Here is a 288358-nt window from a genome sequence, read left to right on the forward strand (position 1 = left end):
TGCTTTCAGAGGAGCGCTGACAGCACAGAGATTCCTGCATAGATAGTGTGCAAGCAGAACCCCGATATTCAAATGCACCCAATATTTTAGATCACCCCAAAATTTACCGCAAAGTTCCCTCTCCTGCACCCTTTATCTTGTGATGAGTCACCGCTCTCCTCAACATTAGGGCCAATAAAATTAGCAGAGTAATAAGTAACTAGGACCACTCAATAACTTAGTTCTAGATCAGTGGAAAGTTCAAGGGTTTTTAATAAAAAAAATCTCAAACTAAGCATTATAGAGAAATGCAAAATATATATGGCATGAAGGCTCAGATACAGAGTACATAGTCAGAAATCAGTATTATTCTAAGTCCCAATAGGCAACAAAAATCATAAATGGAACGGGCTACATCCCTGGCTAAAGGATGTTCAGGAAAATCTCTGTCTCACCCCCAAAACCAGGGGTTTTAGACACATTCAGCATAGTATGACAAGTATATTGAGCAAATCAGAATTAAGATTGTCAAGAACAAACATATAACACTAACCCGTTTCCAAGGAAAGGAAAACTCCAACACCTTCTGCAGCAACAGGGCAGTCCAGAAATGTATAACACAATATGAAACATTTTTCAAACAGAGACCCATACACTACAATATTCCAGCAAGTCCACATCGGAACTTCCAGTGGAAGGATCTTGTAAAGTTGATACTTTCAGTACACAAAGAAAGGTCTATTCACAATACATGCACTTGAAGTAAAGTAACCAGTTACATCACAGTGTCCTGTGCTCTGCGAAGACTGTGAGGAGGGCAGATGCACTGGGACATTGATTGGGAGGGGTTATGAGCAGGAGCAAGATGAACAGAACACCAGACAGCATTCATTTTCATAAAATGGTGCCTCTGCAAAAATGTGGCTCAATTAACCTACATTAATAAACACACTTCTAAATGTATAATCAATATTGTTTTAAGTGCAACATTAATAATCCAGCCGTTAGGACTAGAATAACCATAAAAATAATTAGCACTGAAAAATAATTTGTCAGTCAAAATAGCACATTTAGAAAAAAAGCTACCACAATGGCAGGGATCTCTCAGTGTGATGGGCGATCTCCTGCCAGAAGAGTGAAAGCCATAGCCACACAGACTTGGTAGGCCATCTGCTAAACTCTCAATCAGCCCCATGTCATCTCGTTTTTGGTTTTGAAGTGTTGAACTTCAAATGATTGGGTCTCAAGCGCCGAATTAGTATAGTGTTATGTTAGAAGTACTTTTTTTTGTTTGGCTCTGATGTGTGAGCTTAAAATATTTACGAGTGAAGTGCTACATTTTCAATATTTTAGTGTAACGTGCTTAGTTATTATTTGTGTCTAAAGTGCTGATTATCTATGAGTATGCTTCATTAATGTACCTGGAGTCATCTGGTCATTCAGAAGTCTGGTCCACTTTAGGTATCTTGCAGATTGCACACCTGAAGTGAGACACCCACCAGCACTGAGATCCTTCCAGCAGTGTCTGCCTTGATGGATTCCAGACTTTTCTGCTTTGTTCTGTTTTCCTGCACTTTGTCCCTTCTCTTTGCATAGCTCATATTGTTGAAAGCTCTGGTTCTTCTTTCCTCCTGTGGCGTGAAATATCTTGGCTCCATGCATTTCTATAAAGCCTTTTATTTCTAGATGTACTTTTTACATCTTAAAAGCAGCAGGCTTTACCAGTGACAGCTAATCATAAAAGGCCTCTCTTTTATTGCAAAATTATGCTCTGCTCTTTTTCAAAATTAAAAATATGATACGTTTCATGTTTATATATAAATACAGCGAGTGACAAACATGCTGCTTTCCGTCTGCCAGCCTGATGCATATTAGAATGTGTTGGCAAACTGGGGTTGTCAAACGCTTAGATGGAGTCGTACTTCTTGCTTTTACTTTACTCACAGACTCTCTGTGATCTCCAGTTTTATCTTTCGGGGACAGTAATTAATACATGTAATATTCCCTTTTATCACTGGCACGCCTTCAGAGACCAACCCATTATAACATAGGTTTTGCAAGAACCTATGTTATGTTACTCATAGGTTTCCAGGGCTATCTCTTCACTGCCAATCTTATTTTGTAACCTCCGGTTCTACTCAGCCACTGAAAAAAAAGAGATTGGTGCACAGTGTTTATGTAATGTAAGAAATAGGTTATCTGTCTCTGATGAATATATAGATGAATTATTGAACCCAGTGGACTGGTGGTGGTTGCCCCGGGCGCAAAATTCTTAATGGTGCAAAAAAGTTTTAAAAGAAAGTATTGCATCCACAACCTGTGGACCGCTAGCACTTACTGAGCTAACAGTCCAAGAATTAGGGGGCACAATACTTTCTTTTAAACTTTTGTCCTAGGCGCTGGCAACCCATGCTTTGCTGCTGATTGAACCTTACCTAATGGGTCTTATGCTCTTAACCATTCATCGTCTCCCATGGCTGCCTCTCTGAACTGTTTCCGATCTGTACTAATACTCTGGAGATGTTGGCTCCAGGATTGAACACACACGTGTGGCACCCTGGACACAACAGCCCAAATGTGGATACCAGAACTGCACATAATATGCAACCATGCCTTCTTGGACTAGGCCAATGCTCGGTGGTCAAAGTTGCGAAATACTTCCTTTCTTCAAACTTTGTCAAATTTTATAAGAAACAAGCTTCATACCCCTGTCAGGGAACACGGATAGTCAGACAGCGTTGCTCTCATCTCTATAGTTCACTGATTGTGCATTGCATGGCTTGTTTGTGCACAATTATTACATTGCTTTTACCTGTAGTCAGAGGTATTATGGCTGCCTACCTCTGTGGTGTGGATCACACTGTATGCCATGAAAATGCCAATAAATAACTATTGAAAAACAAGCATTTAAAATGCAATAGGTCTCGCAGCATTAAAGTTTGAGTTATTGGCATTGTGTATGACAATGCCAATAGTTATAACTTTTGCAAATGTGACACCTATAGCATTTGTAATGCAATATGTGTTGTATTTATGTGACTTAGATGTATTGATATTACAAATAACAATGGCTTTTAATTTTTTTTAAATAATTAATACTTGAATAAAAGTTATTGTAATTGAGTCGGTGGAAGGGTGAAGTGGGTGGGGCAGCAAGTTGTAGTGGAGAGAAAGGAGGGTGAAGTTGGGAGAGAGGAAGGTGAGACAGAGAAAAAAGGGTGAGGTGTGGAGAGTAAAAAAGACAAGAACAGAAGTGAAATATTAACATCTTTTTGTTACATTTGTAATAAAGCTTAAAACATTGAGAGAACATATTTGAACCAGTTGTTGTTGAGGGGGTGTGAGGGTGAGGGGGTGTGAGGGGGTGTGAGGGTGAGGGGTGTGAGGGTGAGTGAGGGTGAGAGAGTTGTGAGGGTGAGGGTGTGTGAGTGTGAGTGATGGTGTGTGAGGGAGGGTGAGGGGGTGTGAGGGAGTGTGAGGGTGTGGGTGGGTGAGAGGGTGGGTGAGGGTGTGAGGGTGAGGGGATGTGAGGGTGAGAGGGTTGTGAGGGTGTGTGAGGGTGAGAGGGTGAGTGAGGGTGAGGGGGTGTGAGGGTGAGTACGGGTGAGTGAGGGAGGGTGAGGGTGTGTGAGGGTGAGAGGGTTGTGAGGGTGAGTGAGGGAGGGTGAGGGGGTGAGGGTGGGTGAGAGGGTATGTAAGGGTGAGGGGGTGTGAGGGTGAGAAGGTTGTGAGGGTGAGGGTGTGTGAGGGGGTGTGAGGGTGAGGGTGGGTGAGGGTGAGAGGGTTGTGAGGGTAAGGGTGAGGGGTGTGAGGGTGAGGGTGTGAGGGTAAGTGAAGGTTTGTGAGGGTGTGTGAGGGTGAGGGGGTGTGATGGTGAGGGGGTGTGAGGGTGAGTGAGGGTGAGTGAGGGTGTGTGAGGAGGGTGAGGGTGTGTGAGGGTGAGTGAGGTTGTGAGGGAGGGTGAGGGGGTGTGAGGGTGTGTGAGGGTGAGGGTGTGTGAGGGTGAGGGGGTGTGAGGGTGGGTGAGAGGGTGTGTGAGGGGGTGTGAGGGTGAGAGGGTTGTATGGGTGAGGGTGTATGAGGGGGTGTGAGGGTGGGTGAGAGGGTGTGTGAGGGTGAGGGTGTGAGGGTGAGGGGTGTGAGGTTGAGGGAGGGTGAGGGACAGGCATTGGACATTGAGGGACACAAGCACGGAGCACTGAGAGGAGCAGGCACGGGGCAGTGAAGGACACTGGTTTGGGGCAGTGTGGGTAAAACATGAAAACAGGTCGAGACCTAAAAAACTGAATACCCAACCTCTACTAATGGCACCAGCAATACTGATGTGATAAAAAAAGAGCTGTGGGTGAAACACACTAAGATAAATAACGCAGCGGTCTTTTGAAATGAACGGCCACGTGACATTCAGGATAATAACAAGCACCTACCTCTCAGTGCCCTCACTGCGTTGCGAAACTTCTGGATGCCGGCCAGGAAGAGAGCAGTGATCGGCACGCGGCAGGGACGATGGCGCCGTGAGCGTGCGCGCGACTGAATCCGCACGTGGCTAGCCAGTTGCTCGATGCCGTGCTCAAAATGCTGAGGTTTCTTGTCATGACATCAATTTCTTCCCCACCCACATTTAGTGGTTAACCAAAGATGGCGGCAGGTATGCCTTGAAGTCGCACAGAGACACTGCGACTGTGAGAGACATTTTCCTATCTGTGTACAGTTTCATTTGAACAGATAACATGCGACATTCACATCTTCACTGTTTCTAGGACTTTTTAGGCCACCTTCACTGTGATAGGATTTTGCACTGTAAATTTTTCTAGTCTGCCTTTTGGCTTTTGTTTTTTGTCACTGGCTCTTGGAAGACATTGTGGAGCCAAAAAAGGACATCAAACCAGGGGCCCAAGAATCATTTTGGAAAGGATAGTGTGGTCAGATCCGAGTCTAACGGGGTTAGTGGTGCTGAATGAGGTAGACAAGTGTAAGTTAAAGTCACATATGCACCAACGCATTAAAAATACAGTACCAAACGTAACTCACATACAGGTCTTTCATAGGCAATAGACTGGCCCATAGCTAACTCACTCTTTGATTTTCTCGAGGCTGACTGTCTAAGTCGCAGTACATTGATTTGCCTTAATTTACAGCGCTTAGAAATTTGCTATGAAGCGCTATACATTGTGGCCACCGGAAGCGCCACCTCACGCAGTTTGCAGCCCTTGTCCCTTATCATGGATGTAGGTGGCATTCATAAAGAACTGATACACAGGCATAAATAATGTTTTCGCTACTAGGCCCTTAGCGCCCACGTCTAAATAATTTAAGATTAGCGCAGGATATACGTTGTCACTAGAAATTAGTCGAACTGTGGGGAAAACACTAAACTTCGGAGGCGTCTAAGAATGGGAGTGGTGTTTGGCAGTTGATAATTCATATCTGGAAAAGATAAGTTTAACGATGGGCAGGGCAGGGAGTGGCGAAATATGGCGGGCAGTGGGGGATGCGAGGCGAAGGAGAAGGGAACAAGGAGTAGGAGGAAGGACTCCCTCGCATTGGTCACTAGTCCGTGGCTCTCCTCTGGTTAGTTGGTACTCCTGTTAGGTGCGGCGTCGGTTTACCAATCACTCCCGCTTTATTAAGGCAAGGTTATATAGCGCTAACTTTACCCGAAGGTGTCAGAGTGCTTTATTAAGAACTAGTTGAAGAACGAACAGAATACAGGAGGCAGCGAACGGTACATTACGAGAGGGGAGGGGCATGTGCACAAGTTGCAAAGGAGCAAAAAGTACAAGTAGAGGTATAGTAATACAATAAAAGACAGACACTCAGACACAATAGCAATGAACGCGCGAGACCAAGGGCCTGCCTATTCTGAAGAAGCACCTACCTCTCAGTGCCCTCACTGCGTTGCGAAACTCCTCGATGCCGGCCAGGAAGAGAGCAGTGATCGGCACGGGGCGGGGACGCTGGCGCCGTGAGCGTGCGCGCGTCTGAATCCGCGCGTGGCCAGCTTTTGTCGCACCTCTCCCATTGAGAATGCTTTTTGTCGGCTTTGGAGACTGAAACGATTGCAATAGTTCTCTGCCGAGAACGCGCTTTGCGCGTCTCTAGGCCGAGACCTAAAAAGGAAACAAGTTTCATGAACTTGCATTCGTTTCCAGTTGAGGTGTTTCTTCCCGGGTGCAAAAATGTACCTAATGGATAAGTCAATCCCATGGGCAAAATGATGTGCAAATAAATAGTTTCCATTTTTCCCCACAAAGGGCCCTTCCAAAATCTTTTTCCTGCTAATATTGCTAAGAAATCATGTGTGTTCTGATGGTCTTGGGGGAGGACACATGTCAGAGGCATCAGAGGATCTGGTTGGCATTGGCGGCTGTGAAGTGTAATATAGCCCGCACTTAGGGTACAAACAATCTCCCCCAGATTTGAAGTTTTTGAAATAGTGGTTTACCAAAGTAGAGAATGTACCTAAAAATGGGAAAAGGTGTGGGAAGACTGGTGTGCCTTCAGAGGATCGTGATCGGAGGTGAGGGCGAGTAAAGAAGTCAGGAATGTCATCCTTTTCTCTATGTTGTGCTGAGCTTGCAGACTTTCCTACAAAATGTATTCCGGCCATAAAAAGCGCCATGCTGATTATATATTCTTGTTTACTATTCTGCAGAGCAAGGTTGTATACATGTCCTTAATAATTTTTACAATGAGCTTTGATTTCTAATAAAAAGAGAGTTTTAAAAACATTTTTTAAAAGAATTCATTTGTATTTAAAACAATTATCCCATTAACTTTAGTTTGCAGTGACTCTCAGAAAAAAAAGTGGACCTTACTTGTTGTAGAGAGTGGACCACATCAGAACTGCTCTCGCTCTCGACCTCCTAGCCCAGTGAAATTTCGGGACCCCATTCAACCTTGAAGACAAGATCTGACCTAGGCCTGTTCTGGACCACCTGGAGGCCGTGATGCTCTAATAATCCACCCCGTGCCTTGCATTGCTTGGCAGAGTTTGGTGTGTTTGTTTGTGAGTGTCCCGGCTTACCTGGCCTTGGCACTGTCGAGCAGCCTATGGCTCCTCGAGGTGGAGACGGGCTGCCTCATACAGCCTGTGTAACGTTACATATCAAGGGTGGCAACTTACTCCATCCGGAAATGCGATGCTTCATGGGTTTAGATCAACTGGAAGATGGCATCTATGTCATTCTAGTAGAATGGTGCACCAAAACAGAAACGTACCAGGTGGGAAGACATTAAAAATTAAAGTGAAACCCTTGCTCTCAATTGCAATAAACTATTGGGATAGTAATGCTGATGTGTGCTTGCTATCTATTTAATGCATTGCAGAACAACATCCAGATCAGCAAGGCATTGCTAAGACTTGATACTTTTTGCTCTGTAAATTTCTGTTGTCACCTAAAGAAAGAGAGGTCAGTGTGTGTGTGGACTTTTGATCCCTCTAGACCCAGCACGCCATGCTTGCGTATCCCAGTCCACCATATCTCTCTACCATCTTTCCATGTGACATTTCAAAATGTTGATGAAAATAGTAAACTGTTAGAACCTCTTAATTTGATGAGATGTTATAGTATCAACACTCAACAGCTATTAAATTGGATTTTACTTGTTCCAGTTATTAAGTCATTGCATTCTGACTGCCTAAAGGGAACCACCAGCATTTGTTCACTTCATAGACAGCGTGGGTTATGAGCTTGAAAGACTAACCAATATTGTGTTAAAAATGAACAAGGCAGGGGCCGTGGCTTGGAGCATGCGAAAGATGGCAGCACCTAGGTGAAACTCCTCGGAGCGGCGCGGACAGACCATATCGGACTGGTGTCTTAACAGGACAGCTGAGACGTCCTGGGCTGCGGATGCCGTCCTGATCCTGAAGATGTCGCTTACGACAGTTTTTGTGCTCTAAGATGCAGTATCTTTGCTAACATAAGCAGACATATGATTAGAAATAATATGATCAGCATTGATACAATTCCATAAAACAGAAAAGGAGAAATCATATTACAATAATGGTGAAAACAGGTCTTATAGTGCCTAGTAATACACACTCCCTAGCTAGGAACTATGTTTTATAAAATATAGAAAGTCTCTTAGGCTTGTGTGGGGGACCCCATACCTCTAAGTTCAGCAGGAGAAAATCACCTCAGGATCTGCAAAAGCTCTTTCTCTCCGGAAACGGAATTCTTCCAAGTGTCTGAAATCATGCCTACAGTGTAATATTAAAGGCGCCAGAATCTCCGTTGGCTTGCAGCTGCAAGTATGTTATGTCTAAAACATGAGCCGATCAGCCAGAACAAAAGCTACCTTGTTATGATAACCTTGGAGGCTTTAGCACTCACTGTGCAGACTAGGATCGCGATGTAAGTCTAGGGATGCCGAAAACACGCCTTTTTCATGTGAAGAAATTCACGCAGCCTAACTTACAACAACAGTTATGTGCAGTGTCGTGTGCAAAAGCAGCATAAGCTAAAATGGCGTTTAAACTTCTAATAAGCCTATGCTAACACAGCAATGTGCGCAAACTAGGCTCAGCCCTCACCACACTAGCCGCAGGGAAAGTCACCACTAAAGTTTGAAAAAGGATCCACCTTCCCCACCTATATCCTCTTCCCCTGTCTCCCTAGATTTGTTGCTGGAGGAGATCTGCGCTCTTCAAACTTTCATGGAAGAGACAAAAACTAAACTGCAGTTCCTCACAGAAAATTGGTCCCAAATGAATGATATCATTACAGCGGTAAAGCAGAATGTATCTTCGCTTAGTTTCACAGATGCTAAAGTCACTGTACTCCAAAAACAGGAATCCTCACTTCAATGACAGGTCGAGGACCTTGAAAATCGAAATAGGAGAAACAACATACGTATCTATGGATTGCCAGAAGGAATGGAGGGCTCGGATCTTCTTCTTTTCTTCAAGACGTTTCTCCCTTGGATACTTCATCTACCGGAAGATACAGTGCTTAATATTTCATGTGCCCACAGGATAGGTCATCAACTGACTGGTGTATCAAACTCATGAAGGCCGAGAGGAGTAATCTTGTACTTCCTCGAATACACAGGCTTGATAAAAGTTCTCACAACTGTCAAGGCAATTCAACGTGTCCCATGGTCTGGCACAACCCTATTCTTCTAACAAGATTTCACCAAAGCTACAGCGAACAGACACAAGGAGTTCCTCAGCATGAAACCCGAGTTACGACATCTGGGGGCACATTATGGACTTTTTCATCCATGTTTCGTTAAGGTCACCTATAAGAATAAAACTATGACCTACGAGGATCCAGCTAAGCTGCAAAGATTCATCAACTCCTGTAAAATGTAATCTATGGACTTCTTCGGACCCTCGACGTCTACAACCACTAGATATCTTTTTTATTTTTTTTTATTTTTAAAGAAATTTTAATTCAGCAATCAGTTGTATATTGAACAGAATACAAAGAAGAGAGCAAAAACTGGAAATCATATACGTCAAAATACCCAGCTAAAGCATACAGTACCATAAATAATACCAAATAATAATCATATATGAAAAAAGCAATAAAACAGTACAAAATCAGATCCATTTTGATATGAAAGCCCATACATTTTGCCCGAATATTTTCTTTTTTTGCCCTTTAAATCTATAAACCGCCATTTGTAATTGGCATATAGATAGCAATTTCAGTTGCCAGTGATTAAACACTGGTGGCTCAGGATCTAACCAACAAGAAGTAATACAGAAACGATAAATTGACATACAAATAAATAAAAATCCTTCTTCAGCTGCTGACCTTTTTCCAATTTGATTCATTTGAAGACCAAAAATAATCATTTCAGCAGTCAATTGTACATCAATCTCCAAACTAGTATTTAAAAATAATTCAACATCCGTAACAAATTGGGAAAGTTTTGGGCAATTAAAAAACAGATGTATAGAGTCAGCAGCTACATAACCACATCGATTACATTTATCACCGTTTCGGGCTTTCCATTTTGCCAACTTGGCTGGTGAATAATATAAATCAAAAATAGCCATAAAGTGTTGGCTTTGTAACGAGCCATTGAATAACATTCTAATTGATAACTCAATTGCTCTGGATATATATACATTATCTAATTCAAGTTTCCTCTTCCATTTGCTCTCGACCAAACACAAATCATCTTCAAATAGATTTATCACCATTTGATATACTATGCCAATTTTTTTTTACCCTTCTACTAGTTTCCAGGATGTCAATTTTCTTTATTGATGAGTGATCAGAGAGGCCCTTAGATTCCAAGAAGCTTCGGATTTGAAGACATTTAAAAAAATCCTTTCTGGATAAATTATATTTCTGTTGTAAAAAAGAGAATGAAGCAATCTGACTTCCTTGATAGAGGTCTCTTAATAACCGGATCCCAACTGAATGCCATCTGCTTATTACTTGGTCCTTGAAAATCCCAGGTAACATACGATTATTAAAAAAACGGAGAATAATGATTTAGATCACTACATCGAAGAATTTTCTTTTTGATCTGCCTCCAAATTTCCGAGGCAGTTATCATAATTTTGAACTTCGTCTTTATATCGTAACTAGGCTCCAATATTCTTACCAGGCATTGACGAGCTTCCTCTCCTAATAACATTTCATAAATTGATGGACTGATCGATTCTTCCTGACTAATGTCTGGAAAAATTAGTATACCCATATGTCTAAGTAAGATGACCCAGTAATATAACTGAAAGTTGGGAATCCCCCAGCCACCCTTCGTTCTTGGGAGAGTATGCCATTTCAGAGCCCTTCTGGACCGATGGTATCCCCAGAGGAACCTGGAGGACATTCTATCAATTTTGGAAAAATAAAAAGATGAGAATAAAAGAGGTATAGTACGAAATAGGTACAACAATTTGGGGAAAATCATCATTTTTAGTAAATTAGTGCGACCATATAATGAGAAGTGTAGATTGTTTAACCTTTCCAGAGTTCTATTTGCAGATTTTAACACCGGCTCTATATTAAGACGCACTATATCATCTACTTTGGGAGATATTATAATCCCAAGATAAAGTGCCTCTGAAGCAAAAACGATGTTATTGGACCGGCCCTTTTCTGAATGGATCAACTGCATTTTTGAGATGTTCAACTTATATCCTGAAAGACCTCCAAATTCATTCGCTAAATCAATTATTTTAAGTAACGCCCTCCTAATATTCAAGGTGGTGATGACGACGTTATCGGCGTACGCAAATATTTTAAATTCATTTTGTAGGATAGTAACCGGAGCAATATCAACCTCCTTTTCTAATTTATTAAGGTAAGGTTCAATATACAAAGCGAACAACAAGGGGGAGCAAGGACAGCCTTGCCTTGTCCCCCATGTTATCATAAAGTTTTCAGATAATGTATCTGTTATCCGAATTGCGGCCTTCGGTGATAATATGATGCTTTTATTGCCTCAATATATTCTTCAGGGAGCCCCTTCCAGACCATTACAGACCACAAGAACCCCCAGACGACCCTGTTGAATGCTTTTTCAGCAACCAACAGGGCCACCGCAACCTGGGATTCCGTGGCCTGCGCCCAGTCCAGAAGCGTTATGGTTTTCCTTACATGGTCTGTGGTATCTCTATTCGAGATGAATCCATGTTGTCTCACTGAAACAAGAGTCGGCATAAAATCATTCAATGTATTGGCAAGGATTTTAGAGAAAATCTTACTGTCAGCAGTAATAAGAGAAATCGATCTATATGACCCTAGCTCATCATCAGCCTTCCCTGTCTTTTTAAAAATAACTATAGTAGATAGTGACCATGAATCAGGGGGATTACCTAAAAAGGCTTGCTGGAATACCTTCAGCATTTCAGGCTTGAGAAGACTCTGAAATACACAATAAAATTCTAAAGGCATACTGTCTGATCCCATTGCCTTCCCAGCGGCCAAGCACAAAATTGCTGCCTCAATTTCCTCCCATGTAATAGACGTAGACAATATACTTCTTTGCTCTTCTAACAATCCGACATTATCTATACTTTCGAGATATTGTGAGGTCTTTGTTCCTATATCCACAGCATCACTCGACTCATGATATAGTGACTGATAAGACTCATTAAATGCTTTTAGTATATCCCCTTTAGAAGTCCTAATGACCCTAATTTATATCTCGAATTTTTAAAATTTTATTAGATGCTGCCTTTTGCCTTAATCTTTGAGCTAACACTCTACCCGTTTGTTCACTCAATTCGTAGCTTTCTGTCTTATATTGTCTAAACTTGCACGCGACCTGATCCGCTATATGGGAGTACACTACGCTGCGTTTGATAGACAGGTCTACTTGTGCTTCTTCAACATGCCAATTATATTTAATATTTTCTGCTAATTTTATCTCTGACTTCATAACAGTATCGCAATCCCTTTTAAACTTATTTTGTTTGTTTTTTTGCTGAAAATTCGAGTATTTAAGAGTTTCCCCTCTGACTATAGATTTAAATGTGTCCCAAACATTTGGAACAGAAGCAGTATTATTATTGATCTGGAAAAAACTCTAGGATAATTTTAGTCATATACTGCAGATAATCATCCTCAAATAGTAAGTTCCTTTGAAACGACCATTTCGTTTTAGTGCCTTCTATAATAGAAGATAATCGTATATCTAGTAACAATGGATTATGATCTGACAACAATTTGGGGAGAATGTCAATCTCTATTTTATCGATAAAATATTGAGAGACAAAAAAGTAATCAAGGCGAACAAACTTCCGAAGGGGGGCAGAAAAAAAACTATATCCAGGATCCGTAGAGCGTAAAGTATTCCATACATCCAAAAGCCCATTATCCACCACTAAATTACGGAGAGCTTTATAAATTCGGGGTTTATGCCCCAAATATTCCTTGCTTTGCCTAATATCAAACCCAGCTTCAATGTGGATATTAAAATCCCCGCAGAGGATAATAGGCTGACTCCACAGAGCAAGCTCTAGATTCAAGAAGTCCAGCAGCTCAGAGTCATCTAAATTGGGGCCATATATTGTACAAATCGTAAATTTGTTTTGATGAATCTGAAGTTCTGCCAATCCCCATCTACCCCATTTATCTGTGGAGGTTTTAATACATGCCCCTAAACCTCGCCGCATAAAAATAGCAGCTCCCCTCTTAATCCCTGTTTGTTTGGAACATATTAACAAATCTAACCCCAAGTTTTTTAACCAATCCCTTTTTTCCCAGGCTACATGTGTTTCCTGTAGACAAAGGATGTCTATTTGCAAGAGTTGTATAATTTTAACAAGAATCCTTTTTTTTAGCATCATTAAGGCCGTTAACATTCAGCGTACAAACCTTCAATTTCCTACCCATCTTGTAAATCAAAAATAAACAAAAACAGCATTTCGATTTTCATTTTCATACCATATCTAGTAGAAGATTTCACAAACCCGGACGATTTAGGGCCAACCCCCACAAGCCAATGCTCAATGACAACTGTTGCTGATTTACACCCTCCCCACCACCACCGCCCCCACCATAACCCCCCTCCACCATCCCCCCACCCCCACTCCTTCCCCTCCAGCCTCCCCAACCCACCATATGAGGCACAAGGACTATCAGTCCCTGGGAACACAGAGTGCCCCCCCTCCTTTCCAAGGTCAGAAAAAAAGGATATCAATAACAACCACCCATCTTAACCACACCATCACTAGCAGACTGATAATACTACGGTGTATTACATATGAAGCAGTATAATACAAGAAAAATACAAGAAAACAACATCTTTCATATTACATCTTTTTTTTTTCAGAGTGAGGTTAGGTATTCTTTTGCCACTATTTCAGTCATTTCGTTTGACCCTTCACGATAACTTTTAATTTGGCAGGATTTTGCAGATATACTACTGCACCCTTTTCCTGAAATCCAGCGATTAACTGCCTTAAATGCCACCGTTTGGATACCGTTGCCTGACAAAAAAATTACAGCCTTTGGCAATTCTCTTCTTATCTGGTCTTGCCAGACCAAAAACAGCTTCCCTGGACAAGAAATTGTTGAATCTAACCAATATTGCTCTTGGATGATCACCTTCTTTTTGCCTAGCTTTAATAATTGAAAATGGGAAGCGACGCGCTCGCTCAATTACTACAGCCCAGACCCATAATGTAAGTTCTGGGAATGCCTCGGAAAACAGTTCACACACAAATTTTCGTATATCTGACCCCCCTAGATTTTCCAGGATCCCCAAAACCCGAAGATTGTTCCTCTGAGATTGATTTTCTAGCTCGACAAGCTTAAGACTAATGTCATCCCGTTGCGCTTTAACAGACGAGAGTTCCAATTTTTGTGAAGCTACTTCGTCCTCCAGGGTAGATATTCTTGTCTCAGCCTCAGAAACCCTTGTAGAAATGTCGGTACATATTTTCGTGACAAGACTAACAGCGTTCTGGTCTTTACGACAAGTAGCTTGAGTACAAGCAATCTCAGTCTTTATCATCAGTAATTTCTTGAGAGCCAGTTAAGTCTTGACCGGAAAATGTATTTGCCTCCATCACAGATATCGCTCCTAATGTAATAGACATTCCACCCGAGCTTTTGTTGCTCCAGAAACTACAGTTCCCATAATGCCTTTTACTGCATTTTGCTCATCTTCGAATACCGTCTCAAGTTCAGCTTCAAGCTCAGGATCATGCATTTGCACTACTTCAAGCATTTCAGGCAAATTTATCAGAGCCTCTCGAGGAGATTTCTCCTGGACTATAGTAGTCACAGTGCTATTACCATTGCCATTAGTAACTGAATCCGGGTCTGCCTCTGAAATAATAGTCTCAACGTGCTGAGTCCATGCATTTTTAATTGTCTGCTTCTCGAACAGAGCAGGTACAGTTTGAGACAACATATTGTTTTTGTTAATGCACTCACCGCCTCTCTTATGACTCAACAGCTGCTGCAATGGGGCTGACTCACCAGCTGGTTGAATGTCCTGCATGGAACGCGCAGCATCAGCGTCCATATCCACCTCAGCCATCGCCAAAGTCTTCATTTTCACGCTTCTAGTAATGGGCGGCTTCAAAGGGTTTGGAGGCTTTGGAGGCATATTACACCAGCTGTCCGAAGTTACCCCTGTAAAGATCTGTGTTCGAGGGAAAAACAGCGCCAAGTTTGTGCCTACAACGGTCCACGCAGTATGCCTGAGAGTAGCAGCAACAAACACACCATCAGGAGACGAAGACGCCAGCACCGGGAAAGACGCGCTCGCTCAGCTCAGCTCGACCCAGCGAAATTCTTTTAGTGGCTTGATGCTTTCAGCAAAAGCAAAACGTAAGGGTCATTCACAATCATGAGCAACAACACAAGGTAAGCGGCAACTCATTTCCTTCCTTTCTGATCCGGAGTGGTGGAGCCGGCAACTCGCACCCCGACTCAGCGGCCGCCATCTTGCCTCCTTCTTTACCACTAGATATCAACGAACTTTCAAGATGGTTTCCTTCTCTCTATCTGTTATTTTGCTGAAATTCCATTTTATGATGAATTAGTTTAAAGTTTATTAGGATGTTGTATTCCAGCTTGTTGTTGTGATGTTCTCTCTAGCAAATGTATTTTTCTCCTTTTCATACGTTTGTTGATGTCTATATCCCCGTTGCTGTTTCGTCACACCTGATGAGGTCTTTCTTCGCCCTCCGTTCCGTTGAGTTTAGAAGTGCCATCTATTCCATGCGGTTTCATCCTCCATCCTTGTTTGGTGTTTCTAGGTTTGTTTCATCTTTCGTACCCTTGTATTTTTCCCTTACTTGTTTTTTTTCCTTCTTTCCTTCATCTTTACCCTATCTTTCTCTCATTTGTGTATGAAATTTCTTTTTTTCCATTTACCTCAACCGTCACATTTGCATTTATATCTCTATTTATCTTTTTTTTTTTTCTTGTACTGTTTGATTCATTCTGCTTATAGTTGGATTGTTCTTTGGTATGTTTTTTGTTGCTTAATGATCTGCCTTGATTGGTGTCTTCTATTTATTTTTGTATTCGTCTCATGTCTTTGAAACTTGTCTCTTGGAATGTCAGAGGTTTGAATTCGCCTACAAAAAAGGCAAAGAGTTTTAACACACCTGGCTAAATTGGAAGTAGACATAGCCTGTATACAAGAATCGCATTTAATGGCAGAGGAATCTTAAAAATTAAAGAGAGGATGGGTAAGGGAGGTCATTTATTCACCAGGGGATGGTAAACGCAATAGGGTTTTAACTCTTTGTTGAAAATCTCTTTCTATTAAATTACTCTTTCAGTGTTCTAGTGAGGCTGGACGATGGTTATTCACCAAATTGTTGATTGGGAATGCTCCGGTCCCTTTACTTAATATATATGCTCCCACCCCTGGGGACGCCTCTTTTTGGACATCCTTGGCTCATCAAATCACACAGTGTATTGACGTTAACTTTATCGTTAATGGTGATTGTAATCAAGATTTAGACCCTTTTTTAGACCGCAATTCAATGGTTTCCTTTGTTGCCCATAAACTTTTCCTCCAAACTATTAAACAGTACAAGCTTATTGATGCTTGGAGACTCTGCAATCCCACCACAGGAGAGTACACTTACTATTCTCCGGGCCATCTTACACAATCACAAATAGATTTTTTTTTTATATATCACATAAGGTTTTCCACTCATCAATAGCATCGGATATTGGCTCTATTCTAATATCCGATCATGCTCCTACCACCATCCAGCTTGATATTCTACAAAAACCCACCACACCACGAAGATGGTGTTTTAATAATGCTATCCTCTTAGATCCAACATTTGCACCCTCTTTTGTCTCCTTCTCAAATGAATATTTTTTCTTTAATCAAACTTATACCCTAACTTTGCCTGTTGTATGGGATACTTTCAAAGCAGTAGCTAGAGATTTTGTTATTGGTTATGTTTTCAAGAAATGTAAAAAGTTGCGTGAGCTAACTAAAACCCTCTTTGCCAAGATAAAGAGACTGGAGCATTCTTACTACTCTTCTAGGTCAAAGGATTGTTTATCAGAACTTATAAATGTCAAGTTTCAATTTATTAAGGAATCGACAAATAATGCCTCAACATATTTATTAAAGTAAGTGCGAAATTCTATGGTGGTCAGAATAAAGCCAGGAAAGTACTAGCTAACTACTTGAAAGTTAAACATAACAAACTTAATATAGAGTCCATTATGGACGAGCAACAAACATTGATATTTAAAGATACTGAAATTCTAAATGAATTCCTCCAATTTTATAAGAGACTATACACATCAGAAATTCCTCCTTCAGAACATTCTTGGAGTCCGATCTCTCACAAAAGGAACTCCTTATCGCATTACAGACGCTTAAAAAAGATAAAGCCCCATGCCCGGATGGCTTCACCACCAAGTTTTTTTCACACTTCGCACATTTGCTGCTCTCCAAACTGCATAATCTCCTAGAATTTTTCCTACACTCAGGTGAATCCTCTGGTTCCTTTTCAGACGTCCTAATTTGCCTTATTCCTAAGGAAGGAAAGGATTTAAGGTATTGTAAAAACCACCGACCCATTTCTTTAGTTAACATTAACTACAACATTTTTTCAAAGGCTTTGGCTATACGTTTGGAATACTATTTACCTGATTTGTTAGAGATGGAACAATCTGCAATTGTTAAAGGTTGTCTCATTACAGATAATACCTGTTTATTTGTTGACATTTTGTCTAAATCCTCCCAGTTCTCCCAATCCCTGGCAGCAGTAGCCTTAGATGCAGAAAAAGCATCTGATAGAGTGGAGTGGCCCTACCCTTTTCATACACTTAAGTGGTTCGGATTTGGACCTAAAAGTATATCTTTAATATCAATTCTATATTCTAATCCAAGAGCAGCAGTATGTGAAAATGGTACCACATCTTCCTATTTTAGTTTAGGCAGAGGTGTTCGTCAGGGTTGCCCTTTGTCCCCATTTCTCTTTAATTTAGCCTTAGAGCCTTTTTTGTCCAGAATCTGTCAAAATAAGGATATACATGGATTTGACTTTAAAAACACTCAAATTAAATTGGCAGCATACGCCGATGATGTATTATTATTTATTTCACAACCCCAGTCCTCTATTCCCGCCTTCCTACAAGAAGTTGATTCCTTTGCTTCTGTCTCCTGTTACAAATTGAGTAAGGACAAATGCAAAATATTACTTTTAACAAAATATACTTTTAAAGATGACTCCGCTATCCCAAATTTCACTTGGAGCCCTCAACATATCAAGTATTTAAATTTACATTTTACTCTTCTATCCCAGATACAATTTCACGCTGTATGGAGAATTGTATACAAAGAATTTCCTCATTGACTACCAAATGGCACCCTTTATACCTATCGTAGTGGGGTTGTTTAGATACCATAAAGATGATGTTGACATCTATAATTCTTTATACAATCTCCAACATCCCAGTATCCATTGCCTTAAAATATTTTAAGAAAATAAATTCTGTACTATCCTCTTTTCTATGGAGTAATAGAAAAAAAGTATGTCATTATCAAAATTGATTCGTTCAAAATCAGAAGGTGGTGTTAATTTCCCTGATTTCCCTACATAGCAAAAGTCTTTTTTACTCCGTCAAGCATCGAGATGGCTCTCTGAGTCTTTAGTGGATTGTCCTCTTTGCGCTGAACTTGAACGTTCTTTACTCTCCCCCTTCTCATTTCAAGAATATTTATCCTTTTCCCGTAAGCCACAATCCCTATCTACCCCCGTAATTAAACAAACATGCATAATTTTGGAACCCAAATCTTTGCTAGTTCCTGTGGACCTGAACTCTTTCTCCAGATCCACAATATGGCACAATAACATGGTATTGATACGTGGTAAGCCTTTGTATTTGAAATCCTGGAGGCAGAAAGGCTTAATTTGGATACATCAACTGTATGTACATGATGAGATTATGTCTTTCTCACAAGCTAGCAGACATTTCGGCCTACTTAAGTCTTTTCAGTCCAAGTACCCCCTTCTGAAACAAGCTATTCTAACTGCACATGCCCGATATACGCTTCCCAATCCTCTCAACGATCCCGCATCCTCTCCTGTTAACAAGTTACACACTCTTCTCTGCACCAACCCCAAAGCTTCTGTTATTAATATACTTATTTATACACTTCATGCAATATACGAGAAAAAAGTAAAGTGGAACTTTCTTGGGAACAAGATTTGGAGGTTTGCTGGTCAACGGCTTTATGGAACAAAATATGGACTAAAATCAGGAAATCTTCCAGAACAGCGAACACCACACAAACACTTTTCTTTATATACAATAGACTCATGTTATGCCGGGTCATTTTAAATGCAAGACACACTGAGCTCTTGGGTACCTGTTGAGATGTTCCTCCCCACATGCAGATTTACGCCATTTACTTTTTACATGTCCGCCTGTTAATAGTTTTTGGAAGAATGTATGGTCTCAAATTAACTTAATCTTTGGTTCTAGATGCCCTTTCTCTATCTCTCATGTGTTTTTGGGAATTTTATCTCCTGTCTGGGCAGATTCCATTTCTAACACAAAGATAATAGACTTATTGTTAGCAGTTAACTTTCAACAAATAACCAAAAACTGGAAAGATTTCACCAAAATATCTTATCAAGCATGGTGGTACGCCGTCTGTTATAATCATAGATTAGATACAACTTTTGTATACCCTATTCACATGGCAACGAAACACTTGAATTTATGGTTACCTATCACACTGTTCATTGATGCTAGTGCTAAAAGCTCCTTTTCCTTGACCTCTGTCCAACAAGAAGTTTCTCAACCTCCATGACTTTCCTCAAGTTGATATTATATTAATTTGATCATTTTAAACTCTCTATTGTGTTCTCTGTATGAATTGTAACTTTCTATTGTTTACACTGATCAATTTGCATATCCTTGACTTTAAGCTATGCTAACCTGACCTGTACATCCAACTGTCTTGTTACTCAGTTTTATTTTGATTCATGTGACTATTTATTGTTCTATTGCATTTTGTATTGATACTTTAAATTTCCTCAATAAACTTTTGTCTTTTAACTTAAAAAAAATTAACTAGGAATAGTAAAGTTGGATAATCACCCGGAGGCCACAGCGGCCTTGGGACTATATGCGTCCATTTGTTCCTGAATCCTCTCTAGAAAAACGACCACAGTAAAATGCAACAACTTGCAGAGCCAATAGGTCTTGCATTTGCTGCCAGTCAAGTGGCTTTGTCAATGTTTATTCTGTTTTATCATGGTTTGTGCTAAACATTATTGTTGAAAAATGTACTTGTCCCTCATCAATCTAAAAAAAAAAAAATCACTAAAAGCAAAGATATACATTTTCTTGGGTCTCCGAAAGCACATATTGCCATAGTGGTCCCTGTCACTGAAGGGAACTGCTTTTTGAGTCATAGTGCTTCTTGTGAAAAGGAAGAATGCTGTCCTAGTGAAATTAGCCAATGGCTGAAGTGGGCTGACCATTTGCCCCATGTGAATGTCACAATAACTTATTAATGGATGAAGAGGACTGCGTGAAAGTATGTTGTGTGTATATCATTAAAGTAAAACCAAAAGGTATTGTCTAATGTTAGCTCTAAAAATGTCATTAAAATATTACCCCACCGCCCTGCTAGGCAACAACTGCTTCTGCTTGATATCACCAAAGCATAAATAAACCCCTACGAATTAAACAAAAATACTGTTACTCTGCCAGACGTTCATTAGAGCATCATCATGCCATCCAATGCATAAGAGACCACAAAAATGGAAAAAAGTTTGGCCCCCGCCCTTCCATGCCCCACATCCCTGCATAACATCACCAAGTGAATAAATCCCACACCCCTAAAGCATAGGGCATACATATTGATTGGAGGCTGTTGAAGTGCCAATGCTTTCCCAAGCTTTTTGAGCAACTATCAGCAGAAAATACAAAAAAATAAAAAATAAACTGTGCTCCCGAAACTGCCAAATATAATGCATGTCACCCCTCTTGTTTGATATCTACATCAAACCATTGGTTGGGGTGGGAGAACTAGCCCTAGCATTAGATATCTAGGGATCTCATTTGTAAATGAGGTAGATGAAATTCCCCAGCAGAGTTTGCAAAGGGTAGCTAGAGAGATCGTTTGCCTTCTTGCCAGGTGGAAGAACCTGCCACTAACAATTTATGGCTGCGTGTATTTAATAAAGATGGCGGTATTTCCCAAGCTGATGTATCTTTTCAATTGTATCCCTCTGGGGTTCTCAAAATCCAGCATTGATAAAATTCGGGGGAAGTTAGTTAATTTTTATCTGGGCTGATAAGGGGGCCAGGCTGGCCTGGAAAAAGCTAAGACGCAGGCTTGATAAGAGAGTCCTGGCTCCTCCCGATTTTAATCTGTATTGTGCAGCATTCCAGTAAAAAAATGTGCGAATGCTGTTAGGGAAACACGATAAGTATACTTGCGGGAGGCTCTTGGGTGGAATGGTGAGACAAGTGAGTGAGGTGGGTTTACTGTAGCCCCAAGATTTTTTTAGAAAGTTTGTCTAAACATTTGAGGTCTGCGTTGACTTTATGATACAAGATCAGGAGTATGTTCAGATTAAGGTATTACTCTGACTTCGCCCCACTATAGGACTCTCCTGGAACCACGTTATGTTTGAAAGATGGCCTAAGTCTCCCATTAAGGAGGGCTGGCATTACTATCTGGGCCGATCTGATGACATCTGAGGGGCTGCATCCATGGGAAGCTTTTAAAGTGAAAGTTGGAGATATCCTGTCCAAGTTCAAATTTGTACAATTATCCTCCTGGTTTGTGGCCTCAAAGCAGGAGATAGGGGGTGACTGGGATTTGGAATTTCCTCTTCAGGGTGTAAGAGCTAAGAGTAAGGAGGTCGCAGTTTGGTATTGGAAACGCTTGACCATGGACGAGAAGAACTCAATGTCTCCTTACTTAGTCTGGGAGGGAGCCTTTCAAGAGATAGATCTTCTACCGGCTTGAAACATCTCTTTGAGGCTCTTGTACTCAGTTGTCGGACCAGCGTATATAAAGAGGAACCATTTCTTTACTATCAATTGGCTCTACTGGACACCAGCTAAAATCGCTAAGTTTGCCCCTTCCTCCCCCCACGTGTAAGTGATGTGGCTTTGTGGAAGCCATTAATGTCCATGTTTTCCTCCAGTGTCCCGGGTTAAAGCATTATTGGGGAGGAATTGAACTTTTTTTGCGATTCGTCTTCAGTGTGCTGATTGTTATGAACCCCGTGCTAGCCCTCCGGATGTATGACGGTACAACGCATGCTTTTACCACGCGTACTGTTACCACACAGGTTTTACAACGCAAGTCGACTCGCGTTGGGTGGCGCTGGATAGTGGAATAGTTTAATTTACTATTCCAACTCCAGTCCCCGTGGATAGTAGGGACGGTGTTGGATGGTAAATTAAACTATTCCCTATCCTACAGCGCCCTCCAGCGCAAGTCGTTGTAACGACTTTCGTTGTAAAACCTGCGTGGTAACGGTACCGCGTTGTAAAAGTTTCGTTGTAAAGGATGTTCCCCAGCCCTCCTGGGAGTTGATGAGATAACACACACACTCTGGCGTTGTCAGCAGAGAGAGCTATTATTCTCCTTGATTCTCATTGCAAGAAGGGAGACCTGTAAGATGTGGATCGATCCGTTACCCCCGAAGGTGGATGACTGGGTTAGTGTGGCTGTTTCGGTTTGGCACTCAGATCTGGTGTCTAAAATGGGCCATTCCTCTGATCTATGGACCGATTTTTCTGAGTGGTGCAGGAACCAAGGGATAGGTCAAGAACTCCAATGATTACACCAAGGTGGCGTAAGAGATGATGGTCCGGTTCTTTTTTGGGACAATGGGAGAATGCAGTAGACCGCAGGGCGTAGAGATTGAGCAGTTTAAGACTTGCAGACTCCCCTGGTGATATGAGGATAAAAAACAGAGACCACAAAAATGGAAAAAGGTGGCTCTCCCTTCCATGCCCCTCGTCCCTGCACAACATAAACAAATAAATAAATCCCCATCCCTAAACCATAGGGCATAAATATTGACAGGAGGCTGTCGAAGTGCCAACGCTTTCCCAAGCGTTTTAAGCAAGCATCAGCAGAAAAGACAAAAAATAAAAAATAAACTGCCAAAGAATAATGCATGTGCCCCCCATCCTCACAAATATCCAAATAAATATAATCAATTTATTTGAGCAAGTGAAGAGAGTTAGACACTACAAAGCCTAGTTTGGTTTCCACAGTTGCTTTGGTGCCTCAGATCTTGAGGGTTTCTGGTACAGTTGTGGAAAATGACAGCAGGGAGACTTGTTTTAGTGTGTGCTTAATCACATCGGACTCCGATCACAGCTCCAATCCGAGACACCATGCCTTCCATCCTCTGTACTTGGTAACATTTAAAACCCGCACTGCAAAGCATTACCCAGGATATTCTTACAGGAGGCAGATACAAAAGACAGATACTTTTAAACCATCCGTGACATTATAAAAAAACAAGTGTACACAATATTGGTGAATGGTGTAAACGTGCCACTTTCACTCACTACACGCTGACTAATGCACATAATTGGGACCTTTCATACCCCCAAACTATTGTGAAGTTGAACCAGAAATCATTAGGGACTGGGAAGAGACCTTAAATCATAGCTCACAAAGTCTAATTCAAAGTCTAATGAAACATGCTAAGATTAATCAAGGAAATGTTATTTCAAAATCACTTATTCAAATTCACTAAACCAAGACACACAAAAAAATCAATGAACAAGAGGATGCTTTGTATCAAACATGAACAAATGTTTAGAAAGATATCAGTCTGAAATATGATTGAGGTAGCATCAAAAATGTAAATGCAATAAACGGAATTACTGTAAATTTGACATAAAAATTACTTCATGAAACAAACCAACTTTTATAAGTGCACTACATTGCATCTTGTCCAATTATCTCCATAAATCTCAAGCACTGGCAAAGACGAGACCTTAAGATGGTTAATGAAGCATGTACACCAGTCATATATGTCACCTGCATGGCTTCTCCTCTTCTTGGAGCCTGCTTAAATTTTAAAGTGTTTATGTGGGCTTTGACACATTATACCACAGCTGCCCACAAAATGAGAGAATGTACCACCAGTAAGCCAGTGCCAGGTTTATGCTAGAGTGACAATACAGGCGTATGACAGAATACTGCCAACAAACATATCACAATACAAAATATCAGCCAAAAAAATATTGAGGACAAAAGTATCAACTTCACATACTTTGTACATAAAATAAAAAATATAGACTACAAACATTTCGAACCACCATTATAAAAAGTTAATTATCTTGAATTGTAAACATTAAACATTATATTATCTTTAACAAAATATTACAGGTAAAAATATACATATAATATACTACATAAAAACAATATTGTTATAACTTATACAACTACATAAAAAATTAAATATTTTTTAATACAAATATAAAATACATATAAATCAAATAACATACTAATACATTTTAAAAACATTTACAAACTCTATGGATTAAAATCATTAACAAAACAATGCAATTATTACAAGTAACCCAATAATTAATTGCCAAATATTATTCCAAAAAAACATAATTTAAATTAAAATAACTTGGAATTGAATGACAAAAAATTTATTAAGCAAATTACAAAAAAGTCACAACAAAATTTTCAACTTGGAAAAGTGAGATTCATGACTCACACTCCAGCCTGAACAACAGTAGGACACTTGGACATTGGAGGGGTCAGATTTTCTATTTCAACTCCAACATAAGCAACATTAGAGAAAGGGTGGGACTTTGAAAGGGTGAGATCTACTATTCCCACTCCAATTTAAGCAACATTAGAGAAGGTTTTTGACTTTGTGGGGTCGAATTTACTATTTCAACTACAATGTGAGCAACATGGACTTTGGAGTGGTCAAATTTACTATTCCCTTTCACTCCAACCTGAGTAACGGTAAGGGAAGTATTGGACTTTTCAGTGAGGTCAGATGTACTATTCCCACTCCAACGTAAGCAACAGTAGCAAACTTGTTGGATATTGGGAGACTCAGATTTACCAGTCCAAGCCCAACATAAGTAACAGTAGGGAACTTGTTGCACATTGGAGGGGTCAGATTTATAAGTCCCGTTCCTGTGAGCAGTAGTACAGAAAACACTGGATTTCAGAGGGACTAGGTTTACTCTAGGCCAATCACACTGAATGACTCCTGCAAACATGCTCTAGTGTGAATAACTCTATGGACATTGTGGAAAGCTGAGGTCATTGCGAATGGCACTTTCTTGGCATGCTCTGAAAAGGCATAGAAAGAGAGGATTACTATAGAACAACCGGAAACAATGAAAGAAATAGTAAAATCCATTAACAACTGCTTGAGATGACTCTTTAAACACGGGCCCATAGAAAGCTTGCACACTGACATTTTTCAGAGCAGGGACAGGCTTTCAGATCGTAAAATTGTTTTTCTGTTTGTTACCACTGCAGACAAATGTAAACCGTTATGTCCCCTTGATGTTTTGTGTTTCTTTTCTTTTTTTTCACTTCTCTGCTTCAAATTGTTTCCTAAAAACACTCCTCGAGCAGGATGGCTTCTCGGGTCGGGTTCGAAGAGAGAGGGTTGTTGGGAGTTACAGGAAATTAAAAAATTCTTGCAATACCAGCCCACTACTCAAAGTCAGCCTGCGGTATCCCAGAATCCCCTCTGCTCTGAAGTCGTGCCAGCGCTGGTTGCGCACCGCCGTTCCAGGGCCCGATAATGGCTCCTATCGCTGTCGATTAAAGCCACATTGGCTTCTGTGTTTTGTACATTTGGAAACTCATTACCAGAGTCTTCTCTCTTCTAGGAGGGCCTGCGGCCTGGCCGCTTTTGAGCCAGAAGTAAAGCATTCCTAGGCACATAGAATGGGAATAGTGCAGCTTTCATGCAGGGGAGGAGGGGTGCGCAGATCTGGAGGAAGAGGATACGCAGGGGGTCTCCAGTATAAGGTTTTCGACTTGCGCGCATCCAATTTTTCATTTTAATCTGTTCTCTGCGGTCTCGGAGCCATCCCTCACTTGTCTGGCAAAGCCTCCAGTGTTGAAGAGGAGATTGTTTCTAATAATAATACTATCTGGCACTCATAGAGAGCACATCAGAAAAAGAATGTTCTTTTGACGCTTAAACAATGGTGACTGTGACACTGCCTGGCTCAAGGGTACTCATCGACCTCAGAATGATGGAAGGGGGAGTAGGCCCTGCCAAGGTTAAAACATTTGTCCCCAGGAAAATGGACATCATTGGAGTGGGCGTTCAAGTTTACACGAATAGCATATTCCTTATTATGGAGATGGCCCTTGTTGTTTTCTTCAGACAATAAGTTGTTAGAAAAAGAACTGGGCCCATGGGCCCTTGTTGCTCAAGATTTTTTTATGAGGGCCTAGGAAATAGAACTGGGGAGCGCTTAGAGGCCTTATTCAAGTTCAACACGACGTACTCAAATATATTAATGTAAATACAATGAAAAAAAACTGTGTGTAGGTGTTTGTGTATTTCGCTGCATGTGACTGTGTGTGTGGCGGGGACTGGTGGAAATTACAGTTGACCTATTGCAAATGGTTTTAATAGAAGTTTCTAGAAGCATATAGGGGTTGGGGTAATTAGCAAGTGGAAAAGGCAAGGAATGTGCTGATTGTTCAGACAATGCTACTGTAATCCAATAACCACAATTAAACGCCAATAACCAACACAACTGGAATTTCCTATTCAGCAGCCCATGGTAGGTGCAAAGCCCATATTACAGCAATTTTATATAGACCAAAATACTTTGTATATGTCCAAGTGGGAGATCTATCAAAGTGTGTAAAATTATGTATGTTTGGCTGTGCACGTGTGTGGTGTGAATGTTTGAGTTTGCCTGCATGGGTTGATGTGTGTTTTAGTATGTGTTTCTATGAGCATGTGTGTTAGAGTCTGAGTGTGTGTATGTCTGGGTGAGTTTCTGTTTTTCTTACTTTGCTTACTAGTATGGATACGTGCCACGGTGTGTGTCTGTGGGATTAGTGTATGTTTTAGATTGTGTGCAGTTACTACTAGTAAATACGCATATATATAGATTTGAGATGTGTCTAGCACAAGATAGAGAGGCATTTTTTCCTGATTGTGTGTACGTGTGTGCTTGTCTCATTGTGTTTCTGTGCCAGTTTGTACGCATGTATAGTTGAGTACATTTCTGTGACTGTTTTTATCCGTGCATAAATGTCTGTGAGTGTTCGCCTGATTGCACTTTTTGTGTGCTAATACATGTATAATTAAATAATATGACAGGTGTTCAACTAAATAGCAATTAAATGGCTATGTGTAGATGGGCATGTTTATGCATCTGCCAAAGGGCTCATGCCCTTGTATTTCTGTGTCTCTATGCCTTTGTTTAAGTGTGTACATGTGCGTATCTGTGCGAAAGTGTGTCAGTGTGATAACATCAATGCAGGTTTGTGTATGTTAGAGGGTGTCCTTATATCTATTTACACGCTTATCTGTTCAAGGGTCTCCATGGACGTCAATTCACCAAAATGCCAGGGGTAGTGGAAGTGACTTCACATGCCCCTTGACTTTCACTTTCACTCACACATACACAGGCTTACACATAAACACACATTCACATGTACACACACTCACACATACACACACTCAAAACATCAAACAAGCACACAACATACGTACATTGAAAATCATTTTTTTTACTTACCTCAGCTGCCAGGGAAAGTCATATTCCAGTTATTTGTACTCCATGTTTTAAATTAAACGAATAGTGAATAGTGTAATATTATTTATTATTAGTATATTAGAAATGGACAAAAAGCAAGTAGAGTTAATCCCCCACCGACGTCCAAAAGGATAAGCTGCTTTCTTTCCTGGCACCGATTTTGCCACTGCTGATGCTCGGGATTGCATGGCAGTGCCAGGGGTCACATGGGGCATTTCAGGGGTCGCAGCAGCGACCTCTAGTGACCCCAAAATCATGTCAATGAGTGTCTGTCTGACTGTGTCTCGTAACGTGAAGCTTAGTCACTATCTTTGCAGTTGTAGGGTTATCTCTATTCCTGTGTGTTATGATGTGTAATGGAGACTCTCTGTAGTCTATGAGACGCCCATGAGTTGGGTGGGTCAGGGACGGTGTGAGCCTCTAATCACAAGTCAATCTATCCTAGAGAAAAGGTTCAAAACAGCATTTCAAAATACAGTTAAATAAAGAAAGGACTGACTCAAAAAGTGAGTTCTAGAAAACCATGAAGGTTTATTACAAGGTTAAAAAAAATACAACACACAAATACTGTAGTACAGACGTTTCAAATCCCATTTAAATACATACAATCATTGCCATGGAGGATCTCAGTAATAGCAACAATGCAGAATGATAGGCAAAATCAATAATAGAATAAGACTCAAATGTGCAGCAAATTCCATATGAAATCGGGTAGCATCCCCAGTAGAAACCAAAAAGGTGTTGTTCACCCGCAAATTCAAGGTTTTAAACATCCATTTTCTCCATAAGAAAGCTGTAGAACTGCAAATTCATCATTGTGTGTGATTTTCAATTAATCAATTTACAGTATTACAAATCGTCATAGATCCCTACCACGTTACCACTAATGCACTACATGACGATTCAGCTCCTCTAACATTATGTCATCTGGAGGTGTCACAACAAGCTAGTTATGTAAACAACAGTGAATCATTGTGAATCAATGCAATCCCACATGCAAGTTGACAGTCCTTGAAAATATGTAGCAAAGCTAGAGGCTCTTCTTTGAGAACAGACTGATTCAGACATAAATCTACATCTTGTTGAACTACTTACAGAAAAATACAAATATAGAAAAAACCAAAACATAACGATGTGACATCCATTTTAAACAAGATGGCACTGAGGCCCAACTGAGGCCTCATAATCATAAGCCTGGAAAAAACACTTTAAGAGGTCATAGAAAATGTGCTTCAACAACAATAGCTCCATGTCAGTATGCACATATGGATTAAAGTGTAGAATAATTGCTCTGCACCCTACTAATAATGGACATTTTGATTTAAATTCACAAAAGCTCCATCAATACTGTACATAAATCTGTCTGTTGAAACAAACGTGATTGTGTAAATATGTGAGGGTACACTGTGTGATGTGAGTGGGGGAGTGCTTGTGTGTATCCGTCTTATAATGGTAATATCTATGCAAGTCATTATATTTATGAGTGTGTTCATTTACACCTGTATACATTATCTGACAAGCAAGGCTCATGAGCAAGGCTTATGAGGCAGTGGAAAGGGAAAGGAATACAGATTAATAGGAGCACTAAATGAGAAAAACACAATATTTTGTGAAATATACATTTTTTAGGGCTTTCAAAACGGATGAAAGAGAGTGTGTGATTTTGTCAGTGTATGTGTGCCAAAAACCCAGGTGAAATCTGACAGATACATCACCGAACCAGACTGAATGTACCTGTACCCAACTATTGATCTGAAAATACATGTATTAGGGAGGATGTAACACCCCAAACAACCCCCCAAAGGTAAACCATGCCTGTAATAATATAGTATTGTAACCCACTGCTGCGGGCTATAATGTTTGTTTAAGGCCTCAAACCCAAGTTATAAACCCAAGTTGCTGTTGAGGACCTAAAACAAGTATGAGGGTGGTTTACAACCAGTGTAGCCCAAGGAAGGCATTTAATGCTGATAGAACATTCAATCCACTGATAGCAGAATGTTCTCAATTAAAAAGGGAGAACCAGACACATAACATTGAAATATTGGAGCAGAAGCCCTCATTTGTCTGAGTCACTTCATTGTCTTGAGTGGAGATCAAAACATTTCAATGTTCTAATACATCCATGCTTGTATCTCAGTGTGTATCTCTGCAATAGTGGGCGTGTTTGTGCTCTCTGCATGTGGATATACACAGGGCTTTAATTGGGAGGGCTGTGGGGGGGCTGAGCCCCCCCAGTTATTTTTTGGGGGCCTCTAAAGGGGGCTCTAGGGGGCTCTATTTTCGGGCCTCAAAGGTCAAAGGTAGGGTGAGCAGATGTCCCGGTTTTTTTGGTGTTACTAGTGTGGGTAACATGTCTTGATAGTAAAATACTGCCAATTTCTTTTTTCACTATTAAAAGTCTATCTTGCCCATAGGATAACATGGGGAATGCTGTGTGACATGTTTACCTGCATATCTTCCCATAACGGCAAGATAGGCACATGGAATCTGGTATCCCTGAACTCAGAATCTAATAACACATCTTTAGTGAAGATGTTTTTTTAATTTTAAGTGTGGAAACAGCACTTTTTGAAAGTGGCTATTTTCCTGTTCAACCTTTCTGTGTGCCTCTGCAATGAGGATTTCCCCCAGCAATGCGGAGGTTCGTCAGGCGGAGCTATGTTGGGTCTGGAGAGGCGCGAGGCGTCCCCTAGCAACTGGGGTTTCCCTCGCGATCATCATCGAGGAAAGGAGCTGCCTGAACCTGAGGCGCGTCCCAGCGGCGAAAGCGGCTTCACCGGAGATCAGTGAGGACCGCAGAGCCCCCTTCACATCCTAAGGTAACCGGTAACCAGAGTTTGCACAGGGGGGGGGGGATTATGATCACACACGCTACCGGCGGGCCTGCCTTCTCTTTACAGGTCGCCTTGTTGCTACTTACATGTCAGTGGCGTAACGAACTTGAGGGGGCCCCCCTGCAAAGTACCTGGAGGGGGCCCCCTCTGACCACACTCAGGAGCTTGGGGAGCCCCGCATCATGGGGGCTGCGGGGGGCCTTTGTTACACCACTGGGGGGAGATCCATATTCAAGACTTCTTCTGGACTTTAGCCCAATAGCTGCCCTCGCTTTCCAGTTTATAATTCAATTCACATCTGGTTGGCAGCCCTGGCAGTTGCTCATTGTCGCCCTCTCTATTTCTTGGGTCACCGTTAGCACCTGTCCTGCCATGCACCTTTGTAGTGCTGCTTCTTGCCTACTTTGTTTGGTGGAACTTGCAAGTGTGTTTGCAGCAGTGCGCCAAGTCCTTCAGTCAGATTCCTGGCACGTCCCTGAGTCACTGTTGTATCACTCACTGCTGAAACCAGTACGACTTGTTTCATAAGGAATCTATTCCTTGTTATATGCCCAGTATTATCTGTACAGCACATGCCCTCAGTCCTACAGCCAGTCAGCTTTCCTCCCATTGTAACACCAAGACAGGGGATGCTGTCTCTTGAAACAGTGCTGTGCAAAGGAGGTGGGCTCCAGTTCGCCATTGCTCTTCTGCTCCCATTCCCTGGTTCTCTAAAGACAGAGGGATTCTCTTTTTCACCTGATTTCTGGGCCTGTTGGCACTTTCCATCTGTGCACCTGTTGGCACTTTCCATCCTGTGCATTAGTGTAGAAATTGAGGGATGGCACGGGTTTTCAGTGGATTCATGAGTCCGAAACTTGACAGCAATTCGTGTTAGAATTTTTCCCATCACGTTGTTGGTTGTTGCGGCTGACTACCTAAATGAAGAGGCTAGGCCCAGTTGTGGGAACGATGTTCAATTGTCATAGCAACCAAGCTATACCTCTCTGATGAGACCTAAGTACGTTCTGCTGACCCCATCTCTAGTTACACATTAGTTGCCCCAACTAATGCATTGTAGTGTAATAAGAAGATGTTTTACAGTTGTGATATATGGGAAAACGCTACTTTGGGTGATTTTGTGACTCCACAAGTGCAGCTGGGGCTTTTTTGAAAAACATCTCAGTCACATTAGTTTTGAAATAACGTTCCACGCGCTAGGAGCAGGAGTCCTCCAAGCCAAAGGGCTCACTCAATTTCATTATTCACCAGGTTTAAGGGAACATTATCCAAGTGAGCATTTTTAAGAGAACATTATCCAAGTGAGCCTTTTTAAGAGAACATTACCCAAGTGAACATTTTTAAGAGCACATTACCCAAGTGAACATTTTTCAAGAGAACATTTTCTAAAACAAGAGTGATGTGTATGTGCTGTTTATGATGTTTTGATCTGCCTAACCTATATAAAGTAATTTATATTTGTATGAATACTTGGTGTAGTGTCCATTTGTGGTGTTGCGCTATGTTACTGTGAGTGTTGGTACAAATACTTTACACATTGCCTTGGAGGTAAGCCTGTCTGCTCGTGCCAAGCTACCAAGGGGGTGAGCAGGTGTTATCTACAGTGTGTACCCCCTTACCCTGACTAGAAGTAAGGGTCCCTATTTGGACAAAGGTACTTCCCTCTGCCAACTAGAGACCCCCAGATCTAACAGTGACACTCTACACAGATGGGGAATATACAATCACACTGACTGGTACCAGGTATAAGGCTGATGTGCAACTTCGCTTCGACACGTGATTTGACAAATCCATTACACTTGGGTTTCTCAGTGAGGGAAAAGTGATGGGTGGAATGCTTGAATTATACCATATTTTATGTTGTTGAAAATGACATCAAACATCTTAAAGGAAACCATTATTCATCATCAAGTGCCTTTGGTAACTATGCAGTCTCAGTGAAATTGCTTAATTCCTACTGGGATACCAAATAACACTTACTTGAAATTAGACAGTTTCCCTTAAGTGTGTAATAAGAGAATAATAAAAAAAAATGTGTTTGGTATTTTATGGGTTATACTTAATAAATATACTTTTTTGCCTATTTTATTTTCCTTTGCTGGATGCGACTTCATGATTTTCTTAAGCACACAATGCTAGTTATCTTGATTTAGACCATGCCCCTACTCGGATAGGCCACACCCCTTTGAGAAATTTGCCATGCCCCTTTTAGAGCACCCCCAGTTTTTTTTCCCACTTAAAGCCCTGGATATACATGAGTGCATTTGTGTGTGCATATATATGGGAATAAACTGTACGATGTGTGAGTCTATGAGAGACTGAGAGTGACAGAGGCATATGTGGTTATGCCTTTCTGTATGTTTTCAGAAGTGTATTTGCCTCTTTATTAGTCTACTAGCAGCCCGTCCCGACGTTGTCCGGGGAATCAAAGTGTTAAATTCTGTTTGAGATGAAAGTTAGTGGATTGTGGCGAGAGAACAGTGCTATTGATGAAAGCGACGTGAATTACCATAGCACTGTGTGTGGCCAAGTAAAATTAGCGGTACCGAAATCGTTATGTTTTTTTTATGTTAGCCCCCTTTCAGAAGGTTTGATGTACTCCAAAGGATGAAAGTCAGTTGTATTTCGTGCAGCAATTGTAGAGAGTGGCAGTGCGAGAAGGCCTTTCTCCGTAATTCCGAAATACTGGCCGCACTCAGTAATGATTGTGTTGTTGGCGAAATGGTGTGAATGAGAATGCGAGTGCGTTTGTTGCGTCAGAAGGGTCTTTCTTGTTTCCCTCGTCTAGCCTCCTATTTGGAAGGTTGTTATTTGACAAATACGTTAAGGGTTTGCATAGTAGCATATAAAACAACAAACTTGAGACAGGGTCCAAGGGGAATCTATATTTATAGACCAGCTTATATCTTGTCCCCCAACTGAACAATCTTTTAACACAAAAAAGATATCAAGGGTCTATTATGAATATCACCGTCTGCGGTACCTATTTTCTATATCCGCAAGAGCGTGTACCAACTGGTTATCTTGAAAACTTGTCTAGGAGAAGAATGGGGATAGATTTAAACATAAAGTGAAAAAACCCATCAGCCCACACATTGGCGGTACTTCATCATCTGGGTTGAAAAGAAGAAGAAAACTAGACACCTCCTCAGGAGATTCCTTGAGGATATCTAGTGTAAGGTCATTCGATCGGGCCATCAACCAAAAGATGAAGAGTGTTGTAAAGCTAGAGGGCAAGTGGGCAAGTTGCAGTGCAAAGGAAATTGTGAACAATGGTGTAAGCACAAATTTATATAGTCGTGGTTTAAAAATACCTGTGTTGATGTCTAAGGAAAACTTTAATTGATGCGACCATCAAAACGGCATGTTTAAAAAAACAGTGTGAGAATAGTGTGAAAAAATTACTATTCACCATAGATGTAAACTGGTCAACATGTTTCAGCCCCTCCGGGCTTTCATCAGGACCTATGATATACACTACTGCAACACTTACCACGTATCGTGATAAACAGTGAAGATTATGAAGACCTACCAAGTGTGAAGTAGTCTTATATCTTGACTCCAAACCTCTCCTGAAAGACAAGGAAAAAGAGCATAGAACATGCACAAAACAAGACAGATGTCCAAAGAACACCATAATCACAGAGTTTTTGTGAAAAACGTCTCAATCATTTTTACTCTTTTTCTTTTATTCTTCACTCACCCAGCAATGTAGGGAGGAAAAGCCTCACCTCGCCTGGCGCTCGCTCAGGGCAAATGAGGCCACGCACTAAGAAAATGGAAACATAGAAAAGTTCATGTAACATCGGTTATGGTGATACCAATATTTATGTTGTAATGGTTCAAAACTGACATTGGAGATATTCGAAATTTGGAAAGACATAGACTCAGGCAAACATGCAGGGACTCTTGCTTGATGACTGGCAGACTCGGTTATTATTAAGAAATGCTTGTATATTTTGGTTATGACTAAGAATTACTTGTATATTTCATATTAAAAGTGAAAAGGCATTGTTCAACCATACAATCAATAGATTATTGCAAGAATTTGTAATTTAAAAAGCACATCTCGTTTTTTGGAAAATGCTCGATAATGTGCAAAGCGGTGATGTTGCTCGCCCATATTTAGTAGTTGTGTCTCATTCTTAAGTGAGGCTTTAATAATTTACAGAGCGATGATGTCGCCTTCCTATAGTTATTAACTCTATCCCCATTCTTCTCCTAGACAAGTTTTCAAGATAACCAGTTGGTACACACTCTTGCGGATAAAGAAAATAGGTACCGCAGACGGTGATATTCATAATAGACCCTTGATATCTTTTTTGTGTTTGCATAGCAGCAGCCCGTCCCGACACAACCGCCACCTTCAGGTCCTCCAAGCAGCTGCACACGGGCCGCGTGCACAGACCTCCGGCAGCATTTTGTTCTTTACCTGTCCAGTTGAGTTGTGCACGTTACGCCACTTTGAGGCCCCACATCGCGCCCAAATGAGCAGCGCCGCCGCGCCACTGACTCGCCTGTGCACCCGCCTCATCACCCGCACCTGACGCCATCGCCCACACGCCATGTTGCCTCTCGTTGTATGCAGACGCCCTGATGCCATCACCCACATGCCATCTTGCCTCTCGCAAGTGTTGTACACGCCAATGACGCCGAACGCCGCGTTCATATCACTGTATGCATACGCCCATGCACCAACGGACTACTTTTCCCCTAACGTTCTTCCCCCCCTAATGTATATGGTGTGGTGCTGTATAGCCTATGTCCATCTGCTAAAACTACCCTTTCCAGTGGTGTATTGGGTGTTGTGATTGGTGCTGTAGTTCTTCAGTTTACCCGCCTCAAAGGTTTCCAGTTCTCTCTTTATAATAGTAGTATAGATGATGAACTGGACTAGGTATACATGCATGTGTGTGTGTGTGTGTGTTCTTATGTCCGTGTTTGAATGTCTATATGTGGGAAGATGTCTGACATGATCAACGTTGTGGTGCATGATGCAAGCATACATGTGTATTTCCTTGTGTTTTTTCCTTAATGTTTCATCAAGTGTATAGGGACGGTAAAGTTTACACTTCTCTTGCAAAGTCCTAAAACGTTGGCCTGTTCAAGGTCCCACAATTTCCACCAGAGGCCCCATAATCTTCTCGTTTTCTGGACTGCACTATGTGGATATGGATCCTGCACAATATTCACTGAGGCTTAGAGACATTGTGATGTTTAGCATCTGCATTCAAATTCCATATACAAGACTTACTCAAGCACTTATCTTTCAATCTTTTAATCTGCCTAAAAATCCACCCATCCAGAAATTCATTCAAATTTTTACGTTAGCTTGTTCCCATAGAACTTGCTACTGCAAGTTTGGCAATTTGTAGAGCCTTGATTAGCAGAGTTTACTATTATCCAATTCTAAGGTAAGCATCTCATTGGCCTGTGAAGGCTATACGGCTAAGCCATCTCTGTCAGGATTTAGTCCTGTGAACTTCGGCTTACACAAGAATGTCTACAGAGTGTGCCATACCACATACTCAACATCTTCAGCTATTTATTTATGAATCGGCCAGTCAGCTTGGCCACCTTCTCATCACTGTTCTCACTCATCTGTCCATCCATTTGTCTCCATATACAAAATGTCTATCCTTATGCTATATTCGGATTGCCTTTTGTAAAGCATTCAAAAGCCAAACAGGTCCCTGGTGATAACAAAAATAGACTCCAGGCATGAAAAGCAGCTTAGTATTGGGAAAGAGTAATAATTTGGAATGCAATAATATTGGGATTGAGATGTTGAGCTAGCAGCCAGATGTTACTCGCAGTGGGGAAAAGTACAGACAAATCCATGCATCCTACGCACTCTTTCCAATTAAGAGGGATACTCAACAAGCTCAAGGGTTCCCTGTAGACATTTGTTTTTAGGATCGTAAAGCACCAGCCTTTGTTCCAGTAATTCTATTCTATTTATTTCTAGAAATGTTTAAAGTGTGGCAATCACCCATAAGAGTATCTTGGCGCTGAGAGAAAGAGTGTTGAAATCACATATGTTAAAGAACATGCAGCCAGGTTTTAGGGCCACACGAAAGGCCATATTGTCATAGACCTACTAAATATTCAGTGGACGAGAATTCCACTGTTTTTGTGGCGGGTGTGAAAAGGTTGACCCCCATACTCTGGCAGTGAATTCAAGGAACCTTAAGCTGCTGGTGGTAGGATGACTGAGAGCTCAAAGAAGCGAGTAAGATATCAGTTTAGCTCGCAGTTAAAGTTGGCCTTAAATTATAAAAGGCTTAAGGACCAAGAGTCTTCAAAAGAATTTGTTTTTAAAAACGTGAGCCAATGAAAAGGGACCATATGAGGTGAGATGGGACAATCTTGAGAAAAGTCAAAGATTAAGGGGCATATGTATGAAGCCCATTTCCCGTTTGCAAACGGGCCGATTCTCAGAATCGGCCCGTTTGCGAACGGAAGAAAGCCTTTTGGGATGTATCATCCCAAAAGGCCTTTGCAAAATAGGGAAATAGCAAAATTTATGATTCCTTATTTTGCAAATGCATTTAAGGAATCGCAAATTGCGATTCCTTAAATGCAATATAGAAAGCACCCAAGTTGTGCGATTTCTCCTTAAGAAACCGCAAATTACCACCAACTTCAAGTTAGTGGTAATTTGCGATTTCTTTGAAAAATTCACTTTTTGGCATTTTTCAAAGTGCCATGTGGTGTGCATACATGCCCTTGGGCATGTATGTGTGCCACATGTGCACACATGCTCATTTCAGGGGTGCAACAGGGTGGCCTTAGGACACTCTTGCACCCTTGAAATTGCATTCGCAATTTGTGAGTACCTAATGGGTGGTCACAAATTTAATTGCGATTCTCAATTTGCAAATCTCAATTAAGAAATTTCAAGGATTCGCAAAATATTTGCGTATTGTTTACTACATCCCGTTTTGCGATTCTCAAATAGCGATTCCCTAACAATACCTATTTGAGAATCGCAATAATGGTATTTGATACATATGCCCCAAGATGTGCAGCCACGTTTTGAATTTGTTGAAGTGGTATAGGGGCTTAGCACAGATGCCCGTATAGTGTTGGAGTTGACTACTATGCAGCTAGATGAGACAGGTAAGAAAGAAACAATTTTTAAAAGGAGATGGAGTTGGTAGAGGCAGGGTGAGGAAATGTCCCTGATCTGAGAGGATAGAAAAATATGTTTGTCAATCTAGAATCCTAAGTTGCTTATGTTTGTGACTGGACTGGGTGAACAGCACATTTCTACTGACAATCAGTCAGATGACCAAGTGGAAAATGTTTTCCAAGAAATACGATCTTGGTCATGTCAATGCTGATTTTAAGAAATGTATTGATTATTCAGGTTACAACTGCAATTTTGTAAGTTGATACATTGTTCTCAGAGGAGTCATTCAGGCTAAACAGTATGAGCATATCCAAGTTGTAAGTCATGAAAGACGAACCATAGTTGTGGATAAGATGAGCCAGAATATAGATACAGATATTAAAAAGTGTGTGGCTCGAAGAACAGCCCTGAGGTACTCCATGGTCTGACATCCTAGATTCAATCAATCAATCAATCAATCAATCATATGATTTGTAAAGCGCTACTTACCCGTGAGGGTTTTCAAGGCGCTGAGGGGAGGGGGTGAGCTGCTACTGTTCGAATAGCCAGGTCTTGAGGAGTCTCCTGAAAGTCAGTAGGTCCTGTGTCTGCCGTAGGTGGAGGGGGAGGGTGTTCCATGTCTTGGCGGCGAGGTGGGAGAAGGATCTACCGCCGGTGGTTTAGAATGAAAAGGAAATATTAATTGTCTGGGTACAATCATAAGGATAACAAAGAAGATATCATGAAAGGGCTTTGGAGGACTTATGAAAAAAATAGTATTGCGGATCATGAGGGGACCTTAAAATTGCTCTGTTAGTACACAAGTTGCTGTGGAGAGTGATTATGTTTTCAGGAAACCATGATCATATGTGCAGAAGCATTTTTCACTACCTAGAGTGTACAAAGGAATTAGTTTGGTAAATCCAGGAAGAAGGAATAGGCACTATCAAACAGAGATCCAGGAATTAATCCCACTGCCACAAACTAAAATACATCTGTGCAACTTGATCTAAAAAAACAAGATGACTCAATTGAGATGCCCTATTCCCTGTGAGAGAGTCTTAAGCTTAGGGCCGAATTCACCAAGCTTGGTGTAGATGTGGCTTACTATTGTAGTATTCGTGGCCTACCCATGAACATCAGAAGTAGGTCAGGTGTACTCCTGGTATACTCGTGACCCACTAGCTGGAATTCCTGAGTAAGCCATGAGTAAGCCACAGAAAAATCTTTGTGATTCAGGTTGACAAGGTTTTACATTGTCTGTCAGCCTGGGACCAGCACACATATCAGACTGCCCGATGCAGACCAATATGGAACTTCTCACACTAACATGATCTCAGTCTTCTCTGTGTTTAACTTCAGCCTCTTGCCCATCATCCACAACCGTATAATATAAGAAATTTGCTACCTTATTCACCCCTTATTCAATCTAAACTCTGCCGCAGTGTGTGCCACTTGCCTCTTAAGCTCTTCTTTACTTTGTTCTGATTGGATGATTTGTGTCCTTCTACTTCTTGCAATCAGTAAACAATTTTTCCCAGCACATTATGGGAGTATATGTTTTTTCTTGCTCCCACCTTCTTGTGTTGGTTTTCAACTCAAATATTTGCTCCTTGTGCACTCTGTTTTGTCTTACACCCCTGTCCTCAGTATGTGCATTGTTTCTCTGACCCCTTTCTGTTCACCTTTTCTTGGTTAAAAAAATTAATATTTTCCGTTCTTCCCCATTCCTTGATCCCTGTCCCCTTTCCACCACCCTGGTTGTACTTCTTCTTCCACCCATTCCTCCACTGGTCTCTTGGCCCTCCCATCATTATCTTCAATATTTTTTATTAAAACAATGATCTTTTAGATTTTTGGGGAGAGACTGGCAGCTCCTTTCTCAAAATGTTATTTAAGCACAATTAAATGTTTTTTTTATTTACTTCTCCAAAATTAGTAACTGCTTTCTTGGAGCAGCAAATAAAAAAAATGACAGCCACAACGTTCAATATGCATGTGCATGCATGTGGATGTAAGCACGCATTCACATCATCATTCTGGGTCGCCGTAGTTTCATGAAGCAGACTCACTTGCCTGATGATGCATGTGCATGTACACATCACTGCAATTTTTCAGTGCTGAGGCAGCAGAATCAGCAGAAAGCATATTTTTTCTCTTTTTTGCCAATGCCAAAAGGCTTTGGTAAATCCTACAGGCCTTCCTTAGAAGCCAAAAGAGGAGACATATTGGCTTTGCCCATGCTTGTTTCAGTTGGTGGCGAGTAAATGAAAATCCAGATAAAAATAGTTTTTTTTGAGTAATCTGATTTTGTTTACCACAGACTGAAATAAAATAACTTTCACGCAGTATCCTGTCATACATGCCAACAGACCTGATTCAAGAGGGGAACTTCCGATTTTTTTTATCCCAAAATGGCTTTATTTTAGATGTGCCCCACCCAAAATCTCCTCCACGTCAATGTAAGTCAATGGGGAAAATCAATTCCACTGATTTGTTTTCCAATATCTCCCTCTTACTAGGTTCAATGTGTTGGCATGCATGTTCTGTAGCATTTTGAGGCTAAAAGAGGCTGCTGTAAGGTTAGCTGTCTACGTTTGTTTATCGGGTAGTTCATGGCACGCCAGTTCTGAGGTCCTGACAATCAGATTGTTGGAATAATAGCAATCTGAGTGATAAACCTTTCAAACAATTAGGATATGTCCATGTTGTGGGACCTTGGTGAATGGCTTAGAGTTTTCCATCTGCTTGAAATACTGCATGCACATATTGTAATCCTGTGAGTACTACTGTAAATCTGTGACTTGTGTAGATTTCTAGGCGTTGGCCTGGGATTGTTTGTGATTTGGATCAGAGTAATTGTGTATAACCAAATTTCTCGCTTTCCTTGGAATTTGTGAAACAGGCCATTTGTGATCATTTCAGAATACTGTTATCAACATTTGCTTGGTGTACTCATGTCTACCTGTTAAATCAATAGACAAGTTAAGTGTGAAGCATTGGATTTTACTTCATCACTTCCTATATATTCATTCACCAATCTATACCTCTGTTTGCTCGTTAACCCCCTCATCCATCCATACACCAGCTTCTGTAATCATTAACCCAGCTCTGCACAACAGCATTTGTACACATATATTTGTACGTAGGGGAAGGAAGTGTAACAAGATAGATATCTTGTGTAATACCTGGAAGCCTGTAATTTTATGGCAAGGCACGGAGGCCAATATTATGCACTACTCCTTTATTGCCCTCATACACAGCAGCAACAAAGAATATATAATTAGAATAAAATGTCCTTAACATTCTAAAATTATTTAGACATGTATAATAACATAGAACATGGAGCTATATTCCTTCTCGTGTTGCTGCTCATGCACAAATAAGTACTACTTCAAGTTACTTCTGGGATGTCTGAGGAGTAGTATTTTCAATGGCTCAATATGGGAAGGCGTATAGTCTTGATATGTCTTTGGGGTAGTCAGGTGGAGCACGTGGCATGGTTTTTTATAATTTACAAGGGGTGCAATGTCAAGTAAAGTTTACATTCTATTAGGAAGGGAGCAGATTGGTCAAGTGAATCAACGTTTCAGAGTTTTTACTTTAAACCTGAGGAAAATGCTATTCAGAGAGTTATGGATGAGCTTTAAACATGCATTATATTCTATACACTGCACCGTCAACGAGAGTGCGGACAAACAGTGTGACGTCGGAGCCCTTCCCCATCACTCGTGGAACCAGGCAAGGCTGCCCACTTTCACCCTTGTAATTCGCTATAGCTATGGAGCCATTGGCGGACAGGATTCGCCAGCACCATACTGCCAGGGGCATCGGGTTCAGCACTCGCAGTCTACTGATCTCGCTATATGCGGATGACGTTACGCTATATGTCTCTAACCCGGCTGAAAACCTGGATCCACTCCTAAGGGAATTCATCAAATTTGGTGGGCTTTCGGGACTCGCCATTAACTGAGCGAAATTGGTCATATTTCCTTTGACTGACTCGACCCCGAGGGTGATTTCAGAGTTCCCACTTCGATGGGCACCTAAGAGGTAAAATACTTGGGCGTGTGGATATGTAGGAACATGCAGGACATCTGGAACATGAATTTTGGGAGAGCTGTTCACTGGCTTGAGGAAAAGGTAGAGATTTGGTCCTGACTGCCCCTGTCGGTGGCAGGGAGGATAGCATTGACTAAGATGGTGGTGCTTCCTAAATTTCTGTATCTCTTTGCAAACATTCCGATTCCCTTAACACAACAATTTTTTTAATCCCTCCGTACCCTCTTACTGTCCCTGATATGGGCTGGTGGCCAGGCCAGGGTGTCGTGGGCGCTTCTGACACTGCCACTGCGGCAGGGAGGTTTAGGTGCCCCTGACATGCAGCTCTATGCCCTCTGTGCCCAGGCCCAATACTTGCATTTCTGGGTCCATCGTACACCATACCAACCGCATGTTGCTGTGGAAATAGACTCTGTGACTCCCCTGGCGCAAGACATGGCTATATACAAGAATGTAACCCGCCCCAGATTAGATGTAGATACTGCAGACATGCTGCGTTGGGTTTGGAGGGAGATGCAGCGCAGAGCCCGCCTCCCACTATTGTATGCCCCTGCGGCCCTTTTGAGAGGGAATCCAATGCTAGCGTGCCTGGAAGAGGGAGGTGGTCTGTTAGAACTAGATGGGGTCCAATTACGTACATTTGCAGATTTATATCCGGAGGGAAGATTTTGCCCCCCGTTGGTGGAAACGCCTGACAAAGTGCTAACATTTCGGGAAAAGTTTGAATACCACAAACTGAAGAGGGCTTGTGCTACACTGTCCTCGGTTTTCCCTGAGGCCCCTCCTTCATTGAACGCACTACAAGACATACTAGCTAGGGCGTCCCCGCGTAAGCTGGTCACGCGTTTATACACAGCAATGCAGGACCAAGCCCCTATTATGAAGCCCAAATCATTACAACTCTGGAATGTAGACTTAGACCCTCCACTCTCAGACAAGCAGTGGGAATTCTGTTGCAGACAGCTCCTTGACCTCTCACCAAATTACAAGTTGCGATTAGTGCATTTCAAGTATTTGCATAGGTACTATAGGACACCGACCGCTCTGCACCGAATGTCGATACGTGACGACGCTCGATGCTGGAGATGTGGTTTTGAGCCGGCTGACTTTGTTCACATGGCATGGTACTGCCCTCAGTTACAGAAGTTCTGGACGGAGACCTTTGAGCCATAAATCAAATCCTGGGTAGAACGGATGTCCCCACCCCGCACCGTGGCTTGCTGGAATTGGTAATGGATACTCCACCCTCTGCTCGGAAACTGCACGCATTACTACTATTATATGCTAAAAGACAAATTGCAGTGTGCTGGGGGGAGAAAAGCGGCTCCTAATTTCAAGGCGTGGCTGTCAGACGTGGCCTATGGACAAACACAGCTGGCCACGTTTTGGGAACTAATGCCGGCTACCTCCAGACCCAGGGACATCTGGGAGCCCTTTCTGACATGGGCCAGATTGCGAGATGCCACACCTGAAAACACAGACTCCCAGGTTGCTAATGTGTGCTGAATACTTGAATTTGACCCGCTGCCGTAACCACTTTTATCTTCCAACTAGAGTACTTGGCCGTGTGCCGTTGTATGCCTAACTACAATAGTCATGTATCACATCTGTATTTTATTCATGTCCTCCTTAAGGCTGTATTGCATTGTACATGAAACTTCTGGTTGTAGCTCAGACCAATCCATGTTCTTGTGTTGTGCGGCTGTTTCTGACCACGCTCGTTTTGCAGAAATGTATAACTATGGGCCAGATGTAGGTAATTTGATTTTACAGATTCTTAAATACCGAATTTTACCGATTCGGTATTCAAAAATCGGTAAATGATATGTAGGTAAAAAAATCGGTATTTTTTACCGATTCGTTAAAATTCGGTATCGGACATTCGGAAAATACCGATTCGGTAAGTACCGAATCGGTATTTACCGATCGGTATTTCCAATGCATTCCTATGGGCTTTTTGGCCCATAGGAATGCATTGGAAATACCGATCGGTAAATACCGATCGGTAAATACCGATCGGTAAATACCGAATCGGTATTTTAAAAAACGGGCAGAAAACAAAAGTGAAACTTAACACAACAGCCAATCAGGTGCAACCACCCTCCCCCTTCCTACCAGGAAGTGGCTACCCAGGCAGCTGCAACTCATTAGAAGGTTCTGGAGAGGCAGACAGAGCTGAGCTGAGAGACAGAGCAGCAGGGAGAGATTTGTTTGGAGTGCAATACAGAACAAGCATTTACAATGCAACGGTTTCGCCTTTGGAAAAGTTAGAGCGATTGGCAATGTAAAGGACAATGCCATTTATTTATCTGTTTTCAAAACCAACACAAATACAAATGTTGTCATTTACAATGCCAATAGCTCAAACTTTTCCAAAGGCGAAACCGTTGCATTGTAAATGCTTGTTGGTGTATGTATTGGCATAACGGGGACTTGGGTCATAGCCCTGTTAGCCCCCCATGCCCCCTCCCAACCACCACCCCGGGTATGATTGAGTCTGCAAACACCAAATATGACAGCAGCAGCATACTGCATATCAGTATATTGCCGCCATCTGTGCTCCAATGCGTGCTTCACTGCTCGAGATGCATAGGTGCAGACAACGAGGGCCTACCCAAGCTGTAAATGCACGTGTGCGCAAAAAGCAGAAGTGCCTGTGTGTACCTCACTTTAAAGGAGCACACCCTCACAGTTTGTTGTGTATCTTAGTTAAAATGTTTTGCGTCCTGGAGTGGAAGCTGTGCCGCCAGGCTTTCGCCTGTCCCTTCATTATACTGCATTAAACCTTTTTGGATCAATACGGCGTAATCGCATCATTACACAGTTGCAGCAATAATTAAGTGCCGCATGCAAAACACGACGGACAGACGGGGATGAAGGTCAGCGGAAGCAAAGTAACCACAGGGTTGGAGTATCAAGGAGCCCACGTGCATGTTTTATTTCACGGGGTCAATTCACTTTAAAGGGGAATGCCCCTATATCGGCCACTCCACCGTCTCGATGTCAAAGTCCCATTAATATATCTATCTTACAGAGGAAATTGTGCTCTACCATCACAGGATGTTGAATGTCACAGGGACTCGAACTTGGTTCTACAGTTCCAAAGCCGCTTCTTCTCCGACAATATTCCCAACATTCTTGCATATTCCCAACATTCTTGCATTGCATTAAACGCATCTGCTGTCTGTCTCTTGATCAATAGACACCACCTTTCCGGCTCAGCCTAAATACAGACAAGCATACTCATGCCAACGTCAGGCTATCCAGTTTGTCGTGGGGTATGGCAGCCCTTACTGCATCACACCCCCACGGTGAGTGACTGCAGCAGCAACGCTCCTCCAATCACTCATTCGCCTTCGCCTGTTATCCTAATACAGTACTCCTCTGCCTGTGGACGAAGCACTATACAAGTGCATACATTTCGTCCATCTACATATCGCATCCAAAGACAAGATGCATTAAATACTGGATTAAACAAAACACCGAGCAGATCAAATAACTTTTTCAGTGCTCCCTTACGATTGCCGCCGTGAACAAAGATAAATAAATCGACCCGTCTAAACAGACAAGCAAACAAAATGGCCTGAGGCATCCAGCATGAAGTTAAGCGACGAGATCAGGCTAGTGACGATACACCTATAGCATTAGTGGAGTAGCACACATTTTTTGGTCAGCTACAATTTGGCGCTGGTTATTTTTGGATGCCTGGTTCATCTAGTACACTACACTGGCGGAGGAAGAATCGACCGCTATGAATGGACTCAAAACCATGATGTTTGAAATACTGCTAAGCATTGGCTCATTTAAACAAGGTTTCCTGCTCCACATCCCACAACGGCATTATCCCACCTACTTCTAAAATGGGATTCCGAAACTGGTTGGGGCCGGAGTGTTGAGCACCCGGGCCGCCCAGAGCCTGCCCTTCAGTTGCCTCTTCGGACGACGTGGCCCAGCCCCCTCTCACCTGAGGCGCCACATGGAGCATTGGTCTCTGCCACCGACAGGCCTCAGCTCATGACTCCCCACGCACCGGTTCCCTTCCGAAAAACTGCTCCGAAAAATGTCACCGGAGGCCGTTTCCTCGCCGACGTCACTTCCGTCGAAGAAGGAACTCCACCACACAACCAACGAGGTTTGACGAGTGAGCTCTGAGGAAAACCAGTGAAGCCAGAGCGTCTCCTTAACCATAGAGTCTAGTCGCGGCTCTGACCCCCCCCCCCTTCATTGTTTGCAGGAAATGTATTCGAAAGGGTATAGTGTCTGGTCGTGTAAACACAGTGGCCATCTTGGATGCTCCCTGATTTGGTTCCGCCTATTAAAGAACTTGACGTATTAGAAACGTGGAATCCATGCACGTCTCCTCCTTGCTTTTTCATAACAGCAGCCCCCATGAATGATAACAAAACACTAGAGCATATGTAAAGAATGTAACCTTTCACAGCCATTTGAAGAAGAACATTTGCAGTTATATTACTAAACCGATGTAAGGATTACCCATGTCATGTTTCACTCAATTTTGCATAATGCCCACTAAGAATGTACCTTTAATGTTAATACAACTACATTTCAAAAGGCTACCGAGACAAAGAAAGAGCATAGGTAGAACTGTGTAAATCCATGGACGGCGGGAGGGGGCGGGAGTGGACACGGACGGCGGGAGAAGGCGGGAGGGGGCGGGAGTGGACACGGACGGCGGGAGGGGGCGGGAGGGGGCGGGAGGGGGCGGGAGTGGACACGGACGGCGGGAGGGGGCGGGAGAGGACACGGACGGCGGGAGGGGGCGGGAGAGGACACGGACGGCGGGAGGGGGCGGGAGAGGCACACGGAGGGGGCGGGAATGGACAGACTACGTAACTCCACCCTGGGAAAAAATCTCGGGAACGCCCCCGAATCTGGTCCGGCCTTGACGGACAGATGTCTGTTCCAATGGCTAGCCTCCATTTATGGAGCTAGCCAATGGGACAGGGGGGCGTTTTCCATTTTCCTTACTGGAATCAAGAGATTTCTCTGGAGGCGGAGCTAAGAGCTCCGCCCTCCAGCGAAACCTAAAAATGGCAAGCAGCACAGAGAGCCAGAAGGCTGACAGAAAATGCAAATTAAAGTTTAGCAGCATGGAGCTGCAGGTACTGGTTGAGGAAGTGGTGAGGGTCCACAAACAACTGTTTGGCAGGCTGTCACTCACTGTAGCAGAGTCAGCCAAAAGAAACCTGTGGCTTGCCATAGGGGAGAGGGTGAATGCTGTGGGTGTGACCAGCAGGAGCCAAGAGGACCTTAAGAAAAGGTTTTACGACCTCAAGAGCCTCGCCAAAAAAAAATGGCAGAGATCCACAAGCAGGCTGGTGTGACCGGTGGAGGCAGGAACCCTGCGCCCCCCTGACTGAGCTTGAGGAACTGGTTGCCTCCACCATCGAGCCTGACAGTGTCGTGGGATTAGGAGATGTGGACAGCTCCGCCAGAACTACTAAGAAAGGTAAGAGGCCTGCGCAGCATTACACCCCAAAGCAAACTGCTTCCCTTTAGCCTATGTGTACAGCCCAACCCCAGTCCAGTACTGCTAGCACTATACATGAGCAATGCATTATGGGTAATGTAGTCAGCAAAAGTAGGACCACATGTAAGAGCACAGAAAACAGCAATGCATTGAAAGGCAATCACAGTAATGAAAGTGAAATGTGCAATGCATTTATTGTAGTGACTGTAAGACAATAGCACTCAGTGTACATAGGCTTCTTTATACCTAGGGCCAACATCAGCCAGTGGGCTATCCGCCTCAGAAGGAACTGCGCCAGCGAGGGAGGAGAGTGGTGAGGCAGGGCCAAGCACCGCAGCAGCCTCGCAGGAGGGAGAAGACGCCACTGCCCTCTCCATTGAGGATGACACTGTTCGTTCCCTTGTGTTTCCCCAATCCCCACACCTTTCCCAAAGCCCCCCATTGGTGTTCTCACCTGAGAACTCCCCATCACGGTCCCTGACAACACCTGCTACCTCACCAGCCAGGAGGAGATATGTGGCCCCACTGAGAGTCATGCCGGGAGGTGAGGGTGAGGCACCAGCAGCCACAGAAGTCACTCCTACTGAACAGGTGTCCACACAGCAGTCCAGCAGCACACGCAGGCGCCAACGCACTCCCAGCAGTGCAGCTCCACCTGGAGAGGGCACTGTATTCCGTGGCCTTGAGGGGAGCATGGTGCGCATCCAGCGCATGCAGGGGAAGTCCATTCAGGAGGTATTATTATTATTATTATTATTATTATTATTATATTTATTTTTATAGAGCGCAACATCTACCCTAAGGTTTCCCGGCGCTAGGAAAGAAACTGAAACAAAGTAACAAGGGGAAAGAAAATATTGAGCAGATGAGATCTAATTATTGGTTAAACAACCATGTTTTCAGGTTCTTACGGAATTGCAAGTAGCCTTCATTTGTGCGGAGTTGAATTGGGAGGGAGTTCCATAATGAGGGGGCCAGATAGGAAAAAGAGCGACCTCCTTGTCTAACTCGATTGATCCTAGGTACCTGGAACTTATGTTGAGTCGAGGAACGTAGGATTCTAGGGGGGACGTAATGCTTAACCAAGGAGCTCAGATAGGCAGGGGCCTTACCATTCTTGATTCTATGCATGAAACCTAGAGCTTTAAATTTTGCTCGTTGTTCAATCCGGAGCCAATGGAGACTCCGGAGACCAGATGACGTAGAGGATCTTTTTGGTAACATGCATATCAGTCTCACAGCTTCATTTTGCACAGTTTGGAGTTTCTTAGTAACATCCTTGCATGCTCCCAGATATAAGATTTTGCCGTAGTCCAGCCTCGATGTAATTAGAGCCTGGACTACGGTTTTTAGTGTATTCTGGGGGAGCATCCACCTGATTTTCTTAAGCCACTTGAGTATGGTAAAACACGTGGCTGCCACTCTAACCGTTTGTTGTTTTATGGACAGGTTTTCATCAAAAATTATGCCCAGGTTGTGAGCGGTGTTAGAGGGGGTGGGTGTGGGCCCCATCTGAGATGGCCAATGTTGTGGGCCCCACAAGGAGGTTTGTTTTCCAAACAGAAGTAGTTCCGTCTTTCCTCCATTGAGTTTTAGCTTATTCTCAAACATCCAATTGGCAATGTTGGTAAGGCCCAAATGGAGGGAGGTCGGGTTAGAGTGTGCATTTGCCGAGAGTGAATAAACAATCCGGGTGTCGTCAGCGTATGAGTAAATTGTCAACCCAGATTGTTCGGCTAAGAAGGCAAGGGGACTGATGTATAAATTAAATAACAAAGGGCTAAGTATCAAACCCTGAGAAACCCCATAAGGTTGATTTTGGGGTTTGGAAGAGGATGTGGCGGAGAAGACTTGAAAAGTTCTATTGGAGAGAAAACTTTTAAGCCATGCCAGTGCCGGTCCTGTGATGCCACAGGTTTGCAAGGTGTTAAGGAGGATGGTGTGGGAGACCGTGTCAAATGCGGCACTTAGGTCGAGTAATATAAGTGCCACGGTCTCCCCATCATCAACTTGCCGGCGTATGGTTTCAGAAACCCCAAGTAGGGTGGATTCCGTTGAAAATCCTGTCCTAAAACCCGATTGGGATGTGTGAAGGAGGTGATTGGATTCTGTGAAGTGAGTGAGTTGGGAGACAATATGTTTCTCCAGGATTTTGAAGAATAGGGGTAGCAACGAAATTGGATGGAAATTAGAGGGGTCGTTTGGATCTGCGGTTGATTTCTTTAGAAGAGGTGAGACCATGGAATGTTTCCATGCTTTGGGAACTTCAGCCTCTCTTAAAGAGGTATTCAGAAGCTCTAAAAGGAGCGTAAGGGAGGGAGTGTCGATGGAAGGGAGGATTTGGGGGGGAAAGGGGTCGAGGGGAGAGCCAGATTTGATAGTTGTTATAGTTTCGTATAATGAAAGCAGGTTGAGGGGGACCCAGTTGGTTAGAAGCTGGGGGTGGGTACCTAAGGCGGGGTGTGTAATAACTTTTCCAGATTTGGACAAGCTTACCGGGGAGTTCGAAACTGATGGAAAATTAGTTGGATCTTTGAACTCCTCATAGATTTTGTCAATTTTATTCCTACAAAATTCAGCTATAACGTTGCACTGTGCAGAGTCCAGGGAGGTAGCAAAGACCAACACTGACATGACCTCCGCCATCAACAAAGTATTGGAAAAGATGGATGCCCAGGAGCAAACAAGGCGCAGGGATGCGCGTGTGCACAACAGGGCAATGCACCGGCCGGCCACGGCAACATCCCAGCTATGCCGTAGGAGCGCCAACACGGAAGAAAGCCTCACGCAGAACACCGTGGAGGTAACCAGGGGCATGGCCAGGATTACCAGTGCCCTGGAAGCCATGATAATCTCTCATACTGCTGGGGATCCTACCCTGGACGTGCCAGACAACAGCAGCAGCCGCAGCAGCCTGGCTATCGCAGTTGTCGAGCCACGCCGGAGCACCAGGCGCTCAGCTGAGCCTGCAGGCCATGCCGAAGAGAGTGAACCACACCCCAGTGGGTCTGCGAAGCGCGCCCGTAAATGACATTTACAGTGTGTGTGAGTCAACCTGGGACATTAGCAGTCCCCACATTCTAATAATTAATATTGGTTGAACATCAGTGCATTAACGTTGTTGCAACATAAAAATTACTTTTGTTCACATTCACAAGCTGTCTGTGTCTCTTTACTCACTCAGAAATAGTTGTCAGTTATCTCCTCACGTCTGTATTTGCCATCACTTGGTGTTGACACTCCAGCAGGTTGTCTGTCAGGCACAGCATTGTCGTCGTCATGATCCTCGTAGTCAGACAACTCCACCTCAGTACCCTTCCTCACAGCCAAGTTGTGCAACATGGCACAGGCAGCTATTATCTTGCAGCAGGTGATGGGGGTATACTGCCTTGCACCTCCACTCTTGTGAAGGCATCTAAATCTGCTCTTCCAGATGCCAAAGGTCCGTTCTACCACATTGCGTGTACTTTTGTGGGCCCGGTTATACCTCCTTTGGCTGGGTGTGGAGGGGTTGAGGTAGGGAGTGAGGATAAATGAACGTAGGGCATATGCACTGTCTCCTAAAAGGGAAATGGGAATACATTACTCACATGCATACTTGTGATTCTCACTGCATCAGGTATTGAAGGGGTCGCACACTCTGTCTTACCTAGGAGGTATCCTTCGCCAAATTCCCCTGCTGACAGCCGTGCATAGATGCCGCTGTTCTGAAAAATATAGGAGTCGTGGGTACTTCCAGGGAATTTTGCGACAAGGTCTGTGATGACGTACTTTGCATTGCAAATCACCTGGACGTTGATGGTGTGGCTTGACTTCCTATTGCGGTAAATGTATTCTGTGGCAGCAGGGGGACAAATGGGGATGTGCGTGCCATCAATGCATCCGATGATATGGGCAAATCTTGCCATCTGGTAGAACTCCGATTTGGTTTGAACCAGTTCAGCATGGGTGGATCGAAAAGAAATGTAATGCTCCATCCTATGCAACATGGCGTCAAGGAATATGTGAAAAAACCTTGAGAGGCTGCTCTGGGTCACCCCTCCCGCCGCAGCAACCACGCTCTGGTAGCTCCCTGACGCCAGCAGGTGGAGGCTGCACAGCACCTGCACATGGGGTGGTATTGCATGTGCCCTTGGGGTGGGGTGCTGCAACAGGGGTTTTAGGTCCCTGATGAGCTCCAAGATGGTGTCTGGAGCCAACCTGTACTTCTGCAGTATCTCTTCCTCTGTGAGCATGAACAGGGTCACCCTCTGCCTGTAGACCTGCTCCTGTCTCAGCCATTCCCTCTCTCCTTCCTCCTGTAGCCGTAGCCGTCTTGCAATGACATAAAATGCCGCCATTGTGCAAACTGCAAAAAACACAGTTGATGGACAGAATGTAGAACAATGTCATACATTCACCCCAGTACAAGGATCTGGGCCTAAATCCATCGTTTTTTTGCACTCCACACCACCCTGGGTTAGACACTGGCTATATGCAAATCAGCTCTGACCCTGTGCCTCATGGGAATAGTCCAGTCCGAACTACCAAGCCATGTCTTTCCCAGACCAGAATCAAGCATCCAAGGACCGGTTTCTGGCTATCAGCCTTCATCAGCCTGGATAGCATGACTCCAGTGGTGTGGAGAGCCTGGGACTCACGTCTGAGCATCCCCAGCCCACTCGGGGTGAAATTGCAAAAAACACAGTTGATGGACAGAATGTAGAACAATGTCATACATTCACCCCAGTACACGGATCTGGGCCTAAATCCATCGTTTTTTTGCACTCCACACCACCCTGGGTTAGACACTGGCTATATGCAAATCAGCTCTGACCCTGTGCCTCATGGGAATAGTCCAGTCCGAACTACCAAGCCATGTCTTTCCCAGACCGGAATCAAGCATCCAAGGACCGGTTTCTGGCTATCAGCCTTCATCAGCCTGGATAGCATGACTCCAGTGGTGTGGAGAGCCTGGGACTCACGTCTGAGCATCCCCAGCCCACTCGGGGTGAAATTGCAAAAAACACAGTTGATGGACAGAATGTAGAACAATGTCATACATTCACCCCAGTACAAGGATCTGGGCCTAAATCCATCGTTTTTTTGCACTCCACACCACCCTGGGTTAGACACTGGCTATATGCAAATCAGCTCTGACCCTGTGCCTCATGGGAACAGTCCAGTCCGAACTACCAAGCCATGTATTTCCCAGACCGGAATCAAGCATCCAAGGACCGGTTTCTGGCTATCAGCCTTCATCAGCCTGGATAGCATGACTCCAGTGGTGTGGAGAGCCTGGGACTCACGTCTGAGCATCCCCAGCCCACTCGGGGTGAAATTGCAAAAAACACAGTTGATGGACAGAATGTAGAACAATGTCATGTCACAGGGTGGTGTGGAGTGCAAAAAAACGATGGATTTAGGCCCAGATCCTTGTACTGGGGTGAATGTATGACATTGTTCTACATTCTGTCCATCAACTGTGTTTTTTGCCATTGTGCAAACAGCATTGCATTTTGGGTCCATTTTTATAGGCTGCACCTGGTTACCACCTGATTTGAATCCATGGTAAATACTGACTCTTAAATACCGAATTTGAAGCAAATTCGGAATTTCAGAGCCTCCCTACATCTCAATCTTCAATTTTGCCTATTCTTAATTACCGATTCGGTATTTTACCGAGTCGGTATTTTACAGAATCGGTAAATTTCCCGATTCGGTAAATGTTCCGAGTCTGTATTTTACCGAATCGGTAAATTCACCGATTCGGTAAATATTCCGAGTCGGTATTTTACCGAATCGGTAAATGTTCCGAATCGGTAAATATTCCGAGTCGGTATTTTACCGGATCGGTAAATGTTCCGAATCGGTAACTTTTCCGATTCGGTAAATATTCCGAGTCGGTATTTTACCGAATCGGTAAATTCACCAATTTGGACAAATTTCTGTCATCTACATGCCGATCGCTCTATACCGGTCGGTAACGGCCGAAAATACCGATTTTCGGCCGTTACCGACCGACCTACATCTGGCCCTATGTAAGGTCGTAATATGCTTTATATTGTTGTATACACTGTCTCGACTATAAAATCTTAATAAAAACAATTTAAAAAACATGCATTATATTGGCCCAGTGCCTTGCCATAAAATATTATCCCTCCCTGTGAGTACCCTACCCTTTTCATGTGTTTGATTTTTTTAATTGTGTTTTTAGGATAGAACTGAGGATAAAACTGCGGAAAAGAGTTTTGCCAACGAAAGAGACTTGCAATTTTAAGGATTTTTTTTTCTAATCTTGAATTCTTTGTTGCAGCTGTGTACGATGGCAATAAAGGAGCAGTGCATAATATTAGCCTCTGTGTCTTTAAGAAAATCATGATTTTCTTCCTATTAAAACTGTGGAAAATCTGCATTCTTTTATAGAACATGAACCTATTTTCCTTGTCAATGTCTTCTTGCGACATAATGTGTCAGCTCTAGTGAACAACGAGCATTGGCAACAAATGGGTTGACTTTTGCACGGTGGAAGGTTTTAACCGCGTCTCTTTTACACATTGCAAATATGCAGCAAGGGCAGGAGTTGTGCAAGTTTCACTAACTGAAACAACAGGTACAGGACAAGAAACAGCAGCAGCACTATAAGCCCCTCCACAAACACAGAACAGATGAAACACGGTTATCAGAAGTGCATGATTTCTTCCACGTATAAAATGGGTACAACATGTGCAATACCTTTCCAGTCTTCCCTCCCACACGCGGAACCATTGCTACACAAACAGCAGCAGTTTATGCTTCCTCCTAATAGACACAGCATGTGCAGGAGCATTGCAAGCTTCACTCATTCTGTGTTTATTTATGTGCGGGGGTGTTAACATTTGATGTGAATTTAAATAGCCTAACATCTTCGCCATGTTGCATCCCCGTGGCTCACGGTATCCCTTTCTTCTCAACTTCTCTCCTACAGAATTTTGCAATGAGTCTTGGATTTCTGATAAAGACACTCTCAGGGGGTAGGTCACTCAGGGGGCACACAAGACACAAGCAATGGGTGGGGAAGAGGAGACTACCAGGTAGCAAGCACGTCAAAACGGATGGCAGGCAGGGACACTTGCAGGAGATGTGTTAGATAAAGACAGGCCTCGAGCACCATAGAAGGGGAAGTGGACAATATGGGACTCAGACAAAGTGTAGTGGAGAGGATACAGACAGAAAGCTGCATCAGATGGAAGTAGGGTAGAGCAGGACACATTCAGGAGGCAGGCAGTGTGTGATAGAGGACAGGAAACAGGGTAGTATATATGGGGCACCATAGCCCCTTTTCAAGGAATGTGACTACAGAATCAAGGCAAAGGCATAAACTGGGGTGTCAATATTCTCTCTGGAAATATGCTTCTATTTTTGCTTGTGTCACATCACATGGAGAGGCACACACAAGTCTCACTTCAGTAGCATGGTGCGTCAGGGCATCCTCATTAGGTGTGTTGTGGTGGATGTGCTGTATGGGGCAGTGGGTGAAAAGGGCAGGCCTTCACTTGTAGGCTTTTATAAACAATATGACGTTATTCTGTAGGGGAAGTGGGAGGCAGAGGATCAGGCCGCCTATGATCCCTTTCAGCTTAGCTGAGCTTATTTCAAGCAAGGACAAGGGCCCGCGACACAGTCCCACTGTACAACTTCATGCATTTCTATGTACTGCACAATGAAGAGATTGTCCCCACTGATCTGCTACCCCATACTGTTGTTGCCTTTCATGAGCCTTATTGTCAAATGGCTAGGTCAATACACAGCACATACCACATTCCCATTGTGTCAACCAACTACTACAGCCAACCACTAATGTAAAATGTGTCTTATAACAGCAAGACATATTCAATAAAATCACATATTCTGATTTCTAAAAATGTAGATCGTCTTCTTTCTTTCTACATCAAAGAGGACAGTAATCTATTTACCTTACTCTCTGTTTCCAACTGCACCAAACTAATATGTTTCAGCTGACCTGTGTCATGATCCAGCCACGTTCTTTAGGGTTCTGGTGCCATTTACAGAAAATACAGTCTTGGGTATTGTGGTTACTCATCCTGTCTTCTGCAGTTTTGCTTGGGAGAAGGAGTAAGGAGTTCTCTTTCATGTGGGTAAACTTTAATTTCATATTATTCCTCTATGTTTGTATCTCAGAGATGCAGGGAGTCTTCTAGGGGGAAGTTGAACAAAATCTAGAGTTTTAAATATCGCGAAAAAATATGATATGATACAGAAATAACGTTGAAAAGAATATTGTTGTGTTTTTGGTTGTGGAAAGTTAAATGTTTATTAACACAAATTACAAAAATGAAGATAATTTGATACAGTATTGAAAAGTGATGAAAAATGTAAATACATAGAAAATAGCGAGTGCTAAATAGCAATTGTACACAACATTAATTAAGAATGAGGCTACAGTCAAATCTACAAAGGAATGCAGCAGGTCACCAAGAATGCTCACTAGACAATCTAAAAAAAGCTTCAGTATCACAGGTTGGTGGATCTGGGGACAATCAGGTACCACTTACAGACCTCCTTTTACTTGGGGTGTTGCACAAAGTGTTTATTCCTGTAGGATTTCTTTTAGATTTCTTCCTACAGAAATGGTCCCCATGACCCTAGGTCAGGACAGTGGTTCAATATTTCAAATATAGTTCCCACTTCTGGAACGGACACATAAGATGCTTCAGTTGACTGAAAATCCTCCCGCCTGCCAACATCTTCCAAAAACAGGCTCTTCTCTGTTTCTAGACACTTCAGAATATATGGTCCATGGTCAATCTGTGTGCATGAAACCATGTTCCTCCATATACCTGGTACCACTGTACCTACTTCTGCCTGATTTTCCAGTCAACTGGGTTCCTTGCCAGAGGGCAGCAGTTTCTCTGGATGCATATCTTCTCAGGCTCCCAAAACCTCCTGGCATCGTCTTGGGGGTGGGAATCACATTCTCCGCGCAAAAGGTAAAAAAGCAGGATGGCCTCCCACTGAACCTGGTCTGGAAACTGGCATCGTCACATCTGCCACAAGCCTCTGAAGGAAGGACTCACACCAAAGTATTATTGAACCAGGCTGATCACACATCCATTTCCTGTCTCCACTCTTCATTAACCCATTGAGTTTTGTCAACTGAAATACATTTCTTTACTATTCAGAGTGTGCCTTTAAAGGTACCTTACCAGGCCCATTAACCGTCCCTATGTAAGAATCAAAATTATAGAAGCAATACAGAATGTTACAATGGCGATTATTTCAGCAGTGAAATATTTTTGCAACAAGAAGATATGCTGTGTGCACAAAGTACGCTCTGCTATATGTTAACTTTTTTTCTGGGTCATGTGAAGAGGTGTTGGCTATGGGATGAATGACTTTCTACTTTCACACTCCACATCATCCTCTGGGGCAGCCTCTTTTAGTAAGGCCATCAAACCAAACTGGAATACAGCCCTTGTTATGAAACATTATGACTTCAATATCACATTAAAGAGTCATCTAAGTAGAAATTAGAATGAGCAATTTAAACTAGCCTAAATCAGGAAGTGGGCTTGCAAAAGGTAACATGGACTGAGGCAAGCAAATGTATATGTAGTTTTATATTTTAATAGTCTTATATTGTGGTGACAATAGTATTATGCAGTTTAAACCATTTTTGCTGAAAAGAAGAGACCCTTCTCTCACCTCCGGGCCTACCCTGTCTTTGTTTGGCTCAGTCTTTTCTAATGGATTAAATATGAGGCGTGCTGCTGATGGGAAAAAAAGCAATATCGATTTTTCAGGTCGGTAATATTGTTTTCAAGAATATTGTTGTTAATATCATTTACAATAATATAGTTGCAAAAATGATAGCTTTTTAATAATCTTTCTGTGTTAGTTCATATATTAGTTGGATGCGTTATGACTGCTTCTATAATTGCTAATAATGTTTTTAAATATAGTTTGTAATTTTAAATCATTTATAATTTTAAATTGAATTGCTAATAGTAATTTATATGGTCGCAGCGGGTTGCTAGATTTGTAGGGATGTAGGGTGGGAAGTTAATAAAGTATAATGACTTAATATTAAATGATTAATTTATCATTGATTATTTAATTGATTAATATTGAGGTTAATTGTGTAATAATTATATCCGTTAAGGTATATATTATATGTGGGCAGCTGGGTTTGTAGGGGTACCGCACAGGAAGGTAATTAATTATTAATCAATTAACTAATCATTTATTATGAATTATTTAATTGATTATTAAATATGTAAATTGTGTAATAATGATATTTTATAAGTTTTATTATTTGGTGCAGGATGTTGGGTTTGTTGGGAGATATGGTGGGTAGTTCATTAAGTAATAATTAAATAAAAATGCATTATTAATTATTTAATTGATTATTAATGAGGTAAATAATTATCTTTTTTTAAGTTATACATTAGGTGCGGGTTGCTTGGTTTTGTAGGGGTATAGTGTGGTAAGTTAATTAGGTAATAAATAAATGACAATATTTAAAATTACTAATTATTAAGCGGCCTATTATGATCTCCTCGGAAAGCCTCCGACCTGAAGTCGGTTTCAATTCCGACCACCTTCTTACAATCTAGGCGGTCAAAATTGAAACCAGCCGGCCATTACGGCTTGATTCCGATGGGCTCAAGGAGCCAGTCGGCCAGTCAGAAACCTGCCCGTAATCCCAATGAACAGCGATTCTTCTGTTGGGATTTAAAAACTCGGTTTCACACAGGCTTTCCATGCCGGCCTTTCTGACATGGAAAGCCTGTCGAAAAGCGAGTTTGGGGGGCCCTAGCAGGGCACCCTTCTCTTTGCCTCTATGATGCCCCCCCCATCATGTGGCAGGCACCCTACCACCCAGTGCAGGTATGTACACAACCTCCTATTTCCCTATAGGAGCTTGTGCTACAGCCGGTTTACAGGCGTAGCACAAGCTCTGAAGGTCGGTCGATCCCGATTCCGCAATGATGTCAGGTGGAGGCATCTGCAACCAACATCATAATCAGCCCTTTGGTTGTTTAAAAATCATGATAACCGTTCAATTGTTTTTTATTTTAATATATGCACTTATTTGGATTAATTAATAATGTTTATATTAAGAGTTTTATATTTGTTATAAATTACTAGGGTTATGTTTCATATTTGTTATGTGTTTGAATTGAAGAACTTTCCCTACTATAGCACAGACTGCTATGGAAATAATAAATGTTACCCCTCTGAAGTCCAACGCTTTTCCTACTGTTGCACAGACTGGAGTGGGAATAGTAAATATCACCCCTCCGAATTCAACACTTTCCCTACTATTGCACAGACAGGAGTGGGAATAGTAAATGTTGCCCATTCAGAGTCCAACACTTCCCCTACTGCTGCACAGACAGGAGTGGGAATAGAAAATGTTACCCCTGCGGAGCTCAACCATTTCCCTACTGTTGCACAGACTGGAGTGGGAATAGTAAATGTAACCCCTCCAAAGTCCAACATTTTCCCTACTATTGCACAGACTGGAGTGGGAATAGTACATTTTCTTTCACCGAAGTCTAACGGTTTTCCTACTGTTGCACAGACTGGAGTGGGAAAGTAAATGTTCCCCTCTGGAATCAGTGGTATAGCAAGGGGGGTGGCCTCCCCCCACCGCCCCCGCTGGTACCTTCGGCCGCTGCGGGGTGGCAGAGATGTGCTGGAATCGCCAGCCCCCTCCCGCTCTTACCTGCGCCCGTCATGGGAATCCACCAGCAAACCCCCGCCGCATTTACATAGGCAGCTAAAGGTGTAGCTAAGCCACTGTCTGGAATACAACACACTACTGTTTCACGGACTGGAGTGGGAATAGTACATTTTACCCCTCTGAAGTACAACTCATTCCCCACTGTTGCTTAGACTGAAGCGGGAATAGTAAATTTAAACCCTCCAGAGTCAAACGTTTTTTGCCTACTGTTGCACAGACTGGAGATGGAATAGTAAATTTAATCTCTCTGAAGTCCAACACTTTCACTACTGTTGCACAGACTGGAGTGTTAACAGTAAATTGAACCCCTTTGAAGTCTACTGTTGCACGGGCTGCTGTGTAAATAGCTAATGTAATCCCTCCAAAATTCAACGCTTTCCCTACTGTTACCCAGACTGGAGTGGGGGTAGTATAACTATTATTCCCCAACTTCAATAATTTTTTCTAATATTGTTTAAATATATCTAGTATTATTAGGTATTTGTTTAATTTTATACTATTTGTTTATACATATAATTTTTAAAAACACATTTTTTGTAAATTCTTTTTTGTTGTTTTTTAAATGTAATTCATTTGTTAATGGATTTCATGTTTTCCATTTAATTTGTTAACATTTGTAATGTTTTACATATATATGTGTCTGTGTATATATATATATATATATATATATATATATATATATATATATATATATATATATATATATATACATATACAAGTCAAGTAAAAAAATACTTTATTTCGGCTATTCAGCCATAAAAGCAAGATAAAATATACACTTTTTATAGTAGTACACTAAAAAAACACAACGTAATATGATCCAAAATATTTTTTTAATAATAGGTGTATATTATATATATATACATATATTACCTGCTGGCTATCGCCAGTAGGAAGCTATAGTTAGGACCTTGTTTCTATTCAAAACGCATTTTTTCTTTTCCCAATAACTTTGGCGCCGGTTGACGAATCTTCGCGAATTTTTCAAAACTATTAGGACACTCAGGTCAGCTCCTATCTTGAAAGTTTCGGGGTGATTTGGCAAGCTGGGGCCGAGAAAAAGGGGGGTCCTAAAACGTGTTTTCTCCATGTTAATGTTTTAAGATGCACGTGCGAGTTACAGTATGTTGGCAGCACCAAGTTGCAGGTATACAATCGAATCTTACAGCATCTTCGTGCCATTGTTAACTCTGACCCTAATTATCCAGTGGCACGTCATTTCAAGCTGGTACATAACAACAATCTTAATGACCTGCAATATTTTGTCATTGATGCAGTCCCCCTGAATAAAAGGGGTGGAGATAGAGAGAAGAGACTTAGACAATTAGAAAGTCAATACATTTTGAGGTTAAACAGTAAGATCCCTAATGGCCTGAACATGGGAGAAGATCTTAACAATTTTTTGTAAATATTTTACTCCATCGTATGCATAACTTTTTTATAATGGATTTTATACCTTTTTATATGGTTTTAATCTATTTATCTATGTTATGGATGGTTTATGAAGATTTACATTGTTTACTCTGATAGTCATCTTATTGATAATATTGATGTCAGTTTTTTACATATCCAGCTGTACTATTATGAAATCTATAGGTATGCCCTATTTCTTGCTGCTATACAGGAGTTCTATATGATGTGATTGCCTTTTTCCCTCCCTTATTTATTCATTCATATATATGCACTGCCGACTTTTTGCACTCAATTGGCACTTTGCACTTTATCACCAATTTTTATTCTGCTCCAGTTTTTTACCTGGATATACAATGTTTGTTCCCAACCTTTTTGGGATTATGCACCCTGCACTTTTCTACGTTGCACTTTAAAACTATTTGTGGTTTTTATAGCAATTTTACTGGTTTTATAACATGCCCCACTGACATTGGTTCTTATTGTTCAGTTACAATACATAAATTAATATTATGGTTATCCATTGGGCACTCGCCCTTTATGCTTTTAACAGATTTTATTCTTTTTTTTGAGACTGTTATAATTGTATAGTGTATCTATTATTGTTGCATTCATGCAATCAATTGCACTGTACTTTGCATTTGGATTAATTGTTCTATTTACTGAATGATACTACCTTTATGTCTATTAATTTGTGGGAGGAGTCTTGTTTGTTCACCAGTACTTAACCACTCATGTCTCTGGGTCTTGTCATGTGATCAAGTCCGGGTTTCCCGGACGAAACGCGTCATGCCGCCATCCCCATTGATGGAATAAAGCACAACATTTCTTTCTAAATCCTTGGTTTGTGGTCTGTACCTGGCTGTGTCCGTTTGCTCTCGCTGTTCGGCGCTTCAGGATTGTGGATTCCTATATATATATATATATATATATATATATATATATATATATATATACATATATATATATATATATATACATATATATATATATATATATACATATATATATATATATATATATATATACATATACAAGTCAAGTAAAAAAATACTTTATTTCGGCTATTCAGCCATAAAAGCAAGATAAAATATACACTTTTTATAGTAGTACACTAAAAAAACACAACGTAATATGATCCAAAATATTTTTTTAATAATAGGTGTATATTATATATATATATACATATATTACCTGCTGGCTATCGCCAGTAGGAAGCTATAGTTAGGACCTTGTTTCTATTCAAAACGCATTTTTTCTTTTCCCAATAACTTTGGCGCCGGTTGACGAATCTTCGCGAATTTTTCAAAACTATTAGGACACTCAGGTCAGCTCCTATCTTGAAAGTTTCGGGGTGATTTGGCAAGCTGGGGCCGAGAAAAAGGGGGGTCCTAAAACGTGTTTTCTCCATGTTAATTCCCATAAGAAACTTTAGACACTGCTACAGCCCGAACTGCTGAACGGAATTACACCAGATTTGGCAAAAAGGTAGCCCTTGTTTCAGAAAGAACTTTCTTTGTTAAATAGTGTAAATCCGTTCAGCAGTTCCTGAGAAATTCAAAAAATAAAAGTAAAAAAATGAATTTCCCATACAAAACGTAAGACACAGTTATAGCCGAAACTACTGAATGAAATTAAATAAAATGTGGCAAAAAGGTAGTGTTTGCTTCAGAAAGCATCCATTTTTTAAAAAGGTGTAAATCCGTTCAGTAGTTGCTGAGAAAATCAAAAATAAAAGTTTTGATATTTAGAGGCACGGATGATCCGCGCACCCTCCCGACCACGAGCTTTATGCTAATAGGCTGTCAACACTCCAAACCAGGAAGTGCTGGCAGCCATCTTGTGCCTCGGGAGAACCAAGACACAAGAAAACAGCAAAACAGACGCGCAAAACAAGAAAAGGGGGCAGGGTAGAAACACCCTGACCCCCTAGGCCTGCTCAGGGGGTTCCACAAGGACCCCCAGGGCCCAAAACAGCATTAAAAAAAAACAAAATCATCCGAATTCGCACTAGGTGCGCGAATCCGGCCGAAAACATTTTTGAAAAATGAAGCGTGGGCTCCAGCGCTTCGTTGTATTAAAGCCCCCGAGTGGGCCAGGTCCTGGGGGCCGTTAAAAAATGTGTGTAGGAGGCCTCAATCCCCCCACACTGACCGCCACCCACGGAGCTTTTCAGAAATATTTGCGGGGGCACATGGCCCCCCGAAGCCCCGCGGACCCCCCCCCCCCGGGCTTGTTGTGGGGGGACCTTGGAGGCCCCCAAACCCCTGGGACCGCCACCCCAGGGCTTTTATTAATTAATTAGTGGGGCACATGGCCCCCCCACTGCCCTGGGGACCGCCACCCCCAGGGGCTTTTTTTTAAATCAACATGCCTGTGTGGGCGGGCTCGCCATCTACACACCCCGGGGACTGCCACCTCACCCGGGCACTAATATTTAAATACGGGGGTTCGTTACGGGCCCCGGGGACCACCACCCCTGGGGCTTTTTCAATGTTGGGAGGGGGGCTGTGCGGCCCTCCTCCTGGATCCAGTGATGGCCCTGGGGACCGCCACCCCCCAGGGCAGGCTACTGCAGTGTCCTGGGGTGCCCACCCCCGGGACACTGCTGTTTTCAATGACAGGGCTGGAGCCTCGCGGCTCCCGCCCTGTCATTGCAAACTGCTTTGTTTCATTGAAGCAAGAGCAGGGAAACCTGGAGACCACAAGGAGCACAAAGGGCCCGCAAGTACCGTCGCCTTCCAAAGTGTGGAGTGGGTTGCGTCACACCATTGAGAAATGGCACCTTTGCATTCAGGCCTGGGACCCTTACTGTGACTGGGCTGCTCCTAGCCAGGGACCTCTTCTGGCAGGGTGGTCTTCCGTTGCCCGGATTGGGGCCCTACCAGTGTGTGGGGCATCAGCGACTGCAGGCGCATCTACCTTCACATGTGCTGCTGCTGCACCCCTGGGTAACCTACTTTTGCCCTGAGAGGGACCTTTTGGACTACTGGAGGGGCCCCATTTTCGCACAAACCAAGGGACATCTGCAATAAGAGATGATGCACCCATTCAGCCGGGTCCCTAGGTCACTGATCAACACGTGTCTTGACCCTGTGTCCAGCAGCATGCAGGTGGACTCCTGCAGATTGATGGACTGATGCTGTACTTCGTTTTGCACCGGGACTTCACACAGCAGAGTGATTTCTCTCACCAGTCTGCAAGTCTGACTTGCGCATCAGAACCCTGGTATTTTGTCGTTGCACCTTGCATAATTGTGCTGACCAAACTCAGCACAGATTGGAAGCTCCATCGTGCTTAGAGTGGGAACCCTGAACCCTAGTACCAGCACAGACCAACGTCCTGGGGGTAGAACCAGGCATATGCCTTAGGAGATGGCATAATACTCCTACGGTGCCTCTTGATTGTTGATCAATGCCTGATCTGACGCTGCACTCAGCTGTCCACCTATGGGCTCCTCCCAGTGCAGCAATGAAGGACCTATCAAATGGGACCATGATTGGGGGATGAGGAAGGAAAGAGAGCCCCATAAACACTATGCTGCAGCAGGGTGCTACTTGCCACCCCACAGTGGACTCCTCTAAAAATACAGAGGACCTGACGAGTGACAGCAACCTTGACTCAACCCCAGTAGACTCTTGAGTCACTAAAGACTTCCTCCTCGCAGTCCTCCAAGATCTTAGACGAAATATTCATCCTCAAATCTGATCTCTGAAGCGATATTCATGAGATGAGTAAGTAAGTAAGTAAAGGCTTATAAAGCGCACGAATGCTGAGGTATGTTGGTGCTGGGGAGAGCATGACAGTGGAGAAATGAGGAGGGGCTTGATCACTGTTGAGCAGGGAAAAGCCTGGTTTTAACCTGACTCCTAAACTGGGATCTGGACAATAAAAGCCAAATATTGAGTGGAAGTTCATTCCAGAGCTTAGGTGCCAAGAAAGAGAGACATCTGCCTCCCCATCTGGTCTTCCTAACTCTGGGGACATGAACCAGGGCTTTATTGGCCGATCTTAGCATCTTACAGGGGGGCATGCCACTGTAATAGTGTGTGCTAATTGTTGCACCCACCCCCCCTTTAAAGAGCTTTATAAACCAGGCACAGGGCCTTAAACTAAGTTCTCTGCTTAACCGGGAGCCAGTGCAGGTTTCTGATTGCGCCCCCTATATATGACTATATTTTGGGTGTTTAGCAGAGTACATGCAGCCAAATTCTGTAGGGATTGAAGTTTCAACAGCTCGTGTTTGTCAACGCCAAGGTACAAGGCGTTACAGTAGTCTAAGAGGGAGAGAATAAGAGCCACCACCACCATTTTCCTCAGTTCTGCAGGTAGAAAAGGTAGTATTTTGCGAAGCCTTTTCAAAAGAAAGTAACAGGCTGATGTCAGCTGATTGATTTTCCCTGAGAAGTTTAGCTGAACATCACATAAAAAGCCAAGGGTTTTCACTTTGGTAGCAGGGACAGGACGGCCCCAGCTTAGGTGCCAAGAAAGAGAGATATCTGCCTCCCCATCTGGTCTTCCTAACTCTGGGGATGTGAACCAGGACTTTATTGGCCGATCTGAGCATCCTACAGGGGGGCATGCCACTGAAATAGTTTGTGCTAATCGTTGCACCTCCCCTTCACCCTTTAAAGGGCTTTATAAACCAGTCACAGGGACTTAAACTAAGTTCTCTGCTTAACTGGCAGCCAGTGTATGTTTCTGATTGCGCCCCCTAGATATGACTATATTTTGGGTGTTTAGCAGAGTATGTGCAGCCGAATTCTGTAGGGATTGAAGTTTCAACAGCCGGTGTTTGTCAACACCAAGGTACAAGGCGTTACAGTAGTCTAAGAGGAAGAGAATAAGAGCCACCACCACCATTTTCCTCAGTTCCGCAGGTAGAAAAGGTAGTATTTTGCAAAGCGTTTTCAAAAGAAAGTAACAGGCTGATGTCAGCTGATTGATTTGCCCTGAGAAGTTTAGCTGAACATCACATAAAAAGCCACGGGTTTTCCCTTTGGTAGCAGGGACAGGAAAGGCGCCAGCCACTGCTGGCTACCATGCTTGGGTCCAAATAGAAGGACCATTTCCAAATTCCATGACCTCGGTCTTGTCCGTGTTTAATTTTAAGTAGTTCTTATGCATCCATTTCATAATGTGGCCAAGACAGCCATGGAATCTGTCTGCCACCGATTCTGCTATTGATGAAATGGAGATAAAAATCTGGGTATCATCAGCATACGATACTAGCGAGAAGCCATTGTCCCTAATTAGTTTGGCCAATGGGGTCATACAAATGTTGAACAGCGTTGGAGAGAGTGATGATACTTGTGTCACTCCCCCAGGGGGTTACATTTGCCTGATTCTTGTGTGTCCCAGCACACCCTCTATTCTCTAGCCAAGAGGAATGAGGTGAGAAAGATGAGTGAGGTGTCTCCAACTCCTACTGACTCCAGCCGTCGCGTAATTACAGTGTGATTAACCGTATCGAACGTGGCTGATAGGTCAAGTAGAACCAGGATGGCTCTGCCACCCTTGTCAATTTGCCATCGTATTTCCTCCGTGGCCATGATTAATGCAGACTCCGTCGAGTGGCCCAACGGAAGCCATGTTGTGTGGGGTCTAGAAGGTTGTTGGAATTTAGGTAGTCCGTGAGCTCTGAGTTAATGGCCTTCTTCAAGACTTTGCCTGCTAGAGGCAAGCAAGAGATCGGGTAGTAATTTATTACCTCAAGAAGGTCAAGAGATGGCTTTTTTAAGATGGGTCGGATGCAAGCTTTCTTCCAGGCGGTCGGGAAGATACCAATGTTAATAACATGGTACAGGAGGGGGGCAAGTAGGACACTGACTTTGTTTGAGACACCATGAATGATGTCCAGCGGGCATGGGTCAGTTGGAGATCCAGACTTGATAACCAGTAAAAGGTTACATACGCTGTTGGTTGTCAAGGAGGAGAAGCTGGTCAGGCGACCGGTGTTAGATGTCATGTCTTCCATAAGTGAGGCCTGAGGGGAGGGGGGTCCGAGCTCTGGTTCTCTAATTCCTGATATATTACTTGATGGTCGTAAAGAGTTCTCTGGCAGAATTTTTGGCCTCCTATATTTTGCTAGTGTAAAAGTTCTTTTTAGAGCTGATGATAGCTTCTTTGTAATCATTTAGTGCTTGGTTATAGTTCTTTTTGCCCGTCGTGCTGTAGTCCACCCAACATATGCATTCTAGGTGTCTTCATATGGATTTAAATGTTTTCAGCTCAAGGTTGTACCATGGGGCGGTGGAATTTTTCCTACGTTGTTTGATGATTCTCTCTGGAGCCAATTGATTAATGGCTGACCTGATCCAATTCTCATAGTTTTCGGCCGCCATGTTAGAATCTGCAGCTAAGGTGAGCATACTGTTTTCCAGCAGGTTTGTTAGCACCTCAGGCCTAATGTTCCGCTATCCCCTTACTTTGGTCGGAGGCAGAGGTGGTAACGGCGGGTCTTTATTTTGCCTGTTAGGTAAGTTAAAGAAAATTGCCATATGTTTGGTTCAAGTAAGTGGCAGAATTCTATTAATACTCATAGTGGGGTTATTTGTGAAAATCCCATCCAGTGTATGAAGTGCCCTATTTGTTGGTAGTAAGACTATCTGAGTAAGGCCAAAGGCTTCCAGAGTGTCTATCTACACAAATGTATAAGCATCATCCCTACATTCGAGGTGAAAATTGAAGCCCCCTAATATGGTAAATGTGGAGGAGTCTAGGCACAATTCCAGCAAGGACTGTAAGGCTTGAGAGAATGGGGAATTGGCTCCAGTTTGTCTGTAGAGGAGCAGACCAGAAAAGGCTAGCACATTCCTGATTTTGATGTTGAACATTACGGCTTCTGCTCCTGGTAGCAGAACAGACTTAAAAGCAATTTTAAATTCTGACCTATAGATAATAGCAGTGCCGCCACCCATTTGCCCACATCTGGGCTGACTGGCAAGCGAGTAGCCCACTGGTAGTGCTATCACCCAATCCGGTTCAGACGACTCAGTAGTCCAAGTTTCTGTATGAAACACTATGTCATGATTCGAGGTTTGCAGCAGACATTCTAGCTGATAATTGTGTTTGATGGCTGATCTAGTATTGAGTAATACCACGCTAAGTGAGCCACCTGTAAATTGTGGGGAATTAGTACCAACTAAGGAGTCAGAAGAAGGGGAGGTACACTAGGAGTTAATGTTCCTGGTTCTCTGGCTTGCATGCATTTGCGAGCCCATCTCTTTGAGGAGGCTGAAGACCGGGGAAGTAGCAGGGCGGTTACTAGCTAAGAGTGCATAGCTGCAGTGGGGGCATAGCAGGGCGTTATTATTCATTTCCCTGAGTAGAAATAGTAGAGGTACGCAGGGAGGTCTCCGACGTGGGCGAGAAGGTGGAGGAAGTAGAGAAAGGCCTGCACGAACAGGCTGATGATCATGAAAAACAGTGAATAGCACTCCTTGAGAAACACCGCCAGCTCTTCCAAGATAAATGCAAAGATCTGGAGAACAGGTCCCACTGGAACAACATTCGTATACGTGGAGTTCCCCTTGAGGTGGGGACTGCAGACCTCAACTGTTCAAGGTTTGTTCCCCCAGGCGTCAGGTGTGGGGTAGCCTCTAGATGTACTGACATGGGTCCATTTGATGACAAGGAAACATTTATGGCAAATTTAGGAGAAGGGGGAAATATCTCCTTTAGCAATGCCTTGCTGTTGCTGTTCCAAGATCTGCCACCAATTACTTTGGCCAAACACAGGTCCTTCAAACTAGTCACTGACTTTTTGAGGTCCAAAGGTATCAACCACAGATGGGGTTATCTATTTTGACTTCTTTTCCAGTGGGAGGGTAGGGTCAGGTCCCTCATCTTCTTTGAGGTAGCCCAGGAACTCTTGGGCATTCTCTCTCCAGAGGACTCGACGGAACCCCAGGCCACACCAGAGAAGTGTCAACGGATGAGGGTGAAGTGCAGTGATCGGGGGCCCCTGGGCTCAGCACCACAACGGCAAGGAGACGGAGGCTGAGTAAACTGCTGAACCTCAGTGAGGGCTAACCTCCTCCATTTCTTCTAAACCTTTATTTTTTGATGTTGATGTTTATTGTTATGTCAGAAATGTGGGGTACATCATGGGGATGGCACCACCTAGCAGCAGGGACACACGCAGGGTGGCCTTTCAGTTCTCGCCTAGCACAATTGGAGGTCCACATAACTGACACGTACCTGACACATTTGACTACAAATGCCACTGACATTGAAAGTCCATATGTATAATGTTAGAGGCCTAAACAGCCCAACAAAATGGTTCAATATCCTGGAGGAACTGAGTAGATCTGGGTGGACTACTGCCTGCTCCAAGAGACACATTTACTCCAGGAGACCAACAATGGCTCCGCTCTAGGGACTGCCCACTCCAGACCATGCCGCGATCCCGACGAGGACCCCAGAGTTGGCAATCCTTTTGCCGGAGGCCACGAAATTCTTGAATGATGACCATGGATATGGCTTCTGGTAGGGAGAGGGGGGACTGGGATGGTGCTCTGAGAGTGATCAGTCACATTTACTGTCCAAACACGGGCCAAGAGGCCTTTTGATCCCCATTGCTCATAATTTCCCCAGGCTACTAGATATCTCTTTTTAATAAGGGGAGACTTCAATAGCATCATGTACACAGCACTAAACAAGCCCCAACAGTGAGTGAGAGGGACACCAGCTCTTTCCGCTGTGGTCAAAGCAACCCTTAACAAGCTGGATCTGACTGACACCTGGGGCTGTCGTCACCCAGTAGCGACCGATTATTCCCACTTCTTGGTGGCACAGAACACCTCAGGCAGAATTGAATAAGCCTCCTGGAACACAGATTGCTTGCCCAGTGGAGGAAGTATCTCAAGAGCCAATGAGCATCTCGAATAACGGCATGGTCCAGCCTACCGTATGCTGGCCTGACCCTAACGCAGAGTGCAAAAGGGGCTCCTGGAGGGGGCGCGTCCAACCTGCTAAGATGATGGCTGCTTCCTAGAGCGGCATCACTGCCCAGAACTCTTCCCCAGTATATCTGTACATTAATCCTTCACAATCGACCCCAAACCGAGAGCCTGAGAGTGGTGAGTGACCGGGGAAGTGTGCGGACTGAATCATGCCCTCCGATGAGGACGTAGGGGTTGAGATCAGACCCGCAGCCTGCTAACGAACAGCAAGCCTCTGCCTCGATGATGAGAAACAAATCCATGGCAAGTGCCCAAAGGGTGGGCAGAGCTCAGGTGAGCGCACTGGACAGCCGACGTGACGGCTGAAGGATACCACGATGATCCGGAGAGTGGACCACTGAGTAAGCTCAGACCTGCGGGAGAAGCATGGCCTGGCAACAGCAGTGGAGAGCGTGACGTGGCAGTGGGCCCGGTCGCTACTCACATCTCAGGCGCAGGTAGAGCTCCAACCAGTGGCAAAGATCCCAGAGGGCTGGGGAGAGACAAGTGGAGGCATATCCGTGCTCGAAGACGGCAGTGCCCGGCCCTGTGTGAAAAAGCACCAAGCCCAGCTAATTAACTTCAGCCGGTGAAGCTTATCGGCAAGAGGGAGGAGGGCCCCGTGTGAATAGACCCCATCCCGAAATCACTGGGACTACCGAAGGGAATCGAATGACGAAGGGTCCAACACAACAGAGAGTGGGAGTCAGGGGTCTAGACCATGAACTAGTGATCCAAAACAGCGAAGAGCTTCAGGGAAACTTGACAGGCCGCGCAGGGACGTCTCCTTCCAGCGGCAGGTGGCAGTGAGTAACTGAGGCCCCAAAGCCCACCCTCCACACCCCACAGAAAGACCGGTCACCCGAGGGATGATGACGGGGCCTGCGGCCTGAAGGGATTGCACCAAACCAAACTGGACAAATTCACCCTACCAAAAGACCAGGAGGGGATGGACCCTACTGGTGACCAACTGACGGTGATGCTTCAGCAGCAGGGATCGAGCGAAACCCTATCGCTACAAGACATTATGGCCGCAATACAGGATGTGTGAACGGGCCTGGAGGGGCGAATAGATAATGTGGGAGCAGTGTTCACGGAAGATGTAATACCTACAGGGACGCGAGGAGGAGGATGCGGGTAGAAGGGAGACACCACGGCGAGGAGCAGGGCAGACAGAAGACAAGGTAAGTGGTGTATTAAAAAAAATGTATACTGCTTTATGTGGTCTTGGGGTGGAGCGGAGCTCCGCGTAGTTCCACTGAGGTTTTTTTACTCTATGAAACTACGCGGAGCACCACTACGCATACTCCACCCAGGGTTATTCAAGATGGATTACTTGTGTAAGGTGAGACTGGTGAGACTGATTAGACAGAGTGGGTTGGGGAGTGACCCCCCCATCGAAGCTTGACCCACACTTGCCTTTCACGGCCAACAGAAGAGGCAAGGTAAAATGATTCTCAAACGCGAAACCAAACATTGATTAACGCACCACACAAAGACAGACATTGGACACAGTTGAGTTAAAGGGTTGGGGGGTGATTGCCAATTTGAACGCGCTCTGATGTGGTTACAGACTGCGACGACGGAGAGGTACACGTCCTCCTGACCTTATTCAAATGGGGGGGTCGACAGGCGCTCTGCTGAGTTGGGTGAGACGGGCTGGATGAGACCTCCTGGCAGGGTTGCGATTGGGGGATAGTTTTAAGGGATCGGGGGGTAGGGAGGGGAAGTTAGACACCCCGTTGGGTAGGTTCATATTATTTTGGATGTGACGAATTGTGATTTCAAAATCACTGAATAATCACCATGCACTAGCACAAACACCTGTAATTCACTTTGTGAGATGCAATTTAGCTAGTCCTCAAGAGACGAATGTCTCTGTGGCCCAAACACCAGATATTTCCCTCCATTATCCAACATGCCCACAAGGTGACACTGGAACTAAAGCTGCTGACGTGGAAAGTCAACGGCTTGGGGGACAAAATAAAAAGATGTAAAGTGCTGCAATTTATCAAACAACACTCACCTGATATAATCCTACTGCAGGAAACTCACCTGCTAGGCAACAAAAGTAAGGCGATAGACAAGTGGGGATATAAGATGGAGAGTCATGCAGGATTCACCGCTAGGTCCAGGGGCACAGGGATACTCCTTAAGAAACGACTCCCACTGTTAATTGAAAGGACATGGACAGATAAATTGTGAATGTATACAGCCCTCTCTGGGAAATGGGAAGGAGAAACATTTAACATACTCTCGGTATACGCTCCACCGTCCCTTGCAAGCTCGACTCTACCGGCCCTGTGGAAACTACTAGTACAATTCCTGATAGGCCACCTTATCATTGGCGGGGATTTTAATATGACGTTAGATGATACATTTGACAGACATCTGGGGAGAAAGTCCCACGCAGGATAGACACAATTAGCTGACTTTCTCTAAGCTCTCGGCCTCAGCAATGTTTGGAGAGCCCGGAACCGGATGCAGAGAGAATATACATTTCACTCTAGTGTACAAAATAGACGCCTTAGGATAGACCTCCTAATCATGCCCTCTGTCCAATTTCAGAGCTTCAGTGAAGCCAGACATCTCCAAGGGGGAATATCAGATGACTCCCCAGTATGGGCAAAGTATTCAGTTAGTAAGCAAAGACCCTGTTACACAATCACCTTAAATACCATGTACCTGAAAATACCCCAAATCAGGGAAGAGCTTAGGAAAGTGAGTGAGAACTATTTCAAAGAGAATGAGTCCTCTGTGACATCAAAAATGATACTCTGGGAGGCATTTAAAACAGTTATTAGAGGGCAACCACTAACTTACATGGTAGGACACAAGCAAGATAGACGAAAGGAGGTGGAGGAGGTGGAAAAGAATATATTGGAGTTAGAACAGCTAGTAGTAAGAACAGACTGTGACGACACAAAACACTTACTGAGTCTAAAACACCAAGAATATAGAGACCTGACTGCAAACGCGGCACGGGCATCCCAGGAAGAGACGAGATATCGCGTATATGAGCACAGGGATAAAGCAGGGAGACTCATCGCCTGGCTCGACAAACAAGTAAGAGACAACAGATGGGTCGCCTTAATTCAATCTGAAGACAGGGAGATCCTTACAGACCCCCAAGACATCGCAGAGGAATTCGCTAACCATTATACCACGGTTTATACATCCAACTCCCCTATTACAATCCAGGAGGCCCTTGACTGCTTAAAGATAAACCCCTCCCCCAACTTACACAAGAAGGCGTACAAGCTTTAGATGAAGAGCTAACAACTGAAGAGCTGCAACAGGCCCTTAGGGAGGTTAAATCAGGGAAAGCACTAGGTCCAAATGGGATACCAATTGAACTATACAAATCTACAGCCAAACACACAGTACCCCATCTACTAATAATGTTTGAGGAGAGTCAAGTAGCAGGCAAACTACCCTTGGAACAGAGAATAGCTTAAATAGTGGTAATCTATAAAGAAGAGAAACCTAGGGACCAGTGTGGGTCCTACCAACCCATCTCCTTACTAAATGCTGAGACAAAGATCCTCGCTAAACTTTTAGCATGCCACCTAATCAGCATCATACCAAAAGTGATACACCCGGGCCAATCGGGCTTTATGCCGGGCCGAAACACAGCCCTTAATCTCCGTCCGCTCCAGGGGGTGATGGGTCGAGCAAATACGATACAAGAAGACACAGTCATGCTTTGCCTCAACACCCGCATGGCCTTCGATATGATCTTGCTAGCGGTGCAGGAACATATGGGGTGGGACCGCGGTTCCGGGCATGGGTCCAGCTCTTATACACGGCACCACTGGCGCATGTGAGGGTGAATGGGAGAGTGTAGTGACATTTCCAACTTCACCATGGTACCAGACAGGGCTGCCCCCTTGGGACCCCTAGTATTCGCCCTGGCTCTCGAGCCACTGGTGGCCTGGATCCGGGGGGACCCGCTGATTCGTGGACTGCGCTGGTCAGTCGACTGGGAAGATAGAATATCGCTGTATGCCGAAGACATCCTTTTATACGTAGCTTCACCCAGTTCTTTCATTCCAGAATTCTAAATATCTTTGCTACCTACCGTCGGTTCTCCGGATACAGGATCAATTGTCAAAATCAGTGGTCCTCATCCTACATGGGCAGGCACCGAGAATGCCAAAAGAATGCGCAGCACAAGTGGCGCCGGATGGGTTCTGGTACCTGGGGGTCTTTGTCACAGTCAATCAATCAAAAGTCTTTATTTCGATTTATGAATCATAAAAGACAACAATAATTGTACAAAATTCCAGCATAATTTAAAATAATACAATATGGTTATACATATATAGTAGTTAATTACAAACTCCAGTATAGATAAAACCATCCCGTGCTTTGCAGCAAAACCATCCGTCCCACAAAGCTAAAAATATAATTTAGAATCAATTAAATATAAGGTATTATACTTTCAAACTTTCATAATACACTTTAGACTAATGTTAAAATCATATTAAGTAAAAAATGAACTGTATGATATATTTATATACAGTAGGTGGCTAAAAATAGTCATCTTGGGCATATTTTACTAATACGAATTCTCCAAGACCAATGTAAAAACGTAGCCACTGCAGTAACCACAGACTGGGTAGTGTCGGTTTTAAGAATTCTCAGGGCCTCACAGCCTGTTTGCAATCTAAGCTGCAGACAGATAGGTTTCAACCAGATCCGTCTCGGAACTTTATACTCTGGGCAAATGAATAGAATATGCCCAATGGTCTCATTTTGGGTAGGGCAGAAATGAAAGGTGGGAGCCAATCCTTCTCTCCAGGTAGAAGCGAAGGAATTTGTTGGGAGGCTTTCCACCCTAAACTGATGATATCTCTTTCTAGCCTCCGGGACAGTAATATAATCACAATAACCCTCATGCACTGGTGAGTGTTTCAGTTCCAAAAGATCCGCTGTCAATGACGGGCCAATGGTGGAACCAAATCTCTTCAGTGTGACCAGGCTCCAATAAAGTTCTCTCAGGGTTTTACGTGGGGGAAAGACGTTTGCTGTAGGATCCTGCCATAAGCTGACCAGGCCCATGGCTGAGTAGATAATCTTCACCTCCCTCATCCATTCTATCTTATGAGCCTTATCCGCATCTCTAACATCCAGGAAGGCCCTCGCATACTGGGAAAGTTCTTGGGTAACCCACAACCTCCTCCAGTACGCCACTGGTCTGTAGTGCGCCTTATCCTCCAAACGCTGAGTGCCTAGGTCATAGAAAAGGGGAATCAGCGGGGTCAATACTGGAAGACCCGTTACCCCTCGAAGAAACTTATTTTGGGACCTAGTCAGGTGATCAAAATAACTGAAACCCCACAATTCAGCCCCATATAACACTGCTGTGGCTATTTTGGCATCATACATTTTCAGTACGGGTGTTATTGGCCTTGTGTGGGAAAGGCAAAATTCCTTGATTAGGGCTCCTGTTAGCTGGGCATGCTTGGTAACCAACTGAGCAACATGTGGTTTCCAATCTATTTTGGATGATAGGGTAATACCCAGGTACGAAAAGACCTGAGTCTGATCTAGTCTGACCCCATTCATTTTCACATTAACTCTAACATGTTTGGACTTGTGAAGTACCATAAACTTGGTCTTACGTACATTTACTACAAGTCCGTGATCCTTGCAGAAGACCTCAAACACATCAATGGCTCATTGAAGGCCCTTCTGCGTTTTGGAAATCAGAAGAGTGTTGTCTGCAAACATCAACAGGGGGATCAGCTTTCCATCCAACTTCGGGGCGTCAGTAGGTTGGCGATTGAAATAGCTGATCACCCTGTTGATGTATAGTGAAAAGAAGGTTGGGGCTAGTATGCACCCTTGGCGTACTCCCCTCTGTATTGGAAATTTATCTGTAACATTACCCTGTTGGTTCCATCTAATTTGAGCGAAATTGTTCTCATATAATTTTTTTAAAAAGAACAAAATGCTAGGTGGCATGCCCTGCTCTGCAAAAGCTACCCACATTTTTTCCCGCGGCACCAGATCAAACGCCGATTTAAGATCGACAAACGCCGCGAATAACATGCCTCCCCCTAAGACAACCACCCTCCAATAAATTAAAAGAAATCTAAAAACTTGATCTATAGTACTTGTATGACTGCGGAATCCTGCCTGGAGAGGTGACACAGTCAATTGGGAGCTGTTCAAGGCCAAAAATGTATACCCCCTGCTTACCCAACTGAAGGAGGATGTGCAGCACTGGAGAGCGCATCCTCTCTCTCTACTCGGCAGGGCAACCCTCTTTAAAATGATGGTGCAGCCACACTTTCTGTACGTCCTCCAAAATACACCCTTCCAGGTACCCGACAATTACTATGAAATCCATACAGGGCGAGATTAGAAAGGTGCTGTGGGATGGGGGGGGCACCAAGAATAGCTCTAAATAATATTACTAAGGGATGGTATAATGGGGAAATAGCTCTCTCCGATATCCAAAACTATTATCGAGCAGCTCAAATAATGGTAGTCAATCAAAGGAATGACTAGCCCAGGACCAAAACCTGCTTATCAGATGGACCGGCTGACACTGGGACCCAGGGGATACCTCCGGGCCCTATATATCACGCAGGCGAAACCACTGTGGGAGTCCAACGTCCTTGACAGATTGGCAGAAAGACAGGAATTCAACAGGTGGGACCTTCTGGGCATCTCGACAGTCGGAGACGTGTGGAAGAGAGGGGTATCAGACCATTCGCAGATTTACAGAAAGACTGCCACCTAGCCCCTACGGAAGCGTTCCAATACATATAGCTCCGACATGCCCTACAAGCAGCCCTGACAAAGGGGGAGTCTCTTCTATAATCTTCCCCTCTCGAGTGCAAGTTACTGGAGGAACATATTACCAAAAAGGCGATCTCCCTAACCTATAAGAAATTAATATATCATGCACCAGATCAGTAAACTATCTTAAGGGGAAGATGGGAGAGAGACATTCCAGATATGAGGATGAGGAGTGGACTGAGGTACTGGCGTCTCCTCAGGAAGTGTGCCATCAGGACCCGTTTCCACCTGGTGTAGCTCAAAATCCTCCATGGGCCTACATCTTATACACCACATTGGTAAAAATGGGGAAACAAACAGATGCTCTCTGCCGCAGAGGCTGCAGACTGGAAGGCACATTTTTCCATATAATGTGGGCTTGTCTCAAAATTCCAGAGTATTGGGCGGCAATAATCCAGTGCTTAAACGTAAAATGGTGTTTCCATAATGTGTGGGAGCCGACGGTCCTAGGCAGAGGAGATCAAATAGGTGTGACCCTAGCACTAATGATCGCCAAAAGAAATATGGCACGATCATGAGGGGCAGACTTGATTCCCTCCCAGAGGGATAGGAAGAGGGACATGGACTGGTGTATGGTGGTGGAGAAGGCGGTCTATACCAATAGTGGATGCCCCCAAAAATTAGGGAAGGTGTGGAATAAATGAATTGAATTTAGAGGTAACCCATGTCCAGCCCCAATGTGACAGAGGAGGTGGGAGGAAATACAGGAGGAAATCGACTAAGGGGAATACAAAGGATGTTGTGTCTCGCAGGTGAAATGATAAGAGCTCTTGGAATTCTAAAAAATGTAACCAGGAGGAATGAAAAGCTATTATTATGTAATCATTGTGATTGCAATGGCCTTGTTGTTTTGGAAATAAAAAGAATTTTTAAATAAAGTGGCTCCTGCTGACTGAATGACTCCCTCTTGAGGGACCAGGTAGTGTGACATGACATCATGAACGCAGGGCAGGAATATCTGCAAATTAACCACACAGGAGAGGTGAGCCCTCAGATAGCATGGGATGCTTTCAAAGCGGTGGCCCGGGGGGGTATTTATTAAGGAGGCAAGTTGTCTAAAGCGGATGAGAGAGATCGAATTGCTCCAGCTCTGGGATGACCTCCGACAAGCTGAACATGTCCATAAAACTCAGCCCCAGGAAACTCTAGAAGAAACTTACATCACTCTATTGAAGATCCGCACCCTGGAATATGACAAAGCCAGCTATATCCTAGTTTGCTATGGAACCCGCTACTACGAGGGCAGAAATATAAGTGACTCACTCCTCTTGAATAAATTACGAGCCCAGTGGATCCCCAAGTCTCATCTCTGCTACCTGGCGACTCAAGTGCGATATGTGCTGGTGGGGGTCTAGGGAGAGACAGATAAACCGTGATGCTTCATTGACCAGAACATGATGGCCAGACCACTTGCTGAGGTCCTCTGGATTCCTAGAGGTCCACAATTATGCTGTTTTTATACCTCCCTGGTCATGGGGGCCAATTTTATGGCCTAGGATGACCTCTGGTGTTATAAAGGGGCAACTACATTTTCATAACCCCTGACTCTAATACACAGAAACAGGGACATTTCCCCTGGCGTGGATCGATCCCAGTTTCAGACATCAACCTCAAATAGCCGATTTCGCAAGGGTTCTATCCAACCCTTTGAAGATGTTTAAACAGACGTACCATATACAGGTGAGGGAGAGATTCAATTATTTACAAATTAGGCATTGGGCACTTCACCCCTCTGAAGGCAGCAGCCACGAGATCCCTCACATATCAGGAGAAATTCATGCAGAGCCTTTTGACAACCCACTATTTGGTCTCCCAAATTTACAACACCCTGCAGGCCAGTGATCCTCAGGCACGGCCTCATTATAAGAGGGCATGGGAAGAGGAACTGGGTTTGGCATAGGAGGATAAACAGTGGGAGTCCATCCGCACAACCAACTTCACTAAGCATATACAGGGGAAGAAAGCACTTTGCAAGATTATCTACAGATGACATTACACCCCAGCAAAGCTTCACATGACGGATGATAGCAGACCCAGGAAATGTTGGAGGATGTGGAGGGGTGGGACAATTTTTCATATCCTGTGGACTTGTCCATGGTTAGAACAATTCTGGAGGGAAGTGCAGGTCACCATTGATGGGAAACCCATCGCTGCTGACCATGCATCATTCCGATTGAGGTTACCTCAAAAGAAAACATATTTTCTTCACTCCCTCAAAGGGAAGAGAATATCCTACCTCCTCCTTGCTGCAAAACAGTCCATTCTACTCCTCAGGAGTAAAGACCTCATCCCTAATACTTCAATGTGGTTGTGCAGTGTGTGGCAATTACTAGCCTACGAAATGATTGCATATGATCTACAGGACGCATCGGATAAGCTTACGAGAATGTGGACCCCATTTTGGAGTACCTCAGCAATAGAAGCCTCACATGCCCCAGTAGGCTGTGGGCACTGGTTATGTTGTCCCACAGCAGGTTGCTAACCGATGATGTCTCATGATCCCTGTGAAGCTCATGGGCTGTATGCTTACTTTATTCCGACCTAATTCCTGCTTTGGTGGTGCCTGGTGGGTAAGGGAGGGGCGAGGCGGGGCTTGAGAGTGCTTGTTGGGTGGGGCAGAACCGTTTTTTTGTTGGAATAGTTCCTGTTACATAGGTGGAAACGCCCGCCTTATTGCTGTATGAATCTTATAAAACAATAAAAAGTGATCGAAACTAAAAATAAAGAAATGGTTACACCAGCACATGATTTTCAGCAAATATCCTGCCAATGATTTATTAAATCCTTATTTCATCAAATGGGTTATTTAGATTTCTTTTGAAATGTGTTATGTTCTTGTTTATTCATTGGCCATTTACATACTTCAAAGATTTAAGCGCCTGCTACAGAGATCCGGGGGCAGCCTATAGCTCAGAACTTCAGACTCCAGCAAGGCCAACGCTGACTGCGCACATTCAAAGATGAGCAATAAAAGCATCATCAAGATGAGAATTACTAACTTCTATGATTTTAGTAGTAAAATACACCAGAGTAGTGTATGGTGTGCTGTGCTGTGCAAATGATAATCAATATTGCTACCAAATCCCTTGTCATGTAACACTGATTTAGAAAGTGGCACATTGCTAACTACTAAATATTTTTGCACATGAAAGGAGCAAGTACTGAATGCTTTGGAAAGGCAATTCACTACCGTATTTGGTAAATGAAATATATCATGTAACTGTTTTACAATAAGAACACATATAAAAGTAATTACAATTAAACAGTGCAACTTTTCTTCTTCCAATCTAGCGAAATAAATAATTTGGATAACTTTATAAGAGTTCTTTGCCCGCAGTTGAACCGGACCGGCCAGGGGAGCCCTTACCTGCTGCAGTTGCTGGACGCCACTTCACCCCTGGGGCCCTGACGCTGTGGTCTCGCCGCTGCCACTCCACTCCATCACGGCTGGTGGCGGCTGGAGACTACAGCTCCCAGAGGGCTTAGCGGCCACTTCCGGCCGCTGCGCGCCCGGAGGCGCTATTTGAACAGGGCACTCCCTCCGCGTCGCGGGACGCGCGCGGGCGTCGACGGGCTGAGCCCGGGCAGAGGGCGGGCCATCTGTGGCCGTCCGGGGACGACCAGGGACGGGACGGGCCACCCCCCTTGGCACAACGTGTGAGTACACCTAAACTTTGCAAATTGGTGGTCACCCCATTGTTTTTATATTTGCTTATCGTCTCCTCTGAACTACCACCCATTATGTCTATCCAATCCACCCTACCAGATAACTACTTATTGAAAGTGGTTAACAGAATCAATACGGACAGAAGGAAATCGCTAGGGAAAAGTCCCATGCAAGATCAGCCAATGGATGTGTCCCTGAATTTTAATACTGATGCTACCAACACGCCTAATGTCATTGTGGCCACTATTACACCATCCGAGCCTGATATCACTATCATTAATGCTGAGACCAATGAGCCATCTGAAAGTGTGACTGTATCGGAAGCTGACCAGAGTGAGACCTATGAAGGTACACCTAGACAGTCCATCAGGGCCACAAGACTTATGAGAGCGTGTAGGAAAACAGCTCCAAAACGGGGAAATCATCATCCTGGCAGAAAAAATAAAAAGGATATTATCGACAAGGAGAACATTGAGAATATAGGGGAATTAATGAGAGAAAGTTGTGTTACTATTAAGTCAGACCAAATAGACTTGTTGGCAAATAATATTGATGATAGACTAAAAATGATTGTTGAGCCCTTGATATCCAAGATTGAGGGTCTGTGTGCAGAAGTTCTGAGATTGCGAGATATGGTGGATAAGCAGTCTGTCACATTGGATAAAGCCTTGTCAATTGTTAATGATTCAATGCGCCCAAATATAGTATCTACACAGGAAAGGGCACAATCATGTAACACAAATGGTTCCCATGCTATTGCTACCACTAGTGAGCAACCACCCATAGAGTTACCTGCATCGACAAGCCCATTAGTTCAGGGCATGGGTCAACCATCTCAGTTGCAGGGAGCAGGGCTAACTAGTGTAGCCAAGGCTATTCCAAATCAGACAATTAGACCATCGTCTTCTATAAGTAGGGTGAAAACTGTTCGGGGGCCAGTATCGTCAGCTATCCCAGCTGCTACTGGGGGAATAAACAGGGCACCAGTGAGGATTAGTAAGCGCCCGGTTGAACTTTTCCCCGAATGTGTACCCTATGTTGTAGTATTAACGAATGTTCCGACCGTAACTCAGACCCAATCTACCCAGGAGTCGGTGGACTCACTAAAAAACAAAGCGATCTCCTGGCTACACCGACACTGTGGTTATCCAGTAGGCTTCTCTGACCAGATTATTTCTATCAGAAGAGTCAACTGGATAGGTAACACAAGAAAGACCTGTGACGGTGACTGCGTGATTATTAATTTTAAACATCCGCAACATGTTGCAACGGTCCTACTTAGAGCGGCCTCAATCACGCAGTCAGAGACAGATGTTGTTGCTAGGCCATTGGGATATTTCTATAATCATCTCAATAGGCCTACATCTGTAAATAACGGGGAGGGCTTACAGATCTTTAATAATCGCCAACCCATTGTAAATAGACCCGGGTTACCTATGTTTTGTCTTGGACCCCATGAGGGAACACCTATTTCACCGATGTATATGCTGAACTCGGTGCCCAAGGGGAATAGATTTGCAACACATGCCCCTAATTTCCCTTCTGTATGTGAAAGTACCCTGTCACCAGTTAATGGGATGTTTTACCAAGTTCCAATCCAAAATAGATACCAGTCGCTGAGTTGTTTGGATCAAAACGACTGACATAAGAGTAACCCAGTACATGGGAGCGGTGATACTGGAGGTCAATCTATTTCTATTTTTGTAAATGAACTGGATAATAATGCGACAGTGGACTGTATGATTATGGAGGGAGCGGAGGAGAATTCTAATGACATAGAGCTTTTTAATCTAGATGTTAACATGTCCGTAACTGATGACGAAATGCCTACCGTCAATCATGATAGGGATAGGGAAACTTACTATATCGCCAGCTGGAATATTGCAGGGGTGATGGCCAAGGTGGAAATGCTGGGATGGAAGGATTTCATTGATTTATTCGACATCATCTGCCTACAAGAAACTTGGTGCAAAAATTATAAGGGCATTGATGGTTTTGTAACCTACGAGCTTTCCGCCATGGCTTCACCACATGGCAGATCCAAAGGAGGGCTGCTAGTATTGATCTCTGTTAAATTACCAGTTTTAGTGAAGAAGTATGTAAAAGTAGGGGTTCACTCCCAAATCCTATGGCTATCACAAGAAGGGGGTAGAAATATACTTTTGATCAATTTCTACAATAACATATTTGATGGCACAAGGCATATAGTCATTAATGAGTTAGATAAAGCTGTTTGTAATGTTGTGGAAAATTTTAATGGTGTTTTTGAATTTATTTTTGTGGGGGATTTTAATGTAGCTGTTTGCCCTTTGTCTTCCCAGAAGTTATGTGGTGTGTATAATTATTCAGGGGAGGCTGAGGTTCATTTCCCTCATCATTTATACGGTGAAACCCTGAATAACTTTCTGGTAGATCATGATATGGAAATCATGGAAAATGCTAAGAATGATCTAGGAGAAAGTATACCAACATTTAAAGGGAGGGGGGCAAATACGGTTATCAATTTTATATGCATGTCTTCTAATCTAATCCCTATGTGCTCTGAGCCCAAGGTGGTTGATGTAATGCTTAGTGACCACAACTGTTTAATTACCGAAACTAGATTTTGGAAACCTACCACCACATCCAATATGGATACTGTTGTTGTTAACATCGAGCCCCATAGGTCAAATGGAGTTAGGCTGAGGTGGAAAGGAGAAAAAGCCGCTGTCACATCAGAATCTATCATCAATAGTTGTCTGATGGATATTTCGGCAATCCTCGAACAAGAGGAAATTGTGGCTGCCAGTATTGCCCACTTTGATAGTATTAACTTAACTATCAATAAGAAATTCACAAAAGAGATAGGGCGCAAGATTAAACAAAATAAGGGGTGGTTTGATCATGCTTGTTCAAATGCCCGGAGTAATCTTAAGGAAGCTCTAGCAGTTAAACCAAGAAATAAGAGTCTTGTGATCCAACTTAGGCAGGATTTTAACCAGGTCCTTAAACGCAGAAAGGCTGAATTACAGCAGGAAGCATGGGCAAAGCTAAGCCAAGACGCGGAATTAAGGGATTGTACTTTGTTCTGGTCTACGGTTAATAGCCCATTCCTCAAGGACGAGAAGGCTCCAGAGCTCACATCCAATGTGAGTGTGGAGTTATGGATCCAACATTTTTCCAATATATTTGACTCAGGCAAAAAATTAGTTTCCGTTGAGAATGGCTGGCCGATTGTTGCTTTAAATATTACTGTCGACGAGGTTATGGCCAGCATAAAAGCCAGTAAAGGAGGGAAGGCCCAAGGACCTGATGGGGTACCCATAGATGTATATAAGACTGCCCCGGAGATCTGGGGCCCACTGCTGGTCAAGATTTTCAATACAGCAGTTAGTTCTAAAATGCCATCTACTTGGGTAGAATCAATAATTATCTCTATCTATAAAAAAGGAGACCGGGGTGACGCAAAAAATTATCGTCCAATATCCCTCCTGGACTCATCGGTTAAAGTTATGAGCCGGGTCCTCTTAGTCAGATTAGAGGAATGGGCAGAGACCAATGATATTTTAACCAATAGTCAGTTTGGTTCCAGAAAAGGACGTGGCACAATCGAACAGTGCCTGAATCTGGAACTCTTAGTCGGGAAATATACCCAGGCTAAGAAAGGGTCTCTATATCTTTGCTTTGCTGATCTAAGCAGTGCTTTTGATATGGTAGACCACGCCATACTGTGGGCTAAACTGATCGAAATAGGTGCCCCCGATGGTATAGTTTATTTCTTGGCCCGCTTGTACGAGAAACTTAGTACCAGTGTACGGTATGGACCCAATGGGGAGTGCACGAGTAAATTTGGCATTGGGAGAGGAATCAGGCAGGGGTGCGTCTTAGCGCCCCTACTTTTTACTCTCTTCATTAATGAGGTTGATTCTGTCCTGAAGACAGTTGCGGCTGACGCCCCTAGAGTTAACAATCTGAATATTCCGGTGTTACTCTATGCGGACGACGCTGTGCTGCTGTCCAGGACCCCGTTGGGCCTTCAACGCTTGATGGATAAGTTTGTGCATTTCATCAAAAACAGGAAGTTGGTGATCAATAGGTCTAAAACCTATGTGATGGAGTGTAGGTCGGGTCGAGCTAAACCGAAAGTTAATTCTCACTATTACATCGAAGGCGAACAAGTTTTAAAAGTTGATAATTTCTGCTATCTAGGCATTAACTTTTCAAAATATGGTAGCTGGGATATTGAACATAAAGCAGCTAAAACTAAGATGATTAGGAGTGCCAATGGGGTTTTTGTATTTGCCAGTAAGTTGGGGAGTAGACGCATCTTGGATATGTTAAAAATTTTCCAATCCAGATGCCTATCTGCTGCCCTGTATGGGGCAGGAGTTTGGGGTGTGACATCAGCCGGGTGCCTTCAGGTGGAGGAGAACAATTTCCTGAAAAGGCTCCTGTGCTTACCCAAATCTACCTCTAACATTCTGGTTCATAAAGAAACAGGGATTCACTTTCTTAGTGATTTAATCATGTTAAGACCTCTTTTATTGTGGCGCTCCGTTTGGCTGAATGAAGGCACCTCATTGAATAGAGCCATTATAGAGGATTGCCTTTCTTTGGACCAGCACCTGATGATCCCGTGGATTAAATATAACATTGTTAATTTTCAAAACGTTTTTGGTTTCAATGTGTTTAATGATCGGTATTGTGCCTCCGTTATCTCCAAGTCTAATTTGAAAACTACGTTGCTGAACTTTTGTGCGGAGAAGCGTGCTTTGGAAGAACTGAACCAATCTACATGTAAACTATACAATAGCATGAATGAGTTCATTGGATTTCATCCTTATTTGACAGAGGTGACCAGAGTCTCGCACCAGTTTGTACTAACCAGAATAAGGATGGGAATTGTACATTATCTGGTTGCGTGCCCAATTGTAAAAGTACGCCCTACTGGTCCCTGTGCTTGTGACAACAAGTCTGAACAGAGCACTATGCACTTTCTCTTGTCTTGCCAATTGTACAGCGAACTACGGAAATTCTATCTAAAGCCCATCCTAAATAGATTTGGAGTAAGAACAATTATTGACTCGATGAAACTGCTTTTTAACTTGCACCATCCGGACATTTGTTTTTTCACAGCAACTTTTGTACTTAAGGCCATTAGTATTAGGAAAAGCATGTGTTTTTAATCATTTTAATATTTATTCCATCCCCCATTGGATGATTTATGTATTATGTGTCTTTTTATTTTTACTTTTTTCCTTACAATGAAATGTCTGTATATGTAACTGTTTGTGCTTTTATGGACATGTTTTATGTTCCGAATAAAGCTTTATGAAATGAAATGAGTAACTACACAAAAACCTGTATCTAATTTTCTTATCAGAGTCAGGTTTTTTGCATTATTGCTCTATTGTAATAAGTTCTTACAGCTGGGTTGTGGCATCACGATGCACCTGGAAGAGCCAGAAGACACCGAAAAAAAGGATTTGCTATTTACAGAATAAACGGGATAACTAGGTTTTAAACTTTTTAAAAATATTTTCTTTTGCAATTCACAGTAATTAGGTAATAAGCAGACATTCATGGCGGCATATTTTGTACTGCTTTAATTGATTACAAGGCAGCATACTCAATTCAATGGAGAGTAGCTAAAAAGTTATTTTAGCTACTTTTTTGGATTATGAATTGTACAGTCTTTCTGACTTATTTATTGTGCTTGATCAGATTAATCCACACTCGGATCTATGGACCTATGGCACTTTTGAAGGTGACATATGAAACTGTTTCATATATATTTTTCGATTAAAGGCAATCTACCCATTGGTTTTTATTATCACAATACAGATTCCACGTGGATTCTACCTATTTGCATATCTCTTTCATGAGAAGGACAAAGGAGCAACTGGATTAAAAGAGGGCTGGATCACGGGTGATGCCTTGACGTATTATAAGGGATTAAATAAGCCCCATACCATATTGTAAGGTTGTTGCACAAAACATCGGAGTTGCATGACTTTACAAACACTGTCACCATCCTCCTTCCTCTAGATGACCTCTGAACCCCTTGGTGGCTAGCAGTCTTCTTGTACTGTGCAGTAGCCTGTACCTTAGCCCATATGTAATTCCCTCCAGTATATAGTTGCTGCTGTTAGTTATTTTAGCATTTTACTTGCACCACATTCTACCAATAACCTCCCATCCAATCCTAAATTTTGTCCACGTGGAGTCATCTATCAGTCCGATGATCAGTGTGTACATTTGTTTGACAAACCTTCTTTCTGTTCGCCCAAACCCATTCATTCATCCACTCAACCCAGCATCCATTCCCCCATCAACATTCACCTTTAAATATATACAAGTTTATTCACTCACACATGCACATATTGACCAACTCCAACCATTTTTCTTAAGCTTTTCAAAGGCACGCCATAAGACATATTTTGGAACCTTGGAGCAAAAATTTCAAGGGAATTTGTGGAAACTATTAAGGAGTTGTTTGAAGTTGGGGATTCCAATGAGACTTTCTACTGATATCATGAGAAAAAACTTTGTCTGGTGTTCATAGCGCTATTGCCAGGTCTGAAGAAACATTGGGGCATATTATCAAGGACCGGTGTTAAAATTATCGCCCTTTTATCGGCATGAAACTGCCGATAAAACGGCGATAATAGGCTTGATAATACACCCTTGTTAATTCCCATAGAAGCCCATGTTCTTGTGTTAACATGGGCTTCTATGGGAATTAACAAGGGCGTATTATCAAGCCCATTATCGCCGTTTTATCGGCAGTTTCCTACTGATAAAAGAGCGATAATTTTAACACCGGCCCTTGATAATATGCCCCCATAGTCTCCAGACTGAGGGCAGGGTGGATCAGTCAGAATGGACTCCTTATAATGTCTCGTGCTCTCCAGCTGCTACTTCTGTTGCACACCTCATGTAGGGAGTTACCATGAGCTGGAGGCTGTGCTCTCCCTCTGCTGGACCGCCTGCATCGGAGAGCCTCTAGTGAACGGTCAACGCCCGTGGAGTATGGAACCTCACCTTTAGCCCAACAAAGGTGGAATGTGGAGTCCCCTGAGGACCCCTTGGCCTACCTGCTGGAGTCGCTGAGGCCCCTCTGGACATGGAACATTTGAATATCAAACATTCAAGAGTGCTTATGGGTGTGACATCACACACAGGTTTCTGTTAGTGGTTTATGTGACCCCCTTCGAGGTGCAGTGGTACATAACTTGTGTATTTGTAAAGTGCACGTTCACCCAAGGGTATCTTGGTGCTGAATAACATGTTTATTATTAATCAACTCAATGTATCAAGCTCAGAAGGATGAGTAGAGGGATTTGAACCTGTGACCTTGAGGTACACAATGGAAACACTAGGCGACTAAGCCAACAGACCCGGTACATATACACACAGGCAGGCACCTATCTCATGCTTAAAGCTTTTTTTGGCAGATTTATGTAGCGCGAAGTCGACCCGAAGGTATTGGAGCCTTTACATGAGCACTAGTTACGTTACACAATGACACATTCATTAGTTGGTAGGTGCAGGGAGATTAAGTGATATGCCCAGGACCACAGAATGCAGAGCCCACGCCGAGGCTCGAACCTTCTTCCGCAGCTCCAAGGTCGGCAGCTCTAGTAAGGCTACATCCTCTCCTGCAGCTTTGTAATACCTGGTCTGCTGGCATCTAAAGCCTTTCGACCAAGGCCTTCTTTGAAAGACCGCCCTATCCTGTAGTTGTCCTGCTGCCCATCTAGAGATGATTTCCTTCGCAGTGTTGCATTCAATGTAATAAAACGAATGAAACTCAAATCCCTGCTTGAAGGGTGCTGGTGCCCCTAGCGGCTGCTGGCTGGCACTCTACCCGCTGCACAGCTGGCTTCCTCATCTGGCACAGGTGCCCCCAGGCTGGTGGGGGCCCACGGAACAAATTACCATCTCATTGCATACAGCGACCTTTCCTCTCCCTGGGCTACGGCTGGAGTTTGTTATTACAACATTGTTCGGAAACGAGCCATGAATTTGCTGCCAAAGCACATGACCTGTGGAAATGGCAAGGCGGCCTCGTTCTGGGGAGCAGACACTGAACACAAGTGCGGCTGTGTGTACTTGTGCTGCGCGACGCCGCGGCCTAGGGGGAAGCAAGTTGTGGGGAGCACGAAGATGGTTAAAAGCAATTGATGGAACAAGCGACCCAATTATGAGAAATCAGAAACTATGTTGTGTTACGTTAAGACACCAAGGGGCATATTATCAAGGAACGGCATTATAATTATCGCCGCTTTAGCGGCAGGAAAGCTGCGATAATGGGCTTGATAATATGCCCTTAAGAATTTCAATAGAAGCCCATGTACTGGTGTTCACCTGGGCTTCTATTGGAATTCTCTACAGCATATTATCAAACCCATTATCGCCGTTTTAGCTGCCGTTTCCTTCCGCTAAAGCGGCGATAATTTTAACGCCCTTCCTTGATAATATGCCCCCATATGTGCACATTATGAACAGAATTGTGCTTGGGTATGGGCATGGCTGGCAAGCGGTACAGGGTCACGATTGACCCCTTGAGCTCATCCGCCTTTTTAAGCATCAGCTCTTTGCACTCAGAGAATTGAAGTTTAACGTTTCTCATTGCAAGTATGAGTTTAGAAGTCACAGCAGGAAGTACGCCTGCGCCCGTATTACCATAAGGGCGCCCTTTCCCTGTTTGCACCACGGTGCAACTTAAAACAGATGCCCTGGCCACAAACTGGGAAAGTGCGCCCTGTTATGGTGAATGCGCTGTTCCCTGGGCACCACAAACTTGCACTTCCCTTTCGACTCATGGAGACTAGGAGAAGACTCGGGCTCGTAATCCCGATATTGGCGAGGGTTTATGCTCCCCGCATATGTTGGTGATTTGATCACAGGCTTGTGATTAAGACATAAATGATATCTGGAAAAGCACAGGTGTGCTATAGGAATTTCTCCTTGGCGGGACCAGATTTCCTTATTAATTGTCAGCAATGGACGACTGCATCCTAAATTGAATTGAGTTTTGGAGTTGTTTGGATAATACCCGCGTGATCATATAAATGAACTCTGTTGCCCTTTGTCCTGATGAGGCCTAAAACTGTTTGAAAGGCCGAAACGCGTCGACAGTTCTTTATTTCGACACCATTATTGATTTGGAGATTGTGTGGATTCATTTACTAGGAGCATTATTTGGTTTTGGAGCCAAAAAACCTATTTGGCTGCTTTTTGCTCCCAGTTGTTGCTGGTGTTCGAAAAGGAAATCAGGCTAAGAAAAGACATTGCCATTTTTTCCTTGTAAACAATAACATTGGGCTTCTCATACAACCCTTGGAGTAAGGGTCCTCAACAATAGGATAATTGGACTCCTTGTCATGTCATTCCTTACAAGATGAAATATTGTTTGGCTTGCTGACGTGTAAAAAGAATGCGTAAAATGAATAAGGACCTTTAAAAATAATCGATCAATTGAATTTTTTGTTCTGTTTTCCAGTTTTTGTGTTTAATTTTTGTATGTATTGGTAATGACCACTGGATGAACGATAAATAGAATAAAGAAATTTATCATACAATTGATATTGTGATTAGACAAATAATTGATTGTTTTTGTCTTCATAATTACCAACTGGTTGAATGAAATACCGTGGCATCACTTTTTCATAATTTGTTTCCTTCCGCTAAAGCGGCGATAATTTTAACGCCCTTCCTTGATAATATGCCCCCATATGTGCACATTATGAACAGAATTGTGCTTGGGTATGGGCATGGCTGGCAAGCGGTATAGGGTCACGATTGACCCCTTGAGCTCATCCGCCTTTTTAAGCATCAGCTCTTTGCACTCAGAGAATTGAAGTTTAACGTTTCTCATTGCAAGTATGAGTTTAGAAGTCACAGCAGGAAGTACGCCTGCGCCCGTATTACCATAAGGGCGCCCTTTCCCTGTTTGCACCACGGTGCAACTTAAAACAGATGCCCTGGCCACAAACTGGGAAAGTGCGCCCTGTTATGGTGAATGCGCTGTTCCCTGGGCACCACAAACTTGCACTTCCCTGACGGCTGGGCATCCAATTGAAATATGGAGTGGCTGCTCCGCTCCAGGTTTCACAGTGCAGGTGGCACCTGTCTGCACTTTCAAGAGGGATTAGAGAGTGAGTGACCCTATGCGCCTGCAAGGGGATGTCTGTGGGGTCCATGGGACCCACTTTGTCCCCTCCAGGGGACTGCGTTTAAGGTGCACTAAAATTGTGGCATGTTTTGGTGGTGTACTTTCTCTGTGCCTCCTAAAGGCATGTCTGCCTCTGCATGCATTGTATGGCAGAGGTGCAACGGCAAAGTAATTCCCTCATTTGCATGGTGCCATGATGGGAACACCCTGTTGAGATAGAGCTCGGGTTACATATACACCAGACTATCAGCATTACAGAAGGGACCACACAAGCGTTTGTGGTGCCTTCTGCAATACTAAAGTGCCTTAGGGGTATACAAAGCAGTCGCACATGCCCATAGTGCCCCCAGGGCAATTTCTGTAATACAGCCCCGGGTTGGCTAAACTTCACGAGCATACACTGGATGTGGAAAAACATTCCACTGAAAGATGGTCCACTTAGTGGTTTAGAATACTGTGCGCCTAGAGAGAACTCGCAAAAATATTGACTTTTTGATGCACTGCCTTTTTAAACAGCAGTTCCATTTCTGAATTCTTCATACTGCTAACATCCAAAAACATGCTGTTAATGGGGCATCTCAGGAAAAAGAGCTCTGTAATACATTCAAATGCTAAGGTGTCCCTTTATGTAGTCTAACAGACTCTTCTACTACAGACATTGCAATCGAAAAGAACTTTCGAAGGACCAATGGCCAAGTTGTCAGTAGAGCAGCACACATGCAGTAAAACTTGGTCCCAAGGGTCTCATGGCCTACTGCACCCCAATCATGCTTGTTTTGCTACCCGGCCGAGGGATAAGGGGACATTTTCGTGGCTGCCCTTGCTATGCCAAAATACATGAAATCACTGAAAAAATCTGCTGATAAGACTATGGACTAGGCCACACTTAACTCACAATGTGTCTATCTTGCTGTACCTTTCACTCCTCTTCTGTACCCTCACTTGTCCCACACTAGTGCCCACTGAAGCAGTTGTAACACAAACAGCACAAATCTATACTACTATTATAAAGAGAGAACTTGTACCTTTTGGCCAGGTAAACTCGGTACCCACAGCGCCAATCCACACACCCAATACATTGTTGGAATCCTCAGGGTGTGTAGATGGACATAGGCGACATTAAATTTTAAAAAAACCTAAATCAAAAAATTTAATTTTGAAAACAAAGTAGTCCGCTAAAAACAAGCGCCGGCCGCGACGTAGCGCTGACCGCGACCTAGACGTAATGACGAGATGCGGGGAGGAGCGGTGACGTGCGGCAAGGAGTGGCGGTAGAGTCCGGAGTGGGCGGCGGCTCAGGTAAGCAGCGGCGAGGAGTTGCGGTGAAGTCCGTTGCGGGCAGCTCTGTAAGGCAAAGGCAGGCTGGAGGCGGGCGGCGGGAGGCGGGAGGATCGAGGCGCGAGGCGGGAGGCGGGCTGGGCAATGTCGGGGCTGGAGGCGGGAGGCGGGCTGGGCTATGTCGGGGCGGGCGGAGGGGCGAGGCGGGAGGCGGGAGGGATGCAGTCTGGGCAATGTCGGTGCACAGAGCCTTAAAATGCTGCCCCAAGCCCCCTTCTCCCCCGGGCAACGCCGGGGCGGGCTGCTAGTAAAATATAAAATGGCAGTCTTTGAAAGCAAGGTGTGAGTGCTTTCACAAACTACCCAACGGAATGAATCATTTTGGAAGGCTCTTAAGCTGAGCAAACATAGTACTTGAGCCTCACCTTCTCCCTTTCACCTGCACCTTCCAGGTCTCATTTTTGTACTATTAGCTGGACTCACTGGTGATCTTCAAGGTGAACATGTGTAAAGTTTACATAATTTCATTGGTCAATAAATGTCTATTTCCAACACTGGTTAACACGCGCAAAAATGAGTTTGGGTTCTGGTATCAAATATATGAATTAGAACTTGCCGGAGACATTCCTACTATTAATCATTGCTGAGAGGCAAGATATTATATCATATTTATCATATACCATGAAACGTCTGGAAAGTTGTGTAAACTTTCTCAATGGCAGAAAAAGATTTAACAAGTACATTTTCAACATATTTGCTGCTTTTGTAATTTAAACTGAAGTAGAAAGGTTTTGCATCAAGCTCAGTGGGCAGCTAATTATGGTCTTGCTTGACTACGCAGCTGTGGCCAGACAATTATGTGAGGATCACTAGAGAGGGGCTTTGGCTCCACCCACATGTTGGGAGACAGGAGCACATCATTTGATTGGGCTAGGCCTCCACAATAACGTGCTTGCCCTCCACACAGCTGTCATCATTTTGTTTATTTACCCAGCTGCCTCAGCTTGAATTTTCAGGGGCACACACGTGACATTGGAATGCTATTAAAGTGTCTTAGATAACTGGATAGTTTATGGTAATTTTCTCTTGCAGCAGCACAGATGAGTGGAGGGCACTCACTAACCCACATGGATGCTTAGGTCTGGCTTGCCAGTGCAACTATAACCTGACCTTTTAACCAAAATCAAGATTATTCTACAGTAATTTATTTCCATGCAAATACATAGCAATTCCCATGCTATTTACTTGTAATGCTTCACATTACCAAATTGTTAAATTAGGCCCCAGGGGTTAGCACCCAGCAAAACATCAGACTTTTTAAAAGGAATAAAGAGGAAACACCGAACACTTCATGCAAGGCGAAATAACTTTGGTTCACTGAGCGAGTTTGTGTTGAAAAAAGAGTCAGTTGAAGATGTGAAACAATGACTTAATGCTTGACATATGACCTACTTACAGTGGGCAGTTTATTTATGAATGTTTAAACGAGATAGTACGTGCTGCAGAAGCCCGGTTATGCCGGAGGAGTGGCAAAATATATTCTGGTGTTTTATTATGTCACTACAGGGGATTATGGGAGATGTAGTTTTATCCTAGAATGTTCGTTCACTTCAGGTGTAAATTATTGAGTAAGAAGAAGGGGCGGGTCACAGTTACGAAGGCGGGAGTTTTGGTTTTATAAGAGGGGGAGAAATGAAGGAAGGAGAACTTCTATTCTTCACAACAGAGAGGACGATGTTTGCAGTTAAGCAGCTACGCTGAATTTGCAAAACTGAGAGATGGGGGAGAGGGAGGTTAAAGAGGAGTGGCCTAGAGAAGAGACGGGAGAGAGTGGGAAAACAGAAGAGTTGTTTGAAAGGTGAAGGGAAGTTTGTAGGAGGAAGAGGGGATTGGAGAACAATGACGGAATAGGAGCAGAGAGCTAACTGTGTCGACCCGAAGGGAGAGTGAAGAAATGTAGAAAGAATAATGGAAAACACGAAGGGAGATATGTTAAGTTGGAAACAGGTTACACAAAGGATATATTAGAATGGCACTTATGGATGATTATGGATGATATGTAGTACAAAACGATAGAGTTTAAAATCAATTTTAGTCCATGGTTACAATAGTTGGTTGCTAATATATGTTTCATTGTTATTTACAGTATGTTCCCTGACGAAGGACCAAATGGGTCTGAAATGCATTGGACAAATAAACAAACTGCTTGAAAGGAACCATGCTTTAGTCGTGTTTTTGGTTGAGAGGTTCGGATGGCCCGCCATTACATGAGAAACCTGGGAAATTCGTATTTGCCTTGCATGAGGAGGAGATTATGAAAGATAACTAAAAGTGAAATGATTGTGCAGCGCATTACATAAGGATTAAGATTGGAAGAAAAAAAAGTTTCAGATGAAATAAAGGAAGCAAATGCACTATTGAAAAAGGAGGCTGTCGCCACTGAAGTGGGGTTAAATCAATACCCTACTATTTTGTTGTTCACATTACCATACAACATTCCTTTACAAACAGACCTATTACCATTGCCAATGCCTCTAATATAAGGGTTTGCAGCGGTGTAAAAAAATGGAGTTAGAGAAATATATTTTCTTCGTTAGTTAAGTACCAGAGGCTGTAACAAAAACAATTCTCTATTTTTTTAAACTGAAAAATGATTATAGTTTTAGCTTGTTTTGTTCCTTATTATGTCAACATCATACTTAGTTTAAAATAATGTAATCTGTTTGTCTCATTACACTGTATTCCTATCCTGCTCACTCTTCTCCCTGTATGGTGGAAACAATATATTTGTCCAAAATTAATTTGTTCTATATTTTGTTAGCAGAAGAAACTTTTGAGCTAGAGCATCCTTTTATAAGTCAATATTTTCCATCTGAGCCTTAGAACACAATGTTGTTAAGCATGAATACAAATAAACTGGTATGTGCCCTTTGCTGTACTCTGTAGACATCTAGAGATTTCTATATCCACAAAATCTGAAAATTCAGCAGACAACTGAAATCCCATCTATAGATAATATTTAGTCTGAGGATTTCTCAGAAGGAAGTAATGTTTTCACACTATCTAACTTCGAATTCAATCCTAAAAGAGAGGGATGGTCAAAAGAAGAAATACCCATAAATGCCCATTTTAGGGTATTCTGATGTTTTATCTATTTCTAAGACGGTTTCTAAAAGTCATCAATTTCAGCAGATGGGCACTGGAGCACAGAAAGAGATAAAGCAACATTCCCACCATAATAAAATGAGTGTGCAGTGGGTTGCGTGAGCCCTTGTGTGGTGAAAAGTTATGCAAAGCATTGAATCATAAAATCCTGCCGTTTTAGCACAAAATCATTAACATGCAGTGGCTGCTGTATGATGTGGGGCGGTGAGGCAGAGGGGTTGTGGAGTCCGACATACGACAGCAGATATTTATTTACTTATTTACGTTTACCTTTATTTATTTATTTACGTTTACCTTTGCCATCGTATGTCAGACTCCACTAACCCCCCACCCCGCCCCGCCCATGCCCCGCCTCAGCAACAGCGTTACCTCAGCCAGCCGACATTGTTCACATGCCAATCTCTACTGGATGAATTAATATTCAAATGCTTTGTGTGTTTTTTTTACCTACTCTAGCTTTAGCCTTTCACATTTTATAACTTTTGTTTTCCGGTAACACTAAAACACTGGATGCCTCTCTGCATAAAATGTCCACCACTAACTTTTGAGCAATTTCCATTTAATAGCAACCTTGCTTGGATGTTAAGAAGAGGGAGAGGGCTCAGCTGCCGTGGGCTTGTATGAAAGATTGTACCGTCCAACTAAAGCCATAGCTAAGAGTTGATCATACTGCGACCAACTGGCCTCTACCTGCCATTTGCATCAATTCATACCGGGTCTACTGGTAAACTTAAACATTGTGCTGGGGAGAACAGAAGGAGGATTAAATGCAGCCTTCTTCTGATCCACATTTAAGTGAGTAGTGAGAGATCGGGCTACTGGGTTGTCTTCCAAGAGATCCTGCTGGAGCTTATGACCGTAGGAAATAGATCATTTCCATAATGTCTGCGACTCATCGGGTCTTGGAGGATGCAGGCAGAAGAAGCCTGGCTGGATTACTGGGTGGGAACTATGCCAGTGCTTTGGCAGATTTCACAGAAGGCCACACCACCCTTTTTCGGTGTTGGTGCAATGTCTGTCTCACTCATCCTCAGAGGGGTATAACTATTAATTAAATGGAGGTAAAATCAAGATTAGAATGGCACAGGTGCACATATTTTATTTATTTATTTATTTATAGCGCGAACATTACCCGAAGGTGTCAGAGCGCTTTACAAAAGAATCAGTTGCGATACAAAAGGACTTAGGATTACATGAGTTACATAAAAGATACAAACAGGAAAAAAATTGCAAATGTACTAGTTGTAAAGTCACACAGGGAAGAGAAACAAATAGAAAAAATTGCAAATGTACAAGTTGTAAAGTCACTCAAGGAAGAGATACAAATGGATAAACTCTAAGAATCACATAGGATTGATAGTGAGTTCAAAGGTCTACTACATATACTAGTGGTTAGAGTTAACTCTATATACATATATGTCAGACCCGGCTTCCTGGGCACCAGGGCACTCAGGGGAAACTGCGCTCCAATCGCATCAACTGGAGTGTTCCCCCATGGGTGTCCTGGGGCCTCAGTACTAGTGGACCCAAAACTGGATAACCAAGTACTCCTCTCCAGCACTTGACTCTCTCAGGGTAGCGAGACAGAGCAGTCCAAAGCTTACTCAAGGAGGTGAGGAGGTGTTAGACATTCAGAATATATTGTAAACCATACCACCAGCTGATAAACTCAATGTCCAGTCAGTGCTTTACTTTTTATAAAAGAAAAGTACTTTAATACACACAAGATAATTATACTACACATAAAACTAGGATAAACAGTGACAACCATATGTCTCTACAACACTCTGGGACAGAGTTCTGACCCCAAACAGTATTATAGCGCCTAGACTCCAAGCACTATAAAAACACAGTTAACATGAAAACACACAATAAGCATTGCATATTACAGACTATGTTACACAGGGCTGCTCTCATTCACTAGAGCAGTGATACCAATCTTTGGATTGAAAGGATATAGTTTCAGCATATGATGTGAAGTCAAATGTTCTTGATCAGCCCCATAACCCCCCACCCAAAGCAACAGAAGTACCCTCCCGTCGTGAGTGAGGACACCGCTCTAGTGCGCTACCATGTCGAATGCCTATCTGATGTGCAAGACTGGAGAATGTTATGCAGTTAGAAGTAAAATGGCAATGAGATCCTGGGTTCGATTTCCCATATGCAGGAAAATCTGTATAGACCCCTGTTCTCTTCATGTACAGTGTAAACTGAGTTTTAAGGCTCATGTGTACTCCTAGACTGAAACAGGTTTCAGGCCTATTTTTGTTAACAGTGATAAGAAATGATAAGCAAGTGAGTACAAGTGAACAAGTGCGTCTGAAAGAGGGTTAGTGCATGTGTGACGGGGAGTGCTAGAAGAAGGAGTAAGAGAATGAGTGCTAAAGGGGGTGACAAAATTCAACAGTTTTTGACTCAGACATCTTGAACAAGACTACTTTTGTGAGATTGGTGTTTTGGGTGTGAGAAACAAGCATGATAGATTATGACTGTAACAATACACTTGTTTAAGTATGTGAGGAAGCTTTGCTTCCCATTAATAGATTGCCCTGCCAAAGGCTTACTCGGAGGAGTGATAGGAAGGTGAAGTGTTGTAAGGGTAGACAGTAGTGAGCGTTATAGCTATATTGCATACGTTGAAAATACTACTGCCGCACAAGAAGATTCCCAAGCAGAAAGAACATATCTATTTGTGAATGTTCTGGAGATAATCGTATGTAGGGAGCGCAGGCCTGCTATGAAGTAAAAGAGGCTCTTATGTTTGTCTCAGTGTTTAGATAGGCACGGTATAGGCAGTTCTGCCTTTAACACCGAGACATAGACAGAGATCTCTGTCCTGGCCATTGCATTTTTACTTTGGTGTGTGAAGTGTCAGGCATGTCAGATGTATCCTTTGGTGTGGTGTGGTGTGGTATCTCTTGTGCTTCAAAGACTCTGAGGACACCATAGCAGGATTCCAGATTTGCAGATCCATGCAATTTTTCCCCCCAAAAATGTAAACTTCTGTAAGGATCATCTTAAGAGAAAAAGGCTTTGGGAAAGCTTCTTTATTTTAGGGAGTACTTACCTTCTGGCATCCTCCATGTTGTTGTGTCTGTTCCCTAGTTCTCCAGGAAGAGGCAGAGCCGCGCTATATCATCCTCCTCATTAAAAGATCATAGACTCAGAGGATTCCGATGGCTGTTTTCCAATCCAAGATAGCTCTGTTCTTCCTCTGATGTGACGTCCTGTTTTCAGGAATCTTCCATATCCCATAGCTCACCCGGAAAAGTTTGAGCTGGACTATTTAATCACCTCCAATCCACGATAGTAGGCCCAGTAGATGGCGATAAGGGCTCTGGTACATTCTGTGATGTTACTTCTTGTTTCCTTAGCATAAAAAGCTGTTGAATTCAGAGCAAGGTGCACAGCAATGCAGCCGTATAGGATTTTTCATAAGGCTTAGGTCTGTGGGACCTGCCTATGATTTTTCTGCCGAATAAGCCTTTTGTGACATCCAACAGAGTAATTCTGATTACCATTTCTATTTTACCCATTTTGTTACCTGGTCAACTAGTCGCTGAAATCACATGGATAAAATGGACTAGAATAACCTTATTTCAGAAGTCAGCTCCAAATGTTATATGATAACCCAGCAGACATGTCAAACAGACAATGACTCTGTATTGTCAAAGAGAGTCCCACTGTGATTCGGGCCAGACTGACTAGTGTCAGCTAACATTTGTCTGTGACATGAGAGGTCTCTGAGTGTGCCCCAACTGTCAGGTAAAAAATCCCAGTAGACCAGGCCAGAAGGATGTGACATTCAGGAAGGAACACGATGGCGGCACGTATCTGTATTCGGTGAAGAAGAAATTTATTAAAGAGTCATAGAAACAACTAAAGAATCGATTTGTTTCATTGCCACTTGGTGTTCTATGTACTAAATTTTGTATGGGTACTCTGTATTGTTGCCTCTCAACTGTATTCTAACATATTTAATGATGACCAGTTGGTAGCTGGTCATCAGAAGTGGGCAACTTTTGTTTAAACCATAAAAAACTAATAACACTTCTGGTAGTGTCAGGTTCAGACTGGCCATCTCTGCTCAGTCAGGTCAGCCTATTGTTTGCCCCTGGGGGCAGTTCACAACTCACCACAGGGGAGCCATCAGCTGCCAGGTGGTAGTTGGAAGGCACCGAAAGGCCTTAGAAGCTTGAGGTAGGCAAAATGTAACTTTACGAAAGTAACCTTTCTGTAATAGTTCGCAAAAATTCTATTTTATCCTGAAATTGGATTTTGTTTTACTATTAAAAATAGCCATTGAAATGTTTCTCTAGCTGTTTCTCCATTTAGGCGGAATAACATTTATTAAACTTAATATTGTAATCAATTCTTTCATATGGACTATGTAACCTTGGCACAGTGAAAATACAGTTTTGGGCCTTTTCACTGTAAGGACAGGTTTAACTTTAAACTTTTACATGTCCTACTCTTAAATACCATGCACCCTGCCTTAATGGGCATTAACGTCTAATTAGGGCTAACTTAGTATTATTTAAATAGACGGTTTAGGCATATCCTTTGGGGTTATTTTGACAGGTCGAATTTGCAGTTTAATCCTGCAACATCTGGCTGCAGGTGACAGGCCTGCAGTCATGTTTGCGTTGCATTGCACTGCAGATCCTATTGTGGTGGTCTGTAAAACCAAGGGTCTTTTGTGTACAAGTGAGGAAAAAATAGGAGCATTTCTTAGCAATTGATGACTCTCCAGTGTTAGAGTAAAGGTGCAACATTCCATTCAGGCCTTTTTCAGAGGGGTTATTGGCATAATTATTCATTAAAATTCAGCACCAGACAAGCCATTGTTTATTGGGATCACAGAATGGTGGACTAAAACAACCCGGGAGAGAGACCCAGATCATTACTGTTTGGAGTGCTAAATTACAAAGACAGAGACTCAAAACTACAGGAGACAAGGAAACTGCAGGAAATACAAGTTGCAAATAGCACAGTAACGCTATTTCTTGACTACACAGCAACAGTGCAAAAGTAGAGGAACTTCTTCCTGGAGATAAAACAGCATTTCCGCACATTGGATCTTAAATATTCACTGTTGTTTCCAGCACGCCTACTAGTGGTGGCGAAAGACAAGTCCTATTTCTTTGACACTCCTGCTGCTGCCTGGGTGGATAGATGGAGAGAACCCAGGGAAAGCTGCTCCAATCAACGTGGCATATCCACGACCGCATTCGGTTGCTGATCGGCGGCAGCGGAAAGGAAAAAGGAGCACGCGACAATCTTCGCTGAAACGGCATGGCCCCCACCTGGAGCAAATGAGGCAGGATCAGCGCAATGCATTGCAAGCAGCAGCGGAGATTGTAAGCCACATAAGTGATTCGCAGTTGGAAGAAAGCGTGCAAGACCGAACAAGTGATGCAGATTCTATAGACGAGGCTCTGACCTCGCAGGGCTCAGGAACCCTGCCAGAGGTAACACCCCAAACTGCAAATTATATGACAAACACACCACTGCCTGAACAAACTGAACATTGCAGTTGCCGAAACGCTCACTCAAGTGCAATATGACTTGATGTAGTCAGTAAACGTCAATTATTTGTTCAATTGTAATACTTGTACGACCCAATCCAAACATTATCACTATGCACATAGTGAAGGCCACCATACGTAGATAACTCTCTACAACAGGTCCGCCGCCGGCAACTCCCTTTGCACTTACACCATTATATAGTTAACTCTTGTCACTGCGCACCATTTGGCCAAAAGGGGAACTTTCATTGTCAATTTTAATTTCAATGTAATTATTTTCCTTGAAACATGACACCAGTGTAGTGTGACACACTAGACAGTGTTGACGTGTTATATTGTTCAATGGTTTGGACGATTGCATGTTGCAATTTCGCCCTTCTAGTATTCAAAGTTGTTGTTCAACTTAGTTTAGTTAGTCAAAGCACGCCGATTCAGCCAAACAGTAGGGAAGATATGAAAGTGGTGTATTGTGTGCCCTCTCTGCGCTTTCACACGCATTATGCAGCTAGCTCAAAATCTTGAGTCCCCATATGGTTCACAACACTTCCCACATCATGACAGCGCTAAAGTAAGCACCTGGAAGGTAAGGGGTATACATTCTCCTTCCTGCAGATATTTGATACCGTCCTACCTCAAATTACATCAGATCCAAATAGCTCTCCTCTAGAAGACACACCTCACAGTACCAGAGACACTAACACTGCAAAGGAGATGGAGGGGACAAATATATGCAACTGGCTATTCCGCCTGCGCCAGAGAAGCGCTAATATGGGTCAGATCAGGCACTCCCTTTCAAGCAGATGAAACAATCATAGACACAGAAGGGCGCCATGCCCTAGTGCGAGGGCGGATATATGGTAGGCCAATTATATTGGCCTCTTTATATGCCCCCAACACTGAGCAAGCGGCCTTCCTGGATGCTTTATCTGGCACATTGTCAAACTGACATGGAGTGGCCTGGATGATCTGGGGAGACTTCAATTGTGTGCTAGATGTGTCCCTTGACCGTTCATTCCCATCCCTACCAGGGGTGCCCATGACAGCCGCCATGAAGGCACTAAATACCTGGGTTACACAATGGGGTCTAGCAAACGTATTAAGACACAGAAATCCCACAGACCGGATCTACTCCTATTACTCCGTGTTGCACGATCTGCACATTAGGTGAGACCAAATTTTTGTGACAGAAGAATTGCTGCTTACAGTGCTCACGTCAGAGTACCTAGAGGTGACACAAGTACATAATCTGTCCACACTCCGGATACTGGATGAGGGTAATAGATACCCATTATGCACGCAACACAGACACTCAAGGCCCGAGGCTCTAATTGGTGCAAAATTTACATCAATTGGTTTATGGTGTGCGGTACACATAGCAGGGACTGGGTGACACACATGACGTAAATGCTGAAACTGAAATGAAAAAGGCATGTATTGGATGTGCGAGGTTATTGACTTATACGTTTATATATGTATATATATATATATATATATATATATAAACAAATCACCATCACTTTCCCTCACGGCAAAGGAATTCAAAGGACACAGCAGGATTTTGACAGAGGTGTGCTTTTATTGGAGTTTTGCACGACCGATTTCGGCGCTTGCCTTCCTCAGATGCCCCCTCCAAAATGCGTGCTTCTCTTTTCATGCTGTTTAAGTGGGCCCCTCCTCCATGTGGTATAGGAGCCTCACCTGCTTCCAATTCTGACTGTTGGGCCAATTCTCGGGGACTACCAGTCCCACAGTGCAGCATTCAGGCAGTTTGGTGCTAAGGGAAACCGCAGCGTTGTAATGGCAGTATCATCCTCTGATCCCATTCCTTCTGCCTCGAACCTTTCAGGCACACCCAACTGGAGACGAAATGTTCGTGAAAAACGTCTCTCCCAGCAGTCTGGGTCCGCAGTACCACTGCAGCTTTTGGATGCCTGGTAAGTGATCAAGGCGGGTCACGGTTAAAGTCCAATACCTTGGCTACCTTCAAATTTTGCCCATGTTACCGTGTCCTGCTTTCTCGAAGGGGTCCTTTGTGCGCTCACAGGCAGGGCGCTCTATAAACAAATCACCATCACTTTCTCTCACGGCAAAGGAATTCAAAGGACACAGCAGGATTTTGACAGAGGTGTGCTTTTATTGGAGTTTTGCACGACCGGTTTCGGCGCTTGCCTTCCTCAGATGCCCCCTCCAAAATGCGTGCTTCTCTTTTCATGCTGTTTAAGTGGGCCCCTCCTCCATGTGGTATAGGAGCCTCACCTGCTTCCAATTCTGACTGTTGCGCCAATATATATATATATATATATATTACCTACTGGCGGTCTCCAGTAGGTAGTTATAGTTAGGATTGATTTCCATAGGGAAATCGTAACATTCTATTGGGAATAACTTTGGCACCGGTGGACGAATCTACCTGAAATGTTCCTCAACTTTGCCTCGCGGCGCTCCGCTCCTTCCCTGAAAGTTTGGAGGGCATTTGTCAAGCGGGGGCCGAGATAAAAGGGGGGTCCCAAAACGTGTTTTCCCCATGTTAATTTCCATAGGGCGGTCGAACTCACTTTCAGCTCGAACGGCTGAATGGATTTTCACCAAACTTGGCAAAATTGTAGGGACTGGTAGCCCGATGTGCCTTTGCTATGTCTCAAGATATGAGCTCCAGAGGATTTTGAGTCATTTAGGTTAAAAAATATATATATATCTATAGCCGCGCACCGGTACGCGTACCGGGGAGCGCACCGGGCGCGCTACGTGACTTGCGCACGGAAAGCTGATTGGCTCTCGGGTGTCTGTAAACATTCCAAACAGTCCGGAGCGGCCGCCATCTTGTGTCTCGGTAGGATCGAGACACAAGAGGTGGCAAAAACAAAGGGGGAAATAACCAAAAGGGGGCAGGGTAGACTCCCCCTGACCCCCTAGGTTTGATGTGGGGGCCGATTTACGCGGGGGGAGCGCCCGGTACGCGCACCGGGGAGCGTACCGGGGAGCGTACCATGGAGAAAAAAGAATGACAGAGTTTCCAAAAAATGTAGCATTTTTTTATAAATTGGAGGTAGTTCTAAAAAGCAGTTTTTTTATTCTTTTTGTTGTTTTATATTTTTTTAGTGTTTTTTTGATTTTTTTTTACTTTTTTTGACTTTTCTGAACAGTTTTATATTTTTTTTGTATTTTTTAAGGGGAGAAACAAAAAACAGGGAATTCTAAAGGGCTCAACAGGAGCAAAAAAAAAGGCGGAAAAAATTAAAGTTTTCTTGGGCACTTGTGGTTATCCCAAGCACGGTTAATAAGTGTGATGCTTTGCTCTCCATAGCATATCGTTTGTCCACAAAAAATACAAACCATTTTAAAATTGGAAAATTTTGGTTGTATGGTGGAGCATATCTCCCTAACTTCCGGTCCCGATGCGGTGGGAACATTAGTTTGGGTGGTGCTGGCAGAAGATTGGACAGGGTTTCTGGCCAGTTCCCTGAGCTCTGCCCTTGCATAGTTATTTGGATGCCTGCGTCGCATATGCCTGATCATCGTGTGGTTGCCAAAGGAGTATTTTTTGTTGGGATTCCCCCTTGACAGCTCCTGATGACATATTAAGCAGGTTGCCTAGGCGCATTTACTTTTTTCTTGTCCTTGGGGATTGAAAAAAACTGCCAGATGATGTGCTCTTTAGGTTTGTATATAATATTGTCCTCTCGGACGAATCTCCTCTCCTCCTCATCCTCATCTTCCTCCTCTTCTTCATCTCCACCACTGTGAAGTTGTGGTGGTCCTTGTGGTGGTGGTGGTGGTGGTGGTGGTGGTGGTCCAGAAACTCCAGCAGCTGCAGCTAATGTAGCCATTTTCTACTTAAATAACTGCAGGTCTACCTCTCTCAAAGCACAAAAGTAGAATGAGGAAAAAAGGTGGGGTCTTTCATCATTTAGAAAAGAAAACTGTTCTGAACCAATGAAAAGTGTTATTTTTAGGTCACATGAGCTGGCCTTACATCATTAGGAAACCGAAAGTAAAATGAACCAATAAAAAGTTTTATTTTCAGGTCACATGACCCGACGCTCTTACGCTACGCGCCCCGGGGCGCACTCCGGGGCGCGCCCGTAGTCGCGCCCCGGGTCGCGCCCGGGGGCGCATAGCGTAAGCGCGTCCGGACGTTGCGCTATCGTATGCGCTCGCGTGCTTCAGGGTGCGCTTACGCAGTGCGTCATATGACGCATCACGCGTTTACGCGAAACGTCATGATGTTGTTTTCGTTCGCGAAAATAGCGCTAACGGGACGCTCACCGGTACGCGCCCCGGGGCGCTCCGCAACATTGCGCTTACCCGTGCGTTCACCGGTACGCGCCCCGTGAGCGCTCCAGGGAAAAAATAAATAAATAAATAAACATAATTATACAATATAAAATTCATTATATAATTTTTTACTTTTTATACCTATAGAGATTTGCTATTAAAAAACCTATGAAATTCACTGAAAAAACCATAGGTTTCACACCAGTTATAGTTAGGAATTAGCATTTAAAAAACCTATGAAATTCACTGAAAAAACCATAGGTTTCACACCAGTTATAGTTAGGAATTAGCATTTAAAAACCTATTAAATTCACTGAAAAAACCATAGGTTTCACACCAGTTATAGTTAGCTGGAAGTTTTACTCGCATAAAACCATTGAAATTCCCACGTTATAGTTAGTTGGACTCACTATAACTTGCGCGTGCAATGCACTGCTGATGACGTCACATATTACATCACTCATTACATGGTCAGTGACATCACTCATGACATCACTGATGACACCATCCTTGTGACAAAGTGACAGACCTCCTTTCACTGTAATGTAAACTTTGAAACACATATTCAAAAATAGAAACTAAAATTTTAAAAAAAATGGAGATACCCATACTAGTTACAACAACCAATTCAGTAATTCCACCATCTATATAAACATCCACTCATTCACCAACAGTTCTATGTAGTCACTCATACATATACTCACTCATCATATATAGTGATACACCTATATATCCTGTTACACAACGACAGTCATCCAAAAGATACTCTCACACATATTCACACATGCAAATAAACTATTAAACATTCATTTATTTACATATACAGCTATACACACACTACCACTTTACTTCTAAGGAAACTTACACATACACTCTTAAACAATCACTTATAGAAACACATACTTATTTAAACAGGAACTCTTACAATCCCTCACTCTCACATATACTCACTTATATACATCAATATTCACATATACTAGATTAAAATATATGTAGTTACTGATAAAGACACTAGTGAGACAGTCATTCACTCACTAACATACACATATACACACTCATCCACCCATACAGTCCTGCACATATGCTGTATTCAAAACACATACAGAGAGTCAGTCATTAATGCATCTATGTGCAAAGTAACACCCCCACCAAACATATAGACACTCATATTGATATTAAAAAAACATCTAATAACCCATATACCTACACATGTAGCTACTCACCAACCCATGCAGTCACTTATACACAAAGTGAAACATTAATACATATATTTAAATATTTAAACATTACTCACTAATATTTATTTTTCAGAAAGACGCACATTCACTGGATGGTGTCATCAGTGATGTCATGAGTGATGTCACTGACCATGTCATGAGTGATGTAATATGTGACGTCATTAGCAGTGCATTGCACGTGCAAGTTATAGTGAGTCCAACTAACTATAACGTGGGAATTTCAATGGTTTTATGCGAGTAAAACTTCCAGCTAACTATAACTGGTGTGAAACCTATGGTTTTTTTCAGTGAATATATATATATATATATATATATATACATATATATATATATATATATATATATATATATATATATATATATATATGTTAGTAATACATTGTTCCAACCATAACTTGTGAGCTGAACAGACTAAATGTAAATTATCGGCATTGGTTGTCAAGCAGATTTGAAAATCTACAGGGGCACTGCAGACACAACAAAGTGCCACCTTACAATAATCGTTGAAACCAGTGCAACGTACATTCAATGCTATTTTCATTTGCAAACCCAACGGGATTGACGAGCTCATACAATGTGCAGCGTGAAACACAAGTCAAACAGTGACATGCTGTAAAATGTATATTGTGTATACCTAATTTGTTTATACCAAAAATGCAAATAAAGAAATTTTAATTTAAAAATTTAAAAAATGCTGGAGTAAAACAACAGTATGTCACCTCTTAAGCTAAGAATTAGAAATGATATTTTGTCTAGGGAATCCACGCAGGTCTTTTCAGGTCTTGTCTTCTCTTCTTTTAAGACTCTGGGCAGTGCATGAGGGAAAGCTTTTGACAGAAGTGTGTGGTTGGTGAGGCATATAGAAAGTCACACTCATATTTACGTTAAAATCAAGATACTGAAAAAAGTTAATGATTATTTTGGGTGCACACAAGGGTTGGTGGGACCCTTAGAGTAACCAACTGACTTGATCTATTTACTGTCTGGAGCCTGGGTCTCCAACCGGTCGATCGCGAGCTACCGGTAGCTCGCGGAGACCCCGGGAGTAGCTCTTGTAGCCCTTCAGCCTTTCTGGCTTCATTTGCCCGTCCTCACCCAAACCAGTCGCTCGGATTGGAGCTAAGCTGGGGTGGGGGTGGGCGAAGAGGATGACGCTCCTCTCCTGGAGCTGCAGACTCCTCTCGTGAGAGTCTGACTCTTGTGGCGTCATCGTCGGGTGCCAGCGTGGAGCAGTAGGAGACGTGCCTTTCACCGCAGGTAAGCTCAATGGTGGAATTAGGGATCCTGTGGGAGGGATGGCTGACAAGGCGTCAGTGAGCGCCGGTTAGGAAGGAAAAACAAGTGGAACAGAGGGCAGAAGGGCACAAAAAACAAAGCAACAACGAGTGGAACAGAGGGCAGAAAGGCACAAAAAACAAGTGAAACAGAGGGCAGAAGGGCACAAAAAACGAAGCAAAAACGAGTGGAACAGAGGGCAGAAAGGCACAAAAAACGAGTGGAACAGAGGGCAGAAAGGGAACAGAGGGCAGAAAGGCACAAAAAACGAGTGGAACAGAGGGCAGAAAGGCACAAAAAACTAAGGAAAAACGAGTGGAACAGAGGGCAGAAAGGCACGAAAAAAATGAAGGAAAAACAAGTGGAACAGAGGGCAGAAAGGCACAAAAAACTAAGGATAAACGAGTGGAACAGAGGGCAGAAAGGCACAAAAAACGAGTGGAACAGAGGGCAGAAGGGCACAAAAAACAAGGGGAAAACGAGTGGAACAGAGGGCAGAAGGGCACAAAAAACAGGGAAAAACAAGTGGCACAGAGGGCAGACGGGCACAAAAAACGAAAGGCACAAAGGCAAAATACAGAATACAGAAATATAGTGGCAGCTAAGAACAGAAGGCAGAACGGGCAGAGAGGCACGGCGGCAGCGAGGGGAACAGAAGGGAAAACCGGGCAGAGACATGGGGCAGCGAGGGGTACTGAAGGAAAGACCGGGCAGAGAGAGCATGGGGACAGCGAAGGGAACAGAGGGAAGAAAAAGGGGCGCGGACCACGTACAGGCAGCGGGGGAAGACAGACAACAGTAGTCACAGACACAACAATGATAATACAGGCAATACAATAAAAGCAGTAAAACGTTGAAAGGCACATGTGTATAGCTTACCGTTACTTGGCAGGCAGGTAAAAATAGATACAGCCAGGATCAGCAGTAGGATTTTCGTGCTGCTGTCTGATTGCTCACTTTCCACAAGCCCTTGGGTACCACTGCCTCTTACAACTCTGCAGTTATCTGTGTCCAGTAGTCAAGGCCAAGCTCACGATGAGGCAGGGGGGAGTAGAAGGATATGGGGGGCATGGGATTGAGGTGGCATGACTGTTAAGTCATGGTTCAGGGCCACAGGTATTATGTGGCACTGGGGGACCAAATTATGCAGCAAGTTTGACAAAATCATGCAGCAAAAAAGACAAATTATATGGTGTATTGCAGCTAATTTTGTGATAGTACTACTTTATCGTTTTGTAATTTGTACTCGTTAGCAGTGTCTCTGAAATTTTGGACCTTCATTTTGGACCTATTAATTGAAATGTCTTGAAGCTTCACACATCCAAAGTCATTCCTTTCGGTGTTCTAGGGAACTCTTAAGTCAGGCCTGTCTTGGGTATTTTGTTCAAACCACAGTATGGGCTCTGATGAAATTAGGCTTAAAGTCAATGAAACTAGGCGTGGGGGTCTCCCTGAAAAATGCGTGAGTTGCTTCGGGTTTAGTAGCTCACGACGATTTTCTCTGGCCAGAAGTAGCTCTGACTACACAAAAGGTTGGAGACCCCTGGTCTAGAGCAAGGAATGGAGGGGAAAGGGAGATGGGTCAATGAGCAGTTCTACAGTGGACCAGCTAGGGTGTTCAGAGAGGCTAAGGCCTATCCACATGTACAAGGACAAGAAAAATAATGTTTTTGACTTTTAATTAAAGCTACCTTGATGATGGATCTGAGGTATTAGTGAAGCTGATTTGCCCAAAAATCAGGGTTGATCCTTATAGAGGTTATTTTATATTTCTATTGGGTATCTGGCTGCGTATAGCTCTGTTTGCAATGTAAACTGTTGTTATTGTGATTCTCCACCGCACCATAGCAGGACCGGCTAACAACCTTTACAACGCAGTCATTACATCGCAGTACACTTACCACGCACTCATTACACCGCAACATCCTTTACAACGCATTTCACTACAACGCAGGCATTATAATGCATACCATTACAACGCATAGTACCCCTGCACTATCCAACACTTACCCTACTGTTGCACCCCCTGGAATTAGAATAGTAATTTTAACCCCTACACTATCCAATACTTACCTTAAATGCAATGTAATGGTATGGTTGTAATGGTATGCGTTGTAAACGTAGTATGCGATGTAATGGAATGCGTTGTAAAGGCAGTTTTTTAATATGTGATGTATTGTCATGCGATGTAATGGAATGCGTTATAGTGGATGTTGCGATGTAAAAACTGCATTGTAAGTGCATGCGTTGTAAATGTATGCGTTGTAATGTCATACATTCAGCATGACCACTGTTCTAAGGTAATAAAATGCAGGGTTTCATCAGGAAGGTAAGGAAGGCCCCTTTCGCCTGTCATATCGCTGCTCATTGTGCTGATGCTGGTCTTTTTTCTTTCGTGAGGCTGGTACAGAAATAATCACTGGAGATAGGTTCTTTCTCCAGCGATTGGTATTTTATACACACAATAAAAATAATAAACTCAGTGCCCTGTTACCACTGTATCTTTGTAAAAGGATAGAGCCCTGGTAGGTGGCTGGGAAAAAAAGGGGGTAGGGAAAAATCCTTTGATATGTGGAGACAATTCCAAAATCCAGAGCAGAATATGCCGGAGAAATTTCCTCCAATGTGCACTTTCTATGGGGGGGCGAATTTCTATTGGTTGATCCTTCTCTATCAGTCAAGAAACAGATCATTCTCTGGGCGTTCTTCTGCTTTTCCAGACTCTTGCCAGACAGGGGGAAGTGGCTGGCATCCACTGGTTAAAAATGTGATTGCATGCGAAACCCTTCAGCCAAGGCATTCGGGTTGTTAGGGGAAGCAAGAAGGGAATGGCACCAGATTGTGTTATTGAAAAGCTTCTGGCTGGCAGGACCTGAACGCATATTTCTCCAGCCTGACAGACATCTACAGGATCACTTGTGCTGAGCCCCTGGGACAGCAGCATGGAGGATGGTGCATCCACAAGGAAAGACAAAGTATGGTTTACAAACATGGAAAAACGATAGGCCTGTGTCCACAGGGGAGCCTTCCTCCGTAGTGGCAGGTATGGTAGTTTGATGTTTATTTGACTGCAATCCTGGTCCACAATTTCGCTGTTTGGGACAGTGAGATTTTCTGCAAGCGATTTGAGGGGTAAACTCCTTATTGGTAGAAGTGGGGAATAAACTACTTCTTCACTTCGGTTCTGACTGCTGCTATGATTACGTATGGTAATCCCCATTACTCTTAGTCCTACTCGTCCTCGACCCAGTCATCACACATGAGGTATTCCACACGACAGGAAACAAAACAGGAAACGCTTTTAGACTCCACCCACCCTCCTGTCAGGTGCTATAACACACCTCACCACCAGAAGCAAATCCTGATGTACCAAGCACCAAAGGCCTGGAAAGGGAGGGCGGGCGGGATGTATGACTGGGTCGAGGACGAGTAGGACTAAGAGTAATGGGGATTACCATACGTAATCATAGCATTACCTCTACGTCCCTCGTCCTCGACCCAGTCATCACACATGAGGCATACCAAAGCAACGCCCAAACAGGCCTTTGGCAACCCACACACAACAAGACACAGACCAGACACAAAGGAGTGTAGCAAAGCAAAGTAGCAAGAAACAACAGAATCACAGTGGAGGGGAAACCCCCCACAGCCAGCAACACCCCACGACCAAAAACCGGTCCGGTCAGACAAGGCACAACCCCACCACCAGAGCTGCACGAACGCGGACCCGGAGGCCCGGGACCCAGCCCGACAAATCCTCCCAGGGAAGCAGCCCAGGAGACAGACACTCCCCGAGCGGAATGCGCCAGGACACCCGCCGGACAGGGCAAACCCGCATCAAGACAGGCAAGAGCAAAGACCGCCAGAAACCAGCGACCCAAAGAGAGCCAGGAAGCAGCCGTAGCCAAACCAGCCAAGCTAAAGGACACGGAGAGAGAGCCAGAAGAGCGAAACACCCCGGAACGAGCCACAGAAAGCACAAGGCACGTTCGAGGCCAAAAGAAAGAACAGAAAGCCACCAGGCACGACAGAATGGCAAGGGCCACAGACTCCAAAGACACAAAAGGGGAAGACAACAAAAAACCCCAATGAAGAAAGGAATCCGGGACCCGGAAGGCACAGAAAGCAGCCCAAAGGTCCAGCAAGGAAACCAGAGGAGGAACACCACCTCGAAATGAAGACCCCCGCTCTGAACAGGAAGACAAAGCAGACAACCCACAAGAAGTCCGCAGCACCAAAACAAGAGGTCGGGCAGACCACGGGACCCAAGAGACACCCGGTCAACCCCCAAACCACCAAGGAGAGGGGAACCAGAAAGAGAGACAGAGACTCAGAGGAGAGGGGTGATGGGGTAGAAACCAAGGAGGCCCCAACGCCAGGGCCAGCAGCAGATGAAACCAGGACCTCCACGGCCAGAGAGGCAGCACAGCCACCACCTGAGCCCCCTCCCGCCGAACCATCAGCAGAAACGCAGGAACCAAAGGAAAGGGAGGAAAGGCATAGAGAAGCCAGGGAGGCCGAAGGAGATACAAGGCATCCATCCCCCCCAGCGCCCCCCTCCGGAGACAAGGAGCAGAACAGGGGCACCAGGGCATGGGACCCCGAGGCAAACAAGGCCAGAGTCGGAGTCCCGAACCTCAGGCAAAGCAACTGAAAAGTCCTGGGAGCCAGACACAGGGACAGAGACCCCGGTGATACAGACACGCCACAGCCAACGTGAAGGCCGATTCCACCAGGACAAGGCAACACACCAGGTGAAGACGGAAATAGTGAAGCGCCCTCTCCACTGCAGACAACACTCCCCAGAAGGACAACCAGCGAGACACCGACGGGAGCCAACGCGCCAGCATCACCCAACAGGCCAGAGACACTCCCCAGCCCGAGGCGAAGGCATCCGAGGTCCCAACCAGAGGAGGAGGCAGACGAAACAACAGCCCCACGGAAAGGAGGGAGGGGTTAACCACCACAGGAAAGCAGACACCACATCCAGAGACACAGGAACAGGAACCGCAAAACCCAGGACAGGAATGAGACCCACCGCTGCACAGGCCACAGCAGAGGCCGTAGCCGAACCCTGGCCCAGGGCACAGTGAAAACAGAAGCAGCCATGCGGCCCTGAACCTCCAGCCACAGAAGGATGGGAGCCGAGGCTCGCGACAACAACCTCCTCAGCAATGACAGCAGGCGACGAATCCGGGCGTCCGCCAGTAACACCCTCCCCGACACAGAACCGAACACGGCTCCGATGAAGGACCTCCGGGTCGCAGGCACCAGGTGACATCCGGGCAAGGTGAACAAAAACTCGTGGTCCCCGAGCGTAGACACGGCCAAGGGAAGGCGGCCAGACACGACCTCCAGGGACGGAGCCCGAACCATCCGGTCGTCCAAAGACGGGCACACAGACACCCCCAGGAGATGCAGATGGGCCACCAAGGGAGCCACCCCCTCGGCGAACACCCGGGGGGAGGACCGAAGATCCAAAAGGGAGGACGCAGGACTGCCAGAGCTCACCCCACTGGAGGGCCTCCATCCCGAATGGCATCCTCCGTACGAACAAGAACAGGCCCCGAAGGCAGAAGAACTCTCGGAAACCCTCCGAGAAATAAGGCACCACGAAGATGAAGGAGGCAAACGTCCAACCCCTGCTCCACCAGGGGAAACGAGACAACCGGCCCGTCCGCCGACCAAAAAATGTCCAACAAGGCCAGATGGCAGGAAGCATCCCGAGGAGAAGGGGTCACCACCACCCCGGAGGGGGAGGGGGGGGACAAGAATCTGATCCGGAGCCCCACGACAAGACATCCAGCACATATCCGTCCGAGGTCGACAGGCGTCAAGCAGGAAGGAACCTGCGAAGTCTCCCACCAACCAGAGGAGGAACACCAGCGAAAACGACCCCAAGGGCGGCCCAGACAGGAACGCAGTGGACCAGACCCGGCACCCCTCCAGGACCTCCTCCCAAATGCCCGGAGGAAATAATGCCCAGAGCCACGACGAATCCGAAATGAGGACAGCAGAAACCTGGAAGGCTGATGGAAAGGCCAGGCACCCGAAACCGAGGGAGCCCCCCCCCCCCCCGTCGGAAGGTCACGAAAGATAAAGAATGCATGCGCACCTGGAAGACCCCGCGTAGCCAACCTACCAGCGAGTCACCAAACAGACAGGCCCCAGCGAAAGGCAGCCGCAAGCCACGGACCCTTGGACCACGTCCGTCATCCAATCCCGCAGAAACAGGATACAGTGCAGCAATAGAGGACCACAGGACACAGCAGAAGCCCATACAGAAGCAAAGGCGACGACCGGAATACATTCACCTCCAGGCGGGCCATAGGCCCCAGCAACACCGGACAACTGGCACCCACCTGCGAGGACGAAAACAGGTACTCCAAAAACGGGCAGCAAAGACTGGACAACGCCAGAATGAACAGCCAGATGAGAAACGGCAGAAGACATCTTCAGGGCAGAATCCATCCACAAGCCCACACCGTCCTCCAGAACGTGCTCAGCAGCCATGGAAGGATGACCCACAAGACTGGCACCACAGAGTCCACAGGAACGAAGACAGGCCAAGTGGAGAAATCAAGGACACAAACCAGGGCATGGAGAAAGATCCGGCACCATCCACACTCGCAACAGAACCACCGATATGGTTTCGATCCATCGACCTCAGGGTCATGGGCCCAGCATGCTTCTGCTGCGCCAATCTGCTCCCTTTCACAAAAGAGGAACTGGCAGAGAAAAGGCTACAAGAAATCCGAAGAAATCAGAAGCCCAACAGCAAGCAACAGATGATCCAGAAGAAGGCGCCCAAACCGGGCATCAGCACACCTCCAGGCAGCACAGGAAAGGGGAGGAGGCCCCACCGGAAAAAGGGGAAGAAGCAGGCCCAGGAGAGTAACAGCACCCCTCACGACGGAGGTAGCACACGACCATAGTCAATTAGAAAGGCATCCTGGTGACGAAGAACAGATGGTTATAGTAACCCACAGTACACATTATATCGAACTCAGAAGGATGAAAGTCCGAGAGCACCCACCGGGATCCGAACCAGTGACGTGAGGCCGAGCCCAGGCCCCTGCAGAAGACTCAATAGCCCAATGAGCCATCGGACCCAGTCTCAAAGCCGAACTCCAGGCATCCGGGCAACTACCCCAGCAAAACAGCAGAGGGTAGGAGAGGAAACGTAGCACAGCGCAATATACACCAACAAAAAGAAAGTGACGAACCACATCGCAGAGCACGTACCGTAAGCAGACTCCCACCAGATGCCACGCCTGGACTCCAAGATGTAAGCAGAAGGTCAGCGTCCTGTCCACAGTGCTCAGGCAACGTAGAACACACAATGCCGAGGAAGCGGAGCAAAGACCACAACAAAGGAGTATGAAAGGCACTCAGCAGCTCCAGGTGAGGCTCAAACTCCCATCCACGGCATGGCCCAGCGCAAGTACGCCGAAGAAGTACCGCACACCCACCGACTGAGCCACTGGAGAAACAGATCAGAAAGGGTCCATGCGGAAGCGGGACTTCCCCACCCCGGAAGAGCGAAGGAATTCCCCAGAAGAGTCCCCGGGCGCAATCTCCGGGAGTCACTCGTATCAGGCTCAGGCACAGGCTCCCACAGAACGCCCACCAGCCGAGACACGCAACCGTGCAGAACCACGGAACAGGCACGACTCCGCTCCGAGAACCGGAGCGCCCGGAGACCACCCGGGCGTCCGCCCACACCAGCACCCGGCACCGAACACGGCCGAAGGGCGTAACAGGGGGCAAAGCGCATGCGCGCAAACAGGAAACGCCGCCGAGACAGCCGGCCGTCCAAAGGCAGCCACGAACTCCCGATGACCCAAGAAGGGAGAACACTCATCCGCGTGGCACCTGCCACCAAAGTCGTCAGCGCGTCCCGGGGCACGCGCAGGAGCCGTCACCAGGGCCCCACAAGGCAAAGAGGCAATGGCGACATCGGGGAATCCAAAGGGGAGGAGCGCGCCCCAGAACAGCCCAGCGCTCACAGCCCCAAACCCCTACCATGTCCACGGCACGAGGATCCAGCAGGAAAGCAGCAAGCAGCAGGAGGAAGATCCACAGCACATCCATCAGCGCGACCAGGGCAGGAAACGAAACAGGAAGACCCACAAAGCCCAGCAGTACAGGTCACCTGAGCCCAGGAGGAGAAAGGGAAGCCCAGCAGCCCCACTCCAAGCAATCCCACGACGGTCCATGGGAGCCCCCCAGAGCCCAGCAGTGGAGGATCCATAGGACAAACGAAGCAGGTAAGCGCCCGGCACTCACCCCAGCGTCTCCCATCAAGTAAACCACCGACAGGAAACAAAACAGGATTTGCTTCTGGTGGTGAGGTGTGTTATAGCACCTGACAGGAGGGTGGGTGGAGTCTAAAAGCGTTTCCTGTTTTGTTTCCTGTCGTGTGGAATACCTCATGTGTGATGACTGGGTCGAGGACGAGGGACGTAGAGGTAATGGATTGCTTCAGGAAACAGGAGGCTTAGGGGCACTACCAGGCTGTGTACCAGGTAACAGACCACACAGCTGCTTTGAAGGACACAGGACCCTAAAACGAAGTCCCTTCACTCTATTCAGCACGCCTAATTATCGTTTCACTATTTTTTGACGGAGGGTCTGCCAGTCTGAGCGCAGGCTGCAGCACTAGTCGGTACCACATTAATGCCATCTGGAGACGTTGGTATCAAATGATCCTGGCTTCATCTTCATGGGAAATAAAATGGCTCGGCGTCTTCAGATCAACAGTATTCTCTCAGTGAAGCAGAAAATGAGATGTGATCTCAGGCGCACTGAGAAGCTCAGGGGGTATTAGGGAATCTTTATGGACCTGTCAAAACTTCAATAGCAGATTGGGGGCGTGGGCTTAACCTGGATCTACGCCGCTAACTTCCAAGAAAAGTAATCTGTTGCCTTTTCTAGGTACAATAGCAAATATTTCTCTAGATGCCAAGTAAGTGCCTGCTTGCTGCCGCCAGTTGTCATCTCTTCTGCCTCCTACTTACACACCAGCCGGCTCTGACGGAGAGTCAGGTGCCTGCTGGGCCCTTTGTGTGGTGAGTGCAGTGAAAGGGGAGCTCAGAAGCACCTGCAACCTCCATTTACACATGGCGCGAGCTGTTGAGACTTCCTGGTAACACAGGCCCGCCTCTCCCCGTTGCCTCGATACAATAGAACTTCAGGGCCTCAGGATTCCATACCGCTGTATCCGGCTGGCACCGACCTGCTCCTTGATCAAGTGCCAATCAAAATTAATTCGAATTAAAACTTTTCTTTATTTAGAGTCGAATTGAGAGGTGGCTAGGCGGCAGTAGACATTCCACAATGCGGGGAGTGTTACCTTACCAAGATATCACTCCCACAGAATAAAGAGCATTACAGGGTCCACTTAAATTGAAAGCATGCTCACAGAGAAAAATATGACTAACCATTGTCTACATCCTATGAGAAAATCCAAAGCACATGGAAACATAATCAAATGAGACACGGAAACTGTACTGTATGTATATAAACACCTGTTTAATAAAAAAATTGTGAAATAAAAAAAAAGAAGAAATTTCATTGTAAATAAAAATAGGGGATTATCTGTGTAACTGAAATAAGAAAGTATGCAGACCAGTGCCACAGTGGGTACATAGAGAAGGGGTCCCTGTACGTAACGAACAATATTAAAAGATACAAAATGTATATATAACTGAGTTGTCACACTGTTATTTAATCACAATGTGCTTTTCAATGCAATAAATTCATCACAGTCAAATAATTGCAATAGTGCCCCAAGGTTGGGAAGGGGGAGTGGGGGGAAAGTGAATATGAGGGAGGGATGTGCAAAGTAGATCGTTAATACAAAAAATAAGCAATTAATGCATCATACAATATATACAACAGGTCGATCAGGCTTAGAGAATTAGCCAATGGTACAGTCAAAGGCACTTAGGGCTAGATGTAGGTAGCTTCAATTTACCGACTCATAAATACCGAATTTTACCGATTTGGTATTTATGAATCGGGAAATTAGAAGGAGGGAGATGTAGGTAAAATCTTTTTTTGATTTACCGAATCTGTAAAAATCGGTATTCCTATGGGCCTTGAAGCCCATAGGAATCAATGGGCAATACCGAATCGGTATTTACCGATTTGGTAAATACCAAATCCTGCAAGGGTGCAGGGGGTGTCACTTTGACACCCTCTAGCACCCCAAATACAGGCACGTGTAACATGTGGCACACATATTTGCCCTAAGGGCATGTCTGTGCGTCACATGGCACAGGTGTGCATGCACAGATGTGCATGCACACCTGTATTCGGTATTTTACCACCCAATAGGAATGGGTGGTAAAATACCGACTCTTAAGGGCCTGTGGCACTCTGTGAAGTGCCACCTACATCTCATTTACTGATTCGGTAAATTTACCAAATCGGTATTTTACCGATTCTGTATATTTACAGAATCTGTAAATTTACCGATTCTGTAAATGAGATGGCCCCTACATGCCAATTCCTAAATACCGGTCGGTAACGCCCGAAATCGGCCGTTACCGACCGGTATTTGGGCTCCTACATCTGGCCCTAAATGCTCAATGCAATGTTCAAAAAAGCCATGCCAGCGACATAGGTATTATTCAATTTGCTGATGGGAGCGCAAGCTGGTTTGTGTAGGTATCGTCGACGTTTCGACCCCTAGTTGACGGTTAGGTACACGTAAAACCTTAAGGACGGGGTCTTCATCAGGACGTGATGGGTGACGCGGGGCAGGTGATTCTGTTAAAAAAGGGGAATTAGGTAAGTGAATAAGATATACCAAAAGTTAAAAATACGCACTCAGGGGTGCAGAAAACGACATTAATCGAAAGCCATGGACATTGGGGAGAAAGGTAGGTGAATCAAATGCACCTCAACTACTGATTTATCAACTTATCAGTATGTCAAATCAGTCAAAACATTCCTTGCGTCTTGAAACATTAAAGCGTGGGCTTTCAGACATTAATCTAACTGCAAACCTGATGCTATTGTAGTCATCATACTCATATAGGACTACTATACATATGCGCACATGGAGGGTCGGAGATTGCACGCAATTGAAATGGACTTACGTTTCAAGGATCAAATCGGTTGCATAATACCAGAACAGGCCGCCGCAGCGATCCTTTTGTTCTGTGGATACAATAAAAGAGGATATATAGCTATTTGCACTCTCTATCTAGCCAAATAGTACACAGAACAAAAGTATCAATTTTCACGCCGTCATACCTTGAAGCAAACGGCGAAAATGTTGTACCAGTGTTCGTAGGGTGTGGTATGTAGCCACAGCAAATCAAATTAAAGACGAATGGCAAACAGCCGCCTCAGCGGTCTTTGACACCTGCAATAGTGGACAGTGAATACATGGGATTAATATACGTGAAAATGTGAGTGGCTCAAAACACATTCACCATCAAAACCGAATCTGCTTTACTGAAGCCAGGAGCCTACCTTATGGGAGTGTCTCTAAAGAGTAGGAATCTTGCTATGTATTAATGAAAACCGTTGGGCCACATCTTGAGTTTCCTGAAACTAAATAGAAAACGGCTTTTAGGCTCACTATACGGAATAGTCATCAGATCGAATATATACGTGATCTCAAAAGCGTCTAGAGGCTTACCTTTGGGATGGTACAACATCGAAGGAAACGACTCTCTTCTGACAAAACTTGGTGGAGCGCGCGCAGACAGAACGTCTTTCGTAGACGTCGGCGCTCCACCGCGTACTGACGCATAATGCGTTAGAACATAGAAGGCAGACTATGCTGGGGGGATTCGCGTTTGAGACGCTGTCTGACATACAATATTAAAAGCGTATGGTGTTACATTATTCATGGCCAAACAACCCAAAGTAATGCGCAAAATAGATTTGCAAATTTAGGACACAGTCTATAGTTCCTCAACATTGTACAATCCTAATTTGGTGAATACCCATGATAACCAAAATGAGTGAGTTCATCGCGCACCTTTCAAGACAGGAAGGTGTAGGCGGGATTATATTGGTAATAAATAATAATACAATACACATTGACAAATAAGCAATATAGAAGAGGTAGCTTAATGGTGTTTCTAAACAAAGCGAATCATATTCAAATATGGCTGTGGTAGCGCACCTCTCAAACATGAGGGTGAAAGCGGCCACATACAGATCGGGTCCCATAAACACATACCCCTGATGTTCCATAATGAATGTTTGGATCACTACTGGGATTTTGCTACCGTCCTAATATGGCCATTTGTGCGTGGCTGCTATCGGATTCGTTCAGGCCGTTGTTAATGGAGTAAAAAATGGACATCCATTTGGATTCACAAATGTTGAGAATTTGGGAGATGTTGCCACCCCTTGTGCCCAAAAGCACTTTTTCTAGTACAATCCATTTCATGACATCTGGAGTATGTCCATGGTTTCTACAGTGTTCAACCAAAAGTGCTCCCGGTACCTCACAACGGATCCTGCTGCCATGTTGCAGGATCCTTGCTTTAACTTTTTGTTGTGTCTGTCCAATATACACCTGGTCATGGGGATTCACCAAATTAGGATTGTACAATGTTGAGGAACTATAGACTGTGTCCTAAATTTGCAAATCTATTTTGCGCATTACTTTGGGTTGTTTGGCCATGAATAATGTAACACCATACGCTTTTAATATTCTATGTCAGACAGCGTCTCAAACGCGACCCCCCCCGGCATAGTCTGCTTTCTATGTTCTAACGCATTATGCGTCAGTACGCGGTGGAGGGCCGACATCTACGAAAGACGTTCTGTCTGCGCGCGCTCCACCAAGTTTTGTCAGAAGAGAGTCGTTTCCTTCGATGTTGTACCGTCCCAAAGGTAAGCCTCTAGACGCTTTTGAGATCACGTATATATGCGATCTGATGACCATTCCGTATAGTGAGCCTAAAAGCCGTTTTCTTTTTAGTTTCAGGAAACTCAAGATGTGGCCCAAGGGTTTTTATTAATACATAGCAAGATTCCTACTCTTTAGAGACACTCCCATAAGGTAGGCTCCTGGCTTCAGTAAAGCAGATTCGGTTTTGATGGTGAATGTGTTTTGAGCCACTCACATTTTCACGTATATTAATCCCATGTATTCACTGTCCACTATTGCAGGTGTCAAAGTCCGCTGAGGCGGCTGTTTGCCATTCGTCTTTAATTTGATTTGCTGTGGCTACATACCACACCCTACGAACACTGGTACAACATTTTCGCCGTTTGCTTCAAGGTACGACAGCGTGAGAATTGATACTTTTGTTCTGTGTACTATTTGGCTAGATAGAGAGCGCAAATAGCTATATATCCTCTTTTATTGTATCCACAGAACAAAGGGATCGCTGCTGCGGCCTGTTCTGGTATTATGCAACCGATTTGATCCTTGAAACGTAAGTCCATTTCAATTGCGTGGAATCTCTGACCCTCCATGTGCGCATATGTATAGTAGTCCTATATGAGTATGATGACTACAATAGCATCAGGTTTGCAGTTAGATTAATGTCTGAAAGCCCACGCTTTAATGTTTCAAGACGCAAGGAATGTTTTCACTGATTTGACATACTGATAAGTTGATAAATCAGCAGTTGAGGTGCATTTGATTCACCTACCTTTCTCCCCAATGTCCATGGCTTTCGATTAATGTCGTTTTCTGCACCTCTGAGTGCGTATTTTTAACTTTTGGTATATCTTATTCACTTACCTAATTCCCCTTTTTTAACAGAATCACTTGCCCCGCGTCACCCATCACGTCCTGATGAAGACCCCGTCCTTAAGGTTTTACGTGTACCTAACCCTCAACTAGAGGTCGAAACGTCGACGATACCTACACAAACCAGCTTGCGCTCCCATCAGCAAATTGAATAATACCTATGTCGCTGGCATGGCTTTTTTGAACATTGCATTGAGCATTTAGTGCCTTTGACTGTACCATTGGCTAATTCTCTAAGCCTGATCGACCTGTTGTGTATATTGTATGATGCATTAATTGCTTATTTTTTGTATTAACGATCTACTTTGCACATCCCTCCCTCATATTCACTTTCCCCCCACTCCCCCTTCCCAACCTTGGGGAACTATTGCAATTATTTGACTGTGATGAATTTATTGCATTGAAAAGCACATTGTGATTAAATAACAGTGTGACAACTCAGTTGTATATATACATTTTGTATCTTTTAATATTGTTCGTTACGTACAGGGACCCCTTCTCTATGTACCTATGAGCACCCAGGTCCCTGTGACTTATCTGGGTAAACCCCCCTCTGTATAGACAGTGCCACAGTGGGAGCGCCACCTTCCAAAGCTGCACATACTAAGGGGCACATTAGTATGGCGGGCGTACTTTGTCCGCCCGCCATACCAGTGGGGAATGGGACCACCCGCAATGCTAGCAGAGGTCCCGCACACCCCATTATGATGCGCCCGCCACACTCGCGGGCGCATCCCGTATTTTTAACATTGCGGCGAGCACCGCCCAACGCAATGCTAAAAATGCATGTTGTGCTTTTCAAAGCACAACGCGACAGGCACCGCGCGGTGCCTGCCATGTTGTTCTTTGAAAGGCAGAGGGGTACCATAGGTACCACCCTTGTGCACCCCACCCCTCCCCCCGGAGTCCATGAGGGCCCGCAACGGGCCCCCAAGTAGACTGCGCATGCCTTTCCATGGCGGCAATGCTACCATGGAAAGGCATTCAAAAATGCTAATTCTAATATGGCTGGCGATGTCTGAAAGACACCGCCACCATATTGAACCCTTTTCCACCCGGTCGACATGTCAACTGGGCGAAAAAGCGGCAGAAGGTCTTTACGTCCACCGCGGACCCACAGCCATTATAATATGGCAGGGGTCTTTTCTACAAGGATGGCGGGGGCAATCCACCCGCCATTCTAATGGGGCCCTAAGTGTCTGTTGTAGTACTTTATTTGAAATCTTCACATACTAAATACTTTATGCTGTCTGTCATCAATATGTGTGAGCTTGTTATATGTGCTTCCCACCAAACGGCCAACGCCTCTGGTGACAGATAAATCAGCGTAACTGCACACAACCTTTTCACACCATAATTTGAATCTTCATTGACATAACACAAGAAGTGCTACAGGCTAGAACGTGTGAAATATTACACGAAGACACATTATACTAGATATTATCATTAATTTTTAATGTGAAACCTTGGCAATTTAAGCAGAGTTTAAGGGTAGTTTCAACCCTCCAAAGGAACCCCCATTGAAAAATTGTGAATAAAATGACAAGAGGTAATAGCTCAAGATTTTTTTTCTGCAGATCACTATAGATCCTTTTGTTACTGTACCACAGCTGCTGTCTTCACCCTGTATGAAAAGCATCTATGATCATGCATTTCAGCTGCCATTTGACTGTAGGTTAAACAATTCTAAAGTTGTTTAGTGAATTAACATTGAACTGAGACGAGTTTCTGCTTCTCGGATGAGGTTGGGTGGACTCTTTCTTGATTATATATTGCAAAGTCTGTTGCTGACCACTATTGCTGTTCCAGGATATTCACTGTAAATCTCAGATCGAGTGCCAAGGGTGTCTTCTGGTAACAGAGCCCAACCTCTTGCCTACCTGAGATGTTGAAAATATTGGCTAACTCCCATGTTGGCCATATTTTTTAATTAGCTCAGCCCCATGTGTTGGAGGTGAGAACATAGATTTACTAGCTGCAGCAACTACTCACCATGCATTTGACTGGTATGCACACAGGTACCGGACGCCTTATGGTATAGGGTACCTGGAGGAACTTCTAATTTCAACTACGTAGACTTTTATAGAGAGGGCAGACTTGTGCAGAGAAGATGACACCACCAGTAACATCCATCTAATTTTTGTAATTTATTTATGTTGGTTTCTAAAGCATTGTCTGGTCCTTGGAAGACAGGAGTACTGTTCAAAAGATCTTCGTCCAGTTTAGCTGGCAAGCAAAAAATCCCTTGAACTCAAGGTGCAAGTTGCACTAGTATCTGTGTACTGATCATTGCCCCTTGACTGAGTGCTAGGTATGTATGATATGATGGTATAAGAGTGCTAAATAAATTATGTGTTCTACTGTGGTTAGCTGTGCAAGAATGACTGGGGCTCAAAACATCCAGGCGCCTGATGGGGTATCTTCCAAATTGAACGTCTATGTACCATGCTACTTGTCTGCAATGTCTAAATCCCCGTGAAGGAGATTACACTGTCTGAGAAGCTGGCCTGGTATATGATGTACACTTATGTAAGTGGACACCTTGCACCAGTCGAGACAACCCTCATGGTGATTTAAGAGGTCTTAGACAACCTTAGAAAGCTCTCTAAGTGGTAGCTGTGGAGAGCAGCCTTCAGGCTTAGTCCAGAAGGACTGTAAAGTAAACCAGCTTGTTTTACCAGAATGCAATCTTATAGTATAGATTAAGTTAAAAGAACCACACCAACTATTTATACAAAATATGTGTTTATTATATAATACTCTCTGGTACGTTCAAATATCTCCAATACTGAGATAAACACAATGCACACAATACTTTAGCAAAGAAACACATTAAATAGCGCAGCATACACAGTGGACCCAGGTGGGGCCCAAACCATGTATTAAGAAAGTGGTAAAGAACCACGACTCGAGTCAGGACGATGTTGAGAGGACATATAAGTGCTGGGGAACCACAGAACCACCCAAGGTAAGTAGTTAGGGATCCCATGGAGAGCATGTGCAGTGTGGGAACACGACTGTGTGCACTGTACAATTCTACGTGCTAGTCGCATTTGGAATTTTAAAGATTGAGGACCCTTCTCAGTGGACCCTGAAAAAACCCCTGGAAGACAGTAGGTTGGAGAGCCACCCCACCCGTGGATACCCTAGTACCCACGTTACCTACACCAGGGAAGCCAGTTGCATACGTGTGAAGTGGTGTCGGAAACCGCAGTCAAACTCAGTGCAGCTGTTGCAGAAGGAGAAAGTGTCCGGTGGAATCCGAAGGTGCACTCTGGATGAGAGGTACCTGCAAGCAGATGGGACAGAGTATATGTCACTCAGGAGTGACCAGGAGACTTGGATGACGAATGTTCTCCGATTTTGGGTGCTGCAGGATTGGTGACAAGGACTCATTCACACCAAGAGAGATTTCTTTTAGTGTCTTTGATGCTTCACAGGCCTTGGAAGGTTTGAGTATGATGCACAGGCCCAAACAATGGAGCAGACTGTACGGGAGATGAAGTCAGGCCCAAACGAAGTCCAGCGAAGTCCAGAGTGCCCAGACTGTAGAAGTGCAGTGGTGTCTGATCTGAATCCTATCCCACGATGAATCTAGGGACCTACACCCAGGTAATCCCTTAAGTACCCTACGGAAAGGGTTGGGACAATTCAGGGGACCCTTCCATGGGAGAGTCTGGACGAGGGGGAGGTTACTCCCATGTCCGTAGTCCAGTTTCGTGCCAGAGTGGGAGCCAACGGCTCCCAGGACTGGTTTGAACTGGACTATGCACAGGGACACCAAATAAGCCCCTCATGCAGACTGAGTGGCACTGGCAAAAGTACCCATCCGGTCCCAATACACTAAATCCTGTCTGGGAGATGGTCACACTTCCCTGTGACAGGATGCCTATTGTTGCACCTTCCTCTGCTCAAACTTGGCTCAGCAGCAGGAGGACTGAAATGTGACTTTGGTCGGCAGCAACCATTTTGTGATGTCCGGGTGCTAGAAGGTTGGAACTGTGAACAGGGCCAGACTGGCCAAAGCGGGCACCGGGTGTTTCCCCGGAAGGCTTCTAGGGTGGGGGCCAGTTTGGGGGCCCGGGGGGGGGGCGTTTTTGTTACCGAGGTCGGCAATATCGGCCACCTGTAACAAAATTGTCTGAAACCGGCCCTCGCAAACTGCTCAGCTGAAACAAAGTGAACTTTATTAAATGGTACCAAAAGCATGCATCATTGCTAATTAGCAAGGAAGAAGTCAGATCTGCCACCTTAGGGGCTCTCAGACCACTTCTTCCCAGAGTGACAAGTTTCTAGGTGTTATATACTGTATTCAATGCCATGTCAGCGGAACTTAGAATAAGGCACCAAGCCAAATATGGCTGACATGGATGTGCAATGTCTGCACCATGCAAAACAGCCAGATATGGGCAGACCAGAAAGGCAGGCTCTGCACTGTGTAACATTTGCATATCATGTAGTCAAGACAAGCAAGGTGACCTGTAAGGGTGTACAGAATAGCTTGTTGAAGCTTGTCCAGTCAAGGTCAGATAGGAAGCCATTTTGAGCTCCAGGCCTCATGTTAATGTGATCTTATATACTCATGAACTCTTTGGAAGTAAATGCAAATGAATTTATATGGATATTCATATATATTTTGTAACACACTCCCCCTCACCCCAGTTTGCCAGGGCCGGTTTCTGTTCCCAGTCCAGCCCTGACCGGGAACACTGAGATCATAACGGAGGGCTCTTCCAATGCTTGGAATCATACCTCCCACATCATTTACAGTGTGGGGGTATGACTCCAACATGTTTGATACCAAACATGAAAGGATTCGTTGCAGCCAGTTTCAAGATGGTCATTGCGCAATTACACGGTGCCCCTCTATATAGTATATGGCTGCTTCACTGAAAATCCGGAAGAAAGGGTTCTATTGGCTGCAGGGGTGTCCTTCTCATGCAAGGACACCCTCTCACTTAGAACCAAGCACCCTGCCTTCAGGATTGCAAAGACCGGCTAGAGGGGTGACTTAAAGGTTTTAAGTGCAGGGACCTTAGATATAGGAAACCTATATCTTTAGTAAGTGGTGCAGGTCTGTAGTTCCATTTTGAATGGTCTCTCATGGGTGGCATAATACGTGCTTCAACCCATGGGAGACCTCTGGGGTACCTATGCCCTGGGTACCTTAGTACCATATACTAGGGACTTATAATGGTATCCCAGGATCCAATCTGGGATGTACCTAAGTACGGAATATGGCAATTTAGGGAGAAAGCAGATAGACTGGGTTCCTGATTAGCAGGATCCCATTCAGACTAGTCAATAACAGCTTAGCACCAGGCAGAAAAGTGGGGATAACCATAGAAACAGATCCTACTTTCCTACACACTGTCAATGAACTCTCTTCTGTGTGTACAGCTATACTTCATTACATTGACGTGGAGGATGGCATAAGGAATGACCTGGGGAGTCTGGCACAGAGTAGTAATTGAGATGGCAGAGGGTGAGGAGGTCCTGCATACCCTAGGAGACAGATCTGCATTGAGTGTTTCATTAACACTTCTGGAAATGTAGGGTACGGTGGCCTTTAAAAGAAGTATGATCCAATTAAGAGAGAGAACTATAGAGCTTGATTGTGCAAGGAAGTGACCAAAGGTAAATTTCAATAGGAGTTGAGAACAATTCTTGCCTTCACAGGGAAATACCCAAATTATAATTAGAAAGGAGACGATGGTACGGCAAGCAATTGCCACTGATTGGCCTGGAAACGTTTGCCATGCACTGCTGCTTTTTATAGATAAATCCTTCCTTGGTTATACAATGTTGAAATATGTGCTGTGTGGGAAGCTATTATATGCACATTTACTGACTGAGGAAAAGATAAAATGCAATAGTGCAATTATCTTATTTTAGGGTTCGCACTTAAACTTTAGGAACATGTTGTGAATGTGTGAAGGAATACTTGGTTAAGTATGCATGTGCATTAATTTTGAACATTGCTTGTGTTTGAAGCTGTTTTGCGCCAAGTTCCGTTGTACGGTTATTTCAGTAGAATGTTCTGAATGTGTTTAGGGTTCTATGGTGACACGAGTGTTACTGCAGGTCCCAGTGCAGCCTGTGTTTTGTGCCAAGGCAACCTTAGGGTTACTGCAGTGGTCAGTGCTGAATGTATTTCAATCTAAGGGAACCCTATATTTATGGCAGTGCCTTTTGCTGAATGTGTGTTGGGTCATGGGGACTGGCGGTTTACTGGAGTCTTACATGCTGCGTGTGTTTTGAGGCATGCTTTATTTTATTTATTTATTTTAAAAGCTTTCTATAGCGCTAGCTTGACCCGTGGGTATCAGAGCGCTTTACATATGCACAGGAGATAAAGGTCTCATTACATAGCATGATCTAAGGAAGCAAGGAAGATATAGGCAAAACATGATGATCCTCATCTTACTGCAGTACCCAGGGCTTGTTGAGTTAATCATAGCGATCGTGGGAAGCTCAGTGGGGTTCTCAGTGCTGCATCTGTATGTTCAAAATACCCTTGCACTTTCTGCAGTGCCCCATTTTTATCGCCATGTGTTTTGGCTACTGTTGGGCTTAATGTCGTGACCCATGTCACAAGGTGCTGGACAATGTGGGGTGACTGTGGTTTCCTGTGCTTCGGTTGCCTTGGGACACAGTGAGCCAGAGGTCATTGTGGTCCCCTATGCGGGAAGTTTGCAGTGTGACACTCAAGGCTAAAAGGACTTGTACATCTTAAAATGCATGGGCTACACCAGCAATCACAAATATTATTGGTGGTATTTCTTTTTGTCAAAAGGTATGAAGGGCATAGGAGCTAATATATGGTGAATATTGGTGGCCATTTTGATATTTTTGGCTCTTGTGCTGGTATGCAAAGTTCTTCCATTTATATATTTGTTAGAGAAAATGAGAAGATGCTGGTATCAGTGACTTGGGTAAGATTTAAGATCTACTTTGACTATCATGATTTCAAGATGGGTGTTGGTCCACTGTGACAGCCAATTTTCAATATATCCTGGGGTCCTTTCTCAGCCCTCACTTTTAAAATTAAAGTAATTAGCTTGTGCCAGATGACAAAGAGGGAACTTGTATTCCGAAGGTATTCCCAAAGGAGGCCATAGGTTTAGTGGCAGCTTCCTTGGAAGACAACTATAAACTGTGATCAACCGAAGAGACATTGGAAGAGCAGCCATGTTGTCAGGCTAGCAATCAGTGTTATTGTGACCTCTAAAAGCCAAACCTGCGCCATGCTTGGATCCATTCTGAAGAATGTTCACTGCATCACACATTTAAGGTCACATTTGTGGAGCTTAGCAATTAATAGATTCCGGTTAACTGTGGGAGCCAATCACAGTGATGCCTTGCATTTGAGGCTTTGTATTTCAGGAGAAAGAGACATGACATAACTGAGAGGTTCACTTTGGAGCATAGTCATAGCAACTATTCTTGAGGTTTGCAAATTGAGTGACAATGATGCTGAGGCTAGAATCTGCTGTAGTTGCACTTTCTATTGAATTGTATTGTATTGTAATTGCATTTATATAGCACTTACTACCTCTGATGAGGCGTTAGAGCTCTTTTTGGGCGAGATGCACGCTACTCCGGAACCCATAAATGTTTAGTAATGACTTAGTATAGTGAAATATGAAAGTAAATTGAGTGGTGGATATGTTAGTCAGTTATTTGGATTGTGAAGAATAGGGAAGGGATAGAAGAGGGAAAAAGGTTTGCATTTATATAGAGCTTTCAACCCCTGATGGGGTGTTGAAGCGCTTTCTATGGAGCTAGGGGCCAGATGTAGGTCGGTCGGTAACGGCCGAAAATCGGTATTTTCGGCCGTTACCGACCGGTAAGTAAGAATTGGTATGTAGGGGCATATTTTTACAGATTCGGTAAATTTACCGATTCGGTAAATTTACCGAATCTGTAAAATACCGAATCGGTATTTTTTACCGATTCGGTATATCCAAATGTAGGTGGCACTCCTGAGAGTGCCACAGGCCTTACAGATTCGGTATTTTACCACACAATCCAATTGTGTGGTAAAATACCGAATCCAGGTGTGCATGCACATGTGTGCATGCACACCCTAGCCATGTGACAGACAGACATGCCCTTAGGGCATGTCTGTGTGCCACATGGCTCACATGCCCGTCTTTGGGGTGCTAGAGGGTGTCAAAGTGACACCCCCTGCACCCTTGCTAAAATCGGTATTTACCGATTCTGTAATTACAGAATCGGTATTGCCCATTGATTCCTATGGGCTTCAAGGCCCATAGGAATCAATGGGCAATACCGATTCGGTATTTACAGAATCGGTAAATATCGAATCTTAAAGATTCGGTATTTACAGATTCTGTAATACCTACATCTCCCCCCTTCATATTTACCGACTCTTAAATACCGAATCGGTAAAATTCGGTATTTAAGAGTCAGTAAATATGAATTACCTACATCTGGCCCTTTGTGCTTTAAGTTGCACTGAGAACCAAGGGCCAGATGTAGGTAGCCAAATACCGGTCGGTAACGGCCGAATTCGGCCGTTACCGACCGGTATTTGGCTTTTGACATGTAGGGGGAAGGAAACAGGTCAATTCGGTAATTTTACCGATTCGGTAAATATACCGGTCGGTAAATTTACCGACCGGTATTTTTACAGAATCGGTAAAATTGAGATGTAGGTGGGACTCTTCAGAGTCCCACAAGCCCTACAAATTCGGTATTTTACCATCAAATTCAATTTGATGGTAAAATACCGATTCAGGTGTGCATGCACATGTGTGCATGCACACCTGTGCCATATGACAGGCAGACCTGCCCTTAGGGCAGGTATGCCTGCCACATGGCCCCCGAACCTTTTTTGGGGGTGCTAGAGGGTGTCAAAGTGACACCCCCTGCACCCTTGTCAAAATCGGTATTTACCGATTCGGTAAATACCGACCGGTAATGCCCATTCATTCCTATGGGCTTCAAAGCCCATAGGAATGAATGGGAATTACCGGTCGGTATTTACCGAATCGGTAAATACCGATTTTTACCGATTCGGTAAAAGGAACATCTGGATGTTCCTACATCTCCCCCCTTCTTATTTACCGATTCTTATTTACCGAATCGGTAAAATTCGGTAAATAAGAATCGGTAAATTTTTCCTACCTACATCTGGCCCAAAGTTTCTTCTCTCTCCTCCAGTGACAATGGCCACCAGATAGGATGCTTCAGGCCTTTGTCATATAGGATTTCAGAGTCACATAAAGTTCTGTACATTTGAGCATCGCAACCGTGCAGTAAGGAGAAACACTGACACAGCAGGGCCCCTCTAGCCTCCCTACTATTGTCGCTTGCTGATGACGTATAAAACATTGTATAGGAAAGCACAACACTACAACATTATATCCTTTCCAAGTTCTTCCTTGGGCGGTACCCTATAGAAACAGTCTGCTTTTGGTTTGCTGCTTCCAGGAAGGTAGTACACATTTAAATGGAATTCTTGTCATTCGAACTTAAGCACTCAACGAGAACAGTTGAATTTGTGTTTCCCCAGTGATCAGTCAACATTATAAACCCATACCACATAAATAGGCTGGAAATAATAAACGATCCAAACAACTAGCAGGAACTCTGTTCAATTACGTAGCACCTCTTTTCTGCTAGCAATAAGGCCCTAGACCCTAATGTCACATTTTACGCTTTCCGCATACTGTTGCAGTAGAACTGCACTGATACTGTAACCAATGCTGTGCAAAGATGTTATGTTACATGTATTTGTGTGGTGCGTGTCTCGCCCAGGAGGGTATCCTGGCAGCTAAAGAAGGACAGTGCTGCCCTATCCAGGATCTTTTGGAATAGCCAGTTTTTCAGTTTCTTAAGGAATTCAAAAACTGAGCTGGCAGCTCTAATGTACATGGGGAGGCTGTTCCAGGCTTTGAAAGCAAGGAACGAGAAAGCGAGCTTGCCAGATGTGGTTCATCAGCTGCTGGGAACATGGGTGAGAAGAAGGCTGGCAGGGCAGGGGTTTCTGGTTGGGGTGTGGAATGAGATGCAGGTGTTCAGGTAAGTTGGGCCTAGGTTGTGTTGGGCTTTGTATGTGTATGTGAGGAGTTTGAAGAGTTTGCATTTGTGAAAGGGGAGTCCGTGGAAGTATTTTAGGTGTTTGGAGATGTGAGTGCTGGGTGGGAATTCGAGCGTGTGTCTGACGCCAGTGTTTTGATTGACCAGAGGTTTGATGATGCTGACATACAGATGTGTGGTGATGCTGTCATACAGTGTGTTCCTGTAGTCCCGCTTGCTGGAGACCAGGGCTGGTTTGACAGCTCTGCGGGTGTTGAGCGAGAGCCATTTGAAGATTTTTGTGAGGACCTTGAGGGTGAGGATGCAGGAGGAGGCGGCCCTGTTGATCTAGCTGGTCATTGAGAGTTGGTTGTTCACTATTATCCTGAGGTTCCTGACTTGGTTAGATGTGTTTGGTGCTGGCACTAATTCAACAGGCCACCAGGTGTGGGTTCACAATGAGGTATTCTTTCTGAAGAGTACCACTTCTGTCTTGTCGGAGCTGAGCTTTAGGCAGTTGGTCTTCATTCCTTTGACAACTTCAGATTTCCTGGTGGAGAACGTAATCTGGATATTGGGGGTGTTGGAGAGGATGAGCTGGATGTTTTCAGTGTATGAGATAATGTTGATTCCGAGCATGTGGACAAGGTTGGCGAGCTGTATCATATAGACATGGAATAGCTTGCAACTGAGCAAGGATCTTGTGGGTACTCTGCATATCATGTTGGCAGCAGCAGAGGTGTATAGTAAAAGGTGACAGGCTGAGTGCCCCCTGTGAGGAAAGAGCTGACCCATTGGAGGGTGCGTACCCGTATGCCAGTTTCTTGGAGACACTGCATGAGAATGGGGTGGGAGACGGTATCGAAAGCAGCTGACAGGCCAAGCAGGAAGAGTGCCGCTGTGTTTCCTCTGGTCATGATCATGCAGGTGCTGTTGGTGCTAGCATTGTGGCAATCTTGGTGCTGTGACTGGGCCTGAACCCAGATTGAGATAGTTCCAGGATGTGGTTGTTATTGAGGTGGTCAGCTAGTCATTTATTTATGAGTTTTTATAATATTTGGCTGGGTAGAAGAGTAGGGTGAACTTCGGGGCTGCTGTAGAGGGTTTCTTCAGAAGGGGCAGTATGGTGGCATGTTTCCAGGCGTTTGGGAAAATGAATGTGGTGAGGGAGGCATTGAGTATCAAGTTTAGAGTTGCGAAGAAGGATTTGAGTCCTTTGGTGAAGATGAAGTATGGGCAGGGATCCAATGAGGCTCCTGAGTGAAATGATCGCATGGTGGTGGAGGTCTCTTTCAAGGTGATGGTGGGCCTATAGTTTCTCGCGGTTGCAAGGGTGTTCATCTCGTCAGGCTGAAGGGTGAAGAGGGTGCGTTGGTCCATCTGGGGAGCAATGGCGCTGTTTTTATGGTAGTGGGAAAACTGGGTGCAGAGATCGTGTCATGGCAGACAGTCGTGGTGCTGGTGGCGGGTGAAGTTCTTTACTATGGGGAATAGTTCCTTGGCATTGTTGGACCTGTGTACAATGTGTTTGGTCAATGTTGAGCATTTGTTCGATCTAAGTTGCTGATAGTAAAATCAGAGGGTGATATGTAAGTACTTCTGTCGTTTTTATCGTGGGTGTGTCTCAAACAGTGTTCTAGTTGGTTGCAATGGCCTTTGGAGAATCACAGTTTTCCTGTGTACCAGCTGGCTTGAAGTGTGGTCCAGGTGGTGATGGTTTTAAGCGGGGCCAGAGAGTTTGCCAAGGAGGTAATCCAGGCAATGAGGTTGTTGATGGATCAGGAGATGTCTTGGTGTGGGGGATAGGGTGAGTTTATAGTTCTGAGATCCATGTTTCCACAAGGATCCTGTGACCGTTGCATCAAGCAGCTTTGGAGGGTGCGGTGTTGGTGGTGGAGGTGCAGGCCAAAGCAAATGAGGTAGTGGTTGCTCCAGGGAAGAGGGTTAGGTTTGTCCACTGTCATGCCAGAGAAGTAGGTAATGACAGTATCAAGGAGGTGTACAGAGGTGTTGGTGGGATCCTTCATGTGTGAGTGAGTCTGAGTGTGTTTATGTCTTCCAGAAAGTTGCTGGTGTTTTAGTCGGTCGGGTCTTCCAGGTGGAAGTTGACGTTGTTGAGGAGGAAGATGGAGCTGGATTTTAGCCCAGGTGGGGCAATGAATTCTGTGGTGGTTTTTCTGAAGTTGGATCGTGGGCTGGTAAGTCAGTAGAGCAGGACCCCCGCCCAGGTGGTGTTGCTTAATATGTGGAGTTGAAGGTCAGGTGTTCGAGGAGTCACTGGAGTTGGCTGAGCTAAAGGAGCAGTGGATGTATTCTTTACAGATGAAGGTTAGTCCTCCTCTGGGTTTGCTGGTTCTGTGCTGTCTTGTGAGCTTGAAACCGAGTGAGATAGCTATTGTGATGTAAGATGCCAAAGTCAAGGTGAGACAGGTTTCAGTCAGGAAGAGAATGGCTGGGGAGAGATCTTCCAAGAGGTTCCATTCTTCGATGGCATGTGTGACGATCAAGCAAGTGTTGTGGAGGAGGCAAGATAGGGTGGAGTGTGAGTTGTGTTGTGTTGGATGCATATGTGAGTGCTGGTATCGAAGGAGGTGGAGATAGCAGGCTGAGGGCCCTCAGGAGAAGCAGGAAGTGGTGCAGTATTGGAAAGGATATCAGTGAGATCAAGGACATCCAATGTTTAGAGTACGAAGGACGGTGGTCGATTAGGTCTGGGGTTGCTATGCATAAGAGGAGGGCCAGGGGTCCTAGTGCTAGACAGGGTGTAGATAGGTGCAGACAAACTTCCTGCATGCATCTGCTGGGGATGCTATTAGGAACGTTCAGGAAGTGAGAGGATATCGGGGGGAAATGGGTGGGCCTTGGTGGGGCAAGAGCGAGCAATGGGAAAGCAGGTGAGCATTGGATTTAAAGCTCTGAGGTCCATGTTTTCACATGTATCCTGTTTGAGTTGTATTGAGCAGCTTTGGAGTGTGTAGTTCCACATTTTTGGCTAAGTTTGAGTGTGTTAAGGTCTTCCAGAAGCGGGTTGGTGTTTTGGTTGGTCACGTCTTCCAGGTAGAAATTGAAGTATCCGAGGAGGATGAAGGAACATCTTGAGCCCTCTTCTGATCTTCCTCATTCCCAGAAAGAGTTTGGAGTTGGTGCCTGGAGGTGTCACATTTATGCCTCGCACCAGATATTGGGTGAGAGTGACTCCTGGGCATACCCTAACTAATGAAACAAATGTTCTTGGGGTCAACTCTACCCACTTTTTCAGTAATTCTTGTTTGCCTTACTGCAAACAGGCCCAATATGCCAAGTGTCTGGGCATTTGTAAGATGGCAGAAGTTTTCTGCCACACTAAACTCTGTCTCGGAGGACTGGGATGGTGTGTGTGGGGTTCATAGGAAAATCACTAGTGTCCTCCAAAATCAAACATCAAAATCCACTATACCCACAACACACCCAGAGACAAACGTCTCAGAGGACAACAGCAGGATCCTTCAGCAACCAAACAGGGATTCCACAAGCATTGTCTTGGCAACCTATTCACTCCCCAAAGTGTTGTGAGTCGCTCAACAGACCTGTTAAGCAGGATTTGACAGAGTGTTGTCACTGGATACCCACAGTCTGCTACTCTGAAACTTCTATTGAGCTCAGATGAGTTATCTCTGCCCATTCAGAACGGCCTATTGTTTGTCCCTATTTGGCATTTTGCACCTTGTTCACACCTGGCAGAGGCTTATGCTAATTAGCCTTCTGACAGTTCAGACAGGTAAAAGGTAGCTTTCCAAAGGTTACTCTTCCTCGATATTGACTAAAAATCTGGTTTTGCCATTAAATTGGATTCTAATAGCTACTAAGATTAGTGGTTTCATTCTTTTTTCAGCTGGTCCCATTCCTGAGATACAGTATTAATATTTTAATCTACACTCTGGTTTTCTACATAGGACAGAAAAGCCTGTCACTGTAAAAATGTATTTTTGGGCCTCGTCAATGTAGGAGCACGGTAATATTAATTTTCTACATGTCACACTTTTAAATACTATGCACCCTATCTTGTGGACTACAAGGCTTGCAAATGGGTGACTTACTCATGTTTAAACGTTATTTTTTAACCTGTCAAAGAGGATTATTTTAACAGGTCGCACTGCAGCAGTCAGGCTACACAGGGCAGGCTAGAAGCCATGTTTTCTTTTGTCACACTAGTGAATGGCACAATATGCCCTGCAGTTCACAGGTGACAGCTAACTTTTCATACCACGGATTTATTTCCGCACTGTATACCATAGCCTTATAGAAAAGTGAAATACGCATATCAGGCATTAGCCAATTTCCATGTTTTAGGTGTCAGAGCACATACACTGGGCACTGGGCAATAGTGCCCTGAAAAACAGAAATAAAATACAGTCCACTAATATTTACTTGACATTTTTGCTAAATTGGTAGCCTTGACTTTGCAATGCTTAGCACAATTCTCATAATTCCCATATGTGCCATAACATGGGTTACCTTACTTATCAGAATGTATCAGTCCACTTGTAATGAGGGCCACCGAGTGGTACATTTCTCCAAACACCAGAGGCATGTGTCTTCTGATTCAGACTAAGGTACTGCTGCAAGAAGATCCCGTAGAATTTTTTCTGAAATGTTATTGCATTTAATTTGTTGGCATATTGTGTGAAAATGTAATTATTAGGGTATACCTTTCATTGTCAGATGAGGAACGGACAAGGGGACTTGCACGAAGAGAAAACATCTGCCAAGGTGCACCCAAATCGGGGGTGCCGCACCTATGGTGGTTGCACCGGGGACAGCCCATAGCACCTCGGGGCAGCGCTGTGTCACGCCACCGCCATCAGGCGATATTTGGCCCTGGGGTGACCCGGAAGTGATCTAACACCTCTGGGTGTGCTCTAATCCAGTCTGTTCCGGCTCCTGTGCCCTAAAAGGAGTGACGGAGCAGGGGAGTGGTCTGTTTGCCTCTCACCTATTCACTGCTGGTCCCTCCCCCACCCGCCGGGGTGCTGGCTACAATTTTGTGGATTTTCTGTTGGAGGCCACAGCCTGGCCTGCTGTTGGCTGACCAGCATGCCCAGACCTCTGTGAGCCGCGTGGGCTGAGGGTTGTTTTTCTCACCCACCCCGGGAGTGTTAGGAACTCTCGGTGGCAGCTCTGGAGGGTCCTTCAGGTGGAGGGGCAGTAAGGCTGTCTCGGCGCAGCAGGTTATACTCTACGGATACCCTTAATCACCAGAATTGCCGGTGGCCTTGGGATGGTTTTGTCTTGCTGGGCTCGGGTGGAGTCTGGGTCTTCATCCTCGAGGGCCTGCTGGGCTCCTGCTTCCTAGACCGGGCAGCAGAGTGGGGGGACTCAGATTCTGTTAGGTGGGTGTTGGTGCAAGTTGGGCACCCGGACCTTCCTCCTGTGCTGATGGAGCACACACGAGGAGATGAACGTGGGCAGGGGACAAACTCTTGGTGTCTGTGGTGGTTTTAGAAAGGTGAGTAGACACATACAACGCGCAAAGAATGGCATCTTCTCAGGAGTTATCTTTGACTAAAAGAGGCTATGTTGCAGTATCTATCGATGGGAGGAGATAGGGTAATAATTAATAGCGTTTTTGACTGAGGGCTGGCAGGACTTGGTGAGTTATTGTAATGTGATCATAAGGACGATGGGCGAGTTGTTGCCCTAAGTTTTATTTGTGCAGCCTAGGAATCAGTGTTTTTGTCAGTGGAGCGCGCATTTGTAGAGATCAGTGCTGATGCCAGTTGAGTGTGCATCCCAGATATTTAAAAGGGTAGCATGCATCTTAGAGAGCAGTGCTGCAGCCGGTGGAGCGTGCATCCCAGATATTTAAAAGGGTAACACAGATCTTAGAGAGCAGTGCTCCTGCCAGTTGAGTGTGCATCCCAGAAATTTAAAAGCGAAGCACGCATCTTAGAGAGCAGTGCTGCTGCCGGTGAAGCGTGCATCCTAGAGAGCAGTGCTGCTGCCAGTTGAGTGTGCATCCCAGTGATTTAAAAGGGTAGCACGCATCTTAGAGAGCAGTACTGCTGCCGGTGGAGCGTGGATCCTAGAGAGCAGTGCTGCTGCCAGTTGAGTGTGCATCCCAGAGATTTAAAAGGGTAGCACGCATCTTAGAGAGCAGTACTGCTGCCGGTTGAGCGTGGATCCTAGAGAGCAGTGCTGCTGCCCATGGTAAGGGCATTCTAGAGATCAATGTTGATTAAAAGTGGAGTGCCATTCTAAAGGGTCGTGCTGCCAGTCCTAGCGAGCAGTGATACGCCCACCAGTTGATGGGGTGAGCTTCATGCTTAGGATCAGCCATGCATCGCTGTATTATGTTCAGCGCTTTCTGCATAGCAGGTAAAACATCAAGTAAAGGGGCTATGCAGCCATCAAGGGCAGGCATTATATACGCTTTATGTGCTGGTATCACGGGTGAAAACATGGCTAGGTGTATAGGTAGCTGCATCATGTTCATCTGTAACCGGCAAATACCATATTCCGACACTACGCGAGAAAGCAAAAGACACAAACGCAGCTGTAATACGCATTTGTCATATATATCTCTCTTGCATGAATCACGTACTAACCTTATGTGCAGCTATGATGTTGACTGCAGCCTACAGATATCACGTGCAGGTGATACGCAGATGTGGCGTGCGGGTCATACCATGTACGGAAAATGGTGCTCATAGGCTACAATACCGATTTAATACATGCACAATGGCGATACATTTGTAAGGGACCAAGTAATGTACGTGGACAAAAAGAGCTCTCAAAACAGTTAGGTCTTCTAGTTGTTTTATATATATATATGCACACAAGAATAGTATAAATCACTTTCCTAAAATCAAAAAGCAGTATACTTTGTGCAGTGTATCCCCAAGTGAAGCATGGAACCTTAAGTGAATATAAGCAGTGAATAGTTTTGCAAGAGGTTTCCATAAGTACAAGAAGCGACCATTCAATTATACATGGTGACAGCCTAGGTGTATAGTGACACTGGCTATTTAATGGTCCTTTCTGTACACTTGTCGACGAAGTTTCAACCCTCCTATGGATGTGGGGTTTCCTCAGGACGTTGAATGTGGGGATATCTACAGAAAATGCAGAAAGCATTAGGCCTTGTTTTACTGGCACATATGCGAGAGACTCAGAGAGGGGGTAATTAGGAAGGTAAGTACCTTGATCTACAGAGGGCGCAACCTAAGTGAAATGGTGGTGTCCCATATGTGGTGAAGGGAAGGAAAGTGAACTCACATGAGGACCCAGCCGAGTGCTGCATTGTGTGTTCAGGGAAGGAAAGGAACATGTTTAAAATGTGCTATTTACAATGATTGGTACAAGGCTCTAGCTGGAGCTGTATTCATCTTACCTCACTGTGAAGAGGTTTAGTGAAGCTGGCTATGTCAGTAATAAATTAAGGGATCTTCCAGTCCCGGTTAACTAGATGGCGATAGTTTCCACAATGTTGACACTCGGTGGTATCAAAGTGCTGTGGACAGAATAATTCTGATAAGTTGCGTCAGGAAGGGGGGGAGGGGGTTGGTTGGGGTTTGGCAAAAGGGATGTGGAAGGAGTTATTTCAACAATGCCCATGACTTACTTGGATCAATCTCCGTTAGGGAAATAAGGCAGACTGATGAGTAGCCTGTTGTCTTGCCTGTTGATGCGGCTCTCGGTGCGATGACACCGAGAGCTTGTGGTGCACTCTCTTTTAAATGTAACCCAGACAACCCAAGGACCCCGATACTGTACACCATACCTAAAATACATAAGAGCACCACTAACCCCCCAGGCCGCCCAATACTATCAGGATGCGGCTCTGTTCTGGAACCCCTAGGGGCATACATAGACTACTTCATGCGTGACTTTGTCCCTTTACAAGACACATACTTGAAAGATACAACGTTCATGATAAACTTAGTAGATGGCATGCCCTGTAGTCTGGGCAACGACCTATTGGCAACCCTTGACATAAGCTCCCTTTATACTAACATACCGCAAGAGGACAGTATAAAAGCAATAGAAAGCCTCTTAGAAAAACATCCGAAACCCACTCAGGTGCCCACTAGCTTTATCATCAGCCTTCTACGCATTGCCCTACAATGTAACTATTTTGTCTCAGAGGGCCACTACTATGAGCAATGCTCTGGGACCAGTATGGGGGCGATTTTTGCCCCTAATCTGGTGAACATTTACATGGACCATGTAGAACACCAATACGTCCTCAACAATGACAATGTGTACCGCTCCAACATCAAATATTGGAAGCGGTACATCGACGATATCTTCGTCATCTGGACAGGAACAGACATTGTGTTCCAGGACTTTGTCACTCATTTGAATACTGTGCAAACTCATCTGACCTTCACGTCCACCACTCACGACTCATCCATAGCATTTTTAGACCTTAACATCAGCCATGAAAATGGAGCACTTTACACCTCCCTACACAGGAAGACAACCAAAAGAAACACATTACTTTCTTATCGAAGCCAATATCCACGGGCTCTGAGAGATGGCCTTCCATTTGGGCACTTTCTCAGAATCCGTTGTAACTGTACACAGAAAGAGGACTACATGAGAGTAGCTGAAACACTAAGACAAAACTAGTAAACAGAGGGTACCCGAACAGGCTAATAAAAAGATCACTAAAACGGGCCTGGTACTGTCCTAGGGACGAACTTCTCAAAACCAAAGAAAAAAAAGAGCATGGATAAAATAGTGTGCGTCACCACCTTCTATATCCTCACTAATGAAATCCGCAACCTGATCACAAAAAGCTGGGACATTATCAAAAGCATACACCCTACAGTTGAACTCCTCCTCTTTGCATACAAAAGAGGTAAAAACCTCAAAGACCATCTCGTAAGATCAGCCACTGACCTAGGCGTGAAGGCACCAAACACCCTTACAAGCGCATGGGGCCTACCTAGTATCAAAGGGCACCATAAAGGCGGTAACTGCGTGTGCTGTGAATTCACATTCAACACCACTACATTTGAGCATGCCAACGTCAAACACACCTTAGAAGGTTTTTCCAACTGCAATACGCGTACCGTGGTGTACTATATCTGGTGTCCATGCAATCTGGCATATATAGGCCAAACCCAACAACCAGTTAAGGCCAGAATTAGCCAACACAGGAGCCGCGTACACAGGTCTGTCCCTAATGCACCTTTGGTGCCTCATCTCATTGAGAAAAATCACACAGCTGACCAACTGAGATGGCAAGTGATAGCCATAGCCACTCTCCCAGAAAGGGGAGGTGACCTGACCATTACCCTCCAAAGTATAGAGTGCAGATGGGTCAATAGAGTTAATTCAATAGAAGCAGGATTGAATTCGGCGGATGAGTGGCGAGGATTTGTCACAAACTTACACTGAGAATAGCTACTGCCAACCTTGTGATATTCTTGCCAGTAACCTACTGACGCTATTACTTTAGATAGGACATCCTTACACAACACACACACTCCTTATAGGTAGGGCCATCTGTCCATCCTGCCACACTTGAGTCCCCAAAAAGACATAATAGGTAGATGTAATTCACGAGATACCTAGAATGTGAGCGTGAACCATTCCAGTAGTTCATGACAGATGGGGTGTATTGTTGTTAATTGTCGATAAAATAGCGTGTGCAACAGTATCATCCACTTACCGGTTATCACAGTCTAATTGTATTGCTCTACATGCTAGACAGTTACACTCGCAATTAACGTTGATGCAAAAATTGAATGATCTTGTACACATGTGGTTAAAACACAAATGTCAATAGTATCATGCTCACTGTGACACAAACTGCAAAGGCCCGCATGTTTATACACATCCCTTATATCGACAAGACACATACAACGCCAATCGGCATTACTTATAGTTACGCAGTAATGCGACAAGCGAGCGCTGGCAGATCCGATAACGGTTGCCATGACTACGCAGCACCGATCGTTCGAACGAACGGTGCCGCTGCGCTCCTCTTCCCTTCCTGTCGAGCTATTTCCGCGGGAAGATAGCAAGCCCAAACATTTAAAAGAGAGTGCACCACGATCTCTCTGTGTCACCGCACCGAGAGCCGCATCAACAGGCAAGACGGGCTACTCATCAGTCTGCCTAATTACTCTAACAGAGATCGATCCAAGTAAGTCATGGGCATCGTGGAAATAGCTCCTTCCACATCCCTTCTGCCAAACCCCAACCAACCCCCTCCCCCCCCTTCCTGACGCAATTAATCAGAATTATTCAGCACTTTGATACCACCGAGTGTCAACATTGTGGAAACTATCGCCATCTAGTTAACAGGGACTGGAAGAGTCCTTAATTTATTACTGACGGAGCCAGCTTCACTAAACCTCTTCACAGTGAGGTAAGATGAATACAGCACTAGCTAGAGCCTTGTACCAATCACTGTAAATAGCACATTTTAACCATGTTCCTTTCCTTCCCTGAACACACAACGCATCAGCCGGCTGGGTCCTCATGTGAGTTCACTTTCCTTCCCTTCACCACAAAATGGGACACCACCATTTCACTTAGGCTGTGCCCTCTGTAGATCAAGGTACTTACCTTCCTAATAACCCCCTCTCTAAGTCTCTCGCATATTTGCCAGTAAAACAAGGCCTAATGGTTTCTACATTTTCTGTAGATATCCCCACATTCAACGTCCTGAGGAGACCTCACATCCATAGGAGGGTTGAAACGTCGTCGACAAGTGTACAGTAAGGACCATTAAATAGCCAATGTCACTATACACCTAGGCTGTCACCATGTATAATTGAATGGTCGCTTCTTGTACTTATGGAAACCTCTTGCAAAACTATTCACTGTTTATATTCACTTTTGGTTCCATGCTTCACTTGGGGATACACTGCACAAAGTATACTGCTTTTTGATTTTAAGAAAGTGATTTATACTATTCTTGTGTGCATATATATATATATATAAACTAGAAGACCTAACTGTGTTGAGAGCTCTTTTTGTCCACATACATCACTTGGTCCCTTACAAATGTATCGCCATTGTGCATGTATATTGCATAAATTATAGGTCTATCTTTCCCCTGGAACCATTGTTTCCCCCTATAAAACTATTACCCTAGTTCTCTGTGAGTAGGGTTCCCCTGTATTCAGTAGTGACAATACCGATTTAAGGCCAAATATTTTGACTGGAACCTCTGAATAGTTGGTTGAAGGTCAATGGGCATCTGATGGACATTGATAAACGTTACATTGCATTCATATATTATTTCTCATGAGTGGCACATCCCCAGAGGACCTTCAAAGCCATCTTAGGGCCATATTAGGATGGTGGACGGACCTGCGTCCGTCCGCCACCCCAGAGGCAGAGTCCCTCCGTGCAAATTAGGATGTGAGCGCCACCCTGGCGGTCCCATCCTGTATTTTTAACAATGTGAAAACTGCATGCAGTGCATTTGCATGCACAAAGCGGCAGGCACCGCGCGGTGCCTGCCGCTTTGTGGATGCAAATACAGGGGGGTACCATAGGAACACCCCATGTGGCCCCCACCCCCCCTTCACCCAGGGGGCCCGCAACAGGCCCCCAAAGAAAAGACCATATGCCTTTTCGTGGCGGCATTGCCGCCGCGGAAAGGCGTATCCCAAAGCAAATCCTAATATGGCTGGCGGTGTCTGATAGACACCGCCACCATATTCGAGCTTTTCCGCCGCGGTCTCGCGGCGGAAAAGCGGCGGACGGTCTCCCCGTCTGCAGATGACCCCCTGCCATCTTAATCTGGCGGGGGGTCTTTTAGCTCACCGCAGCGGTGAATCCACATCCTCCGGGCCGGCGGTGGCTCCTGCCGGCACGGAGGATGCGGATTCACCGCAATCGTAATCGGGCCCATAGTTAGTAAACGAACTTTCAAGCCATCACAGATATATTTGCAGTTCAGTGGGTCGTGGCTGGAAGTTGACTTGTACATCGAATCATGTAGGTTTCCTGAGTGTTTTTTTTTATTAAGTATTAGCCAAATGAGCAAAATGTTTCATCACATTCAGCATTCCCTGTGTTGTACAGGGGCAATGTTCTGGCTTGACTTCCCTGGGGGAAATAGGCCCTGTATCATTGCAATGGGTAGGGTCACTGCACAAGGCACGTATTGCAATCCATTTGGGGCGGCAGAGAACGATCTAGAGTAAAGGGGGCCTCCTGCCCGATCAGGCAGGCGTGTTCCGAAACTCGTTTAGCTAAACCCATAGAATGAATAGGCAACATTCTTCTGTGTGTCCATCGTAGTCGCTTTGCTGCTGTGCAAGCGTGGATGTTGATTTTTTTCCTTTAGTTCTATGTAGCAGTGGTGCGCATGAAGCAGGAAGATGCAACCACGTTCCTTGGTACTCCCTTAGTTGTTTTAGAGTACGGTGACTAGGATAACCCATCTTCTGGTGTAGATTAGCATTACTAATGTCATGGGCATGCGATTAGTGCAAAGCAAGCGGTCCGTTTCTCTTGGCCAGAGTCAATCATACAATAATCTCATTAAAGGTAGCAAGATGTGGTGACTGGGTTGCTGTTGGACTCATATTTGATATGTACTGTGTGGTCATAGTGCTCAGTAGAGTGGCAGGGATGCACAGGTATGTAGATGACAAAACCCGCTCCTCCTGTTGGGGGACTGTAAAGGATAGGTGCAGAAGGCCTTAGTACCTGCTGCACCAATGGTAGCTGCCCCTCCCCCCACCTAGTAATACCATGGGGGAGACTGCACCTGTACGACTTGACCGCGGGTGAGTTAGGACACCTTAGATATGTTCATCCCACGCCTTTTCTAAAGCGTTGTGTTTCGATGTCTTGCTGGCTTTTTCAGTGCCTCATAGGATCTTGTGGTACCTGGGGTTTTATGGGCGGTAGGAGACTAATGGCAATGTGCATCAGTGAATTGTGTGAGGTGCTGACAGTTATGCACAACATAGAGCATGTATGATTTAAGGTCTTGCTGTACCTGATTATGGCCTGGAGAGCATTCATTAGCAAGGTGTAACATTGAATTCAAGCGCATGGTTGGGCACAACTTGAAAAGAGCACATATGAATTCCAGCAGGAAGACATCCTTCCCTACTGATGAGGACAGCTCCAATGCTGCATTGCTCCGATTTACAAGGGGCGTAAAGGCTGGCACTGTAGCAAAATGCATTCATTATCCAGTGCCTCGTTTTCCTCGTTTTTTTTTTTTGAAAAACTTTATTGAACCCGTTAAGAACAAAGGTACAACAATATCACAACAATTATAGAAAAACAGCAAAAATTAACAACTAAAAAAGTATAATAAGGAGGGATGAAAAACTCTCTTTGACCGTATCTTGGGGCCATTTACAGGGCTCTTTTGGTCTTGACTAGGTTAGTGCTACAGAACTCCCAAGTGCATGCATACAGACGGTACCATGTTGAAATATCGATAACAAAAACATAGTCAACAAACATATCGATGTAAAAATATCAATTACAAAAATATCGACTCCCTATACTTAAACAGGTAAGTACAATAATATTGACTCAAAAATATCAATGTAAAAAATATAGATGTAAAAAATATCGACTTCAAAAAATAACAATTAAATTAAATAATTAAATATTATTATTATTATTAACAAAATAAATTACATTTAATATATATTTTAACTAATTATAACAAATAAGCCTAATTTAATAAATATATACACAAAAAATTTGCACGTATACATATATTTACTTAAATACATTTTATTAACTATTATCTTTATTTAATTTATAAACTTTATTAATTATATAAAAATAAAATAAACACATATATAAATAATTTAAAATAAAATGAAATATTCTATATTTAATTAACACATTAAACTATTTAAAAATATATATACATTTAATAACAAAATAAAAACATTAGTATTTAAAACATTGGACAGAAAGAGGGTAGAATTATTATTCCCACTCCAATGAGTGCAACAGTAGTGAAAGCGCTGGATAGCGGAGGGGAAAAGTTTACTATTCCCACTCCAGTGAGTGCAACAGTAGGGAAAGCGCTGGATCCCAAAACAATAAAAAAACAAAACTATCAACATTTTTATTAAATTTAATTTCCAATTTTAACATAATATATAAATTTAAATATATTATTATTAACAAAGATAATAAAACTAATTAATCACACATTATTTAGCACTATGATATTCACAACACACACCTAAAATTAATTACACAATTACATTTAATATTTACTAATTAATTAATGAAAATTAATGTATTACTATTTTTTAATTAATCAATAAAAAATAATTACTTACCAGCTTTCACACCATTTACACATATAAACACCACAACACACACCTAAAATTATTTACACAATTACAATTAATAATTAATAAATAATTAATGGTAATTAATTTTAAAATATTTAATACTTAATCAATAAAAAATAAATTACTTACCACCCTTCACACCATTTACACATATAAACACCACAACATACACCTAAATTTATTTAAACATTTAATATAATTAATTATTAATTCACTAATTGAAATTAATTAACTAACTAATTATTAAACTATTATTAATTAATAAATTAACACATTAATTAATCAATTAATGTATATAATTAAATTACTTCCCATCTATTCCCCTATAAACCCACAACCCGCTACGGACCTAATAACGCAAAATTGAACTTAAAATAAATTAATAAATAGAAAATTCTAAAACATATAATAAAATGACAAACAATTCTTATTAAAAATACTAAAATACATAACATTAATAAATTGATATTTTTGTCAACTATATTTTTGTAAACGATATTTATTACAACCATATTTTTGTAATCGATATTACTTACCTTTCAGTCGATATTTTTGACAACTATATTTTTGTTGTCGATATTTCTTCCAAACGATATTTTTGCGGTGATATTAATGTCCCACGATATTTCTCCGTCGATACTTTGGGGAGATACCAAACACGGATTTAACAGCGGACAGCTGTTTGTTCCAGCTGAAGTTGGGTGACCAACAGGCCAGCATTAGTTATGTGCTACTTTGTTGCAAGTCTAGCGGTTTTGTTCCCTGCCTTTCATGTTAAGTGCAGCTACGGTAATATTCTGTTATAGCTTTCCTGCAGTTGAAAGCATGCCTCAGTCATCACTCCCAGACAGGACTACCTGGCACATTGATTCTGTGGTTCAGTCCAAGTCCTAGCATATAAGTGGTTGTCAGATTCCACAAAAGTGCAGAGGTCTATTCTTCTCTTGATAAAGGCATGAAAATGGCAACGCAGCCATTCTTTCAGGTGTGCCCAGGACTCCAATGGCCGCTAAGAATAGGGGAGCCTGTGGGGAAAAGGCAGGAAGGAACATAGAGGTGCGAGAAAATAAATAAAATGGCGGGTATGCAATGTAAGAATGGCGTGGGGGGTCATTATACCCCTAACAATTTTCCCCAATGGCCAGTGGGCGCAGTAAACCTTGAAGGCAACAGCTTTCACTGAATATATATTTGGTGTCCATTTCGGTTTAAACGCATTCCCCACTGCAGCTGGCATTTGGGTTGGTGGGCCAAGCGGTCAAAAGGGGAGGCAGGGGGCTGTCCGATTCTTATAAGTGCTATGGTGAGAATGAGAATGTTCTGCCATTATTCATCTTCTTGCAATATTTCCCTGTCCATGGAGGTGGAGAACAGGATATAGTGAGGCAGCTGGGATTGTTAGTGCTTTTGGTCAAAACAGGACAAGAGGTGTTTCAGTGGTGCTGCTATTGGGCCACCCGTTCTTAAAAGTGCAATGGTTGCTTATTCTGCATCTGTTTAAATTGCATGGCAAATGACTGGATGGAAGCTGCCTTATTGTGAGCCAAGGCTTTCTGCTGGATCCTTGTGTAACTTCGGTGCATTCCTAGAGGACAAGATATGATGTAAGGGAGGGCAATAGGCCATCCTTATATACAGTGAGCTCAGCATGTTTGAACCAAAGGTAACTTTGAAGGCTGGGTTACCATATGTCCTTCCATGGGCAAGGAGGCCTACGCTTGGTACATTGGAGAGAGAAGCTTGAATCATAGCTACTCAAGGGGTGTACGTCCACTGGAATTGTGGTAGTGCATCAGGGGGACCATGATTTGGTACACATAGGCAGGAGGGAGTTAGTTGCATCACTGATAACAGAAATGGGCGGGTTTGTGAGTAAACAACTTCCACACTCGGCCATCGTTTTGGTCCCACATCGTCCTGAGGGAACAATAGAGAGGGAGTGAGTGTGTCAGGCCCCTCATTTGCTTTGTCCAGCAGAGAGCTAGGAAGGTCGATAATCTCTTTAGATCACCAATAGCTGGCTATCCTGGGATGGCATTCATGGGGAGCACCTTTTTCTTCCAGGATGTGGGGTGTGTGGGATGTGGGGTCAACATCTCTACACTGGTAATGGGAGTTTTCGTGAAAACGTCCTAGTGTGCTTGATGCATCAGCCATCTGAACATGACCATTTTGTTGAGGAAGGGCAGATAGTAGGTGAACTATGCTGGCCTGTAGCGGGTGAGGTCATGATTGGTGGGGTATTTCGGGTCCATAGTAGGTATCCTTTACTTGGGATAGGTGGGACAGCAGTCTCACTGGGCCCTCCAGGGGGTGCTTGCAGCAAATTGCTAGAGGCTACGGGGGTGTGGGAGTACTCGTTGCCAACAGGCCTTTATGGCCAATCCCTGCACAGGCATGTGGACGCCAAGCTACCACAGGCCATTGGAGGGGTAAGGAGGGTGTATGAGGGAGCCCGAGGTAGGTAACCTGGTGGGCAGGTGGGCCTCTTACGCAAGTTACTCTAGGGGGTATTCCCAGGGGGTAATGAGGGTGTCTGGGTGCCCAAGGTAAGTAACCTGGAGGTAAGATGGCCTCCTGCACAAGTTACTCGTGGGAGGTATTCCCAGGGGGTGGGCCTCTCCCCTTAGGGAGGGGGACTCACAGGTTGACCAGTCATGACCTCACTCGTAGGCGGCAACACTGGATACGCAGGGACAATGTTAGACATGGTTAGGAATGGCTATGTATTAGAGTCTAGGTTAAGGTTAGCCATCAATCAAAATCGTAAATAATCATGACTCTGCTTATGGTCTTGCTGCGTATAATTTTGTAAAATGATTTGAGTGCATTTTAATTTAAGTTTTGTGATTTATTATAATAAATATGGCCGCAAGTTTACTAACCATAACCCGAAAGTGAAAGTGTTTTGTGCTGTATGTCACCGTAGGGAATGCTGGAGAGCAGGTGGGGAGACTGGGTCCCTACACGGGAAAGGTTGGAGCTCGGCGATACCTGGCCATATGCCAAGGCGCACCCAAATCGGGGGTGCCGCACATATGGCAATTGCGCTGGGGACAGCCTATGGTGTCTCTGGACGGTGGCATGACCAGGCGATATTTGGCCCTAGGGGTGACCCGGAAGTGGTTTATCACTTCCGGGTCTACTCCAATCCAGTCTGTTCAAGCTCCTGAGCCCTTCAAGGGGCGACGGAGCAGGGGAGTGGTCTCTTTTCCGCTCACCTAGTCACAGGCAGGACACTGCTGGTCCCCCTCCCAACAGCCGAGGTACTGGCTACAATTTTGTCCTGCCCACTATCCCCTTCGACAGCAGATTGTTGTATAGTTTGAGTTTCTCCTTTGTCTTGTTCGCAGTATTTTTTCTCTTTCAGCCTTGCATTATTTAAGTTGGCATGTTTATCTATTTGTTATTCACGTGCATTATCTCTTTCTTTTGCAGTTGTTTTGGTATGTTGCTGTATTTATGGTAGTATCCTAGGTCGGTGGGTGAGGAAATGATTGGTGGTGTTTTTCAGGTCCATAGAAGGCATCCTGTACTTGGGGTTGGTGGAATACCAGTCTCACTGGGTCCTCCAGGGGGTACTTCCAGCAAGTCGCTACAGGCTGTGGGGATGTGGGAGTACTCGCTGCCAACAGGCCTATACGGCCAATACAAGCGCATGGGCGCCAAGATAGCACTGGCCTATGAATGGATAATGAGGGTGCATGCGGGTGCTTGAGGTAGGTAGCTGGCGGGCAGATGGGCCTCTTGCACAAGTTACTCGTGGGAGGTATTTCCAGGGGGTGGGCCTCTCCCCTTAGGGAGGCGCCCTCACAGGTTGACCAGTCATGACCTCACTCGTAGGCGCAACACTAGATATGCACGGACAATGATAGACATGGTTAAGAATGGCCAGGGCTTTAAGTGGGATGAAAAAAACTGGGGGGGTCTCTCGAAGGGGAGTGGTCTATGTAATTAAGGGCATGGCTTAAAACCATGTAAGCCAAAAATCTGTAATTAGCATAGTGTGCCATGCGACTTGTATTTTGCTGTCTCTGTCATTGCATCCAGATATATGATACAACAAGTAACATCGTACCTACAAGTCAGGACTATTAGCTTTGTCAATGGCTTCTAACTGCAAAAAGAGATGGGGAATCCTGAGAGAAAATCGCTCTTTTTAAAAGATTTCCCTTCCTCCTGCAAAGCAGCTCATCTGCAATGACGTCATGTTTTGACTCCACTACTCAAGAGTGAGAAAAATTAGCATGTGCACATCATGTGCATGCTCTCACTGCAGTCCAAGAAAAAAAGAAAAGAAAACTGACTACCTTTGCGAGGCCTGAAAATAGAGCCCGCTAGAGACCCGTTTCGAGGCCCCCTGAAAATAGCTGCTGGTGCTCAGACCCGGACAGACCCAGCCAACTTAAAACCCTGGGAATGGCTATGTATTAGAGTCTAGGTTAAGGATAGCCATCAATTAAAATCGTAAATAGTCATGACTCATGGTGTTTCTACGTATAATTTTGTGAAATGATTTGAGTGCATTTTGATTTTATGTTTTGTGATTTGTTATAATAAATACGGCCGGGGGTTTACGACCCCTTATCCAAAAGTGAAAGTGTTTTGTGCTTTATGTCACCGTAGTTGGGGATGATGGAGGGCAGGTGGGGGGGACTATGTCACTCGACGGGAAGGCCTGGAGGTCGGCGATACCTGGCCATATCGTGCAAGACATTTTTAGATCAAATAAGCCTCCTGTGAGACATTTTCTGAGAGTACAAAATGTAGAGAATTTCACCTACTTCGTATAATGCGATGATCATGCTGCGTGCATAATTAAAAGTACGCACCCACTGAATTTTAAGAAGGATTTTGACAGGCATTTAGTCACAAATTAGGACATTTTGCCCTTACCCATAAAATCATTGCACAGCATTCGATGAAATGCAAAACAATTAGCCGCAGAGATAGTAACATTTTGACAGAAAGTTCTTAATGGCGTCTCTAAAATTAGGGCATGCATGATGCATTACCGCCCTCGACGAAATGCTCCTCACAACTGAACAACAACCAGAAGTGGACTAGCCTACATCGAGACCAGGACTGCAATCAACAACACCAACATAAAAGTCTTTGCGTGCCCTCTCGGGTTTTCAGAGGCTGTGGAGATTTTGACCATTTTTCCTACAAACCCAGGTTTTTTATTTGGCACGACCTGGCATTCTGGGACTTTTAGTCCAATAACTAAGAAATGTTAAAGTGCAAGTCATTGAAACCAAGGGCTGCTAGCCCACCAAAAACTAAACTGGACCGGATTACTTCCGAGTTGTCCAGGTCATGCGTGACACAGCTGGCCCCAGTCAATAGCATGTTGCATGCTGGGATTTTAGAGTTCATGGTGCAAAGATAACATACACACTACAAGTCCCAGAATGCCTCCTGCAGTAGCCCTGGGTCGTTCGAAGAATCCACCAGCTCGTGGCCAGTTGTTAGTTATGCTACGGCCAGTCCATCTCCGCGGACAACAATAAACTCCGGGAAGGGAGACAAGTGACCTGGAGTCAATGATTCTAGACGCTTTGTCTGTCGGCCCTGGCACGCGAAATCTCTTTGTCAGCGTATAATTGGCAGCGGCGAAGGTCCTCAGAGCTTTATAAATACTAATGAGCGACATATTGAGAGAGATGTACCGACAAAAGCCTCCCCGCCGGCTGCATGCAAAGCAGGCCCAGCCCGATTCCCCACAGATTGGGATCTCTTTGATATGAGACAGGCGGAATCCGCCTCCCTTAATGCGCCGATTAGTATTCCGAGCAGATAATTGCTAAATAACGCCGACAACTGCCTGAATTGTGGAGTCTCAGGCCCAATATTGATTTGTTTAATAGTGTCAGGAAGTCAAAATTCACAAATCTCTTGTCGATTGTTTATGAGGCAGTTAGCTGAGGATTGGCGCCCCTCATTAATTAATAACTCATTACTGAAATTTGATGATATGCCTGGACGGTTTAAGTGGGCTTAAGTCAGACGCTGAACATGGCGGCGACAGCTCTCGGTTCGGGACTACAGCAGGAAAGAGCTGGCGATGAGGCGCCCTTCTGCGGTCTTGGACATTATTTATTTGCCGGATCTGACGTGCAAAAGCACGTATTTATGTTGCGTTTACTGCTATATGTTTCAAAATGAGAAGAGAAAATACTTATGCAGTGGTTTCTTGAGGATAAAAAATGTGGCCAATCAGGGAAACCAAGATCAGAAATTATGGTTGTGACGTACTAAGGTATATAATTACAAATTGTAGCATAATGATATGTACGACCGACTGCGCGGAAGAAAGAAGTAACACATTGGTAGGAATTGCAGTCCCTAGTGAATACGTTGCAGATTGCGATTTGGGGGCAGGTGAACCTTACAACCAGCTGAATCGTCAGTCGTTGACGATCTTAAAAATTGAGTAATTGAAACAGGAGCAGCTTGGGAGACTAGAGGTGAGTGAGGTGCGCTGATGCTGGACACTTCTGTCCACAACTTCACCTCATCAGGATGACAAGTCAGATACACAGGTTACTTGGTAAGGTCTTCCTTCCTTACGGTAGATGAGGCAATCTAAAAACAAATCTGAGTGCGCATCTATTAGAGAAATGATGTTCTCGCGGCCACCAGCAGTAGCACCAAATGCAATATTAGGAAGAGGAGGAGGTAGGACCTGCGGTCTGGTGCAGAAGATAGGCTGGCTACCAAGAGGCACAGGCTGCTGCAACGGGCGGGCCACCCAGAGCAGAACCACCACCAGCACCCATGAGCAAATTATAAAAAGTGTCACAGCGAATGGAGTCTGCTCCATCGACACATCTGCCTACTGCTCACCACAGCAGGTGAGACACATTATAATTATAGCAGGGAGGTGTATTTTGTGGGAAAGTAGTCATGAGCAAACAGGCATTCCACATCAAACGTCGATACTCGGAATGTAATATTAGTTGGAAAGAGTGAAAAAGGGAAAACCTTTTGATGTAAACTCTCAAGCAGCCCAGAAGGCTCCCGCCACACTGGCACCACTCTCTGCTGTCAGAATGAATTTGGAATAATATAAAGTGCATCGAAAGAACACACAGTTTTGTGGCAAGCAAAACGTGACCACAATCTTTAGATTAGTATCACTATCAAAATTCACTTATTACCTGCCATTTGACCTCACACCTGCTCATTCTCCTCACAGACCCTACATATCTGACTGGGTGTGTTAGCAGAGTGCAACTGCTCTCAATGGCGGAAGACAATCCAACAGCAGAGCCAATAGGGGTTACTTAGGAGGAGCCTCAGCAGGTGACCCACCCAGAGCTCCATGGGCCCAGGAGGCCACCCAACCAACACCTGCCCCTGCAGGAACCGCTGATACGCCACCTCTTTCTGAAACATCTGCATCATTACCTTTCACCACACAGCAGCCAATGGATGGACAAGAAGGACCAGGCAAGCGAGGATTCACAGTGATTCGAAGCCAGGTAGAGAATGCCACACCCTCAGCAGCCCAGTCCAGAATGCTGGAAAGATGAACGCAGCGGGCGCAATTAAAACCAGCATTTGACCATCTCCGAGCCGTGTTGCAGGGTGAAAGACCTGGCAGCATGCCAAGAAGTTACAGAAATGTCTTAGGCTGTCACCACACTGTGCTCGGTCTTTGGGGAGGATTCTGCGATACAGAGGCAACAGCAACGTCATTCGGACAAGTGCCTACTTGCATTTGTGCATGTAGTGGAATGACTGACCTTCATGACACCAGCTTTGCGTAGACACTAGTGTAGTTGGTGCATTGTTGCGGGATGTGATGTGGGGTCTGGTTCTGGTCTCCCATGCACTGGAGGAGACCCAGAAACTCATCGCTGTTACTAGGCCAGCTCTAGCACCGGTGGAGAGCAGGGAGGGCTCTGGTGTGAGTAGTGTTTCAGGGGCTATTGCAGAAATGGAGTCGCCACAGCGTGGAAGTATAGAGCAATGCCACACTGTAGGCTGGAGAGAGGCATGCTGTGAATAAGGTGGAACTTAAAGGAAAGTATAGAATTACATACTTTATTTTGATATCATTTCATTTTATTGACAGTCACACAGTGCAAAGAGTTGCTCTTTTTTCCTGTCATGTATTGTGTCATTACAGTTACATTCATTACCATAATGTCTCTTTCTGTTTCGGTACAAACATTGTTCACTGTAGAAGTAGTTGTTGGCCACTTCAGTGCTGCGTGCCCGGCCTGCAGTGGTTCTTGCTGAGCCTTGTCCTAAGAGTAGTGGCCGAGAATGGAGCTTCTCATCGAATCTTCCAGATCATCATTGTCCGCTTTCAAGAGCGGGCTCTTTCTGATGGCGATGTGGTACAACATTTTGACTTTTCGGAATTTGTGAACAGCTATTTGGTAATTTTGGAAATGATTTTTCCAATTTGGATTTGGCGGAGTCCTCATTCATTTGGTATGCCGAGCAAATACTTATTTCTTGGGGTTCTGTAAATTGGTTTGGGCTATTTGTGCAGGTGCATATCAATTTACTACTGATTTGTAAATTGGAAATGCTGAGTACATCAAGCTACATTATTCTTAGATGCAACTTGGGTAGTTTAGCTTCTATATCACTTTTCCTCCCAGCTGCGAGTGCTACAAACAGTCCACACTGGAGGTGTGCAGCTCCACATGTCCCAGCTTTACTTAACTCTTGGTAGCTGGTTTCAATGCAGATTGCCCCACGTAATGTTCCCTCATAGCCAGTGCTTGAAATGGAAGATTAGAACTGCAGGTACTCTGTAGCAGAGTACCTTACTCGATTCTGAGAAGTGCAGGTACTCTCCAATTAAAAGTATTACGTTGCTCTTGGAAAGAGCAGGTAATCCCCTTCTCAAAATAAACAAGCATTTACAATGCAACGGTTTCGCCTTTGAAAAAGATAGAGCTATTGGCATTGTAAATGACAACATTTTTAATTATGTGTTGGTTTTCAAAACAGATAAATAAATGGCACTGTCATTTACAATGCCAATAGCTTAATCTCTCGCAAATGCCACACACAAACACACAGACCCACAGACCCACAGAGTCCCACACACATACATACCTGCAGAGCCACAAGCAGAGCCCCACACACACACAGAGCCACACACACACATACACAGAGCCACAGACACACACAGCCCCCCCTCCCCCCGTTGGGATGCACCCTCCAGGGCCAGCATGGACGGGAAGTCCTTGCAGTTTGCATAAAATGGAAAAACGGTGATGTTTCAATTTTGCTAAAAGCTGTGCAATTACCACTCTTTCAACACACACTGTGTTACTCTGGCTGGAATTATGCCCGAAAAGCATATTATAAATCAGTTATCTTACAATCACTTCATTTGTGGGATCGTTTTAAGCATGTTCTTATGTGAGGGTGTTGGTTATTGTGAACATCATACTTTGAAGCCTTGAATTTGCATCACAAATATTGCAGAACCCAGTTTCATTTGTACAAATAAAAGTCCTAGGGCCAGAGGTCTGCCACTGCAGCTGGCATTAACCACAGCTCCTCCAAATGCCAGTGTCTGTATTACTGTGGTAGCATTACTTACAGAAGCTGACATTTTGCACAATTCCAGGTCGCCCCGAGCTTTAGGAAAGGCCCCAAAGTGCCATTTCTATGATGTATCCACCCAACTGTACCCATGTAAAGTGTGACAGACCGTGATGCACAGCAGTGAGGCGTGGCGCACAATGAGTGTTTCATCCTTATGAAGAGTGCAGTATAGATTATCCGGAGCCAGAAGGGAAATCCCAGACCGTGCAGAGCATAGAAGTAGAGTGTACGCACTAACACAAAGTACTTTCTATGACCAGTGTGTGGTCACAGTATATTAACATCAGAAGGCATTCCAGTGAGGCGCAGTTGCGGAGCTGAGTGTTTTCTATACAGTAGAATTTTTAGGTTATGAACTGAGGTGCTTTGGGAAAGCTCTGAGGGAACTGATTATATGTATAAACGATGTTACTGAAGTGAAGCACCTCAGGAGACCTTTTTATGCCCTACGTGATGCTTATAGTGAAATGAGGCATTATTTATGTGACGTGAATTGACAAAGCAGTGTTAGAATGACCACTCTAAAAAAAATAGTTTTTATATAGCGCAAACTCGACCCGAAGGTTATGGAGCGCTTTACATGAGCACCAGTTACGTTACACATTATATAACTAGTAGAAAACACCAGTGGGCATTGCACGAGAGAGCCACGCTCCGTGTGAGAAATATTGGTATAACTATAGTAATACGCAGTGAAGTGAGGTGCATTGGCGGAGCGGCCTGCGATCCGGGTTTTGCAGCAGCAAAATCTACTATTTTCGGTTGCGTTGTCAGAGACAGGGGAGGTCGGGGGGCATGTCGGGTAGTGGAGGAAAGGGGTTATGATGGCTGGAGTGTTGGGAGACAGCTGCCTGCCTGCCGTAGTTTCGTTGGATCACGAATTTAGAGAAGGAATTCTTCACAGATGTATCCACCCAACTGTACCCATGTAAAGTGTGACAGACCGTGATGCACAGCAGTGAGGCGTGGCGCACAATGAGTGTTTCATCCTTATGAAGAGTGCAGTATAGATTATCCGGAGCCAGAAGGGAAATCCCAGACCGTGCAGAGCATAGAAGTAGAGTGTACGCACTAACACAAAGTACTTTCTATGACTAGTGTGTGGTCACAGTATATTAACAGCAGAAGGCATTCCAGTGAGGCGCAGTTGCGGAGCTGAGTGTTTTCTATACAGTAGAATTTTTAGGTTATAAACTGAGGTGCTTTGGGAAAGCTCTGAGGGAACTGATTATACATATAAACGATGTTACTGAAATGAAGCACCTCAGGAGACCTTTTTATGCCCTACGTGATGCTTATAGTGAAATGAGGCATTATTTATGTGACGTGAATTGACAAAGCAGTGTTAGAATGACCACTCTAAAAAAAATAGTTTTTATATAGCGCAAACTCGACCCGAAGGTTATGGAGCGCTTTACATGAGCACCAGTTACGTTACACATTATATAACTAGTAGAAAACACCAGTGGACATTGCACGAGAGAGCCACACTCCGTGTGAGAAATATTGGTATAACTATAGTAATACGCAGTGAAGTGAGGTGCATTGGCGGAGCGGCCTGCGATCCGGGTTTTGCAGCAGCAAAATGTACTATTTTCGATTGCGTTGTCAGAGACAGGGGAGGTCGGGGGGCATGTCGGGTAGTGGAGGAAAGGGGTTATGATGGCTGGAGTGTTGGGAGACAGCTGCCTGCCTGCCTGCCTCTCTCGAGCCCATCCTGGACATCGCTGACCTTACAGATTAATTTCAGTACTAGACATTGAGTCAACAAAGTAATACTCGGCCATTAGACTGAAAACTGAAGAAAATAGAATAGTCTAGGACACCAGTGATTTAATAGTTTACGTTTTTGCCAGTGAGGATACTAGAACGTGTAACGTTTTAGCTGAGGCGAGTCTTAAGAAAACAAGTAAAGGCACGGACAGCGGGAGGGGGGGCTGAGCACGGACAGCGGGAGAGGGGGGGGGGCGGCGGGAACGGCCAGCACTCACCTGGACCCGGACAGCGGGAGGGGGGGCGGAGCACGGACAGCGGGAGGGGGGGGGGCGGGAACGGCCAGCACTCACCTGGACCTGGACTTCCTCCGTCGGCGGTCGGCCGCGGAATGGCCAAAACAGACATGGAGGACAAAAAAAAAAACCCGCCCACGGCCGCATGACGTTGTCAGAAGGGGCAGGATGAGTAAAAATGTCCGGAACGCCCCCGAATCTGCTCCGCAATTGACGGACAGATCTCTGTTCCAATGGCTAGCCTCCATTTATGGAGCTAGCCAATGGAACAGAGGGCGGATCCCCAAGCCACATACTCTAAACAAAAGATTTCGCCCTGGGCGGGGCACTGCGTGCCTTCGCCAGGTCAAAACCTAAAAAGTGCCGGTACTCCGTACCGGGCAGTACCGGCCCATTTAAAGTACTGCTCATAGCATGTTTTTGTACATCCGATAAATCCAAGTGAACCGAATGGCATCAGCGGTTCTGTGCAGTTCACTCACCCTTTGCATTATACTTGGGCCCTCAATCATTAAATATCTGTATTGCATTTTAGAAGTCAATACCACCTGGAGCATAAATCACCAGCGTCTCATACATTGTGAATATGGTCCCTTTACCCAGTTTCTCTTGAAAAATCTTCGCCTCCACTGGGCTAAACCTCTGGAAGGTCATGGAATGACAGGGCATGGTGTAGCTGAAGGTACCTGAAAAACTGTGAGTTGTGTAAACAGTACCTGCTTTTCAACTCCTGAAAAGAAATGATGGTCCCCACTTGACAAACATTCCCAAGATATGAAATCCCAAGTTGATCCCAATGCAGAAAGCCCTCCAGAGCTGACACTTGATTCAGCCATATTCTAGGCCATAGGGGGGGTCATCCCAGTGAGGCGGTGATACCAGTCGGTGAGATGAAGAGCCACCCTCCAACAGGTGAGGGACACTCGCGTACAAGAAGACAAGGTGGTTGGGTCGCATGCTCCTTATAAAAGATCAAGCATGCCATCAATTCCCACTGCATGTATCTCCAACCAGTAGGGTGGATCGTCCCACCCCCCGGTGAACCAGTCATTGACCGGAACCAGATGTACCGTCAGGTAAGATTGGTAGGTATCGGAGAGTCCTAAGCCTCTGTCAAATGGAGACTTACTCAATGAATGGAACGCTACTCTATGTCAGCCCGCAGCCCACACAAACCTGGTAATTTTCGTGGTTAAGGAGTGCCACTATTTGCTAGCGATGAAGTATGGATAGTTGCTCAACACATACAAGTAGCACAGCAGGCACATAATTTTGAAAAGAGCCGTACACCCCATGGGGTTCAGTGGTAGAGTGGCCCAACAACTGAAGTTGCGGTGAAGCCGTAATTCCAGACCTCGGAAGTTAACGGCCCAGGCCAGGTCCAGCGTGGGAGAAATGTGGATCTCTAGATATTTAAACAAGTTGCGCCAAAACGGAATGCTAGGATACCAAACACGCCTCAGAGCATCGCCCCTCACCTCCACCAGACAAGATTTGGCCTCATTAACCTGTAGCCTGGATGCATCTCTCTCAAGCCAAAGAAGCTTAAGATACGGGGGCTGGAGCACTCTGGGTTGTTCAAGAGCAGACCATCTGCGTATAGCGAATTCTCGATCCACGAGGCCAACTCCCATTGCCAGCCCCGTACCTGAGCATCTCACTGTGTAAGCCACGGCAGAGGTTCCATCACCAGGGCAAATAGCAGAGGGGACAGGGGGCACCCCTGGCACGTACCACATTTGATGGGAAACACCGGAGACAGAACCCCATCTACTCTGACCTGAGTTATAGGAGTGTAGTAAAGAAGCAGAATCATCTGGCAGAACCCCTCCCCCAGACCAGCCAGACAAAGAACCCAACCTAGGAAACCGTAACCACTGTATCGAACACCTTGGTGAAATCTATCAACAGGAGGCCAGGGCTAGAGTACCATCAAAGTCTGCCTCACGGGACAGTGCCACCTGGACCCTCCTAATACAACGGCGCTTACTATGGGCCGGCATGAAGCCGCACTGATCTGGATGAATTAGAAGAAGGCTCTGCCCAGCTGTCTGTCCAGCAACTTGGCATAAATCTTGATGTTGGTGTTGATCAATGAAATTGGTTGGTAAGATCTCTAGGGAGTCCCTCTTTGGGTAGGACCACGATTGTAGCCCTGCCCACAGCCGCCCATAAAGTTTCAGAAGATGAGGCATAGGGCTTTGCCAGAATCGTTTATAATATTTAATGGGGTAGCCATCCGGCCCAACCGCCCTGCCAGCCTGCAACCCCAACACCGCAGCACACACCTCCTCAAGCGTCAACGCCGTGTCCAATGCCAGGGCATCGACACAGTGGGCATAGGTATACTATCAACTGGAGATTAGCAATTTCCTCAGGTGGCAGAGAGCATCTCGAGTACAACCCCGATAGAATTTTGCAAAGGTCGCAAGAGTCACCGGGGTCCCCTCCTGGGTACAACCAGAGGGGTCCCAAATCACCGGGACCACTCGATTGGATATTCCGCAGATAGCCAACCAATAAAGTAACTTACCAGATTTGTCTCGTGAGGCATAGACTCTCTGTGTGGAGGCCTTCCAGCACTGCCTGGCCCCCTCTAGGGAAACCAGCTGCAGTTCCATACGGGTCTTAGCCAGAAGACGACGGGACTGCTCACTGTCTCGAAACGGAAGAGCAGCCTCCTCTCGGAGGATCTGGACTTTTCCTAGTTGGTCAGCAGCACAGCTTGGCGATCCTTGGCCTAGCGAATATAGCCTTTAATTCAGCCTCTAAGTGATGGTTTACTGGATCCCCATAGTGTCATTGCTGACTCCACCGTACCCGCATTGTGCTCAAAATATTGACTTATTTCCTCCTCAACAAAGGCCTCCAATTCAGAGTTCTGCAAATACTGTAGGAAGATGGAATCTGACTGCATGGTTGCCCCCACTTTTTTCCTGGTGTTTTGATTGTATTTGACTTAGTTTGGCTGGCATCCTACTATTCAGGGCCCCAGCCTCTCTGCTTTCTCTTTTAGAATGATTCCATGTACTTTAGGTACACTCCAGTTTGGTTACTGGGGTACCCTTATAAGTCCCTAGTGTATGGTATCCTATATACCTAGGCCATTGGTACCCCCAGAGGCCTACCAGGGGCTGAAGCATGTATTATGCCACCCCTGGGCAGCCTCCCAAAATGCCACAACCGGTCTGCTACAGCAGCCTGTGTAAGGTGGTGTATGCACCCCTTACTTAGATATAGGTTCCCTATATCTACCTTATATCACTACACATATAAACCTATCAGTCACCCCTATAGCAGGCATTATGAATCCTAAAGGCATGGTGCTGGGTTTTGTGTGAGAGGGTGCCCAAGCATTAGCAGGGCACCTCTGCAGCCTTCAGAATCTATTCTCCGGGGTTGTTCTGTGATGCATCCAGACCATATACTCTTAAGTGCAGTATAACCTCGCGGTAAATGCTAACTTTTGAATAGCTGCAAGGAAACATGTCGTGTTTGGTGTCAAACACTTTGGAATCATACCCCCTCCCACCAGTCCTGGCAGAGGGGGTATGATTCCACCCTTCTAGAGGAAGAAAAATGACCACACCGGTAAACCGGTACCAGCTTAAAAGAACCCTGGCATCACAAAATAGATGTCTCCTCCAACAGACACCAACACGTCAAAAGACCTGGGGAAGAGTTGCACAATCAGTCATACTCCAACTCCAAATGTGTTTACTTAACACTAGTCTGCAGGTTGTGGTGTATATACTACAACATTTACTACGGTCTTATCTAGTTCACGCTGGTGAAAGACGAGTGAAAAATGTGAAAACAAAGAGAGGCATTTATTGTTGAACACTGATTGAGTGGGGGGCTGCCTCCTCCTTCTTAGTGCTTTCCCCCTTGAGCTCCTTTTGCTTGTTACAATCACAAAATAGATGCCAGACATGAGTCTGGCCTCCTGCTGCTGGACGTAACTCCGGCAGGGGAGGCCTGGACAATAGGTTTCCTGTCACAGGGAGGTGTCACCACCTCCCAGACAGGTTTTAGTGTATTGGGGCTGGGTGGGTGCACTCCAAGAGTGCTTTGAAGTCAGCACTGGGGCACATTTGTTGTCCCTGTGCATAGCCCAGTTCAAACCAGTTGCAGGGGCTACCAGCCCCTGCTCTGGCACAAAACCGGACAAAGGAAATGGGTCTTTCCAAACCCTCCCATAGGTGGGTCCCCAGAGTTTGTCCCACCCCTTCCTTGGGTATAAGATAGGAACCCCTGGCAACTGGACTTTAGATTACACCTGGACGAAACTCTGATACTGAATCCTGGAACTTCGACGATCTGCACGACGCTGGATGACTGAAGAATCTCCCTTGGAGTAAAGGAGTTACTCCCCTGCGTGACAGGCACCAAAGACGCATCTGACTGGTTTGCATCTCCGAAGCTCCTGCCGGACTCCGAAGAATTTTCAACACAGGAGGTGGATTTCCAGACTTCCCAGAGGCCGACCCGAGTCCCCAGCAAAGCTGAGACCCGTAGCCTCGTGGGTACCGTGGAACCGGAACCCTAGGACACCGTGCAGCAGATCGCCATTGAAATCAACGACAATTCCCGACACCATTTGACACCTATGCACCCGGCTTCCCTGGGTGAGGTAACTCAAGTACTCTGGTACTCCCGTGGATGTTGGACCTAGAACCCCCTAAGTCTAAAGAGGTTTGCTCAAAGTCCTCTAAGTGTCCTTTATCTTTAAAATTCCAACTGCGACTGTCCCCATAAAAGCTAACGGCGCTCGCGGCTGTGTTCTCACAGTGCACACGTCCCCCGTGGGTTCCCTGTATCACTACCTTGGGGGTTCCCTGGGGTCCCAGCAATTCTACAGGCTCGAGGTCTTGTGTCTAGTCAAGTCTAGGTTCTTATACCACTTCTTAATATATGGATTGGTCCCCCCTGGGGTCCAGTGTATATTGTGCTATTTACTGAAGTTCTATTGCATTTAAATTGTGTACCTTGCTCTGTAATCTAATAAAGAGATTAATAGAGAGTGTTTAGTAAGAAATACATATATTTTATATATATATATCTTGTGTGGTTCTCCTTTCATTTAGATATTCAAGAGGATATAAGCTGGTAAACCAAGCTGCTTTACACTCCTTCAAGATTTAGCCTGAAGGCTGCTCTCCATAGCTACCACTAGGATAGCTTTAAATAAAGGTTGTCTTAAACCTATCATCAATAAGGGTGTTTGGACTGGTGCAAGGTGCCCACTAGAACTAGTTGACAGCATATGCAGGCCAAATTCTCACAAATACCAGGTGCTAAACCCCCAAGCGGGGCACAACATCGCAGGCTGAGCTCCTCGCAGAAGTAACAGCGGAGCATGATCCGAGATCCCACACGGAAGTATGCGTATTGACTTAATCGAGAGCAAGTCAGTGGCTAGGAGCCAGAGCAGGTCTATAAGGGAGTCCACAGCATGAGCAGTGGATTGATGTGTGTATGCGCGCAGACCAGGATGCCAGGAGTGCCCGCATCACAGGAGCCCAGTGAGTCAGCCCACGAAGATAAACAAGCTAATCAGGAACGTCTGGTAGGATATGAAGTGGAAGAGGCGTCAAGGACAGGATCCAGAAGTGCATTGAAGTCTCCCACAACTATTGTAACTCCCTAAGGGAGAGACAGAAGAAAGGATCTCAAGGTGTACAGTGATGGCAGCAGCAGGGGTAGCGGAATGCAAAGAGAGATGACTCTATAAGGTCTGCCTCTAAACAGCCTTCAACACCCACGTAACAGCCCTAAGAGGCCATATGGTGTACACTGCAGTAACCACCAGGGGAAAGGCCTTGTGAAGCAGTATGGCAACCACCCCTGGAACCGCGTGTGAACCCTGAATGGTAAACCCTGTCATAGCCGAAGCAGACTTAAAGGGGACACCTCGTACCTAGTAGATGCATCTCCAGCAAATGGACAACCAGTGGGTAATAGCGCTTAATGTATCCCAGCATTGTAGAATGTTTAATATGGTCAAGGAGGGCGTTCACGTTCCAGGAGAGCACCGTCATTTTAGAGAAGCCATAGCACAGTTGAAAGGGACCTGCCCACACCCTACCCAGAGGGAAGGTGCATCCCCAGTCACCCATCACGCTCTGCCACTGCATATCAATCGCTAAAGCCTGTGTGACAGCTGTGGTTAACCTAAAGGAAAGAAACAATGTTAAGACAAAACATGATATGAACAAAATTAGGCTAATTGGCCCAACAAAACAACCAACCCCCAATGTCCCCACCCCACACTTCACCCAAGGAAGTATCTGTCGGCCTAGCTAAAAACCTGGTACCTCTAACTAAGGGGGAGAAGGTTACGGTAAACCATAGATGCCCATGGAACAGGATCTAGTACCTGACAATGAACCACTAATCAGTGATCAGTAGATACATCTTTAGGGCCTCTACAGGGACAGCAGGTAACACAAGAAATATATCACATATATCCCTACACCTGTTGGGGCCAAGGGAGGCACAGTCACCCCATTTTTCCCAAGCCTCTAGATCCCCCACCCAGAACCCATGTTAGAGAACTGGAGCAGGAGCAACTTGATCATTATACATCTGACAGCTGGGATGAGGAACTCAGGCCTTCTCCCAGATATTTAAAAACCAGTGGAGTGGACTACAGGTACTCAGGCTCCCCCAGGAAGGGCAAGACCAAGTCCGGAGCCCCCAGGGATGGGCCAGGGCCTTCTCCACTGGCCCCACACTTGTCCTGGGACCGGGAGTTCCCCCTCTCCTCTGGTGGCAGGGAACCGATCCTGCTCGTATCTTTGTACTTGTTGGTTGGTGCTGTTCAGAGGGGTGTGGGGGGGCTGCTATAACCATCAGTGTTATGTAGCCCACTCCCTGGCATGGTCAGGTGTATCAAAGAAAAGGGTATTGGACTGAAAGAAGACTTTAAGGCAGCTGGGGAGCAAGAGCATGTAGCGCAAGTCCAGAGTGCACAACTTCTGTTTCACCTCGGTGAAGGAGAGCCTCTGCTGCTGCACCACTCTTGTATAGTCTAGAAACAAAAGTATTTTAGAGTTGTCGAACTGCAGGTCAGGGTGAGACCGGGCCCCCTGCAATATCTCATCTCGGCCCTTGAAGTTAAGCATCCTAAGGATCACAGGCTCCAGGGGATCCCCAGGTGGAGGTCTTAGGATCAGAGAATGGTGCACCCACTCAATTGCAATAAAGGGGGACAGTTTGTTGGGCGGCATCCACTCTTTGAAACAGTCCTCCAACACCCCAGCCAGACCCCTTTGCTCCAAGGCTTCAGGCAAGCTGTCGACACTAAGATTTTTCTGCCGCGCCCTGTTTGCTGCATCTTCTGTCCACAATTTGGATATCTGGTTCTTGAGGGAAGAAAGTTCGTCTTAAGTCTCGGAGGCCCGGGTTTTAACTTCCGTGGCCCTATCCACCACGTTGCACAGGTCCTGCTGCAGCAAGGATAGATCAATGCAGAGGCTGTCCACCTTGGACTCCACAGCCTCTCTCTCGAGTCCTGTATAGCCATGAGGACCATTGTTAGCTCTGTAGCTCCCTGCTGCGTCGTGCCTGGCCCCAGTTCCAGCTAGTTCTCACCCGAATTGCAGGGTTGAACTGGTCCATTTTGGTCTGACCGATGGTTGCAGTGGGACCTTTCCCCACCCCATCCCCAAATGCCCGGGGACAGGCCAGCCACGATGTGGACATCCTCCAACCATTGCCCCAGTCAGCCGAAGGAGTAGGATAGCGGTGTCCCCCACCACCAAGGCTGCCAAGGAAGATAGTCCTGTCCAACACAGATGGGCCAAGGGGGAGAGGGTCCCTGGGGAGACCAGGAGCCACAGGTAGCCCCCAGGCGGTAGATCCTCGGTAAGGCAGTAGCTCCTACCCCACGCGGTACATAGCCCCGCGATGGCCAAGGAGCAGGAGAGGCAAGGCAAGTGCCGATGCTAGGTGCAGATGGGGGCCCCCACCATCGAGGAAACGAGGGCTAGGCCTCAAGTCACAGCAAGTCCCACCCGGTAGGTCAAGCCTCGGTTGCGGTCTCCAAGCATCTAGTTGACAGGCGCTCTGCAGCCCGCCCATACCAGATCAAGTCCCAGTAAGCCCCTCCACCAGGCTTCAAACCAAGAGGCTGCTTCTACCTCCATTTGCCTCAATGAATGCTACAGGGCATCCCACTGAGCCTGGCTGCCATCACCAGCTGCTCTCCCGCTGCTGCATCCGGCCAGCACACAAGCCCCTGCCACCGCGACCTCACCGCTACAGCCCCATGGCCAGGTCCACCTCCTCCATCTCCTCTGGTGTTTGACCTCCCCGGCCAGTAGGCCGGCCCTATCACTGCTGGTCACCCCAGCACCTCCGGGCCACACAAGGGGGGCCTCTCACCATCTATGCCAGGTGCTACAGCTTGTGACCGCTCCTCCTCTCAGACCAGGGTGGCCAGCACCTCCAGGACAACAAAGGGACACCCTCAGCTGGTGATGGGTCCGGGAGATCGCTGACACCCGGCCCGATCATCGGCAGTCATGGCCTTGCCGACTGCAGTTACAGCCAGGCTTAAGCGGTTGAATCCGCCGTGGGCCACGGCAGGGCTCAATCGAAGCCCAGGAGGGCGGGGCCTGCCTCTGCACCTCACCCTCGTTCTCCGGACCGCCGACCACTTGTCTGAATCTTGTGAATACCCCAGCGCCAGCAGGATGAGGCAATCTGCACCTCCAGGCGTCCACTCCAGCGCGCCGCTTCTTCTGCCATCTGGCAATCTGATGCAGCCCCACGCACAGGGCGGCGCTCCAAGGCGGACCCCCCTGGCGTTGTCAGGCAGAATGACAGCAGCTGGAGGTCTGGTGACAGGAGTTAAATCAGAGCTCGACAGCCAACTTGGCCGCCCAGGCCATGCCCCTGGTTATGTATTTTGTTAAATGGAACACTCATGAGTGGTGGTTTCTTGAACCTGAATAAAATATACTGTTGGGAGAAGGGGGTGTAGATTTCCCTTGGTTTATGGACCCGTGAAAAGTATTTTAAATTAAAAACGTACTTACCTTATTGCGAAGACCTGGATCTTAAAATAAAGTACAATTTTATAAAATTGGTCTGGATCTCTTTGTTGAGTCGTGTGCCCTTTATTGATCATGCATGTGCAATAAATGTCCTACACTCCTCTCTGTTAGGTCTAAGGCTGCTCACCCACACTACCACTAATGGAGCTCTTTGGATTTTGCATTGAGCCCTGTACACTTTCGGGAAACCTTTGACTCTGTGCACGGTATTACCACCTTGTGGCAATATCATATACAGAGCCAGCTTCCTATACACATATCATGCCCTTCCTTGGTGGAATAGCCTAAACACACCTTGGGGTAAGGCAGGACAATTTGCCCACATTCAAGTGGGCACATTTTCCCAGCATCACCCAACTTTGTGATCAGTTTTACCCATCCCCACCCCTGAAACTGGAGCCACTTGGTTGTTGATTGTTACTCAGTGATGCAGGAACCCAGGCACCTGATTTTTGTTTCTTGGCAAGATACATTCGGGATGAAGAAGACAAAAGTAGTTTCTCCGCTCTCTCATTCTGGCCCAATATGGTTGCAAATGTTGCTAGGTTTTGGCACACGCGCCCGACTTGTCAGCTGCCTACCAAATCTGAATATCAAATGGCAGCATCCTTGGCACGGATTCCAGTACATTGAGTACCAATTGAAAGAGTATGGTTAACAACCTGGACCCTCCAAACAAATTGAACATAAAGTAATTTATGACCTCATCCTTAATGAAACGGGTACAATTCCAAACCTTGTAAATCATCTTATGAATTTGATTACGGATCACATTACCCTTACCACTTTGACAGAGACAACCATGAATGTTGTATAATTTATTGGTTTGTGTATTTGTTGTTATTTAATTACATTTTGTTTTTAGGCATGGTTTTTTATCGGTATAAATGCTATGAAGTTATAAGTATTTGGAATGCAAGTAATGTTTTATATGGCTGTTGTGCAAGATATGGATTTGTTCCGAATTAGAACGTGTGAATTTCAAAGGTTTATCGGTTTTAATTTGCAACCATAACTGCACTTTAATAGTGTGTGTTTTTTTAGGTATATATTTAATGGGGGGTTTTTTCAGTGCATTTAAAAAAATATATATATTCCACATCCCAAAGTTCCCTGGGCCTAACCTTCACCGGCCATAACCAGTAGTGGCTAGCAGCAGGGCCTAGCATATTACCAGACCCTTCTTTCTTTTGAATGTCTCTCTTTTGCAAGCCAAGCTTGCACACTACCACACCACCAGGTCACAAAGCTTGCCCCGGGACCATGGTTGCAATTTTGCAACTGCAGACCTCAAAAACACGTACAAGGTAAAATAAAACAAATGCTGCAGATGGACTTTGCTGGGGTAGACCGTTCTAGCCACCTGCCTCCTAATATCCTGAGACAAAATCATTAAAAACATTTTTTAACGTGGTTGCATTTCAGACCACTCGTCTTGGGCTTGGTGGTCACCCTGCCTCCTTATGTGTACTTAATTTTTTACTTTCAGGACTCTGGGACTAAATTTCTCCTGTCTTTTGTGGCCTGCCAATCGGATCATTCAAGTACCACACATCCATCTCTGGATCTGAAGTACTGAAATTGCTCAGTACTCGTGAAATTAATGAAGGGGGAAACATCCCTTAAGGATAAGAACCCTCACTCACCCGAAGGTGACATGCTTCATCATTTGGGTCCTCCTTACCAAATGTTGAAAGCCTAGTCAACACTGGGAGCTTTTACTTCAGGAGAAATTTAAGGAAGGAGCTCAGAGATGTTTTCAGAAGGTAAGTGATAGGATGGTAAGCCCAAAAGTGAGCTGGGGTATAGTGAGGTGTGCAGCGCTGTATGAAATGCAAGTGGTGACTTAAAACTATCTAGATAGAATCACAAAGACATATTTTATTAGTGTGTTTTATCTGACAGGGTTAAAAAGAGAACAGCACAGTGGTATTGATTTAAACCACTGTCACTCAGTGGTCGACATGTTTCAGCCTCTCGATCACTACCTGTGTATCAGTGGCTTTCTTCAGGACCAGATCTATTATGTGATAATGCTGCTGCACTAATAAGTGAAAAATTATAAGTAATGAAGGAAAAAATGATTTATACAAAACCGGTATTCCTGCTTGTCTTTGTCATTCAGGTCATACCCAGGTATCTATAAATGAAGAAACACACGTGGTGGAACAAGAGAGAGACACACACCATATGTAAGCTATGCTTAGACCGCAGTTGTTGCACTCGTAAATATCAGTGTCAACTCATTTATGACAAATGTTGTAAACTTACCCTCACATGTAGGATAGTCCTGCCTCACCTCTACCTGGCAGACTGCTCTGGAAGGAGGCCCCGCACTGCGGGAAAAATTAATGCGTATAAGTATCTATACATATACACTAAACAGGCTCCACACACCTATTGGTGTGCAAAGTATATAAGTGTCTTGGTAAGTACACCTATGTTTAAACAGACATCACTGAAAGTAAAAGACTGGGATAACCAGCCCCCTAACTGACCAGGAGTTATGTAGAGATGCAGACATATATATACTATAACCATAAGAAACTGGTTGGAAAAAGGGGTTTTCAAAAACGAGATGACCATTCAGTAAAAACCCCGAAGAGAGTTTAACTTCAAGAAAGAAAGGTTTGTACAGCCCTCCTAATGCAAAAAAAACATAAATTTTACGAAGAACAACAACAATTTCCTGTGTTCTTACCTCTCCGTCGGTACCTCGACACCCAGGAGAGCTAGTCCCGGGAGGTACCGACTGGAGGGAGAGCTGGTATATAAATGCAATGTAGTTAATTGCTTGCAGCCGAGCAAGCTGGGTCTTCGCGGACATGGTAGACTATTCTCCGCCTGCATTTGCTTTGCGCATGCGTGTACCGAAGACCATCCGTCCGCGCGTGCGCGGAACAGATCATTGTAGTCGACGGCACTAGTTACTTAGCGCTTGCGCAGTTGGTAAAACCTGATACCACTGCGCATGCGTTGGCGAGCAGCGCGTGGTTCCTGAGAATCCCGTCTGTCGAGGTACAGCTCTAACAGACGGGGTAACGGAACCCTGTGGGATCAGTTCCCTAGGTTTAATCAATGTATTGTTTAGACCACTAGATGATTGTGAAAAACTATATACATAGAGCGATAGTGGGGCAAACTCAGCCATGCGCTGGAAAAACATATATGTAATAGAGCATACCTAATTATTTCCTGAATATAAAGGGAAGTTATAGGATCCTGACCTAGGTGAAAACCTACCAAGTTATGTCACTGGGACACTAAGGCATCACGGGGCTCACCTGCATGTTCTAATCACGGGACAAGCTTGCTGCCACCAAGCGGTCGCTAGTTAATTATGCTGTAAGGGCAGCCATGGGTTTCAATGTAGTTAATGAGTAATTTTACTGTGCACCATCTGGATGGTTTATTCTCAGGCTGTATTCCAGCATTTAGAGGGATGCCCAAGGAATTTCGTCGTTGAGTCCTAGGCTATCAGTGCCAAGCTTATAAACCCATTGTTTCTCTTTGCGGAATAAGAATTTAGTGGGATCCACTAGGTGTGGTGGAATCCAAGGTTTGTCTAAAACGACCCACCGAAGGTCTGTGTCAGTATGTCCCTTGTCTATGAAATGGTTGGTTAGTTTCGTAGAACGTTTGCCACATCTTATAGTGCTTTTATGTTCCTGTATGCGTGTCTTAATTTTTCTAGTGGTCATCCCTATATATCGAAGTGGGCAGGGGCACCATATCAAATATATAAGTCGCTCACTATTGCAATTAGTATGCTTATTGATTTTCCAAGGGTAGGGTGTACCTATGTCGATTTCTAGGGTTTTCTCTGTTTGCGGACAAGCGGTACAAGAGCCGCAGGGGAAGTGTCCTATCACTGGCGGCATATTCCAAAGCGTGGTTTGTATCCCAGACTGCTTCTGCCCATAAGGGCGTGTGTGGACCAGTTTATCCCGCAGGTTTGCACTACGTTTGTATGCAAACAAGGGGCGTTCCAAGATATTGTTGGCCAAATTTAGAACTCCCCAATGTTTGTTTATACTCTTTTTGACAGAATTAGAGAAGCTGGAAAAAGTATTGACAAACGTTATCCTCTGGTTAGTGTCTTTAATGGGTCTGCTTTCTAGTAACGCTTCTCTGTAATTATTTGCAGCTCTCTTCTTGGAGTTGCGGATCAACAAGGAGGGATAGTTTTTTTCTTTAAGATCTCGTACCAAATTTTTAGCATGTTCATCATATTTCACTAATTCCGTGCAGTTCCTTCTGATACGTAAGAATTGTCCAAAAGGTAAATTCTCACGAAGAGCTCGTGGATGGTAGCTATTGAATGGCAGTAGTGAATTACAAGAGGTTGGTTTTTTGTACAATTCTGTTATTAGAACGCCATTCTTAGGTTTGATTAGTAGGTCCAAGAATGGGAGACTCTCTCTTGAGTGTTCCAGGGTGAACCGTAGAAAATCGTCCTGTTGGTTGAGCCAATTATGGAATGTTTTCAGAGTTTCCTCATCGCCTCTCCAGATTACGAATATGTCGTCTATGTATCTTTTCCAGATACATAGATGATTGAAAAATGGGTTACCATTAGTGAGTATGGTCTCCTGTTCCACCTTGTGCACATACAGGTTAGCCAAACTGGGGGCACAAACGCTCCCCATACATGTACCCGAGATCTGAAGGTACAGCTGCTCTTCGAACTCAAAAAAGTTCTCTTTGAGGACTTTTCTGGCACAGAACATCACGAAGTCAATAGGTGTAATACTATCCCAAATCTGTGTTTCGAGCATGGATTTGATAGTGGACAGGGTTTCTTCCTGAGGAATACACGTGTATAGTGACTCAACGTCAAATGATACTAGCCAGTCCTTTTCGTTGTCAAACGGTAAATCTTGGATTTCAGACAGCAGATGTTTTTTATCTTGAATAAAAGTAGGCATCTGGGTAACCAGTGGCCGAAGAAATGTGTCCACAAATGTGGATAAAGGTTCCAACAAGGAACCTAACCCAGAAACAATGGGTCTTCCTGGTGGAGGTCTGGCAGCCTTATGTATTTTGGGCAATACATAGAAATAAGGTGTTATCGGTGAGTTCACCACTAGATAGGACGCCTCATGGTCGGTGATCCATTCCTTATCTTTAGCTTCATTTACTTTGTTGGTGATCTCATTTGACAAGCGTTTAGTAGGGTCAATTTGTATCTTTCGATAAGAGTTTGTGTCTCCCAGTTGTCGTAAGCACTCTTCTCTGTAGGTATCTTTGTCAAGCAGTACCACTGCCCCCCCTTTTATCAGCGGGTTTTATAACTAATTCAGGGTTATTAGACAGGTCTACTAGTGATGCTTTTTCAACTCTAGTGAGATTTTGGAACTGTTTGGGTTTGCTGTCAGTGATAGCTTTGAAGTCGTGCAGCACTGCTTCTTCAAAGGCAATGATGCGTGCGGGAATCAGATGTGTAGGAGGATTGAACGTGGATTTAGGACGTAATCCTGTATTGGCCACACTAGGTTGTCCTGCTTCTTTGTCCTTGAAAAATGCATTTAATCGAATTTTCCTGAAGAAGGCTGCTAGTTCTTGCCGGGTTGTAAAAGCGTCTCCTTTGTTACTAGGCACAAACCCCAGTCCTTTCTTCAGTACTTGTGTCTCTTGTTTCGTGGGTACATAGGAGCTCAAATTCACTATCATCTGTTGGTGTCGCTCATTGTCCCTGTCCCTGAGGTCGATGCCGCCGAGGTCGTTGTCAGAGGGGAGTTCCAATTCACCCTGGTTCTCGATCCTTTTCTTCTGCCCCTTTGATTGTTGGGACCGAATCCTAAAAAAGGCTGGGGAGGCATCATTTGATTATATGGAGGGTAAGGAAAAAATGGCACTTGCTGTTGAGGTCCTGGAGGGCCAAAGGGCATCGGTGGCCACCATGGGTTATATCCTTGCCCAAACTGGTTGCCCCTTCTAGGACCTCTTCCCCTGCCACGTCGATTGGATGGTCTGTTAGATTGTCCCCCATAGTTCGTGTTGTCATCAGAGTGAATATCCTCCTCACTAGATGTGGGGACGTGTGTGTTGTGACCTCTGGTTACAAGATGGCAGACAGACTGGGGTTAACGTTTGATGAAGAGATGACACGTGAAATTCTAAACACTCCTAGCATCTTAGATGGACAATCTAATACCATATCTAAACCGAATGATGATTGGGCCAAACTGAGTACATTAAAAAAGTCACATGCTAGAACGGAAGTACATGGGTTGATAATGACCGAATACTTTAGAGCCAACTGTGCACCGACAGGACTAATTGTAACAAATGCCCCACGCCTCTTTCTTAATGACAAAACCTTTCTCCGTGACTGGTCACTTATCGCTTGGAAGTGTACCAGAGACTGGTTAATATTGATCATCACCACGGCTAAGAAGGCAGCGGATCTTATACTAGTTGAGATACAAACTTTGGAGGCTAGCATCAGGGCAACAATTGTTAATCTGGTATATAAAAAACAATCAGATAAAAAACAAGCTGAAGAAGTTTTTAAAAAAACAAGTGGAAGAGACTAATAAAAACAATACAGACTTCAAAGATGCAATTCTAAATACCAAAATAGCTAAGTTCAAAAAGGACTTAGACAAGTTTGCCATGGATAAAGTTTACCCATACACAAGTGATGACTATGTCCAACCACAATTCAACCAACGAGGTGGCAGGTATGGATCCAATTATTCCACATCTAGTGAGGAGGATATTCACTCTGATGACAACACGAACTATGGGGGACAATCTAACAGACCATCCAATCGACGTGGCAGGGGAAGAGGTCCTAGAAGGGGCAACCAGTTTGGGCAAGGATATAACCCATGGTGGCCACCGATGCCCTTTGGCCCTCCAGGACCTCAACAGCAAGTGCCATTTTTTCCTTACCCTCCGTATAATCAAATGATGCCTCCCCAGCCTTTTTTAGGATTCGGTCCCAACAATCAAAGGGGCAGAAGAAAAGGATCGAGAACCAGGGTGAATTGGAACTCCCCTCTGGCAACGACCTCGGCGGCATCGACCTCAGGGACAGGGACAATAAGCGGCACCAACAGATGATAGTGAATTTGAGCTCCTATGTACCCACGAAACAAGAGACACAAGTACTGAAGAAAGGACTGGGTTTTGTGCCTAGTAACAAAGGAGACGCTTTTACAACCCGGCAAGAACTAGCAGCCTTCTTCAGGAAAATTCGATTAAATGCATTTTTCAAGGACAAAGAAGCAGGACAACCTAGTGTGGCCAATACAGGATTACGTCCTAAATCCACGTTCAATCCTCCTACACATCTGATTCCCGCACGCATCATTGCCTTTGAAGAAGCAGTGCTGCACGACTTCAAAGCTATCACTGACAGCAAACCCAAACAGTTCCAAAACCTCACTAGAGTTGAAAAAGCATCACTAGTAGACCTGTCTAATAACCCTGAATTAGTTATAAAACCCGCTGATAAAGGGGGGGCAGTGGTACTGCTTGACAAAGATACCTACAGAGAAGAGTGCTTACGATAACTGGGAGACACAAACTCTTATCGAAAGATACAAATTGACCCTACTAAACGCTTGTCAAATGAGATCACCAACAAAGTAAATGAAGCTAAAGATAAGGAATGGATCACCGACCATGAGGCGTCCTATCTAGTGGTGAACTCACCGATAACACCTTATTTCTATGTATTGCCCAAAATACATAAGGCTGCCAGACCTCCACCAGGAAGACCCATTGTTTCTGGGTTAGGTTCCTTGTTGGAACCTTTATCCACATTTGTGGACACATTTCTTCGGCCACTGGTTACCCAGATGCCTACTTTTATTCAAGATACAAAACATCTGCTGTCTGAAATCCAAGATTTACCGTTTGACAACGAAAAGGACTGGCTAGTATCATTTGACGTTGAGTCACTATACACGTGTATTCCTCAGGAAGAAACCCTGTCCACTATCAAACCCATGCTCGAAACACAGATTTGGGATAGTATTACACCTATTGACTTCGTGATGTTCTGTGCCAGAAAAGTCCTCAAAGAGAACTTTTTTAAGTTCAAAGAGCAGCTGTACCTTCAGATCTCGGGTACATGTATGGGGAGCGTTTGTGCCCCCAGTTTGGCTAACCTGTATGTGCACAAGGTGGAACAGGAGACCATACTCACTAATGGTAACCCATTTTTCAATCATCTATGTATCTGGAAAAGATACATAGACGACATATTCGTAATATGGAGAGGCGATGAGGAAACTCTGAAAACATTCCATAATTGGCTCAACCAACAGGACGATTTTCTACGGTTCACCCTGGAACACTCAAGAGAGATTCTCCCATTCTTGGACCTACTAATCAAACCTAAGAATGGCGTTCTAATAACAGAATTGTACAAAAAACCAACCTCTTGTAATTCACTACTGCCATTCAATAGCTACCATCCACGAGCTCTTCGTGAGAATTTACCTTTTGGACAATTCTTACGTATCAGAAGGAACTGCAGGGAATTAGTCAAATATGATGAACATGCTAAAAAATTGGTACGAGATCTTAAAGAAAAAAACTATCCATCCTTGTTGATCCGCAACTCCAAGAAGAGAGCTGCAAATGATAACAGAGAAGCGTTACTAGAAAGCAGACCCATTAAAGACACTAACCAGAGGATAACGTTTGTCAATACTTTTTCCAGCTTCTCTAATTCTGTCAAAAAGAGTATAAACAAACATTGGGGAGTTCTAAATTTGGCCAACAATATCTTGGAACGCCCCTTGTTTGCATACAAACGTAGTGCAAACCTGCGGGATAAACTGGTCCACACACGCCCTTATGGGCAGAAGCAGTCTGGGATACAAACCTCGCTTTGGAATATGCCGCCAGTGATAGGACACTTCCCCTGCGGCTCTTGTACCGCTTGTCCGCAAACAGAGAAAACCATAGAAATCGACATAGGTACACCCTACCCTTGGAAAATCAATAAGCATACTAATTGCAATAGTGAGCGACTTATATATTTGATATGGTGCCCCTGCCCACTTCAATATATAGGGATGACCACTAGAAAAATTAAGACACGCATACAGGAACATAAAAGCACTATAAGATGTGGCAAACGTTCTACGAAACTAACCAACCATTTCATAGACAAAGGACATACTGACACAGACCTTCGGTGGGTCGTTTTAGACAAACCTTGGATTCCACCACACCTAGTGGATCCCACTAAATTCTTATTCCGCAAAGAGCAACAATGGGTTTATAAGCTTGGCACTGATAGCCTAGGACTCAACGACGAAATTCCTTGGGCATCCCTCTAAATGCTGGAATACAGCCTGAGAATAAACCATCCAGATGGTGCACAGTAAAATTACTCATTAACTACATTGAAACCCATGGCTGCCCTTACAGCATAATTAACTAGCGACCGCTTGGTGGCAGCAAGCTTGTCCCGTGATTAGGACATGCAGGTGAGCCCCGTGATGCCTTAGTGTCCCAGTGACATAACTTGGTAGGTTTTCACCTAGGTCAGGATCCTATAACTTCCCTTTATATTCAGGAAATAATTAGGTATGCTCTATTACATATATATTTTTCCAGCGCATGGCTGAGTTTGCCCCACTATCGCTCTATGTATATAGTTTTTCACAATCATCTAGTGGTCTAAACAATACATTGATTAAACCTAGGGAACTGATCCCACAGGGTTCCGTTACCCCGTCTGTTAGAGCTGTACCTCGACAGACGGGATTCTCAGGAACCACGCGCTGCTCGCCAACGCATGCGCAGTGGTATCAGGTTTTACCAACTGCGCAAGCGCTAAGTAACTAGTGCCGTCGACTACAATGATCTGTTCCGTGCATGCACGGACGGATGGTCTTCGGTACACGCATGCGCAAAGCAAATGCAGGCGGAGAATAGTCTACCATGTCCGCGAAGACCCAGCTTGCTCGGCTGCAAGCAATTAACTACATTGCATTTATATACCAGCTCTCCCTCCAGTCGGTACCTCCCGGGACTAGCTCTCCTGGGTGTCGAGGTACCGACGGAGAGGTAAGAACACAGGAAATTGTTGTTGTTGTTCTTCGTAAAATTTATGTTTTTTTTGCATTAGGAGGGCTGTACAAACCTTTCTTTCTTGAAGTTAAACTCTCTTCGGGGTTTTTACTGAATGGTCATCTCGTTTTTGAAACCCCCTTTTTCCAACCAGTTTCTTATGGTTATAGTATATACATGTCTGCATCTCTACATAACTCCTGGTCAGTTAGGGGGCTGGTTATCCCAGTCTTTTACTTTCAGTGATGTCTGTTTAAACATAGGTGTACTTACCAAGACACTTATATACTTTGCACACCAATAGGTGTGTGGAGCCTGTTTAGTGTATATGTATAGATACTTATACGCATTAATTTTTCCCGCAGTGCGGGGCCTCCTTCCAGAGCAGTCTGCCAGGTAGAGGTGAGGCAGGACTATCCTACATGTGAGGGTAAATTTACAACATTTGTCATAAATGAGTTGACACTGATATGTACAAGTGCAACAACTGCGGTCTAAGCATAGCTTACATATGGTGTGTGTCTCTCTCTTGTTCCACCACGTGTGTTTCTTCATTTATAGATACCTGGGTATGACCTGAATGACAAAGACAAGCAGGAATACCGGTTTTGTATAAATCATTTTTTCCTTCATTACTTATAATTTTTCACTTATTAGTGCAGCAGCATTATCACATAATAGATCTGGTCCTGAAGAAAGCCACTGATACACAGGTAGTGATCGAGAGGCTGAAACATGTCGACCACTGAGTGACAGTGGTTTAAATCAATACCACTGTGCTGTTCTCTTTTTAACCCTGTCAGATAAAAGACACTAATAAAATATGTCTTTGTGATTTTATCTAGATAGTTTTAAGTCACCACTTGCATTTCATACAGCGCTGCACACCTCACTATACCCCAGCTCACTTTTGGGCTTACCATCCTATCACTTACCTTCTGAAAACATCTCTGAGCTCCTTCCTTAAATTTCTCCTGAAGTAGTAGCTCCCAGTGTTGACTAGGCTTTCAACATTTGGTAAGGAGGACCCAAATGATGAAGCATGTCACCTTCGGGTGAGTGAGGGTTCTTATCCTTAAGGGATATCTCCCCCTTCATTAATTTCACGAGTACTGAGGATTCACTAATGGTTCACTTTGAGAGACATACCAACATTGCTTATTGACATAATTTTCAGACTATAGATATACTTGTTGTTGTTGAATATGTGTAAGGGAGTGTATATCTAGGAGTCTATAAACTTTCCCTAATGACCCCCAATCTACGGTAGTGGGTTAGGTACTGAAATTGCTGACAGAAGAAAATGTTTCCTCGGCCAATCAGAAATTAGTATTATTACAATTTTTGAACCGCCGAGGTCTGCGAATCTGGTACCGCGGATCTTTCACAAACCAACCTTCCAGATAGCTATAAAATGTATCCTCCTCATGCCCAACCCAAGCACCTTTTGAAAAGTGAATTTCTCAAAACCTACTGCACAATTTTACAGCAAGCCAAACAAAAGGCACTTCTTTGAGTAAAGTTCTAGATTTTTAGCAAATTTGGTGTAGTTCCTTTTTTTTATGCATCTGAGAGCAAAACCTTCTTTCGGAATTAAAATGGGAAATTGCACTTTTAAAATCCCCTTTCTCGTCCCAACTGCTTGGTGGATCTGCATGAAACGTTCCATGAGGAACCAAAGTGGGTATATTTTTTTGGGAAAGTGTCATGCCTATTTATCGAATGGCACCAATTAATTTCCTTTGGACACTGACTCTAGAGTAGCACACCGTGTGCTTCACTCAGTCCATATGGGACATGGGGGACATACAGAAGGGTAGTTCATACATGTGCAGTTGGATGTGTGGGGAGCAAGTGTACTGCATGTGGCTGTGGAAGCCCAGGGATCAACTTTGATTTCCAGCATTGGAATGGCACATAAGATGGAGCTTAGAAGAGAACACAGGAGTGTGAGCTGCAGAACTCCCTCCTCTTACCCCTTCCAATAATTGATTAGTAGGCAAGACTCTAGAGTGTGGAGGATAGGAAACAGAGGGTCCTTTTTTAGTGTAGCAAGTCCTTGCCCCGTTCCTGCTTCATTCTCCCCCAAAAGTATTACCCACAATAATGTAAGAAGTTGTTAAGTAGGGAAGCCTCTCCTTTTGTCCTTTTGTTATGCCCCCCCCGTACAGGATATTCCAGGCTCTACCCCACCTTCCTGCTGACGCTGTAATTAAAAAACTATCACTGTACCAGTCTTGGTGGAATACATACAGTGCAAAAACTGCCTGAGCCCCCCCCCCAGGTGCATATGTGGAATACATAAACTCGGCCTGCAAACGTGGTACAAGTATGCGGCAGACTTTACTGGTCAGTGTGCTAAGATTTCTCTGCCAAAACCAAGAGTCGCAGGGTTGGGGTTGCTGACTTCCAACGCTCTTCCGGAGTCAAGAACAGGAACCTGGAAGTTCAGCAACCTGCCAGGAGGAGCACCCTGGCGTCTCCCCTGAGGGAAGGAACTGACTGGCTACTGAAGAGGCTGCTGGAGGTACCATGTACAAACAAGATGTTACCAGGAAGAGGAGCACTATGTGAAAGGGAGATATCAGGAGTTGAAGGAGTGGAACACAGCTCAATGCGACCCAGGGAAACACTTCTGCTGCCAGACTTTGTGGTGAGACCTTGACACTGTGCTCCCTGTGGCATGCCCACAAGCTGGGTGCCTGTGATGGATCAGCACTCCCTGAGATATATTGCAACAGAATCTGAAAATAGCCCGAAAGAAGGCAAAGAGCCTATGACTGTGATGCTTAAAGAACCATCACCAAATGTTAACATAGGCCCAAGTACCTGAAGAAGGTTGACAGTACATCAAGATCATATACTGCAATTGGTGGTCTCATCAAGATCACATACACATAAATAATGCAATTGGTGGTCTCATCCTGGTGGGCTCTTTGCTTGGTTTAGGTGGCAATTTTGTGTCTCTGGTCTAAATAAGTACCACTGGAAAGTACACACCTGAACCAGGTCTGCACCAGCAAAGCGCACCCCTCAGCCCTAGGTGACCCTACTGCTTCACATCCCCCTTAACCACATCATGCACATGCACTCCAGGCGTGAGGCTAGAGATTGCAGCAACATTTGCCAGGCCGTGGCTGAGTCAGCACGGTTGTTCTTAGTGTGCCATGGAGCACGCACAGCATCAGAAGCCATGCAGCCCTTGTTTGCAGCTAGCGGAAGAAAGCCAATCAATTATGAACTTAACAACAAGGTACAGTGTAAGCTCCTGGCATAGTGGGGAGGACTGGACATTTTAAGAACCAATGTTAAGTGCCACCAATAACCAATAATATCCAGACCTATCTTTTGGGGAGGTGTATAGAAGAATGCAGAGGACTTCAAAAGAGATATATCTCCGATTCTCCCGGAGGTCAAATTGATCTATTTTTATCTATCCACTAACTCGTTTTCTCTTTAAAACCTGGACACAATCCAAGCTTATGCTGACTGACAGAGCCACATAGCTATTGTTACATTGATAGATGCTTACCATGTATCCACTCCCTAAATATTATATGTACACTAGTTCCTTGGGTTCTAGAAGTAAAGTACTTTTTCTTAAATACAAAGCACTAGCTGGACATTGATTTATCAACTTTTACTGCAAGTCACATTGATTTCTACCTTACGCCACCTCTCTGAGTAAGCCTACTCGACTTCACTACCCTAATGGTCAAGTGCACAGTAACCTGCCTTCGCACTCCTGAAAAAGTTCCCACATATATTATGAAATGATTTCTCATCCAACATGGGTGCAGTGTGGATGGAAAATAATCTTACCCACATCTATTGCATCTTGCATTCAACAATGCCATCACAGCACATTATTCGGGATAAGGCTGGCTACTCCCAGCTCAGGATGCTCTTCTCTTGTGACCCTTCTTATCCTCATGGAACTGGTTAGTGGTGCCAACTGTTGTACCCAGATATCCTTCCTGGTCTTCCACAACAGTTGCGTTTGGTAACATTATCGCTAGATTCTAGTTTGGAATTGGAAGGGAAATACAGTGTGATATTCACAATATTGACACTTAAGCTGGGAGAGAGATAACAGGGAACAAAGTAGCCCAGATCTAGGAAACCACTACTTACTTTACATTTGTTCTTAAAGATATAAGAAGTTTGGAGGAAGGATCATTTGCATGCAGGGATCATCCCAAGGAACTCCCCCCCCCCAAAAGAAATATCTACGACATGAACAGAACTTCATCATATTCATAAGACTTCTAAAAATTCACCATTCAAAAAATCAAAATCATATGGGTAGCTATCTTTGCTGCCTCCTTCTGAGCCTGAACCAGATTCGTTAGAGATCCAAAATCAGTTGCCCGTCTTTATACGGTCACCTTCTGACTTTTTCCCTTCTAAAGCTTTCCTAACTGCGTACCATTTGTTGTGCCATCACTTGCTTTAATATATTTCTCCCAAATGCATTTGTGGACTCGCCTGTAATCTATGTACCTGAAATAAAGTGCTCTAGGCAACATTTGTGATTTATGACAATTTATAAAAACCCTAACTAATAAAAAATCTGTACATAAATAAATACTGAACTTGCACTTCTATCACAGTTCGTTCCTTTGGATCTCATCATCTCACAAGACATTCAGTCCATTGATGAGTGTCTTTTTCCATCAGTACACATATGACACCCAACTCTATTTCAATTGCTCCACATCTCAGAACATGTGTTGATATAATATTCTTTTGATGTGTACATGCATCTGCATACGTTCAAGCCTTCTAAACTTTGATCCCTCTAGTGTCTCCCAGGTCAAACAAGCTCCCCATCAAGTAACCGTTTCCTAGATATCATTGTAGGAAGTTCCCCACCCTTGACACTAATGTCACACTGTAGGCTTGATCCCTAACTCAGAGTTGTCCCTCAACTTGTGTATCAATGACATAACCAAATAAGACCAATTCCACTTCAGCTATTGAAGACATCACATCATCCTACTTTATCAAAAGTGAGAGTTCCGGCCCAAGAACACCACCGAACACCTTTCCCACCATAGCTCCACAAAGACAGGCAGGAAGATGCAAATCTGTTTCTGTGGGTTACTTCTAGGCTATGCTTGATTCCTACAAGAGAAAAATGCAAACAGGATGTGCCTATAGGATAAACTCCATGAACTTTTTATCTATCCACTAACTCTTTTTCTCTTCTTAGATGGACAATCTAATACCATATCTAAACCGAATGATGATTGGGCCAAACTGAGTACATTAAAAAAGTCACATGCTAGAACGGAAGTACATGGGTTGATAATGACCGAATACTTTAGAGCCAACTGTGCACCGACAGGACTAATTGTAACAAATGTCCCACGCCTCTTTCTTAATGACAAAACCTTTCTCCGTGACTGGTCACTTATCGCTTGGAAGAGTACCAGAGACTGGTTAATATTGATCATCACCACGGCTAAGAAGGCGGCGGATCTTATACTAATTGAGATACAAACTTTGGAGGCTAGCATCAGGGCAACAATTGTTAATCTCGTATATAAAAAACAATCAGATAAAAAACAAGCTGAAGAAGTTTTTAAAAAACAAGTGGAAGAGACTAATAAAAACAATACAGACTTCAAAGATGCAATTCTAAATACCAAAATAGCTAAGTTCAAAAAGGACTTAGACAAGTTTGCCATGGATAAAGTTTACCCATACACAAGTGATGACTATGTCCAACCACAATTCAACCACGAGGTGGCAGGTATGGATCCAATTATTCCACATCTAGTGAGGAGGATATTCACTCTGATGACAACACGAACTATGGGGGACAATCTAACAGACCATCCAATCGACGTGGCAGGGGAAGAGGTCCTAGAAGGGGCAACCAGTTTGGGCAAGGATATAACCCATGGTGGCCACCGATGCCCTTTGGCCCTCCAGGACCTCAACAGCAAGTGCCATTTTTTCCTTACCCTCCGTATAATCAAATGATTCCTCCCCAGCCTTTTTTAGGATTCGGTCCCAACAATCAAAGGGGCAGAAGAAAAGGATCGAGAACCAGGGTGAATTGGAACTCCCCTCTGACAACGACCTCGGCGGCATCGACCTCAGGGACAGGGACAATGAGCGGCACCAACAGATGATAGTGAATTTGAGCTCCTATGTACCCACGAAACAAGAGACACAAGAGTACTGAAGAAAGGACTGGGTTTTGTGCCTAGTAACAAAGGAGACGCTTTTACAACCCGGCAAGAACTAGCAGCCTTCTTCAGGAAAATTCGATTAAATGCATTTTTCAAGGACAAAGAAGCAGGACAACCTAGTGTGGCCAATACAGGATTACGTCCTAAATCCACGTTCAATCCTCCTACACATCTGATTCCCGCACGCATCATTGCCTTTGAAGAAGCAGTGCTGCACGACTTCAAAGCTATCACTGACAGCAAACCCAAACAGTTCCAAAATCTCACTAGAGTTGAAAAAGCATCACTAGTAGACCTGTCTAATAACCCTGAATTAGTTATAAAACCCGCTGATAAAGGGGGGGCAGTGGTACTGCTTGACAAAGATACCTACAGAGAAGAGTGCTTACGACAACTGGGAGACACAAACTCTTATCGAAAGATACAAATTGACCCTACTAAACGCTTGTCAAATGAGATCACCAACAAAGTAAATGAAGCTAAAGATAAGGAATGGATCACCGACCATGAGGCGTCCTATCTAGTGGTGAACTCACCATAACACCTTATTTCTATGTATTTCTATGTATTGCCCAAAATACATAAAGCTGCCAGACCTCCACCAGGAAGACCCATTGTTTCTGGGTTAGGTTCCTTGTTGGAACCTTTATGCACATTTGTAGACACATTTCTTCGGCCACTGGTTACCCAGATGCCTACTTTTATTCAAGATACAAAACATCTGCTGTCTGAAATCCAAGATTTACCGTTTGACAACGAAAAGGACTGGCTAGTATCATTTGACGTTGAGTCACTATACACGTGTATTCCTCAGGAAGAAACCCTGTCCACTATCAAATCCATGCTCGAAACACAGATTTGGGATAGTATTACACCTATTGACTTTGTGATGTTCTGTGCCAGAAAAGTCCTCAAAGAGAACTTTTTTAAGTTCGAAGAGCAGCTGTACCTTCAGATCTCGGGTACATGTATGGGGAGCATGTGTGCCCCCAGTTTGGCTAACCTGTATGTGCACAAGGTGGAACAAGAGACCATACTCACTAATGGTAACCCATTTTTCAATCATCTATGTATCTGGAAAAGATACATAGACGACATATTCGTAATCTGGAGAGGCGATGAGGAAACTCTGAAAACATTCCATAATTGGCTCAACCAAACAGGACGATTTTCTACGGTTCACCCTGGAACACTCAAGAGAGAGTCTCCCATTCTTGGACCTACTAATCAAACCTAAGAATGGCGTTCTAATAACAGAATTGTACAAAAAACCAACCTCTTGTAATTCACTACTGCCATTCAATAGCTACCATCCACGAGCTCTTCGTGAGAATTTACCTTTTGGACAATTCTTACGTATCAGAAGGAACTGCACGGAATTAGTCAAATATGATGAACATGCTAAAAATTTGGTACGAGATCTTAAAGAAAAAAACTATCCCTCCTTGTTGATCCGCAACTCCAAGAAGAGAGCTGCAAATAATTACAGAGAAGCGTTACTAGAAAGCAGACCCATTAAAGACACTAACCAGAGGATAACGTTTGTCAATACTTTTTCCAGCTTCTCTAATTCTGTCAAAAAGAGTATAAACAAACATTGGGGAGTTCTAAATTTGGCCAACAATATCTTGGAACGCCCCTTGTTTGCATACAAACGTAGTGCAAACCTGCGGGATAAACTGGTCCACACACGCCCTTATGGGCAGAAGCAGTCTGGGATACAAACCACGCTTTGGAATATGCCGCCAGTGATAGGACACTTCCCCTGCGGCTCTTGTACCGCTTGTCCGCAAACATAAAAAACCCTAGAAATCGACATAGGTACACCCTACCCTTGGAAAATCAATAAGCATACTAATTGCAATAGTGAGCGACTTATATATTTGATATGGTGCCCCTGCCCACTTCGATATATAGGGATGACCACTAGAAAAATTAAGACACGCATACAGGAACATAAAAGCACTATAAGATGTGGCAAACGTTCTACGAAACTAACCAACCATTTCATAGACAAAGGACATACTGACACAGACCTTCGGTGGGTCATTTTAGACAAACCTTGGATTCCACCACACCTAGTGGATCCCACTAAATTCTTATTCCGCAAAGAGCAACAATGGGTTTATAAGCTTGGCACTGATAGCCTAGGACTCAACGACGAAATTCCTTGGGCATCCCTCTAAATGCTGGAATACAGCCTGAGAATAAACCATCCAGATGGTGCACAGTAAAATTACTCATTAACTACATTGAAACCCATGGCTGCCCTTACAGCATAATTAACTAGCGACCGCTTGGTGGCAGCAAGCTTGTCCCGTGATTAGAACATGCAGGTGAGCCCCGTGGTGCCTTAGTGTCCCAGTGACATAACTTGGTAGGTTTTCACCTAGGTCAGGATCCTATAACTTCCCTTTATATTCAGGAAATAATTAGGTATGCTCTATTACATATATATTTTTCCAGCGCATGGCTGAGTTTGCCCCACTATCGCTCTATGTATATAGTTTTTCACAATCATCTAGTGGTCTAAACAATACATTGATTAAACCTAGGGAACTGATCCCACAGGGTTCCGTTACCCCATCTGTTAGAGCTGTACCTCGACAGACGGGATTCTCAGGAACCACGCGCTGCTCGCCAACGCATGCGCAGTGGTATCAGGTTTTACCAACTGCGCAAGCGCTAAGTAACTAGTGCCGTCGACTACAATGATCTGTTCCGCGCATGCGCGGACGGATGGTCTTCGGTACACGCATGCGCAAAGTAAATGCAGGCGGAGAATAGTCTACCATGTCCGCGAAGACCCAGCTTGCTCGGCTGCAAGCAATTAACTACATTGCATTTATATACCAGCTCTCCCTCCAGTCGGTACCTCCCGGGACTAGCTCTCCTGGGTGTCGAGGTACCGACGGAGAGGTAAGAACACAGGAAATTGTTGTTGTTGTTCTTCGTAAAATTTATGGTTTTTTTGCATTAGGAGGGCTGTACAAACCTTTCTTTCTTGAAGTTAAACTCTCTTCGGGGTTTTTACTGAATGGTCATCTCGTTTTTGAAACCCCCTTTTTCCAACCAGTTTCTTATGGTTATAGTATATACATGTCTGCATCTCTACATAACTCCTGGTCAGTTAGGGGGCTGGTTATCCCAGTCTTTTACTTTCACTGATGTCTGTTTAAACATAGGTGTACTTACCAAGACACTTATATACTTTGCACACCAATAGGTGTGTGGAGCCTTTTTAGTGTATATGTATAGATACTTATACGCATTAATTTTGCCCGCAGTGCGGGGCCTCCTTCCAGAGCAGTCTGCCAGGTAGAGGTGAGGCAGGACTATCCTACATGTGAGGGTAAGTTTACAACATTTGTCATAAATGAGTTGACACTGATATTTACAAGTGCAACAACTGCGGTCTAAGCATAGCTTACATATGGTGTGTGTCTCTCTCTTGTTCCACCACGTGTGTTTCTTCAATTATAGATACCTGGGTATGACCTGAATGACAAAGACAAGCAGGAATACCGGTTTTGTATAAATCATTTTTTCCTTCATTACTTATAATTTTTCACTTATTAGTGCAGCAGCATTATCACATAATAGATCTGGTCCTGAAGAAAGCCACTGATACACAGGTAGTGATCGAGAGGCTGAAACATGTCGACCACTGAGTGACAGTGGTTTAAATCAATACCACTGTGCTGTTCTCTTTTTAACCCTGTCAGATAAAACACACTAATAAAATATGTCTTTGTGATTTTATCTAGATAGTTTTAAGTCACCACTCGCATTTCATACAGCGCTGCACACCTCACTATACCCCAGCTCACTTTTGGGCTTACCATCCTATTACTTACCTTCTGAAAACATCTCTGAGCTCCTTCCTTAAATTTCTCCTGAAGTAGTAGCTCCCAGTGTTGACTAGGCTTTCAACATTTGGTAAGGAGGACCCAAATGATGAAGCATGTCACCTTCGGGTGAGTGAGGGTTCTTATCCTTAAGGGATGTCTCCCCCTTCATTAATTTCACGAGTACTGAGCATTCACTAATGGTTCACTTTGAGAGACATACCAACATTGCTTATTGACACAATTTTCAGACTATAGATATACTTGTTGTTGTTGAATATGTGTAAGGGAGTGTATATCTAGGAGTCTATAAACTTTCCCTAATGACCCCCAATCTACGGTAGTGTGTTAGGTACTGAAATTGCTGACAGAAGAAAATGTTTCCTCGGCCAATCAGAAATTAGTATTATTACAATTTTTGAACCGCCGAGGTCTGCGAATCTGGTACCGCGGATCTTTCACAAACCAACCCTCCAGATAGCTATAAAATGTATCCTCCTCATGCCCAACCCAAGCACCTTTTGAAAAGTGAATTTCTCAAAACCTACTGCACAATTTTACAGCAAACCAAACAAAAGGCACTTCTTTGAGTAAAGTTCTAGATTTTTAGCAAATTTGGTGTAGTTCCTTTTTTTTATGCATCTGAGAGCAAAACCTTCTTTCGGAATTAAAATGGGAAATTGCACTTTTAAAATCCCCTTTCTCGTCCCAACTGCTTGGTGGATCTGCATGAAACGTTCCATGAGGAACCAAAGTGGGTATATATTTTTGGGAAAGTTTCATGCCTATTTATCGAATGGCACCAATTAATTTCCTTTGGACACTGACTCTAGAGTAGCACACCGTGTGCTTCACTCAGTCCATGTGGGACATGGGGGACATACAGAAGGGTAGTTCATACATGTGCAGTTGGATGTGTGGGGAGCAAGTGTACTGCATGTGGCTGTGGAAGCCCAGGGATCAACTTTGATTTCCAGCATTGGAATGGCACATAAGATGGAGCTTAGAAGAGAACACAGGAGTGTGAGCTGCAGAACTCCCTCCTCTTACCCCTTCCAATAATTGATTAGTAGGCAAGACTCTAGAGTGTGGAGGATAGGAAACAGAGGGTCATTTTTTAGTGTAGCAAGTCCTTGCCCCGTTCCTGCTTCATTCTCCCCCAAAAGTATTACCCACAATAATGTAAGAAGTTGTTAAGTAGGGAAGCCTCTCCTTTTGTCCTTTTGTTATGCCCCCCCCCCCCGTACAGGATATTCCAGGCTCTACCCCACCTTCCTGCTGACGCTGTAATTAAAAAACTATCACTGTACCAGTCTTGGTGGAATACATACAGTGCAAAAACTGCCTGACCCCCCCCCCCCAGGTGCATATGTGGAATACATAAACTCGGCCTGCAAACGTGGTACAAGTATGCGGCAGACTTTACTGGTCAGTGTGCTAAGATTTCTCTGCCAAAACCAAGAGTCGCAGGGTTGGGGTTGCTGACTTCCAACGCTCTTCCGGATTCAAGAACAGGAACCTGGAAGTTCAGCAACCTGCCAGGAGGAGCACCCTGGCGTCTCCCCTGAGGGAAGGAACTGACTGGCTACTGAAGAGGCTACTGGAGGTACCATGTACAAACAAGATGTTACCAGGAAGAGGAGCACTATGTGAAAGGGAGATATCAGGAGTTGAAGGAGTGGAACACAGCTCAATGCGACCCAGGGAAACACTTCTGCTGCCAGACTTTGTGGTGAGACCTTGACACTGTGCTCCCTGTGGCATGCCCACAAGCTGGGTGCCTGTGATGGATCAGCACTCCCTGAGATATATTGCAACAGAATCTGAAAATAGCCCGAAAGAAGGCAAAGAGCCTATGACTGTGATGCATAAAGAACCATCACCAAATGTTAACATAGGCCTGAAGTACCTGAAGAAGGTTGACAGTACATCAAGATCATATACTGCAATTGGTGGTCTCATCAAGATCACATACACATAAATAATGCAATTGGTGGTCTCATCCTGGTGGGCTCTTTGCTTGGTTTAGGTGGCAATTTTGTGTCTCTGGTCTAAATAAGTACCACTGGAAAGTACACACCTGAACCAGGTCTGCACCAGCAAAGCGCACCCCTCAGCCCTAGGTGACCCTACTGCTTCACATCCCCCTTAACCACATCATGCACATGCACTCCAGGCGTGAGGCTAGAGACTGCAGCAACATTTGCCAGGCCGTGGCTGAGTCAGCACGGTTGTTCTTAGTGTGCCATGGAGCACGCACAGCATCAGAAGCCATGCAGCCCTTGCTTGCAGCTAGCGGAAGAAAGCCAACCAATTATGAAACTTAACAACAAGGTACAGTGTAAGCTCCTGGCATAGTGGGGAGGACTGGACATTTTAAGAACCAATGTTAAGTGCCACCAATAACCAATAATATCCAGACCTATCTTTTGGGGAGGTGTATAAAAGAATGCAGAGGACTTCAAAAGAGATATATCTCCGATTCTCCCGAGGTCAAATTGATCTATTTTTATCTATCCACTAACTCTTTTTCTCTTTAAAACCTGGACACAATCCAAGCTTATGCTGACTGACAGAGCCACATAGCTATTGTTACATTGATAGATGCTTACCATGTATCCACTCCCAAAATATTATATGTACACTAGTTCCTTGGGTTCTAGAAGTAAAGTACTTTTTCTTAAATACAAAGCACTAGCTGGACATTGATTTATCAACTTTTACTGCAAGTCACATTGATTTCTACCTTACGCCACCTCTCTGAGTAAGCCTACTCGACTTCACTACCCTAATGGTCAAGTGCACAGTAACCTGCCTTCACACTCCTGAAAAAGTTCCCACATATATTATGAAATGATTTCTCATCCAACATGGGTGCAGTGTGGATGGAAAATAATCTTACCCACATCTATTGCATCTTGCATTCAACAATGCCATCACAGCACATTATTCGGGATAAGGCTGGCTACTCCCAGCTCAGGATGCTCTTCTCTTGTGACCCTTCTTATCCTCATGGAACTGGTTAGTGGTGCCAACTGTTGTACCCAGATATCCTTCCTGGTCTTCCACAACAGTTGCGTTTGGTAACATTATCGCTAGATTCTAGTTTGGAATTGGAAGGGAAATACAGTGTGATATTCACAATATTGACACTTAAGCTGGGAGAGAGATAACAGGGAACAAAGTAGCCCAGATCTAGGAAACCACTACTTACTTTACATTTGTTCTTAAAGATATAAGAAGTTTGGAGGAAGGATCATTTGCATGCAGGGATCATCCCAAGGAACTCCCCCCCCCCCAAAAGAAATATCTACGACATGAACAGAACTTCATCATATTCATAAGACTTCTAAAAATTCACCATTCAAAAAATCAAAATCTTATGGGTAGCTATCTTTGCTGCCTCCTTCTGAGCCTGAACCAGATTCGTTAGAGATCCAAAATCAGTTGCCCGTCTTTATAAGGTCACCTTCTGACTTTTTCCCTTCTAAAGCTTTCCTAACTGCGTACCATTTGTTGTGCCATCACTTGCTTGAATATATTTCTCCCAAATGCATTTGTAGACTCGCCTGTAATCTATGTACCTGAATTAAAGTGCTCTAGGCAACATTTGTGATTTATGACAATTTATAAAAACCCTAACTAATAAAAAATCTGTACATAAATAAATACTGAACTTGCACTTCTATCACAGTTCGTTCCTTTGGATCTCATCATCTCACAAGACATTCAGTCCATTGATGAGTGTCTTTTTTCATCAGTACACATATGACACCCAACTCTATTTCAATTGCTCCACATCTCAGAACGTGTGTTGATATAATTTTCTATTGATGTGTACATGCATCTGCATACGTTCAAGCCTTCTAAACTTTGATCCCTCTAGTGTCTCCCAGGTCAAACAAGCTCCCCATCAAGTAACCGTTTCCTAGATATCATTGTAGGAAGTTCCCCACCCTTGACACTAATGTCACACTGTAGGCTTGATCCCTAACTCAGAGTAGTCCCTCAACTTGTGTATCAATGACATAACCAAATAAGACCAATTCCACTTCAGCTATTGAAGACATCACATCATCCTACTTTATCAAAAGTGAGAGTTCCGGCCCAAGAACACCACCGAACACCTTTCCCACCATAGCTCCACAAAGACAGGCAGGAAGATGCAAATCTGTTTCTGTGGGTTACTTCTAGGCTATGCTTGATTCCTACAAGAGGAAAATGCAAACAGGATGTGCCTATAGGATAAACTCCATGAACTATCTGGAGTCCTTTGAACAGGCCAGCATTTTTCAAGCTTGAAATGAAAAAGTAATTTTGAGTTCAGTAAAGAAGACTGTGGGAGGAGGGCAAGCAAACTTGCTGTACTGGTTGTCCGTCCCAATATACTTGTTTTCCCTTTACATCCCATGGATTTGGCACAGAAGTAAGGTTTAGACAATAAACTGTATGCTCATCAGTGAAGTCTCTTCCCTTTACTAGCACGCGTTCACTCATGTAAATAGAAATTCATCGCCATGGATTAAGGGGGAGGGGCTTAGTTCCTGCATACAGCCCTTGAGGACTATCATGATCATTTTAATATTGTCCGGATTTGAGTAACTGAAATCTTGCCACTACAAACACCTGAAAAGAGTGTCCAGTAATTAAAAAAGGTTGGAGTATTGATGTTGCTTCTTTTAGAATGGCAGGTCCAGAGAAGGATTGAAATAATTTGTGGACTAAGTACTCAGCTTTAAAATTAAGAGATGGAAAAGGAATATTATAGATGTATTACACCCGGTGTAACGTCATGTTATGTTGTAAAGACCAGCTTTAATGCCTGATCTAACAGCTGAACTATGACACTTAGGCCACCCCGTAGGTAAGCTTTCTTCTTGATACATGGGCCAGGCAGTAGGAAAATTAAATGGTCAGGACCACAGGTCAACGTCTAATTAAAGAAGACCTGATGAATTTTCGTAAATCTTCAAGAAAAGGGTGGTCAGTGCCAACTGGGGATCTCCAACTTCTCCTTGAAATTCCAGCCATGAAGATTCAAAAACATTGATCATTCTCAGAAAGCACCCCTAGGTGTGCAATGGAATACTGCCTGGTTTAAGAACAATGCCATGTTACGAATCGATAAAAGAGAACTGTATCGCCAATTATTGCAGTGCCATTCCAGTTTTAGATGTCTTCTGTGCTTCAACCATACAGCATCCTCTTCAGCTAAGGAATATATACTACAAATGTAATTTTTCGTATACTGAGCTTGTGGGCATCTTCTCTTCGTATATAAGCAAACATCAAAAGCAATCATATCCTAGGACCCCAGCTTTGCAATCGAAACGTATGTCCATAAATAATGGTTACTCTTTACTAATCAAAGACTGTACCTTAATCTATGTAAATAGGACACTGAACCTTTACCGTTGGTGAATCCGGTAATTTCCACCTATACCATATGAAACTACCCCAGTGTAAAGCCACTGTCTCCCTCAGGTCTTGTCCATGTTATACAAAACTGTTAAATAAATAGTAGCTCAGACTCTAGAACGGACTAACAACAATATAGTGACGGAGCTAGACATTAACTTCCTGGAGGTGGTGCCCATCTTTAAGACCTAACAAACAGTCTAAATAGTTCTCTTTAAGGCTGAACCTGCTTTGCTGGTGGTGGAGGATTGCACCAGTGCTGATTCTGTGCTATGTCTTCTGAGTAATATTATTTTTGTATATTACTGATATTGATAGAGCTGATGTCTGTCATTTCGTTGGCTTCTTGGCTTCGCTGGCTGCATGACTCAAAGCTGTCCCTTTTGTGCTTCAAACTGCAGACTAGGGGAGACTTGTGTAGTGAATTCCTGCCAGTTATTAAGCTTCTCTCCATGATTCCCCTGCGCACTAGGCAAGCGACATCAGGAAGAGAGGATGAGGACCGGGGCAAGATGCCCTAAATAGGCCATCGCCATCTCCTCCCCAATGGTGGCCGGCCCCAGCCGGAAGTGATGTCATGTTGGTGCCCCGGAAGTAAATCCTGCTTTTGGCATTGCCCAATCCCTCAGTGAAGAGCCACGCGGGCGTGGCCCGGGATCCCAGGGTCCTGAGTCCTAATGGCGCACTTCCCTATGGTACCCGCTTTTCCAAAGCCGTCCCTTTTGTGCTTCAAACTGCAGTCTAGGGGAGACTTGTGTATTAAATTCCTGCCAGTTACTAAGCTTCTGCCCAAGATTCATGAAGAATCCTGTCCAGAATAGACAGACTTTTAGGTGAGCCTTAAGGTTTCTGGAAAATCCAATCAAAAACGCTGGTGATATTGGATTGCCCTACAGTAGAGTAAAAACGTTGCCTGGGGCCAGAAGAATTTAAGACAAATACATTACTGATAGTCAGCATAATATACTATAGTCTTTAGTTTGATTTATGTATAAGGTTTGTCATGCGACTCAATAACGAGCTGGAAGCGCGGCCTGCAGGAGTCCTTTAAATAGGGCAGAAGACATGCTCGCCAGAATCGCCCTGCCCTCTCCCCTGGCAGAAGACAGCCAGCACTATAGTGAGATCCCTACCCGGCAATTTGACTGCGTGCTCAGCTCCCAAAGCGGGAGTTAGCTGTTGACGATAAAAAAACACAAAGCGTTTTTAATGGTTGACGAATTTTCCCCCTGCACGTCATAGTTACTGATTGATTTTCCTCTCAGGGGCTGCCCTGGCTTGCGTGGTGGACCCAGGTAGGGTAATATAATGATGGTCGCCCTGATGTACGTAGGGTGGCGCAACTGTCACTACGATCTGGTGGCCCTGTTGCGAATGAGTCTCAGGTCATCAAGGGTTTCAACTGACAGAGACAGTTGAGGCTCCATGGGTAGAAACTCTTCAGTTTTCCCACCTCTAAATTGGGAACTGTGCGTTTGGTTTGGTGGGCAAACTGCTAGTTTATGGCTGTTCACCCCGTCTGCCAAATTCTATATGTGCTCCTACCCCTAAGAACAAGATGCAGTAGTTTACCTAAATAACAGCTGTCAGCAAATAGTTTTTGATGCTCGCTTCACATCTAACTTCTGTATTCGTGGGTAAACTAATGGGCAATGAGTTTCCAAACCCAATATGAAAAGGTTTATAAGGAGACCCCATTTGTTTGCTGTTCACATGTCAGTCTTTACTCTCAGATGCAATCCAATGATCAGAATAAAGTAACCTTTGCCATTTGTAACTTGAGCGCAAATATATTAGTATGGAAGTTAAATGGAGAGCTAATTCCAAGGAAGCATTTACAGGGAGGGATTGATCGAGTCCTCTCAATATTGAAATCCACGTTCAAGTATTTATTATTGAGTTCATGGAACGTTCTTCAGTTGAAAACATCAATATTCAATATTTGTTCCAAAATGTCAATTTGTCTCCAATGTAATCACATGGTTTTATAGCTCAATGCATTCAGAGCGGTGTTGTACTCTTCTTCAGAAGCCAAATCAATTGAATTTAAACATTTAAACCTGTACAAAAAACTTCTAAAACATAGGAAATGATCCGCTTTCTGAGAATGCTTATTGGACAATCAGTTGGCATGTTTCAAAAGTAATTTATTGTGAAATAATTGTAAAGTCATTGATTTTGAATACAGTTAGTTATGACACACTTGTGCTGTCATTATTGAAACAGTGGACCCTAGTAGTTTGGGTGATCAGGGTAAGAATAGACGCAAACTGGAATAATATTTATGTCCTTTGTCCAGCCGGACAGGAATTTATTTGGCGATGCACACAATCAGAAAGTAATGTCAAGGGGGCACAGCCTGTGACCCACAGTGAACAAGACAAAACAACAAGTATAGGCAAGAACGAGCAAATCGGTCTGTATACTTATAATCAGTTAACAGACTTGATTGTAGTTTGAGTGACCATTGTACATAGTATTCACAAGCATATTCAGTACATATGATCCTATTGTGTCGACGACGTTTTGATTCCGAAAAACAAGATAAAAGGCATCATCTTCAGGACAAATATATAAATCATGTTTGTCTTGGAATTATAAACAATTGCCTTTCATGCAAGACAGATCCTTAGGTGGGGAGGTAGTACAGGTCGAGAGAAGTGGATCGATTTGGACCAATGATAGCGTGTATTTCAGATTATCCCGCTTTTGAGTCAATTAGACCGTCCAGATCACGGCTCGAGTTGTGCCGGTTGCAGAATCACAGGACGCAGCATCTCTGGCGGGGAACGCTTGCTCACTTGCTCACTTCAGTCTTAGCCAGTTATCCTCCTACCCAGAGGCTGTGCTGTTCTTAACCTCGTGGGATGGTTGGCCTCTTCTAAGTGAAAGTGAAACTTCACACCACCTGTGCCTGTTCTGCATGTGTTAGGGAAGCATGCATTGGCTGTGATTTGATTTCCCAATATCAGTGTCTACGACACATGTTCTACTGTAAGTAGGCATGCACTGCCTGTAATGTACATGTCCTCTGTGTGTGAGGGAAGTTGGCAGTGCTGATTCCTGTGTTCTACTTGTTCTGCAGTCAAGGAAATTTTGCATTGTTGCAGCCAATGTTTTACCCGTGTGGTATCTAAAGGAGGTTTCCTCTGGTATTGCCTGTGCTGCACCAGTATATTCAATACAGAAGGAAGCACTGCTGTTGTCTGTGTGGACTAGAGACACCTGTACTGTGGTTTACCATGCAGGCACATAGCTTGAGGGGGGCTGTATGGGGTGGAACAGGGCCTTTTCTAGGATTTATGGGGCACTGGGCTAAGAGGAATGCGCAAGGCGCCTCTAATTTACATATGTGACACCTTCAGGGCTCCAGAAGCTGCTTTGTGCAGACTCCTCCTGGGCCACAGCTTCCCTCTCTGCCACCTACAAGCACCTCTTTCACAGCTCATAACGGGCTGAAGGTGTGAGAATAGCTTGGGGGTTGAGGGTTAAAACTGTGCAGATGGTGAAATGCTGACAATGGGTGTCCCGCAGAGTCTCTCAATGGGCAGCCAGGCAGGAGGCCTAATTACAGTACACACCTGCAAAATGCGTCTCCTTGCAACTGGCACAAGATGAAGTGTCCCCCTCCCCTAGGCCTCCCTACACCTTCCCAGAGAGAACCAGGGAGGGGGCCACTCCTGTATCCCAAACTGCAAACAGACACCTTTCTTCAATGGGATTGGCAGGGGCACAAGAGGTTTGGTGGTGTGCTGTACTTGTGCAGGCCCCATGCTGGTGGCCTGAGAGCAAGGCCCTGGGCAGCTGCCCATGCCTAGCGCCGGCCCTGGGGTGGAACACCCGCTAACAAATACATAGTCGGTCTTCCTGGCATTTTAAGTCGGATCATCTTTTGTAAGATATTAAGTCAATCTTACAAAAGGCTGGGCAAAGGTGGGCGAGTCAACATATTAACAAGTAGAGTCGAGCCAGAACCGAATCAGAGGTCAGGCTTGGCCTTAAAAGCATGTGCACTAGTATAGACATTAAAATATTTGGCATCTAAATCACGCAGAATCATGTAAAAAATAGGATGAAGTCTATTAAAAAATATATATATATTTTTTTAAATGCAGGTGTTTTTCACCTTAGTACTTCAGAGTGCATCAACACACTGAGAGGCATTTATCACAAGTAATGGTTTTAAAACCAAAACTTACAAATATTCATGCCTCCCCCTGCCCTGATGACAATGCCACTACTGAAATCAGAGGTCAGTCGGTTGTAATCTGTTCCCCTTAGGTAGCTTACATCATTATAGATGCAGCAACGTTATAGTATTTAAAAAAATTGTAGAAAGTCTTGAAGTAATCCATAATAGTGATACAGTCCCTATTTACATTATATTTCAAGTTAATTTTGCATTCCATAAGAGTATGTGTTTTTCCCCATAAGTTGTGTTTCTGTAGTTTTTTTGTATGCAACATATGACTCTTACAAAAGAGAGAGCACAGAGAGGCATCGCAGATATTAAAAGGCACAAATGCTAAGCAAATAAATCTATCCAGACTCTTCAATTACTTTTTATCAGATCCTTTAATGAATGCATGAACCGCAAAGAGCGTAATGCAGTGTAGATGCAGCCAACGTTTTTCACCCTGAATAGGGCTTCCTTAGGGCAATAATAAACTGTACTGCGTCCTGGAATGTACTCAAGAATGTACCCGGATTGTTAAAAGTCTGTGATAACTCAAATTGATGAAGTTAATTTCCAGATCGTAAAACCAAATTCATGTCTTGATCGCCAAATTAAAAAAAAAACAGTAAAGGGTTCACTGCGATAGGTGAAATATCTATAGTTTTGTCATCTTAGTGCGAAGTGCTCAGTAAGCACATTTCAAAAGACGAGGTGTCTCTCAACCCCCGACGAAATAAAAAGCTAAACTCTTATGTGAACAGAGTCACTTCTATGCGCCTGGGGGAGTTGCAGTTGTGGGTGAGTGTTCATGACGATACACGAGTGAGATCTCCTGAGATGAGACTCTGAAGGCAGTGAGAGTTCCTCACAGTGCCTATCAGTGTGACAACATAGTCCAGACTGGTCCTACACTGGCTAAAAACTAACAAGACTAATCCTGTCCATTACCACCCTCCATTTGTGCCAGCCCACCCTATCCTTTATAGTTGGGTACACCAGTGGTGGTTGGCATGCACTGAGGGTGGGGGTAGGCAGGGGACACAACAAAAAAATAATAAATGAACCTACCTTCTGTTCTTCCCTGCATGACGTCCTCCTCCCTCTGGCGTCATCTGTAAGCCCTGGAAGCAGGAAACTGCACTGCCCAATCCTGGCACTGCTTTCACAGCATGAAAGCAGTGCCAGGAATGGACAGATCAGCCTCTCTCAGTGCTGCTAACAGCATTGGAGGCCTGTGCTTTCTTGAACCCAGCCATCTAAGACAGCTGGGTTCAGAGGCGCATCTAGAGCCACATTTTGGGGGGAGCTACAAAAATTTCGGGGGTATGTGCTAATTCTTCCAGCAATAGTCAAAGTGGAAAAGCAAGGGCTCTAAGAAGGGGTGAAAAAACAACAAAGCCTCGTTAGCAAGTAAATGGTCTTTTAAAGACCCGTGAAGTACTCAGGTGCGGCTGTGTGTGCGCCTGGGAAGCTGTCTCAGCCCGGGCACACACACACAACGAGGGGGTTGAAGCCCTTTAAGACCAATGGGCGTTGCGCGCCTGACTGGGTTAGAGAACTTTAAAATGTGCATGTCTGGCTGGCCGGCCCAAGATGGCCGGCCAAAGAGACAAGTGCATTTTAAAGCACATAGCTCTCTGCTGCTGCTCCTCAGTAGAGCTGGCCCCGCCCCGTCCTGACAATAAGCTAAGGACAGGTTGCTATAACATAAAGACTTTATTACCATTTTATTTTTCACCTCTGGGGCTTGTGGAGCAACGCCCCTCTGCTCAAGTGGAGGAGCTGCCACTGGGGTATATCTTGTTGCTTGTTGGGAAATCTCAGCCTCACACCCCCTAACATTATTGACTAAGCTACGACTTTGTTGCCATGCTTCCTTGTTCTCGATGTGAAAAAGATGGGCTATGTGAAGAAAGATCTATTTAGATATGTTAAGAGGTGAGCGAGTAACTGAAAGCTCGAGCCAGGCTTGAGCTTGAAGCCAGGCTCTGGCGCAGCTCGAGGTCCTGTTGGAACTTTGAGCCCATAACAAGCCGAGCTTTCAAGCAGATTCTGCCTGCCATCCTCCCTCTACTGAGGATGTGTAATAATGGTCAGGGCTGCGGACTTTGGAATTGGGGAACCATGTCTGTGTCTGTGTTTCAGCTCAATATCCTGTGATTTTTGGCAAACCACTTAATCTCCCCCTGCCTATAAACATGAGTGTGACCTTGTGTAATGCAACTGGTGCTCAGGTGAACCGCTCTAACCCTTCTGGGTCAAGTTGCTACATAAAAGCTGCATAAAGAGGTAAAACAAATCGCTAACAAAGCAAATTTGAAGGGCAAATAGGTATCCATTTAGTTGCTGATATGTACAAAGTGACACCAACAAACCTGGATAAATCACGGCTTCCCTGCTTAAATTGTGTGATCTGAGGCTAATTTTATTCCACCAAAACTCTTTTTCCTTTATTATTCCATGTGAAAGCACTTTCAAATATGTGAGTTCCAGTTGTACAAAAACCTATTGTGTTTGATTTAATAGACTATAATGTTGCCCTATAACTAACAAACTGGGTTTACATGACAATTGTCTAGCCTCTTAGTTCACTTATGGTTTATATTTAAAAACTAGCACTTTTAAAAAGTACTTCTCAGTGCAGTTCTATAATATGACATATTAATGTCAAAGCTTCTACATGTTAAATATTTTCTTTTTTTATTTTGAAGAGACTTTATCATATTGTATGTGATTTGCTGTATGATTTACATAAGAAACATTTTCACGGCTCGGTTCGTGCACAGCCTCTAAGTTCAGAGCCAAACTTGTGGTTCCACTCTCCCTGTCAATGTGTTGGTACGCCCACCTCTACATATTTTGCCTACAATATATCTTGTCTGTTTGTGTGATGTTAGGCTGGTCTGCAGCAGCGACTGCTACCTGTTAGCAGCAGTGAGGCGGGGTGGGGAGGAATAGGTTGAACAAGCATTTGCAATGCAATAGGTCTCGCATTAGGAAAATGTGAGCTATTGGTATTGTAAATGACACATTTTTTTAATATGTGTTGGCTTTGAAAATATATAAATTAATAGCATTGTTATTCACAAAGCCAATAGCTTACACTTTCCTAATGCGAGTCCTATTGGCTTTGGAAATGCTTGTTGGTAGCAAGCAAGGACAGTGCTGTTGTGGTGCTGAGTGATTATGTGGTTGGGCTGAGTGATGTGGTGGAGTATTAGAGTGATGTGGTGGTGTATTAGAGTGATGTGGTGGTGTATTAGAGTGATGTGGTGGTGTCCCCGAGTGATGTGGTGGTGTCCCCGAGTGATGTGGTGGTGTCCCTGAGTGATGTGCTGGTGTTCCCAGAGTGATGTGGTGGTGTCCCCGAGTGATGTGGTGGTGTCCCCGAGTGATGTGGTGGTGTCCCTGAGTGATATGGTGATGTCCCCGAGTGATGTGGTGGTGTTACCGAGTGATGTGGTGGTTTTCCCGAGTGATGTGGTGGTTTTCCCGAGTGATGTGGTGGTGTCCCTGAGTGATGTGGTGGTGTCCCCGAGTGATGTGGTGGTGTCCCCGAGTGATGTGGTGGTGTCCCTGAGTGATGTGGTGGTGCCCCTGAGTGGTGCCCCTGAGTGATGTGGTGGTGCCCCTGAGTGGTGCCCCTGAGTGATGTGGTGGTGTCCCTGAGTGATGTGGTGGTGCCCCTGAGTGGTGTGGTGGTGCCCCTGAGTGGTGTGGTGGTGCCCCTGAATGATGTGGTGGTGTCCACAAGTGATGCAGTGCTGTCCCCGAGTGATGTGGTGGTGTCCCCGAGTGATGTGGTGGTGTCCCCGAGTGATGTGGTGGTTTTTCTGAGTGATGTGGTGGTGTTCCTGAGTGATGTGGTGGTGTCCATGAGTGATGTGGTGGTGTCCCCGAGTGATGTGAGGTGTTCCCGAGTGATGTGGTGGTGTTCCTGGTGATGTGGTGGTGTTCCAGAGTGATGGAGGGTGGAGTTGGAGGGTGGAGTTGGAGGGTGGAGCTGGAGCTGGAGGGTAGAGTTGGAGGGTGGAGTTGGAGGCTGGAGTTGGAGGCTGGAGTTGGAGTTGGAGTTGGAGGGTGGAGTTGGAGTTGGAGGGTGGAGTTGGAGTTGGAGAGTGGAGTTGGAGGGTGGAGGTGGAGGATGGAGGTGGAGTTGGAGGGTGGAGTTGGAGGTTGGAGTTGGAGGTTGGAGTTGGAGGTTGGAGTTGGAGGGTGGAGTTGGAGGGTGGAGTTGAAGTTGGAGGGTGGAGTTGGATTTGGAGGGTGGAGTTGGAGTTGGAGGGTAGAGTTGGAGGGTGGAGTTGGGGGGTGGACTTGGCGGGTGGAGTTGAAGTTGGAGGGTGGAGTTGGATTTGGAGGGTGGAGTTGGAGTTGGAGGGTGGAGTTGGAAGGTGGAGTTGGAAGGTGGAGTTGGAGGGTGGAGTTGGAAGGTGGCGTTGGAGTTGGATTTGAAGGGTGGAGTTGGAGGGTGGAGTTGGAGGGTGGAGTTGGAGGGTGAAGTTTGAGGGTGGAGTTGGAGGGTGGAATTGGAGTTGGAGGGTGGAGTTTGAGTTGGGAGGTGGAGTTGGAGGGTGGAGATGGAGTTGGAGGGTGGAGTTGGAGGGTGTAGTTGGAGTTGGAGGGTGTAGTTGGAGTTGGAGGGTGGAGTTGGATGGTGGAGTTGGAGGGTGGATTTGGAAGTTGGAGTTGGAGAGTGGAGTTGGAGGTAGAGGGTGGACTTGGAGGGTGGAGTTGGAGTTGAAGGGTGGACTTGGAGGGTGGAGTTGGGGGTGGAGTTGGAGTTGGAGGGTGGAGTTGGATTTGAAGGGTGGAGTTGGAGTTGGAGGGTGGAGTTGGAGTTGGAGGGTGGAGTTGAAGGGTGGAGTTGGAGGGTGGAGTTGGAGGGTGGAGTTGGAGGGTGGAGTTGGAGGGTGGAGTTGGAGGGTGGAGGTGGAGGGTGGAGTTGGAGGGTGGAGTTGGAGTTGGAGGGTGGAGTTGGAGGGTGGAGTTGGAGGGTGGAGTTGGAGGGTGGAGTTGGAGGGTGGAGGGTAGAGTTGGAGGGTGGAGTTGGAGGCTGGAGTTGGAGGCTGGAGTTGGAGGCTGGAGTTGGAGTTGGAGTTGGAGGGTAGAGTTGGAGTTGGAGGGTGGAGTTGGAGTTGGAGGGTGGAGGTGGAGGGTGGAGGTGGAGTTGGAGGGTGGAGTTGGAGGTTGGAGTTGGAGGTTGGAGTTGGAGGGTGGAGTTGGAGGGTGGAGTTGAAGTTGGAGGGTGGAGTTGGATTTGGAGGGTGGAGTTGGAGTGGTGCCCCTGAGTGATGTGGTGGTGCCCCTGAGTGGTGCCCCTGAGTGATGTGGTGGTGTCCCTGAGTGATGTGGTGGTGCCCCTGAGTGGTGTGGTGGTGCCCCTGAGTGATGTGGTGGTGTCCATGAGTGATGTGGTGGTGTCCCCGAGTGATGTGGTGGTGTCCCCGAGTGATGTGGTGGTGTTCCCGAGTGATGTGGTGGTGTTCCTGGTGATGTGGTGGTGTTCCAGAGTGATGGAGGGTGGAGTTGGAGGGTGGAGCCGGAGCTGGAGGGTAGAGTTGGAGGGTGGAGTTGGAGGCTGGAGTTGGAGGCTGGAGTTGGAGTTGGAGTTGGAGGGTGGAGTTGGAGTTGGAGGGTGGAGTTGGAGTTGGAGGGTGGAGTTGGAGGGTGGAGGTGGAGGGTGGAGGTGGAGTTGGAGGGTGGAGTTGGAGGTTGGAGTTGGAGGTTGGAGTTGGAGGTTGGAGTTGGAGGGTGGAGTTGGAGGGTGGAGTTGAAGTTGGAGGGTGGAGTTGGATTTGGAGGGTGGAGTTGGATTTGGAGGGTGGAGTTGGAGTGTAGAGTTGGAGGGTGGAGTTGGAGGGTGGAGTTGGGGGGTGGACTTGGCGGGTGGAGTTGAAGTTGGAGGGTGGAGTTGGATTTGGAGGGTGGAGTTGGAGTTGGAGGGTGGAGTTGGAAGGTGGAGTTGGAAGGTGGAGTTGGAGGGTGGAGTTGGAAGGTGGAGTTGGAAGGTGGCGTTGGAGTTGGAGGGTGGAGTTGGATTTGAAGGATGGAGTTGGAGGGTGGAGTTGGAGGGTGGAGTTGGAGGGTGAAGTTGGAGGGTGAAGTTTGAGGGTGGAGTTGGAGGGTGGAATTGGAGTTGGAGGGTGGAGTTTGAGTTGGAAGGTGGAGTTGGAGGGTGGAGATGGAGTTGGAGGGTGGAGTTTGAGTTGGAAGGTGGAGTTGGAGGGTGGAGATGGAGTTGGAGGGTGGAGTTGGAGGGTGGAGTTGGAGTTGGAGGGTGTAGTTGGAGTTGGAGGGTGGAGTTGGAGGGTGGATTTGGAAGTTGGAGTTGGAGGGTGGAGTTGGAGGTAGAGGGTGGACTTGGAGGGTGGAGTTGGAGTTGAAGGGTGGACTTGGAGGGTGGAGTTGGGGGTGGAGTTGGAGTTGGAGGGTGGAGTTGGATTTGAAGGGTGGAGTTGGAGTTGGAGGGTGGAGTTGGGGTTGGAGGGTGGAGTTGGAGGGTGGAGTTGGAGGGTGGAGTTGGAGGGTGGAGTTGGAGGGTGGAGGTGGAGGGTGGAGTTGGAGGGTGGAGTTGGAGGGTGGAGTTGGAGTTGGAGGGTGGAGTTGGAGGGTGGAGTTGGAGGGTGGAGTTGGAGGGTGGAGTTGGAGGGTGGAGATGGAGTTGGAGGGTGGAGTTGGAGGGTGGGGTTGGAGGGTGGAGTTGAAGTTGGAAGGTGGAGTGAGAAGGTGGAGTTGGAGGGTGGAGAAGGGGTTGGAGGGTGGAGATGGAGTTGGAGGGTGGAGTTGGAGGGTGGAGTTGGAGGGTAGAGATGGGGTTGGAGGGTGAATTTGGAGGGTGGAGTTGGAGGGTGGAGTTGGAGTTGGAGGGTGGAGTTGGAGGGTGGAGGGTGGAGTTGGAGGGTGGAGGGTGGAGTTGGAGGGTGGAGTTGGAGGATGGAGTTGGAGGATGGAGTTGGAGGCTGGAGTTGGAGGCTGGAAATGGAGGGGGGAGTTGGAGGGTGGAGTTGGAGGGTGGAGTTGGAGGGTGGAGTTTGAGTTAGAAGGTGGAGTTGGAGGGTGGAGATGGAGTTGGAGGGTGGAGTTGGAGGGTGGAGTTGGAGTTGGAGGGTGGAGTTGGAGGGTGAATTTGGAGGGTGGAGTTGGAGTTGGAGGTAGAGGGAGGACTTGGAGGGTGGAGTTGGAGTTGAAGGGTGGACTTGAAGGGTGGAGTTGGAGTTGGAGGGTGGAGTTGGATTTGAAGGGTGGAGTTGGAGTTGGAGGGTGGAGTTGGAGTTGGAGAGTGGAGTTGGAGTTGGAGGGTGGAGTTGGAGGGTGGAGATGGAGGGTGGAGTTGGAGGGTGGAGTTGGAGTTGGAGGGTGGAGTTGGAGTTGGAGGTTGGAGTTGGAGGTTGGAGTTGGAGGGTGGAGTTGGAGGGTGGAGATGGAGTTGGAGGGTGGAGTTGGAGGGTGGAGTTGAAGTTGGAAGGTGGAGTGAGAAGGTGGAGTTGGAGGGTGGAGAAGGAGTTGGAGGGTGGAGATGGAGTTGGAGGGTGGAGTTGGAGGGTGGAGATGGAGTTGGAGGGTGAATTTGGAGGGTGGAGTTGGAGGGTGGAGTTGGAGTTGGAGGGTAGAGTTGGAGGCTGGAGTTGGAGGGTGGAGTTGGAGGGTGGAGGGTGGAGTTGGAGGGTGGAGTTGGAGTTGGAGGATGGAGTTGGAGTTGGAGGGTGGAGTTGGAGGGTGGAGTTGGAGCGTGGAGTTGGAGGGTGGAGTTGGAGATGGAGGGTGGAGTTGGAGGGTGGAGTTGACACCACAATGATTCAGCTGCAGCTGACAGAGCTCAGACATGGTGCAGTACGGCAAGTGCAGTGCAGTCCCTGTGTGACACTGAAGACTGAAAGAAAACAGTCAACAGTGAAATAAGGAAGTAATCCGTAGAGGGCTAGCTGCTTGCCTCAAAAAGTGAATTTGAAAGTTTGCAGACCCACTGAATTTGCTTTACTTAACTTATTTTCACGAATGTTGACTGCTGTGTGTTTCCATCAAAATGCAACTACCAGGCTGTGCGCATATGAGATTTGTCAGCTTCTGTGGAGTATTTAGTTGCAGTGGGGCAGTTTGCTTCTATTCCAGCAGACTTACTTAGCAGCCCCCCGAGCGCCATCGTGAGAGAGGGGGCTCTGATTTGAGAATGTCAGCTGGGTTAAAGAACGCAGTGCACATAGCTTGCATTTTTGTGCGAAATGAATTGAACACTGACTTTCTGTACTTGCGTATCGAACCTGCTTAACTTGACCTTTTTAGATGTGTTACTTACCTGGCTATTGTTCTGGGCATGGTAGGGCTCCCCCAACAAAAAGCATCTACGGGCTTGCAGAGAGTCCGCTCGGAACTAGTATGAGGACGCCATGCTACATTTTTGGAGCTCGGAGGCAGAAGGCAGAAAACGGAAGAAAGGAAGTGGACAGAAACTGAGGGAAGGTTCACAGCAGGACTGTTGACAAACAGACTCACTCCGTGTGTGCTGAGAGTTCAGCACGTCACAACACAGCATTTGTGTCGGGCCTATCTAATAAGTGAAGCGCTGTGTGTATGTAGGAGGGTGGTGGCCGGGCGGAAGCAGCGATGGTGGAAAGCAACCAGGGAAATGCTGCTATTGTGTGGGAGGGCAATATTAAACAAGGAAGTGAGAGAAGAAACAGGGAGCTAGGAAGACATTTTAGGGAGGGAAGTGGCAGGGTGGGCAGAGGAGGTGGGTGGGGCAGGGCAGAGGAAGGGGTGAGGTGAAGCTCAGCTAAGGATGTGACAGAGTCTGAAGGAAAGGGATGTAGTGCGTAAGAACATCTGATAGGGGGTAGCGGGGGAGCGGCAGCCTTTGAAGCCTGATGCGAGGCACAGACAAATGGTGGTTTGTGACATGGCTGGTTTGTGCACGCGCATAGATCACATGAACTGTGGCTAATCCACTGTTTTGGCAGACTTTTCGGACCGCTTACTAGAAATCTCGACAAACAAGCATTCCTAAAGCAATGCTTTAGGTCAAGACCCAAAAACAATCACTTACCTCCCAGCCGGCAAGCTGGCCAGCCGCCTCCTCTCCTACGTCCTCTTCCTGGCTTCTTGGGTAGTGAGACAGGAAGCACCAGTGCTCCCATGCTGCCTGCAGCCAATCACAACTCTGTTGTGTTGTGATTGGTCTGAGCGCCATTGCAGGATGTGCTGCACGTGCAGTGTGTATCACAAGATCCTTGCAGTGCTGCTGCCGTGCTGCAAGTGTTCTGCGTGTGACGATACATTGAATTACGTGGGCTCAGGCTGTGCTTGCTCTGTGTGTGTGAGTGATGGCTGCGCGTTGCCTGGCCCTGCTGTTCCTTACCTGTGTGAAGGAAGTGCATACCTTGGGTCACCAGACGTCCCAGATTTCCCCCGACAGTCACGGTTTTTATAGGACTGTCCCGGTGTCCCAATGCTTTCCTTAAATTTAAATACATGTCCCGGTTTTTGAGACACAGGTCAAGTTATCCTGCAAACGAGTATTAAAAGGTATGCTTTCGTTAAATAGTGTATCTGTTTCAGGGAGCGCAGGTTAAGGTCTGCTGCAGCAGAGGGGAGACAGAGAGGAGAGGAGAGCAGGGGTACGCAGGGTAGAGGCCAGAAGTCTTTCCATAGCTAAGGGAGAGGGGTTTTTTTTCCATTTAAAAAATCGGGTCAGGCCAGACACAGAAGTAAGGTTAAAGGATTTAGTCCTACTTGTATGTCTAGCCTGTTTCGGTTTTTGCGTCTCAAAAATCTGGTCACCCTATGCATAGCTCTGTTCTTGCTGGCCCCTTCCATTGTGCAGCGTGAGTGGTGCTTGCACGGCTGCCGTGTTATGAATAGGCGTGTGTGTGAAGCAGGTTTGCACTGCTGCAGCATGTGTTGCACCTGTGTAGGCTGTTGGAGGGAGGCTAGAATCTTCCGACTTCGTTCATGGGACCTAAATAAAGAGGAATCACGTCCTACAACGCTCTCCATTCAGCACCCCTCACCAACACTAAAACAAACAACCAAAACACGTTCTGAACATGAAAAAGAATTACAAGGGCTAACTACCTCCATCTGTAATTACCATATTTAATCATTTCAAAGGGGACGGCGCTGGCGCAGGCCGCCTCTGCCTTTGTTCTGATGGTTCTGTAGCTCGCAGGCTCGCTCCTGATTTGTTAGTCTGATGTTTGAATTTTCCAGACATAAAACAATAAATACCGAACGAGGCCCTTTAAAGATGCCTATTTCTCCCCCATCCTAATTTATTACACTTGATTACGCAGCTGGTATGGGAAGGCAGGTAGCTGCTGTTTGTAGTTAAGGCGCTCCCTCCCCAGCGCCTCGCCGAAAATGCTCTTCAAAGCGGCCCTGGGTCAGTGGCTCGAGCACAAAGGCAAGATTGATCTTCCCTCTCCCACTCTCTGTTCCCAAACTCTCAAACAGACACGTTCTGCTAAATTAGTTTGTCTCTGTTATTAATGGAGGAACTTATTAAACTCCCATAAATACAAGGAGGTATCTCAGCAGAAACACACCCCGAACTGCTTTGAAAAAAACATATTTGAAGGTAAAGGCTTCAAAACACCTATTTATGAATTGCACAGCTATCTTTGAATATCTACTGAAAACACAGCTTTAAGCAAAATTAAAGTTAGAACTATCATTAAATAAAAAACAAAAAAATAAAAAGTAAGAGCATCCAAAAGTTTTAGCATGATTGAAACTTCTGTAATCTTCTTTAATTGGTGATGTTTTGTTCTTTATTTTTCATTTTAAGGCATTATGATTGTTAATGGATGCCTTGTGTAGTATGCAATGTTTTGCGTTTAATGTGTAATGCCATGCTAGATTATTGTGTTACATTTTGGATGTATGAAAAGGGCTTGTTGCAATGCGTTTATTTATTGTGCATTTTGTGGCACTACGTGTTACCTTTTGGTTCCTTTAGAACGCCCAAAGATTTGACAATGCACAGTTAAGTGAGATTGGAGTACACAGGGGGGGGAGGGAGCACACTGCCTTTCTTCCCAGCACAGTTCACCCCATTGCATTCAGGTAAATGCAGTACGCCTACTTCGAGGTTGCTGTAGTTCTTCACCAAGATTGGGGTGAAGTCGGACTTCAGCTTTGACAAATTCTTTAAAAAAAAAAACAGTCTGATGAGTTCTGTCTTTAAGAATTTCCTAAATTCTAAGTGATTGGCTTCTCTCAGGATCAAAGCTTATCCAGTGAATTGAAGGGTACATTCCTGCAGAATGCAGATATTCTGGGTCTTTGCCCCAGGCAGTCCAGTGCAGGGTCCAGAAAACCTTGAAGTTGACCTTGCTTTTACTTGGATCAAGTGAGGAGCACTGAGGTCAGGCCTAATGTGGTTGTGTTCCCAGATATGTTGGCATAGTCTGGCTGCTATCTCTGTAGCCTTGGTGACTTTGAGTGAGTTCCTTATGAAAACCATGGTAGATGATGCTGATCACTAACTAAGGATGGTTTAAGAAAGCACTGGGATCTTCAAATTTGAATTTGTGTACATTTTGGACTTTACTTCTTTAACATAATTTCCATAATGTTAAGTGTGATCTTTTAACTTATTTTTGTATGAACAGGTAGACGGGATTGTATGCAGTATAAGACTTGAGGTTTTTAGAAATCTATTTTTGGCCTATTTTATTACTACTAGGAATATGGGTTTGAAAAATTAGTGCAAAGTCACCTCTACGCATGCCCTTTATGTACTGCACGGGCACACCAGTAAATACCATGTGTAAATGGTCTGTGTGGAGCAGTCAAGAATACATTGGGTTATGCGAGGGATGCTGATGCTGAGCCTGCTCAAGTGTTCAAATGCTGTACATGTGTGTATTTACTCAATGTGGAAGACTGGAGGATATATGTGTGTATATTTAGTAAATGTGAGTCTGACTTACAGACAGGTGTTGTTCAGGCTTATATGGAACAGTAGATCATTTCTGGGGGTTTTGTGTGTGTCACAGTGTGTGTATGTGTGTTGTGAGCATGCTAGAGCATTCAACTGCCATATGGATTCTCATTCTTTCATCGTTTGTTGGATTCAGTAAGAACTGGGAATGCATTCGTTTGAATTCTCAATCAATCAGCATTTGTAGAGAGCAACACTGTCACCCCTAGGGATATCTGGGAGCTGTGTCTCTGTCGAAGAGCAAGGTCTTGAGTCTCTTTCTGACGTCTGCCAGCGAGGGGGCTGTACGAAGCTTGAGGGGCAAGGTCATTCCAGGTCTTGGCAGCGATGTAGGAGAAGGAGCGGCCACCCAGGTGGCTGTGACGGATGTGTGGGGTGTGTTTCAGGTAAGAGGATTGGTGGAAGTCAGTCAATGGTTAATGTAGGCTGGTCGTAGGTCTTGGAGGGCTTTGCAGGCGTGTGTGAGGATCTTGAACTGGCATCTTTTCTGGATGGGGAACCAGTGGAGGTCCCTCTGGTGGGAGGGCAATGTGGGTTAGTTTGGGAAGGTCCAGGATAAGTCTGGCTGAGGAATTCTATATGGTCTGGAGTCTTCTGATGAACTGGGTGGAGATGCCGGCGTAGACGGCGTTGCCGTAGTCGAGGTGACTGGTAATGAGGGTCTGAGTGATGGGCTTTCTGGTGTTGGTTAGGATTCATCTGAAGATTCTGCGGAGCATGCAAAGTGTATGGAAGCAGGAGGCGGTGACTGCATTAACTTGTCGTTTCATGGTCAGTTGGCTGTTGAGGATGGTGACTAGGTTGCTTGCATGGTCGGTCGGTGTGGGTGTAGGTCAGAGTTCTGCAGGCCACCAGCTGTGGTCCCATGTGGAGCTGTTCTTTCCAAGGATCAGTACTTCAGTTTTGTCAGAGTTGAGTTGGAGTCGGTTGTCTCTCATCCATTGGGCTACGTTGGTCATGGCCATTGCAGAAGTCGGTTTAAGCGTTGGACGGGTCTTCAGTGAGCAAGAGAATCAGTTGAGTGTCATTTGCGTAGGAGATTAAGCCAGTCTGTGGGATCTGATGACGTCTGCGAGGGGGGTCATGTAGATGTTGGAGACGGTGGGACCAAGGGATGATCCTTGTTGTACACTGCATATGATGTAATTGGAGGGGAAAATGAAGGGAGGCAGTTGGATGCCTTGTGTGCATTCTGTAAGGAGGGAGGCGATCCACTTGAGGGCGTCTTGCTGTATGCTTTGTTTTAGAGTCTGTTGATGAGGGTGTTGTGGAAGACAGTCTCTCTCCGCGTTTAGCGGACGCGCGCCGAAGTCGCACCTAAGTCCAGCCCGTCTGCGCCCGTCCGCGCTGAGTCGGCGGCAGGAGCCAGTCGGGCTGGCCCCCGGTTTCCCATTCCCCTAACAGGTAATTTGTACTCTACTTATACCCTACTGTCACTCAAACCCCCTAGGAAAGCGTGCCATTATACTGTCTCTCCTGACGCCCTCCCTTACCTATGTTGCAGTATCTGCCACCCACTGTCCTGCAGGGAGGGCAATGCCAGGTCGGTCTCTCCGGACACCAGGCTGTCTAAACCTGCCTCCCCTGAGACCGAACTTGGCGTCCTTATTAATGCAAGGTCCTTGGTAAAAAATAATATAGCCTTTAGGGACTTTTTATCGTTGAGGAAACCCGCGTGGGTGTTCATTACAGAAACTTGGACCTCGGAGTCCTCTGGCCCCGATCTTGTAGAGGCTATTCCCGCAGGCTATGCCCTGACTAGGTTGGATCGATCTGGTTGAAGAGGACGCGGTCTGGCTATACTACACAAAGGCGCTTCCACTTGCCGATTTGAACACCTCTCTTCCCCCCCAGACTTGTTTGAGGCCCGAGATCCTCCTTTAGTCAAAGCTTGATGAAGCTTTTAGAACCCCTTATTGATAGGCCCAATCTCACTCTTCTGGGTGATTTTAATTTTCACTTAGAGAATCTCACCTCTAGTGACACCCTGTTTTTGATTGAAACCCTGTGGGCCTGCGGTCTGACCCAACTAGTGGGCAGTCCCACTCATCTTGCAGGCCATATCCTCGATTGAGTCTTTTCCAATGACCCCAGGTTAACAACTGGCCCACCCATCCATCTGGCATGGTCAGACCATTTTTCTGTTCCCATTGAGCTTAAAATCCAACCCAATGTCTCTCACTGCCCGAACTCCAAGAAATGGCAACTTAGACGCAATCTAAGGGACATTAACAATGAAGCGCTGGCCCCTTTTATGAACAGTCTTAGCTCTCTTTCTAGTAAGACTAATAATTTAGCTGCAGCAGAGCTCTTGAATACCATTTCTGAGGCGGTAGATACCATAGCCCCCGCCAAACGTCACTACTCTGCCAGAAAGAGTCCCTCTGCTCCCTGGTTCTCTGACAAACTTAGACTACTGAGACAGGGCTGCAGAAGACAAGAGAGGCTCTGGCGCGCCCATTTAGACTCCACGGAACATAAGCAACGACGTAAACTCCTTCTAAGGGAATATAAACTAGCCATCATCGAAGAGAAAAAGAAACACTTCCTTAATTTGACCACCTCACTGAATTCCTCTAGGGATCTTTTTAGGATTATTGATTCCCTCTCTGCTCCGCAGATGGTGGATACCATTGTTGAGTCTCAGGAGCTGTGTAATAAAATTTCTTCCTTTTTTCATACTAAAATTGTAGACATCTACAGCTCCTTGGAACTCCTAAATCAGAAATAGGATCTTCCTTCTCCCCCTCCTTTGGTTGCTGTAGCCCATGAGCCGTATTATGAGGAAAAGGGGTCCCAGTGGCGGACAATCAATTCATAAACATAAATACAATTGAAAAAAACCAAAAAATGAGAAGTAAGCTTACAGTGTATTTATTCACAATGTAAGTGCGTATTCAATATCATAACATTGAATGGACAATTGTAAACTATCCAGTGCCCCGTGGGAAGTGAGGAGGGAGTGATGAGGTGAGGATGGTGTGAAATCGGGAATAGTGACTGTAAAATACACCAAACTGGTGTAATCACGTTTTATATGTCAATTTAAACATGAACAAAACTCGACCAAAAGTTCAATACATGATTTGATATATTTCATACTCCACATAAACAACAATGTGTATCCATCATGGGGTGAAGGACAGATGTCGACGTTTTGACCCTCTCAGAATGCAGGATTAGTGGTACCCTTGCTGTGGGGTCTTCATCAGGACAGGATAGGGGCAGGAGACCAGATTGGTTGTTGCTCGTCGTCAGTTTGGTGGAAATCAGGGTAGAATAACTCGGGAGATGGTTGAACTTCAAATCATGATGTGTAGATGCAGTACGGCCCATACGTAAGGAGATTAATCAATCACGTTGGGTACAGTGGACTTGTTATGGCCGGGACGTCCGTATGTACATTTGCACTTCGTGGATCCCCGTTGGTGTGTACCACCGAAACAACACAGCACTAATGCAGAGTCGAAGGCAGAGTATATCGTTGCACTGGAGCTGCTCGCAAACAGCTCTGGCCTTCTTTCATTCCCTCTCCTTACCCTTGAAGAGACAAGTTGCCTCCTCGATAAAATTAAATCTGGCTCCCCATTGGACCCTTGTCCGCTGAAAGTCCTGAAAACGTGTAGGGAGACGATTCTGCCTCCTCTGCTAGAGGTTCTTAACCTTGTCATCTCCGAGGGGGTTTTTCCCCTCCCCTGGAAACAGGCAGTGGTCAAGCCCCTCTTGAAGAAAGCCTCCCTGGATCCTGCGGTCCTGAAAAACTTCCGACCTATTTCTCTGCTTCCGGCCCCTGCCAAAATTTTAGAGTCTCATCTTAATTACCATCTTACCACCTTCCTTAATGACTCGAACCTGTTGGACAGTTCCCAACATGGTTTTCGACGATCCCACAGAACTGAATCCGCCCTTACCATGGTGATTAACAACATTCGTTAGAAGGTTGACAGGGGCCAGGTCACTCTGCTGGTCCTACTCGATCTGACGGCTGCCTTCGATACCCTATCTCCCTATGTCCTGGTTTCTAGGCTCAGGGATATATGCGTGGGTGGCCTTGCTCTCAGCCTTCTAGCCTCCTTTCTCCACCAAAGGGAGCAGAGAGTGAAATTGGGAGATTTTCTGTCCCCTGCTACACCTGTGCACTGCGGGGTTCCCCAGGGATCTTCTTTAAGCCCCATCTTATTCAACATCTATGTGGCCCCATTTGCCAGGGTAGTGAGATCCTTTGGGTTTGAAGTGTTATCGTACGACGACGACACACAAATTATGGTCTCTCTAACACAGCCAGCGAATGAAGTGGCCCTCACTTTTAGATCCTGTATGGAGGCAGTCTCTTGTTGGATGGTCCAAAATTTTATCAAACTCAATGGAGAAAAAACTGAGGTCTTGATCTTCGAGGGTGGCCAGGACACCTGGTCCAGGGACTGGTGGCAGGACTCTCTCGGGGATTGCCCTCTTCCCTCCAACGCGGCCAGGAATCTGGGGGTCCTGATTGATACCAATCTTTCCTTCGACCATCAGGTCAGCAGGACTGTGTCCACCTGCTGCGGTATCATCAGGATCCTCAGAAAGATTGGATCCTATCTCTCCCCTGAGGCGAGGAAGCAGGCCACTGTGGCCCTGGTCCTGTCAAGGCTCGATTATTGCAACGCATTGTATGCGGGCATGAATAAGAGTCTAGTCTATCGCCTACAGATGATCCAGAATGCCGCTGCTTGGCTGGTCTTAAATCTTCCCAGGCGCTCATCAGCATCCATGGCCAGGAAAGACCTTCATTGGCTTCCTGTCCAGTCTAGGATCGCCTTCAAACTTCTCTGCTTTGCCCATGGAGCTATCTATGGTTTGGGACCAGAAGGCATTAGGTCTCTTCTTGTTCCCTATCTCCCTGGTAGAGCCCATCGATCTTCCACCAAAAATCTACTCCTAGTTCCCAGATTTTCTAAGACAAAATGGGGAGGCAGAGCTTTTTCCATCTTGGCTCCCAAACTATGGAACTCCCTCCCCCCTACCCTGGTAGGGCAATCATCTTTTCTACTCTTTCGAAAGGAGTTGAAAACTTTGCTCTTTCGAGAGGCCTATCTATAGCCATGGACACGGTGACCCAAGACTGTTATTCCGATATATGCTTTGTCTGGCACCTTGATGCCCTTGGGCTAAGTTGCGCCCTATAAATTGCCTTTCATTCATTCATTCATTCAATGCCACAGATGGGTTGGGAAGGATCAGGAACAGTTTCTCCACGATCGAGGCGTGTTCTGATGTCGTTTGTAGCTGCAATCAGTGTGGTCTTAGTGCTGTGGTTGGCATGGAATCCTGATTGTGAGGTGTTCAGTAGGTGGTTTAGTGCCAGCAATTTGGTGAGTTGCTCGTTGATGGCTTTCTCAAGTACTTTGGCTGGGTAGGGGAACAGGGAGATATGATGATAATTTTTGAGATCGCTGGGGTCGGCGGAGGCTTTCTTTAGGAGGGGTCTGACGTCTGCATGTTTGTATCTGCCTGGGAAGGTTGCTGTGGAGATGGAGGTTTTGAGGATGCTGGTGAGTTCCGTGCTGATTGGGTTCATTGCGAGTGTTAGAAACGGGATCTCTGGCTGGCCAAGGCTTGCGCCAACGTCAGTCAGAGACCACCACTTCCAAGTCAGGGCAAGGGAGTCACACACCAAGATAACCCCCGCTCACCCTCTAGGTAACGTGGCGCGAGCAGCAAGGCTAATCTCGGAGGCGATGTGTAAAGCGTTTGCGCGCGCACCCCAGCAGCAACACCCTAGGCCCACCACAAAGGAAACTCCACACAAGGTTATATTTAAATAGCCTTTGTATTATAGTAAAAACACATCAGATAACACACAACTTTACAATGTGCCAACAGGCACGGGCAAGATTTACAAGGGATTATGTACAGGACAGGGCCACCTGGACCACTGTCAGGGGTATGCACTTGTTAGAAATAATACTTGTAGGTATAACACTTTAGCACATCAACATATAATGAATGTAGCACACAAAATAGTTACATGTAGCACACAACCAGTAACTACTGGTAAAGGGTAAATACCTCCTACGCCACCCTAAACACTGTAGGGAAATCACGCAGGGAACTAGGACCTTAACATCAGGACCTATGGAAGAAAAACCTATCACCTAAGCAAGTCACATTTAGCAAAGGGAAGGAAACCTAAAATAATCACCTAGGCAAGTCACATTTAGCAAAGGCAATAAAACATCAACATTCCTCTAAGCAGGTCACTTTTAGCAAAGGGAAATAAAAGCACAAGGCATTACCTAAGCAGTTCACTTTTAGCAAAGGGGATAAAACATAAACAATTACCTAAGCAGGTCACTTTTAGCAAAGGTAAAAACAAACATTCCTCTAAGCAGGTCACTTTTAGCAAAGGCGATGAAACAAACAATTGCACATGAAACATTAAAACACATTCAGAGGTGCAGGTAGAATATTTGCGCAGGAATCCAATTAGCAGTAAATCATAAATTGCGCAGGGTACACATGGCACAACACTAGAAATGTCCCCCAGGCCAAATGGCCTCGAAAGGGGCTGAAATGCCCTGAGTCTCAATGTCAGGGGAGGCTGCGCAGGCAGCACAGAACAACAAGCCTAAACGTAGCAACTGTCCACTAAGTGCTGGACAGTTGTAAATAGCAGGTAGGCAAACGTTGGAGCCACGTGGGCTCAAGAACACTGGTGGGGAGGAGACACTGTGTGGGAGCCTCGGGGCTACTGACCACACTCGTGTCCCAAGAGCCTCTCTGGCTCGCAAAACAAATATGCTGGGATTAAGAGCTTCAGCGCTCTCAACAATGCAAATGGCCCCACAGCCTCTCTGGGCCCTAAATCAAATAGGGCAGGAGCCTCGTGGGCTCAAAGAATAATGGCGCCTTGATGAGCCTCTGTGGCTTAAAACAACCAACTGTCCCTCAAGAGCCCCTCTCAGGGCTCGACGAACAACTGCGGGCGTGGGGAGCCTCGGGGCTCGAAAACGGGAATGCCCGGAGCCTCTCAGGCTCGTAAATCAACAGGCCGCCTGAGCCTTGCAAGGCTCGCAACAGAAATGCCCCAGGATCGTTGGAGCGGCCCTCTGCCAACTGGGGCCGCTCGGGAACCAAAAACAAGGAATGGCCAATGCCCCACGAGCCTCTCTGGGCTCGAAACTACTAGGCGCCCTGTGAGCCTCTCGGGGCTCTAAGAAGCAATGGGGCCGCCCGGGAGAACCAACAGGGCCCGCCTCACTCACCGGCTAACTTGCTCCGGACTTCGTTGGAGGCGGGCGGGACTCCGCTGCAGTCTCCCGGCTCCTCCGAGACGCCAGGGCTCTCCTCCAATCACAGCGCGGCACCGCCAGGCGCGCACCTCCTGACACGGCAGCTCCTGACCAATAGGAGCGCGGTTCACCAGGACGAGCCTCCCGCAGTCAAGCAATGACGGCGCGGCTCTCCTGGGCAGCGTCTCCCGGTAGTTCTTTGTCCTGGGCTGCGGCGGTGATTTCGATACGCACAATTCCTCGGGGGAAATGCCGGGTGGGCACCGGCCTCTAATTAAAGACAAGGCGAGGTGGGCACTCGCTCTGCCGCAAATCGGCAATCCAAGCGGGCAGATGCCGGGTGGGCACCGGCTGCACAACGAGCGCTCCCCAGCGCTCAGGGATAAAGGAAAGCGCTCTCAAGCGCCAAGAGAAGCGCGCTCAGCGCTAAAAAGGAAAATAAAGCGCGCCTAGCGCTATAAATCAAATAAAAGCGCTTCCAGGCACAGCAAAGCTCCAGCAGGGTCTGGAGGCAGGCAGAGGGGCAAGGCAGGGCCAGAGCCAGCACACTGGGTCTCCAGGCAGGGAGACAGTCCAAGTGGCGGTCCTCCTGGCCCCAGCAGCATCAGCAGCCCCCTCTGGCAAGGTCCAAAGCAGAACAGAGAACCAATTCTGTGGGGACACAGCCCCATTTTTGTACTATAAATTCCTTTGTCTTCAGGGTGCAGGGTGGGGGAAAACCAGTTGCAGCTGGCTTGGGAGTACCCTTGATGGCCCAACCACCCCTTTCATTCACTGGGGAGGCTTGGGTCGTTAGACAAACCGCAGGGGGGCGGAGCCAGCATTGTGTGGGGAAAAACCCAGCCCATCCAGGACCCAGGTGTACTCCTCCCACACATCACTCATGCTGATCTCACACTCACCACCGGGCAGACCCATCCAGACTTCCTGGAGCCTGGCATGCCAGCCAGCTCCAGCCAATCACGCTCCAGTATCCTCACTGCACACATACATCAATGTCCAGAAGTAGCACTTCCCTTCTAGACACATACAAGCCGCACATAACTTTTTAGTATCTATAAGTCTTTGACTATTCTCGACTCATCGGCAGACCCAGAGATCTGTTCGCCCGAAACTTGCGATCGAATTGCCGATTATTTCTCCACCAAAGTCGAGAAAATGTATTCGACCTTTCCTAATCCTCCCCCTGTAGGGGTTGAGTTTGTGGCAACATCGGAGGGCATGGAGACAAAAGTGTCCCTCACGAACTCTAGCACCCCCCCCGAAGAGCTAGTCAGGGTATGCCTCTCTGTTAAATCGGGCTCCCCCTTGGACCCGGTGTCCCCTAAACGTTTGGGGGACAGCCTGGAAGTGTTGGAGCCTTACATAAGGCATGTCCTGGACACCTCCTTCAAATCGGGTATGTTACCTGCAGGGTGGAAACAGGCTGTGGTACTCCCTCTCCGGAAGAAATCGCACATTGGTTTTGAGGTGTTGGAAAATCTGAGGCCTATTTCTCTCCTGCCTTTTCTGTCCAAAGTGGCGGAAAAGGTGGTTAACACCCAAATCATGAAACATGTGGAGGAGGTGGGATTGCTCCATGCCACGCAGTTTGGCTTTAGTCCGCGCCATTCTACTGAGTCCGCCCTTCTTATGGCAACGGAACATCTGAGAGAGGGTGTAGATAAGGGGCAAACGATGGCCTTGATCCTGTTAGACCTCAGCGCGGCGTTCGACACTGTAGCACATACCACCTTACTACAGTGTCTGAACAGAGGTGGCATTACCAATACCGCGCTGAGGTGGATCCAGGCCTTCCTCACGGGAAGAAGCTTTCAAGTGAAGCAAGGCGACTGCTATTCAAAGGGGGGTACCTTTGGGCCAGGGCGTGCCTCAGGGCTCGTCCCTGAGTCCAACCCTTTTCAATTTATATGTAGCGCCGGTAGCCTCCATTGTGGAGAACTATGGTCTCCAATTAGTATCATATGCCGATGATACGCAATTGGTCATCTCCCTGTCGCCACCACCTTGTCATGCTGCAGATGGCTTCCGGTCGTGCATGAAAGAACTTGCCGACTGGATGGCCATCAACTGTTTGAAACTCAATGGCAGCAAGACAGAGGTGTTGGTGGTAGGGAGAGCCCAGTCTGCTTGGTCATCGGCATGGTGGCCACCCTGTCTAGGACCAACCTCGACCCCTTGTCAGGAGGCAAAAAATCTAGGGGTATGGTTCGATGCAGGTCTCACTTTCGGGCCCCAGATCAACCGCGTGGTTGGCGTATGTTTTGGGGTACTGAAAAGATTGAGGAAAGTCCTGGACTTACTGCCGATGGAAGCTCGCCAAACCATGGTACATGCTTTGGTAACCGCCAGGATGGATTACGGGAATTTGCTTTACCTGGGGGTGCCAGAGAAAAGCATGGCTCGCCTCCAAGTGCTGCAAAATGCGGCAGCTCGTCTGATCCTCAGGCTGCCCAAAAGGGCGCCTTCGAAGGCGGCACTGCAGAAGCTACATTGGCTTCCGGTGAGGCGCAGAGTTGAATATAAAGCCCTCTGCACGTGTCACCGTATCCTGCATGATAGGGCTCCTCGACCACTGAGGAAACTGGTTGAAGTTTATATACCCGCTCGAGCGCTCAGATCCGCCGATGGGGGTCTGCTCAGGGTCCCCAGGGTGAAGAAAGCGCGCATGGGAGGCAGATCTTACAGGTGTCTAGTGGCAAACCACTGGAATAAACTTCCAGTGGATCTGCGTCTGGAACCTGAAGAAGCGAGGTTTCGAGCGAAATTAAAAACCCACCTCTATGTGAAGTAAATCATTATTAAGCTACTGTGCTCCCTGTTTACTGCCTCTCTCACTTTCAGCGCGTGGACACGCCGGTGTGCGTAACGCAGCGCATTACAAATGTCCCAATAATAATAATAACATACCATTGCGCAGCATTCATTCTCACGAGTTCATACATACCAAACTCGAGCCTGCACTCCCCACACATCAGGAACTAACATGGACACACACATTCCCCATGCATTCCTATGGGAGGGCAGGCCAGCCATACTACACGCACGCACTTTACTCTGGGACACAGGGAAAAAGTGCGCAGAGACCCAAAAATCACTACACAGGGTCACAAATAAAAGTTAAAAGATTAGGGGTGAACCTGCCCTAAGGCCCAAGTCCAACACGACCCCCTTCCAGCCAAAACGCAGGGCAGACCAATCACCACCGTGATGGACTTCCCTGCTTGGGGCGATAAAACAAGGACGCGGGCCCACAACTGCAGGGACACCCTCCTGTTTTACGCCACGGTGAACCCCTGGGGTTCTTTCTAAAACTACTGTAGGGACTAACTGGGCTACCCCACTGGTACTCTCCAGCTGCCCTCGGCGAGGACCAGGCCCTAGGCCATCCAGGTACCACTGGATCCTGCCTACTCACAAAGTGGGGGGTAGTAACCCCTGGCACATAATAGCCATGCTCCACTCTTCCTGTCTGCAAGACAGGGCTAGACTGCCACTGGTTCTCCAACCTAGGGTCTACAACCTTAGGTGGACCAGGAGTCTCAGGGAAGGCTCTCCTCCCCTTACCTCTTCTCCTAGGGTTCCTCCTCCTCTTGCGAGGGGTTCCCTCTAAACAACATTCTTCCAACCTAGGGATTAACCCCTCAGGTGGTACCGGGGTCAAAGGTGGGCTCTCCCACCCTCTGCACCCCCTTCCAGAGTCCTGCTCCCTCCCAACCGGGGCGGTACCTCTGGAAAAAGAACTGGTCAGGACACTGATTACAGTAGTCCCACCCTTCAGGTCAGGCGGATCCTGAACCTGGCCTTCCAACCTCCGGTCTAGAACCTTTGGTGGAACCAATGCCTGGCACTCCTGGACTTCTGGGGACTCACATCCTATCCCCCAATCACTCCTTGTACTGGACTCCTGTACCCTCCCTACTGGAGCAGTACTGCCAGACTCTAGAACCATAGAAGCTCCGCTTACAGATGCTCCAGGTCCTCTACACACTAGGAGATCTCCCTCAAGTGAACTAACAGGCAAGTCTAGGTTCCCTTCCTGGTGTTCCCTAAAGAAACCATCCAGGCTCTGTGACAGGGCTTCGGGCGTCTGGGGACTCTCGGTCACACACTCACTCCCGCTCCACTGAGACAGGCAGTCAGCCCCTACACCCTTCTCACTAACCAAGGACCTAGCTGGGCTACTCTCACCCTCCTCCACCACACTGGGCTGGAAGACACCTGACCCACTATTGTTGGAATCACTCACTAGTGACTCAAAAGAACCTCTCGCACTGTCCCAGCGTTCTGCTTCCTCTGCGAGGGTGTCTGGATCAGTCAACCCATATTCCAACAGGTGTTGGCGCAACCCTGGCAAACAACTATTGAGCACCTGCTCTCTTAGAACCAGATCAAATAGCTTGGTAAACTCAGTTCCCATGTGAACCTCTAGCCAATCACACAGTGCATCTTGACATTCATCCACAAACTCTTCCCAAGACTGGTGAGACAGTTTCCTAAGGTTCCTGAATTTCAACCTGTTCTCCTCCTCTGGGGAAACAGGCACCATACTTGGGGAACTGGGAGTGGGACTGTCTACACTAACACTTAAATAGCTGCCACCACTGGATTCAACCCTCCCTGGGGAACCCAGAAAATCAAAATTGCACTCCTCTGTCCAGTGTAACACACCACTCATTCACACACACCCTCTCCTCGGACCGGTAAGGCAGTTTCTACCACCCCTGATTTTCTCAACCTGACCACAAGTGACACAGGTACCAAACTCTGGAAGCAGGGCGGGGAACAAATGTACTGGACACAAATCACAAAATGACACCTTTCAGGAGAAGCAAAACTGAACTTCCCTAAAAAACAATAATCCCCAAAATGTGGTTATCTAAAATTGCAGAGTTTTGTAATGTGGCCTGTCGCCACTGTGGTACAGCGCAAACGCAAGTCCAATCCGCACCGCTAGCCACCAATGTTAGAAACGGGATCTCTGGCTGGCCAAGGCTTGCACCAACGTCAGTCAGAGACCACCACTTCCAAGTCAGGGCAAGGGAGTCACACACCAAGATAACCCCCGCTCACCCTCTAGGTAACGTGGCGCGAGCAGCAAGGCTAATCTCGGAGGCGATGTGTAAAGCGTTTGCGCGCGCACCCCAGCAGCAACACCCTAGGCCCACCACAAAGGAAACTCCACACAAGGTTATATAAAAATAGCCTTTGTATTATAGTAAAAACACATCAGATAACACACAACTTTACAATGTGCCAACAGGCACGGGCAAGATTTACAAGGGATTATGTACAGGACAGGGCCACCTGGACCACTGTCAGGGGTATGCACTTGTTAGAAATAATACTTGTAGGTATAACACTTTAGCACATCAACATATAATGAATGTAGCACACAAAATAGTTACATGTAGCACACAACCAGTAACTACTGGTAAAGGGTAAATACCTCCTACGCCACCCTAAACACTGTAGGGAAATCACGCAGGGAACTAGGACCTTAACATCAGGACCTATGGAAGGAAAACCTATCACCTAAGCAAGTCACATTTAGCAAAGGGAAGGAAACCTAAAATAATCACCTAGGCAAGTCACATTTAGCAAAGGCAATAAAACATCAACATTCCTCTAAGCAGGTCACTTTTAGCAAAGGGAAATAAAAGCACAAGGCATTACCTAAGCAGGTCACTTTTAGCAAAGGGGATAAAACATAAAAAATTACCTAAGCAGGTCACTTTTAGCAAAGGTAAAAACAAACATTCCTCTAAGCAGGTCACTTTTAGCAAAGGCGATAAAACAAACAATTGCACATGAAACATTAAAACACATTCAGAGGTGCAGGTAGAATCTTTGCGCAGGAATCAAATTAGCAGTAAATCATAAATTGCGCAGGGTGCACATGGCACAACACTAGAAATGTCCCCCAGGCCAAATGGCCTCGAAAGGGGCTGAAATGCCCTGAGTCTCAATGTCAGGGGAGGCTGCGCAGGCAGCACAGAACAACAAGCCTAAACGTAGCAACTGTCCACTAAGGGGCTCATTAGGATGGCGGTTTTTCCGCATCCTCTGGGCCGGCGGAATCCACCGCCGGCCCGGAGGATGCGGAAAAACCGCAGCGGACCCACCAAAGACCCACCGCCACATTAGGATGGCTGGTGGGTCCTGGTTTCCGTCCGCAGCTTTTCCGCCGCGGTTGGCTTACAACCGCGGCGGAAAAGCTGTAATATGGTGACGGTGTCTCTCAGACACCGTCCACCATATTAGGATGCACAGAAAGAAATGCTTTTACACGGCGGATATTCCGCCGTGTAAAAGCATACGGAGCTTCACTGCGGGGGCCCGTTGCGGGCCCCCTGGGTGAAGGCGGGGTGGGGGGTGCACATGGGGGTACCTATGGTACCCCCCTGCATATGTATGCAGCAAGCGGCAGGCACCGCGCGGTGCCTGCTGCTTGCTGCATACATATGCAATGTATGCTTTTTTAACATTGCGGCGGGTGCAGCTTGAAGCTGCACCCGCCGCAATGTTAAATATCCAGGATGTGACCGCCAGGGTGGCGGTCACATCCTAATTTGCACGGAGGGACCGCCGCAGCCCATGCGGACGGTCCCTCCTACTCTAGGGTGGCGGACGGACGCAAGTCCGTCCGCCATCCTAATAGGCCCCTCAGTGCTGGACAGTTGTAAATAGCAGGTAGGCAAACGTTGGAGCCACGTGGGCTCAAGAACACTGGTGGGGAGGAGACACTGTGTGGGAGCCTCGGGGCTACTGACCACACTCGTGTCCCAAGAGCCTCTCTGGCTCGCAAAACAAATATGCTGGGATTAAGAGCTTCAGCGCTCTCAACAATGCAAATGGCCCCACAGCCTCTCTGGGCCCTAAATCAAATAGGGCAGGAGCCTCGTGGGCTCAAAGAATAATGGCGCCTTGATGAGCCTCTGTGGCTTAAAACAACCAACTGTCCCTCAAGAGCCCCTCTCAGGGCTCGACGAACAACTGCGGGCGTGGGGAGCCTCGGGGCTCAAAAACGGGAATGCCCGGAGCCTCTCAGGCTCGTAAATCAACAGGCCGCCTGAGCCTTGCAAGGCTCGCAACAGAAATGCCCCAGGATCGTTGGAGCGGTCCTCTGCCAACTGGGGCCGCTCGGGAACCAAAAAAGAGGAATGGCCAATGCCCCACGAGCCTCTCTGGGCTCGAAACTACTAGGCGCCCTGTGAGCCTCTCGGGGCTCTAAGAAGCAATGGGGCCGCCCGGGAGAACCAACAGGGCCCGCCTCACTCACCGGCTAACTTGCTCCGGACTTCGTTGGAGGCAGGCGGGACTCCGCTGCAGTCTCCCGGCTCCTCCGAGACGCCAGGGCTCTCCTCCAATCACAGCGCGGCACCGCCAGGTGCGCCCCTCCTGACACGGCAGCTCCTGACCAATAGGAGCGCGGTTCACCGGGACGAGCCTCCCGCAGTCAAGCAATGACGGCGCGGCTCTCCTGGGCAGCGTCTCCCGGTAGTTCTTTGTCCTGGGCTGCGGCGGTGATTTCGATACGCACAATTCCTGGGGGGCAATGCCGGGTGGGCACCGGCCTCTAATTAAAGACAAGGCGAGGTGGGCACTCGCTCTGCCGCAAATCGGCAATCCAAGCGGGCAGATGCCGGGTGGGCACCGGCTGCACAACGAGCGCTCCCCAGCGCTCAGGGATAAAGGAAAGCGCTCTCAAGCGCCAAGAGAAGCGCGCTCAGCGCTAAAAAGGAAAATAAAGCGCGCCTAGCGCTATAAATCAAATAAAAGCGCTTCCAGGCACAGCAAAGCTCCAGCAGGGTCTGGAGGCAGGCAGAGGGGCAAGGCAGGGCCAGAGCCAGCACACTGGGTCTCCAGGCAGGGAGACAGTCCAAGTGGCGGTCCTCCTGGCCCCAGCAGCATCAGCAGCCCCCTCTGGCAAGGTCCAAAGCAGAACAGAGAACCAATTCTGTGGGGACACAGCCCCATTTTTATACTATAAATTCCTTTGTCTTCAGGGTGCAGGGTGGGGGAAAACCAGTTGCAGCTGGCTTGGGAGTACCCTTGATGGCCCAACCACCCCTTTCATTCACTGGGGAGGCTTGGGTCGTTAGACAAACCACAGGGGGGCGGAGCCAGCATTGTGTGGGGAAAAACCCAGCCCATCCAGGACCCAGGTGCACTCCTCCCACACATCACTCATGCTGATCTCACACTCACCACCGGGCAGACCCATCCAGACTTGCTGGAGCCTGGCATGCCAGCCAGCTCCAGCCAATCACGCTCCAGTATCCTCACTGCACACATACATCAATGTCCAGAAGTGCACTTCCCTTCTAGACACATACAAGCCGCACATACCATTGCGCAGCATTCATTCTCACGAGTTCATACATACCAAACTCGAGCCTGCACTCCCCACACATCAGGAACTAACATGGACACACACATTCCCCATGCATTCCTATGGGAGGGCAGGCCAGCCATACTACACGCACGCACTTTACTCTGGGACACAGGGAAAAAGTGCGCAGAGACCCAAAAATCACTACACAGGGTCACAAATAAAAGTAAAAAGATTAGTGGTGAACCTGCCCTAAGGCCCAAGTCCAACAGCGAGGTTGTAGAGATGGTGGGGCAAGGGTCAGTGGACATCCTGGAGTGGATGGAAGACATGATGGCTGAGTTGGTCACAGTGGCAAACGGAGACTAGGTGGTAATGGTTTGCCTGATATTCACTGTTTGGTAGAAGTCGTTGGGGTGGAGGGTGGCAGGTTGAAATTGTTGTAGATGTTGGTGATCTTGCTCTTGAAGTAGTCTGAGAGGCTGTTGCAGGGTTCTTGGGAGGGGTGGATTGTGTTCTCTATGGCTGTTGGGTTGGAAAATTCTTTGACTATTTTGAAGAGTTCCTTTGTGTGGTTGGCCATGGAGTTAATGTGGGTGGTGATGGCTGCCTTCTTGGCATCCTTGATGTGCCGGTGATATTTCTGAAGGCTGTTTTGGGAGGTGATCTGTCGGCGGGGTTCTTGGTGGCACCCCATAGTTTCCCCAGTTGGTGGCAGTTACGCTTGGTGGTCCTGAATTCTGGGGTATAGCAGCTGGCTAGTCAGTCAACCAGTCTTAATAACTTTATTTTGCCACTATATATGGCATAAAAAGTATTCTATGAACAATCAATCAATTACAATTTTAAATATAAAAAATACCTGTATCAGCTGCCATGTTCAGAGGTTCAATTGGATAGTGTAGGTTTCAGTGGGGCGACTCTGTCGGTTATGTTGGTGATCCAGGCAGCGAAGTTCTGGACGGCATGGTCGACGTCTGTTGAGGTCTCGGGTTGGGAGGTGGTGATGGTCTATGACTACTGAGTTTTGGTGACTTTGCCCCAGCTGCTGTGGGGGATGGGGGGATCTGACACCGGGTGATGGTGTGCTGAGCATCAGTGATGGTGAAGTGTACGATGGTGTGGTCAGACCAAGTGAGTTCTGTGGCATGGCTAAATTTGATTCTGTCGCTGGAAGTGAAAATGGGGTCAAGTGTGTGTCCAGCTTTGTGCATGGGTTCAGTGACCCGTAGGGGGAGTCCTATGTTGTTCAGGTGCTACAGGAGGTGGATGGAGTTGGTGTCAATGATGTGGAGGCTGAAATCATGAGTAGGACGTAGTTGTGAGAGTCGATTACTAGGGGGGCTATGAGGTTGGGGATTGCAAAAAACAACAAGTGATGGACTGAATGTGGATCAATGTCACACACTCCCCCAGTCAAAAGATCTGGGCCCAAATCCATCGTTTTTTTGCACTCCACACCACCCTGGGTCAGATAATGGCTTTATGCAAATCAGCTCTGACCCTGTTGCCCCATGGGAACAGTCCAGTCCGAACTACAACAGCCATATCTTTCCCAGACCGGAATCAAGCATCCGAGGACCGGACCGGTTTCGAGGTAACACCTCTCTTCAGCCCGGCTAGCTTGACTCCAAGTGGTGTGGAGTGCCTGGGACCCACGTCTGGGCATCCCCAGCGCACTTAGGGCGGCAATTGCAAAAAACAACAAGTGATGGACTGAATGTGGATCAATGTCACACACTCCCCCAGTCAAAAGATCTGGGCCCAAATCCATCGTTTTTTTGCACTCCACACCACCCTGGGTCAGATAATGGCTTTATGCAAATCAGCTCTGACCCTGTTGCCCCATGGGAACAGTCCAGTCCGAACTACAACAGCCATATCTTTCCCAGACCGGAATCAAGCATCCGAGGACCGGACCGGTTTCGAGGTAACACCTCTCTTCAGCCCGGCTAGCTTGACTCCAAGTGGTGTGGAGTGCCTGGGACCCACGTCTGGGCATCCCCAGCGCACTTAGGGCGGCAATTGCAAAAAACAACAAGTGATGGACTGAATGTGGATCAATGTCACACACTCCCCCAGTCAAAAGATCTGGGCCCAAATCCATCGTTTTTTTGCACTCCACACCACCCTGGGTCAGATAATGGCTTTATGCAAATCAGCTCTGACCCTGTTGCCCCATGGGAACAATCCAGTCCGAACTACAACAGCCATATCTTTCCCAGACCGGAATCAAGCATCCGAGGACCGGACCGGTTTCGAGGTAACACCTCTCTTCAGCCCGGCTAGCTTGACTCCAAGTGGTGTGGAGTGCCTGGGACCCACGTCTGGGCATCCCCAGCGCACTTAGGGCGGCAATTGCAAAAAACAACAAGTGATGGACTGAATGTGGATCAATGTCACACACTCCCCCAGTCAAAAGATCTGGGCCCAAACCCATCCAGGCACTCCACACCACTGGAAGCAAGCTAGCCGGGCTGATGAGAGGTGTTACCTCGAAACCGGGCCGGTCCTCGGATGCTTGTTTCCGTTCTGGGAAGGACATGGCTTTTGTAGTTCGGACTGGACTGTTCCCATGGGGCACAGGGTCAGTGCTGATTTGCATATCGCCATTGTCTAACCCAGGGTGGTGTGGAGTGGAAAAACGATGGATTTGGGCCCAGATCTTTTGACTGGGGTGAATGTGTGACATTGATCCACATTCTGTCCATCATTGTTGTTTTTGCAGTAACCGCTCTAAGTGTACTGGGGATGCTCAGACGTGAGTCCCAGGCACTCCACACCACTGGAAGCAAGCTAGCCGGGCTGATGAGAGGTGTTACCTCGAAACCGGGCCGGTCCTCGGATGCTTGTTTCCGTTCTGGGAAGGACATGGCTTTTGTAGTTCGGACTGGACTGTTCCCATGGGGCACAGGGTCAGTGCTGATTTGCATATCGCCATTGTCTAACCCAGGGTGGTGTGGAGTGGAAAAACGATGGATTTGGGCCCAGATCTTTTGACTGGGGTGAATGTGTGACATTGATCCACATTCTGTCCATCATTGTTGTTTTTGCAGTAACCGCTCTAAGTGTACTGGGGATGCTCAGACGTGAGTCCCAGGCACTCCACACCACTGGAAGCAAGCTAGCCGGGCTGATGAGAGGTGTTACCTCGAAACCGGGCCGGTCCTCGGATGCTTGTTTCCGTTCTGGGAAGGACATGGCTTTTGTAGTTCGGACTGGACTGTTCCCATGGGGCACAGGGTCAGTGCTGATTTGCATATCGCCATTGTCTAACCCAGGGTGGTGTGGAGTGGAAAAACGATGGATTTGGGCCCAGATCTTTTGACTGGGGTGAATGTGTGACATTGATCCACATTCTGTCCATCATTGTTGTTTTTGCAGTAACCGCTCTAAGTGTACTGGGGATGCTCAGACGTGAGTCCCAGGCACTCCACACCACTGGAAGCAAGCTAGCCGGGCTGATGAGAGGTGTTACCTCGAAACCGGGCCGGTCCTCGGATGCTTGTTTCCGTTCTGGGAAGGACATGGCTTTTGTAGTTCGGACTGGACTGTTCCCATGGGGCACAGGGTCAGTGCTGATTTGCATATCGCCATTGTCTAACCCAGGGTGGTGTGGAGTGGAAAAACGATGGATTTGGGCCCAGATCTTTTGACTGGGGTGAATGTGTGACATTGATCCACATTCTGTCCATCATTGTTGTTTTTGCAGTAACCGCTCTAAGTGTACTGGGGATGCTCAGACGTGAGTCCCAGGCACTCCACACCACTGGAAGCAAGCTAGCCGGGCTGATGAGAGGTGTTACCTCGAAACCGGGCCGGTCCTCGGATGCTTGTTTCCGTTCTGGGAAGGACATGGCTTTTGTAGTTCGGACTGGACTGTTCCCATGGGGCACAGGGTCAGTGCTGATTTGCATATCGCCATTGTCTAACCCAGGGTGGTGTGGAGTGGAAAAACGATGGATTTGGGCCCAGATCTTTTGACTGGGGTGAATGTGTGACATTGATCCACATTCTGTCCATCATTGTTGTTTTTGCAGTAACCGCTCTAAGTGTACTGGGGATGCTCAGACGTGAGTCCCAGGCACTCCACACCACTGGAAGCAAGCTAGCCGGGCTGATGAGAGGTGTTACCTCGAAACCGGGCCGGTCCTCGGATGCTTGTTTCCGTTCTGGGAAGGACATGGCTTTTGTAGTTCGGACTGGACTGTTCCCATGGGGCACAGGGTCAGTGCTGATTTGCATATCGCCATTGTCTAACCCAGGGTGGTGTGGAGTGGAAAAACGATGGATTTGGGCCCAGATCTTTTGACTGGGGTGAATGTGTGACATTGATCCACATTCTGTCCATCATTGTTGTTTTTGCATGAGGTTGGGGATGGCATCGCAGAATGTTGCTCGGGGTCACGGGAGTCTGTAGGCAAGGATGCCTCTTATTGTGGTCTTCGCCTTGCTTTGTAGTATGAAGTTGAGGTGCTCCATGAGAGGCGTGGGGTCATCTTTGGTGATGGTGCATCTGATGGATTCCTTGAAGATGATGGCAATGCCTCCACCTTGTTTGTTAGCGTGGTCTTGGTGTATCATCTTGTAGCCTTTGGGAGAGATGGTGGCGATGTCAGGGTTTGAGGAGGGGTTGAGCCACGTTTCGGTTATGAAGGCAACCTCCATGGCGAGGGTAGTGATGGTGTCCTATATTTCTGTGACATGTTTGCAGAGGGAGTGGGCATTGAGCAGAATACAATGGAGCAGTTGCTGGGTGTTTTTGGTCTTGTGGGCAGGAGTGGTGCGGGATCTTTTGTTGATTATGTCGCAGGAGAAGTGGCACTGTCAGAAGGTTACGGGTCCTTTGGTGGATAGTGGGGCAGAGGAGACACAGCTGTTGTTTCAGCATCCAGGGTCCAGGTCCAGGAGTTCCTTGGCGGTGTTACGTGGCGGGATGGCCATGGGTCTTGGCACCGGGCGTTGACCAACCGGCAGTGACTTGGCACCGTGCATACTGCATGGCCGTATGATGGCCTTCATTAGTGGTGTTGTTGGGTGATCCTAGTGGTGCTGGATGCTGGGCGCTGGGCGCTAGGCAAGGACCTGGAACAGGCAACGCGGGGTCAGGGACAACAGACAGTGAAGGGACAGGGAGAGGGGCAGCAGACAGCACAGGGGGAGCAACAGCACAGGGACAGCACAGGGGGAACGGCAGTGCAGGGACAGCAGGCAGTGCAGGTACAGCGCAGGGGGAGTGGCAGTGCAAAGACAGCAGGTACAGTTTTGAATTATATACGCCATTAGATTTGTTCGAACAAAACAGATTACATATGTTTCTCTTTTAAATAGGTCTGATGAATGAGTATAGGAGAGGAGAGAAAAAAATAGTCCTTGTCCTGAGGGAGGTGGTTCCATTGTTTTAACCCACCGAAACTTGTAGACACCTTGTGTTGTCATTAAATTTGTTTTGTACTGAACTATATTCTGACAAAGAACTGATGATTTGCATGATGTTCAGTCTATATGCTTTTACAAATTTATGCATTTAATGACAAATGTGATTGTATGATTTAAAGTCCTTTCCGATTTTTAGATTATGAACTGTGTATTATTCATGTTTTTAGCTATTGTTTAGTAGATTTTGGAGATAAAGCACTCTTTTATTAAATGGTATTTATAAGTGTTTCGATATACGGTCTATTTTTGTGCCTGTGATTTATGGGTGGATGTATGTGAGTACATGTGAAGTGTTTAGAAATTGGTGTACCAAAAGGGAATTATACTTTTGGCTTTCAGTCACACATGGTGTCCTGTCCCTTTTGGGCTTTGTGGGGCCCCTCTCACTGTATTTTGGATGTTTTGAGTGCAGGGACAGCACCAGCACAGGGACAGTACAGGGGAGCAGCAGTGCATGGACAGCAGGCAGCATAGGAGGAGCAGCAGCACAGGGGCAGGGACAGAAAGCGCTGCAGGGCAAGCTGCAGCACAGTGGCAGGGACAGCAGGCAGCCAAGGGGAGTGGCAGCACAGGGATAGGGGGCAGGCAACTTGGGGGTAGAGCAGAGGAGCTGCAGCGCAGAGATGGGGGCAGGCATAGACCTGAAAGCTAGGGTCAGGCCAGGAGGAGTGAAAATCAGGAACCAGCTGGCCCCACCTCCGGGGCCGCTGGGAAATGTAGTCTGGTGGTGGGAGGGAGGGTGTCTGAGGTGCTCACTAGTTCTGACCCAGCAGGCAGCCGCAGGAGGGAAGACACCGCCTGCAGGGAAGGGGGGCTTCCCTGAATGCTCATTCTGTTTCTGTGTTATTGAGTATAATATGTTGCATTGTGTGTGTGGTGCACAAAATGTCATATGATAGTTGGTTTGGTCTGTGTCAATGATGATTGTGTTTTGGATTTTGTGTGTGCGTACGTAGATATTATTGTGGTGTGTTTGCATTACTGTTCATTGTTGCATAGATATGTGCTTGTTGGGCATGTGCTGGATTCTGTAATTTGCATATGTAATCATCCGACTATTGACTAGATGTTGAATTGGTTTGAAAGAATGGAACAAGATGTTCATTTGTTCAAAATGCTGACCATGCTGTGCATGTCCTTTTGCACCCATATTGCCCGAATATGATTTTTGACATTCTGCACGTCAACACACCGACAATTTTTATCAAAAAATACCTGGATGTTTTTTCACTCTTTTAGAAGCAAACTTGTGGTCCCAGGAGATACTTCTCATCTTTTAAGAAGAACAGGCTTTTATTACAGGAAAGTACATTATTGTGCACTCTACACACAGATAGGGAAACCCGAAGGTGTCTAGCACCTTCAGTGGGGCATAGATAAGGCTCCGAAGGCATTTCATTTGTAGGTCCTATGAGAGCGCTATAGTTTTACCTACAATTGAGCCCTGTAGTCATTACTATCCTTTGTGAGGGATCTGGGTCTTGCTCCTGCTTGGGACAAAACTAAAACCAGATCATTGAAGTTACTTCACGTTGACTTTCAAGACAAAAATTAATTGTCCTGTCCTTAAACTAAAACTTTCCTGTAGTTTTAGTCTGCTGCTTTGGGCAGAGGGGAAGACCGGGACACAGTGTTAGGGCCTGAGCTCCCGATGGCCAGGCCCCCTTCCCATGCCTTCGATTCTTTGGCCATGGAGTTGGGAGAGGGGATCCTGTTCTACTTCCGGGTTAGTCCTGGTGTCCTGGGAGCGACTTAGTGCGCGTGTCAATTCCGCTCCCACCATCGTGATTGTCGAAGCCTATTTAAAACACTACTGCCCTGGCCCCCTCCTTTTTCATTGGAGGCATCGCGACGGCAATCTGAATCCCGAAAAGGAATTATCACGCCAGCTGGGGACAAGGGTGCACCATTAAACAGCATAGGGCATGGGGCTCCAGTCCCTGGTCTCACTCTAGGAGTCCCACAGACAACTTTGTGTTGAAGGGGCGGGCCCTGGCATTTCCGGCAAGGTTACTGGGAGTGGTGACTGCCACTCAGAGATGCAGGTGGAGTCCACCTGTGTGGTTCTCCTTGTGATTGATGAAGGTTGACTGGACCTTAGTGTTGGAAGATTATGTGAGGGAGGCTCCATTATGACAAGAACTGTTTAGTAACATTGATTTTAGCATGACATGTCATATTGTAATGATTTGCTATTCTCTGTACATTATTTGTAAATGTGTTTTTCCTTGACCCTGATGACAATTTTTTCTTATATGGTTGTCCAGTGTTTAGATTTAGAAAGATAATAATGTTAAGATGTCATGTTTTGAGTGTTTTTTCTGTATTAAACATGACCCTTTTCCCAAAAGCAGTTTATTGTCTGTCATTAACTCGATAGGTTTTGGGAGGGGGGAGCGCCCTGGTTTGGGGGGCTACGGGTTCTATTGATATCGGTGACACTGAACTATGTGAGCCTTAATACGACCCTGTGCACCTGCAATGAAACAATAAAAGATGTTCAGAGATGCCCAATGGACCAACCACCCTAAGAACTGAAGGGCCCACCTCAAAATGTGAGTAAAAACTTGGGGTGTCATGGTGGTGCCCAAGGAGTTTGCAGGGTTGGAGACCAAGGGCTGCTCACACGGGCCAGCGGGTCAGAGTGCAGCTTCAATGCCTGGACTCAGTGTATGGAATTCATAGAAAAAAACAAGACTTTACTCTGCGTGTGCTAGATGTCTACTCTCCAAAGTCAGATAAATTGAAAGCTTGTGCCAACCTAGCAGAAAATATTTTTTAGTCTGAGGAAGGCGGTCAAAAAAGCAAAGCCTGGATTTGTTAATCGTTTTCACATGATTTTCATAATTAATTGAAAAAAGATTGGGCAGGTGTGCTTTTCAAGACCAGGAATGATCAATGCACAAACCAAAGGTTTGGAAAATGCCTTCTACTTGGAGCAAGACGTAAAAATTCAAGCGTGGAGTCAAAAATCAGACTCCGTCAACTATGGAGTCCGCATAAATACAAGTCCAAAGCAGAAGGGAATACACACTTTAAAGGAAAGGTTTCCTTAATTGAATCCAAAGCCAAATCAAGAAAAACGTTAACGATGAAATATAACTAATCTTCAAATCCATTTGTGCAGAGTTGTGAAAGGAATACATTTGACAAATAGGCATGCTCAAGGATAAAAGAGTGACTAATATTGATCAGAAATCAAGGGAACAGCTTCAAAGTCGCATCCATCCAACAGTTAAACACCGACAAGAACTAAGAAAATTAAATACACCTTTCTACAGCAATAACAAAGATTGAAGTAAATGGAATACATTCAAGCAAATTATTCTGGAGAACACGATTAATCACAATAACCAACAATACCCACTGGATTACCCACTAATGTTAGGTACCAGAGTTGCGGGCTATTCGCCATGAAGCGTTTCATTACCTCGTCAGGGGTTGTAAGTGCTATATGAAAACAATTACAATTGGAAAAATATAAGTGGTCCATGCAAAGCGGTATTCTAAGTAGTGATGGATCCCCATGTCTAGCATCTCCTGGCACCAGGAACGATGTTGAATTATCCAGAAGGGATGAACATGCCATAGAAGTGAAATAAATTCACGTTGTGATCGAGGATCTTTATTTATTAAAAAAGCACCTTCAGATGCCAGTGACACCTATTTTGTTAGAACCAGGCCTGTGGATACTTGTAGACCAGAGCTGGAAAAAGTTGGGGAATGTGTAAGGGGTCAGTGAGAACTTCGCTTATGCAGAAATCGAAAGGACATGAGGGACTGGAAAAGCCACAGGCCTGCTAAAAAAGAAACAAGTATTTACAATGCAACAGGTCTCACATTTACGAGAGTTTAAGCTATTGTCATTTACAAAGGCAATAGCTCAAACTCTTGTAAATGCAAGGCTTATTTCACTTCAAAGAAGCGATCGCCATCGTCCGGGGCTGCTTGAAAGTGCGCATAGCGCGGAAAGCACATTGTGCCTGCAGTAGGAGAAACTCATTATAGTGCTTACAGACTAAATAAGACTTACCATGTCGCAATAGAAGTAAAAGGGTCAGTCGCCATGTGAGATTACAAATACAGACAAGGCGGTACCAAGGAGGGACTAACAAGCCAAATATTGACTCCGAAGCCAGCATTTACAAAGGACAATGATACAAGCCAATTAAAAATATGGACTGAGAGTGGGCGGGGATTCAAAACCATACTACATGCCTCGCAGCAGCGCATGCGGTGTTCAGGCTCGACCTAACAAATAAAATAAACTTGATGGAGGATTCATGTTTCCTAATTGGGGAGCACGTTTTCAATGGAATCATGAATGCCCAACCGAATAAAGAAGGCTTACGAGATTTCCTTTTCTATCTATCATACCCATTTGGGACTGAAAGATTTCTACCAACAAAAAAAACCTGAAAGAGGCAAACCACCTTACTACAATGGCCATTGAGAATAGTTAGACTGAGCTGTGCGCAGAGTCTGTTATGATTGCTCGAGGCTTGAACCTGGGTACGGGCTTTGCTCAAAGGGCACAGTGTGAATAACCAAAGGGTGTGCATAGTGGATTCTAAGAGCATGGAGGCTGGGTTCTGGACCCAGAATCTAATCGAGGAATATTCTGACCGTAACCAAAGGACAGGTTCTATGGGCAAGGAGGTGAAGCCCTTGGCAGACAGAGCTGAGGGCCATGCCAGGGACCCAGAGTCTACAGCACATAGCAAAGGCCATGCACTGTTTATTCTGGGAGAGCAGAGGCCTCTCCACTTGCCACAGGCCATATACCGTGCACTCCGTCGGTACAAAGGTGAGGCACAGTGCCTGGGTAAAGGTTGGAGCCTGCATTAAACCATGCTATATATGCCCGAAGCCCAGGAGCAGGTTCTGGAGTGATTGTGGCTGGGAGCAGCTTTCGGCTGAAGGACATTTGGTGTGCCCACAACCACCAAGCTAGCTAAAGTACTTGCAGAGGGTGTTCAGGGGACAATTGCACTGGGTGCATGGCATGGCAACGGTCACACCCAAGCTTCTACAGGCTGTGTGCAATTGCTTTGTCAAATAGTCAAAGCATATCATATAAAAACAAAGGAAACCCTTGAAGAACCTTTGCTAAAATAAATTTACAGTTTTAAATCAAAAGAGAAAATAATGTCCTGTGAAAAAAGCATTTACATATCCATCTACGACGACACCCAGCTGATCCTCTCCCTCACCAACGACCCCGCCACCGCCAGAGACAACCTACACGAAGGGATGAAAGAGGTGGCCGAATGGATGAAGAACAGCCGCCTGAAACTGAACTCGGACAAGACGGAAGTCCTCATCCTGGGATCCTCACCCTCCGCCTGGGACGACTCCTGGTGGCCCCTCGCCCTGGGCAGCGCACCCCAACCAACAGACCACGCACGCAACCTGGGCTTCATCCTGGACTCCTCCCTCTCCATGACCAGACAAGTCAATGCCGTCTCCTCGTCGTGCTTCAACATCCTGCGCATGCTACGCAAGATCTTCCGGTGGATCCCCACCGAGACCAGGAAGACGGTCACCCAGGCCCTCGTCACCAGCCGTCTGGACTACGGCAACTCCCTCTACGCCGGAACCACCGCCAAGCTCCAGAAGAGACTTCAGCGGATCCAGAACGCCTCAGCACGTCTCATCCTGGACATCCCCCGTCGCAGCCACATCTCCGGACACCTGAGAGACCTGCACTGGCTCCCGGTCAACAAGAGAATCACCTTCCGACTCCTCACCCACGCACACAAAGCCCTACACAACCAAGGCCCGGGATACCTCAACAGCCGCCTCAACTTCTACGCTCCCAAACGCCAGCTTCGATCAACCGGCCACGCCCTCGCCGCCGTCCCCCACATCTGAAGAGCCACCACAGGAGGACGGTCCTTCTCCTACCTCGCCGCCAAGACATGGAACTCCCTCCCGACCCACCTCCGCCTGACCCAGGACCACCTCGCCTTCAGGAAGCAACTCAAGACCTGGCTGTTCGAGCAGTAGCGGACCCCCCCTCCCTAGCGCCTTGAGACCCTTTGGGTGAGTAGTGCGCTATATAAATGCTGTGATTGATTGATTGATCTATAACTTCAGAATAAGGAATGATATGGTTACGTTTCAAAACTTAAAACTGTTGAAAACTATCCTGAGCGACACAAACAGAATTCCCCCAAATGCATTGCTCCTACGATCATCCATAATACTACAGATAATATCACAAGTGACCTCAATAATAAAACAGTGGACCTATGTGGGTGCTGGAAATCACAGCACGTGGTCTAGCCATAAGTCAGAATCTGTCTCCATCATTTTCAGTGCATATTCAATGGAGAGGTACTGTGAGCTGTAAGGTAAGAGGTGCTGAACTCAGACTTCTGTGTCTGACCTGCACTAAGTGCTTCATGACCTAAGGCCAGTGGCTCTTGGGAGAGCGCTTGCAAGCAGTGTTTGGCAGAAGACCACATCCATGCTGAGATCACTAGATGTGGTTGAAGGTTGAATATATTGGGAGCAGGAGTGCGGAGCGCATGTCCTGCACTCAGAGCACACCCCATTCTCAGTCATTTCTAGTGGTAGGGCACTTAAACAAAGGCCCTGACATTTGGTAAGTAGTAGGTGCAAGAGCCATTCACACTCAACTTTCGCGTGTTAACGATAAGGATAGAGAGATTTCTAAAGTGCGTTGATACAGATAGTCTATTGGTGCTAGTCACCTCAGAGGCTGATTATCTTGTAGCCAGTACCTGCCCACAGGGAACATCACATGAGGCCAAAGTTTGAGACCAGTGGATTATGGAGCGTCATCAGTGATGGGAAATGTGATTGTTTTATAGATGTAACATTTGCATACCTTAATTAATGATTATGTAAGTTTGCCATAGAAAAGGTCCTTTTGGGGTCGTTATTATAGCCTTATAGCCCGCCGTAGAGGGCTATACCGGCTATTAAAGGCCCTCTCCAGCGTTAAAGGCCCCGAGCCGAAGGCGAGGGCCTTTAACAAGGGAGAGGGACTTTAATAGCGGTATAGCCCAACTACGAAGGGCTATAAGGCTATTAGAACATTGTGCCACTAGAGGGTAGAATGTTCTAACAAAAAAAAAAAGGCTTTTGGGAGCGTGAGGGGATTGGAATCCCCTCAGGTTCCCTGAAGCCTTTGTTCACAGCCAGAGCTGTGAACAAGGAAACATTGGAATGTTGGAGCTCCAGGCTTGTACCAGGCATTATAAGCCTGGAGCACTCCATTGTTTTCAATGGAGCTCCCAACATTCCAATGTTCTAATAATTGTTCTCACCTCAATCCATTCACCATTATGTACTAAACTTTCTAAATAAAGTTCAGTACGCTCCCTTACTTTGGCAAATATTTGATGCTGAATGTTCATAGGGATCTGAAAAGTGAAGTTTTGTGTAGACCCTCCAGTAGAGAATGCTTAATGCAATAAACTTCAAAATGGCTGAACAAAATCACTCCATATTTGGACAGCACATAGTGTTTGGCTTCACTTATAGAGTTTTTTCTGGTTTACTGCAAATTCAATTAGTATTTATGGCAAAAGAGGGTACTGCCAGAAGCCTATGCATATATTACGTTTTCTTCTAGGGATTTGCGAAATTTTTATGGAACTTTGCACAATTACACAAAAGTGAATTACACAAAATTCCTAAAAAAAAAAGTAAAAATATCTGAAAACCAAAACTGGCAATCAACACTATATTTATATTTGTGTCCTTGTGTACATTTTGAATGTGAAGTTGCATCTCACAATAAAAAAAAGATCAAAAACACAATTCAACTTTTGGTCATTCGCATTGTTCCTGTGCTGCTGCTCTTAAATGTTGCCAATTAATGTTGCATTATTACACCATGTGGCATAATGGTGTCATTTCAGATATTTTGCATAGCAAGCTTAATTCAAAACCTTTGCCCCAGTATATTGGTAATTTTGACCAGGGCATAATCATTTCTAAAAATGTCCCTGTGAGAAATCATGCAGTTTCACACACCCAGTCTTAAAATCACATGAACGCCGCAGGGCTGTAATCGCAGGTTTTGAACCTGAGTCTGCCAGTCAATCCTTTACAATTCAGAAACCAACAAAATACACAAGTCAAACTGATCAAAAGTATACGCCGCGCTCGAATTCTGAAATACTATCTGCAACAAGATCGATGAATCGCTTATGGCGGGCTTTAAAAGCTGATCCAATGGATCCCATTAAAATAATAAAATTGAGAGAGGCCCGTAACCACCTCAAGAAAGCGAAACGTGAACTACGCACAAGCCAATGGAACCTGTTTTGGGTCAAACTGCAGCATGACATTAAAACAAACAACTCTGCCAGGTTTTGGCGCACAATCAATAGCGCATCTGGGCGCACATCCAAAGTTGCTTCCTCGAGCATTCTTGAAATAGAGTGGGTTGAATTTCTCTTTTCCCACTTTAATGACCAGGAACTGCTCATTAACCATCCAAATCTCCCTCCCATGGACACATTATCACAAACAGAGATTGTCCTGGAACCTCTCCTGAACACTTCAAACACCCTAAAGAAGCTAGGTCATAAAATGACACCAACAAAAGAACGTCACTCGACCCAAAGCCACGTCCATTTTGCGACAGTCCAGAAGGGCGAAATTGAAAAAATAATAAAAAAGGGACGCAAGGATGGCGCGCCTGGTCCAGGTGGAATTCCTCAAGCTCTGTTCAAGGAAGATGCAACTTTCTGGGCTGCGAAACTAAGCCCCCTTTTTAACACATGTCTGCAAAACAACACCATACCGCCCTCCTGGCGTGGATCCATCCTTGCACCAATCTTCAAAGGCGGGGACAAAAAATCCCCAGGGAATTACCGTCTCATCGCACTCATTGACAACGAAGCAAAGTATTTTGCGGAAGTGCTGCTCAACTCACTTAGGGCATGGGCTGATGAAAACTCTATAATTCCTCCGAATCAAACAGGTTTCACAATAAACACCGGTACCTCAGTCAACCTCATGACCCTATCATGCTTAATTGACCAAGCGAAATTCTGCTCTTGTTCACTTTATATGGGGTTTATTGACTACCAAGCGGCTTTTGACAATGTCAACAGAAGTAAACTCTGGCAGAAGCTGTCCAGACTCAACATTCCTGAGGCCCTTCTAAGAGCCATACAACTCCTACACCAGGACACATGGGTTAGAATTAAGATCGGGGACGGCTCAAGACTGTCTCGCCCGATTCCGACGGAAAAAGGCCTCAAACAGGGTTGTGTCTTGGCCCCGACACTTTTTTATCTATTCTTAGCTGACCTCCCTGAAGCCCTTAATAAGGTCAACTCCCACGCTCCCAAACTATCTGGCTTGCCGCTGACAAATCTACTATATGCAGATGATGTGGTACTGTTAAGTAAAACAAAGATCGGAATGCAAAGACTTCTGGATGCTACTTCCGACTACTCAAATGACAATGAGCTTCGAATCAACAACAGGAAGACGAAAATTTTAGCGGTGCACTCAAGGAAAGTTAAGAAACTGTCATGGGCTTTGAACAATGAAAGCATTGTCGAATCAAACTGCCAAAGGTACCTTGGAGTCACTTTCAACAACAACGGAAAATACAAATCCCACCTAGAAGAGCAAAAAAGGAAGGGTACGGCACTTGCTTATGCAATCGGACTAATTCAAAAGAAACTACATGGCCCTACTCTTGCACCCACTCTACAAGTGGCTCAGGCAAAAATCATTCCTACCTTAACTTACGGCAGCGAAGCTTTAAAAGGATTGGACAGTGACCACCTGGATAAAATAATTACTAAGATCTACAGGTCTGTGTTCAACTTACCAAACCATACATCACCGGCACAAATTAGGTTGGAACTTGGCATCTGCAAACAACGATTGGCCAGAGCCATGTCTTTCCTCGTCTGCTGTCACAAATTGAGGTTATCAAAGGAGGGAAGTTTAGGATACCATTTGTGGGCCAGCATTGATAACAACTCATGGCGAGCAGGACATGAATACTGGTCAAAAGGCTTAAAAACCCTGTGCCTAAATGACCTCTGGAACTTGCACGCAAGTCAGATGGAATTTAAAAGGCTAGCGAAAATCAGCACTAAACAATTATCAATAGTGGAAGACAAAACCAGCCTTGCAAAAAGAAGCCATGGGTGGATGACCCTTCAATCTTATGCCTCGCTAATTCCACAGCCGTACCTTACTATATTGTTTAGTGCTCGGATGAAACTAAGTTTTTTAAAACTGAGACTGGGAGCTATTAACCTGTTGACTCATTGGCCAAAATGGAAAAGAAAACATGGAAAAGTTCAATGCCGACTTTGTGGGATGCAAAATGAAGACATCATACACATCATATGCCTATGCCCTCTACTATTGACAGAGAGACGGGCCCTACTCAAGCATCACTGGAATAGAAACATGATTAGAAGCTGTAGAGCAGCAGTTTTGGCCTGTTTCGACCCTAGGAACACTAAATTAAATTGTGCCCTAGTAAGATTCATGGAGCGCGCTGCAAAAAAACTTACTGAGCTGCCTAGAGTTTGCGACACCCCATTGGAATAATGCTGCCAAATTTTACTTGCTGTTGCTGGCTTTTTAAGAATATGACTTTTTAAATGGAAGTTTCACTTGTTATCATCTATACATACTACTGACTTTTAATGAACTCAACATTCTAAATGCAATCTTGAACCTCTTAAATGTTTTGTACTTGCAATGGTTTATTTTTAAATCACGCAATAAAGTTTATTATTATTATACAATTCAGAAACCAGCAGAGAATCTTGGTGGTACTGTGTTAAATTGAAAGCACATTCATTCTACGTATAAGGGCCCACTGAGTACTTGTAAAACTGCACTAAGCAAGTTAAAGAAGGCTTCTTCTACATCCATTTGCATCCTTTTGGCAATTGGAGTATACGTCACTGTTGGATCGATGAAGGTAAATTGCACCGATTAGATAAAAATACCAACTAGAACAAATCTCCAGAACGAGTTAAAAATTTCACCCAAAAAGCAAGTAATGAAACTTCAAGTTGCAACTCAAATCACTTGGAATATGCTCCAGGGTGTGTTGTGCTACTCCCACAATAGAGTGTAATATTTGTGCCGTGCAGCCTCCTGTAGCTGATGTATGGAGGTTTACAGGTGGACCCCATGCCTCAGGGAGCCACAGTCTAGGCAGGGGTCTTCATGCTTCTGTAATGACACCTTTCAAGGACACTTGCGCAGGGAGGCCCATCGTCTTGTCTTATGACACTCGGTTCTCTTTAAACCACCGACAAAATGCTTTGCCTTGAGCTGGACTTTCATGTAGACTTGTTCTGAGCAGGGCTTTAAATGGGCCGGTGCTGAGTACCTGTGCTTTGTTATTTTGAGAGGTAGAGTACCGGCACTTCTCAAGAGAAATGTAATACTTTTAATTGGAGAGTACCGGCACTTCTCAGAAATAAGCAGGTACTCTGGTACAGAGTACCTGCACTTTTACTTTTCCATGTCAGGCACTGGTTCTGAGGGTAAAGGTCAGTGGTTTGAAGGCCTCAGGGAAAGCCATGGTACTTACAAGTCCTAATCCCCAAGACGAACCAGCAGGAGGAATCCATGTTCGTCAGGGGACCCCTTAGAATTCATAAAATAAGGAAATGGCCAGATGCCCATACACCGTGTGTCAGAAGTCTCACCGTCGAGTGTGCTCCACAATGTCTGGACACGGGCTAATTTTCAAGGTTTAACCCACCTCCCCTAATCCCTGGATAAGTGTGCCAGCTTGACCTGTTTATTAGAGGGCAGGGCGCTGCACAGTAGCACAGCAAATGGACGCAAGTTGGCGGTGGGCTTCTCTGGTTCCCTCCAAAAGCACCTTACACAGGTGTGATGCCCCTTTCCCCACAGCGCCTGTTTCCACATTCCAGCCGGAGGTGCTGAGGCGTTCTTTATACAGCGGGCCCCGCTCCAAGAGTTCAAAGTTGTCCTTTAACAGGAACCCACAAAGCCCAGTGGAGATTTCCTTTTCTTCTTTCTACCAGAGTGCTGGTTTTAACACTGCAGGGACACATTAACTTTAAGTGGGCTGTTTGTTCCCATTGTCCGGGCCCATTCAGCTAGAGCTGCCCTGATGAAGTGCAGGCACAGGAGAGAAAAATCATTAGCACATGCGGCAGATTCATTACCTGCCAGCTCAGCTTTCATGTCGGTCCCCGGGCCCTGCCAGCTGAGCAGGCCGGGCGATCCCGCCCAAGAAGGCATCCGCTGGCTGCTGGGAGGCTCAGGGATGTGAATGGATGTGACTGGTTGCCGTAAAGTACTGCAGCCAGACGTCGACGGAAGAACGGGCGGTGATTTGTTGTCACGGACGCCACGCTATGGAACGATTTGACCTCCGGAAAGGGTGCACTCTAAGGCACTTGTTACGAGGGGCCTGGTTTATTGTAGTATGTGCAGAAGCGCCTCATTGGTGTAACAAAACGTGAGGGGGGCCACAAGATATCCTGAAGGCCCCCCCCCCCCCCCCCCCCTACACCATGCTCTGCCCCGTCTCTCCTCCAGAGAAATCTGTGTTCAACTATTATATGGTCAGGTCAGAGGCGCAACTAGAGTCAAATTTCGGGGGGGCTAAGAAAAAATTTCGGGGGGGGGGGGGCTGAATCTATAGGCAATCGGAAGAGTCGAGCTGCAGGGGCTCTTAGAAGGGCTGCCACACACGATAGGGGGGGGGGGGGAGGCTGAAGCCCTTTGAGGCCAATGGGTGTTGCGCGCCTGGGTCAGGCAGTCCCCAATGTCCCTTTGGGTTCCCCCCCCTCCCCAGAAAACGCCGCCCTCCTTCACACCCATTATGGGAGACCATTAATACAAAATCAAGATCTTTGGGTTAGGGGGTCAGAACAACCCCCCCCCCCCTCGGCCGTATTTATTAAGACATATAAACAAGACAATACATTTCGTCATTTTTATGCACAATAACCCATAATTTTAATTTTTTTGCTTACAGAGATGCCCGCTAGGAGACCTCCCTCGGGTATCCCCAACACCCATCTTCCTCCCGCCAAGGGCCTGTGCTAGCTTGCACCCACTGTGCATGTGCAGGTGAGTGCGAGGTAAAGGGCTGCTTTTCAACAACTGCCCCCAACCCACCCCCCGCCACTGCAACCTTCTTTGACCTGCTGCCAGCACCCCTTGGAGGGTCCAGGGATACCGCTGTTACTTTGGTCTAAAAAGGGGTCCTTTCGAGGACCCATACTGTGCCACCAATCATACCTCACCCGCCAACCAACAATAAATATGTCATATTAAGTCAGCCTGCAAGAGAAAATAACCAATATAACTATGACATAATATGATGACCTACAAGAGGAAAGGGGTGTTAGACATAACACAAGCCATTACCATTACTTTCAATAGAGCCCAGATGACTGCACCAAGCAAGGATTGCATTATCTTACACTTCGCCCCTCTTGCTAAGCCTCAAGAATGAGCAAACCACCACAGCCAGTACCCTTTGCTCAGGGAACGGTGGGCGGGGAAAACAAGCACTCTAACTTGTGCCACCAAAAAACGAGTGCTCTAGCTGCAGAGTCGCAACAGCAGTACATGCCGTTCCTGTACGCCTGTAGGGGGGGGGGTGTCACGAGGTCCAGGTTGTTACCGAGGTGGCGAGGGGGAAAGAGACCCGCCCACTGACTCTTGGCAACTTTTAAAAGTGCGGGCCACATTGCAGAGAACGACCCTAAAAGCACTCTAATGCTTCCTGGTGCCGCGGCCCGGCCAACCAATCCTGTACCTGACCACCGCACCACGACCCCCAGTGTCACCGCCATAGGCACGGCTCCCCCAGATGGGTGAGCCATTGCATATGGTCAGGTAGTTGCCAATGTCCCTTAGGGAAACCCCACTACCCAGGAAACCCTGCCCGCCTTCACACCCATTATCAGAGACCATGAATGCAAAATTAAGCTCTATGGGTTAGGGGACGGAAAACCCCCTGCCACATTTATTAATAGATATAAACAAGACAATACATTTCTTCATTTTTATGCACAGCAACCCATCATTTTACATCATTACTTACAGAGTTGCTTCCTAGCCTTGATAGAGTTGCTAATACATGGGAGTTACCTAACCATAAGTAAGATTTTTCCTGTGCATCCATCACAAACTTCTTCCCCAAGTGAGATAAAGACTGGTTCCGGACCTTTCCTCTTAGAACCCCTTGTCCAATACCAAATGGACATGGATGGGTCCTCTTTTTAGGGAAGAACCCACCCACCAGTTTCCCATACCGGCAGTGACTGTTCAGGTGGTCTGCCAGCCTTCTAGTATACCTCCTTTGGGCACCCTCTACACCCATCTTCCTCCCTCAAAGGGCCTGTGCTAGCTTGCACCCACTGCACATGCGCATGTGGGTGCTAGGTAAGGGCCGGGTGTCATCTACCACCCCCAACCTTCTTTGACTTGCTGTCAGCACCCCTTGGAGGTTCTAGCGATGTTGCTGTTACTTTGGTTTAAAAGGGGGGCCTTACATCGACCCAAACTGTCCCAACAATCATGAACTCATCCGCCACAGGCCAGCTTAGTTCACCTACTATCTGGCCTCCCCCCACCATGGTGCGGGCGATGCACTAACCGTGAGCACTAACTCTCCAGAGAACTTTTTGTTAGTATCTTGACCGTGTCCTGCAACAAAACTGCTCGCCTTTGATGCACCTTGAGGAATAGCTGACAACCTAGCCAACATAAGCCACTTACACATCTTATTGTTTACCAGCTGCACAGAGTCATTGTGGGCTCCGACCATTACCACCTCTCCAATGCAACCGGGGAACAATATTTGATCATGCTACCATGGCCAAAGGAAGCTTCATCACGAGCCGACCCATCTCAGAGGTAGCCACATGTAACCAAATCTGTTTGTTAGATCTCTGTTAACTCATTGCTGACCAAATGTTCTGTGATAATCCTTAGGAGCTTAATGCCCAATGCATCAAATGGCACCAAAAAATGAGGGCTGTGGCTGCAAAGTTGCGGCAGCGGAGCATGCCATTCCTGTACCCCGGGGGGGGGGGGAGAGTCGCGAGGCCCTTTTTGTGTCCGAGGTGGTGAGCAGGAAAGATACCCACCCGCCTACTCACAGCACCTTTTAAAGGGGCGGGCCACAATACAGAGAACGACCCCAGGTGCACTCTAATGCTTCCGTGTGGCACGGCCCAGCCAACCAATTCTGACCGGGCCCGGCATCACCGCCATAGGCACAGCTCCCCCGAGACGGGCGAGCCTCTACATCTGCAGCAGTATGGAGAGGTACATATACACCGAGTTTGGGGCTGCATTAGGTATTTTCTCCATCTCTCCCTCTTATTAGTCTCTATGTAACACTCTGTCCTTTTCTCTGTCTTTTGACTCTCTCCTGGTCGCCGCTCTATTGACTCTTTATTTCTGCACTCTGGTGCTCAGTTTCAGTGAGAGACATTGGGGTGCCTTTCCTTCCAGGCTTCTGCACACCAGCAAGAAAAGAAAGTTCCTAATTACAACTCTGCACATTTTTTCTGCTTGAAAAGAAAGGTTGAAGCTAAACAGCACTTGATGTGCTTTGCTTGTGTTTGTTGGCCCTTGTGGCTGTCACACTAACATCAGTAGGAGTTGAAGGGGGGCACTCCAGTACGGATAAGCCTGGCGTCCCCCCGAACGCAGGGGCTGCTGGGGCCTCTGTTGCACCTCTGGAGCTCCTGTTACCATATGTATTGCAAGTTACAAGTTTGGTGGCAAACAATACACTCCCACAGTCTTTACAGTTAATTATCAGGCATGCAGATTTTGGTGCATGTCGCACCTTAATCCATGCTATTCCTCTATTTTGGGAACAAGCTCCTAGTTGGGATGTATTCCTGACATGACAACTCACACAGTGCCACCGTGTGTCACATGAGATCAGCTCCCTTCACATGGTCACACGGTGAGGAACCGATATCACATGGTGGCAGGCAAGACGAGCTGGAAGCCACTGCAAAGAGTGGCTTCCCAGCTCATTTCTGGGGACTATGGGCAGCCGATAGCCATTACGGGGCGTGAAAACACCCCAGGACTTGGGCTACCGCCTCAACAAGCTTCTATTTTTCTCTTTTTTTGGAAGGAGGGTTGGAGGGGGGTGAGGAGGCAGAGTGCCTCTTAGATAGCTCTCAGCACTAAGCCCTACTCCCTCCAATTCCCCTCCCTGTTCTCACACAGTGAAATACTTATCAGACCTCATCAATTCCTACCCAGCAGAGTCTGATTATATCAGGCCTGTTAAATATCAGCCCAAACACTGGTCTACCCGTATCAGGGCCTTAGGGGCTTCAGAAAAGTTATAGGGATTTTTTGTTTACAAACTTACCTGGCTACTTCTTTTCACAGTTTGAGCGTTCATGATAGTTTTTTAATACTACCTCACATCAGACACATTCTTTTTTACTCGTCTTGGTCCCATAGACTATTAAGTTTATAGCATGAAACTAATCAATAAAATATACATTATTAGTAATTAGCAATCATATAGTGCAGGATCTGTCATTATTATGAGCATTTTTCGTTAATCTAGGGTACAACTTTCCATACCTTTCTGGCGAAAACCAGTCTGCTTTAGTTTCATAGGGTAATGTTGTAAGTGCTAGAGGTGGGCGAGCCAACAAATTAACAGGGAGAGCTGAGCCAGAGTCAAGCAAAGGGTCTGGCATGAATCTTAGAGCCCGTGCACGAGCTGAGCCCTGAAAATATTTGCTATGTAAATCATACAACAAACATCACATACAATATGATCAAGTCTCTTGAAAATAATTTTTTTACATTTCTTTAACATGTGGAAGCTTTGACATTAATAGGGCACATTATAGCACTGTACTGAGAAAAGTGATAGTTTTGTATAACTTTTGTCTGAAATCACATTCTTGAAATTGAGTTTGGGTGAAATAAAATATTTGCGCAAGATCTGACAATTTAAACGGGGAAGCTGGGATTTATCCAACCTTTCTGCATTCACTTTGTACAAATCAGCCAGTAAATGGATATCTATTTGGCGTTCCTTATGTTAAGGCTTTAATTTTACATCTTAGTGAATTTGTTTAAAAAATGGGTCTAACTCAACCCGAAGGTTTTGAGATGACTTACATGAGCACAAGTTAAATGCACTGTTTATAGGCGTGGCAAGATTGTGATTTGCCCAGAATCACAAGATGTTGAGCCAATGCCAAGACTCAATCTGGTTCTCCTGTTCCACAGCCGGCAACTCTGGGAAGTGAGGTGGAGGACAGGACAAAACCACATGAAAAATCAGCTTGTTATGGGCTCGAGGTTCCAACAGGACCTCAAGCTGAGCCAGAGTCAGGCATCAGGCTTGTGCCTGACTCAAGCTTTCAGTGGATCGACCACCTCTAGTAAATGCAATGTCAGTTTTAATGAGTTGGATGTTTCTTGGTTAATGATCAGCGGCGGCTGACACAAACAGTCGTGGGGCTGGTGGAGGGGGCACCAGCGGAGGGGTGGGAGAGAAAAATAAGACTTACCTGAAGGTGCCGGCCGCCTTGCGCCTTGTGTTCCACTTATTCCAGGTCCCAGCTGACACTGGGACAGCATCAAAGACTCCCAGTGCAATCCCTGCGCTGTTTTCATACTATTAACAATAGCATGAGAGTAGCGCGGGGATTGGCCTGAGCCGGCTGGCTTAACGCTCGCTCAGGCACAGGGAGTATGTGCTGTTTCTCCAATCCAGCTGGGTTGGAGAAACCTAACTGCGCATGTCTGTTTGGCTGGCCTAGGATGGCCGTCCAAACATATATGCACGCTTTGAAGGGCAGGTGCCACTTCATTCCTCCTCCTTCCCATGGCCCGGCCCCTCTCTACACACACTGACTCAGCCAGAAGCTAAAAAGTAAAACAATGATAAAATATATATATTTTTTCAGCTGCTGGCTCTGATGTGAGTGGGGCAACTCTCCTCCACATTTGCAGAGGACCTCCGACTGAGGCATTGGACAGCTTAAATATGCTTTAAATTGCATTGCTAAAGGAGCTCTTATTGGCCCGATGCTTCCATTTGGTATAGGCACTGGTATACTGTATTGCAACATGACATCTGTTTCATTCTCACATAAACTTTACAATCATGAAAAAAAATGCATTAAAATGTTCTTTCACACAATTGTCACTGCTTGCGTAATGAGGACTGGATAAAATAGATTTTGCTCCAGTCAAACTTGTCAAACAAATGCATACAGAATATTTGTGGTTTATAGGTCATTTTTCTATGCTTATTACAGTTTTATCTTGATGAAAAACGAAAGCAACTTGATTTCCATGTTCAATTACGCTTTCATACTATGAAATATGGTTGACTGTCTTGGAACTTTATGCATTTAAACACAGTAATATTATGTGAGGCTGATTCATAAAGATTTTGTTGTTAGCAAGGGCAACGTGGAGTAATCCTGGCTACTGAATTCCAACAGTAAGCCAGGACTACTACTAGGTTTCTCTTGGAATTCTGAAATAAGTCAGGAGTACTCCAAGTGTAAGTCACAGCAAAATAACTGTGATTTCAGCCCGAAGTATTTCAATTCGGACTGTGTAATTAAAGCAAATGTGATTTGTTGCTTTTTGTACACAAATATCGAAGAGCATTTGTTTCGAGTTTGCACAGAACAGCATTTATGCAAGCTGCCCCTAAAGTTAAATTAGCTGCTGTTACCGTCAACACTGTCTGCCACCGCACACTACGCACATGTCTCCACGACGCAGGGATCCGAGACAAGGCCCTGGAATGGACCACCTCCTTCCTCTCCAGCAGAACCCAGAGCGTCCGCCTCCCCCATTCAGACCCGAGCCTCCAAGATCATCTGCGGCATACTCAAGGGATCATCCCCAGCCCGACACTGTTCAACATCTACATGGCCCACTTGCACAAGTCGCCCGACAGCACAACCTCAACATAATCTCCTACGCCGACGACAATCAACTGATCATCTCCCTCACTAAGGACCCCCTTCACCGCCAAATCCAACCTCCACGAAGGAATGAAGGCAGTCGCCGACTGGATGAAGATCAGCCGACTGAAGCTGAACACGGACAAGACGGAGGTCCTCATCCTCGGCTCCAACCCTTCAGCCTGGGACGACTCTTGGTAGCCTATGGCACTGGGAGCAGCCCCGACACCCACCGACCACGCACGCAACCTGGGAGTCATCCTCGACTCAACACTCCCCATGACCAAGCAAGTCAACGCAGTCTCCTCCTCTTGCTTCAACACCCTCCACATGCTCCGCAAGATCTACAGGTAGATCCCGACAGATACAAGAAGAACAGTCACCCAGGCCCTCGTCAGTAGCAGACTCGACTATGGAAACGCCCTGTACGCAGGAGCCCCGGCCAAGCTCATCAAACGACTGCAACGCATTCAAAACGCCTCTGCACGCCTGATCCTCAAATTACCACGCCACAGACACATCACACCCACCTGAGAAACCTGCACTGGCTCCCCGTCAACAAGAGGATTTCCTTCAAGCTCCTCATCCTCGCACATAAGGCACTCCACAAGACCGGCCCAGCCTACCTCAACAGACGACTCTTCTTCTACATCCCCAACAGCCAGCTCCGTTCCGCTGACTTTGCCCTCGCCACCGTCCCTCGCATCCGAAGAACAACCACCAGCGGCAGACCCTTCTCCCAGCTCCACGCCAAGACCTGGAACATCCTCCCACTGAGCCTACGACAGACCCAAGACCTGCTGACCTTCAGGAGGCTACTCACGACCTGGCAGTTCGACCAGTAGCGCCCCCTCTCCTTTTTCCCCCCAGCGCCTTGAGACCCTCACGGGTAAGTAGTGTGCTCTACAAATTCTTGATTGATTGATTGATTGATTGATTAACAGACTTGGTCACAACAATGTTAACACCATGGCTGTGGTGTGAGTTCTGCTGCACTGCTGGACATTCCATTCGCGGGCATGTCTCGGACGACCCCCAGCCATCGTGCGCACACGCCCACCATGACTCATGACAGCTGGGGGCCGTCATGAGCATGGAAGGGGTTCCTGTGTTTTTGAGAGATTTTTTGCCTCTGAACACCTCTGAATGTCCTGCGGCCGACCATTCTGTGTTCTGTGTATCTTTATGGTAGCTGGACAGACACGTTCTGATATTTATGGCCCTTCCCAATCACTGAACATGCCTTTCACCTTCACAGTATTGATTAACCGGATTGTTTCTGCATAATTAGCACTCAGTGATAATTTTAATGGATGATGAATTGTTTATATATTGCTGCCCTAAAACCAAGTCACTATATCGGATGTTGAGCCAGACATAGGACTTTTCCGCCTACACACTGTCTGACTGTACTGTTGTTGGTGCACTTGTTATTAGTTTTTTAAATCATGCTTCCCTTCCTTTCTAATAAATTGTTGAGCTTGCGGTCTTCGCATTGTGCTTGCAAGAGGTTTTGGAACTTGTTGAGCTCTTTACCTGAAATGCAACTTCGTATTTTTGCTTGATCACTGATGACATCCTTCACATACCAGATAATCATTGAGCATTTCTGTAAATAAGAAGTACACACGCATGGATAATCCAGTTACCATGTCTGTACCTTTGAGAAACATGTGGGTAGAAGTGCACTATTTTCTATGTATATCTTTAATCTCACACTTAGGATTGAATGTATATCTTGTTGTAAATTTGTGATATTTAAATAGGGAGTTCAACCAAAGAAGTACATTAGATATTTTATTTTGTTGCTCTTTAGAACTCAGGGAAGCCTTCGAGACACTTTTCCACAAGTAAGAGATTACGTTGGACACTATAAATAAACCATTATGGGTGGATACGCGAGAGTTTAATGTATGCTCTGGGGAAGTCTTGTTATATTACTTTGTGTATCTCGTTGTTCTATAATCATGATCTAACGTGTGAAACATATTATGTTTAATAAATACCACGACAAGGGCACACATTATTAAATAGGATTGATCTAGCATCTTCTTTAGTATCCTTTTGAAACACGGTCTTGTGGTAAGTCTTCACGTTTTAAGATCTCGCAACACTGATGTAACTGTTTGAATTTTACAATAACAATGACTAGAATGAATATGACCAGGAAATCTTACGATTACCTAACCAACATCAATGTAAAAAAACAATGTCAGGAGCCCATTTCTGATTTCTTTAGGCTAGGGGTAGATGGACTGAAGAACCGGGTTATTTAATACCCAGCGGCGCCAGGGGCACGCCCAAAGTCTTTGGGTTCCACCTGTCTTAGAATACAGAGACACAGACTTTTCTTGGTGGCGTCAAAGATCAAATTTATTGGCTGCAGCCAGTAACAGAAGTCCTAGAAATCATCACGGTATGAGTTCTCAGGAGACTGCTCAATTTTACACAGCAAGTCATCCCTTTTTATGCCAAACATTATGCTTCAGGCAAACATTCCTTGTTTACAGTTTAACCAATCACATGTTTCCACAACAAAAGTATTGCATGACGGTAAAACCCACTTTTCAGTTGCCCAGCCCAAGATCAATCATCGGTCAAACCCAACATTCTTCTTTAGACATGTCGAACGAACCCATAATAAAAAAAGGGCACAACCCAATCGTAAATAGACCATAAAGAAAGGAGCAGAAACAGGTGAGAGTAGGATAAGGCATATTTGTGTGCAGTAAAAGTTTACGATGTCCTGTGCTTTGATCCTCAATCTTGATCAGCTAAAGGGCAGGAACTGGTTTAACAAGGTCAGCTTCAGGCAACAGGGTCAGTTCACTCAGGTCAAACAGGAGTCAGCACGAACTGGAGCTAAGGTGTACATGTACTTAAAAGACTTGTTCAGCCACAGTCATCGGCCTATGTGAGGGCAACCACAAAATGGCTGCCATACACAAAATGGAACCCAAGGGTTCAGAACGAAATCCCTAAGTATGTAGTGAATCCATCAGTCTAACATGACGAAAACACTCATACTTGCCGCACTAACTAGTTACGGTTCGCTAATATCAAATTCATAACGAAACCATGACCTTTATGGAACTGGTTCAGAATTCACGGAACCTCAGACCCTCCTTTTGCCCTTACATAGGCAATAACCTAAACTCATGTCAATCTGAATCCAGGTCTATATTCATCAGATCATCAAGATGTTGCTGGAGAATAATCCTATTACTTAGTACCTCTCTTGGGACAGGTCTCCTTGCACACGTAGTAGCACAGAGGCCACATATAGCAGGAGCGCACTGCACACAAAGACAGAACAGGAAAAGAATAGCTAAAGCCATCCCAATGATCATCAGAATCTTCCATCCCCAGGTCGATAACAGTTCCCAAAACCATCCAATCAACGACCAATCTCCTTTATCCACATTTATAGACTCAGAGATCCTATGTAACTTAGAAATGGCCTGGTATACTGTAGGAGCATTGTCTGGTATGAAAACACAGCAACTCGATTGGATCACTTTACATACCCCACCTCGATCTTAAAGTATGACGTCTAAAACCATTCGATTCTGTAACGTCATAAGGCGATCCGCTTGAAGCTCAGCGGTCAGATTACTAAGGGCACCGGCAGTTTCATTTATGGTGGATTCAACCACTCTCGTTAATTGCCGTAAGTTTCTACTGTTTGCCATAGGTCCCCAAAACGGTAGGAAAAAAAGTCTCCCACTTCTTGTCCAGTGGTATCTGCTTTACTGAAGACACCTCTAACGACTCTCGTTTTGTGGTACTTTACGGCAGCAGTGTACGTAGGAGGCAACAAATATGCAACATAACATGTTCCCGAAAAATCAGGGGGCAACCATGTATATGCTCTATCATAACAGACAAAATACGTGCCCTTAGCTGCTAAAAACGGTGGGGACGTTTGGGACGCAAAGACATACGTCTGAGTACAAACACCCTTCCCTAACTGAGCTCTCGGATTCTTGCCTTTCCCTTGCAGACAAAAATGACCACGATGGGGTACAATCCAAATCGGAGGTGACCTTTTTCGTCTCTGCTTCTCACCCAGACTAATACTATATCCGGTTGCATTCCAACCAACATATGCTAATAACTCATCCTTGGGAATAGTCTCATACGTTTCGATATCTCTACTCATATCTGTTCCCTTCACCAAGGCTTTATTACTTGAGTTATCTCTCATGGAACGCAGGGGATAGATTTCGATGGCATAAATAAACATCGTCTGATATGCCCATACGGACCCATTGTAACTGAATGGCAGAACCAGATAAGGAATACCTCTATCCATAGTATGTGGCATAAGACCACACACCCAACAATTAGTGGTGTTTACTACTAACTGGTGTTGATGGAGAAGTTGCACAAAGGAATTATTCACAAATTCCGACCTTCTAATCTGTTCGTGTTCAGGTAAAGTATGAAAAGAATGCAAAGAAGTAGTAGCAGGTAAAGTCGTAGGTTGGAAAATGGGTGCAGAAATCAGTTGAAGAGAAAATACAAACCAAACCACCAAAGCTAACGTCATGCTAAAAAACATGAAAAGACATGTGATCAGAAAACATTTGCTATGCATAATTTTACACAGTTTCTTCTTAAAGTTAATTTTCTCAACGGCTTTCTCAATCTCAAAAAACTCCATCCTCTAACCGATGCTGTTCACCGCGGTTGGTTTTCTTCTGCTAAGGAATGCTTCTGTCAGCCCAGGGAACTCCCTTAGACCAACCAGAACCGTCGACCTTGCGTCTTCGGCTTGCACTCTCTAGTCTTTACACCGTGACCCTACAGCTGAACCCGGATGGTGGTTCACAAGATATACCAAAAAAGTTTCTTGGCTGAGAGATTGATTGCGAATTTAGTAGCGCTGGCGCTTGGTAGCAAGCAGGACTGCTACAAGCGTTTCTCCTTGTATTCCTGCTAGCCATTGTTTTTAGACTGATTTAAAAGTGATTTTAAAAAGTGTACTTTTGTGAAACTTACTTACCTGTTGTGTGCTCGCTCACTCCCCGGTCCACCGCAGCTACCAGTGCTGTTTGTTGTGGAGGGAGGCAAGCGGCACAACTTCCTGGTTGCTCCATCGGAGGCGGCCATATTTGGTGGGTTGACGCGCTAGTCTCCCACTCCGCCCTGATCACAAAAGGGCCGGTTGGAAGCGTGCTCGAAAATTGATTGCGAATTTAGTAGCGCTGGCGCTTGGTAGCAAGCAGGACTGCTACAAGCGTTTCTCCTTGTATTCCTGCTAGCCATTGTTTTTAGACTGATTTAAAAGTGATTTTAAAAAGTGTACTTTTGTGAAACTTACTTACCTGTTGTGTGCTCGCTCACTCCCCGGTCCACCGCAGCTACCAGTGCTGTTTGTTGTGGAGGGAGGCAAGCGGCACAACTTCCTGGTTGCTCCATCGGAGGCGGCCATATTTGGTGGATTGACGCGCTAGTCTCCCACTCCGCCCTGATCACAAAAGGGCCGGTTGGAAGCGCGCTCGAAAATTGATTGCGAATTTAGTAGCGCTGGCGCTTGGTAGCAAGCAGGACTGCTACAAGCGTTTCTCCTTGTATTCCTGCTAGCCATTGTTTTTAGACTGATTTAAAAGTGATTTTAAAAAGTGTACTTTTGTGAAACTTACTTACCTGTTGTGTGCTCGCTCACTCCCCGGTCCACCGCAGCTACCAGTGCTGTTTGTTGTGGAGGGAGGCAAGCGGCACAACTTCCTGGTTGCTCCATCGGAGGCGGCCATATTTGGTGGGTTGACGCGCTAGTCTCCCACTCCGCCTAACCTATTTAGTCCTCAATCACTCGCGCAGCGGTGACGCGCAGCGGTAGCGCCGTAGACGCGCCGGAGAGGCGCCAGAGAGAAGCCAGTCTGCGCCAGTCCGCGTCCAGACGCTCCGGCGGACTGGTGGGTAGATTGGTTTGCTATGGCACAACCTCTGCTTTCTTATGATGTCCCTTCGCTGTTTGCCCTTCGCCCTCCTACATATCCTCATTGTGTCCATTCGTTCCACCCATCTGACACTAATTATTCCTGTAAAAATTGTAACTGGAGCCCATCCCTTTCGAATACAGGCACCTTACATCCTTCCTCTGCCCTGGAATGGAGATTGTATCTCTTAAATTGCAGGTCCGTTTGTAAACATCACACGGAAATACATATACTGATCGAAGAGCTCAATCCTCACGCTCTCTTCCTAACGGAAACGTGGCTTCACACAGATAATGATCCAGCTATTGGGTGGGCCATTCCTCAGGGCTTTACACTAAAGAGACTAGACCGTCAGACCGGGAGGGGTGGGGGAGTGGCCATTGTCTATCGAGACAATTATAAATGCCGCATTACCCCCACCACCTCATCAACCTGCGAAAGTGTCCACTTTTCGTTAGAATTCTCCCCTACCACCACTTTTTCAGGCATATTAGCCTATCGTCCTCCTGGTGCTCTAAAAAACTCCATTGCTCAAATAACGGATCTTGCTGCAAGCGTTGTGTTGTCCTCACCCAATTTTACTTTATTGGGGGATCTCAATCTGCACCTCGATGATCCACACGACACAGCAGCCAATATTCTCCGTTCAAACCTTTTAGCACTGGATCTTCACCAAAAGGGTTTTCATATAACCCACAACAGAGGCCATCTTCTGGACCACATTTACAGTAATAGTAACGATCTTACGGTGCTACCCCCCATTCCATTACCTTGGACCGATCACTTTTTAGTACCCTTTATTTGGCACACATACCCTTTTATCCCCACTCACCATCCTGCTAAACAGCGAGGTAGGAAGTGGTCTTCACTCCCCCTCCATGAATGGGAAGCTGCCCTGGTTAGAGATCCCCCGATGAAGGTACTGAATGTCAATACAGCAGCCAACAATTTCGATGGCTGGATCTCCTCTACACTTGACATGGTCCTCCCTGTGCACACCACCAATGTCATAAAAAGACTTAAACCTGCTCCATGGTTCACTCCCAACCTTAAATCTAGGAAACTAATCTGTCGTAAATATGAAAGAGCCTGGAGACAAGACTATTCCCAAGACAGGAAGGATAATTACAGAGCGGCTATTAGGCTCTATAAACAGGAGCTAAAAACAGCACAAGCCTCCTGCTACGGCAGCAAAATTGAGGCTGCCGCTAATGCTCCAAGGGAAATTTTTAAAATTGTTAAATCCCTTGTCTCACCTCCAACGGAATGCCCCTCCGCCGAGGGTGCCCAGAATCGCTGTAACAACCTGGCTAATTTTTTCTCTCAAAAAATTCAGACCATATACTCTTCTTTTGGAGATGTTAACAGCACTCTGGACCCCTCTGCCCTTCCAACCCCGGCCACCGTTATTCCTTGTCAGCTTAATACAATCCCACTCTTGGATATGCCGGCTTTGGACAGACTCATCCCACAAATCACTTCTGGCTCACCTAGCGACTCGGCATCCCCCCAGACCCTCCTTAAGGTGATGGACGTAATTCGCCCGGTCATATTGGACGTCCTCAACACCTCCATCACCACAAAATCCGTACCTCCTTCATGGAAGTGCGCAATGGTGAGGGCTCTGTTGAAGAAGCCCAACCTTGACCAGAACAATCTGGCGAACTATCGCCCCATCTCTTTGCTCCCCTGGTTGAGCAAATTACTAGAGAGGCACGTAAATAACACCTTGATGAGCCATTTGGAATCAAATGGCCTTCTGCGTGCCTCTCAAACAGGGTTCCGCCCTCGACATGGAACAGAAACCGCTCTTCTAGCGGTAACGGAGGAAGCAAGAACTGTGTTGGACCAGGGTGGAAAGGTTGCCATCATTCTACTAGATCTAAGCGCGGCGTTCGACACAGTCAACCATGTCACGCTTTTACAACGCCTGGCGGACATGGGTGTGTCAGACGCAGCCCTAGAATGGCTGACATCCTTCCTGGCTGACTGTTTTTTCCAGGTCTTCGAGGGCGAGGTGGCGTCCCCTAAACACCCTCTCAGATGTGGGGTTCCTCAGGGCTCCTCCCTGAGCCCCACTCTGTTTAACGCCTACATGGAACCCCTAGACAGGATAGTCCATCCCTTCGGTGTGCGTATCGTCACCTACGCAGACGATACCCAACTGGTGGTCTCCTTAGACCACCAGGAGGGATCGTCTAGCACCCTAGGTTCCTGTCTGGAGGCTGTTTCCAGATGGATGCAATCTTCCTGCCTAAAACTTAACGGGGAGAAGACAGATGTCATCTTGCTGGGTAATCCCTCCCCCTTGGGCTTTGCATCCTCCTGGCCCCCATGTTTAGGCCCGCCCCCTATTCCCAAATCCCAAATAAAAAGCTTAGGGATTTGGCTTGACACCGACCTGAATTTCTCGGTCCAAGCTACGAAGACTGCGGCTATCTGTTTTGGGTTGATGAGGATGCTAAGGAGGGTGCTCCCTCTGCTCCCATTCCAGGCAAGGAGGATCCTGGTCCAGGCTCTTATACTATCTCGCCTGGACTATGGGAATGTCCTCTACATGGGAGCCCCTGCGTACACCATTCAGAGGCTCCAAGTCACCCAAAACAGTGCTGCCCGTCTACTTTACAACCTTCCCCGATGGCAGTCAGCAAGGAATGCTTTAAGGGAACTTCATTGGCTTCCTATAGCTGCAAGAATACAATTTAAGGCCATGTGTATATTACACAAGGCCTTTCATCGCACTGGCCCCGCAATTCTTCAGTCCCTGGTCACTCCCTATGTTCCATCTCGTTCCCTCCGTTCCTGCTCCCTCCAGCTGGCTACTCCCATCAGAGTCAGGAAAGCACGTTGGGGTGGCCGCTCCTTTTCACACATTGCGGCAAGACTCTGGAACATCCTCCCTCTACCCCTTCGGGAAACTGTAAATCATCTCTCCTTCAGGAAGACTCTGAAAACACACTTGTATGCTACACCCTGCTGACCTGCCTTGAGCCCTCGCTAATTAAGTTCCTGTCATAAGCGCTACGAGGCGTCCGGGTAGATAGCGCTATACAAGTGTTGTTTCATTCATCATCATCATCAGTTCAATTCCTGAGAGAGTACAGTTCCAAAAAATCAAAAAAAGGAATTCATTTATTTTATTAGTCCATTGTTTCTAGGACGTAGATTATAACGCTCTTTTCCAGGCCTCGTTTGAGGCTGAAACAACAGTTCAGGTTCAGTAGTGTCTAAAGTTTGAGACACAGGCACAGCTTCTTGAAGAACATCGTCATCTTCTTTCTCGGAGCCTCTCCACACCAATTCAGCGTCGCTAAATGGTGCAAACTTCGGCACCCTTTCAGTCTCTGAATCTGCAATACCTTCACTGACCCACTGGTCGTACGGCAGAGGCAACGGTGCTCTCTTACAATGTACGCCGTGGATCCAGTTTTTTTTCCCAAAAACTTTCACTGAGGTCCTCGTAGACAACAAGACTTGGTGTGGGCCGGTCCAGCGGGGCTGATCATTCTTGGTACGCTGAAAGTTCTTCACCAAAATCCAGTCACCAGGATTGAGGGTGTGACCTGGATCCACAGAAGCTGGCGGCAATTTATCATGAACCTGTTGATGCAAGACACGTAATTTAGTCGTTAAGTCATGCAAGTAGTCCACTAGCATAGGATAATCGATGTCACTGAACTTCGTTGGCCTCTGCACTCCCCACACATTTGCCGGACGGCCAAAAACTATCTCATAGGGACTAAGGCCTATTCGGGAATGTACTGTAGTTCTAGTCGACAAAAGTGCCAACGGTAAAGCATCAGGCCATTGAAGACCAGTGCTCGCTTGAATCTTAGCCAGCTTTAACTTTAACGTGCCATTATAGCACTCAACTAAACCAGCTGATTGGGGATGATTCGCAGCTTGGAATTTCTGGTGAATTCCCAACCCTTCACACACTCTCTTCATCACCTTCCCCACGAATTCACTTCCGTTATCACTCCATACCATCCTTGGCAACCCAAACCTAGGGAAATATTCTTTGACCAGGACTTTAGCAGTGGACGAGGCAGTATTATCTTTTAGGGGGTATGCTTCTACCCATCTAGAAAAGGCACAAACAACTACAAGGACATACTTTAAATTATTGCACCTTTCCATGTGAATGAAATCCAATTGCAAAACCTCGAACGGATACGTCGGAGGAGCAAAGTGTCCAGCTGGAGTTGGGGTTCCCTTGCCAGGATTATACATTAGGCACACCATGCAATTCTTGACCACATTCTCCGCACACTTGGGAATTACAGCATTCTGCCATACTGGAGCCAACAACTTACAAATCCCTTTCACACTGATGTGAGACAAACCATGTGCCATAGTAACCACTGCAAGCATGTGTCGTGTATTTCTATAGGTTCTGAATCGATCCCCCTATTCCTGACCCTATTCTGGTTAAACTACCTAGCTAGTTAACTAACAGTCAGCCCATGAGGCAAGAAATCCCCCATGATGCAGATACCGTTATCTGACGCAGTCACACTACGGCACAGGAACGTGTTATCTGATTAGGTCATAACGCTTGAGATCTAATTAGACAAGCGACATTCCTCCAGCCCCTGATAAGGCATACGACGTTCTCATAACAAATCAAACCTATGACAACCTGGATAATCCGTGCGGCCATTGTTTTGATTTCACAGAGAACTTTAGTAAAGAATGTGCTAACGAGCAAGTCGTATGACATCTTTATTGACGTACCTATGTCCATCCTTACGTCAATCCCGGCACCTTTAAGGTATAAATATTGCCGATCTTGCCCTATGCAAACACACGCGTGGTGACAAGACGGAGCAGCCATACTTGCCGAAGCCGAGAGCAGAAGCAGACCCCGCAGGCAGCAGCCCCGCCTTCCTGACGCGCTGAGAGACGCGCTGCTATCTCAAGCCGAGAGACCCAGCACCGGCGCTTCTGGGCAGCCCTCGCAGGCAGCCTGGAATATCGAGAGCAGAGAAAGAGATACCATTCCTCATCCATCCTAAATTCCAGGTACAGAACTGAATAACCCCTCACAGAGAATTCTTTAGCTATTTACTTGGCGAAAACAAACTTAACTTAAACTGTAACTTTCTATTCCCGCCCACGCATTAGACTTAGGTCAGGTACACGGGGTAGGCGTATTTAGAAACACCAGTTGAGTACGTTTAGTCAAATGTATATGTGTATGTAAATATATTTTAATCATTTTAAACATCATATGGCTCAGAAACCATATCAATGTTTTTACAGTATTATTTTATACTATTGCTTTTAATGTATGCACTTTACTTAACTATAAGTATCGCAATAATATCGATCCATTTCTCTTGTACGAGAAAAGAGACTGATCAATAAATAACATCTTTTATTGAACACGCCCGTCTCTTCCTTTTCTCTACATTCTGATGAGACTAAGAATGCACGTACTGACTGAGTAAAATAATTGCCTTGTGCTCACACGACTCTCGAGATTGACTCTTGATTAGGGGAGAGCAAAGTTGTCATGTTCTATGGTTGTCAGAAACTAAATCCCTTCTTGTCTAATCAGGGGAGTTAAGTCTTTCCTGAACATTCGAGAAAGTTTCTAGCGAACTCTGAGCTTAGCTGGCAAACCCAAAAATTAAGTCTAGTATCGACAGTAGTAGACCTAGTTAACGTCTGGCCTAGGCCTTTACTGCTGTAGGTATTATTCCAATGCGCAGAGCCTATTGGGATAATAGGAACTACACTACATGGCGCCCAACGCGTTTGGAAAGGGCGATAAAACTAACGTAAGACATTTAGAGTAACTCAGTCGTGCTTTCTCACTCAGACCCCTTTTCCCAAATACTCCAAAGACGTCTGGAGTGGGTGAAAGGTTATATCCTCCAAAACCTCGCAGGAGGGAACTCCTATGTATGGTTCTTGGTCTAGTCAACGTTGAAGGATAAAACAGTTCCAGAATATTGTGCATCTATTCTTTGTTCCATAAAGAAACCTGATCTGCAAATAGACACAATACCATCCTGTCTGTAAAATGACAGAGAGTGATGAAGAAAGAGAGACAGTTAGATTAGCTACTGAACTCGCAGATGCTGATGCTACCATGCAAGCAGCAGACCAGGATATAATACTCATCCCGGTCATCAAAAGGAAATCTATAACCTTAAAACTTATAGAAAATGGACTGACACCTAGAGGTGGCACAGTCATATTCGTAATCGAGGCACACGAATATCGGCAGACAGAGGTATACTATTCATGGATACATTTTCCAGCAGCAAATGCTGTAACAAAGTACTTCCACTACTACAAAGTAGAAGAACCTCCTAATGAGTACACTCCTTTCGAGGAGGTGGAAGTACCACTCAAATTCCAAGAGCATTTGCTCTTATTTGATGGCGCCCTAATACATAACAATCACATTACAAGGCTCGGTCCTTTAGGTAGACCAGGAGCAACGTGGCCGGTCTTAGCCGGATACACACCACATCCAGACATCGATAGGATGCCTGCAGCTGAGCTGTTAATACAGCTAAAACAATTACTAAAAATTCATAGACAATTAGTTCAGTATGTAATGCGGACTTCAACAATTCAGCCAGCGATTAAACTTCCACAGCTGACCCCTCACCAGGGGAACACAAATAAAATTACACCACAGAACATCCAATCCTGCCTAGGTAAAGTTCCAGCTAAACGGGAACAGATACCATTCTGGTTGGCACAGAAAATTACCCAAATAGAGGCGGTGTTTCCTGACACCACCCCGCTAGAAAAACACAGGATTCTGACTATATGTCTCCCAATGGGAATCGCACCACACATAGAGGACTGTGACACTTGGGGTACAGTCTTTGCTTCCATCTACACAAAAACGCACGGTGTTCCATCCATTTCGGTAATACCAGATGTGCTAAAACAAATTCAAGATGAATACGGTCCAGAACCTGCTTTAACTCTTGGTATGAAATTACTGAAAGACTTCAAGCAGGTCTCGGCTATATTATTAGCCAACATAAAAGGTGAAGCAGCAAACGTGGCGATCCGCCAGAGGTTAAAAGAGACAGATATAGCAGACCAACCAGCTGAAATTGCCAGAATCATAGAAAAATCCTATGAAGAACTAGGCAGAGATAGTCTAGGTGAAATACCAGTAAAACCGCAACTGACTACAAGTCCAGAAAAAATATTCCTTAATAATAATTCACCAAAAAAGAACTGGGATGGAAACAAACAATCCAATCCTAAAGAAAAGAAATTCCAGTCCCGAGGAAGGTCTCCTAGGCGAAGAGAAAAATCTCCAAACCGAAGACAGAGGTCACCGCAGAGTGACCCCTCAGGGAATAGATATAACCTTAGAAATAGGGATAATATTAAAAAACCTGATAGATATCAAGACATTGATACACGTCCCTCTCAATCTTTTCAGACTTCCTCGCAGAAATCGGAAAGAAGAGGACGATCAGAAGAGCACGCCAAGTCCAAAGACAAGGAACCTGCTCAACAAAAAAAGAAATTACAATTTCCAAAAAAGAAGGTAGCCAGTATCAAGGTAGTTAACAATGCCGAGAATACTGAGGACACAACTGAAAAACGGAGAGTGGGCTCAGACAATGCTAGACAGCGCAGCAGAGGTGAGCATAGCTCGCAAAGTCCTTATGAATCATCTGGAGACAGTGGACACGAATGAATACCTTCAAGTGGAAACTGCAGACACCAGAGTTAGCAAGCCCCACAAGATATACGAGATAACATTACGTATAGAGGGAGATAAGACTAGGAAAATTAGGGGACTATTTTGGGATAACCTCTCTAAGGGTTATGACATCCTTCTAGCTGAAAAAGACTGGCCACCAGAGTTTGTCAGGGAGTGCCCTCATGGCGAAGAAGTAATTATGCCTGCCTTCTCGAATCATATTCCGATTCATAAAAAATACACACTTGCTAGAAAGTGGGCAGTGGCCTTAGCACCTGCTTTATATAAAAATCATGTAGGATGGGATGAGGATTCTCCTCCTCACAAAATCCAGTTAAAATCACAACCTACTGCACAAAGGCAGTACCCAATTAAGCAAGAAGCTAAAAAACAAGTAAATGAAATACTAGATCAGCTAGAATACCAGGGGGTGATTGAAACTTGCACCTCACAAATGAACAATCCTTTGTTTCCGGTCTCCAAACCAGACAATTCATATCGTCTAGTTTTGGATTACCGACACCTTAACACATGTTGCAAAACCTTTGCAGTGCAAAACTCACACAGTGCTGCACTAATGAATAACATAGTGCGCAAAAAATACAAAACAACCTTGGACATCTCCAATGGATTCTTTTGTCAAAACATAGCACCAGAGAGCAGACATTTAACTGCATTCTCAGTAAATGGCACTCAAAAGCAATTCTGTCGGTTAGCCCAGGGGTACAAGAACAGCCCGGGGGTATTCTCAGCGAGAGTAACAGAATTACTACAACTATATGATGATGAAGCATTATCTTATGTCGATGACATTTACTTAACAGATGATGACTTGGAGACTCACTTGAAAAGAGTGAACACCATAATACTTGGGTTCGCTGCAGAGGGTTACAAATTTAACTTCAAAAAATCCAGAATTGCCCATCTGAAAGTCCTGTACGTAGGATATGAATTATCAAGTATAGCATGGATGACAATTTTCTAAAAAATCTAAAATATGAAAAGACGTATCCTCTGCCAATCGACATTCTGCCTCTACGACATTACGCCTGTGTAATCTATACAGACGGACATGCTCAACCCTCCGTTTGGGGAGAACATGCATACAATCCCACATGTGAGATTACAAAAGAAGTGTGGCGCGGAGGTAAACTAAGACCTCTATTAACAAAATCACACTCAGTAGAAACTAATTCAGAACTACAAACTGAAATAATAGCTTTGAAAATGGCGCTAGATAATGCGGATCGCGAATTCCCGACACTTATAGTGTCAGATTCATATTACTGCGTCAAAGCATATAATAAGGATTTGCAGACATGGATTCAGAACGGTTACAAAGACGACACAGATGCACCAATAAAGCAGAGACTGCTCTGGGAACAAATAGCTCTTTTACAAAAAGAACTACCAAAGACTCACGTGACTCACTCACTGAGTCATCAACGTGATGGCGTTCACGTTGAAGGGAATTCATTGGCTGAAACAGCCGCAGCGGCAGCCACTAAACCGGCTCCCGTGGATCGAAAAAAGCGTACATTAAAATACATTGACGGTGAAACAATGCTGGCAGTAAAAACGTCATCAAAAGGCGACTGCTCAGCGTTACCGATCAACTATCCACTCAATTATACATACATAATCGATGCAAACTCCGTTCCTTTTGCTCGAATCCCTGGAGTGGGGGATAGAGTGATTCCAAACATGGATAGGAGAAGCTTGTTAATCGCAGACGCACATATCGGCGAGGGTCTCAGACACCTTAAATTAAAAGATTCTCTGGAAGAATTACAATCACGGTACTGGTGGCCAGGCATGAGCCTGCACTACACCATGTTTGTAAAAAACTGCCCAAACTGCAACAGAGATCGCAGTGGGGAGAGAAGCAGTTTAATACCTCGTCGAATCAAGGCAGATAATATTATCAGCAAAAAGAATGGCTTGCGATTAACATATACAGGCTAGTTTCCACTTATAATGTAGATCACCAGCACTCGGCTGACGTCCGGACTATTATACAAGATTTGCGAGTCTAAATGGCATATACGCTAAGAGCATGCTACGTTCGACCATTGTTTTCACTCAGGCAATCCAGCCTGGGGGGGAAACATGGCCAAATGAGCACAGCCCAGCGGGAATCTTCTCACTTCCTTCCTGAGGGTATGGGATGGTGTAAAGAAAAAACCAAGGCAGAAAGCAATCTATAATGGAAAGGATATTAGGTTCGGGAGCTGGGTGGGTCAAACATCTAATAAGTGTCCAACGTAGTCTAAATAACTTGCCAAGAAATTCTCTGAAGGGATTCAGTCCGTACGAATTATTATTCGGAACTAGGATGTTGATCTCTGACCTTGATAGTCAGACTTCAGTGGTTAAAGAAAAAAGCTTTGATGTCAAAGACCGTTTGGCTATTTTGCAGGACTTAAACAAAACAAGAAAAGACCTGAGCAACATACAGTTGAAACAACAGCCAACGACCACTGAAGAATCACCACCTGTCCCAGCAAGACCTGTCTGGATTCCAAAAGTCGGGGATCTAGTCAGGGAGAAGATCGCGGTAAAGAAGGAATTTGGGCCTTCTTACAGAAAAGCAGTTCCTGTCTTGTCTGTCAACGGGACAAGATCAGTTGTACTACCGCCACTTGCTGGTAAAAAGGAGAACCGAGTTGTATCCATCGACCTGGTAAAACCACAACATGTGGCCGATAACAAACAGTAGGCCAAGTGGACTCCCAATAAGTAGCAGAACACCAAGGTTTGCTACCAGTACAGAGGTCCTAACAAAAAGGCTCATCACATTCGAAACGCCTAAAGAAGAACAAGAAGGACTATGCAACAATGCAATAGAACTCAGAACTCTGAAAACCCAAATAAAGACATTTAGCAGAGACACACCAATCTATACTGAAGTACCAAGTGACAATGCAAGAAACAAAAAACCTGAACCAATTGGAACAATTGACAGAACTGCATCCGGTTACTTTATCAACTTCGATGATTCCTCTGACGGCTTCAGTGAATCAAAGACACAGCCATCATCAAAATCCTTTAAAGACAAAACTAAGGAACTTTTGAAACATCTGAAAGAAACATATCTGGTTTCTCCATGGATTGAATTTTGGGTGGGTTTTGGTGCATTTATCCTCATACTTTGGCTCATCATGGTATTTACTTTGGGACGCTTCGTTGAGGGAAAATATGCTAAAATGAACACAGCAAGCCAGAACATCAACTTGGTCCTCAAACCACACACATCTTCACACGTCGAGAAAAGAGAACTTTCTCCAGAACTTTCTTCAGCCAACTTCACAGCCAATCCAATACCTGGTGGGGTAGCCTGGGACAACACTGACTATGAAATTTATGGTCCGGTCGAGATCCTAAAATATCCACACCAAATCAAGATCTCCTTGAGTGATTTTGCAAAACCAAACTCATTTGCTGATGATTGGGACTTTGAAAGTATAAACAATATGATGTCTGACTTAGTAATGTCTGCTAAATTTACAAAACATGATTATTTGCAAGGTTCTACAAATTATGATAGTATGTATTGCTATAACCATTATGGTAACCATTTCCTGCATAAATCTGCACAACCTAGAAATGTTTTAAATTATAATCAATGGGAACATTGTGCTACACCTCCAAAAGGGAGCTCTAGAACCGTATATGACAAATATTCATACTTTCAAGGTTTTAACACTAGTAATGCTGAAACATTTTATTATAAATTGTCAAACAAGACAGGGATGAAAACCATGATAACCAACACAAAATTGATATATTCAGATTCATTCTTTGAAAAAATGAATACTTTTGGATTTGATTATTGGGACAAAAATGTTGATTTGAAAAGTGTTTGGGGTACAAAAGAATGGCAAGTACAGGGTTTAGAAGCTTTGTTTAGAGCCTGCATGATCCCAGAACAAATGATATTTTTAAATGACACTGTTCAACAAACCACCTGTCTTGGCTTAGCCAAAATCAAAGATTTAAATAACCCGTCTATTCCAAAGCCAACAATGTTTAGCAATAACTCTGATACAGATGAAGAGATAGACGTAAACCATATATTAAACCAAAACAGAACACATCCTGATTGGAAACAATGGTTGATCTGGCCCACAGATACAAATAACTGTCAAGATAGATTCCTGAATAAAACACAGGGTTTCAAAATGACCAGGCCAGACCCTAGATATCCCCAAAGACATCACCCAGGGATAATAACAACCTACAGTGTGGGCAAATTATGCCTTCAGTGGCTACAAACTTCCACACTGCCTGAAATTAAGCAACACCTAACTTTACTTACTGATGGTGCTGACTTGCGTGATTTCATACTGGGACCACGCAAACAGCGTCAAAAGCGTTTCATAGCAGCCTCTGTATATGCAGCATACAATGAGGCCTGGAAGGTTACTCAAATTGAGACAGCAGAAAGAATACGGGAAATTGACCGTATTAATTTGGAAAAATCACTTTCTGTAGTGGACAATGGGTTAATGACTCTGTCCTCCAGAATTTTTTCATTGGACAGCATTGTGTCTTCAGCAATCGATATATTATCGCATGACTTACTGTTATTACAACATGGTCAGTCACAATTGCGTTCTATTGTACAGCTTGGCTGGACGTTACAAAATATGCGTTCAGGCTATGTGCCTTGGCGTTTAATCAACACAACGTCACTATTCCAAATCTTTAACCTTACTGATAGACAAATCGGTATGGAGCAGAAGGGTGCTGATTATACAATCTTGAGCATTGAAAAACTAGAAAGATTACCAATGACAATGTCAGAACGACCTGTCAGTGAATGGATAATCCACGGAATCATAAATATTCCAATCTCAACCTTCAGGTTTCAATACTGCCAAAAATATATACAGGCTGGCATGTACGAGAAATTGGGGAAGGGGTACCTTAAAACAACTTGGAACCTGCCCTATTCACATGCATGTATCAGTAATAAAGGACAGAAAGTGTTTCTTAGTGGCAACAATTGTGCTATGTCACTAAGCGGCACGCTTCTGTGTAACGGAATTAGTTTGCATGGAGCCTGTGAAGGGAATTCATACAACCTTTCATGTCACCAGCAAGGCGCACCTGCAACTGAAATAGAACCATTCTTTCAAAGACTCTATAATGGGAGTTACATTCTTATTGTAGACCGCAAATGTTGTAGTCTTATGCCCGGGACTCCTTATCTCGTCACTACGACGGCGAAGGTCAAGTGCTGTGGACGTTCTTTGTTCCCCAGCTCCTTTCCAGACAGGGAGGCAAGGGCATGGCCCGGTTTGAAAATTACTTCTATTCGAATAGATACTTTAAGCAGAATGAAAACAGTGCTTCTTCAGACGCCTACAAGGCTCACGTCATCAAAAGAAACGTATGATCTACAAGTCGCAAGGACGACTGCAGAGATACATACATTATTATCAACTAATTCCCCCGTACATTTCGCGGAAATCCTGAGCGAAATCTTAAATATTTCTGATACCAATGGGATCTCAGGGGTATTTAAGACAGTATTTTCGATGGCATTAACACCATTCAAAGCCATACTGGGTATTTTTCCAGATTTCGTCCATTCGATTTTTGGCGGACTTCCCCTGATACTGGGACTAATTGCTGGAATCCTATTCTTAGTCCTTATTTTTCGTTATGGCAACCCATGTCACAGAGCAAACTCTCGCGACAATGGAAGATACGATCCTAGCCATTGGATACCGGGACCGGATATCAAAAATCCTGGGACTATCCCGGCTTAGAGACCTGAACATGACTTGGTTTCTATCATTTCGACCAATGTGGCAAAGATGTGTTTTACCTGTATTGAGATGTCTGCTATGCGGAGAAGAATGCGTGTTAGACACCTGTCTGACGCTACAATCGGATGCGCCGGTGGATGCAGATACACTGTTGGTTCCTACCAAGGTTCACGCACTGTGCTGCCCTCAAAGGCTGCCAATTCTGATGACGGCATTCCTGGAATCTTCACCACTACGATTGAAGAGTAGTGAAGTTCAAGATGAAAGCAGCATCGAACAGGTACGACCTTCTGTCAGCAATGCGAATCAGAATGTCAATGCAGACAATCATGCGCACGAATGCATGGTTACCCCTATTTCCGACTTAGTGGAACTTTCCCATGAAGCTGTTGATAGTTTTTTCGAAAGCCTGAATGATATGATGTTCTCTCCGGACCAGAAATAGAGACTTTTGAGCAAGCTCGCACACGGCGTTCCCTGAATTCGGCCTTCAACTTTAAAAATAAAGTCACATGAACAATTTTTCCCACCAGTTCACGGACAACAATTTTTTAGCAGCCCCAAATTATTATTTTTTTTCACAAATTTTTCGGGACACTTATCTTCTGCTTAAAGTAGGGAACTATTCCTAGAGAACTAAGATTTCTATTTTTAGATACTTTATATAAACTTTAGTTGCCCGCTGGTATGTTCACAAATATTTTATTATGTGATGAAATGGTCTCGAACTTCCTTTCTGTATAGCTATATTAAGAGCCATTTCATGTGTATTTCTAATATACCAAATAAGCAATAATGCATAACAAATGCGTGTTTACTTTTGCATTTAATTCATAGCTTAAGTGCATACAATATATATGACTGCAATTTTTCAGTATATTTGAAAATTTCAAAATGCATTTATGTATTTTGGGGTGGTAAGGTATACACTATACTCTATAGTATGTTGTACTATGTTATACTATGCATAGATTAGTAGATATGACCATAGTTAGCGTGGAGTGGGTGTCGTGTATTTCTATAGGTTCTGAATCGATCCCCCTATTCCTGACCCTATTCTGGTTAAACTACCTAGCTAGTTAACTAACAGTCAGCCCATGAGGCAAGAAATCCCCCATGATGCAGATACCGTTGTCTGACGCAGTCACACTACGGCACAGGAACGTGTTATCTGATTAGGTCATAACGCTTGAGATCTAATTAGACAAGCGACATTCCTCCAGCCCCTGATAAGGCATACGACGTTCTCATAACAAATCAAACCTATGACAACCTGGATAATCCGTGCGGCCATTGTTTTGATTTCACAGAGAACTTTAGTAAAGAATGTGCTAACGAGCAAGTCGTATGACATCTTTATTGACGTACCTATGTCCATCCTTACGTCAATCCCGGCACCTTTAAGGTATAAATATTGCCGATCTTGCCCTATGCAAACACACGCGTGGTGACAAGACGGAGCAGCCATACTTGCCGAAGCCGAGAGCAGAAGCAGACCCCGCAGGCAGCAGCCCCGCCTTCCTGACGCGCTGAGAGACGCGCTGCTATCTCAAGCCGAGAGACCCAGCACCGGCGCTTCTGGGCAGCCCTCGCAGGCAGCCTGGAATATCGAGAGCAGAGAAAGAGATACCATTCCTCATCCATCCTAAATTCCAGGTACAGAACTGAATAACCCCTCACAGAGAATTCTTTAGCTATTTACTTGGCGAAAACAAACTTAACTTAAACTGTAACTTTCTATTCCCGCCCACGCATTAGACTTAGGTCAGGTACACGGGGTAGGCGTATTTAGAAACACCAGTTGAGTACGTTTAGTCAAATGTATATGTGTATGTAAATATATTTTAATCATTTTAAACATCATATGGCTCAGAAACCATATCAATGTTTTTACAGTATTATTTTATACTATTGCTTTTAATGTATGCACTTTACTTAACTATAAGTATCGCAATAATATCGATCCATTTCTCTTGTACGAGAAAAGAGACTGATCAATAAATAACATCTTTTATTGAACACGCCCGTCTCTTCCTTTTCTCTACATTCTGATGAGACTAAGAATGCACGTACTGACTGAGTAAAATAATTGCCTTGTGCTCACACGACTCTCGAGATTGACTCTTGATTAGGGGAGAGCAAAGTTGTCATGTTCTATGGTTGTCAGAAACTAAATCCCTTCTTGTCTAATCAGGGGAGTTAAGTCTTTCCTGAACATTCGAGAAAGTTTCTAGCGAACTCTGAGCTTAGCTGGCAAACCCAAAAATTAAGTCTAGTATCGACAGTAGTAGACCTAGTTAACGTCTGGCCTAGGCCTTTACTGCTGTAGGTATTATTCCAATGCGCAGAGCCTATTGGGATAATAGGAACTACACTACACATGTACGCATCTGGCAACATCCATCTTTGGTGTTCTGACAATTCAACCCAACAACCTGTCGAATCCAATCTACCCGTAGTTTCTCTTCAAACATTCTTCTCACTTTCAGTAGCTTCAGCCTGTATCGATTTCACACTCTCAATCGTATCTTCGCACATTCCAACATCACCAATCCATTTCGCAGGGCCTGCCACATACATTCGACTCATCAGATTTCTTGCTGTGTCTTTCGCAACTTCAAACGCATTACCACGGCCAACATCATCCGTAACCTTCCGATGAGCACTACACTTCACAATCCCAACTTGCTTTGGCAAAGTAAGTGACTCGAGAAGCTCATTCACCAACTGTTCATGCTGAATCTTAGTCCCATGGGATGTGAGGAATCCCCTTTCTTTCCACAAACGTCCGAAACTATGCGCAACACCAAACGCATACTGACTATCGGTATACACATTCACTCTCTTTCCTTCAGACAAAACACACGCTCTCGTTAATGCAATCAATTCCACTGCTTGTGCTGAATTATAGCTCACTCGTGCAGTTTCAACAACTGTACTTAATGTCGTCACGGCATATCCTGCAGTCGGGTCACCATTCGGAAGCTTGTAGCATGAACCATCAACCCATAACGTACCATCAGGATCCGGAAGAGGAGAATCTTTTAAATCGATCCTACCCTTCGTCTCCTCTTCCGTCCTCAGAAAACAATCGTGCTGTTCCTGACCATCTGTATCCACAGACGTCGGCAACAATGTTGCTGGATTTAATACATTGCATCGCTTAATATGCACATCACTAGCCAAAAGTGTCAACTCATAACCCGACAACCTTGCACTAGTAAGGTGTTGAGTTTTTGTCCGATTTAATAAAGTATCCACTGCATGTGGAACCATCACAATCAACGTATTATCCATCACCAGTCCAGCAGACTGTCGGATAGAAACAGCCGCTGCCGCTGTAGCTCTCAAGCAACTCGGCAACGCTCTAGCTACCGGATCTAAAGTTGACGAGAAATACGCACATGGACGCTGCTTATCACCGAATTGTTGAGTCAAAACTGACAATGCACAACCCTCTCTCTCGTGGACATAGAGTGTAAAAGGCTTACTGTAGTCGGGAGTACCCAACACAGGAGCAGAACACAATGCTTCACGCAACTCAGAAAAACTTTCTGACCACGGAAGAGGATTCGGTGTATCTTTACAAGTCAAAGCCAACAGAGGTTTCGCTAATAGAGAGAAATTTGGAATCCACTGTCTACAATACGACGTGATACCCAAGAAAGCAAGCACTTCTTTCTGTGTGCTTGGTACACTCATTTGCGCAATCGCTTGAATTCGTTCTGGGGTCAACCTTCTTCCCTCCTTTGACAAGAGATGACCTAAGTAGGTCACTTCTTGGCGACAATACTGCAACTTAGAAGGTGACACTTTATGATGCAAGTCCGACAGATGTCGCAACAAAGAAAGAGTAGCTTCTTTACAAGTTTTCTCATCATCAGCAGGACTCTAACAGATCAACCACAAACTGAATAAGAGCAGCACCAGCAGGCAACACAAGAGTATCAAGTTGAGTTTTCAAAGCCTGACTATAGATAGAAGGACTTTCACAATAGCCTTGGGGAGCTCTCTTAAACCGGAAGCTTCGGCCTCCTAAAGAGAAGCCAAAAATATCTCTACTCTCCTCAGCAATTGGAATGCTGAAGAAAGCATTTTTCAAGTCTATAACCGAAAACCAGGCAGCTGAAGCAGGAATCAAAGTCAACAAAGCAGTAATATCCGGAACAACTAGAAACTGTGGCACAACAATCTTGTTAACCTCTCTAAGATCGATCACAAACCTATAAACAGGTGGCTGAGAAGAGTCAGTGCGTTTCAGGACAGGCAAAACAGGACTGTTACACACATTACCTCTCGTTTCTTCAATCACATCTTTCTCAATCAAATCATAGATGATCGCTAAAAGCGCTCTTTCACCATCGCTAGAAATCCTATATTGGGGGATGCGTGGCAATTTAACATTCGCTTTAAGCGTTACAACGTAAGGTGGAATCTCCAAAAGACCCACATCATTAAGACCAGTAGCCCAAAGAGTATCAGGGAGAGAACGCAATTCCGGTGGAAGCCGATCTTTAGACAAATACATCGGAGAGATCACTTTCTTACCCAATGTAAGCTGTACTCCCGAAGGAGAACAACGTAATGTTGCATGCAACCTTTTCAACAAATCCAAACCCAACAAATTCTCACCACAACCTGTCGTTAAAATGAGAGGTGCTTCCAACTCACAAGGCCCTATAGAAAGACACAAGGGACTAGAAACTGGGTTACGAACTGGGGCGCCAGAGAATCTTACTGAAACATTAGTTAAGCCAGACAAAGGTGCGCCAGGGAGTTTAGAGTGCATGATAGAACTCTTCGCTGCACCAGTATCCAAAAGAAAAGGCTCTACCACACCCGATGTGGCTACTGCAACATAAGGCCCACTCTGATCTACTGGAACCGACACTACTCCCTCTCTTTGTCCATGGCTGTCCTAGCAATCATTATAATCAGCATTCTCACTCTCAACATAATAGTCATCAGCATAGTTTTGAGTCGACTGACCAGATGCAATTTTCTGTTGATCAAAACAATTCATAGAATTCTGTGGGGGAAAGGAACGTTCGTTCTGAGGAAACGCACCACGTCCTCTATCCCTAGACACTTGCTGAAAACCACCACGGACTCTCGGGCCGTCATACCACTCGTGCGCTGTCGCTACACAGGGCACTCATTTTTATAATGGCCTTCCTCCCTACAATACGCACACTGATTTAAACCCAAGGGTGGTGTTGGAGGAAAATACCCAGCGTTCTGTGGCGGTCTCTGAAATGGGGGAGGTTGGTGAAACTGTGGGCGTTGCTGTGACTCTTGCTGATTCAAGCGAGGCGGATACGCCTGCTGCAAAAGAACCTTTGTCTTTAAGTCTTTGGTCTTTTTCTCTACTCTTTCTTTCTCATCCTTGTCCCTAATCTCGTAGTACTGTGCAGTCGCTAATATCTGGGCTGACGAGGAAACAGCCCAAGAACTCTCAGAATCTTTCAACTTATTACACAGTTCAGGAAGTAAGTTAAAAACAAACTTATCTACGAACAATCTTTGCCCACCTTCCGTACTCATATCCTGACCACTATGATCTATAAATGTTTCTTCAAATCTAGTGAAGAAATCAGATACACTTTCGTCCTTCTTCTGCTTACATGCTGCTAACTTGTCCCAATTTACTCATAATGCTGGCATCATCGTCTTCATTAAATTAATAATTCTACCTGGCAATTCCGTAACCAAAGGTTCAGGTTTAGCACCTCCCTGTTGTCTACCATCCGCAGCAATAATATTTGCCCAAGAATCTCCTAATTCTACCGCATGATTCTCATGACGAATCTTTGCCCATAGAGGTTGAGGTACTACATTACCCAACAGCATATCTATGTCTGCCAAGTTCATGATGCATGCGTCAACTGTCTGGGACAATTCTTTGTAATAGCCAGCAGGATTCTTACGGGGATCAGGTAAGGTCTGCTTAAGAGCCAAGACCTCTGCTCTCTTCCAAGGGACATGTTCCCATACTCGCTGAAAATGAGGCAGAATAGCTGGATTAGCATTTGGGTCCCCTTCCTTCCAAACTGGGGGAACTTCTCTCATGGGATACTGTCTCACTTTTCTCCTAACAGAGGAATCAGGTTCGTGCAATGTCTGAGGCGGAAGGCTAGATCTAAAAGCCAGTATCGTCTCTTGAGGCATTCATAATCCATTTACGAGCGAACAAATCCAACACAGCCCGTTCCTCTGGACCAGGAAGCTGACTACGACTCTGCTTACGTTCCGAAACAGGGTGACTCAAACAATGGAGACAATAAACTAGAAACAGTTTCTGTCATTCGTTTTCGAACAGAAGGAGAAGAAGCAGTCATAAGAACAGGAGAATAAGTGTTTTGAGGCAAAGAAGGTGTAGGAATAAGAACAGTAGGAGTCTCAGATGCAGAAGCAGAGGGCAAAGGAGTTTGAGGCAAAGCTGGTAGCGAATCTGGCGACCCTAGAGCGGGTTGTGCAGGAGGAGGTAAAACCATCTGTGGAGTACCAGGTGGCTGAACAACAGCAGGAGGTTGAACAACAAAGGGTGGAACAACCGGTGGTAATGGAGGCGCAGTAGCACCCTGCACATAAGGAGGTGGTAATCTCAGTAAATGAGACATCAAAGGATCTTTCTCAAGATCTTCAATCGCTTTCGGAGGAGTAGACGGCAAGGCCGGATAACATTTATCTATGGCCATGCAACGTTGCCTATCTGACACCTCAATTGCTTTATCTTCTTCGTTTTCTTTAAACTGCCTAGCAGCTTGCATTATTGATACATCCTTTTCTCTTTTATCTCTTTTAGCTTGTTTAATTTCTCGTTGTCTGGCTTCTTTACGCCAAAGGCGAAAGGAGTCAAACATTGCCGGCCGGGCTTTCTTCCTAAATAATTTAGTTTCTAAATTGTCTAAATTCTTTGTATTAAAGCTACCATGTTGGGGCCATTGTAAGACACCATCTTTTCTAGTGTAGTGGACCCATACTTCATTGAACGTAATGGGGCCCACGCCGTGTTTAGAATAGAGCTCATAAGTCGGAGTTCCAACCGGAGGTATCGGACACGAATCCTCCAATCGGGCATCCTTGTTGCAACCACAACCAAACCAAGTACCAAATTTGCTACGATTAGGCATCTTCGCTCACTAATCGAGCTTCAAACTTCAAGGGATTATCTCTACCGATACACTCGTAAATATACAAGACCCTCGGCTTTGGAAATTGCAATTTTCAAATCAAAACTAAGGACCAAACAAACTAAGAACCAAAGGACCAAAAACTAAGGACTGGGAGCGACCCACATATACTTAACTGAGGTATCAGTCACGCCACCAGAAGACCCGTCTATCGTCTCGCCATACAAAGCATCACAAAAGGGGTCCAAGACAGGGCGACAGTCAGGGCAAGAGTCCTTCGTAGCCGTCAGGAAAGCGGGAAGCCTCGCAGAAAAGACCTTCAGTCCACATTCGACATGCCGGGGTCGATGAAGTGGTGGCCGTCCTCCAGAATTTCCTCACACAGCTCCTCACGATCTTCAGGCTTGGACCGGTACCGCTGAAGTCGCCCCACGTTGGAAGCGCCAACTGAAGAACCAGGTTATTTAATACCCAGCGGCGCCAGGGGCACGCTCAAAGTCTTCGGGTTCCACCTGTCTTAGAATACAGAGACACGGGACTCTTCTTAGTGGCGTCAAAGATCAAATTTATTGGCTGCAGCCAGTAACAGAAGTCCTAGAAATCATCACGGTATGAGTTCTCAGGAGACTGCTCAATTTTACACAGCAAGTCATCCCTTTTTATGCCAAACATTATGCTCAGGCAAACATTCCTTGTTTACAGTTTAACTAATCACGTTTCCACAACAAAAGTATTGCATGACAGTAAAACCCACTTTTCAGTTGCCCAGCCCATGATCAATCATCGGTCAAACCCAACATTCTTCTTTAGACAGGTCGAACGAACCCATAATAAAAAAAAGGGCACAACCCAATCGTAAATAGACCATAAAGAAAGGAGCAGAAACAGGTGAGAGTAGGATAAGGCATATTTGTGTGCAGTAAAAGTTTACGATGTCCTGTGCTTTGATCCTCAATCTTGATCAGCTAAAGGGCAGGAACTGGTTTAACAAGGTCGGCTTCAGGCAACAGGGTCAGTTCACTCAGGTCAAATAGGAGTCAGCACGAACTGGAGCTAAGGTGTACATGTACTTAAAAGACTTGTTCAGCCACAGTCATCGGCCTATGTGAGGGCAACCACAAAATGGCTGCCATACACAAAATGGAACCCAAGGGTTCAGAACGAAATCCCTAAATACGTAGTGAATCCATCAGTCTAACATGACGAAAACACTCATACTTGCCGCACTAACTAGTTACGGTTCGCTAATATCAAATTCATAACGAAACCATGACCTTTATGGAACGGGTTCAGAATTCACGGAACCTCAGGACCACTGGCCGTATTTATTATGTAACTCATATAAAACATTTTTTTCATAACATTTTCCACAGTAACCACATTATTTACATCTTGTTTACAAGTGAGCCCTAGCCTTAACAGAGACTCCTGTACACGGGAATCACCTAACCATAACTAGTCTGTTCCTGTGCAACCAACAAAAAACTCCATAACTGTTGTGAATGAGATCAAGACTGGCTCTCTGCCCCATCCTTTTCCACCTCCTCCGTCCCAAAGGATGGGGGGCCTTTTGGGGGCCCCATCTGCCCTCTCCCAACCTGGAAGCTATCCCCCTTGGAAGTTCTTGTGCAGGGGGCCCGGCAGCCCTTAGGATACCTACCGTGGGCACCCCCTACACCCAGGTTCTTTGTCCCCCAAGGGCCAGTGCTAGGTCGTGCCCAAATGCGACAGTGCGGATGGTTGATAGGTAAGGACTGCATGTCAGCGACTACCCAGAACCCCCCACACCTCAGCAACCTTTTTTTGACTTGGTGTCAGCACCAGTTGGAGGGTCCAGGGATGCTGGTGTTAAATTTGGTATAAAAGGGATGCCATAAAGGGACCCAAAGTCCCCCCCCACAATCTTGACCTCAACCGCCCCACTTTAAATACGACAAATCAAGAGAAAACAATACATTGAATTTTAAAGAAAAAAGGTTAAGCATGGCATCAAAGACAATACATACATCCTGATAAATCACTGCAAAAGAAAACTACATTGTTTTCACTACGTCCCTTATAACCCAACCCCTGCTACCGAAAGCACCCTTTTGGGTACAGCATTATTAACCAGGACATTTAGATTTTGTTTTTTGTAAACATTTCTTTATTGCATTTTCATGGCACATATGAAGATTTAACTCTAAGATGCAGGCAAGCATAATATAGCAAAGACCAAGCAAATCAAGGTAGGCTAAACATCTTGAATGATCAAACTATACAAAGCACAACCAATTAACAAGGGGTATCAGTACTGTGTAACTACCATAAACGTCATCTAAGGTGGTCTAGTCGTTTATGCAAGAATAAGGGGTTATGCTTGGGCTACGTACAGCTACAGTCATCCTTCGCAAGGTCCATTGCAGGCCCATCCGTGTATAGACATAAGGACGGGGGAATTCCACTAATTCCACAGTGCCCAGTGAGAGTGGGTTAGGTCCACAGCGGTCAATTCAGATGAACTAGTGGGCCAGGAGGGAGGGAGGCATGGGGTGAGGAATAGCCTCTATGCATTTATTTTCCCATAAATGATTAGGTAGTACTGTCTGTGGGCAGAGGGGTGTAGACAGGGTTCCCAGACTGTCTCCATCACTTCCATTTGATCAATAAGTTTGTAGATCAAACCTTTGCAGTCTGCCACTCTTGTCAGCTCTGCAAGCCATTCCGAGGGGGTGTCGTAGGATACACACTTTGGCTGGTGTGAGGGCTGTCACTAGCCAATGTTGTGTGTGTTTGGAGTCACACTGTCATCCATGTCATTGAAGAGGGGTAAGTGTACTGAGGGTCCTATGGTTATTCCTTGGTTAGTCACGATCGACTAAAGCACATTGCAAAATGGCTGAAGCACTGGACAGTGCCAAAGGATATGTTGGAGATGGCAGCCCCAACACTTCATCTCCAAAATGTTTTGATAGTTACCCATTTGGGCGGGACTGGAATACGAGAAAGGCCAATAGGTAACCTGGGAGAAGTGATGCACCATGTAGTATGAAGACATATGTGGCAGACAGAGACCTTCAGATTCCATATGGGCATAGAGCTGGTCTGATTTTACTTGAGGCTTCATTCCACCACAGATAAAGAATTTGATGGCGGTCTCAGTTTGTGACAGTAGGGCCTTGGGGATCACTACTGGAAGCATTCTGAACACATATTTAAAGTGGAGGCAATGACCGTTTTCATGGCCTTTACACGACCCCAGGTGGAGAGTTGGAGGGCTGACCAGCTTGCGAAGTTGGTAAAGGCCTTAGCAACCAAGGGGAGTATGTTGTCCTCTACCATATAAGAGAAACTTTACTGTGACATCTCCTAGTGCAATGCCATGTATTATGTGCGCAGTTCTGATCACCAGGCCGAGGGTTTCAAGGCCAGTAAGAATAACAGCGACAAGAGAGCATACCCCTGCCATGTACCTCGGTTGAGCAACAACACAGGGTCCTGACTCTTTCCCAGCAAAGCTGAGTCAATCCAATATAAACAACGAAACAAATGCCAATGCTGGACTACAGTCACTATTCTTTATAACAAGTGATGGTACGAATAAAACATACCAAACCGTTTATTACTTACGTCAGTGATTTATTTTGATCAATTTGAGTCTCTAAATTGAATTATTTTCATTCCATTTCATAAGACAGGTTTTTTGCATTCCATTTCATAAGACAGTTTTTTTGCATTCCATTTCATAGGACAGTTTTTTTGGATTCCATTTCATAAGACAGTTTTTTTGCATTCCATTTCATAAGACAGTTTTTTTGCATTCCATTTCATAAGACAGTTTTTTTGCATTCCAATTCAAGGGAACACGGAGCAGAATGAGCCGAGACGCCGTCTCTCAAGACTCTTAGCGAGAAGTCACTACGTGAACTCCTCCGTGCCGATTGGTAACGCGAACCTTATTGACCCCCAGCCAGGGGCGAACACTTTTCAAAAACGGATTCTTCAATTAAGGAAAACATGATGCCCAGACTTTGTCTACACCTTCATTTTTGAAACTCTGACTTTGCAGGATTTTCAAGAATCTTTGGGTCCTGAGGAGAATCCCATAACAAGGGATTCGAAACGCGTCGACCACTTTCTGGTCTCTCTGTCACTGATGATGGTTTTTTCGAAAAATAGTTGTCTAGATAGGTCATGATTTAAATCTTTATGGATTCGTTTTTCTTAATACTCAAATTCAAACGACTAGACAAACATCATTCGTGATTGTATATGATTTAATAAGACAGTGACATAGGGACTACTTTCTAAATGACTTTAAAGTTTCTTGTTTGGGTTTGAAAGATGTATGCTTGAGGAACGAAAGTGATATGTATATGTGTTGTTATAGTGTAAACCTGTAAAAATTTCATGTAACCGTAATAATTATCGTGTTTTGTATCTTTTGTATATAATGTATATATGCACAAAAAAACTGTCTTATGAAATGGAATGAAAATAATTCAATTTAGAGACTCAAATTGATCAAAATAAATCACTGACGTAAGTAATAAACGGTTTGGTATGTTTTATTCGTACCATCACTTGTTATAAAGAATAGTGACTGTAGTCCAGCTTTGGCATTTGTTTCGTTGTTTATATGTACCTCGGTTGATCAGGATACTCCATGCCAAGACGCCACCACAGTTGAGTCTGGACTCCTGCTTTTGGTATACTCATCCCACTTTGGAGATAAATTGCTGCCCAGTCCAAACTTCTGAAGGGTTTTGAACAAATAGGGCCATGCCACACAATCAAAGGCCTTCTCTGCATCCAGGGAGATACCCATGGTCTCCTGCTCCAAGATCCCGCAGGCCCATAAAAAGTGTGCAAGGGTTCAGAGATGATTTCTGGATGAGCGGCCTGGCACAAACCCAACTTGGGAATGATGGAAAAGTGAGGGGATGACTTTTCCCAAACTGATCTCTAAGATTTTAGCCAGGATCTTGGCATAAACATTACATTAATCAAATATATAGGCATAAAACTCCCGTATCAGGGGATCTTTAGTATTCTTCAGCAGGAGGGTAATGATCGCTTTGTTAGAGAATTGGTTCTCTCTGCCTTCTTAAAGGCTCCATATAGCATCTGCATGACCAGGGATGTGCAGATTTGATCAAATTCCAAAGGAAACCTGTCTATTGCCTCACTGATCTCCTCTGGTGTGATCTCACCCTTAAGGAGTGCCTGACCTTCGTGTGAGAGAGTAGGTATGAGGAGAGCTCCCAGAAAGGTATCCTCTTCCTCAGGGTTAGGTGAGCCAGAGGCAGCGTATAGAGTTTCATAATAGGAGTCAAAAGCCTCCATGATGTCTTCCGGGTGCATCTAAAGGGTCTCCTGTGCATCACAGATAGCCAGCATTGCCATTTGGGCCTCCTGTTGTCTAAGTTGGAAGGCCAGCAGCCACCCTGCATTTTCCCCTCGTTCGTAGTTTTGCTACTTGGGTTTCTGCAGTGCTTTTTCAGCAGCCAAAGTGTAGTTCTGGTTAAGGGTAAATTTTGCGGCTTCTAGACAGTGGTGGGATGCATTATAGGCAGCCATGGATCGGGCTACAGCCTCCTCTAGTTGGCTCCTCTCGACCTGTTTTTTTTTTTACAGTTGGTGGCAGAATCTCTCAAACTTATCCCCCTCCAAGTGGCCTTGCCCACTGCCCAGAGGGTCTGGGAAAAGTCTACTGAGTGGAAATTGTCAGAGTGGTACACCCAGATGTGAGAGGTCATTAGACATTTGTCATCTTGGGTCCTATAGTTGGCCATGTTCATCTGTCAGTCCTTCTCTGGGGTGATTTATGTCCCAACTGGATGGCAAGCTGAATCGGGCAATGATCCGAGATCTCCCCCAGGCAAAATATCAGCATGGAATGCATAGTGTAGCAGGGGTTCCATGTGAGAAGTAGTCTATTCTGGGGGATGTGCAGTGGACATTTGGTTAGTAGTAGTAATCTGTCTAGTTGATGGGAGAGGCCCCATATGGCAGTGAGGATGTGCTTGGCAAGGACATCTGTCAGTATGGCCCTGTCTCCAGCAGTGCCCGCATCTTGGGGGCCAGTGCGGTCCAGATTGGGCTCAGTAGTGATGCTCCAGTCTCTCCCAGCACCCTTGTGTATCTGAAATCCCTGAGAAGCTATGAGATGTGCATCAAGAAGCTGGTTTTGCTCGCCGTGGGTAAATAGATTGAGCACATACAGCTTGTTCCCTGGTGTTTTGAGTGGGACAAATATGAACCTTCCCTCTGGGTCCATCCAACGACAGAGTAGAGTGTGTGGAAAAGCTTTGCTAATCAGGATGGCAACTTTGCATTTCTTTGTGATGTTGACAGCTGGAGGACCAGCAATGTTGTCTAGGTCGGTCCAATAACTGTGGACCACCTGTCTTACCCAGTCCCTCTTCAGCTTATTTGCCTCTGCTGGGGTGAGGTGAGTTTCTTGAATCAGCACAATATGTGCAAGCTTCTATTTCAGATAAGTCAGAGTTCTCTGACACTTGATGTGCCTGTTCAGTTAATTCACAATGAGGAAAAGATGTTTACTAGGACTCGTTTGGGTGTAAGCATAGTCATGGTCAGTCCGGGAGTGTGAGAATACAAGGGTTAGGCGTCAGTAGGGAAGCTGATGGCACAGAGCGTATGCATTATATATTGATTGCACTGAGTCAAAGCAAGGGGGTCAAAGCACTTAGTCAAAGCATGGAGGGCCTGTGGGGCAGTGTCAACAGGGAGGGAAGGGGAAGCTTGAACCTTCACGTTAATCCGCAATCCAAACTCCACTACCTGTCACCCTTGGGGAACCCCAGAAGGATGTGAAGTCTCAATCCAAGAGGTAGCATTGACACAAGAGAAGTGCAGAGTGTCTGCTCCCGACTCCTCCAGCCAGCTCCCGACTTCTCTAGCGCGAGGTCACGCAGCTCTTTATCCAATTCAGACACTGCTCCCATGCTGCATGAAAGAAGTGTCTGCATTGGCTGGAGCAGGTGCTCCAGTGCTCTGAAGAGCACTGAAGGCCTGTGCCTGCTGTTCAACTTGGCTGTCTATGACAGCCGAGTTGGAGAGGTTGAATTGCGCATGACTGTTTGGCATAATAATGTAGCTGGCCAAACCGACAGGCCCAAATCACACTGAAATGGCCACTCGTCAGCGCTGCCAATCATCAGCAATGACGAATTGGCCCCGCCCTGCCCTCTCAGTTCGGCAGAAAGACATAAAACTAAAATGGTAATAAAATCCTTTCATTACCATTTTATTTTTCAGGCTTTCTGAAGCTGTGTGGGGAGAGGGGAGGAGCTTCTCCGCTCCCATGGAGGAACCGCCGCTCACATTATTTTGCATTTGTGTACTTTGCCCTGCATTTTGAATGGGAAAGTAAAAGGGCGACATATTAATATACAACTGGATATAATGTAGAAGGCCAGGTCTTGATTGACTCCTTACACTTAAATATGAATGTGCAAAGTATATGTTGATTCCCGCAAAGTATTGCAAAGTTAGCCATTTGCAAAGTTTGCCACGCTTCTATGTTCGGCTAGGTCATAGAGTGAAGTGTTAGACTTGGAGGAGAGTCTTGGGTAGAAAGTGTATTTCCGTCAGCACGAATATGATGTACAATAAATATAATGCCGAGGCAGTGTTCTTTCTTTAGTTGAAGAGATTACTTTATTTTTGTTTATAAAGCTATGCAAAAATTGATGGAACTTCAGTCACATTAAGTCAATCTGCCAAGCTCTACCAATAAATCCGCTAGTGGTAGGGAGTCAATCCTAGGGGGAGGTTCTAGCACAGTGTTTAGCTTGCTTTCTAAATGAGCACAAACCTCACTGCTTAAGCTACCCCAGTCTCTTAGATGCCATTGAATAATCATAGTTTAGTGAGCTGCAGAGCGGTACTCTGCGGCTTGGGTGGCAGTCGTGCATGGCAGCAGTTTCTTTTTCTTCAGCTGTGATTGCAGCTGGATTTGGTGGCACAGTCCAGTTCTCAGACACACTGGCTCTCCTGGATGTCTTTTCTGCACAAGGACTTGTGTGCCAGACACAGAGGAAGTTGCTTGCAGGTCTCTAGCATCCTTTGTGACTGGCTCAGGGCGTGGGCCCATGACATACACTGGTGGGTTTATCATGCAGCACTAAGCACCACAGTGGGAGGAACGCTCTGGTGCAGCATTGCTGCAGAGACACACGGATCCTCACACACAAATCAGCAACAGAGGCACATGGATCCTCAAGCACAAATCCGCAACAGAGGCTCATGGATCCTCACACATATATCACCAACAGAGGCTCAAGGCTCCTCAAGCACAAATCAGCAACAGAGGCTCATGGATCCTCAAGCACAAATGAGCAACAGAACCTCATGGTTCCTCGCGCACAAATAAGCAACAGAGGCTCATGGATCCTCACAAACACACCAGCAACAGAGCATCATGGATCCTCACACATATATCACCAACAGAGACTCATGGATCCTCAAGCACAAATCAGCAACAGAGGCTCATGGATCTTCACACATATATCACCAACAGAGGCTCATGGATCCTCAAGCACAAATCAGCAACAGAGGTTCATTGATCCTCAAGCACAAATCAGCAACAGAACCTCATGGTTCCTCACGCACAAATCAGCAACAGAGGCTCATGGATCCTCATGCACAAATCAGCCGCAGAACCTCCTGGTTCCTCATGCACAAATCAGCAACAGAGGCTCATGGATCCTTACGCACAAATCAGCAACAGAGGGTCACAGAACCTCATGAACAAATCAGCAACAGAGGTTCATGGATCCTCATGCACAAATCAGCAACAGAGGCTCACAGATCATCATGCACAAATCAGCAACAGAGGCTTATGGATCCTCATACACAAATCAGCAACAGAGGCTCATGGATCCTCACACACAAATAAGCAACAGAGGCTCATGAATCCTCAAGCACAAATCAGCAACAGAGGCTCATGGATCCCCACTCACAAACCAGCAACAGACCCTCATGGTTCCTCACGCATAAATCAGCAACAGAGGCTCATGGTTCCTTAAGCACAAAGCAGCAACAGAATCTCATGAATCTAAATGCACAACTCAGCAACAGAGGCTCATAGAACCTCACGCACAAATCAGCAACAGAGGCTCATGGTTCCTCACAAACAAATCAGCAACAGAGGCTCACAGAACCTCACGCACAAATCAGCAACATGGCAGAAGAAATGCTGTGGTGCAGCATTGCTGGAGAGGCTCACAGCTCCTCAGCAACATGGCAGAAGGAACGTTGTGGTGCAGCATTGCCGCAGAGGCTCACAGATCCTCAGCAACATGGCAGAAGGAACGTTGTGGTGCAGCATTGCCGCAGAGGCTCACAGATCCTCACGCACAAATCAGCAACATGGCAGAAGGAATGCGGTGGCTCTTTTAATCTTCAGGGGAGATAGCTAAGTGCCCTTACTATGATTGCAGACTTTCACAACAGAGGTATACTGAGCTCTCTCAAGTAAAAAGGCGACCTCTGAATGATACAAAGGGGCTAGTGTGTATTCCCGAAGCAGTGATAGCTGGTTTCAGCCAACTGCCAACTTTGAGATAAGGTGTTCCCCAAACCTTTTGGAGACTCAGTCATTTAAACGTGTATTTCCTCGGCTGTTGCACTGCTCCAAGGACACCAACTAGCAAGGTGGCATGACACTTTGGTCTGTGTAGCTGTGTTCAATCAGGCACTGTTGCTGGGTCCTGTCCTCTTAGCAACAGCGGGACAGAGGATGTGTGGGCCAACCTCTCTTTCTCTGGGTGTGCAGCTTTACAGGGAGACCCGCAGGGAAGGAACATGGCACCCCACCTCTAGCTACTGATAGACACCAAGAAGCTTTCTGCAAAGTTTGTGAATTACACAGGAAGTACAACCTATTGTTACCCATACTCATACACCCCACTTTCACTCAAGGAAATCAGAGGTTCTGTACATGACTGATTACATGGATTTACACATGGATTTACACAGGGTGAACCAGGAGGCAGTCTCTTTATTTTATGCGTTTTTATACAGGTGTCAGAGCGCTTCTTTTTTTATTTTTGTATTTACTTCCTCTGTTGTGCAGGTTAAAAGGCCATATACCCGGAGTATTCATCTGGTAACACCAATTTGTGTCATGACCTGGGTTTAGGGACGATATTCACCCATGATAAAAGGCCTCCCACTCTGAGTGGAACCCTACCTACCGCCCAGCAGAGTCTGGCGCTCTGTGGGTGAGCATCAAGCTGTAGGGCACCTGTCAGGAGAATCCTGACACAACTGTCTGGCGCAGGAAAATATATTGAGTCAGTCAAAGGAGAAAATGAGGAGCAGAATAACACATGGCGACTGCACCAGGAATTTCAACTGTACACGACGCTTGCGGAAAAAGCTTTGTACGCCGTTACACCTGAAAAATGCAATTTGCGTGCTACACAACTCTGGCAGCCATTTTCTCATGCACTCCCCACCTTTCTTCAGGAGATGGCATACGCTCCCCTGTGTTACCACTTACTGCTCGCAGCCGCAGGCGGTGTGAACATGCAGAGCCCTCTTTTATCTTTCCACTGGGGACAACTAATGGGGAAGCCATAGAATTTGTTTCTGAGAGGAAGTGGTGACATCACCTCCTCCTGGAGTCCCACTGCAGCTTGAACCCACCGACGGGCCTTTTATGTTAATACCGGATGATGGATGCCTGGGAGAAGAAAGGCTTGTACTGGAAATGACTGGAAAGAATGCACGTTGTATTCCCGCCCTACTACGAACAAGGTGCTCAAGCCATCCTGGGAGATAAATTGGGGATAACCCTTCTTAGAAATCCTGTGGCACAAAGCCCAGAGCCAGCCGGGCCCAGGGGAGCCCAGACATGAGCTGGAGCTGTTCACAGGAATGTCCCCTGTTAAATCAGCAGTGATTGAGCAGAACTTGGCTAGATGTCGAAAGCAATTCTTTTAAAGCGCTGTCCTCCTCCCCAGCGGCACTGGTCTAGATTGGGAGTTCTTGAAAAGAGAAAAAATGCACGTGTGCTATGAGATGACAATTTTGTGATCTTGGGCAATTCGCTCTAAATGCCTGCTTCATTACTTAGTTCTGTTATCTTTTAAAATAGTGTTGTGTATAAATAGGGAAAATGCCAGCATTAAAGTCAATATGGAAAACAAAACGTTCACACAATGATAACATGGAAAACACGCATTTGCAATGCAATAGGTCCCACATTTGCCTGAATTTGAGCTATTGGCGATATAAATGATTTTGTTTTTTACTTTTGTTTTTTATTTGGAGTGGAGTGAATGTATGTTGTGTGTAGTGGAGTTAAAGTTGGTTTGAATTGGAATTGTTAGCAGTGAAATTATGTGGGATGGAATTGTTTGGTGTGTGTAGTGTATTTGTGTTGTGGAATTATGTGGTATGGTGAATAGATAGGGGGTAAGATCTGTATAATATAGGTAGAAAGTAAGATTGAGATGAATAGGCAGTTTGTGTATGAAGTGGTGAATGAAGTCTATATAGAGTAGTAGAAAGAGTGTGTGAGAAAGAGAATGAAGGGGAGAGAAGGTTATAGATGCAGAAAGAGGCTGTGTTTGTGTACCTAAAAGACACCGAAAGAAATGGAGGAGAATGTGTGTGGTTTGGATTTTTTTGAGAAGTTATGGTAAAGAAACTGTGCTGAAAGACCTGAAGTGAACCACGATGACAAATGTTGGTTTAGTGCGTGCTTGTGCAATGGAATTATGTGGATAGCAATTGTGTGTAGTGGATTTATGTGTAATGGTATTGTGTGTCATGGAGTGGCATGTATTGAGTGCAAGTATGTGATGTGGTGTTGAATTATATGACATGTTGAATTATATGACATGATGTGTAATTCTGTGGTGTGCAGTGCTCAGTGGAATTATGTGTTGTGGAGTGGAATTTTGTGCCGTGGAATGGACTTGTGTGGAGTCGAAGTGTGTTGCATGGAATTGTGTAGCACTGAGTGCAATTATGTTGAGAGGACTTATGTGGCATGGTGTGGAGTGTATTTATGTGGAGTGTTATGTGGCATGTAGTAGAAGTGTGTGGAGTGTGATAGTGTGCTGTGCTGTGGTGTGTAATTATGTTGCGTGGTATGGAATTGTGGGATGTGGCATTGTGTGGAATTATGTGGCGTGGTGTGGAATTATGTGGAATGTAAATATGGGTCATGTTGTGGAGTTGAGTGTAATTATGTGTTTTTGAGCTGAGTGGATATATGTGGAGTGTAATTATGTAGATTGAAGTGTAATTTTGTTTAGTGGAATTATCTGGAGTTGAATTGTGTTGTGTGGAGTGTAATGAAATTATGTTGCATGGAGTGATATTAAGTGAAGTGGAATTATGTGGCATGGAGCAGAGCGGAAATTTGTGGAGTTGAATTTGATGGATTGTGATTATGTGGCATGTAGGGGAATGCTGTGGAGTTGAATTGTGTGGTGTGGAATTATGAGGTGTTAAAATGTGTTGTGTAGTGGAATTATGCAGTGTTATTTATGTGGAATTGCATGGCACTTAATAGTGTGGCACGGCAGGGAGAGAGATTTGCGACTGAACCCAGATCTTCACAAAAACAGTGTCAACCTTCTGAAAACTTACAGAAACAAAGCCGTCCAAAACATTGCACATAAGCTTCACAAGAACAGAGCAAAGCTTCGCAAATTTTTTTAGCGCAAAGCTGTACAAAACATCATGTAATATGCATGCAAAATTACTTAAACACAATTTATGATATCAAAAGCAGTACCTGGGATGGGGGACACATTCTGGGCATGTCAAGCATATGTTGGAATGAAACAAATTTCACATATATATAAATGTAAATGTAAATGTACAGGAATTTATATAGCGCAAATCACCAAGCGGTTTCTAAGCGCTTGCTTAGGGAACCCGTCCTGGTATTCCCCTGTGAGATAACCCCGGCAGGGTATCCACAAGGTGAAAGCCAGGCATCCCGCCGCGAGGGGCCGTTGTGGAGATTAAGCAAGCTATTGCCCAGAGTCGCAGAGTGTGAACCCGTGAATCGAGTAGGCACCGGAGCGAGAATTGTCGAGTCAATGGACATTTTTTTGGACTCAAGACCCCGCCGAGCCGGGACTTGAACCCTGGTCCCGGACTGACCTCTGCTTCCAGGTCTGCCTCCTCTAACCAGTGAGCCACACTTCTCCACATATACAAGATTGTGTATCATCTTTTATTATATTGCCACACAATAAACTATACAGACCATGTTATACCATCCAGCACCGCACTACATCATAGTAAGTCAAATTACAGATACTGTACCACATTATACCATATAACACCTTACAATACTTCATCACATTATACCACACTATGCAGCACACCATGTCACATATTACAAAACCTCGTCATATTACGCCACCCATACAACATACAGTTCTACAGCAGACCATATTTCAACATCTAAAACCACAAACTGTCTCTTTCTCACCACACCAGTCTCAATGTTGAACACCAGCACATACAGAATACTTTATGCAATAGATCATGCCACATTATCTCATACACCACTCCATCCTGTCATTGTAATGTAATGTAATCTTCTTTTGTATAGCGCGGGTTACACTCCATGGAGCATCTTGGCGCTTTTGAGAAAGGAGAACAGGTGTTATTGTTCGTGTGGGAGAGCGTGACAGGTGAATTATATAAGGTTTTTACAGTGTGTGTCGGGTAGGGTGTACATCCAAGTTTTAAGGGTCTATCTGAAGAGAGTTTCGGTAGGGATATGTCGGAAGGGGGGTGGTAATGTGTCCCAGGCCTTAGACCCCAGGACTGCTAGGGCTTTTCCTCCTTTGGTTTTAAGTCGGAACTTGGGTATGGTGAGGAGATTGTCACCTTGGGATCTCAGGCAACGTGTAGGGATGTAGTGTTTAAACATGTTTTCAATGTATATTGGTCCAGTTTTATTGAAAGCCCTGAAAGTGATTAACAGGATCTTAAAAAGCACCCTTTTATGAATAGGGAGCCAGTGTAGGGTGTTCATTGCTATCGTGGCCGAGGTCCTTCTTTTCCATCCTAGGACTAGTCTGGCTGCTGCATGTTGCACCACTTGCAGTTTGTGGCAGACTGTTTTGTTGGTTCCTGCGTACAGACTGTTGCAGTAGTCAAGACGGGAGGTGACGAGGGCCACTGCAACAGTCTTCCTAACTGAGAGGGGGATGAGGTCGAAAAATTTCCTAAGCTTTTTTATTATGCCGAAGCAGGTCCCCGCCACGGCTACTGCTTGTTGTTGGAAGTTCATGGAGGGGTCAAATGTTATCCCTAGATTTCTTACTGCATTGGCCGTGTTAGGGGGAGCAATAGCGTCTTCTGGCCACCACAGAATAGGGTTAAAGATGTTTCCCTTGCCGAGATGTAGAATTTCGGTCTTCCCTGTATTGCATTTGAGATGATTTGTTTCCATCCAGTGGAATGTAGCGTCTAGGCAGTTTTTAAGTTTGGTCTCTGCTACGCCAGTATCGTCCTCCATCACTAGGAGGAGTTGTGTATCATCGGCGTATGAAATGGTGGCTATGCCGTAAGATGATATAAGGGCGATCAAAGGGGCCATATATACATTAAAAAGTGTCGGGCTCAGGCATGAGCGTTGTGGCACTCCTGTGTTTAGACATTTTTCTTCTGACCTAAACTGTCCCAGGGTGACTATTTGTCGTCTGTTGGCCAGAAAGCTTTTCAACCAGTCCAGTACTTTGCCTCTCGTCCCTGCCGCGGCTAACCGGTCTATCAAGATGGTATGACATACCGTATCGAAAGCCGCGGACAGGTCAAGGAGCA

Source organism: Lissotriton helveticus, chromosome 5_1 (genome assembly GCF_964261635.1).
Source record: "Lissotriton helveticus chromosome 5_1, aLisHel1.1, whole genome shotgun sequence".
NCBI lineage: Eukaryota > Metazoa > Chordata > Amphibia > Caudata > Salamandridae > Lissotriton > Lissotriton helveticus.